Raw genomic sequence first — 279,026 nt, 5'->3', positions numbered from 1 at the left:
CGCCCTCACTCTATCTATCTATCGCCCTCACTCTATCGCCCTCACTCTATCTATCTATCGCCCTCACTCTATCTATCTATCGCCCTCACTCTATCTATCTATCGCCCTCACTCTATCGCCCTCACTCTATCGCCCTCACTCTATCGCCCTCACTCTGTCTATCGCCCTCACTCTGTCTATCGCCCTCACTCTATCGATCGCCCTCACTCTGTCTATATATTGCCCTCACTCTATCTATCTATCGCCCTCACTCTATCTATCGCCCTCACCCTATCTATCTATTGCCCTCACTCTATCTATCTATTGCCCTCACTCTATCTATCGCCCTCACTCTATCTATCGCCCTCACTCTATCTATCGCCCTCACTCTATCTATCTATCGCCCTCACTCTATCTATCGCCCTCACTCTATCTATCGCCCTCACTCTATCTATCGCCCTCACTCTATCTATCGCCCTCACCCTATCTATCTATTGCCCTCACTCTATCTATCGCCCTCACTCTATCTATCTATCGCCCTCACTCTATCTATCGCCCTCACTCTATCTATCGCCCTCACTCTATCGATCGCCCTCACTCTATCTATCTATCGCCCTCACTCTATCTATCTATCGCCCTCACTCTGTCTATCGCCCTCACTCTATCGATCGCCCTCACTCTGTCTATATATTTATTTATTTATTTATTATTTATTATAAAGTTTTGTATAGCGCGAACAAGACCCGTGGGTATCAGAGCGCTTAACATGAGGTAGGAAAAAGAAAACCAGGTTACATATGTATACATCGTTAGCAAGCAATCGCAGTGAGGTAGATGACATATAAATTCGTAACACAAGTGACGTTAGCAAAAGTAAGTATGCTATGATTAAATAAAATACAAGACATGTATATATAACAAATATGAGGTAGCACGGTATAGGTTCATGTATGAGGTAGCACGGTATAGGTTCATGAAAGATATTGTTCTTCTTGTTCAATTAAATCTCCATTCCTGTTGGCTATTGGGTTGTTCCCGTATCCTAGGATACATATTCCATTATAGTATTGTCTGAGCCTTCTATTTTGATGGCGTACATGATCTGTACTAAGGCAGTATTATAGCAAATCCATGATCCGTGAACTTCATTAAGTAATGTATCTATTCATCAGCAGGCTCTTCACTTCCCGTTTGAATATTACCAGATTCTGGATCTTCCTGATGTTTGGAGGGAGTGAGTTCCATATTCTGGGGGCCGCTCCTGAGAACGCTCTGTCATAAGTTTTTTTCTTTCGGAAGAATGCTGGTCGTAGTAGCAGCTCCCCAGCACTCCTAGATGTTCGGTTGCCACCGGACAACTGAATTTTCTTTGCTAGATATCTTGGGGTGTTGTCGTGTAATGCTTTATGTGTGATACATGCTAACTTCATTTGTATTCTTGCTTCATAAGGTAGCCAGTTTAATGCTTTTAGGTGTGGGGATATATGGTCATATTTCCTAGTTCCGGTGATAAGTCTTGCTGCAGCGTTAAGGCAGGCTTTTAGTGGTCCTGTGGACATTTTTGGTAATCCAGCCAAGGTGGTGCATCCATATTCAATCCTTGAGACAACTAAGGATTGGATTGCCAATTTGAGGTCTGACTCTGTGATGAAAGGTTTCAATTTTCTTAGGTAGTTCAAGTGAAATCGGGCACTTTTCGCCATTGAGTTAATGTGGGCTTTCATGTCTAGATTCTCATCTAAGATGATTCCTAGTGATTTGGCTGAGTTGACAAGGGTAGGAGTACAGTTTAGCGCAGTCAGGACTTTCATCCATTCCATTATTTCTGTATTCCTCTTTGGTGGAGAGATTAATAGGAACTCTGTTTTATGTGCATTCAGCTTCAGGTGGTTTGCCATTAACCATTGAAGTGTCATTTTTAGTGTCTCATTTATTAATTCCAATTCTTTTATGGATCCGATCTTTACGTATATTTGCGTGTCGTCTGCATACATGTGATAGGATATTTGAGATTTTTGTAGAATTTCTGTGAGTGGCTCGACGTATAGGTTAAACAGATCTGGGGATAATGTCGATCCTTGAGGGACTCCAATTGTGGTAGGGCACGGAGGGGAGATTGATTGGTTAACCAGGAAGCGCTGTGTTCTATTCTGTAAAAAGGACTCGAACCATTTCAGCACTGTTCCTGATATTCCCATCCTGTCCCGTAGCCTGGCCAGTAATGCTTCATGATTTACCGTATCAAATGCCGATGACAAGTCCAGGAGGATCAGTAAGCATGCTTGATTTTGGTCAAGGGCCTGTAATGCGTCATCAGTAATGTGGAGAATCGCTGTTTCAGTGCTGTGCCCTGCTCTGAATCCTGATTGGCATTCATCTAACAGGGAGAATTTGTTGATGTGTTGGCACAATTGGTTCTGCACACATTTCTCAGTCAACTTGGCCAGTAAAGGGATGTTGGTCACTGGGCGAAAGTTATTTGGATCTGATGTATCTGCTGTGGGTTTTTTGATTAAGGGAACGACTTGACCTGTTTTTAGGCAGTCTGGAAGGATCCCTTGTGACAGTGACGCATTTACTATTTCGGTCCATATTGGAATCAAGATGTGATTGATTTCTTTTACGCATTTTGCCGGTAGAGGGTCTTGGTGGTGGTTGTTAGGTTTGATTCCTGAGAGCGCCTTGGCAATCATGTGTTGGTCGTATAGTTCAAATGTTTCCCAGCTTGCCTTGTTTTTTGCCTTAGTGCCATCTGTTGTAGAGTTGGCATCGTTAGTAGCCCTAGGTTCGTTGGGAAGGTTTAATGCCGAGTCTTTAAGCTCTATTTCGAGTGCTTTGGCCTTTTCCATGAAAAATGTGGAGAAATCATCACAGCTTAGAGATGTTTTTGAATGTTCTTGCACTGTTTTGGCTAGTTTGTTTGATTGCTCCTTTAGGATTTCAAATAGTTTTCGTGGCCTGTTTTTGGCATTATCCAGTTCTTCTCTTATAAATTCCTTTTTTGAGTTGATGATCTTTTTATTATATTGTTTCCTTGTTTTTCTGAGGGCTTCCAGTTCAGGAGTTGATGGGTGTTGCCTCCATTTTCTTTCGGCCATTCTCAATTTGCGTCTATCTTCATTTAGTCTTTCGTTAAACCATGGGTTTTTAGTCTTTTCTGAGATTCGTTTCAATTTTAGTGGCATGGTGTTATTAACGATATTTTCGACAGTTGTTATGTAGTGTTCCGTCAGTTCGTTAACTGTTTCCATATCGTTGGGTGGCTTTAAGTCTCTTTCACAGCTCTTGACCAGTAGTTCCATATTTGTTTCTTTTGTGTCTCGAGTCCATTTTTTGGTCTTGATAGGTTGCCTAGTTCTACCTTTTCTCATTGCGGGTATCATGAAAGTTATGGCGTGATGATCCGACCAGTCACATGGAGTTATGGAGTGGATTGTTGCAGCTTTGTTTCTTGAGATTATCCAGTCTAACGTCCCTCCTTTCGAATGTGTGGGCAGTGTGCACGCTTGATTGAGGTTTAGTTCAGTGAGGAAACCTTTAAGCATGTTGACCAGTTTGTCATTGCAGTTCTCCCAATGCAGGTTGAAGTCGCCTAGGAATATGTTATTGGCAGCGTCATTCGAGTTGGCTGTTATGATCTCCATTAACTCTGCTATAAATTTTGTGTTATCTCCTGGTGGGTGATAGAAAGTATGCAGGTTGCACCATTGAGTGTTGGATGATCTTATGTTAAGACCAAGATACTCACATGATTCCAGCGGGTCGGCCTGAATTTGTTTAACCTCTATGTCAGATCGATGAATGCATGCTATCCCTCCCCCTAGCTTTCCGTGTCTATCCAGTCTGAGAACGTTGAATTGCGGTGGTATCAATAGATCCATGGTTGGGGATGAGGATTCTGTAAGCCAAGTTTCTGTAAGGATTGCCAGGTCGATGTCCTTGTTGAGGATGAGGTCCGCTATGTCCGATGCATGTTTGGTAGCTGACCGGCAGTTGAGTAATAGACAGGATAGGTGTTTTTCTTTTTTACTGGCGATCACATTTTCCGCTTCGTTTGGTGTTAGCTGTATGTGCTGTAAATTGTGGGGGTTGGAAGTTCTCTCGTTTTTCTTCACTGTTCTGTTAACGTCTAGCGGGACTGTTTGGATTCTCTCTTCCTCCTTGTGGTCCGATAGGTCATATGTTCGGATTAAGGCTAGCGTTTCCTCTTTAGATAGTGATTTCGTCCTGTCTGGTCGGTTGTCTCTTTGTATTAAACGCATGTTCGCCTCTATGCTCTTTCTGTGTGAGGACTGTACGAGATTTTGGATATCCGTGACTTTGGCGTGAATGTTCTCCGTCCTCTCTTCGATTTTTTCTATCGCCTGTACGGTATTCATGGTGACTTGTGTTAGCTTACTCACAAGTTTCTGAAGCTTAATAAAGTCCTTCTTGTTCTGGTGGGGTTTCTTTGGGGCGGCCGATCTGTACATCCGCTCAACTCTTCTTATTTTTGGCACGAATCTTCGTTGCGCTGCCATTTTCTTTATCTTCTCTTTTTGATTGTCCATTTCGTCTCCATTCGGTGCGTCGCTGATGCTGGATATGTTCTGAATTGGTAGGATCGTGTTAGAGGTTGAGGGTCTGTGCGCCGCTGGTGTTGTATTAGCGTGAGGTGTGAGGAGGTTGCTGGAGTTAGATAGGTCCTGTGTTGTTGTGAGTTTGTTTGTTGGTGTGGGCACTCTATCTATCTATCGCCCTCACTCTATCTATCGCCCTCACCCTATCTATCTATTGCCCTCACTCTATCTATCGCCCTCACTCTATCTATCGCCCTCACTCTATCTATCGCCCTCACTCTATCTATCTATCGCCCTCACTCTATCTATCGCCCTCACTCTATCTATCGCCCTCACTCTATCTATCGCCCTCACTCTATCTATCGCCCTCACTCTATCTATCGCCCTCACTCTATCTATCGCCCTCACCCTATCTATCTATTGCCCTCACTCTATCTATCGCCCTCACTCTATCTATCGCCCTCACTCTATCTATCGCCCTCACTCTATCTATCGCCCTCACTCTATCTATCGCCCTCACCCTATCTATCGCCCTCACTCTATCTATCGCCCTCACTCTATCTATCGCCCTCACTCTATCTATCTATCGCCCTCACTCTATCTATCGCCCTCACTCTATCGATCGCCCTCACTCTGTCTATATATTGCCCTCACTCTATTTATCTATCGCCCTCACCCTATCTATTGCCCTCACTCTATCTATCGCCCTCACTCTATCTATCGCCCTCACTCTATCTATCGCCCTCACTCATCTATCTATCGCCCTCACTCTATCTATCTATCGCCCTCACTCTATCTATCTATCGCCCTCACTCTATCTATCTATCGCCCTCACTCTATCTATCGCCCTCACTCTATCGATCGCCCTCACTCTATCGATCGCCCTCACTCTATCGATCGCCCTCACTCTGTCTATATATTGCCCTCACTCTATTTATCTATCGCCCTCACTCTATCGCCCTCACCCTATCTATTGCCCTAACTCTATCTATCGCCCGCACTATCTATCTATCAATCTATCTATCGCCCTCACTCTGTCTATATATCGCCCTCACTCTATCTATCACCCTCACTCGCTATCTATCTATCGCCCTCACTCTATCTATCTATCGCCCTCACTCTATCTATCTATCGCCCTCCCTCACTCTATCTATCTATCGCCCTCCCTCACTCTATCGATTGCCCTCACTCTATCTATCTATCGCACTCTATCTATCTATCGCCCTCACTCTATCTATCGCCCTCACTCTATCTATCGCCCTCACTCTATCTATCTATCGCCCTCACTCTATCGATCGCCCTTACTCTATCTATCGCCCTCACTCTATCTATCTATCGCCCTCACTCTATCTATCGCCCTCACTCTATCTATCGCCCTCACTCTATCTATCAATCAATCTATCCATCGCCCTCACTATCTGTCTCCCTTTATCGATCGCCCTCACTCTATCTATCTATCGCCCTCACTCTATCGCCCTCACTCTATCTATCGCCATCACTCTATCTATCGCCCTCACTCTATCTATCGCCCTCACTCTATCGATCGCCCTCACTCTATCGATCGCCCTCACTCTGTCTATATATTGCCCTCACTCTATTTATCGATCGCCCTCACTCTATCGATCGCCCTCACTCTGTCTATATATTGCCCTCACTCTATTTATCGATCGCCCTCACTCTATCGCCCTCAACCTATCTATTGCCCTAACTCTATCTATCGCCCGCACTATCTATCTGTCGCCCTCTATCTATCTATCTATCTATCGCCCTCACTATCTATCTATCTATCGCCCTCACTATCTATCTATCGCCCTCACTATCTATCGCCCTCACTATCTATCTATCTATCGCCCTCACTCTATCTATCGCCCTCACTCTATCTATCGCCCTCACTCTATCTATCGCCCTCACTCTATCTATCGCCCTCACTCTATCTATCGCCCTCACTCTATCTATCGCCCTCACTCTTTCTATCACCCTCACTCTGTCTATATATTGCCCTCACTCTATCTATCTATCGCCCTCACTCTATCTATCGCCCTCACTCTATCTATCGCCCTCACTCTATCTATCTATCGCCCTCACTCTATCTATCTATCGCCCTCACTCTATCTATCGCCCTCACTCTTTCTATCACCCTCACTCTGTCTATATATTGCCCTCACTCTATCTATCTATCGCCCTCACTCTATCTATCTATCGCCCTCACTCTATCTATCTATTGCCCTCACTCTATCTATCTATCGCCCTCACTCTATCGATCGCCCTCACTCTATCGTTCGCCCTCACTCTATCTATCGCCCTCACTCTATCTATCGCACTCTATCTATCGCCCTCACTCTATCTATCTATCGCCCTCACTCTATCTATCTATCTATCGCCCTCACTCTATCTATCTATCGCCCTCACTCTATCTATCTATCGCCCTCACTCTATCTATCTATCGCCCTCACTCTATCTATCTATCGCCCTCACTCTATCTATCTATCGCCCTCACTCTATCTATCGATCGCCCTCACTCTATCTATCTATCGCACTCTATCTATCTATCGCCCTCACTCTATCTATCGCCCTCACTCTATCTATCGCCCTCACTCTATCTATCGCCCTCACTCTATCTATCGCCCTCACTCTATCGATCGCCCTCACTCTATCGATCGCCCTCACTCTGTCTATATATTGCCCTCACTCTATTTATCGATCGCCCTCACTCTATCGATCGCCCTCACTCTGTCTATATATTGCCCTCACTCTATTTATCTATCGCCCTCACTCTATCGCCCTCACCCTATCTATTGCCCTAACTCTATCTATCGCCCGCACTATCTATCTATCAATCTATCTATCGCCCTCACTCTGTCTATATATCGCCCTCACTCTATCTATCTATCGCCCTCACTCTATCTATCTATCGCCCTCACTCTATCTATCTATCGCCCTCCCTCACTCTATCTATCTATCGCCCTCCCTCACTCTATCGATCGCCCTCACTCTATCTATCTATCGCACTCTATCTATCTATCGCCCTCACTCTATCTATCTATCGCCCTCACTCTATCTATCGCCCTCACTCTATCTATCTATCGCCCTCACTCTATCTATCGATCGCCCTCACTCTATCTATCGCCCTCACTCTATCTATCTATCGCCCTCACTCTATCTATCTATCGCCCTCACTCTATCTATCGCCCTCACTCTATCTATTGATCGCCCTCACTCTATCTATCGCCCTCACTCTATCTATCTATCGCCCTCACTCTATCTATCTATCGCCCTCACTCTATCTATCGCCCTCACTCTATCTATCGCCCTCACTCTATCTATCAATCAATCTATCCATCGCCCTCACTATCTGTCTCCCTTTATCGATCGCCCTCACTCTATCTATCTATCGCCCTCACTCTATCGCCCTCACTCTATCTATCGCCATCACTCTATCTATCGCCCTCACTCTATCTATCGCCCTCACTCTATCTATCGCCCTCACTCTATCTATCGCCCTCACTCTATCGATCGCCCTCACTCTATCGATCGCCCTCACTCTGTCTATATATTGCCCTCACTCTATTTATCGATCGCCCTCACTCTATCGATCGCCCTCACTCTGTCTATCTATCGCCCTCACTCTATCTATCTATCGCCCTCACTCTATCTATCTATCGCCCTCACTCTATCTATCGATCGCCCTCACTCTATCTATTGATCGCCCTCACTCTATCTATCGCCCTCACTCTATCTATCTATCGCCCTCACTCTATCTATCTATCGCCCTCACTCTATCTATCTATCGCCCTCACTCTATCTATCGCCTTCACTCTATCTATCTATCGCCCTCACTCTATCTATCTATCGCCCTCACTCTATCTATCTATCGCCCTCACTCTGTCTATCGCCCTCACTCTATCGCCCTCACCCTATCTATCTATCGCCCTCACTCTATCTATCGATCGCCCTCACTCTATCTATCGCCCTCACTCTATCTATCTATCGCCCTCACTCTATCTATCGCCCTCACTCTATCTATCGCCCTCACTCTATCTATCGCCCTCACTCTATCTATCGCCCTCACTCTATCTATTGATCGCCCTCACTCTATCGATCGCCCTCACTCTATCTATCGCCCTCACTCTATCTATCTATCGCCCTCACTCTATCTATTGATCGCCCTCACTCTATCTATCGCCCTCACTCTATCTATCTATCGCCCTCACTCTATCTATCTATCGCCCTCACTCTATCTATCTATCGCCCTCTATCTATCTATCGCCCTCACTCTATCTATCTATCGCCCTCACTCTATCTATCTATCGCCCTCACTCTATCTATCTATCGCCCTCCCTCTATCTATCTATCGCCCTCCCTCACTCTATCTATCTATCGCCCTCACTCTATCGATCGCCCTCACTCTATCTATCTATCGCACTCTATCTATCTATCGCCCTCACTCTATCTATCTATCGCCCTCACTCTATCGATCGCCCTCACTCTGTCTATATATTGCCCTCACTCTATTTATCGATCGCCCTCACTCTATTTATCGATCGCCCTCACTCTATCGATCGCCCTCACTCTGTCTATATATTGCCCTCACTCTATCTATCTATCGCCCTCACTCTATCTATCTATCGCCCTCACCCTATCTATCTATTGCCCTCACTCTATCGATCGCCCTCACTCTATCGATCGCCCTCACTCTATCGATCGCCCTCACTCTGTCTATATATTGCCCTCACTCTATTTATCGATCGCCCTCACTCTATCGATCGCCCTCACTCTGTCTATATATTGCCCTCACTCTATTTATCGATCGCCCTCACTCTATCGCCCTCAACCTATCTATTGCCCTAACTCTATCGCCCGCACTATCTATCTGTCGCCCTCTATCTATCTATCTCTATCGCCCTCACTATCTATCTATCGCCCTCACTATCTATCTATCGCCCTCACTATCTATCGCCCTCACTATCTATCTATCTATCGCCCTCACTCTATCTATCGCCCTCACTCTATCTATCGCCCTCACTCTATCTATCGCCCTCACTCTATCTATCGCCCTCACTCTATCTATCGCCCTCACTCTATCTATCGCCCTCACTCTATCTATCTATCGCCCTCACTCTATCTATCTATCGCCCTCACTCTATCTATCTATCGCCCTCACTCTATCTATCGATCGCCCTCACTCTATCTATCTATCGCCCTCACTCTATCTATCGCCCTCACTCTATCTATCTATCGCCCTCACTCTATCTATCTATCACCCTCACTCTATCTATCGCCCTCACTCTATCTATCTATCGCCCTCACTCTATCGCCCTCACTCCATCGCCCTCACCCTATCTATCTATCGCCCTCACTCTATCTATCAATCAATCTATCCATCGCCCTCACTATCTATCTCCCTTTATCGATCGCCCTCACTCTATCTATCTATCGCCCTCACTCTATCTATCGCCCTCACTCTATCTATCGCCCTCACTCTTTCTATCACCCTCACTCTGTCTATATATTGCCCTCACTCTATCTATCTATCGCCCTCACTCTATCTATCGCCCTCACTCTATCTATCTATCGCCCTCACTCTATCTATCTATCGCCCTCACTCTATCTATCGCCATCACTCTATCTATCGCCCTCACTCTATCTATCGCCATCACTCTATCGATCGCCCTCACTCTATCGATCGCCCTCACTCTATCGATCGCCCTCACTCTATCGATCGCCCTCACTCTATCGATCGCCCTCACTCTGTCTATATATTGCCCTCACTCTATTTATCGATCGCCCTCACTCTATCGATCGCCCTCACTCTGTCTATATATTGCCCTCACTCTATTTATCGATCGCCCTCACTCTATCGCCCTCAACCTATCTATTGCCCTAACTCTATCGCCCGCACTATCTATCTGTCGCCCTCTATCTATCTATCTCTATCGCCCTCACTATCTATCTATCGCCCTCACTATCTATCTATCGCCCTCACTATCTATCGCCCTCACTATCTATCTATCTATCGCCCTCACTCTATCTATCGCCCTCACTCTATCTATCGCCCTCACTCTATCTATCGCCCTCACTCTATCTATCGCCCTCACTCTATCTATCGCCCTCACTCTATCTATCGCCCTCACTCTATCTATCGCCCTCACTCTTTCTATCACCCTCACTCTGTCTATATATTGCCCTCACTCTATCTATCTCCCTCACTCTATCTATCTATCGCCCTCACTCTATCTATCTATCGCCCTCACTCTATCTATCTATCGCCCTCACTCTATCTATCGCCCTCACTCTATCTATCGCCCTCACTCTATCTATCTATCGCCCTCACTCTATCTATCTATCGCCCTCACTCTATCTATCTATCGCCCTCACTCTATCGATCGCCCTCACTCTATCGATCGCCCTCACTCTATCGTTCGCCCTCACTCTATCTATCGCCCTCACTCTATCTATCGCACTCTATCTATCTATCGCCCTCACTCTATCTATCTATCGCCCTCACTCTATCTATCTATCGCCCTCACTCTATCTATCTATCGCCCTCACTCTATCTATCTATCGCCCTCACTCTATCTATCGATCGCCCTCACTCTATCTATCGATCGCCCTCACTCTATCTATCTATCGCACTCTATCTATCTATCGCCCTCACTCTATCTATCGCCCTCACTCTATCTATCGCCCTCACTCTATCTATCGCCCTCACTCTATCTATCGCCCTCACTCTATCTATCGCCCTCACTCTATCTATCGCCCTCACTCTATCTATCGCCCTCACTCTATCTATCTATCGCCCTCACTCTATCGCCCTCACTCTATCTATCTATCGCCCTCACTCTATCTATCTATCGCCCTCACTCTATCGCCCTCACTCTGTCTATCGCCCTCACTCTATCTATCGCCCTCACTCTATCTATCGCCCTCACTCTATCTATCGCCCTCACTCTATCTATCGCCCTCACTCTATCGATCGCCCTCACTCTATCGATCGCCCTCACTCTATCGATCGCCCTCACTCTGTCTATATATTGCCCTCACTCTATTTATCGATCGCCCTCACTCTATCGATCGCCCTCACTCTGTCTATATATTGCCCTCACTCTATTTATCTATCGCCCTCACTCTATCGCCCTCACCCTATCTATTGCCCTAACTCTATCTATCGCCCGCACTATCTATCTATCAATCTATCTATCGCCCTCACTCTGTCTATATATCGCCCTCACTCTATCTATCTATCGCCCTCACTCTATCTATCTATCGCCCTCACTCTATCTATCTATCGCCCTCCCTCACTCTATCTATCTATCGCCCTCCCTCACTCTATCGATCGCCCTCACTCTATCTATCTATCGCACTCTATCTATCTATCGCCCTCACTCTATCTATCTATCGCCCTCACTCTATCTATCGCCCTCACTCTATCTATCAATCAATCTATCCATCGCCCTCACTATCTGTCTCCCTTTATCGATCGCCCTCACTCTATCTATCTATCGCCCTCACTCTATCGCCCTCACTCTATCGCCCTCACTCTATCGCCCTCACTCTATCTATCGCCCTCACTCTATCTATCGCCCTCACTCTATCTATCGCCCTCACTCTATCTATCGCCCTCACTCTATCTATCGCCCTCACTCTATCTATCGCCCTCACTCTATCGATCGCCCTCACTCTATCGATCGCCCTCACTCTATCGATCGCCCTCACTCTATCGATCGCCCTCACTCTGTCTATATATTGCCCTCACTCTATTTATCGATCGCCCTCACTCTATCGATCGCCCTCACTCTGTCTATCTATCGCCCTCACTCTATCTATCGCCCTCACTCTATCTATCTATCGCCCTCACTCTATCTATTGATCGCCCTCACTCTATCTATCGCCCTCACTCTATCTATCTATCGCCCTCACTCTATCTATCTATCGCCCTCACTCTATCTATCTATCGCCCTCACTCTATCTATCTATCGCCCTCACTCTATCTATCTATCGCCCTCACTCTATCTATCTATCGCCCTCACTCTATCTATCTATCGCCCTCACTCTGTCTATCGCCCTCACTCTATCGCCCTCACCCTATCTATCTATCGCCCTCACTCTATCTATCGCCCTCACTCTATCTATCTATCGCCCTCACTCTATCTATCGCCCTCACTCTATCTATTGATCGCCCTCACTCTATCTATCGCCCTCACTCTATCTATCGCCCTCACTCTATCTATCTATCGCCCTCACTCTATCTATCGATCGCCCTCACTCTATCTATTGATCGCCCTCACTCTATCTATCGCCCTCACTCTATCTATCGCCCTCACTCTATCTATCTATCGCCCTCACTCTATCTATTGATCGCCCTCACTCTATCTATCGCCCTCACTCTATCTATCTATCGCCCTCACTCTATCTATCTATCGCCCTCACTCTATCTATCTATCGCCCTCTATCTATCTATCGCCCTCACTCTATCTATCTATCGCCCTCACTCTATCTATCTATCGCCCTCACTCTATCTATCTATCGCCCTCCCTCTATCTATCTATCGCCCTCCCTCACTCTATCTATCTATCGCCCTCACTCTATCGATCGCCCTCACTCTATCTATCTATCGCACTCTATCTATCTATCGCCCTCACTCTATCTATCTATCGCCCTCACTCTATCGATCGCCCTCACTCTGTCTATATATTGCCCTCACTCTATTTATCGATCGCCCTCACTCTATCGATCGCCCTCACTCTGTCTATATATTGCCCTCACTCTATCTATCTATCGCCCTCACTCTATCTATCTATCGCCCTCACCCTATCTATCTATTGCCCTCACTCTATCTATCGCCCTCACTCTATCTATCGCCCTCACTCTATCTATCTATCGCCCTCACTCTATCTATCTATCGCCCTCACTCTATCTATCTATCGCCCTCACTCTATCTATCGATCGCCCTCACTCTATCTATCTATCGCCCTCACTCTATCTATCTATCGCCCTCACTCTATCTATCGCCCTCACTCTATCTATCTATCACCCTCACTCTATCTATCGCCCTCACTCTATCTATCTATCGCCCTCACTCTATCTATCAATCAATCTATCCATCGCCATCACTATCTATCTCCCTTTATCGATCGCCCTCACTCTATCTATCTATCGCCCTCACTCTATCTATCGCCCTCACTCTATCTATCGCCCTCACTCTTTCTATCACCCTCACTCTGTCTATATATTGCCCTCACTCTATCTATCTATCGCCCTCACTCTATCTATCGCCCTCACTCTATCTATCTATCGCCCTCACTCTATCTATCTATCGCCCTCACTCTATCTATCGCCATCACTCTATCTATCGCCCTCACTCTATCTATCGCCATCACTCTATCGATCGCCCTCACTCTATCGATCGCCCTCACTCTATCGATCGCCCTCACTCTATCGATCGCCCTCACTCTATCGATCGCCCTCACTCTATCGATCGCCCTCACTCTATCGATCGCCCTCACTCTGTCTATATATTGCCCTCACTCTATTTATCGATCGCCCTCACTCTATCGATCGCCCTCACTCTATCGATCGCCCTCACTCTGTCTATATATTGCCCTCACTCTATTTATCGATCGCCCTCACTCTATCGCCCTCAACCTATCTATTGCCCTAACTCTATCGCCCGCACTATCTATCTGTCGCCCTCTATCTATCTATCTCTATCGCCCTCACTATCTATCTATCTATCGCCCTCACTATCTATCTATCGCCCTCACTATCTATCGCCCTCACTATCTATCTATCTATCGCCCTCACTCTATCTATCGCCCTCACTCTATCTATCGCCCTCACTCTATCTATCGCCCTCACTCTATCTATCGCCCTCACTCTATCTATCGCCCTCACTCTATCTATCGCCCTCACTCTTTCTATCACCCTCACTCTGTCTATATATTGCCCTCACTCTATCTATCTCCCTCACTCTATCTATCTATCGCCCTCACTCTATCTATCTATCGCCCTCACTCTATCTATCGCCCTCACTCTATCTATCGCCCTCACTCTATCTATCGCCCTCACTCTATCTATCTATCGCCCTCACTCTATCTATCTATCGCCCTCACTCTATCTATCTATCGCCCTCACTCTATCGATCGCCCTCACTCTATCGATCGCCCTCACTCTATCCATCGCCCTCACCCTATCTATTGCCCTCACTCTATCTATCGCCCGCACTATCTATCTGTCACCCTCTATCTATCTATCTCTATCGCCCTCACTATCTATCTATCGCCCTCACTATCTATCTATCGCCCTCACTATCTATCTATCTATCTATCTATCGCCCTCACTATCTATCTATCGCCCTCATTCTATCTATCGCCCTCATTCTATCTATCGCCCTCACTCTATCTATCGCCCTCACTCTATCTATCGCCCTCACTCTATCTATCGCCCTCACTCTATCTATCGCCCTCACTCTATCTATCTATCAATCTATCCATCGCCCTCACCCTATCTATTGCCCTCACTCTATCTATCGCCCGCACTATCTATCTGTCACCCTCTATCTATCTATCTCTATCGCCCTCACTATCTATCTATCGCCCTCACTATCTATCTATCGCCCTCACTATCTATCTATCTATCTATCTATCGCCCTCACTATCTATCTATCGCCCTCATTCTATCTATCGCCCTCACTCTATCTATCGCCCTCACTCTATCTATCGCCCTCACTCTATCTATCTATCGCCCTCACTCTATCTATCTATCGCCCTCACTCTATCTATCTATCGCCCTCACTCTATCTATCTATCTATCGCCCTCACTCTATCTATCTATCGCCCTCACTCTATCTATCGATCGCCCTCACTCTATCTATCGATCGCCCTCACTCTATCTATCTATCGCACTCTATCTATCTATCGCCCTCACTCTATCTATCGCCCTCACTCTATCTATCGCCCTCACTCTATCTATCGCCCTCACTCTATCTATCGCCCTCACTCTATCTATCGCCCTCACTCTATCTATCGCCCTCACTCTATCTATCTATCAATCTATCCATCGCCCTCACCCTATCTATTGCCCTCACTCTATCTATCGCCCGCACTATCTATCTGTCACCCTCTATCTATCTATCTCTATCGCCCTCACTATCTATCTATCGCCCTCACTATCTATCTATCGCCCTCACTATCTATCTATCTATCTATCTATCGCCCTCACTATCTATCTATCGCCCTCATTCTATCTATCGCCCTCATTCTATCTATCGCCCTCACTCTATCTATCGCCCTCACTCTATCTATCGCCCTCACTCTATCTATCGCCCTCACTCTATCTAACAAACTGGTACCCGAAAAAAGAATGTCCAGAAATAGAAATACCCCCTCAGCCCCTTGGTACACTGAAGAACTTAAAAAACTGAAACAACAATGCCGAAACAAAGAAAGAATATGGAGAAAAAAGTATGATAATAAGGATAAGATAGTGTACAAGGAACTCTTAACTCAATATAAGTTCCTAATAATAGAGACAAAAAAGAAGTTTTATACAGAGCAAATTGAAAGCGCCAAAAACTCACATAAAAAGCTTTTCGAAATAACCAAACATCTTGCGGGATGTGCCCCAGATCTTAACCCTCCTTGCTCACAAGAGTTCTGTGATTCACTAGCAAAATTCTTCTTCACCAAAGTAAATGATATATTCTCAGCATTTAACCAAGGTGAAGATCAAAGGACTGGGAAAACAAATACTTCCCCTCCAAGTAATACCCTTTCATGCTTTGCAGAGGTAACTGATGCCAATATCCAAGACATCGTGAAAACTATTAAATCTGGATCAGCCTTGGACCCTTGCCCTATAAATACCCTTCGGTCATTAATAGATACTGTAATTCCAGCCATCACTCAAATGATCAATCTCATGTTCTACACAGGAGTCTTCCCTAATCAGTTGAAGAAAACCTTACTCAAACCACTCCTGAAGAAACCTGGCTTGGACAAAGCAGAATTAAAAAACTACAGGCCTATAGCTAACCTACCTTTTATCGCGAAGGTAATTGAGAAAGCTATGAACGTGCAACTTGCGGGATTCATCGAGCAATACCATCTGCTCGATGAAACACAATTCGGGTTCCGTAAATGTCACGGGACGGAAACAGCCCTCATAAAGGCAGCAGACGATATTCGATTAATTAGAGACCAAGGTGGAACTGCACTATTGGTGCTCTTAGACTTATCAGCTGCCTTCGACACGGTTGACCATAAGATCTTAATCAACCGTGTCGAAAGGATAGGCGTGCAAGGCACAGCGAAAGACCTAATAGCGTCTTTTCTAGCAGAAAGATCCCAGGCAGTCATACTAGGTCAGTATGAATCTGCTGAACTATCACTGCCGTGTGGGGTTCCACAAGGTTCATCCCTTAGTCCGACACTATTTAACATCTATGTGTCGGACCTCGCAAATACCATCAAAGCGCATGGGATGAACCTAACCTCATACGCGGATGATACTCAGCTGATACTCGCTGTCAGAAATGACGGGGAAACAGTGGCGGAAAATTTCAAGACGGGTATGCTGGCCATTGGAAAATGGATGTCCGAAAACTGCTTGAAATTAAATTCCGACAAAACCGAGGTGGTCATTTTTGGCCACCTCAGCCCAAGCTGGTCCCCCACTTGGTGGCCATCATCTTTCGGAGCTGTACCTGAACCAGCTACGAAAGTGAGAAACCTGGGTGTCATCTTTGATGACAACCTAAATTTTATGGCTCACGCAAACCAGACAGCATCCAATGCCTTCTACAAGCTACGGTTGGTAAGGAAGATTCTTCCGTTTCTCCCTACCAATGTAGGAAAGACATTGGTTAGCGCAATGGTCCTGTCAGCACTGGACTATTGCAATGGCTTGTTCGCAAACGCCCAAGCGAAAACAATCAGGAAGCTGCAGACAATCCAGAATGCAGCAGCCAGACTTCTCCTCAACATTCCTAAATTCAAACCTATTTCTGAATCCTTGAGGAGCCTCCACTGGCTACCTGTTAGGAACCGAATTAAGTTCAAGACGCTATGTATCGTCTATAAAGCACGACATCATCAAGCGCCTCAGTTCCTATGTGACCATCTCGTCCCGTACATTCCTACTCGAATGCTACGATCTGCAGGACAGAACGACCTGATTGTGCCTCGAACCAGATTGGTCAACTGGGGAGATAGACGTTTTTTAGTCACCGCCCCAAGATTGTGGAACATGCTTCCACAAAACATAAGGTCAAGTCCAAATTTATTGTCCTTCAGAAAGAAATTGAAAACTTGGCTATTTAACCTCTGAAAAACTATATAGATCACATAGGAGAGTAATTCAGTACAGCGCCGAGACGCCTGCGGGCAATTGTTCGCGCTCAATAAATGCCAAAAATAAATAAATAAATAAATATCTATCTATCGCCCTCACTCTATCTATCTATCGCCCTCACTCTATCTATCTATCGCCCTCACTCGATCTATCTATCGCCCTCACTCTATCTTTCGCCCTCACTCTATCGTTCGCCCTCACTCTATCGATCGCCCTCACTCTATCGATCGCCCTCACTCTATCGATCGCCCTCACTCTATCGATCGCCCTCAATCTATCCATCGCCCTCACCCTATCTATTGCCCTCACTCTATCTATCGCCCGCACTATCTGTCACCCTCTATCTATCTATCTCTATCGCCCTCACTATCTATCTATCGCCCTCATTATCTATCTATCGCCCTCACTATCTATCTATCTATCTATCTATCGCCCTCATTCTATCTATCGCCCTCATTCTATCTATCGCCCTCACTCTATCTATCGCCCTCACTCTATCTATCGCCCTCAATCTGTCACCCTCTATCTATCTATCTCTATCGCCCTCACTATCTATCTATCGCCCTCATTATCTATCTATCGCCCTCACTATCTATCTATCTATCTATCTATCGCCCTCATTCTATCTATCGCCCTCATTCTATCTATCGCCCTCACTCTATCTATCGCCCTCACTCTATCTATCGCCCTCACTCTATCTATCGCCCTCACTCTATCTATCGCCCTCACTCTAACTATCTATCGGCCTCACTCTATCTATCTATCGCCCTCACTCTATCTATCGCCCTCACTCTATCTATCTATCGCACTCTATCTATCTATCGCCCTCACTCTATCTATCTATCGCCCTCACTCTATCTATCGCCCTCACTCTATCTATCTATCGCCCTCACTCTATCTATCGATCGCCCTCACTCTATCTATCGATCGCCCTCACTCTATCTATCGCCCTCTATCTATCGCCCTCACTCTATCTATCTATCGCCCTCACTCTATCTATCTATCGCCCTCACTCTATCTATCGATCGCCCTCACTCTATCTATCGATCGCCCTCACTCTATCTATCGATCGCCCTCACTCTATCTATCGATCGCCCTCACTCTATCGATCGCCCTCACTCTATCGATCGCCCTCACTCTATCGATCGATCGCCCTCACTCTATCGATCGCCCTCACTCTATCGATCGCCCTCACTCTATCGATCGCCCTCACTCTATCGATCGCCCTCACTCTATCGATCGCCCTCACTCTATCGATCGCCCTCACTCTATCGATCGCCCTCACTCTATCGATCGCCCTCACTCTGTCTATATATTGCCCTCACTCTATTTATCTATCTCCCTCACTCTATCGCCCTCACTATCTATCTATCAATCTATCCATCGCCCTCACCCTATCTATTGCCCTCACTCTATCTATCGCCCTCACTCTATCTATCTATCGCCCTCACTCTATCTATCTATCGCCCTCACTCTATCTATCTATCGCCCTCACTATCTATCTATCGCCCTCACTATCTATCTATCTATCTATCTATCGCCCTCACTATCTATCTATCGCCCTCATTCTATCTATCGCCCTCACTCTATCTATCGCCCTCACTCTATCTATCGCCCTCACTCTATCTATCGCCCTCACTCTATCTATCGCCCTCACTCTATCTATCTATCGCCCTCACTCTATCTATCTATCGCCCTCACTCTATCTATCTATCGCCCTCACTCTATCTATCTATCGCCCTCACTCTATCTATCTATCGCCCTCACTCTATCTATCTATCGCCCTCACTCTATCTATCTATCGCCCTCACTATCTATCTATCGCCCTCACTATCTATCTATCTATCTATCTATCGCCCTCACTATCTATCTATCGCCCTCATTCTATCTATCGCCCTCACTCTATCTATCGCCCTCACTCTATCTATCGCCCTCACTCTATCTATCGCCCTCACTCTATCTATCGCCCTCACTCTATCTATCTATCGCCCTCACTCTATCTATCTATCGCCCTCACTCTATCTATCTATCGCCCTCACTCTATCTATCTATCGCCCTCACTCTATCTATCTATCGCCCTCACTCTATCTATCTATCGCCCTCACTCTATCTATCTATCGCCCTCACTCTATCTATCGCCCTCACTCTATCGATCGCCCTCACTCTATCGTTCGCCCTCACTCTATCGATCGCCCTCACTCTATCGATCGCCCTCACTCTATCGATCGCCCTCACTCTATCTATCGCCCTCACTCTATCTATCTATCGCCCTCACTCTATCGTTCGATCGCCCTCACTCTATCGTTCGCCCTCACTCTATCGATCGCCCTCACTCTATCGATCGCCCTCACTCTATCGATCGCCCTCACTCTATCGATCGCCCTCACTCTATCGATCGCCCTCACTCTATCGATCGCCCTCACTCTATCGATCGCCCTCACTCTATCGATCGCCCTCACTCTATCGATCGCCCTCACTCTGTCTATATATTGCCCTCACTCTATTTATCTATCGCCCTCACTCTATCGCCCTCACTCTATCTATCTATCAATCTATCCATCGCCCTCACTATCTATCTATCAATCTATCCATCGCCCTCACCCTATCTATTGCCCTCACTCTATCTATCGCCCGCACTATCTGTCACCCTCTATCTATCTATCTCTATCGCCCTCACTATCTATCTATCGCCCTCATTATCTATCTATCGCCCTCACTATCTATCTATCTATCTATCTATCGCCCTCATTCTATCTATCGCCCTCATTCTATCTATCGCCCTCACTCTATCTATCGCCCTCACTCTATCTATCGCCCTCACTCTATCTATCGCCCTCACTCTATCTATCGCCCTCACTCTAACTATCTATCGGCCTCACTCTATCTATCTATCGCCCTCACTCTATCTATCGCCCTCACTCTATCTATCTATCGCACTCTATCTATCTATCGCCCTCACTCTATCTATCTATCGCCCTCACTCTATCTATCGCCCTCACTCTATCTATCTATCGCCCTCACTCGATCTATCTATCGCCCTCACTCTATCTATCGCCCTCACTCTATCTTTCGCCCTCACTCTATCGTTCGCCCTCACTCTATCGATCGCCCTCACTCTATCGATCGCCCTCACTCTATCGATCGCCCTCACTCTATCGATCGCCCTCACTCTATCGATCGCCCTCACTCTATCGATCGCCCTCACTCTATCGATCGCCCTCACTCTATCGATCGCCCTCACTCTGTCTATATATTGCCCTCACTCTATTTATCTATCGCCCTCACTCTATCGCCCTCACTCTATCTATCTATCAATCTATCCATCGCCCTCACTATCTATCTATCAATCTATCCATCGCCCTCACCCTATCTATTGCCCTCACTCTATCTATCGCCCGCACTATCTGTCACCCTCTATCTATCTATCTCTATCGCCCTCACTATCTATCTATCGCCCTCATTATCTATCTATCGCCCTCACTATCTATCTATCTATCTATCTATCGCCCTCATTCTATCTATCGCCCTCATTCTATCTATCGCCCTCACTCTATCTATCGCCCTCACTCTATCTATCGCCCTCACTCTATCTATCGCCCTCACTCTAACTATCTATCGGCCTCACTCTATCTATCTATCGCCCTCACTCTATCTATCGCCCTCACTCTATCTATCTATCGCACTCTATCTATCTATCGCCCTCACTCTATCTATCGCCCTCACTCTATCTATCTATCGCCCTCACTCTATCTATCTATCGCCCTCACTCTATCTATCTATCGCCCTCACTCTATCTATCTATCGCCCTCACTCTATCTATCGCCCTCACTCTATCGATTGCCCTCACTCTATCGATCGCCCTCACTCTGTCTATATATTGCCCTCACTCTATTTATCGATCGCCCTCACTCTGTCTATATATTGCCCTCACTCTATCTATTGCCCTAACTCTATCGCCCGCACTATCTATCTATCAATCTATCTATCGCCCTCACTCTTTCTATCGCCCTCACTCTTTCTATCGCCCTCACTCTGTCTATCTATCGCCCTCACTCTGTCTATCTATCGCCCTCACTCTATCTATCTATCGCCCTCACTCTATCTATATATCGCACTCTATCGCCCTCACTCTATCTATCTATCGCCCTCACTCTATCTATCTATCGCCCTCACTCTATCTATCTATCGCCCTCACTCTATCTATCTATCGCCCTCACTCTATCTATCTATCGCCCTCACTCTATCGCCCTCACCCTATCTATTGCCCTCACCCTATCTATTGCCCTAACTCTATCGCCCGCACTATCTATCTATCAATCTATCTATCGCCCTCACTCTTTCTATCGCCCTCACTCTGTCTATATATTGCCCTCACTCTATCTATCGCCCTCACTCTATCTATCGCACTCTATCTATCTATCGCCCTCACTCTATCTATCTATCGCCCTCACTCTATCTATCTATCGCCCTCACTCTATCTATCTATCGCCCTCACTCTATCTATCTATCGCCCTCACTCTATCTATCTATCGCCCTCACTCTATCTATCTATCGCCCTCACTCTATCTATCTATCGCACTCTATCTATCTATCGCCCTCACTCTATCGCCCTCACTCTATCTATCTATCGCCCTCACTCTATCGATCGCCCTCACTCTGTCTATATATTGCCCTCACTCTATTTATCGATCGCCCTCACTCTATCGCCCTCAACCTATCTATTGCCCTAACTCTATCGCCCGCACTATCTATCTGTCGCCCTCTATCTATCTATCTCTATCGCCCTCACTATCTATCTATCGCCCTCACTATCTATCTATCGCCCTCACTATCTATCGCCCTCACTATCTATCTATCTATCGCCCTCACTCTATCTATCGCCCTCACTCTATCTATCGCCCTCACTCTATCTATCGCCCTCACTCTATCTATCGCCCTCACTCTATCTATCGCCCTCACTCTATCTATCGCCCTCACTCTATCTATCGCCCTCACTCTAACTATCTATCGGCCTCACTCTATCTATCTATCGCCCTCACTCTATCTATCGCCCTCACTCTATCTATCTATCGCACTCTATCTATCTATCGCCCTCACTCTATCTATCTATCGCCCTCACTCTATCTATCGCCCTCACTCTATCTATCTATCGCCCTCACTCGATCTATCTATCGCCCTCACTCTATCTATCGCCCTCACTCTATCTTTCGCCCTCACTCTATCGTTCGCCCTCACTCTATCGATCGCCCTCACTCTATCGATCGCCCTCACTCTATCGATCGCCCTCACTCTATCGATCGCCCTCACTCTATCGATCGCCCTCACTCTATCGATCGCCCTCACTCTATCGATCGCCCTCACTCTATCGATCGCCCTCACTCTGTCTATATATTGCCCTCACTCTATTTATCTATCGCCCTCACTCTATCGCCCTCACTCTATCTATCTATCAATCTATCCATCGCCCTCACTATCTATCTATCAATCTATCCATCGCCCTCACCCTATCTATTGCCCTCACTCTATCTATCGCCCGCACTATCTGTCACCCTCTATCTATCTATCTCTATCGCCCTCACTATCTATCTATCGCCCTCATTATCTATCTATCGCCCTCACTATCTATCTATCTATCTATCTATCGCCCTCATTCTATCTATCGCCCTCATTCTATCTATCGCCCTCACTCTATCTATCGCCCTCACTCTATCTATCGCCCTCACTCTATCTATCGCCCTCACTCTAACTATCTATCGGCCTCACTCTATCTATCTATCGCCCTCACTCTATCTATCGCCCTCACTCTATCTATCTATCGCACTCTATCTATCTATCGCCCTCACTCTATCTATCGCCCTCACTCTATCTATCTATCGCCCTCACTCTATCTATCTATCGCCCTCACTCTATCTATCTATCGCCCTCACTCTATCTATCTATCGCCCTCACTCTATCTATCGCCCTCACTCTATCGATTGCCCTCACTCTATCGATCGCCCTCACTCTGTCTATATATTGCCCTCACTCTATTTATCGATCGCCCTCACTCTGTCTATATATTGCCCTCACTCTATCTATTGCCCTAACTCTATCGCCCGCACTATCTATCTATCAATCTATCTATCGCCCTCACTCTTTCTATCGCCCTCACTCTTTCTATCGCCCTCACTCTGTCTATCTATCGCCCTCACTCTGTCTATCTATCGCCCTCACTCTATCTATCTATCGCCCTCACTCTATCTATATATCGCACTCTATCGCCCTCACTCTATCTATCTATCGCCCTCACTCTATCTATCTATCGCCCTCACTCTATCTATCTATCGCCCTCACTCTATCTATCTATCGCCCTCACTCTATCTATCTATCGCCCTCACTCTATCGCCCTCACCCTATCTATTGCCCTCACCCTATCTATTGCCCTAACTCTATCGCCCGCACTATCTATCTATCAATCTATCTATCGCCCTCACTCTTTCTATCGCCCTCACTCTGTCTATATATTGCCCTCACTCTATCTATCGCCCTCACTCTATCTATCGCACTCTATCTATCTATCGCCCTCACTCTATCTATCTATCGCCCTCACTCTATCTATCTATCGCCCTCACTCTATCTATCTATCGCCCTCACTCTATCTATCTATCGCCCTCACTCTATCTATCTATCGCCCTCACTCTATCTATCTATCGCCCTCACTCTATCTATCTATCGCACTCTATCTATCTATCGCCCTCACTCTATCGCCCTCACTCTATCTATCTATCGCCCTCACTCTATCGATCGCCCTCACTCTGTCTATATATTGCCCTCACTCTATTTATCGATCGCCCTCACTCTATCGCCCTCAACCTATCTATTGCCCTAACTCTATCGCCCGCACTATCTATCTGTCGCCCTCTATCTATCTATCTCTATCGCCCTCACTATCTATCGCCCTCACTATCTATCTATCTATCGCCCTCACTCTATCTATCGCCCTCACTCTATCTATCGCCCTCACTCTATCTATCGCCCTCACTCTATCTATCGCCCTCACTCTATCTATCGCCCTCACTCTATCTATCGCCCTCACTCTATCTATCGCCCTCACTCTAACTATCTATCGGCCTCACTCTATCTATCTATCGCCCTCACTCTATCTATCGCCCTCACTCTATCTATCTATCGCACTCTATCTATCTATCGCCCTCACTCTATCTATCTATCGCCCTCACTCTATCTATCGCCCTCACTCTATCTATCTATCGCCCTCACTCGATCTATCTATCGCCCTCACTCTATCTATCGCCCTCACTCTATCTTTCGCCCTCACTCTATCGTTCGCCCTCACTCTATCGATCGCCCTCACTCTATCGATCGCCCTCACTCTATCGATCGCCCTCACTCTATCGATCGCCCTCACTCTATCGATCGCCCTCACTCTATCGATCGCCCTCACTCTATCGATCGCCCTCACTCTATCGATCGCCCTCACTCTATCGATCGCCCTCACTCTATCGATCGCCCTCACTCTGTCTATATATTGCCCTCACTCTATTTATCTATCGCCCTCACTCTATCGCCCTCACTCTATCTATCTATCAATCTATCCATCGCCCTCACTATCTATCTATCAATCTATCCATCGCCCTCACCCTATCTATTGCCCTCACTCTATCTATCGCCCGCACTATCTGTCACCCTCTATCTATCTATCTCTATCGCCCTCACTATCTATCTATCGCCCTCATTATCTATCTATCGCCCTCACTATCTATCTATCTATCTATCTATCGCCCTCATTCTATCTATCGCCCTCATTCTATCTATCGCCCTCACTCTATCTATCGCCCTCACTCTATCTATCGCCCTCACTCTATCTATCGCCCTCACTCTATCTATCGCCCTCACTCTAACTATCTATCGGCCTCACTCTATCTATCTATCGCCCTCACTCTATCTATCGCCCTCACTCTATCTATCTATCGCACTCTATCTATCTATCGCCCTCACTCTATCTATCGCCCTCACTCTATCTATCTATCGCCCTCACTCTATCTATCTATCGCCCTCACTCTATCTATCTATCGCCCTCACTCTATCTATCTATCGCCCTCACTCTATCTATCGCCCTCACTCTATCGATTGCCCTCACTCTATCGATCGCCCTCACTCTGTCTATATATTGCCCTCACTCTATTTATCGATCGCCCTCACTCTGTCTATATATTGCCCTCACTCTATCTATTGCCCTAACTCTATCGCCCGCACTATCTATCTATCAATCTATCTATCGCCCTCACTCTTTCTATCGCCCTCACTCTTTCTATCGCCCTCACTCTGTCTATCTATCGCCCTCACTCTGTCTATCTATCGCCCTCACTCTATCTATCTATCGCCCTCACTCTATCTATATATCGCACTCTATCGCCCTCACTCTATCTATCTATCGCCCTCACTCTATCTATCTATCGCCCTCACTCTATCTATCTATCGCCCTCACTCTATCTATCTATCGCCCTCACTCTATCTATCTATCGCCCTCACTCTATCGCCCTCACCCTATCTATTGCCCTCACCCTATCTATTGCCCTAACTCTATCGCCCGCACTATCTATCTATCAATCTATCTATCGCCCTCACTCTTTCTATCGCCCTCACTCTGTCTATATATTGCCCTCACTCTATCTATCGCCCTCACTCTATCTATCGCACTCTATCTATCTATCGCCCTCACTCTATCTATCTATCGCCCTCACTCTATCTATCTATCGCCCTCACTCTATCTATCTATCGCACTCTATCTATCTATCGCCCTCACTCTATCGCCCTCACTCTATCTATCTATCGCCCTCACTCTATCGATCGCCCTCACTCTGTCTATATATTGCCCTCACTCTATTTATCGATCGCCCTCACTCTATCGCCCTCAACCTATCTATTGCCCTAACTCTATCGCCCGCACTATCTATCTGTCGCCCTCTATCTATCTATCTCTATCGCCCTCACTATCTATCTATCGCCCTCACTATCTATCTATCGCCCTCACTATCTATCGCCCTCACTATCTATCTATCTATCGCCCTCACTCTATCTATCGCCCTCACTCTATCTATCGCCCTCACTCTATCTATCGCCCTCACTCTATCTATCGCCCTCACTCTATCTATCGCCCTCACTCTATCTATCGCCCTCACTCTTTCTATCACCCTCACTCTGTCTATATATTGCCCTCACTCTATCTATCTCCCTCACTCTATCTATCTATCGCCCTCACTCTATCTATCTATCGCCCTCACTCTATCTATCGCCCTCACTCTATCTATCGCCCTCACTCTATCTATCGCCCTCACTCTATCTATCGCCCTCACTCTATCTATCTATCGCCCTCACTCTATCTATCTATCGCCCTCACTCTATCTATCTATCGCCCTCACTCTATCGATCGCCCTCACTCTATCGATCGCCCTCACTCTATCGTTCGCCCTCACTCTATCTATCGCCCTCACTCTATCTATCGCACTCTATCTATCTATCGCCCTCACTCTATCTATCTATCGCCCTCACTCTATCTATCTATCGCCCTCACTCTATCTATCTATCGCCCTCACTCTATCTATCTATCGCCCTCACTCTATCTATCGATCGCCCTCACTCTATCTATCGATCGCCCTCACTCTATCTATCTATCGCACTCTATCTATCTATCGCCCTCACTCTATCTATCGCCCTCACTCTATCTATCGCCCTCACTCTATCTATCGCCCTCACTCTATCTATCGCCCTCACTCTATCTATCGCCCTCACTCTATCTATCGCCCTCACTCTATCTATCTATCGCCCTCACTCTATCGCCCTCACTCTATCTATCTATCGCCCTCACTCTATCTATCTATCGCCCTCACTCTATCGCCCTCACTCTGTCTATCGCCCTCACTCTATCTATCGCCCTCACTCTATCTATCGCCCTCACTCTATCTATCGCCCTCACTCTATCGATCGCCCTCACTCTATCGATCGCCCTCACTCTATCGATCGCCCTCACTCTATCGATCGCCCTCACTCTGTCTATATATTGCCCTCACTCTATTTATCGATCGCCCTCACTCTATCGATCGCCCTCACTCTGTCTATATATTGCCCTCACTCTATTTATCTATCGCCCTCACTCTATCGCCCTCACCCTATCTATTGCCCTAACTCTATCTATCGCCCGCACTATCTATCTATCAATCTATCTATCGCCCTCACTCTGTCTATATATCGCCCTCACTCTATCTATCTATCGCCCTCACTCTATCTATCTATCGCCCTCACTCTATCTATCGCCCTCCCTCACTCTATCTATCTATCGCCCTCCCTCACTCTATCGATCGCCCTCACTCTATCTATCTATCGCACTCTATCTATCTATCGCCCTCACTCTATCTATCTATCGCCCTCACTCTATCTATCGCCCTCACTCTATCTATCTATCGCCCTCACTCTATCTATCGATCGCCCTCACTCTATCTATCGCCCTCACTCTATCTATCTATCGCCCTCACTCTATCTATCTATCGCCCTCACTCTATCTATCTATCTATCGCCCTCACTCTATCTATCTATCGCCCTCACTCTATCTATCTATCGCCCTCACTCTATCTATCTATCGCCCTCACTCTATCTATCTATCGCCCTCACTCTATCTATCTATCGCCCTCACTCTATCTATCTATCGCCCTCACTCTATCTATCGATCGCCCTCACTCTATCTATCGATCGCCCTCACTCTATCTATCTATCGCACTCTATCTATCTATCGCCCTCACTCTATCTATCGCCCTCACTCTATCTATCGCCCTCACTCTATCTATCGCCCTCACTCTATCTATCGCCCTCACTCTATCGATCGCCCTCACTCTATCGATCGCCCTCACTCTATCGATCGCCCTCACTCTGTCTATATATTGCCCTCACTCTATTTATCGATCGCCCTCACTCTATCGATCGCCCTCACTCTGTCTATATATTGCCCTCACTCTATTTATCTATCGCCCTCACTCTATCGCCCTCACCCTATCTATTGCCCTAACTCTATCTATCGCCCGCACTATCTATCTATCAATCTATCTATCGCCCTCACTCTGTCTATATATCGCCCTCACTCTATCTATCTATCGCCCTCACTCTATCTATCTATCGCCCTCACTCTATCTATCTATCGCCCTCCCTCACTCTATCTATCTATCGCCCTCCCTCACTCTATCTATCGATCGCCCTCACTCTATCTATCTATCGCACTCTATCTATCTATCGCCCTCACTCTATCTATCTATCGCCCTCACTCTATCTATCGCCCTCACTCTATCTATCTATCGCCCTCACTCTATCTATCGATCGCCCTCACTCTATCTATCGCCCTCACTCTATCTATCTATCGCCCTCACTCTATCTATCTATCGCCCTCACTCTATCTATCGCCCTCACTCTATCTATTGATCGCCCTCACTCTATCTATCGCCCTCACTCTATCTATCTATCGCCCTCACTCTATCTATCTATCGCCCTCACTCTATCTATCGCCCTCACTCTATCTATCGCCCTCACTCTATCTATCAATCAATCTATCCATCGCCCTCACTATCTGTCTCCCTTTATCGATCGCCCTCACTCTATCTATCTATCGCCCTCACTCTATCGCCCTCACTCTATCTATCGCCATCACTCTATCTATCGCCCTCACTCTATCTATCGCCCTCACTCTATCTATCGCCCTCACTCTATCTATCGCCCTCACTCTATCGATCGCCCTCACTCTATCGATCGCCCTCACTCTATCGATCGCCCTCACTCTGTCTATATATTGCCCTCACTCTATTTATCGATCGCCCTCACTCTATCGATCGCCCTCACTCTGTCTATCTATCGCCCTCACTCTATCTATCGCCCTCACTCTATCTATCGATCGCCCTCACTCTATCTATCGATCGCCCTCACTCTATCTATTGATCGCCCTCACTCTATCTATCGCCCTCACTCTATCTATCTATCGCCCTCACTCTATCTATCTATCGCCCTCACTCTATCTATCTATCGCCCTCACTCTATCTATCGCCTTCACTCTATCTATCTATCGCCCTCACTCTATCTATCTATCGCCCTCACTCTATCTATCGCCCTCACTCTATCTATTGATCGCCCTCACTCTATCTATCGCCCTCACTCTATCTATCTATCGCCCTCACTCTATCTATCTATCGCCCTCACTCTATCTATCTATCGCCCTCACTCTATCTATCGCCTTCACTCTATCTATCTATCGCCCTCACTCTATCTATCTATCGCCCTCACTCTATCTATCTATCGCCCTCACTCTGTCTATCGCCCTCACTCTATCGCCCTCACCCTATCTATCTATCGCCCTCACTCTATCTATCGATCGCCCTCACTCTATCTATCGATCGCCCTCACTCTATCTATCGCCCTCACTCTATCTATCTATCGCCCTCACTCTATCTATCGCCCTCACTCTATCTATCGATCGCCCTCACTCTATCTATCGATCGCCCTCACTCTATCTATTGATCACCCTCACTCTATCTATCGCCCTCACTCTATCTATCGCCCTCACTCTATCTATCTATCGCCCTCACTCTATCTATCGCCCTCACTCTATCTATCGATCGCCCTCACTCTATCTATCGCCCTCACTCTATCTATCTATCGCCCTCACTCTATCTATCTATCGCCCTCACTCTATCTATCTATCTATCGCCCTCACTCTATCTATCTATCGCCCTCACTCTATCTATCTATCGCCCTCACTCTATCTATCGCCCTCACTCTATCTATCTATCGCCCTCACTCTATCTATCTATCGCCCTCACTCTATCTATCTATCGCCCTCACTCTGTCTATCGCCCTCACTCTATCGCCCTCACCCTATCTATCTATCGCCCTCACTCTATCTATTGATCGCCCTCACTCTATCTATTGATCGCCCTCACTCTATCTATCGCCCTCACTCTATCTATCTATCGCCCTCACTCTATCTATCTATCGCCCTCACTCTATCTATCTATCGCCCTCTATCTATCTATCGCCCTCACTCTATCTATCTATCGCCCTCACTCTATCTATCTATCGCCCTCTATCTATCGCCCTCACTCTATCTATCTATCGCCCTCACTCTATCTATCTATCGCCCTCACTCTATCTATCTATCGCCCTCCCTCTATCTATCTATCGCCCTCCCTCACTCTATCTATCTATCGCCCTCACTCTATCGATCGCCCTCACTCTATCTATCTATCGCACTCTATCTATCTATCGCCCTCACTCTATCTATCTATCGCCCTCACTCTATCGATCGCCCTCACTCTGTCTATATATTGCCCTCACTCTATTTATCGATCGCCCTCACTCTATCGATCGCCCTCACTCTGTCTATATATTGCCCTCACTCTATCTATCTATCGCCCTCACTCTATCTATCTATCGCCCTCACCCTATCTATCTATTGCCCTCACTCTATCTATCGCCCTCACTCTATCTATCGCCCTCACTCTATCTATCTATCGCCCTCACTCTATCTATCTATCGCCCTCACTCTATCTATCTATCGCCCTCACTCTATCTATCTATCGCCCTCACTCTATCTATCTATCGCCCTCACTCTATCTATCACCCTCACTCTATCTATCGCCCTCACTCTATCTATCTATCGCCCTCACTCTATCGCCCTCACTCCATCGCCCTCACCCTATCTATCTATCGCCCTCACTCTATCTATCAATCAATCTATCCATCGCCCTCACTATCTATCTCCCTTTATCGATCGCCCTCACTCTATCTATCTATCGCCCTCACTCTATCTATCGCCCTCACTCTATCTATCGCCCTCACTCTTTCTATCACCCTCACTCTGTCTATATATTGCCCTCACTCTATCTATCTATCGCCCTCACTCTATCTATCGCCCTCACTCTATCTATCTATCGCCCTCACTCTATCTATCTATCGCCCTCACTCTATCTATCGCCATCACTCTATCTATCGCCCTCACTCTATCTATCGCCATCACTCTATCGATCGCCCTCACTCTATCGATCGCCCTCACTCTATCGATCGCCCTCACTCTATCGATCGCCCTCACTCTATCGATCGCCCTCACTCTATCGATCGCCCTCACTCTATCGATCGCCCTCACTCTATCGATCGCCCTCACTCTATCGATCGCCCTCACTCTATCGATCGCCCTCACTCTATCGATCGCCCTCACTCTATCTATCGCCCTCACTCTATCGATCGCCCTCACTCTATCGATCGCCCTCACTCTATCGATCGCCCTCACTCTATCGATCGCCCTCACTCTATCGATCGCCCTCACTCTATCGATCGCCCTCACTCTGTCTATATATTGCCCTCACTCTATTTATCGATCGCCCTCACTCTATCGATCGCCCTCACTCTGTCTATATATTGCCCTCACTCTATTTATCGATCGCCCTCACTCTATCGCCCTCAACCTATCTATTGGCCTAACTCTATCGCCCGCACTATCTATCTGTCGCCCTCTATCTATCTATCTCTATCGCCCTCACTATCTATCTATCGCCCTCACTATCTATCTATCGCCCTCACTATCTATCGCCCTCACTATCTATCTATCTATCGCCCTCACTCTATCTATCGCCCTCACTCTATCTATCGCCCTCACTCTATCTATCGCCCTCACTCTATCTATCGCCCTCACTCTATCTATCGCCCTCACTCTATCTATCGCCCTCACTCTTTCTATCACCCTCACTCTGTCTATATATTGCCCTCACTCTATCTATCTCCCTCACTCTATCTATCTATCGCCCTCACTCTATCTATCTATCGCCCTCACTCTATCTATCGCCCTCACTCTATCTATCGCCCTCACTCTATCTATCGCCCTCACTCTATCTATCTATCGCCCTCACTCTATCTATCTATCGCCCTCACTCTATCTATCTATCGCCCTCACTCTATCGATCGCCCTCACTCTATCGATCGCCCTCACTCTATCGTTCGCCCTCACTCTATCTATCGCCCTCACTCTATCTATCGCACTCTATCTATCTATCGCCCTCACTCTATCTATCTATCGCCCTCACTCTATCTATCTATCGCCCTCACTCTATCTATCTATCGCCCTCACTCTATCTATCTATCGCCCTCACTCTATCTATCGATCGCCCTCACTCTATCTATCGATCGCCCTCACTCTATCTATCTATCGCACTCTATCTATCTATCGCCCTCACTCTATCTATCGCCCTCACTCTATCTATCGCCCTCACTCTATCTATCGCCCTCACTCTATCTATCGCCCTCACTCTATCTATCGCCCTCACTCTATCTATCGCCCTCACTCTATCTATCGCCCTCACTCTATCTATCTATCGCCCTCACTCTATCGCCCTCACTCTATCTATCTATCGCCCTCACTCTATCTATCTATCGCCCTCACTCTATCGCCCTCACTCTGTCTATCGCCCTCACTCTATCTATCGCCCTCACTCTATCTATCGCCCTCACTGTATCTATCGCCCTCACTCTATCGATCGCCCTCACTCTATCGATCGCCCTCACTCTATCGATCGCCCTCACTCTGTCTATATATTGCCCTCACTCTATCTATCTATCGCCCTCACTCTATCGATCGCCCTCACTCTATCGATCGCCCTCACTCTATCGATCGCCCTCACTCTGTCTATATATTGCCCTCACTCTATTTATCGATCGCCCTCACTCTATCGATCGCCCTCACTCTGTCTATATATTGCCCTCACTCTATTTATCTATCGCCCTCACTCTATCGCCCTCACCCTATCTATTGCCCTAACTCTATCTATCGCCCGCACTATCTATCTATCAATCTATCTATCGCCCTCACTCTGTCTATATATCGCCCTCACTCTATCTATCTATTGCCCTCACTCTATCTATCTATCGCCCTCACTCTATCTATCTATCGCCCTCCCTCACTCTATCTATCTATCGCCCTCCCTCACTCTATCGATTGCCCTCACTCTATCTATCTATCGCCCTCACTCTATCTATCGCCCTCACTCTATCTATCTATCGCCCTCACTCTATCTATCTATCGCCCTCACTCTATCTATCGCCCTCACTCTATCTATCTATCGCCCTCACTCTATCTATCGATCGCCCTCACTCTATCTATCGCCCTCACTCTATCTATCTATCGCCCTCACTCTATCTATCTATCGCCCTCACTCTATCTATCTATCGCCCTCACTCTATCTATCGCCCTCACTCTATCTATTGATCGCCCTCACTCTATCTATCGCCCTCACTCTATCTATCTATCGCCCTCACTCTATCTATCTATCGCCCTCACTCTATCTATCGCCCTCACTCTATCTATCGCCCTCACTCTATCTATCAATCAATCTATCCATCGCCCTCACTATCTGTCTCCCTTTATCGATCGCCCTCACTCTATCTATCTATCGCCCTCACTCTATCGCCCTCACTCTATCTATCGCCATCACTCTATCTATCGCCCTCACTCTATCTATCGCCCTCACTCTATCTATCGCCCTCACTCTATCTATCGCCCTCACTCTATCGATCGCCCTCACTCTATCGATCGCCCTCACTCTATCGATCGCCCTCACTCTGTCTATATATTGCCCTCACTCTATTTATCGATCGCCCTCACTCTATCTATCGCCCTCACTCTATCTATCTATCGCCCTCACTCTATCTATCTATCGCCCTCACTCTATCTATCTATCGCCCTCACTCTATCTATCGCCTTCACTCTATCTATCTATCGCCCTCACTCTATCTATCTATCGCCCTCACTCTATCTATCTATCGCCCTCACTCTGTCTATCGCCCTCACTCTATCGCCCTCACCCTATCTATCTATCGCCCTCACTCTATCTATCGATCGCCCTCACTCTATCTATCGCCCTCACTCTATCTATCGCCCTCACTCTATCTATCGCCCTCACTCTATCTATCGCCCTCACTCTATCTATCGCCCTCACTCTATCTATCGATCGCCCTCACTCTATCTATCGATCGCCCTCACTCTATCTATTGATCACCCTCACTCTATCTATCGCCCTCACTCTATCTATCGCCCTCACTCTATCTATCTATCGCCCTCACTCTATCTATTGATCGCCCTCACTCTATCTATTGATCGCCCTCACTCTATCTATCGCCCTCACTCTATCTATCTATCGCCCTCACTCTATCTATCTATCGCCCTCACTCTATCTATCTATCGCCCTCTATCTATCTATCGCCCTCACTCTATCTATCTATCGCCCTCACTCTATCTATCTATCGCCCTCTATCTATCTATCGCCCTCACTCTATCTATCTATCGCCCTCACTCTATCTATCTATCGCCCTCACTCTATCTATCTATCGCCCTCCCTCTATCTATCTATCGCCCTCCCTCACTCTATCTATCTATCGCCCTCACTCTATCGATCGCCCTCACTCTATCTATCTATCGCACTCTATCTATCTATCGCCCTCACTCTATCTATCGCCCTCACTCTATCGATCGCCCTCACTCTGTCTATATATTGCCCTCACTCTATTTATCGATCGCCCTCACTCTATCGATCGCCCTCACTCTGTCTATATATTGCCCTCACTCTATCTATCTATTGCCCTCACTCTATCTATCTATCGCCCTCACCCTATCTATCTATTGCCCTCACTCTATCTATCGCCCTCACTCTATCTATCGCCCTCACTCTATCTATCTATCGCCCTCACTCTATCTATCTATCGCCCTCACTCTATCTATCTATCGCCCTCACTCTATCTATCGATCGCCCTCACTCTATCTATCTATCGCCCTCACTCTATCTATCTATCGCCCTCACTCTATCTATCTATCGCCCTCACTCTATCTATCACCCTCACTCTATCTATCGCCCTCACTCTATCTATCTATCGCCCTCACTCTATCGCCCTCACTCCATCGCCCTCACCCTATCTATCTATCGCCCTCACTCTATCTATCAATCAATCTATCCATCGCCCTCACTATCTATCTCCCTTTATCGATCGCCCTCACTCTATCTATCTATCGCCCTCACTCTATCTATCGCCCTCACTCTATCTATCGCCCTCACTCTTTCTATCACCCTCACTCTGTCTATATATTGCCCTCACTCTATCTATCTATCGCCCTCACTCTATCTATCGCCCTCACTCTATCTATCTATCGCCCTCACTCTATCTATCTATCGCCCTCACTCTATCTATCGCCATCACTCTATCTATCGCCCTCACTCTATCTATCGCCATCACTCTATCGATCGCCCTCACTCTATCGATCGCCCTCACTCTATCGATCGCCCTCACTCTATCGATCGCCCTCACTCTATCGATCGCCCTCACTCTATCGATCGCCCTCACTCTATCGATCGCCCTCACTCTATCGATCGCCCTCACTCTATCGATCGCCCTCACCCTATCTATCTATCGCCCTCACTCTATCTATCAATCAATCTATCCATCGCCCTCACTATCTATCTCCCTTTATCGATCGCCCTCACTCTATCTATCTATCGCCCTCACTCTATCTATCGCCCTCACTCTATCTATCGCCCTCACTCTTTCTATCACCCTCACTCTGTCTATATATTGCCCTCACTCTATCTATCTATCGCCCTCACTCTATCTATCGCCCTCACTCTATCTATCTATCGCCCTCACTCTATCTATCTATCGCCCTCACTCTATCTATCGCCATCACTCTATCTATCGCCCTCACTCTATCTATCGCCCTCACTCTATCGATCGCCCTCACTCTATCGATCGCCCTCACTCTATCGATCGCCCTCACTCTATCGATCGCCCTCACTCTATCGATCGCCCTCACTCTATCGATCGCCCTCACTCTGTCTATATATTGCCCTCACTCTATTTATCGATCGCCCTCACTCTATCGCCCTCAACCTATCTATTGCCCTAACTCTATCGCCCGCACTATCTATCTGTCGCCCTCTATCTATCTATCTCTATCGCCCTCACTATCTATCTATCGCCCTCACTATCTATCTATCGCCCTCACTATCTATCGCCCTCACTATCTATCTATCGCCCTCACTCTATCTATCGCCCTCACTCTATCTATCGCCCTCACTCTATCTATCTCCCTCACTCTATCTATCTATCGCCCTCACTCTATCTATCTATCGCCCTCACTCTATCTATCGCCCTCACTCTATCTATCGCCCTCACTCTATCTATCGCCCTCACTCTATCTATCTATCGCCCTCACTCTATCTATCTATCGCCCTCACTCTATCTATCTATCGCCCTCACTCTATCGATCGCCCTCACTCTATCGATCGCCCTCACTCTATCGTTCGCCCTCACTCTATCTATCGCCCTCACTCTATCTATCGCACTCTATCTATCTATCGCCCTCACTCTATCTATCTATCGCCCTCACTCTATCTATCTATCGCCCTCACTCTATCTATCTATCGCCCTCACTCTATCTATCTATCGCCCTCACTCTATCTATCGATCGCCCTCACTCTATCTATCGATCGCCCTCACTCTATCTATCTATCGCACTCTATCTATCTATCGCCCTCACTCTATCTATCGCCCTCACTCTATCTATCGCCCTCACTCTATCTATCGCCCTCACTCTATCTATCGCCCTCACTCTATCTATCGCCCTCACTCTAACTATCGCCCTCACTCTATCTATCGCCCTCACTCTATCTATCTATCGCCCTCACTCTATCGCCCTCACTCTATCTATCTATCGCCCTCACTCTATCTATCTATCGCCCTCACTCTATCTATCTATCGCCCTCACTCTATCGCCCTCACTCTGTCTATCGCCCTCACTCTATCTATCGCCCTCACTCTATCTATCGCCCTCACTCTATCTATCGCCCTCACTGTATCTATCGCCCTCACTCTATCGATCGCCCTCACTCTATCGATCGCCCTCACTCTATCGATCGCCCTCACTCTGTCTATATATTGCCCTCACTCTATCTATCTATCGCCCTCACTCTATCGATCGCCCTCACTCTATCGATCGCCCTCACTCTATCGATCGCCCTCACTCTGTCTATATATTGCCCTCACTCTATTTATCGATCGCCCTCACTCTATCGATCGCCCTCACTCTGTCTATATATTGCCCTCACTCTATTTATCTATCGCCCTCACTCTATCGCCCTCACCCTATCTATTGCCCTAACTCTATCTATCGCCCGCACTATCTATCTATCAATCTATCTATCGCCCTCACTCTGTCTATATATCGCCCTCACTCTATCTATCTATCGCCCTCCCTCACTCTATCTATCTATCGCCCTCCCTCACTCTATCGATCGCCCTCACTCTATCTATCTATCGCACTCTATCTATCTATCGCCCTCACTCTATCTATCTATCGCCCTCACTCTATCTATCGCCCTCACTCTATCTATCGCCCTCACTCTATCTATCGCCCTCACTCTATCTATCGCCCTCACTCTTTCTATCACCCTCACTCTGTCTATATATTGCCCTCACCCTATCTATTGCCCTAACTCTATCTATCGCCCGCACTATCTATCTATCAATCTATCTATCGCCCTCACTCTGTCTATATATCGCCCTCACTCTATCTATCTATCGCCCTCACTCTATCTATCTATCGCCCTCACTCTATCTATCTATCGCCCTCCCTCACTCTATCTATCTATCGCCCTCCCTCACTCTATCGATCGCCCTCACTCTATCTATCTATCGCACTCTATCTATCTATCGCCCTCACTCTATCTATCTATCGCCCTCACTCTATCTATCGCCCTCACTCTATCTATCTATCGCCCTCACTCTATCTATCGATCGCCCTCACTCTATCTATCGCCCTCACTCTATCTATCTATCGCCCTCACTCTATCTATCTATCGCCCTCACTCTATCTATCGCCCTCACTCTATCTATTGATCGCCCTCACTCTATCTATCGCCCTCACTCTATCTATCTATCGCCCTCACTCTATCTATCTATCGCCCTCACTCTATCTATCGCCCTCACTCTATCTATCGCCCTCACTCTATCTATCAATCAATCTATCCATCGCCCTCACTATCTGTCTCCCTTTATCGATCGCCCTCACTCTATCTATCTATCGCCCTCACTCTATCGCCCTCACTCTATCTATCGCCATCACTCTATCTATCGCCCTCACTCTATCTATCGCCCTCACTCTATCTATCGCCCTCACTCTATCTATCGCCCTCACTCTATCGATCGCCCTCACTCTATCGATCGCCCTCACTCTATCGATCGCCCTCACTCTATCGATCGCCCTCACTCTATCTATCGCCTTCACTCTATCTATCTATCGCCCTCACTCTATCTATCTATCGCCCTCACTCTATCTATCTATCGCCCTCACTCTGTCTATCGCCCTCACTCTATCGCCCTCACCCTATCTATCTATCGCCCTCACTCTATCTATCGATCGCCCTCACTCTATCTATCGCCCTCACTCTATCTATCTATCGCCCTCACTCTATCTATCGCCCTCACTCTATCTATCGCCCTCACTCTATCTATCGCCCTCACTCTATCTATCGATCGCCCTCACTCTATCTATCGATCGCCCTCACTCTATCTATTGATCACCCTCACTCTATCTATCGCCCTCACTCTATCTATCGCCCTCACTCTATCTATCTATCGCCCTCACTCTATCTATTGATCGCCCTCACTCTATCTATTGATCGCCCTCACTCTATCTATCGCCCTCACTCTATCTATCTATCGCCCTCACTCTATCTATCTATCGCCCTCACTCTATCTATCTATCGCCCTCTATCTATCTATCGCCCTCACTCTATCTATCTATCGCCCTCACTCTATCTATCTATCGCCCTCTATCTATCTATCGCCCTCACTCTATCTATCTATCGCCCTCACTCTATCTATCTATCGCCCTCACTCTATCTATCTATCGCCCTCCCTCTATCTATCTATCGCCCTCCCTCACTCTATCTATCTATCGCCCTCACTCTATCGATCGCCCTCACTCTATCTATCTATCGCACTCTATCTATCTATCGCCCTCACTCTATCTATCGCCCTCACTCTATCGATCGCCCTCACTCTGTCTATATATTGCCCTCACTCTATTTATCGATCGCCCTCACTCTATCGATCGCCCTCACTCTGTCTATATATTGCCCTCACTCTATCTATCTATTGCCCTCACTCTATCTATCTATCGCCCTCACCCTATCTATCTATTGCCCTCACTCTATCTATCGCCCTCACTCTATCTATCGCCCTCACTCTATCTATCTATCGCCCTCACTCTATCTATCTATCGCCCTCACTCTATCTATCTATCGCCCTCACTCTATCTATCGATCGCCCTCACTCTATCTATCTATCGCCCTCACTCTATCTATCTATCGCCCTCACTCTATCTATCTATCGCCCTCACTCTATCTATCACCCTCACTCTATCTATCGCCCTCACTCTATCTATCTATCGCCCTCACTCTATCGCCCTCACTCCATCGCCCTCACCCTATCTATCTATCGCCCTCACTCTATCTATCAATCAATCTATCCATCGCCCTCACTATCTATCTCCCTTTATCGATCGCCCTCACTCTATCTATCTATCGCCCTCACTCTATCTATCGCCCTCACTCTATCTATCGCCCTCACTCTATCTATCGCCCTCACTCTTTCTATCACCCTCACTCTGTCTATATATTGCCCTCACTCTATCTATCTATCGCCCTCACTCTATCTATCGCCCTCACTCTATCTATCTATCGCCCTCACTCTATCTATCTATCGCCCTCACTCTATCTATCGCCATCACTCTATCTATCGCCCTCACTCTATCTATCGCCATCACTCTATCGATCGCCCTCACTCTATCGATCGCCCTCACTCTATCGATCGCCCTCACTCTATCGATCGCCCTCACTCTATCGATCGCCCTCACTCTATCGATCGCCCTCACTCTATCGATCGCCCTCACTCTATCGATCGCCCTCACTCTATCGATCGCCCTCACCCTATCTATCTATCGCCCTCACTCTATCTATCAATCAATCTATCCATCGCCCTCACTATCTATCTCCCTTTATCGATCGCCCTCACTCTATCTATCTATCGCCCTCACTCTATCTATCGCCCTCACTCTATCTATCGCCCTCACTCTTTCTATCACCCTCACTCTGTCTATATATTGCCCTCACTCTATCTATCTATCGCCCTCACTCTATCTATCGCCCTCACTCTATCTATCTATCGCCCTCACTCTATCTATCGCCATCACTCTATCTATCGCCCTCACTCTATCTATCGCCCTCACTCTATCTATCGCCCTCACTCTTTCTATCACCCTCACTCTGTCTATATATTGCCCTCACTCTATCTATCTATCGCCCTCACTCTATCTATCGCCCTCACTCTATCTATCTATCGCCCTCACTCTATCTATCGCCATCACTCTATCTATCGCCCTCACTCTATCTATCGCCCTCACTCTATCTATCGCCCTCACTCTTTCTATCACCCTCACTCTGTCTATATATTGCCCTCACTCTATCTATCTATCGCCCTCACTCTATCTATCGCCCTCACTCTATCTATCTATCGCCCTCACTCTATCTATCGCCATCACTCTATCTATCGCCCTCACTCTATCTATCGCCCTCACTCTATCGATCGCCCTCACTCTATCGATCGCCCTCACTCTATCGATCGCCCTCACTCTATCGATCGCCCTCACTCTATCGATCGCCCTCACTCTGTCTATATATTGCCCTCACTCTATTTATCGATCGCCCTCACTCTATCGCCCTCAACCTATCTATTGCCCTAACTCTATCGCCCGCACTATCTATCTGTCGCCCTCTATCTATCTATCTCTATCGCCCTCACTATCTATCTATCGCCCTCACTATCTATCTATCGCCCTCACTATCTATCGCCCTCACTATCTATCTATCGCCCTCACTCTATCTATCGCCCTCACTCTATCTATCGCCCTCACTCTATCTATCGCCCTCACTCTATCTATCGCCCTCACTCTATCTATCGCCCTCACTCTATCTATCGCCCTCACTCTTTCTATCACCCTCACTCTGTCTATATATTGCCCTCACTCTATCTATCTCCCTCACTCTATCTATCTATCGCCCTCACTCTATCTATCTATCGCCCTCACTCTATCTATCGCCCTCACTCTATCTATCGCCCTCACTCTATCTATCGCCCTCACTCTATCTATCTATCGCCCTCACTCTATCTATCTATCGCCCTCACTCTATCTATCTATCGCCCTCACTCTATCGATCGCCCTCACTCTATCGATCGCCCTCACTCTATCGTTCGCCCTCACTCTATCTATCGCCCTCACTCTATCTATCGCCCTCACTCTATCTATCTATCGCCCTCACTCTATCTATCTATCGCCCTCACTCTATCTATCGCCCTCACTCTATCTATTGATCGCCCTCACTCTATCTATCGCCCTCACTCTATCTATCGCCCTCACTCTATCTATCGCCCTCACTCTAACTATCGCCCTCACTCTATCCATCGCCCTCACTCTATCTATCTATCGCCCTCACTCTATCGCCCTCACTCTATCTATCTATCGCCCTCACTCTATCTATCTATCGCCCTCACTCTATCTATCTATCGCCCTCACTCTATCGCCCTCACTCTGTCTATCGCCCTCACTCTATCTATCGCCCTCACTCTATCTATCGCCCTCACTCTATCTATCGCCCTCACTGTATCTATCGCCCTCACTCTATCGATCGCCCTCACTCTATCGATCGCCCTCACTCTATCGATCGCCCTCACTCTGTCTATATATTGCCCTCACTCTATCTATCTATCGCCCTCACTCTATCGATCGCCCTCACTCTATCGATCGCCCTCACTCTATCGATCGCCCTCACTCTGTCTATATATTGCCCTCACTCTATTTATCGATCGCCCTCACTCTATCGCCCTCACCCTATCTATTGCCCTAACTCTATCTATCGCCCGCACTATCTATCTATCAATCTATCTATCGCCCTCACTCTGTCTATATATCGCCCTCACTCTATCTATCTATCGCCCTCACTCTATCTATCTATCGCCCTCACTCTATCTATCTATCGCCCTCCCTCACTCTATCTATCTATCGCCCTCCCTCACTCTATCGATCGCCCTCACTCTATCTATCTATCGCACTCTATCTATCTATCGCCCTCACTCTATCTATCTATCGCCCTCACTCTATCTATCGCCCTCACTCTATCTATCTATCGCCCTCACTCTATCTATCGATCGCCCTCACTCTATCTATCGCCCTCACTCTATCTATCTATCGCCCTCACTCTATCTATCTATCGCCCTCACTCTATCTATCGCCCTCACTCTATCTATTGATCGCCCTCACTCTATCTATCGCCCTCACTCTATCTATCTATCGCCCTCACTCTATCTATCTATCGCCCTCACTCTATCTATCGCCCTCACTCTATCTATCGCCCTCACTCTATCTATCAATCAATCTATCCATCGCCCTCACTATCTGTCTCCCTTTATCGATCGCCCTCACTCTATCTATCTATCGCCCTCACTCTATCGCCCTCACTCTATCTATCGCCATCACTCTATCTATCGCCCTCACTCTATCTATCGCCCTCACTCTATCTATCGCCCTCACTCTATCTATCGCCCTCACTCTATCTATCGCCCTCACTCTATCGATCGCCCTCACTCTATCGATCGCCCTCACTCTATCGATCGCCCTCACTCTATCGATCGCCCTCACTCTATCGATCGCCCTCACTCTATCGATCGCCCTCACTCTGTCTATCTATCGCCCTCACTCTATCTATCGCCCTCACTCTATCTATCTATCACCCTCACTCTATCTATTGATCGCCCTCACTCTATCTATTGATCGCCCTCACTCTATCTATCTATCGCCCTCACTCTATCTATCTATCGCCCTCACTCTATCTATCTATCGCCCTCACTCTATCTATCTATCGCCCTCACTCTATCTATCTATCGCCCTCACTCTATCTATCTATCGCCCTCACTCTATCTATCTATCGCCCTCACTCTATCTATCTATCGCCCTCACTCTATCTATCTATCGCCCTCACTCTGTCTATCGCCCTCACTCTATCGCCCTCACCCTATCTATCTATCGCCCTCAATCTATCTATCGATCGCCCTCACTCTATCTATCGCCCTCACTCTATCTATCTATCGCCCTCACTCTATCTATCGCCCTCACTCTATCTATTGATCGCCCTCACTCTATCTATCGCCCTCACTCTATCTATCGCCCTCACTCTATCTATCTATCGCCCTCACTCTATCTATCGATCGCCCTCACTCTATCTATTGATCGCCCTCACTCTATCTATCGCCCTCACTCTATCTATCTATCGCCCTCACTCTATCTATTGATCGCCCTCACTCTATCTATCGCCCTCACTCTATCTATCTATCGCCCTCACTCTATCTATCTATCGCCCTCACTCTATCTATCTATCGCCCTCTATCTATCTATCGCCCTCACTCTATCTATCTATCGCCCTCACTCTATCTATCTATCGCCCTCACTCTATCTATCTATCGCCCTCCCTCTATCTATCTATCGCCCTCCCTCACTCTATCTATCTATCGCCCTCACTCTATCGATCGCCCTCACTCTATCTATCTATCGCACTCTATCTATCTATCGCCCTCACTCTATCTATCTATCGCCCTCACTCTATCGATCGCCCTCACTCTGTCTATATATTGCCCTCACTCTATTTATCGATCGCCCTCACTCTATCGATCGCCCTCACTCTATCGATCGCCCTCACTCTGTCTATATATTGCCCTCACTCTATCTATCTATCGCCCTCACTCTATCTATCTATCGCCCTCACCCTATCTATCTATTGCCCTCACTCTATCTATCGCCCTCACTCTATCTATCGCCCTCACTCCATCTATCTATCGCCCTCACTCTATCTATCTATCGCCCTCACTCTATCTATCTATCGCCCTCACTCTATCTATCGATCGCCCTCACTCTATCTATCTATCGCCCTCACTCTATCTATCTATCGCCCTCACTCTATCTATCGCCCTCACTCTATCTATCTATCACCCTCACTCTATCTATCGCCCTCACTCTATCTATCTATCGCCCTCACTCTATCGCCCTCACCCTATCTATCTATCGCCCTCACTCTATCTATCAATCAATCTATCCATCGCCATCACTATCTATCTCCCTTTATCGATCGCCCTCACTCTATCTATCTATCGCCCTCACTCTATCTATCGCCCTCACTCTATCTATCGCCCTCACTCTTTCTATCACCCTCACTCTGTCTATATATTGCCCTCACTCTATCTATCTATCGCCCTCACTCTATCTATCGCCCTCACTCTATCTATCTATCGCCCTCACTCTATCTATCTATCGCCCTCACTCTATCTATCGCCCTCACTCTATCTATCGCCATCACTCTATCGATCGCCCTCACTCTATCGATCGCCCTCACTCTATCGATCGCCCTCACTCTATCGATCGCCCTCACTCTATCGATCGCCCTCACTCTATCGATCGCCCTCACTCTGTCTATATATTGCCCTCACTCTATTTATCGATCGCCCTCACTCTATCGATCGCCCTCACTCTATCGATCGCCCTCACTCTATCGATCGCCCTCACTCTATCGATCGCCCTCACTCTATCGATCGCCCTCACTCTATCGATCGCCCTCACTCTATCGATCGCCCTCACTCTATCGATCGCCCTCACTCTGTCTATATATTGCCCTCACTCTATTTATCGATCGCCCTCACTCTATCGCCCTCAACCTATCTATTGCCCTAACTCTATCGCCCGCACTATCTATCTGTCGCCCTCTATCTATCTATCTCTATCGCCCTCACTATCTATCTATCTATCGCCCTCACTATCTATCTATCGCCCTCACTATCTATCGCCCTCACTATCTATCTATCTATCGCCCTCACTCTATCTATCGCCCTCACTCTATCTATCGCCCTCACTCTTTCTATCACCCTCACTCTGTCTATATATTGCCCTCACTCTATCTATCTCCCTCACTCTATCTATCTATCGCCCTCACTCTATCTATCTATCGCCCTCACTCTATCTATCGCCCTCACTCTATCTATCGCCCTCACTCTATCTATCGCCCTCACTCTATCTATCTATCGCCCTCACTCTATCTATCTATCGCCCTCACTCTATCTATCTATCGCCCTCACTCTATCGATCGCCCTCACTCTATCGATCGCCCTCACTCTATCTATCGCCCTCACTCTATCTATCGCCCTCACTCTATCTATCGCACTCTATCTATCTATCGCCCTCACTCTATCTATCTATCGCCCTCACTCTATCTATCTATCGCCCTCACTCTATCTATCTATCTATCGCCCTCACTCTATCTATCTATCGCCCTCACTCTATCTATCGATCGCCCTCACTCTATCTATCGATCGCCCTCACTCTATCTATCTATCGCACTCTATCTATCTATCGCCCTCACTCTATCTATCGCCCTCACTCTATCTATCGCCCTCACTCTATCTATCGCCCTCACTCTATCTATCGCCCTCACTCTATCTATCGCCCTCACTCTATCTATCGCCCTCACTCTATCTATCGCCCTCACTCTATCTATCTATCAATCTATCCATCGCCCTCACCCTATCTATTGCCCTCACTCTATCTATCGCCCGCACTATCTATCTGTCACCCTCTATCTATCTATCTCTATCGCCCTCACTATCTATCTATCGCCCTCACTATCTATCTATCGCCCTCACTATCTATCTATCTATCTATCTATCGCCCTCACTATCTATCTATCGCCCTCATTCTATCTATCGCCCTCACTCTATCTATCGCCCTCACTCTATCTATCGCCCTCACTCTATCTATCGCCCTCACTCTATCTATCGCCCTCACTCTATCGCCCTCACTCTATCTATCTATCGCCCTCACTCTATCTATCTATCGCCCTCACTCTATCTATCTATCGCCCTCACTCGATCTATCTATCGCCCTCACTCTATCTTTCGCCCTCACTCTATCGTTTGCCCTCACTCTATCGATCGCCCTCACTCTATCGATCGCCCTCACTCTATCGATCGCCCTCACTCTATCGATCGCCCTCAATCTATCCATCGCCCTCACCCTATCTATTGCCCTCACTCTATCTATCGCCCGCACTATCTGTCACCCTCTATCTATCTATCTCTATCGCCCTCACTATCTATCTATCGCCCTCATTATCTATCTATCGCCCTCACTATCTATCTATCTATCTATCTATCGCCCTCATTCTATCTATCGCCCTCATTCTATCTATCGCCCTCACTCTATCTATCGCCCTCACTCTATCTATCGCCCTCACTCTATCTATCGCCCTCACTCTATCTATCGCCCTCACTCTAACTATCTATCGGCCTCACTCTATCTATCTATCGCCCTCACTCTATCTATCGCCCTCACTCTATCTATCTATCGCACTCTATCTATCTATCGCCCTCACTCTATCTATCTATCGCCCTCACTCTATCTATCGCCCTCACTCTATCTATCTATCGCCCTCACTCTATCTATCGATCGCCCTCACTCTATCTATCGATCGCCCTCACTCTATCTATCGCCCTCTATCTATCTATCGCCCTCACTCTATCTATCTATCGCCCTCACTCTATCTATCTATCGCCCTCACTCTATCTATCGATCGCCCTCACTCTATCTATCGATCGCCCTCACTCTATCTATCGATCGCCCTCACTCTATCTATCGATCGCCCTCACTCTATCGATCACCCTCACTCTATCGATCGCCCTCACTCTATCGATCGCCCTCACTCTATCGATCGCCCTCACTCTATCGATCGCCCTCACTCTATCGATCGCCCTCACTCTATCGATCGCCCTCACTCTATCGATCGCCCTCACTCTATCGATCGCCCTCACTCTATCGATCGCCCTCACTCTATCGATCGCCCTCACTCTGTCTATATATTGCCCTCACTCTATTTATCTATCGCCCTCACTCTATCGCCCTCACTATCTATCTATCAATCTATCCATCGCCCTCACCCTATCTATTGCCCTCACTCTATCTATCGCCCTCACTCTATCTATCGCCCTCACTCTATCTATCGCCCTCACTCTATCTATCTATCGCCCTCACTCTATCTATCTATCGCCCTCACTCTATCTATCTATCGCCCTCACTCTATCTATCTATCGCCCTCACTATCTATCTATCGCCCTCACTATCTATCTATCTATCTATCTATCGCCCTCACTATCTATCTATCGCCCTCATTCTATCTATCGCCCTCACTCTATCTATCGCCCTCACTCTATCTATCGCCCTCACTCTATCTATCGCCCTCACTCTATCTATCGCCCTCACTCTATCTATCGCCCTCACTCTATCTATCTATCGCCCTCACTCTATCTATCTATCGCCCTCACTCTATCTATCTATCGCCCTCACTCTATCTATCTATCGCCCTCACTCTATCTATCTATCGCCCTCACTCTATCTATCGCCCTCACTCTATCGATCGCCCTCACTCTATCGTTCGCCCTCACTCTATCGATCGCCCTCACTCTATCGATCGCCCTCACTCTATCGATCGCCCTCACTTTATCTATCGCCCTCACTCTATCTATCTATCGCCCTCACTCTATCGTTCGATCGCCCTCACTCTATCGTTCGCCCTCACTCTATCGATCGCCCTCACTCTATCGATCGCCCTCACTCTATCGATCGCCCTCACTCTATCGATCGCCCTCACTCTATCGATCGCCCTCACTCTATCGATCGCCCTCACTCTATCGATCGCCCTCACTCTATCGATCGCCCTCACTCTATCGATCGCCCTCACTCTATCGATCGCCCTCACTCTGTCTATATATTGCCCTCACTCTATTTATCTATCGCCCTCACTCTATCGCCCTCACTCTATCTATCTATCAATCTATCCATCGCCCTCACTATCTATCTATCAATCTATCCATCGCCCTCACCCTATCTATTGCCCTCACTCTATCTATCGCCCGCACTATCTGTCACCCTCTATCTATCTATCTCTATCGCCCTCACTATCTATCTATCGCCCTCATTATCTATCTATCGCCCTCACTATCTATCTATCTATCTATCTATCGCCCTCATTCTATCTATCGCCCTCATTCTATCTATCGCCCTCACTCTATCTATCGCCCTCACTCTATCTATCGCCCTCACTCTATCTATCGCCCTCACTCTATCTATCGCCCTCACTCTAACTATCTATCGGCCTCACTCTATCTATCTATCGCCCTCACTCTATCTATCGCCCTCACTCTATCTATCTATCGCACTCTATCTATCTATCGCCCTCACTCTATCTATCTATCGCCCTCACTCTATCTATCGCCCTCACTCTATCTATCTATCGCCCTCACTCGATCTATCTATCGCCCTCACTCGATCTATCTATCGCCCTCACTCTATCTATCGCCCTCACTCTATCTTTCGCCCTCACTCTATCGATCGCCCTCACTCTATCGATCGCCCTCACTCTATCGATCGCCCTCACTCTATCGATCGCCCTCACTCTATCGATCGCCCTCACTCTATCGATCGCCCTCACTCTATCGATCGCCCTCACTCTGTCTATATATTGCCCTCACTCTATTTATCTATCGCCCTCACTCTATCGCCCTCACTCTATCTATCTATCAATCTATCCATCGCCCTCACTATCTATCTATCAATCTATCCATCGCCCTCACCCTATCTATTGCCCTCACTCTATCTATCGCCCGCACTATCTGTCACCCTCTATCTATCTATCTCTATCGCCCTCACTATCTATCTATCGCCCTCATTATCTATCTATCGCCCTCACTATCTATCTATCTATCTATCTATCTATCGCCCTCATTCTATCTATCGCCCTCATTCTATCTATCGCCCTCACTCTATCTATCGCCCTCACTCTATCTATCGCCCTCACTCTATCTATCGCCCTCACTCTAACTATCTATCGGCCTCACTCTATCTATCTATCGCCCTCACTCTATCTATCGCCCTCACTCTATCTATCTATCGCACTCTATCTATCTATCGCCCTCACTCTATCTATCGCCCTCACTCTATCTATCTATCGCCCTCACTCTATCTATCTATCGCCCTCACTCTATCTATCTATCGCCCTCACTCTATCTATCTATCGCCCTCACTCTATCTATCGCCCTCACTCTATCGATTGCCCTCACTCTATCGATCGCCCTCACTCTGTCTATATATTGCCCTCACTCTATTTATCGATCGCCCTCACTCTGTCTATATATTGCCCTCACTCTATCTATTGCCCTAACTCTATCGCCCGCACTATCTATCTATCAATCTATCTATCGCCCTCACTCTTTCTATCGCCCTCACTCTGTCTATCTATCGCCCTCACTCTGTCTATCTATCGCCCTCACTCTGTCTATCTATCGCCCTCACTCTATCTATCTATCGCCCTCACTCTATCTATATATCGCACTCTATCGCCCTCACTCTATCTATCTATCGCCCTCACTCTATCTATCTATCGCCCTCACTCTATCTATCTATCGCCCTCACTCTATCTATCTATCGCCCTCACTCTATCTATCTATCGCCCTCACTCTATCTATCTATCGCCCTCACTCTATCGCCCTCACCCTATCTATTGCCCTCACCCTATCTATTGCCCTAACTCTATCGCCCGCACTATCTATCTATCAATCTATCTATCGCCCTCACTCTTTCTATCGCCCTCACTCTATCTATCACCCTCACTCTATCTATCGCACTCTATCTATCTATCGCCCTCACTCTATCTATCTATCGCCCTCACTCTATCTATCTATCGCCCTCACTCTATCTATCTATCGCCCTCACTCTATCTATCTATCGCCCTCACTCTATCTATCTATCGCACTCTATCTATCTATCGCCCTCACTCTATCGCCCTCACTCTATCTATCTATCGCCCTCACTCTATCGATCGCCCTCACTCTGTCTATATATTGCCCTCACTCTATTTATCGATCGCCCTCACTCTATCGCCCTCAACCTATCTATTGCCCTAACTCTATCGCCCGCACTATCTATCTGTCGCCCTCTATCTATCTATCTCTATCGCCCTCACTATCTATCTATCGCCCTCACTATCTATCTATCGCCCTCACTATCTATCGCCCTCACTATCTATCTATCTATCGCCCTCACTATCTATCGCCCTCACTATCTATCTATCTATCGCCCTCACTCTATCTATCGCCCTCACTCTATCTATCGCCCTCACTCTATCTATCGCCCTCACTCTATCTATCGCCCTCACTCTATCTATCGCCCTCACTCTATCTATCGCCCTCACTCTTTCTATCACCCTCACTCTGTCTATATATTGCCCTCACTCTATCTATCTCCCTCACTCTATCTATCTATCGCCCTCACTCTATCTATCTATCGCCCTCACTCTATCTATCGCCCTCACTCTATCTATCGCCCTCACTCTATCTATCGCCCTCACTCTATCTATCTATCGCCCTCACTCTATCTATCTATCGCCCTCACTCTATCTATCTATCGCCCTCACTCTATCTATCTATCGCCCTCACTCTATCTATCGATCGTTCTCACTCTATCGATCGCCCTCACTCTATCGTTCGCCCTCACTCTATCTATCGCCCTCACTCTATCTATCGCACTCTATCTATCGCCCTCACTCTATCTATCTATCGCCCTCACTCTATCTATCTATCGCCCTCACTCTATCTATCTATCGCCCTCACTCTATCTATCTATCGCCCTCACTCTATCTATCTATCGCCCTCACTCTATCTATCGATCGCCCTCACTCTATCTATCGATCGCCCTCACTCTATCTATCTATCGCACTCACTCTATCTATCGCCCTCACTCTATCTATCGCCCTCACTCTATCTATCGCCCTCACTCTATCTATCGCCCTCACTCTATCTATCGCCCTCACTCTATCTATCGCCCTCACTCTATCTATCGCCCTCACTCTATCTATCTATCGCCCTCACTCTATCGCCCTCACTCTATCTATCTATCGCCCTCACTCTATCTATCTATCGCCCTCACTCTATCGCCCTCACTCTATCGCCCTCACTCTGTCTATCGCCCTCACTCTATCTATCGCCCTCACTCTATCTATCGCCCTCACTCTATCTATCGCCCTCACTCTATCGATCGCCCTCACTCTATCGATCGCCCTCACTCTATCGATCGCCCTCACTCTGTCTATATATTGCCCTCACTCTATTTATCGATCGCCCTCACTCTATCGATCGCCCTCACTCTGTCTATATATTGCCCTCACTCTATTTATCTATCGCCCTCACTCTATCGCCCTCACCCTATCTATTGCCCTAACTCTATCTATCGCCCGCACTATCTATCTATCAATCTATCTATCGCCCTCACTCTGTCTATATATCGCCCTCACTCTATCTATCTATCGCCCTCACTCTATCTATCTATCGCCCTCACTCTATCTATCTATCGCCCTCCCTCACTCTATCTATCTATCGCCCTCCCTCACTCTATCGATCGCCCTCACTCTATCTATCTATCGCACTCTATCTATCTATCGCCCTCACTCTATCTATCTATCGCCCTCACTCTATCTATCGCCCTCACTCTATCTATCTATCGCCCTCACTCTATCTATCGATCGCCCTCACTCTATCTATCGCCCTCACTCTATCTATCTATCGCCCTCACTCTATCTATCTATCGCCCTCACTCTATCTATCGCCCTCACTCTATCTATTGATCGCCCTCACTCTATCTATCGCCCTCACTCTATCTATCTATCGCCCTCACTCTATCTATCTATCGCCCTCACTCTATCTATCGCCCTCACTCTATCTATCGCCCTCACTCTATCTATCAATCAATCTATCCATCGCCCTCACTATCTGTCTCCCTTTATCGATCGCCCTCACTCTATCTATCTATCGCCCTCACTCTATCGCCCTCACTCTATCTATCGCCATCACTCTATCTATCGCCCTCACTCTATCTATCGCCCTCACTCTATCTATCGCCCTCACTCTATCTATCGCCCTCACTCTATCTATCGCCCTCACTCTATCGATCGCCCTCACTCTATCGATCGCCCTCACTCTATCGATCGCCCTCACTCTATCGATCGCCCTCACTCTGTCTATATATTGCCCTCACTCTATTTATCGATCGCCCTCACTCTATCGATCGCCCTCACTCTGTCTATCTATCGCCCTCACTCTATCTATCGCCCTCACTCTATCTATCTATCGCCCTCACTCTATCTATCGATCGCCCTCACTCTATCTATTGATCGCCCTCACTCTATCTATCGCCCTCACTCTATCTATCTATCGCCCTCACTCTATCTATCTATCGCCCTCACTCTATCTATCTATCGCCCTCACTCTATCTATCTATCGCCCTCACTCTATCTATCTATCGCCCTCACTCTATCTATCTATCGCCCTCACTCTATCTATCTATCGCCCTCACTCTATCTATCTATCGCCCTCACTCTGTCTATCGCCCTCACTCTATCGCCCTCACCCTATCTATCTATCGCCCTCAATCTATCTATCGATCGCCCTCACTCTATCTATCGCCCTCACTCTATCTATCTATCGCCCTCACTCTATCTATCTATCGCCCTCACTCTATCTATCGCCCTCACTCTATCTATTGATCGCCCTCACTCTATCTATCGCCCTCACTCTATCTATCGCCCTCACTCTATCTATCTATCGCCCTCACTCTATCTATCGATCGCCCTCACTCTATCTATTGATCGCCCTCACTCTATCTATCGCCCTCACTCTATCTATCGCCCTCACTCTATCTATCTATCGCCCTCACTCTATCTATTGATCGCCCTCACTCTATCTATCGCCCTCACTCTATCTATCTATCGCCCTCACTCTATCTATCTATCGCCCTCACTCTATCTATCTATCGCCCTCTATCTATCTATCGCCCTCACTCTATCTATCTATCGCCCTCACTCTATCTATCTATCGCCCTCACTCTATCTATCTATCGCCCTCCCTCTATCTATCTATCGCCCTCCCTCACTCTATCTATCTATCGCCCTCACTCTATCGATCGCCCTCACTCTATCTATCTATCGCACTCTATCTATCTATCGCCCTCACTCTATCTATCTATCGCCCTCACTCTATCGATCGCCCTCACTCTGTCTATATATTGCCCTCACTCTATTTATCGATCGCCCTCACTCTATCGATCGCCCTCACTCTGTCTATATATTGCCCTCACTCTATCTATCTATCGCCCTCACTCTATCTATCTATCGCCCTCACCCTATCTATCTATTGCCCTCACTCTATCTATCGCCCTCACTCTATCTATCGCCCTCACTCCATCTATCTATCGCCCTCACTCTATCTATCTATCGCCCTCACTCTATCTATCTATCGCCCTCACTCTATCTATCGATCGCCCTCACTCTATCTATCGATCGCCCTCACTCTATCTATCGATCGCCCTCACTCTATCTATCTATCGCACTCTATCTATCTATCGCCCTCACTCTATCTATCGCCCTCACTCTATCTATCGCCATCACTCTATCGATCGCCCTCACTCTATTGATCGCCCTCACTCTATCGATCGCCCTCACTCTATCTATCTATCGCACTCTATCTATCTATCGCACTCTATCTATCTATCGCACTCTATCTATCTATCGCCCTCACTCTATCTATCGCCCTCACTCTATCTATCGCCCTCACTCTATCTATCGCACTCTATCTATCTATCGCCCTCACTCTATCTATCTATCGCCCTCACCCTATCTATCGATCGCCCTCACTCTATCGATCGCCCTCACTCTGTCTATATATTGCCCTCACTCTATTTATCTATCGCCCTCACTCTATCGCCCTCACTCTATCTATCTATCAATCTATCCATCGCCCTCACTATCTATCTATCAATCTATCCATCGCCCTCACCCTATCTATTGCCCTCACTCTATCTATCGCCCGCACTATCTGTCACCCTCTATCTATCTATCTCTATCGCCCTCACTCTATCTATCGCCCTCACTCTATCTATCGCCCTCACTCTATCTATCGCACTCTATCTATCTATCGGCCTCACTCTATCTATCTATCGCCCTCACTCTATCTATCGCCCTCACTCTATCTATCTATCGCACTCTATCTATCTATCGCCCTCACTCTATCTATCTATCGCCCTCACTCTATCTATCTATCGCCCTCACTCTATCTATCGCCCTCACTCTATCTATCTATCGCCCTCACTCGATCTATCTATCGCCCTCACTCTATCTATCGCCCTCACTCTATCTTTCGCCCTCACTCTATCGTTCGCCCTCACTCTATCGATCGCCCTCACTCTATCGATCGCCCTCACTCTATCGATCGCCCTCACTCTATCGATCGCCCTCACTCTATCGATCGCCCTCACTCTATCGATCGCCCTCACTCTATCGATCGCCCTCACTCTATCGATCGCCCTCACTCTGTCTATATATTGCCCTCACTCTATTTATCTATCGCCCTCACTCTATCTATCTATCAATCTATCCATCGCCCTCACTATCTATCTATCAATCTATCCATCGCCCTCACCCTATCTATTGCCCTCACTCTATCTATCGCCCGCACTATCTGTCACCCTCTATCTATCTATCTCTATCGCCCTCACTATCTATCTATCGCCCTCATTATCTATCTATCGCCCTCACTATCTATCTATCTATCTATCTATCGCCCTCATTCTATCTATCGCCCTCATTCTATCTATCGCCCTCACTCTATCTATCGCCCTCACTCTATCTATCGCCCTCACTCTATCTATCGCCCTCACTCTAACTATCTATCGGCCTCACTCTATCTATCTATCGCCCTCACTCTATCTATCGCCCTCACTCTATCTATCTATCGCACTCTATCTATCTATCGCCCTCACTCTATCTATCGCCCTCACTCTATCTATCTATCGCCCTCACTCTATCTATCTATCGCCCTCACTCTATCTATCTATCGCCCTCACTCTATCTATCTATCGCCCTCACTCTATCTATCGCCCTCACTCTATCGATTGCCCTCACTCTATCGATCGCCCTCACTCTGTCTATATATTGCCCTCACTCTATTTATCGATCGCCCTCACTCTGTCTATATATTGCCCTCACTCTATCTATTGCCCTAACTCTATCGCCCGCACTATCTATCTATCAATCTATCTATCGCCCTCACTCTTTCTATCGCCCTCACTCTTTCTATCGCCCTCACTCTGTCTATCTATCGCCCTCACTCTGTCTATCTATCGCCCTCACTCTATCTATCTATCGCCCTCACTCTATCTATATATCGCACTCTATCGCCCTCACTCTATCTATCTATCGCCCTCACTCTATCTATCTATCGCCCTCACTCTATCTATCTATCGCCCTCACTCTATCTATCTATCGCCCTCACTCTATCTATCTATCGCCCTCACTCTATCTATCTATCGCCCTCACTCTATCGCCCTCACCCTATCTATTGCCCTCACCCTATCTATTGCCCTAACTCTATCGCCCGCACTATCTATCTATCAATCTATCTATCGCCCTCACTCTTTCTATCGCCCTCACTCTGTCTATATATTGCCCTCACTCTATCTATCGCCCTCACTCTATCTATCGCACTCTATCTATCTATCGCCCTCACTCTATCTATCTATCGCCCTCACTCTATCTATCTATCGCCCTCACTCTATCTATCTATCGCCCTCACTCTATCTATCTATCGCCCTCACTCTATCTATCTATCGCCCTCACTCTATCTATCTATCGCCCTCACTCTATCTATCTATCGCACTCTATCTATCTATCGCCCTCACTCTATCGCCCTCACTCTATCTATCTATCGCCCTCACTCTATCTATCTATCGCACTCTATCTATCTATCGCCCTCACTCTATCGCCCTCACTCTATCTATCTATCGCCCTCACTCTATCTATCTATCGCACTCTATCTATCTATCGCCCTCACTCTATCGCCCTCACTCTATCTATCTATCGCCCTCACTCTATCTATCTATCGCCCTCACTCTATCTATCTATCGCCCTCACTCTATCTATCTATCGCCCTCACTCTATCTATCTATCGCCCTCACTCTATCTATCTATCGCCCTCACTCTATCTATCTATCGCCCTCACTCTATCTATCTATCGCCCTCACTCTATTGATCGCCCTCACTCTATCGATCGCCCTCACTCTATTGATCGCCCTCACTCTATCTATCTATCGCCCTCACTCTATCTATCTATCGCCCTCACTCTATCTATCTATCGCCCTCACTCTATCGCCCTCACCCTATCTATTGCCCTCACCCTATCTATTGCCCTAACTCTATCGCCCGCACTATCTATCTATCAATCTATCTATCGCCCTCACTCTTTCTATCGCCCTCACTCTGTCTATATATTGCCCTCACTCTATCTATCGCCCTCACTCTATCTATCGCACTCTATCTATCTATCGCCCTCACTCTATCTATCTATCGCCCTCACTCTATCTATCTATCGCCCTCACTCTATCTATCTATCGCCCTCACTCTATCTATCTATCGCCCTCACTCTATCTATCGATCGCCCTCACTCTATCTATCTATCGCACTCTATCTATCTATCGCCCTCACTCTATCTATCTATCGCCCTCACTCTATCTATCTATCGCCCTCACTCTATCTATCGATCGCCCTCACTCTATCTATCTATCGCACTCTATCTATCTATCGCCCTCACTCTATCGCCCTCACTCTATCTATCGCCCTCACTCTATCTATCGCCCTCACTCTATCGATCGCCCTCACTCTATCTATCTATCGCCCTCACTCTATCTATCTATCGCACTCTATCTATCTATCGCCCTCACTCTATCGCCCTCACTCTATCTATCGCCCTCACTCTATCTATCGCCCTCACTCTGTCTATCGCCCTCACTCTGTCTATCGCCCTCACTCTGTCTATCGCCCTCACTCTGTCTATCGCCCTCACTCTGTCTATCGCCCTCACTCTGTCTATCGCCCTCACTCTATCGATCGCCCTCACTCTATCGATCGCCCTCACTCTATCGATCGCCCTCACTCTATCGATCGCCCTCACTCTATCGATCTATCGCCCTCACTCTATCGCCCTCACTCTATCTATCGCCCTCACTCTATCTATCGCCCTCACTCTATCTATCTATCGCCTTTACTCTATCGCCCTCACTCTATCTATCTATCGCCCTCACTCTATCTATCTATCGCCCTCACTCTATCTATCTATCGCCCTCACTCTATCTATCGCCCTCACTCTATCTATCGCCCTCACTCTGTCTATCGCCCTCACTCTGTCTATCGCCCTCACTCTGTCTATCGCCCTCACTCTGTCTATCGCCCTCACTCTGTCTATCGCCCTCACTCTGTCTATCGCCCTCACTCTGTCTATCGCCCTCACTCTATCGATCGCCCTCACTCTATCGATCGCCCTCACTCTATCTATCTATCGCCCTCACTCTATCTATCGCCCTCACTCTATCTATCTATCGCCCTCACTCTATCTATCTATCGCCCTCACTCTATCTATCTATCGCCCTCACTCTATCTATCTATCGCCCTCACTCTATCTATCGCCCTCACTCTATCGATCGCCCTCACTCTATCGATCGCCCTCACTCTATCGATCGCCCTCACTCTATCTATCTATCGCCCTCACTCTATCTATCTATCGCCCTCACTCTATCTATCTATCGCCCTCACTCTATCGCCCTCACCCTATCTATTGCCCTCACCCTATCTATTGCCCTAACTCTATCGCCCGCACTATCTATCTATCAATCTATCTATCGCCCTCACTCTTTCTATCGCCCTCACTCTGTCTATATATTGCCCTCACTCTATCTATCGCCCTCACTCTATCTATCGCACTCTATCTATCTATCGCCCTCACTCTATCTATCTATCGCCCTCACTCTATCTATCTATCGCCCTCACTCTATCTATCTATCGCCCTCACTCTATCTATCTATCGCCCTCACTCTGTCTATCGCCCTCACTCTGTCTATTGCCCTCACTCTATCTATCTATCGCCCTCACTCTATCTATCGATCGCCCTCACTCTATCTATCAATCGCCCTCACTCTATCTATCGATCGCCCTCACTCTATCTATCGATCGCCCTCACTCTGTCTATATATTGCCCTCACTCTATTTATCTATCGCCCTCACTCTATTTATCTATCGCCCTCACTCTATTTATCTATCGCCCTCACTCTATTTATCTATCGCCCTCACTCTATCTATCTATCGCCCTCACTCTATCTATCTATCGCCCTCACTCTATCTATCTATCGCCCTCACTCTATCTATCTATCACCCTCACTCTATCTATCTATCGCCCTCACTCTATCTATCTATCGCCCTCACTCTATCGCCCTCACTCTGTCTATCGCCCTCACTCTATCGATCGCCCTCACTCTATCGATCGCCCTCACTCTATCGATCGCCCTCACTCTATCTATCGATCGCCCTCACTCTATCTATCTATCGCCCTCACTCTATCTATCGCCCTCTATCGCCCTCTAGCCCTCTATCGCCCTCTATCTATCGCCCTCACTCTGTCTATCGCCCTCACTCTATCTATCGATCGCCCTCACTCTATCTATCTATCGCCCTCACTCTATCTATCGCCCTCACTCTATCTATCTATCGCCTTTACTCTATCTATCGCCCTCACTCTATCTATCTATCGCCCTCACTCTATCTATCTATCGCCCTCACTCTATCTATCTATCGCCCTCACTCTATCGCCCTCACTCTATCGCCCTCTATCGCCCTCTAGCCCTCTATCGCCCTCTATCTATCGCCCTCTATCGCCCTCTAGCCCTCTATCGCCCTCTATCTATCGCCCTCACTCTGTCTATCGCCCTCACTCTATCTATCGATCGCCCTCACTCTATCTATCGATCGCCCTCACTCTATCTATCTATCGCCCTCACTCTATCTATCTATCGCCCTCACTCTATCTATCTATCGCCCTCACTCTATCTATCTATCGCCCTCACTCTATCGATCGCCCTCACTCTATCGATCGCCCTCACTCTATCGATCGCCCTCACTCTATCGATCGCCCTCACTCTATCGATCGCCCTCACTCTATCGATCGCCCTCACTCTATCGATCGCCCTCACTCTATCGATCGCCCTCCCTCACTCTATCGATCGCCCTCCCTCACTCTATCTATCTATCGCCCTCACTCTATCTATCTATCGCCCTCACTCTATCTATCTATCGCCCTCACTCTATCTATCGATCGCCCTCACTCTATCTATCGCCCTCACTCTGTCTATATATTGCCCTCACTCTGTCTATCTATCGCCCTCACTCTATCTATCTATCGCCCTCACTCTATCTATCGCCCTCACTCTGTCTATCGCCCTCACTCTGTCTATCGCCCTCACTCTGTCTATCGCCCTCACTCTGTCTATCGCCCTCACTCTGTCTATCGCCCTCACTCTATCGCCCATCGCCCTCCCTCTATCTGTCTATCTATCGCCCTCCCTCTATCTGTCTATCTATCGCCCTCCCTCTATCTGTCTATCTATCGCCCTAACTCTCTCTATCTATCTATCGCCCTAACTCTCTCTATCTATCTATCGCCCTCCCTCTATCTGTCTATCTATCGCCCTAACTCTATCTGTCTATCTATCGCCCTAACTCTCTATCTATCTATCGCCCTCCCTCTATCTGTCTATCTATCACCCTAACTCTCTATCTATCTATCGCCCTAACTCTCTATCTATCTGTAGGAGAGTGGGGTCTGCAATCCTATGGTCACCTCCGATTTTTGCTTTTTGCTTCACTGGTTTACGACCTTCCCTGGCTGTGGGCCTGCTAATCAGACCCATAGCCTAGCTGTCTCTCTCTAAATTGACATCCATGTACCTTAGGTGCATTTCTAATTGGATACTGGGTCACCTTATCAGTCCCTGTACAGTGTACCTTAGGTACCCAGGGCATAGGTGCACTCGGGGCCTACCAGGGGCTGCAGCATTTATTATGCCATCCCTGGCTGGCCATCCAAATCTGACACAACTGGCTGATCAATCAGCTGGGGCAAGGTCGTGTAATCACCCTTTGCTTTAGATATAGTATACCTATATCTAACCCTAAAATGGACACATATACTCCGATAAGTCACTCCTATGGCAGGCCTTAACAATCCTGGAGGCAGAGTGCTTGGAATTATGTGAGATAGTGCTCTGGCATGAGCTGAGCCTGTCTGCAGCTTTCGGAACCAAGTCCTTTAGCTGTTTCCATGATAACGTTATACCATATACTCTTAAGTGCATTATAATCCTCGCGGTTATTGCTAACTCTGGTATAGCATTATCACAACATGTCGAGTAAGGTGTCACACGAATTGGAATACTACCCCCTCGCCAAATCTGGTGACGGGGGTAGCATTCCACCCTTCTAGTTACGCCATGTATGTAACTGTGAACCCCTGTTAAAGTTAACATGAGCCTCAGCATCACAAAATGGATGCTGCCTCCACAGACACAAGTCTGACCTCCTGCTGCTGGGAGTCATTCCAGCGAGGGAGGCTTGGACAAAGGGTTTCCTGCCTTGGGAGGTGCTAGCACCACCCCAGACAGGATTTTGTGTATTGGTAGGACAGGGCTGAAAGGAATGAGACATGCCTGGGGCACACAAGGTGTCCCTGTGCATACACCGGTCTAAACCAGTTCCTGGGCTCTCCAGCCCCAGCTCTGGCGCAAGACTGGACAAAGGATAGGGGGTGTAACCACCCCCCTTCCTGGTCCCACCCATAGGAGGGACCTAGTCGTAGTACAGCCCCCTTTAGCAGGATAAAGGTAGGAACTGGTCCCATTCCAGATTAGATTAATCCTGAACTGAAACTCTACAAGAAACTCTGGACTTCGACTTTCTGAACAGAAGACTGAAGAAATCTCCCTTGTGGGCAAGGAGTGTCCACCCTGCACAAGCAGGCACCATCAGCGTCCAGCGGCTTCCCTTTGTCGTCTTCCCTCGGGGATCCAGACTTCAGAGCCCGACGAGACCCGGATTCCCAGATCTCTCCGACCTCTACCTACATCTGCAGCACAGCTGAGATCCGTGGGTGCGACGAGACACGTGGGACCGGCCATCTTGGAAGAAGCAGCACTTCGCTCCATCACGACTTCTGAGGTAACCTCAACCAAGTGCTTTGGGGACTGAGAAGCCCCGACCCCGAGCAGCTCCTGCACCGAAGACCAGCCCTCCAGCATCCACGAGATCTGCGTGGGGCCCTTCTGCCTGTTTCCTGCTCTACGCGTTGTCTGGTCACTTGCTGGCTGGCTAGTGACCTCCTAGATGACGAACTTCGAAATCCAATCTGCTGGTCTGGTTGCTCCAGACAGGCCCCTGCTTCCCTGCAAAGGAGAAGCACCCCGGACCCTCCTGGTCCACTCCAGAAGCTGTTTCCACTCACCGCGTGGGTTGCCTTTGCCAAGGCCTGTTGACTCCAAATCCGGATCCGACACCGCCGACCGCGAGAGCCTGCGTGGGACAGCTCGTGCCTCCATCCTGGTCATCTAAGACACCGCTTGGTCCACGTGGCTGCAGAGACAAGCGTCCACTCTTCACCTGATCGCGACAACGACATCTGGTTCCACTCCTGGTTCCACTCCAGTCACTGGCTAGTGACTTTGAACATTGTCCCCTCTGCTTTCAGGTTCTCCTCTTCACTGATCCACCCTTGGATCACACCGGACATCTTCCACCTGGTCGCCTGCAGCATCTTTTCTTCCAGGCTCCATAGACTTCAACCCCGGAACCCGACACGACTTCGCACCTATGCACCAGCAGCCTGTGGGTGAGGTAACACGAGCATTTCGGTGCTCAAGGGTAGATTGACTCTCCTAGTGTCCAGTTCCACAGTCGTTTTAGTCCTAACTAGTCAGGATTGTCCGTACTCACCTTTTTCTTAAACTGTACTGTCCATAGACGTTGTTACGCATCTCGCGTGTGAGTTCACACTCTGCACACGCGTTCCGTGGGCCTCCTATTACTTACCTAAAGTTAGGGTAGCGTGGTCCCAGCGATCCTACAGCCTCTGGACAGCTCCATTCCCTCCATCAACTTTCACATTCCACTTACTTAGTATATGGTTTGTCGTGCCCCTAGGGCGCCATTGTAATTTGTGTAACTTAAACATATTTATTTCTAAGAGATTGTCATGTGCTTAGCACTCTGATCTCATAAAGAGTTCAGAGGTGTATGTTAGTTAATAAATATATTGTTTATTTTCATAACAACCTGTGTGGTGTCCTTTCATTTGGTATTCAAGGGGTTATATGTAGTAAAACAGCTGGCTTCACATGCCAAAAGAGTTTAGCCTAAGACTGCTTTGTCCATGCTACCATTAGGATAGCTGGTCTATAAGGTTGACTTTACAACCAATCACCATAAGGGTTGTTTGGACTGATACAAGGTGATCACTAGAACTAGTGAGCATCATATATCAGGCCAACTTCTCACACTATCTATCACCCTCACTCTATCTATCGCCCTCACTCGATCGCCTTCTATCTATCGCCCTCCCTCTATCTATCTATCGCCCTCACTCTATCGCCCTCACTCTAACGATCTATCGACCTCACTCTAACGATCTATCACCCTCACTCTAACGATCTATCGCCCTCACTCTAACGATCTTTCGCCCTCTATCTATCTTTCGCCCTCTATCTATCGCCTGCTATCTAACGCCCTCACTCTATCGCCCTCACTCTATCTATCGATCGATCGCCCTCACTCTGTCTATTTATTGCCCTCACTCTATTTATCCATCGATCTATCGCCCTCACTCGATCTATCACCCTCACTCTCTATCTATTGCCCTCTAACTATTGCCCTCACTCTATCGCCCTCTAACTATCTATCGCCCTCACTCTATCTATTGCCCTCAATCTATTTATCTATCGCCCTCTATCTATCTTTTGCCCTCTATCGCCCTCTATCTATCGCCCCCACTCTATCTATAGCCATCGAGCTAGCTATCTATTTATTGCCCTCACTCTATCGCACTCACTCTATCTATCGCCTCACTCTATCGCCCTCACTCTATCGAGCTAGCTATCTATCGCCCTCACTCTATCTGTCGATCGATATATGGCCCTCACTCTATCTGTCGATCTATCTATCTCCCTCTGTCAGGATCCCAAATCCACTAGTCGCTACAACCATCCGTGAGCAAAATTGGACTAAGTTAGAGCCAACGACAAATTCCTGGTCCACGATGTTTAAGAGATGGAATCTTAAGATGACCGCTAGATCGCTCCGCGGTCAGCAGTCTAGTGTTTAAGGTTCCCATTAGCCGAGCTCAGGTTAAGCGCGTGAAGACTCGAAACTACGCACTTCACCGACGCCGTTACCTGAAGAGGAAGCGCGGTCAGAGTCTGAGAGGAGTTTTGAATCATAGAATCGGAAATACCAAGCAACGGAGTAAAAGCCAGTGTTTGAGTCTGTTTCTGTTACGTATCTTTAGATCCCTTATTTCCCATTTTTTGAATTCGTTTCAGTGTGAAACGAAGCCCGTTCCATTTTCCCTATTCCGTTAAGTTGAAAGACCAGTAGTCAACCTGAGGTAGCATTTAGTACCTATCAACTGAGTCAAGGCGAGCCCTAAGGAGAAAAGGGGTGTAAGTCTCAGCGCTTTCCGTCAGCTCAAGAAGGAGTCAGGAAACGTGCTCAACGGCGAAGACTCAGCAGCGAAGGAACACCTGTCAAGAAGCAAGAAGACCAGACATAAGTGAAAATAATCTTTAGCTTGTGAAAATAACAAGATGTAAAGACTGAAATGATACTTACCAAGTTTTAGTGGAGATACCGCATTAACGACCAGCTAGAATCAGGAGCTGTGCATATCGAAAAACTTAGAAGATAGACTCTACAAGAATAATTAGAAAAGAGAGAAAATAAGTAAGGGTACCACACGAAAAATATTAGAGCAGAAATAGAGTAGAGAATTTCCTGTGTAATAATTACATTAATGTATTACAGTTAACAAGACAAGATGCACACGAAGATAGGAAAAGGCATACGGACAACAGAACAAGAGAATTACTAGAAAGTAAGTAGAGAGAGTAAGACAAGAGAAAGAGGCAGGTTATTGGAAGGCCAGGTTAACATAAGTGTCATTGTGAATTTGCAGAAAGAAAATATAAAAGAAGTTCTCAGCAGATAGCCGAAGCTTTACCTAAAAGAAGAGAGTGCAAGACTCTTGGCAGAATTGGTAGGTGAGAACCAAGGAGAGTCATAGGAAAGAGTAGAAAGGGAGTCAGAGGTACAGAGCTAAGAAGTTGTAATATCTTCCCCTACAGGTTTCCAACCCAGTGAAGGTCTGCAGGTCGGACTTACAGGTGAAGCCATCCAAGAGGATCTCTTCTTGTTGTTTGTTATTTTATCCAATTTCCCCTTCCCCCAGAGGTAATGGTTGGGAGTCTTGTGTACACATGTTGAGCTCCAAATCATTGCCTTAGGTGGATTCGGAAGCCAGCATCTCTGTTCCCATGCTTTTAATCAAGAGTATAATTTAAGACTTGACACCCTCACTCTATCTGTTGATCGATCTAACGCCCTCACTCTATCTGTCGATCTATCGCCCTCACTCTATCTGTCGATCTATCGCCCTCACTCTATCTGTCGATCTATCGCCCTCACTCTATCTGTCGATCTATCGCCCTCACTCTATCTGTTGATCTATCGCCCTCACGCTATCTGTCGATCAATCTATCGCCCTCACTCTGTCTGTCTATCGATCTATCACCCTCACTCTATCTGTCGATCTATCGCCCTCACTCTATCTGTCGATCGATGTATCGTCCTCACTCTGTCGATCGATCTATAGCCCTCACTCTATCTATCGCCCTCACTCTATCTATCGCCCTCACTCTATCTATCGCCCTCACTCGATCTATCGCCCTCACTCTATCGATCTATCGCCCTCACTCTGTCGATCTATCGCCCTCACTCTATCTGTCGATCTATCGCCCTCACTCTATCTGTCAATCTATCGCCCTCACTCTATCTGTCGATCTATCGCCCTCACTCTATCTGTCGATCTATCGCCCTCACTCTATCTGTCGATCTATCGCCCTCACTCTATCTGTCGATCTATCGCCCTCAATCTATCTGTCGATCTATTGCCCTCACTCTATCTGTCGATCTATCGCCCTCACTCTATCTGTCGATCTATCGCCCTCACTCTATCTGTCGATCTATCGCCCTCACTATATCTGCCGATCGATCTATCTATCGCCCTCACTCTATCTGTCGATCTATCTATCGCCCTCACTCTATCTGTCGATGTATCGCCCTCACTCTATCTGTCGATGTATCGCCCTCACTCTATCTGTCGATGTATCGCCCTCACTCTATCGATCTATCGCCCTCACTCTATCGATCTATCGCCCTCACTCTGTCGATCTATCGCCCTCACTCTATCTGTCGATCTATCGCCCTCACTCTATCTGTCGATCTATCGCCCTCACTCTATCTGTCGATCTATCGCCCTCACTCTATCTGTCGATCGATCTATCGCCCTCACTCTATCTGCCGATCGATCTATCGCCCTCACTCTATCTGTCGATCTATCGCCCTCACTCTATCTGTCGATCTATCGCCCTCACTCTATCTGTCGATCTATCGCCCTCACTCTATCTGTCGATCTATCGCCCTCACTCTATCTGTCGATCTATCGCCCTCACTCTATCTGTCGATCTATCGCCCTCACTCTATCTGTCGATCTATCGCCCTCACTCTATCTGTCGATCTATCGCCCTCACTATCTGTCGATCGATCTATCGCCCTCACTCTATCTGCCGATCGATCTATCGCCCTCACTCTATCTGTCGATCTATCGCCCTCACTCTATCTGTCGATCTATCGCCCTCACTCTATCTGTCGATCTATCGCCCTCACTCTATCTGTCGATCTATCGCCCTCACTCTATCTGTCGATCTATCGCCCTCACTCTATCTGTCGATCTATCGCCCTCACTCTATCTGTCGATCTATCGCCCTCACTCTATCTGTCGATCTATCGCCCTCACTCTATCTGTCGATCTATCGCCCTCACTCTATCTGTCGATCTATCGCCCTCACTCTATCTGTCGATCTATCGCCCTCACTCTATCTGTCGATCTATCGCCCTCACTCTATCTGTCGATCTATCGCCCTCACTCTATCTGTCGATCTATCGCCCTCACTCTATCTGTCGATCTATCGCCCTCACTCTATCTGTCGATCGATCTATCGCCCTCACTCTATCTGCCGATCGATCTATCGCCCTCACTCTATCTGCCGATCGATCTATCGCCCTCACTCTATCTGCCGATCGATCTATCGCCCTCACTCTATCTGCCGATCGATCTATCGCCCTCACTCTATCTGTCGATCGATCTATCGCCCTCACTCTATCTGTCGATTGATCTATCGCCCTCACTCTATCTGTCGATTGATCTATCGCCCTCACTCTATCTGTCGATCTATCGCCCTCACTCTATCTGTCGATCTATCGCCCTCACTATCTGTCGATCGATCTATCGCCCTCACTCTATCTGCCGATCGATCTATCGCCCTCACTCTATCTGTCGATCGATCGATCTATCGCCCTCACTCTATCTGTCGATTGATCTATCGCCCTCACTCTATCTGTCGATGTATCGCCCTCACTCTGTCGATCGATGTATCGCCCTCGACAATCTATCGCCCTCACTCTGTCGATCGATGTATCGCCCTCACTCTGTCGATCGATGTATCGCCCTCACTCTGTCGATCGATGTATCGCCCTCACTCTGTCGATCGATGTATCGCCCTCACTCTGTCGATCGATGTATCGCCCTCACTCTGTCGATCGATGTATCGCCCTCACTCTGTCGATCGATGTATCGCCCTCACTCTGTCGATCGATGTATCGCCCTCACTCTGTCGATCGATGTATCGCCCTCACTCTGTCGATCGATGTATCGCCCTCACTCTGTCGATCGATGTATCGCCCTCACTCTGTCGATCGATGTATCGCCCTCACTCTGTCGATCGATGTATCGCCCTCACTCTGTCGATCGATGTATCGCCCTCACTCTGTCGATCGATGTATCGCCCTCACTCTGTCGATCGATGTATCGCCCTCACTCTGTCGATCGATGTATCGCCCTCACTCTGTCGATCGATGTATCGCCCTCACTCTGTCGATCGATGTATCGCCCTCACTCTGTCGATCGATGTATCGCCCTCACTCTGTCGATCGATGTATCGCCCTCACTCTGTCGATCGATGTATCGCCCTCACTCTGTCGATCGATGTATCGCCCTCACTCTGTCGATCGATGTATCGCCCTCACTCTGTCGATCGATGTATCGCCCTCACTCTGTCGATCGATGTATCGCCCTCACTCTATCGATCGATGTATCGCCCTCACTCTGTCTATCGATCGATGTATCGCCCTCACTCTGTCTATCGATCGATGTATCGCCCTCACTCTGTCTATCGATCGATGTATCGCCCTCACTCTGTCTATCGATCGATGTATCGCCCTCACTCTGTCTATCGATCGATGTATCGCCCTCACTCTGTCTATCGATCGATGTATCGCCCTCACTCTGTCTATCGATCGATGTATCGCCCTCACTCTGTCTATCGATCGATGTATCGCCCTCACTCTGTCTATCGATCGATGTATCGCCCTCACTCTGTCTATCGATCGATGTATCGCCCTCACTCTGTCTATCGATCGATGTATCGCCCTCACTCTATTTATCGATCGATGTATCGCCCTCACTCTGTCTATCGATCGATGTATCGCCCTCACTCTATTTATCGATCGATGTATCGCCCTCACTCTGTCTATCGATCGATGTATCGCCCTCACTCTATTTATCGATCGATGTATCGCCCTCACTCTATTTATCGATCGATGTATCGCCCTCACTCTATTTATCGATCGATGTATCGCCCTCACTCTATTTATCGATCGATGTATCGCCCTCACTCTATTTATCGATCGATGTATCGCCCTCACTCTATTTATCGATCGATCTATCGCCCTCACTCTATTTATCGATCGATGTATCGCCCTCACTCTATTTATCGATCGATCTATCGCCCTCACTCTATTTATCGATCGATGTATCGCCCTCACTCTATTTATCGATCGATGTATCGCCCTCACTCTATTTATCGATCGATGTATCGCCCTCACTCTATTTATCGATCGATGTATCGCCCTCACTCTATTTATCTATCGATGTATCGCCCTCACTCTATTTATCTATCGATGTATCGCCCTCACTCTATTTATCTATCGATGTATCGCCCTCACTCTATTTATCTATCGATGTATCGCCCTCACTCTATTTATCTATCGATGTATCGCCCTCACTCTATTTATCTATCGATGTATCGCCCTCACTCTATTTATCTATCGATGTATCGCCCTCACTCTATTTATCTATCGATGTATCGCCCTCACTCTATTTATCTATCGATGTATCGCCCTCACTCTATTTATCTATCGATGTATCGCCCTCACTCTATTTATCTATCGATGTATCGCCCTCACTCTATTTATCTATCGATGTATCGCCCTCACTCTATTTATCTATCGATCTATCGCCCTCACTCTATTTATCTATCGATCTATCGCCCTCACTCTATTTATCTATCGATCTATCGCCCTCACTCTATTTATCTATCGATCTATCGCCCTCACTCTATTTATCTATCGATCTATCGCCCTCACTCTATTTATCTATCGATCTATCGCCCTCACTCTATTTATCTATCGATCTATCGCCCTCACTCTATTTATCTATCGATCTATCGCCCTCACTCTATCGCACCACCACAGCATCACTCAGGGGCACCACAGCATAACTCAGGGGCACCACAGCATCACTATGTGCTACCACAGCATCACTCTGCGCCACAGCATCACTCTGCACCACAACAACATCACTCAGCGCCACCACATCACTCTGCACCACAACAACATCACTCAGCGCCACCACATCACTCAGCGCCACCACAACATCACTCAGCGCCACCACAACATCACTCAGCGCCACCACTGCATCAATCTGTGCAACCATTCAACAACAACTGGTTCAAATATGTTCTCTCAATGTTTTAAGCTTCATTACAAATGTCACAAAAAGATGTTAATATTTCACTTCTGTTCTTGGATTTTCGTCACAATAAAATACACTGAACATAATCTTCACAAAAGTTATTTACAAAACTTTAAGCTATTGCCATTATAAATTACAATAACTTTTATTTAAGTATTAATTATAAAATAAATTAAAAGCCATTGTTATTTGTAATATCAATACATCTAAGTCACGTAAATACAACACATATTGCATTACACATGCTATAGGTGTCACATTTGTGAAAGTTATTACTATTGGCATTGTAAATGACAAAGCTACTAATTTCGCTATTTTCAAAACCAACACATAAATAAAAAATGTGTCATTTACAATAACAGTAGCTCAAACTTTCCTAATGCGAGACCTATTGCTTTGCAAATGCTTGTTTGACTGACAGAGTACAAATGGGAACACACTCTTTAGGTACGTCTGTAGCACAGGATGTGTGAGTTACTGGTAATACCACCATACATCATGACAGATTGCAGGTATGAGTGCCTTTTTTAACGGACATATTGTATGAATGAAACAACTCTTTTTCTGCATATCTGGATGACAGGACGTGTGAGTTACCAACAAAGCCAGCGTGCAACATAATGAGGGAACGCTTTGTATAAGCTTATAAGATCCATGTGGTTACGTTGTCTATTTTAAGTGTTCGGTGTGTATGTATTCCAAGGAAAAACAACGAAGTTACACAACCATTATGTAAGGCACGACATAGTAAGTGCATTACCCCATAAAAATATATCACAGATTGCAAATAATTATGATATTTCACGCTATGGTGATGTTGCAAACACAACCAAACAGGTTCTTTTATTTTGTGTCTCTTATTTTATCTTTTCAGATACCATTTGGTTCATTTTTTTTCATCAAGGGGCAATTCTACCCCTTATTTTTCAGACTAGCAAATTTTTGCAGTCTGATTTCAGAAGATAGGCATACTACATATAAAAATTACATTATATTTAGAGTGCAGTAGGGATCACACTAGGTTCTGATGACTAAAGCAGTGAGGACTGCTTACGAAACATGTTGACACAGTAGAGGGTATTTAATTCAAATACACCCTCTACATAACCCCCTTTTTAGGTCTCGGCCTGCGTAGGCTTCGCTTGCAGAGTCTCCCTGCTGAGATTTTATGTTTTCTAGAGTAGGGGCTTAAACCCGCCCCTCTTCTCCATTGGCTGGCTTCCTAAACGGAGGCCAGCCATTGGAGAAGAGGGGCGTCTGTCCGTTTAAGCCCCGTCTTTTTCGGATTTGGGGGCTTGTTTTTTTCATGTTCTTTCTCTCCTCTTCCCATTGGCTGGAATTTTACATTCCAGCCAATGGGAAGAGGAGAGAGAGAAAAACACGCCCCCCAGTCGGAAAATGACAGGGTGTTTCTCCGAGGCTTTTCTGCATGACCTCGGAGAAACATGGTGGTGTTCGACTGCCCTCCTGTCGGCTTGTTCTCTCTCCATCCTTTTATTTCCCTCTCTCCTGCTGCGATTGGGTGCGTCTTTCTTTTGTTTTCATGACTAATAGCATACACTACCACGCTGAACAGGTTGAAAATGGCCAGTAGAACAGCTGGTCTATTAAATAAACGACGAGTGTACACTTATGTGATCCGACAACTATGATAAGCTCCGGGCAAACGGTATTGGTTTGTCTGTTTTGTCTTTTTGAGGGAGGGGTCTCAAGAAAGGGCTGTACCTTTGTATCACAAAATATTTGGAAAGGAAAGCAATGACGTCGTGCCTGACTTCAACACGGACGCTGAGGTTAACGCTATTCTCTCCGCATGCGCACTGAACAACACATTCAGCCAGAGGGGCAAGCACATCTCGGCGCATGCGTGTCGTCTCAGTACGTGCGCGCTGCCTGTTGTTCTACCATCCGTGCGTGCCCTCCGTCCCATTCCAGAGCACGCCCCTGCGGCCCCGAATGTTGTGAGTCGAAATCCCGTTGTTTGTTCCGGGACGCGGTGGCTCAGCCTTAAAGGGGCCGCGACTCTCTGGGACTTGGGGCTGAGGAGCAGCTCTTGGAACCGGAAAGTAGAAGCTCAGCCTGCGGGGGAGGTAAGCGATCATGGTCTTAAAGCGAAGACAGGAAGGTTGGGAGGGGCAACAACAGGGAGTGTGGGTACAACGACTAGATGTTGAAGAGGGGCATAGAAGACGCGAGGTAACAACAGGAGGTGGAGGTGCAAGGAAGAAGCCATGTGCACCAGAGGAAGTGAGTAGGGACCGCACTTCATCCGGACGAGGAGCGGTAAAGGGGCAGAGCCGGCTGGAACTTAGCTAACGGCCCGATTGTCAGGTGGCAACAGTATGAGGGAGATCCAAGGACACAGGCGCACAGTGAGGTGAAGGAGGTAGCAAATAGGCTGGGAGGTGTTAATAATATTGGGCTAGGGAGAAATAACGGGTTGGGGGGGAACAAGAGTCGGGAACCACGGGGAAAGGATGCCCAAATAGAGAAGAGGGTCTATGAGGAAAGTCTGGAGCAACATCAGCTTTTACTAAAACGATGTAGGCAGTGATGTGGGCAGTGTTTTGACAGCTACGGGTGAGGGGAAGAAGGGTGAATGTATAACCAGATTGCAGCAACCTTTAGAGTAGTATAAAAGACAGACAAAATTGGGTAACAAAAATGAAAACCAAAGTAGAGGCGTGAGCAAAAGGAGCGCACGACGCCATGAAAGATGGGAAGGAACACAGAACACGATATTTAGGGCGGCAGTAGTGGGGTTGGTATGGCAATTTGGACTACAGTCGTAGTACCTAGATTAGGCATAGGCCATGAGAGTGGTTAGAACAGGTTGATGGTTGCATATAATTGTTGGATTGATAATGACAGTTAAATGCAGCAGCCGTTAGAAACAAACGGCCACTAGCAGCATACAGAACTGAGGGGTTTGGGGCATCAGTTGTTGAACTGGTGTCAGTGTAGTTTGAATCCAAGTGCAGGAAGCTCCTGTTCAGAGTTGCGATCTGGGCAGTAGAGCTTTGATGTGCTATGTGGAAGCCATAGACTTATGCTATTGTTGGGGTTAGTGAGACCGCAACCATCAGGGTGAGGTTTGCTTAGGAAGCAATTGTCGTTGGGCTGCTGTGGGTGTTGACGAGCAGCAATTGTTGTGCTCTGGCGGACAATGTGAACATCTGCTACTGCGCTGATATGGGTGAAATTAAACTGTGATTGTGGGTAACCATCAGGGGGTCTGGGAACTGAGGTTATTGGTGTCATCTGTAGGTGTAGGCTGTTGGGTTGTGTAGCGTGCACCAGGATGAAGTGAGGGTCAAGACAGGTTGGTGCAGGTATATAGCAGTTGTTGCCATCATTTCGAGGAGTCAGCAGTGCGAATTTCACACATTTTCTCAAATTGTCACTTCTGTGCCTGACAGTGCAGAAAATGTTTATGATAAACTGACATCAGCCTGCATAGGTTGTACCTTTCTGCAGGTCAATGTCCATACATCTGGAGGTGAGACAGAGTTAAGGCGGAGGCCAGAAGCACCACCGCATGCAGGGGCTATCGCAGAGTTTTCTGAAGTCAGTCTGTTTCCCGGAAAGATTCAAAAGGTGAGGATTCTGCAGTTAAAAAAAGTATCCACCTGAAAGAGTGTTACTGAAGGTAAGTAACTTATTCTGTATGTAAATATTGGCCCACATGGGACACCCATTTCCTAGACCGTATTCTTTGCTTGAGAATTATGGCCTCTTCTGTTAAACTAGGTCCATTTTCTAGCTGGCTTCAAAAAGATATCTTCCACTTTGTGCGTAGAAACCCACGATGAACGCACAATATGCTATTATATACATACACAAGCGAGCCTCTTGATCCTGTTGGCAGTTGAAAATGGAGGGGGGGATCACGAGCCGACAGGGCACTGCCCTATTGGGTTGCTAAAAGAGACACTACGACTCACTGGAAGGTCCCCAAAGTACCAAAGCACAAAAGCTCTCAACGTGGATACGAGGCTTAGATTAGTGCGCTCAACAGAAGAAGCCAGCAGGACAACCCTGTGCCTCATATACTAAATATGCAAAGGTTTGGGGCGTCGGGTGTGGGCAATGAGTGGCTGTAAAGTTCAACATGTATAATGATTGCTATTCCCTTATGTAATGCTCTAAATATACTGGCTCTGCTTCTGATTGTAAGTGGAGTGGTTTGGGGCTTTTTGAGGACTACGAACGTGACTTGTCCTGCTAATAAAATAATAAAGTTTCTAAAAAAAAAATGTACATAAATAAGCTGTATACATGTCTGTGTGCACCTGAACTCAAATGCTTCTGAAAATGGAGGCCCTCTTGATTTGGGTTAGAAGAACGATTCAGAAAAGGGGGTGGTGATGAACAGAGTGTCTGAATTAAGCAGACCACTGTTACCCAGCCCAAAGATCAGGGCTTGATCCATCACCGTAATTTATCTTACTGCACCATCCCATCCCAGCTCAGAACCTGGCTATATGCAAATCAGTCTGTCCCTGGCCCAGTGCATCATGGGAACATGGCAGACTAAACTACCAAGCCAATTCTTCACCAGAAAGGAGACAAGCTACCGGGGACCGGTTTCTGGCATTTCAGCCTTCTTCGGCCCGGCTTGCTTGAATCCTGATGGTGCAGTGAGAAAGGGACTCATGTCTGAGTATACCCTGCCACACCTATAGTGGCCAAAAACGATTCAGAAAAGGGGGTGGGGATGAACAGAGTGTCTGAATTAAGCAGACCACTCTTACCCAGTCCAAAGATCAGGGCTTGATCCATCACCGTTCTTTATCTCACTGCACCATCCCAGCTCAGAACCTGGCTATATGCAAATCAGTCTGTCCCTGGCCCAGTGCATCATGGGAACAGGGCAGACTAAACTAGCACTGGGCCAGGGAAAGACTAATTTGCATAGAGGCAGGTTCTGAGCTGGGATGGTGCAGTGAGCTAAAAAACGGTGATGGATCAAGCCCTGATCTGTTGACTGGGTATGAGTGTTCTGTTTAACTCAGATACTCTGTCCATCACCACCCCCTTTTCAGAATTGGGTTAGAAGAAGACTGCTCTTTCTGTTTGACTATCTGCACTGCCATTTCATAGTTGTATGCCATTTGCCACACCTCAACTTCAAATTTTGGATTTTTTTTTTTTTTGCACTGGGCTTGTGCTTTGCTGTGGCGAATGCTTGTGAATCAGACAGCCCCAGACAGACATACCTAACAACACTTGAGGCCATGCACAGGTGAGATGATGAATCATGCAGCTGGGTGACGGAGTGAGTAGACAAATGAGACCAGGCCAAGAGGAGAAAATAGCCGAAAGCTGGAAAGAAGACCACCTGAGATGGAATCTGCTTGCTTCCTTCTCAGCCTGAGAATGAAGGTGCGCCCCCTTGACCAGCATGCAGTTCTTCACATGCACCGTATGTGTAGCTACACAAAACTGACAGAGAATAGCAGCCTTCCTTAAGAGATGAGAAACTTGATTCACGTTGGAAAAGTTACTTACCTGTAATTGGAACTTCTTTTTTATCAGAATCCTAAGACTTTCCTTCAGACCTGGGAGGTGGCTTCCAGATCAAGGAGGAGTCTGTATCCACCTGGACTATTGTTACCAAAGATAAGTAACTTTCTTCGGATTGATAAGTGTACCTGTAGATTCTTCATCTTTTGAATAAATACCAGTGCATTATCCCCTCCCAGATGGTGGGACTGAAAGAGTAGTCAGACCAGAAAGTTCTGAACAAGCAAAATGTCTGTCTCTTCTCACCTAGCGCTAATGCTATGCTTGAAAGAAAACCATGTAACCACACGGTAACCCCTCTGCCATCCACACTACCCTCATCGGTACAGAAGTTGATACATTCACTCTTGTGGAATTTCCTAAGGTGGTTTCCATGTTTCATATGGGCAGCCCAATACGTTTCATAAGTTTTTACCCCTTCTCCATCCCACTAAAGAGAAGAAGTAACATTGCTAGGACAGTCAGCTTTGATGTTGATAGGGCAAAGGTGTTCAGATCTGGCGATCAGACCTTTAGTAGAAGTGTGGGCAACAAGAAGCGAAAAGCAGTCCAGAAGAGGACTCAGTCGTAGTAGATCATCATCTGCATTAAGATTTGTTATGCCCTTTCTAAAAATGACCCACCAGAAATGAGAGGATTGTGAACTGGCAGTGGTAGGAGCCTACCACAGAGAACTCCTGTACGATCAGAATATGGAAAAAAATATATTGTAAGTTGAGAGGCACCATCCACCTTCTGCTTCCAGCACTAAAAGCATGTACGCCAGGAACAGCATCTTGTACTTCTCTTTGCAAAGGGCAGAAGGGTGGTAGTTGGGCCTTCCTCCCTTTCAGCTTGCCCTGGCATCTGTAATGGATAAGAAATTGGTTAGGCTGTAGGGCGGGATAGAATGTCTGGCGTAGAGATGCTAGGTGTTTAAATTGGTCCAGGGGCGAAAATACTTTTTTTGCCAAATAGGTAAGAGGCAGTAAAAAGGCATATTCATTAGGTTTGCTTGTACAGCACCTAAGAAACAAGTGGAACGTAGCCAGACACACGTCCTTAAGGCAACAGATGAGCTCCTGGCTCTGGCCACCTAATCCAAAGGGGCCAGGCCTGCCCTGGAAATCTGTCCGAAGGCATCCGGACCTCTTGAACAAAACTGTCTTTTAGGTGGGCAGGCAGACTGGGCACTAAAATGTCCACCATCTTCACAAATGCATGGGTGTTCCTGGCTAGCAAGCACATGGCACTCACCACCAGGAGAGCCAGTCGTCGTCTCCCCCCCTCCCTCTTCACAGCAGAGAACACCTTCTGCGCCTTGGCCTCCCAGTTTCTTACCTGTCTTCTCTGAAGGCACGGTTAGAAAAACTCCCAGATTCTGCTTGGAGTAGGAATGGCTTGCAAGATCAAACTTCATGGCAAATGATGGCTACAGAGTATATCAGGATCCCTTCCAGTCCGAGGCTATACTGGTGGGCAACGAGTGTGTTTAGCTTATCTGGTGCTGCTCCATTAGAGCTTTGTATATTAGAAGAAGCAGTTTGGTGAACAGGGGGAACCGACCCGTGTAGGGGCTGCCACATACGTCAAGTGGTACAACACCAATCTGTCCCAGTTCGTGTATTCCCTGTTCACTAAAACATTAACACACACAATACAGGCTACACGGCGCGCGTGCAAGTAGGACATGCATGCCCTTGCTATGCAGGTTAACTATCAGTATATGTCTTAATGTGCAATGTACGCATGCATACGATTTAAGCAGAAGCTTGTCAAATTGTATCAAAAATTTTAAAATTCAAAAAACAAATTTAAACAAAAAAATAGAAGAAGCAGTTTGGAAGCCACTGAAGCGGGTTACAATATCTCATTGAGGATGGTTGATTTTGCCTCAACTGTGGGGTGTGGGTAACTCTAGTACTTCAGTTGACTTCCTCAAGACTGTTGTAAATGAGGCTATCTCGGATTGTGCTGCCACCAAGGGCCACTCTATTTCCAATTTTGGCAAGGCGTCCAGACCACAAGCATTTGGTCAGTCTGCCCCAAAAATATCCTCCATTGTTTACCAGTACTTTGTTATCGGCAGAGGCCCAGATTCACTTCCTTCCCTGTACTTGGCCTCATCTGCAGAAACATTACTCCTCACTGCCGAACTTCATCAACATAGCTTTTAACTGCATGGAAGGGCCTTGAGGAGGGGCAAGAGTTAGTGACCATGTAGACATTGGGGCCTACAGCCCTGGAGAAGCGTGCAGATGCTGATTTGGGTTGCATCAGTAGGAACATCCGCCAGAGGTTGCCCAGTCAGTAGCCCAAAGAGCTCCATGAGGTTCCTACGCGCAACAGTGAGAACCGAAGCATCCTTGAAGACCTCAATCATCATAGCATGCAGGAACTGCACCAATTCAGCACCAGAAATTGCAGAGAGGCTGAAAGGGGTGCTGGCATCCGATCAAGACTGGAGTCAGGGCTCGGTCCGAGCCATGGAGTAACAATAGTACTTCCCCTAGTGCAATGCCCACCAACTCAGGTAGGAGGGAAACAGCTGAAGGTGGAGAGCATCAGAGAGACTTTCCTCTTGATCCATAGTGGAGTCTTGAAGAGGAGTCGTGCAGTCTTCTCCACTTCCTGTGTTTAGAAGACTCGACATTTATTCCTACCTTGAGCGGCATCTATGCGGAGCTCTCTGCTCATCACTTATACATGCTAATAAAAGGTTCACCTACCACTGCTCTGTCACCTATGCGTCCATGATGCTGCAATTTTCACACAATTTAGAATTGTGCTGCCACCACATGCACCAAAATTTTGTGAGGGTCAGAAAAGGGCAGCTTTCCCTGTCACAAGCACCGTGGCCCTAGTTCTTAAGATGGGTAATACCCAAGGCACTGCAACAAGTCACTAAAGTGAAAACATTTCAGAAACCAGCTCTGGTGCCCAAAAATCTTTGAATCATCCTAGAGGAGCTTGGGTGGTGGTGTGTAGCTCTAGCGACGTCACTTCCATGCTGCATCTGACATAGAGAAGGCAGTGATGCCACCCACCGGCAAAAGCAAGCACTGGCAAACCTTTCTGTAGCCAGTCTGGCACCTGGGGATATTCAAAATTTGAGGAATCTGAAGGCAGAAGTATCTATCGGAAAATTAATATCAACAAAGCAAAACCAAGACCTGACAGTGCCAATAAGTCTGATCCCCCGCCAGACCCTGTATCCAATCACTCCACCAACTGCCCAAAACTCTTCTGTTTTCCTCCCTTTCCATTGGTCTGGGTCAGTGACTAGACCCTTGTGGTTTTTTAGGGTTTTATTTGGCACCGCAGGAGGTTGACCTGAATTGGTTTTATTTTACTTAAGGGAGGGCCCCCGTCTTCCGTACAAGGCCCTGGGAGTCAGGGTGTGCCCACTCTACCTCCTTCTGGGCTGGGAAAAACAACAAAAATCGGGGAACAACTTCCCTACTGACAGCCATAACATCAATCCGATCATTCTGCCTCATACCATGGTACCAGTGTTAATATCATGGTAGCAAAATGACCGAAGTGAGAAAAAGCTCCCTCCGCCAAGAAGGCCCCGTTTTTCATTTTTGTAAGTACCAGGAAAGAAACCTTCCAGATATACCTAAGTTTTTCTAATCATTAACCCCTTTTACACCCACCATGAATCCCTCTTTAAATGCAAATTTCTCAAACGACTGAACGGATTTACAACAAATGACAAAATTAAAATATCACTTCCCTTCAGTAACTATCTTTCTGGTGGATGCTCTATCTACCTGCAGAATCCTCATCTTTTGAATATCTCGGGCATCAAACTGAATCTGGAACTTTGCAATAGCTCTCCATGCCAGTAGGAAGTACAAACTACACTTCAGCCCCACAAGCGGTGTCCTTATTACATTTTTGGAGCCATAAAGTGCTCCTGTTGGTGTATAGACGTCAATTTTTCCATCATTTGTTTTACATGCCTTCAAGGCAGATGGATGAGAATGACATTAATACAAGTGCAGTTGGAGATATAGAATGTGGCACTAATAAAGAGCCAGCCATAAAGCAGTGGTAGCTGAGGAATCTGCATGTAGAATAGTGTATACACTTCAAAGATCATTACCGAAGATATCTTTTTCTTCTGATGGATACGTCTATCTGCAGATTCTTTGCTTTTTTAATAGTTTCCTTAGAAGTATCTGACCAGGAGATGGTTGTATGACTGGTTCTACCAAAAAAATCCCTAAGGAGTGAGCATGCAAATTGGCATTCCCTCTGCACTTCCATGTCCAAGTGTATTGCTTTGCAAAGTGTTTGCTGATGTGATGGCAATGAGAAAAACCGTTAAAAAAATTTACAGTCGCAAAGGGAAACTGAGCAACGGTTCAAACAGAGACAACATCAAAAACTTGAGAACAAGATTCAGGTCCTATTGATGCATTATAAATGGTGACCGCTGGAATTTGTTGGTGAGACATTTCAAAAGCCTCATAACAATGGCTGATTTGAAAAGGGACAACTGATCAGGGAGAGAGAGAGGAAGTCTGACAAAGCCAATAAGAAGCGCTTGAATGTGCCAGTGGCGCGCACTCTAGTCATAGGGCAAAATGCAGGATGTCAGATAGGCAGACCTGAAAATAATCTACTAAGTCTAGTCTAGTCTAGTCTGGATATTTATATTGCGCAACATATCACTTCCCGAGGGAGTCTCATGGCGCATGCAGACAGTCCCAAAAAAAGAAAGATAGGTCCAAAATGGGAATTTAACTGAAGAGCCATGTTTTCAGTTTTTTTCGAAAACACATGAGTTTGGTGGTCGTACGTATGTCTAGGGGGAGTTTGTTCCATAGAGATGGCGCCATAAAGGAGAAGGCGCGTCCTCCATTTCTAGCAGTTAGAACTCTTAGTGGAGTAAGTTGTGACTTGGAACTTGATCTCAGTTGTCGACCAGGCTGGTACCATGTCAGTTTTTGATTCCAATATTTTGGTCCTGAGTCATACATGTGTTTATGTACCAAGCACATGGTTTTAAATATGGCTCTTTTTTTACAGGGAGCCAGTGTAGACTTTTTAGGCATGGCATGGAAGGGGATCGTCTGGGTAAACCCAGGATCAGGCGAGCAGCCGTGCTTTGCACTACTTGCAATTTCCTAATGCGGCACTCATTTATGGCAAGAAGCAGAGAGTTACCATAATCTAGCCTGTTTAATATGAGTCCCTGAACCAATGTTCTGCGTGCTTCTGCTGGTAACCATTTGAAGACCTTTCGTAGACTTCTCATAATTCCAAAACAGGTGCCAACAGTATGATTTACATGACCCTTCATGGACAGTTTGTTGTCCATGTGAAATCCTAGGTTACGGACTGATTCTTTTGGGATGGGGCACTCCCCCAATTCCATGGGCCACCAGTCATGGGTCCAATGTTCGCTTGCCTGCCCAAAGGTCAATATTTCAGATTTAGTGCCATTCAACTGGAGATGGTTTAAACTCATCCCGTTTTTTACCTCTGTCAGGCACATTTTAAAACGCTTTTTGGTGTCATTTACGTCCGGGCCAAGTGTAACCAGTATTTGCGTGTCATCCGCATATGATAACACGTCAAATCCGTATGTCCTGATCAGTTTAGCCAAAGGGGCCATGTAAATATTAAAAAGCGAGGGGCTAAGAATAGAGCCTTGCGGCACGCCTCTTGTAACAGGCCGAGTACTGGCCAGAGTCTCCCCTATTTGTAAGGTAGTTGTCCGATTAGACAGATAACTGATAAACCATTTTAAAACCTGCCCCTTGACACCACACTCCCACAGTCTACTAATCAAGATCTGGTGGGAGAAGGTGTCAAAGGCAGCCGATAAATCCAAAAGCACCAGAATGGAGGATTGGCGTCTGTCTAGAGCAAGTCTGATGCTGTCGGCAACCTCAACCAAGGCTTTTTCCGTGCTGTGCGCAGCACGGAAACCAGACTGTGAGGAGTCGAGTAGGTTATTTGTCTCAAGGTATGTTACCAGCTGTTCATTTACAAATGCCTCCAGTACTTTTCCTGGATAGGGCAGCAGGGAGATGGGGCGGTAATTAGACAAGATGTTTACATCGGCACCGGACTTTTTCAATAAAGGTTTGATTCTGGCTGCCTTCCAAATTTTGGGAAATTCCGCTTCTATCAGTGATGTATTTAAAAGGCGGGAAAGAGGAGCTGTTAATACTGGTGCAAGAATGGTAAATAGTTTTGAAGTCAGCTGATCGCTAGGGGAGCCTGATTTGATTTTACATCCTAATAGCATAGTTTTTTCGTTATCCAGCTGATCAAATGTGGACCAGCTCGGAGATGAATCATGCGGGTGTACCGCTTGAGTCGTGTATAGCTCCTGTTCCAGGTGTTGGAGGGATATGTTCTTTGACTCAAAGGATTTACATATTTTCATAATTTTTTCATCTAGAAATGTAGAAAGGTTTTCCGTCCATTCATTAGTTGTTGACATTTCTTGCGGACTTTTAAGAGAGGTAAATTCCTTTAGAATGTGGTAGAGCTCTTTAGACGAGTTCTCAGCTTTGTTTATTCGTTCAGCTATGTGTGTTCTTTTCGATGATTTTATTTCTCTCATGTATTTAGTATGTAGGGTTTGATAAATTTTACGATTTTTAGGATCTTTATGCTTACGCCATGTTTTTTCGGCATTCCTTGTTAAGGTTTTAATTTATTTTAGCTGGTCAGTGAACCAAGGCGAAAATTTCTCCCTACAATACACCTTTCGAAGTGGGGCTATCTTGTCTAGTGTTTTATGGACAGCAGATTCTAGATACAGGGCTCCGAGATTGACATTTTCATTTAAGTTTTTCTGATCTATCACAAAATTCTCAGAAAAGGCAGCTGGAGTAATTTTTTTTCATATTTCTACATGATTTTTGATTTTTATTTCTTGTGATTTCTGATCTATGGCTGCTTATAGAGAATTTTATAAGAAAGTGGTCGGTCCATAATAGTGGAATGGGAGTAATAGGGCCTGTAATCGTTTGTGTCAGATTATGGGTGTTCATAGCAGAAATTAATTTTTCTGTATCAGTGTTGGACAGGTCGTCGATGTGGTAGTTAAAATCACCTAATAATAAAAAATAGTCTGCTGTCAGTACATGAGGGGCAATGGCTTCTAATAGAATGTTAACAAAGTCTGCTTTATTCCCTGGGGGGCGATATAATAAAGCACCCTTCCATATTTCTTCTTTTCCTAGCCTATTTGCTTTAAAAATTATGATTTCAGAGTCATTTACCACAGGGCTTTCTATGATTTGGACATTTATGTTCTCCTTGGCTGCTATGAGTACTCCACCACCTTTTCCCTTTGTTCTATCACGCCTAATAGTGGAATACTGGCGGGGAAACGCTGTTTGAAGATCAGGGATGGCATGCTCATGTAGCCATGTTTCTGATATAAAACATAGGTCCGGTTCTTCAGAATCAAGCAGACTCCATATCTCGAGGGCATGTTTTGGAATAGATCTAGCATTAAGGTATATGGCTGTGTATTTACCGTGTAGGGGGCTGGCAAAATCGGTTTCAGCATTATCTCTCTTGACACAGGCGCAGGCGGCTTGCTCGAGATCAGTTAATAGTTCTTCTGATATTTTAGGGGAGAGGCGGTTCAAATCTAACAACTCGTTTCGTTCGTACCTGATATGGGGTGAAGTGGTTGTGTCCATTCTCCAGGATACTGATACAGTAGAGGGACCCGAATGAATAGGGAATGGTGGCAAGGCAGCTGGCGGCGTTCTGGCGCGGACGGGCGCAGACTGGCTTGCCTTTGGCGCGCCTTTGGCGCGCCGCTGCGCGCGTCCGCGCCTCCCTCGGTGTTAAGTAGGGAGGGGAGGCCAGATTGACTAGAGCGCTGCCTTTGCTTCCGTCTGGTAGGCGGAAGTGAGTGTACTGCCAAGCTGACCCTCCGTAACAAACGGCATACGCCGCGGCGGACCGGGGTCGGGCAGGGTTACCAGAAACAATCACTCCAATACCACTTTACAAACCCATTCCATCTACCGGAGTACACCATTTTGGAGGAGTGTCTCAGGGCACTTAAGATGACATCCACCACTTCAAAGGTAATCAAAATTATTTCAGGTAACCCCCCTGTCTCCAAGTATGAAAGTAGAGACTCTGGAGTTCTCCCCTGTGAGGGAGACAGGGTGGAGGGCAGAGGGGGGGGGGGGGCTCCAGGTCCAGATACCACATCGTTCAGGGCCACTCAGGGGCTATCACAATGACTTACGCCCACTCAAGGTCCATCTTCCTCAAGACCAGAGGAATCAAGGATATGGGAGGAAATGCATAGTGGAGAAGAAAGTTGCAATTCAAGCAAAATGCATCCCCAACACCCCCTGCATCAGATACCTGAGGGCACACAATTTCGAGCAGTGAATGTTCTTGTGAGTGGCAAAAAGGTCAACGAGAGGAGTTTCCCAGATGCTGAAGATGTGTTATACTACCTCCGGATGTACGTGCCATTCATGATCGGCAAGATGATGCAGACAGACTGTCCACTCATGCATTGAGTAAACTATTTAGGTAGCTGGCTACCAATAAAATCTGATGGCCTAAACACAGGACCAGTCATAGAGCTTCTCGGTAGAGAAGATGCAAAACTACTACTCCTTGCTTAATGAAGTAAAACATTGTGGTCATATTGTCCTTTAACCTGTTGCGTGCTGCCGGCAGCCGTTGGCCGACGGCAGCACTACCTCGCTAGTGCTGCCATCGGCCAACGCGGCCCCGCCCACCTTTCAGAACGCCCGCACTGCACCGAAATAACGGCCGCAGTTAAGGCGTTAAAATCTGGACAAGCTTGCCATAAAGGGAGAGGAGGGAGGCCTTGAGAACCACACAGATAACCCAGAACTCTGTAGTGTAGTACCTATATTGCCAATAGGCTCTGCGCATTGGAATAACATATACTATAGTTTAGACGTAGGACTGAGGTCGACAAGGTCTCTATTGTACATATTAAACTTAATTGTGAGTGCCAGCTAGCTCAGAGGTCACTAGAAAGTTTCTCGAATTCACAAGAAGGGATTAGTTTCTGACAACCGCATAAACAGGTCAACTTTGTTTCCCAAGAATAAGAAATCAATCTCTAGAGTTGCGGAAACAATAGATAGCTATTTTACTCAGTCAATCATGCATGCTTCGTTTCACCAGAGGTGCTGAGAAAATAGAGAGACGGGCATTTTCAATAAAAAGTATTTATTGAACAGTCTTCTTTCTCAAGCATAAGAAATGTACTGCTACAATCATAATACTGGTTACAAAAGTACAAGGCATATAATACGATAAGTCTTATAAAGTAGTACTGTAAAAGCATGATATGGTTTCTAAGCCATAAAATATCTAAAATACATACAGTGATAAAATAATGACTAAAAGTACTCAACTGGTGCTTCTAAAATATGCCTACCACGGTGTACCTAACCTAAGTCTAGTACAAGGGAAGAAGTAAGTGAGGAGTAGCTTAAATTTAGTAATTCTCTGCCAAGAATCTATCCAAGAATTCTCTACGGGTCTAATCAGCTCCGAACCTTGGTTTAGAATGAAGGAGGTCTTGTATCTCTCTCTAAGGACTCGATTTCCCAGCAACCCGCAAGGGGAGCCTGGAAACACTGGAGCTGGATTTCTCTGCAGGAAAAAAACAGAGTCTCTCAGTGCGTCAGCTGGAGGGTCGGCTTTCTTCGGCACTTGCTGCTGCAGGGCGTCGGGCAAGTAGTCGATCTGCTCCAAACTACCGTGTGTTTGTCTGGGCAAATCTAGGCATATTTATACTTTGAAGGTGGAGAGTTTGAGGTATGATTGGACTTAATAACATCATAAAAGACTCAGTTCTTCGAAAACTCCATGATTTCCTAGATAAATTAGTATTCAGGCAAGGGGAGGTCCCTAGCTGCTGAAGGCGGGTTTTTCTAAGAAATCGTTGTTGATTCTTGGAACTTAGTGGAAGTAGCCATGCCGAATTTGGGCTGGATAGGCTCAGTCTAAATATGGTAATGATTCCTATGCCTATATAAGGATCGGATAATCTATATCTATATAAGGGCATGAATCTGGAAAATTTACACTAGGGTCCTAGATTCATTTACAACAACTCCAGCAGATTGATGTGGAACATCTGCTCCTCTGGAGACCAAAGGCCTGTGATCTTCAGTTCCTCCAGGTGAGCATCCCACCGTAGAGTGGTACATCAGCGATAACTGTTACCACCGCTAATGGGGGTTGACATTTTTTCCTCGAGACAGATTGCCTTCCACACTCCACCATGCTAATTAATTGCAGTATCCCTGGAGATCATGATAAATCTTTGAAGTTCTTCGTTGTATTGGAACCACTGTTTGCAGAGGCACCACTCGAGTGCCATCATGTGCCACAGTGCATGGCTGACCAACAAAGTGCAGGAAGCTACCAGGCATACGTCCGTCAGGACTGGAATGTGCACTTCTGTTTGAAACATCAGAATCAAAGTCTGAGTTCTTAATCCTCGGGGATGGGGACTCACTGTGGTGTCCAGTACTGCCCTGAACAATGAACAGGATGCGCTGAGAGGGCACCAGGTGGGATTTGGGCATGTTGATGGAAAAGCCCAAATTGCACAGCAATGTGGCACAACACTATCTCTGAAGAGTTGGATTTGATGAGACAATCATGCCAGTAAGGGAATACCGGGATTCTCACCCGTCTGAGATGGGCCACTACCAGTGCAGACTCTTTAGTGAACACTCGTAGTGCTGAAGTTTGATTGAACGGAAAGACCACAAACTAATAGTGTTCAGACCCTACTGTACAGAAAAGATACTTCCTGTACGACCACAGGAGTGGAGTGTAAAAATATGTGTCCTGCAGGTTGATGGACAGCTTCTAGCAGACAGGGACAGCATTTTGAACTTTTCTTTTTTGAGGAACCAGTTCAGAACCCCTAGTTCTTGTATCCGAAGAAGGCCGCTACCTGTTTTGGGGACTGGGGAGTACCGGAAGTACCATGCCGGATGCCATTCAGTGCGGACACCAACTCCACTGCACCATTTTGGAGTAACACATCCACCTTTTGTTGCAGGACGTGTAGGTTGTCCAGCCATGCTGCTGACCCAGAGGGGTCGGGGGAGGGGGGAGAAGAGTAGAGGAACTTAATACACACTCCATAGCTTTGACAACAGATTCTACAGTGTCCAGACCAGACTAGCTTACTTGATTTGCAGTAGCTTTTTCATCCCCTATTAACTCCAAAAATGGAGTTACAGATTATCTAGTAGATTGAGGAGAATCCCCTATGCCATGTCCCAGAGTGTGTATACATAGCATTCAAGGAGACAGGTGCCGTTTAGCAACGTGAGGACCATGCTACCTGCTGAGAAGGCTTCCTTTACACATTGCTCCATCTTTAAATTCCTTCTCTCACGAGGAGGTAGGGAAGCTGCCTGGCAACAGCTTTGAGGAACAAGTTACCTGAACCACCAGGCTTTCCAGTGATGGGTGAGACAAAAGGAAAGCTGGTTCTCCAGTAGCCAGTCTGTAGAGTCTTGCAATCATTCTGTAGATTGCAGTAGAGGATGTAGGTGTCTTCCAAATTGTCAAGGTGGGCTCTATGAGGGCATCACTAAAGGGGTGAAATGGCTCTGTCACATGTGAGTGTCCTGGCATGAACGGTGTTGAGATAATTCAGATGGGGGTAATGTTTCTGGTTGAGTCGGTTGCACGACCACTGCCATTGGTTGTGGGGCCAAAGACAGCAGTTGTAACATTGCTGGCATCTGTTGTGGAGCCAGAGCGACAGGTTGCAGCGGTTCCAGTGAGGCAATATGATCCGGAGCTAATCCCAATGGAAAAGTGAGCTGAGGTTGCATTGGTCATGGCAACAAACTTGCAGGCAGCAGGGATGGAACTGAGCAACGCGAGCTGGTTGGTACAGCGTCTGAAAAGATCCCAAAGAGAATCCTATTGGAGCCATGGGGCCAGTCTCTGCTCTAGAGAGGACCATGGGGCATATTACCAACAAGTAGCAATATTTATCGCTAAATAGGCTTAGCGACGATTTTTTTATCGCTGCCTATCGCTGGATATGTTAGCGGAGAAAACATGCTATTAGCAACGTTTTTCTCCATTGTGCTAAAATATCCAGCGATAGCAGCGAAATGCGTGAATATCGCTGAGAATACAGTGAGATTCACGCAATAGCGACGAAATGCTCTTAGCCATGTTATCCACCTCCCATTGGATAACATGGGTAAGAACTGGTCTGGGCAGGTGTTAGTATTTGGAGATATTCAAGCTTAGCGCAAATATTTCCAACACTACGCCTGCCTTGCTAATAGACGATAGCGACGTTAGCGACTGCTTTCAGTCGCAAACTGGTTGGGTACGCCCACTTTGCATGTCATTAGCGATAAACATCGCTGACATGCCAAGCAGGACCCAAACCGCTCGCTATCGCCTAAAAGCTGTCGCTAACATCAGTTAGCGACAGCTTGCTGATAGGGCGATAGAATTATCGCCGCTTAGCGGCCGAAAACAGCCGCTAAATCGGCGATAATTGCCTATCGCCCCCTTGGTATTATGCCCCTATGTTTCTTCAGAACATGATGTGCTTTGCATTTAGAAACATTGCTAGATACGCCCCAGGGTACTCCTTGAAAGGCACATCAGTCTGGGACTACAGGGTTGGCGCCGCAATCGGTAGAGGGATCTGGGCCCAGCCCTGGGTCCGAGACACCCACAAGTGCCGGATCCTCCATGGTATCCCCCACAAGTTCTGGCTCCGATGTGGATGCTTGCAGAGACTGAGGGGGTCTTGGTGACTTACTCTTGGAGTGGCGAGTTCATACTTGTCTCATCTCTTTTTCGGTTTTCTTCTACAACGGTTAAGACCCTAGCGCTTTCAACCTCACCCTGGATTTGAGGCTTTTTTCAACGTTCATTCCTTGCTGCAGCCCTGAACTTCTTGACCTTCGTCTCTAAAAACGCCCTTGGGGTGCATACTGCGCTAAGAGACACATACCTTTACATAATGATCTGATCTCAAATGCCGTGGGCAAATTTGGTTTAGGGTCATAATGGACAATTGTCCATCACAGTCCTTGTATGGTTTAAACCTTGATCATTTAGTGGGTAACATTATTACAAAAACTCCATGTGAAAAATGTTTTACACATTTTTAGTGTCAATAACTACATTTCCTGAGGAGATTTGAGCTTCAGATTCTTGATGAAGGTGCAGAAAAAGGGAAACTGACGTCAATATGCCAATGGGGGGCCTTTATAGCTCCAATGGCGTCACAAGGATGCTACTTCTGGCACTAAAGTAGAGCCAGTGTCCTTACTTCTGTAGAGAACTATTAAAACGTTTCTGGATTCAGTCTCAAGGGGAAGGTGAGGAATCTACAGGTAGAAGTATCCATCAGTAACACACTTTTGGAGTAAAGTTCGGTTTGCCAAATGTGGTGTAATTCCGTTCAGCAATTTCTTTCCTATATTGGAGAGCAAACATTCTTATGATACTTAATCTTGGAAATCGCACTTTTGTGACCTTTCGTTTTCTTGACCCTCACTTGACGGATTAGCATTTACATTTTTAATGAGGGAACAGAGGTGGATGAACTTTATTTTCATGAAATATGTATTATTTGTCCAGATGTAACGGTGATTTTAATTATGAAATGTTTATTGATTCTGTGCTTTTATGGATTGAAATATATCCGAAATAAAGTCTTATTGAATTGAATTGAACTTTATTTTCTTTAATGTTTTGTGCAGATTCTTCAAATGGCAGAACAAAAAATCCTCTATGGAAAATGACCTGACTACACAATGGTAGCTCCACTGTGTAATACGTATATTATATGAATATATATGTATTAGGACCACGTTTACATAAGAAATGGATTTGTTGGTTTGCTAATAACTTTGGTACCATTTGACATATGTTCACGAAACTTTCCAGCTCCGTCCTGTTTAATTTTGTGATGATCCTTCAAGTGAGGGCTGAAAAAAAGATATCAAAATGCACTTTCCCCATAGAAACTTTAGACACATCTATAGCCCCAAGGCTGAACGGAATTATACCAAATTTGGCAGACAGCTATACCTTTACCCAGAGAGTGGGCTTTTTGTGATTCGGTGTAAATCCATTCAGCATTTTTTGTGAAATTAAGGTTTATGGTTTATGTATATTTCATGCCATGGAAGATTTGCAGACACAGCAGATCATAAGATATGCTTAGCTGCCACAACAGCAACTAAGATTTTGCGCCAACCAGTTTAAGTATCGGGTACTCGGTCCTGTGTCCTGAAAAAAGAATTTTAAAAAAACAGATACGTGCTAAAACTATAAAATATATAGTTAAGTGACATTGTCAGTTAATACAATGTTTTAAACTATCAAAACCACAGAAACTCTCCAGTTATAGTTATCTCAAATAACTAGAACTTGTGAGCTAATGAACTATTGCTCGCACTCTCTGCATGCACTGTTCACACCCTAACATATTACTTCACTCAAGACATGTAGAATGACTGCATCCCTAATCACATCTCAAATTATATTACTGTGCATGGCGAGAGCACAAGTGAAAATGTCTTGTGGGAGCAGAAAGGCCCAAGGAATATGCTGTCACTCTGCTCTCCTTCAACCGTCCAAGGCAAAGTCATTTTTTTCACAGAATATACAAGAGCCATCAAACTGCATTTCAACTGATGCCGGGACATCCCAGGAAAAGCCTGAAGACCTCACCCAGATGTGCCTCAGAATACCCATTGCTCACCCCAAGCAGTCAGTTGTATCCAATCTACTGAAAATGTCAAATTTTGCTGCCTCATGACCATTCTAAATAGCTTGGGTAACGGGCGCCGGAAGATCATCTGGAACAGCCAGTAAAACTTGTTCCATGGTATCCCAAAGTATACAAAACAGGGATGAATGGAATGCTTGAATTAATCTAAGCCACTGGTATACATTCCGGGCCGCATCCCAATCCATCATTATTTTGCACACTATGCGACCTCAGTTTGATCCCACCTATATGCAAATAAGTCTTGACCCTGTTCCAAACAACCCAGGACTGGTTTCATCTTAATTATGGTCTCATCAGCTGGGTACAGCTTAGTCAAGCTGGAAGGGCACACCTAACAGTGAATGTCTAGAAGGACAGAGCCAAAGATCTCATCTCCGAATGCACATAGACTCCACTGATACTGAAGCCACTGCGTCCTGTGGCACTAACAAAGGAACCTCTTCCGCCACTTGCTGTGAAGAACCAAAAAGATGCATGTGGCTATCAAGTTCAAGTAGTGAAGTTTCTGCAATACCAGAATTAGATTTGAAGTCTGAAACATCCAAATCATATCCTGAATATGCTGGATGAAGGAAACATTCTCATGCAGGTCGCCTCCAGGATCTCTCTAATGAAGGTCAATGTTTGAGATGGAGCTAACTGAAATGTCTGCTGCTGTATGGATACGTTCAGGAGTTTTAATATGCTCAGTGTCCTCGAGATGGTCAAAGACCCACAAAGGGGCGGACCCGCCTTCACCAACCATTCATCCAAGTATGACCTCTTTTGAGAATCACCACAAATTTGGTGAAGACTCGGAGTGAAAAAGCAGTACCACAAATTGCTAATGCTGTGACACCACTTTGAAGCGAGTGCTTTTGGAAGATGGAAATGGGTGTCCTGTAGATCCAGGGACATGAAACAATTCTGTGCATTCAGCATCAAGAGGACCTATATATAATAATACACGGGCATGGACTACTAGGTCAGAAGACTGGCATTAATGAAGTTGTGAAGATACACTTTATAGCATATAACTACTTGGTTCACAATCCAAAGCAAGACTATGAACAAATACAGGGTTATTTAAGCCCTGAACAGCATCTATAGGTGCTTTGCTTGCCTGACTTTGTGCATGTCCTGTTGTTTTTTTTTTTTAAATATCCATTGTGGGCTTACTACAGGCAAACAAGCATTGGAAATGCAATGGGTCTCGCATTGGAAAAGTTGGAGCTATTGGTCTTGTAAATGACTTTTTTTTAAATTTATGTGTTGTTTTTGAAAATAGCTAAATTAATAGCTTTGTCATTTACAATGCCAATAGTTATAACTTTTGCAAATGTGACACCTATAGCTTTGTAATGCAACATGCTCAGCAGCGGAAGTGCGTTTTGGTGTCTAGCTTCCGGCGTGTGCGGCTGTCAGTTGAGCCGCGGCGGTAGAAACAGCGGCTGGTTTGAAATGCCCGGGAGTACCCGGAGCAATGAACTTCTCCGAGCTCTTCAAACTCTCTGGGCAGCTTGGAGCATTCTCCCCCAACGGGAAGTATCTGGTAAGTGGGGCGTACATCCTTCCAAGGGTAGAAGGCAGTGTTAGAGGAGTGTGAGTACTTTACCATTAACAGTGGAAACATGATTTCTGCGACCACTGCCTCGATAGCAGTGCTTAGCAAAGAGGCAAGGGGAGGCAAACGACAAAGGGAGAAGAGTACACTGACGAAGGAGCCTCACAACGGCTAGTAAAAACAACGCAGCCTTCTAACGTCGCATATAGTTAACAGTTCTTGAGGGCGCCATAGATAGCTGAAGAATGTCATACCCGAGAAGGAACAGGAAGGATTCCAGCAACGGATGGTGGGTTTTAGGGTGGCTGTGCAGGTGGCGTTTTCAAGTCGCCGAGGGAGAAGATGAAAAGGGGGGGGGGGGGGGGGGGAGTGCCCTGGAGAGAAAGGAACAGTGCCAGATGTTATATGAGGATTAGAGAAGGGTAGGGGGAGGTGGTTGGGGAGTACAGCAGAGGTGGAGCCTGCTTTACAGAAGTGTTGCGCATCACGGAAGAGAGGAAAAGAATGTGAAAAAAACAGAAGCCCCGATTTACCGGCTGTGAACAGTACGTCGACAGAAGTGGTTATGACATTTTGATAGCCAGTGACGGATTTGTACGCTAGAGCATAACAAGTAGGGAAGGCAGAGAAGGGGAGGGGGGAGGAGAAATGCGACACCAACAAGACGGAGGGAAGGAAGATAAGGGGAGGGGGGAGGAGAAATGCGACACGGCGGGCAGGGGAGGGGGCGAGGGGGGAGGAGAAATGCGACACAAACAAGACGGAGGGAAGGCAGATAAGGGGAGGGGGGAGGAGAAATGCGACACGGCGGGCAGGGGGCGAGGGGGGAGGAGAAATGCGACGTGCGGATGAGGGAACTGATGTGCACGCGCTTTTAAGCTCAATGCGCATGCGCATTGAGCTTAAAAGTCACGGGCACTGCAAGGAATCGCCACGATTCCTTGCAAGTTAGTTAAAGAGTGGTTAAGCCCCCATAGTCTCGCAAGCTCGATGCGCATGCGCGTCGACAGGCGAGACCTAAAAATGGCAGCATACTGGTAGAAGATAATCCCCTGGAGAAAGAACGTCATTGAATATGTACTCAACATTTTTGGGTGAAAACATTAATTCTGACCTGAAGGAGAGATCTTGGGGATCTGAGAGGGGGAGCGGTTGAAGAACCCCAGTGAATAATGGGGGAACACCTGTCACAAAGTCTTTTCCTTTCTGTAATTTTTGGTTTGAAGCTTGGTGTTGCTGCTGTAAATAGTCCACTGAAGATCTTCCTTCTACTTACCAGGTATGCTATGGATATTGAATTGGCCACCTTGAAGATGATGCAGCAGATTCTTAAGTTGATACAGACGAGTACAAAAAGCCAGTAGAGACCTTCAATGGGGAGTGAGCTAAACACCTACAATCCTTTGAGGGCTGCAGCAAAGAGGATGCCCTCCAGTCAGGGGTAAACATTGTGTTTTTGCCAAACAGCTGAGACATGCTGTTTTCTACAGAGGACAAGAAGCTTTAGGGGCATCTTTATTTAAATTTAAAAAATCACACGTCACCTCGCTGCGCGATAGGGTAAGTGTAAGATTGCGCTGTATTTAACATATTTCAGCGCAATCCTGTCTTTTCCCTGCACTGGCGCACAATGTGCTGCCCTTGCACCAAATTGCGCTGTGCTACGTTACTTGAGATATATCAAGCCAAGCAAGATGGTCTCTCTGATTGTAGTGAGCGTGTGCCCCCTTCCTTTACAGGATGTATGTGTAGCTATCTGCAGGATGGATAGGGCTGAATTGTGCCTGTGCGGTTTGTCCAAATCTCTACAGGGAAGAGTCTGTGCAAGGCAGGCGGCAGTTCAGTGCAAGGATGTTTGTGTAGGTGTGTCTGTTTGCACAGGCAGGTGCGATTCTGTGCTCCGGGGTGTCAACAGCGTCTTTGTAGAGGGCATCTGCTAAAGTGTCTCTGATCTGTGTACAGGTGTGAGACTCCAGAACGCTTGTCTGCTGGGGAAGAACACCAACCTTTTGCACAGTTTGCAAGTTGTTAAAGCAAGGATTGTAACTTTTGGATATCTTCCTTCAATGCTTTGATCACCAGTTACTCATTCTCGTTATCAAGATCTTCCACCGCACCCCCTTCAAGCAGACTAGATCATAGTCAGCCTAGTTAGCACTCCCTCCTCTCTCAAGAGTATGTAAAGAACTAATCACAGGTTCCAACTATAGTCATAGATAAATGGGCTAACACACCTATTGCAATGATGTTTGTTTGTACCCCTTATTTCACAGATTCCAATTCTATTGAAATAGCACCTCCCAGTTGTGAACTGGCAGTATGAGCTCTAACTTAGCATAGTCCTACAATAAAAAAAAGGAGGAGACTTAAAAGAAAAACTAATGAACAAGTTACTTACCTTCGGTAACGATATATCTGTAAGAAACATTAGTTAGTATTAGATTCCTTACCTTAGAATATCCCCAGGCGTCAGTTTGGCTCCGGAAACTTTTGCGTAGCAGTACCCCTGCGCGTCGGTAGGCGTCGTCTGCAGGCGTCCCCTGCGGCTCCGCGTCCGTCGTCGGGGTCGTGATGACGTCGCTGGAGTATATAGACGCCACCTCCGCGCGCTGACGTCAGTTCTTTGTACACAGCTTTTCCGCGCCAGAACACGCAGAGCCATGTGAGAACCAACACTGGTGCCATTTGAAACTAGGGCCCTGAAAGGGATGTCCTTAACCCTAGGTATCAGTTCGCAGAACGGGGAGGATGGGTGGGTTCGGTATGGAATCTAATACTAACTAATGTTTCTTACAGATATATCGTTGCCGAAGGTAAGTAACTTGTTCATCTGAAAGAAACACGTTAGTATTCGATTCCTTACCTTAGAATAGATACCCCAGCAATACCAACCCCGGTGGTGGGTCTGCGAACCAATACATTCCTACACCAGAAAGTCCTGGAGGACAGAACGGCCAAAGAAGCCATCCCTCCGGACTTGACTGGCCAGGCAGTAGTGCCTCGCAAAGGTGTGCAGCGAGGCCCACGTAGCCGCCTGGCAAATGTCCTGCAAGGGGACTCCCCGGCCCAGGGAAGTAGTAGACGCCGTGGCCCGAGTGGAATGGGCCCTCAGCCCAACAGGAGGCTCCTTCCGAGCCAAAGAGTAGCACGCTTTGATGCACAGAACGACCCACCGAAAGATGGTTCGTTTATGTACCGCCCGTCCCTTCTTCGCACCCACGTAGCCAACAAACGGTCATCCACCCGGAACTGGCCTGTGCGATCCATATAAAATGAAAGCGCACGTTTTGGGTCCAGACGATGGAGCCGCTCTTCTTCCTTTGAAGGATGCGGAGGCGGGAAGAAGGAGGGGAGGGTGATGGACTGCCCGATGTGAAAAGCAGAAACTACTTTGGGCAGGAAAGAAGGTCTAGTCCTTAGAACCACCTTGTCAGGATGAATGGACAGGAAAGGAGGTTTGACAGAAAGAGCCTGGAGCTCACTCACTCTCCTGGCAGAGGTGATGACCAGGAAAGCCGTCTTTAAAGTCAGGAGACGGAGAGGACAAGAATGAAGGGGCTCAAAGGGAGCACACATCAAAAAGGTTAGAACCAGGTTCAAGTCCCACTGAGGCATCACAAACGGAACAGGTGGATACATGTGTGTGATGCCCTTCAAGAATCTCGTTACAATTGGGGACTTGAACAAAGAAGGCTGATCAGGAAGCCTTAGAAAGGCTGAAAGGGCCGAAAGGTAGCCCTTGATAGTGCCCAGAGCAGAGCCCTGCTGGGCAAGAGAAAGAAGGAAGAGAAGAACCTCGGAAAGAGGGGCAGAAAGAGGATCCAAAGCCTTTGCTGTGCACCATGCCACAAATCTGTTCCACCGACAGGCGTATACCGACTTTGTGGAGGGACGCCTGGCTGCCAGAATTACATCACAGACTTCAGGAGGCAAGTCAAATGGCCTCAACTGCCGCCGCTCAATCTCCAAGCATGGAGGTGGAGACTGGACAGGTTCGGGTGGAGGACCGTCCCCTGCTGCTGCGACAGAAGGTCCTCCTGAAGCGGCAGGCGGATCGGGGGACCGACTGACATGCTGAGTAGCTCGGGATACCAGTACCTTCGAGCCCAGTCTGGAGCCACAAGGATAACTTGGGCCCGGTCGCGCCTGATCTTCTTCAGCACTCTGGGCAGAAGTGGTATAGGCGGAAAGGCGTATAACAGACCGCAACTCCACTCGCGCCGAAAGGCGTCGCCGTGCGAGTGCCGTCTTGGAAACTCCAACGCGCAGAACTGATGACATTGCGCATTCTCTTCTGTGGCGAATAGATCTAACCAAGGCTCTCCCCATTGCAGAAAGAGGCCTTGCGCCACGTCCGAGTTCAGACGCCATTCGTGATCCATCGAGCACCGACGGCTGAGTTCGTCCGCCCTGGCGTTCAGAGAACCTGCCAGGTGTTGAACCGTCAAAGTCACGCCCTGACGTTCCAGCCACTGCCAGAGGCGCAGAGCCTCCTGGCAAAGGGTCCACGACCCCACCCCGCCCTGTTTGTTGCAGTACCACATGGCGGTGGTGTTGTCCGTGAACACCTGCACTACACTCCCGTTGACAAAGGGGAGGAATGCCTTCAGTGCTAGACGAATCGCCCGTAGCTCCAACAGGTTGATATGGAGCCGGGACTCCGCCGGAGACCAGATGCCTCTGATCTCCGCCTCTCCCAAGTGGCCTCCCCAGCCCTGGAGGGACGCGTCCGTCACGACAACGTGCTCCGGTTGGGGAAGGGAGAGGGATCTGCCTCTGACCCAATCGCGGTCCGTAAGCCACCACTGCAGTTGTCTCGCAGTGCCCTCCGAGATCAAGACGTGGTCGGACAAGTTGCCCTGATGCTGGGCCCACTGAAACTTCAGGTCCCACTGCAGAGCCCGCATCCGCCACCGGGCGTGATGCACCAGAAGGATGCAGGAAGCCATCAGCCCCAGCAGCCGCAGCGTCAACCTGACCGAAACCCGGGATAGCGGCTGAAAGATGTGAATCAAAGCCTGTATATCCCGGACCCGCTGTTCCGGAGGATAAACCCGAAACTGCGCCGAGTCCAGAACCGCTCCGATGAAAAGGAGCTTTTGAGAGGGACACAGGTGTGATTTCGGCACATTGATGGAGAACCCCAGCTCGTGCAAGAGGTCTGCCGTCATCTGAAGGTGGTGGACGACTCTCTGGGGCGAGCCCGCCTTCAACAACCAGTCGTCTAGGTAGGGGAAGACTGAAACCCCTAACCTGCGCAGATGGGCTGCAACCACCGCCAACACCTTTGTGAACACACGTGGGGCGCTGGTAAGGCCGAAGAGGAGCATGATAAACTGAAAGTGCTCCTGGCCTACCGTGAACCGCAGGTAACGCCGGTGGGCCGGCAGGACGGGGATGTGAAAATATGCATCCTGCAAGTCCAACGCTACCATCCAGTCTTGCGGGTCTAAAGCAGTCAAGACCTGAGCTAATGTCAACATCTTGAACTTCTCCTTCCGGAGGAAGCCGTTGACGTTCCGTAGATCCAAGATAGGACGTAGGCCCCCTTTGTCCTTCTTGGGCACCAGAAAGTAGTGGGAATAGCAACCACGCCCTACTTCTGGCCCAGGAACGCTCTCGATGGCCCCCTTGGCCAAGAGGGACGTAACTTCCTCGTGCAGAAGTGTCAAGTGGTCCCCCGACACACGGTGGTTCTGCGGTGGCATGGCTGGAGGATTGGTCTCGAAGGGGAGGGAGTAGCCCCTTCGGACGAGTTGCAGCACCCACCTGTCCGATGTGATTGCACGCCAGCGGGCGTGCTGATGGCGAACCCTGCCACCCACTGGCGTCACATGGGCCTGAAAGCACGGACTAGGAGGATTTGGAGGCTGATGCTGCGGGGGGAGGTGTGGCCTGACCCCGCCGTTGACCCCGACCGCCTCCACGGCGGTTTCCACGGCCGCCACCGCGTTGATAAGATTGTTGCGGCGCGTGGCTGGCAGCACGTGTGGGGACGCCCCTTCCTTGGCCACGAAAGGAGCGAAACGAACCCGTTTGCTGGCGCTGGGTCGAGAGACCCAAGGACTTGGCCGTGACCCTGGAGTCCTTGAAGCGTTCCAGCGCGTGGTCCGCCTTGTCACCAAACAGGCGACAGCCATCAAACGGCATGTCCATCAAGGCATTCTGGACATCTGCTGAAAAGTTAGCGGTTCTCAGCCAGGCGTGGCGAGGAATCGCCACCGTCGTGGACAACGCTCTGCCCAGCGAGTCGGTCGTATCAAGACCACACCGTATGGAATATTTTGCTGTGTCTCGGCCCTCAGCCACAGCCTTGCCGAGCTTCGCCCGCACCTCCATGGGGCATTCTGGCAGCAGTTCCGCGACCGTATCCCACACAGAGTGGGTGTAGCGGCCCAAGAGGCAAGCGGTGTTGCAAGACCGCAGTCCCAAAGTCAGGGACGAGAAGACCTTCTTGCCATACTGGTCATACCTCTTAGATTCCCGGTCAGGCGGGGCCGACGGGAATGCGGTCTGGGAGGTCGAGGCCTGGATCACCAGACTCTCAGGGGTGGGATGGGTGGACAGGAACTTGGGGTCGTCCGGGCACGGACGGTGGCATCTGGCCACGTTCCTATCAACAGGCGAACCTGAAGAGGGCCCAAAAGAACGTCTGACCAGGCCTCGTTAAACGGCAGCAGTGGCTCCTGTGGGCATGACTGCGGTTTGAAGACCTCAGTGAGGATGTTAGGCCTCACGGCCGCGACGGGGAGCTCAAGGTGTAAGGCCTTGGCAGCCCTCATCAACACCACTGAATAAGCAGCCCCCTCCTCCGATGCCACGGTAGGAGGCGAGACAAATCCAGGGTTAGGAGAGTCGTCCAGACCACTGGGATCACCCAAGTCACCTGACCAGTCCACGTCGTACTGACACTCACGGGACAGAGGGTCCTCAGACCCCTCCCAACCCTCTCCATACTCTACATCATCTCCATATTCGGAGTCAACAATGTAGACCGTCTCCTCGGGGTTCACAGGCCCCATCGGCGTCAGTCCGACTCCGCGTCCGGATTCGGGGAGGGTATGGGGACGCAGCCGCCCGGAGCCGGCACAGGAGAACCGGCGCCGCGCGGGGACGGCGTCGGGGGTAACCCCGATGGAATCGGCGCCGGAGAGGCCGGTAGACCAGCCGGCGTCGACCCCGAAGGCCCCGGAGCACCCGATGGCGTCGAGGCAGGGACACCCGAACCGCTAGGGCCCCCGGACGGTAGCACTGGGCCCGAAGGCGCCGTAGGCCCCATCGGAGAAGTGAGCGCCCTCATGACCATGAGGAACGCCTCAATCTCCTCAGGCGTCGCACCTTGCCCAGGGACCGGAGGGTATGGAGCAGGCCGCGCCGGCGACTCTCGCGGAGCCGCGGGGGTGGGGTCACCCGAACCCCCGGCCGCGTTGCGCGAGCGTCAGGGGGAGTCGGGGGTACGATGACGACGCCCCGACTTCTTGTGTTTCTTACCTGAGGAGCCCGACGAATGGTGACGACTTCCGGAGCGCTCGGCACGGCTCCGCGACTGCTCCCTCGAACGCTCCCTGGACCTCCGGCCGGACCGGGACCGCTCTCGACGCGGGGCCGACACCCGGAGCTCGAGTAGCTTGCGGGACCGCTCCCGTCTAGCCTTATTAGTCAGGGCCCGGCAATCGACGCAGGCGTCCACGTCGTGGTCGGGGCCCAGGCACGGGAGGCAGAGTCGGTGATGGTCCGTGACCGACATCGTGCGGTCACAACCGTCACAATTCTTGAAACCGGGCATCCTACCAGGCACCAAAAAGATATAGAAGTTAACAAAACTTGGTCAAAAGACCGGAGTACTGCTCTTCGGATCTGCGCTTACTGGCGCGGAAAAAAGAAGAACTGACGTCAGCGCGCGGAGGCGGCGTCTATATACTCCAGCGACGTCATCACGGCGCACGACGCCGACGACAGACCCGCAGGGGACGCCTGCAGACGACGCCTACCGACGCGCAGGGGTACTGCTACGCAAAAGTTTCTGGATCCAGACTGACGCCTGGGGATATTCTAAGGTAAGGAATCTAATACTAACGTGTTTCTTTCAGATATATTTACTTCTAAAATTCACTCTCTCAGAACTGATCATCAACAGGCAACTTAAACTGCACCCTGTTCAACAACAAATCCACTGCCTCCAACTGCATAAATATTTGAGATACAATATTAAAATATAATCTTGACAGACTCATCTTAATAGAGACCTGTCTTATCAGTAACCTTCCAAGCTCTCGACCTACTTCTACTTCACAATTATTGCATTAGGAAAGACCAACATATGGAATGTGAAAGGAGGAAAAAGTAAACTCCTGGTATCCATGTTCACTTTCAATCCTATGAAAGAGTTCCCTCTGAGGTGACCATCTAATTCAGTGTTAACCTGAGACTCATCACTATCTACCATTCCGACAGGAAATAGTTCCACCTTCGTTTACACACTGAACATGTTACATCACACTTCTTACTTCTGCCATTTCCTTTTCTTAGGTGATTTCAACATTAGTAACTATTTTTGCCATTTTGGTCTTCCCCCACTTTTTGACATTTAAAAAAACTTTATTAGAACATTGGAATGTTGGGAGCTCCATTGAAAACAATGGAGTGCTCCGGGCTTATAATGGCTGGTATAAGCCTGGAGCTCCAACATTCCAATGTTTTTTTGTTCACAGCTCTGGCGGTGAACAAAGGCTTCAGGGAGCCTGAGGGGATTCCAATCCCCCTGCACTCCCATAAGGCTTTGTTCTTTTTTGTTTGAACATTCTGCCCTCTAGTGGCAGAATGTTCTTATAGCCCTTCGTAGCTGGGCTATAGCAGCTATTAAAGTCCCTCTCCCTTGTTTAACGCTGGAGATGGCCTTTACTAGCCGGTATAGCCCTCTACGGCGGGCTATAAGGCTATATTAGAATATTGGAATGTTGGGAGCTCCATTGAAAACAATGGAGCGCTCCAGGGCTTATAATGCCAGTAAAGGCCCGGAGCTCCAACATTCCAATGTTTGGTCACATCTATTGCTGTGAACAAAGGTCTCAAAGAGCTAGAGGGATTTCAATCCCCACAGCTTTGTGAGGCCTTTGTTTTACCAATTAGAATGTTCTGCCCTCTAGGGGCAGAATGTTCTAATTGCCTTAGAGCCCTCTGTAGCAGGGTCTACCAACTATTAAAGGCCCGCTCCGTTGTTAAAGGCCCTCACACGGTCTTTTAATAGGCAGTACAGCCCACTACAGCTATAATAAAAAAACTCATTCTATTCTAGATTTCATATATGAAAAACAAAACATAGTTCTGGCAAAGAATCCCATACCTATTAACTGATCAGACAATTCCCTTGTATGTTTTTTCATCTTGTGCTATACACCACTCATACAAAAACTCAACTCTTTAGAGAAGATGCTTGTGTGAGACATTTAAAAAGATAGACAATGATGAAATATTTTCAAAGATATCATACTAGGCGTTCAACTAATAAAGTTCACGTCTTCTTAAAAAACCATAACTCCACTCTAAGTGATAGCCCCTATGTCTAGAAAGATAGTTAATAAGAACAAGTACACTTATTTATTTATTTCAAAGTTTTATATAGCGCGAACAAGATCTTTGCAGATATCAGAGCGCTTAACATAGAAGGGTACATGAGGGAACAAAGTCAAATAGGTAAATCAAGAGATCACACAGTACAGAAGGGTACATGAGGGAACAAAGTCAAATAGGTAAATCAGTAGATCATACAGTACAAATAATACAAATAGGTGGCTGCAAAGCCAATCATGTGAGTGATAAGGCAACTCATACAAATAAGTAAAGGGGTCAAGCAAGTAATGCAGATCAGTGCAGGGTGTTAATGGGGTTCGAGATAGTAGTTCAAGTGTATTTAGCCATGAGGATAGCTTTTACTTCTTTTTTAAAGAGTGTAGTGGAGGAGATAAGCCTGGTTTCGGGAGGGAGTGAGTTCCAAATCCTAGGCGCCATTCCTGAGAAGGAGCGCTTGTATGTTTTTTCCTTCCGGAATCTACGAGGTTTCAGCAGAAGATTGTTTGTCCCTCTCGTGTTTCTGATTCCCCCAGAAATTGTCAGTTTCTGAGCAAGGTAGCCGGGTGAGTTTAGGTGTACCGCCTTGTGCGTCATGCAGGCGATTTTCAGATGTATTCTGGCTTCAAAAGGCAACCAATTCAGGGACTTCAAGTCAGGGGTAATGTGGGAGTGCTTTTTTGACCCAGTGATGAGTCTCGCTGCAGCATGTAGAGATGCTTTTAGTGGTGCGGTTGTAGTTAGTGGGAGTCCGCAGAGGGCGGTGCTGCCGTATTCAATTCGTGGGATGACTAGTGCTTGTACCGCAATTTGGAAGTCTTTGGCTGGAAGGTAGGGTTTAAGTTTCCTCAGGGTATTGATCTGGAAGTTTGCTCCCTTTGTAGCCTTGTTGATATGTTGTTGCATGTTGAGATTGGTGTCGAGTGTTATGCCTAAAGATTTTGCTGAGTCCACGATGGTGGGTTGGACCTTGAGTGCGGTTAGGAGTTTAAGCCATTGTTGAGTGGTGGAAATCTTCGCTGGTGGTGAGATCAGAAGGAACTCTGTTTTCAGGGCATTGAGTTTGAGGTGATTGTCGGCAAGCCAGGATTGGGTGCTTCTGATCGTTGAGTTCAGGAGCAGGATGTCATTGGGTGATTGCAATCTGAGGTAGAGTTGGGTGTCATCGGCGTACATGTGAAAGTGTACATTGGCTGCTTGTAGCAAGGTGGTGAGAGGTTCCATGACTAGATTAAACAAGGTTGGAGATAGAGAGGATCCTTGGGGGACGCCTAGCGTTACAGGTATTGGCGAGGACATCAAGTTGTTGCTCTTGAATTTCTGCGACCTGTTTTGAAGAAAGGAAGTGAACCATTTGAGGACAGTTCCAGATAAGCCCATTCTTGTGTTTAGTAGTTCTAGTAGCTTCTCGTGTTTAACGGTGTCGAATGCGGAGGAGAGATCAAGAAGGATGAGGAGGCAGGTGTCGTTTTGGTCTAGCATTTGAAGTGCGTCGTCAATTACGTGAGTCATAGCAGTTTCTGTGCTGTGTCCTGCTCGGAATCCTGACTGGTGGGGGTTGAGGAGATCGAATTGCTCAATGTGTTTGGTCAATTGTAGTTGTGCGCATTTTTCCAGCAGTTTGGCGAGAGTGGGGATATTGGTGATGGGACGGTAATTGTTGAGATCAGAGGGGTCGGCTGTTGGTTTCTTTAGTTGAGGTGTGACCTGACCTACTTTGAGGGAGTCAGGTATGCTTCCTTGTTGGAGAGAGCTGTTGATGATTTTAGTCCAGAGAGGGAGAAGCAGAGGGGTAAAGTCTTTTACTGCGAAGGCAGGGAGGGGGTCCGTGAGGTGATTGGATGGTTTCAGGGTGCTGAGTAATTTGCCAATTTCTTCTTCCGAGTATGTGTCAAAGGTTGACCATGTAGCATTGTTTTTTGGTTCAACGGGTGCTAGGCATTTGGGTTTGGAGTGGAGGCTTGCGTCAATGAGGAGATCGCTTTTTATTTTGTCAGTTTTTTGGATAAAGAAGGCAGCGAAGTCTTCACAGGAGGGTGCCTCACGCCCAGAACTGAGTGGTTGTGGTTGTTCCTTGGATTGCGATTTGATTAGCTCAAAACAGTTTTCTCGGGCGGTTTTTTGCTTGGTTAAGTTGGAGGCTGAAGAAGTCCGATTTTGAGCGTTTTATTTTCCTGAAGTAGGCGTTTCTCTTTTTCTTCAATTCCTTTAGGTGCATTGCGGAGGGGGCTGATCTCCAGGTCCGTTCTGCCATTCGCATGTCTCTTCTATCTTCGTTAAGACTCCCGTCGTACCATGGTTTGGAGCATTTAGTAGAGACTCTTTTTAGCTGCATAGGTGCAACCTCATTAATTATAGAGGTCATAGTGTTGATATAGTGGTCAGTCAGTGTTTGGATGTCCGAGGCGCCTGCCGGAGGGAGTAGGAGATTGCAACTGTTAGGGGGCAGAGAGCCTGGGTTGAGCTTTTTCGAGTTTCTTTTCCAGATTTTGGGCTTGGAGAGTTGCACCGGGTTGACTTTGACTTTTTCGTTGATAAAGAATGTGATAATATGATGATCTGACCAGTCACAGGGTTGGATGGATTTGAGTTTGATAGAGTCCTCTTTGGAGATGATCAGGTCGATGGTAGAGCCTTTCTTGTGGGTCGGGCTGTTGCATATTTGGGTGAGATTAAGGGCCTCGAGGAAGTTTTTAAGACTATTTACCACTGCGTCGTTGCGGTCATTCCAGTGGAGGTTGAAGTCACCAAGGTATATTTGCGTGATCTGGCGTCCGGAATTGGTTGAGATCAAATCCATGATTTGTTGGGAAAAGGTGCGGTTGTCCCTAGGTGGGTGGTAAATGCTGTGAAGAGAGCATATCGGTTTGCCCTCACTGATAATGTCTAGGCAGATGTATTCCCAGGATGTTGGTGATGGTAGGGATGTGGAATTGACTTTCTGAACAGTGAGGTTGTTCCTGTATATGCATGCGATTCCCCCACCTATTTGGCCTGTTCTGTCGAGTCTGATAATGTGGTAGTTGGGGGGAACCAGAATGTCCATTATGGGTATCGAATGTTCAGTTAGCCACGTTTCAGTCAGGATGATTAGGTCAAGGTCACGCGATAAGAGAAGCTCAGCAATGGCTGCTGAGTGTTTCGTGGCCGATCTGCAGTTGAGAAGAGCGCATTTGAGACGGGGTGTGTAGAGGGTGTTGGGTGGCTCTAGCGAGCGAGGGACTTTTCTAAGGTTATTGGGGATGGAGAATCTGCTATTGAGTGTAGGTGGTCTAAGGGGATTTGGGTGTATTGTGGGAATGTTGCGTTGTGGGGTGCTTGTGTGGGTTTGGAGGGCTGGGTCATAGGAGCGGAGAAGGGTGAGTGTGTCGAGGTCAGAAGCAGAGTCGTGGGTGCGGCGAGGGCGGTTGTTGCGATTAAGAGCTGGGATTGATGTGAGAATGAGGGAGAGCTGAGTGCGAGAGTTAGTCAGCGGGGTGGGGGACAATTTTTGCGGGGAGGTGTAGATGTGTGAGGGGTTGCAGGGGCGATGCGGGGGACGAGGGCAGTAGTTGCGCCTATGAGCAGGGAATGATGCCTGGTGTGGGGCGTGATGAGGGTGGGGGTCCGCGGGAGGAGTAGGAGACAATTTGGGAGGAGGGGTGTAGGTGGGTGGGCGGTGTATGAGGCGTGTGGAGAGTAGTTCTTTGATGGCGTGAATGTCTTCTTTGATCTGAGTGAGGGTGGCCGTGATGTATTCCATCGTGGGGTAGGTGGTGGGGGTGGGAGTGGTAGTGGAAGTCAGGGGTGAATGGCTGGCCAGGGTATTCGAGTGCGGGTGGGAGGGAGGGCTGGTGTTCGAGCAGGTCTGCGTTGTGTTGGTGTGTGGGGAGGGGTTAGGGATGTGAGAAGTTTTGTACGGGAGGGGTGTGGATGCGGTAGGGAGGAGGTCGGTGTTATGTGTGGGGGCATTGGTGGTAGGCGGGGGGGACAAGGTGGAGACTGGGAGACTGGTAGCCGTGGTGGGGGTGTACGGAGGGTAGTGGGGGCTGAGTGTAGGAGGGGAAGTGGGGTTGGAGAAGGTCCTGTTGAGGGGAGGGGGAGTTAAGTTAGTAGAAGGGGTATGTTCTGTGCAGTTGGTTGGAGGGTAGTGAGGACTGAGAATGGGGGGGATAAAGGGGGGGGAATTGTCAGAATGCGTGCTATTCTGGTGCTGGACTAAGTTAGGTGTGTTATGGGTGGGAACTGTGCTGTCAGCGGCGAGCGGGGTGTTAATGCCCGCTGTAGGTGTGATAGCGTTGAGGGCGTGTGTGGAGGTCCGCAAGATGGTAGAAGGGGCGGGGGAAAGAGCGGCGTATGAGGGGGAGCGATCTGTGTCTGTGATGGAATGCAGAGTTGGGATTGTGGGGTTGTGGGTAGAGGATGGGAGGTCAGGGCTGGTAGGTGTGTTCCTGATTGGAGTGTGTGTAGCTGTGAGGTCATGGTTGGAGGGACTGGGGGAGATATGAGTGCTTGTCCGTGAATTGGAAAGGTGTTCTTTGAAGGTGGGGAACATGTTGTCTAGCAGTTCCAGGTTCCTGTCTGTGGCTTGTGATAGGACAATCCCGTTATTGTAAATAGTGATGGTGGCTCTGCCTGGAAAGACTTGGGATGGTGAGATAGTGAGAGTTAGGCTATGGGCGGATTTTCTAGCGGAGGAGACGGTGAGTAGGGAGAAGAACGCTTTTCTCCACTGAGCTCTGCGTGTGGTGTGGAAGATGATATCGGTGTTCAGGGATCCATTGACCGGTGAGAAATAGGTGTCAGCAAAGGGCGTTTCCGAGTGTGACCTAAGGAAGTTGTGTTTAAAGCGTTTGGCTGCTTTTTTGGTGAGTGATGGTGGGTAGTTGATTTTGTACGTGTGTTTGCCGATGGGGTCCATGTTGCGTTGCAGGATTAGGTGGGTATGAGAGGATGCAGTAGTGCACTATAGTGGTACCAATGTGCAGAAAAACATGTGTGTAGAAAAACAGGTGCACAACGTAGGATACACAGTAATAAGTTAAAGATTACAAAGTAGCACTAGTAATCAACCAGCATATCCAGGATATAAGAGTGAGCAGTAGGGCAAGTACATACGGTAAATTGTTGGGTACAGGGTGTACAAATAGGCATAATACTGATAATATATAATATATAAGGGAAGGGTATACTGGGAGAGTGCACTAATGCACTATAGTTGATAATAATGATAGTGTATAGAGGAAGGATCCAGATATAACAATTTACATGTGACAAAGCTCAAACATCGAAGGTGACAATGGTTGTCAGTCCAAAAAGTGAGAGGTAGCAATCTGAGCATTTACAAATGTTCAAAATACAAGTAAAAGTGGCACTAGTGAAGAGTCCTAATATACAAGGTAATAATCTATGCATACCGGTGTTCTAAATACCGATATAGGTATAGTACTACAATGGTATGTAGGCACTCTGTCATATTTAAGGTAGCAATTTGTGCAATACAAATGTTTAAAGTAAGGCTAAAGTGTACTAATGCAATGATGGCATACAATCTTTCATGTATGAGGTAGCAGTTTATGTAGTAGAAAAATTCAGAAAGGCTAGGAGAGCAGTATTGCAGTGATATAATAGTAGGTAGACATTTCAGTAATATAATAGTAGGTAGACATTCTATCATATATGAGGTAGTGATCTTGACCTAAACAAATGATAAAACTATAAGTAGGAGTATAATAATACAGGTATAGGCCGGCAATCTGTTCTACTAGTCTAAGATACTATAATCCAATAAAACTAGAAACTAGACTAAAATGGCTGCCAAATAGTTCAGAACAAGTCAGTAAAATACTATAATCCAATAAAACTAGAAACTAGACTAAAATGGCTGCCAAATAACTCAGAACAAGTCAGTAGTCCTTTGTTTGTTGCTATGCAGACTGAAAGAGAGAGTAGTCCTCTGTTTGCTGCTATTGCTCTGAGCACAGGGGCAGAGATTCCACTTTCTGTTTGAGCAGACAGAGCACAAGGCTAGCTGGGAGGAATCTTATCTGTATGTGGGGGAGTTGAGCTGAGCTGAAGGGCCATGTGGATGACAGAGGTATGGGGGGATTTATTGTTACAGTTTTATGGCCCCAGCCATTTTGTACAAAGGAGTTAGATTTTTTCAGAAGGAATAGATTTTTCAAATGAAGAGAGCCGGTGGGTGGGAGAAATAAATACCTGAGATCTTGTGCTTCAGTAAGTAAATATTGCCAGTGGAGTTCTACAAAAGCACTACAATAATCCATGAATGTATCCCATTCGTTTGCCATCCATCCTCCGATGTCGGTGGCAATGGGGGCAGGCTTCGGTGTTCTGTCGCCCCTACAGCTCCTCGTTCGCTCTTTTTGAATTTGAGCTGTGTTTAGCTCTCTCGGCTTGAGACCCCCACCGTGTGAGCTAGCAACCGGCGTCCGGCGTCCCACCCGGCTCTCCAGACCGCTCGCACCTCTCTGCCGCGGTGTGTGGGGAGAGGGGGGTGGGGGGGGCGCGCGGTCATGACCCAGTGCTGTCTCCGCTGCCGTCGGGACCAGAGGTAGTGAGAAGGTAGTGAGAAAGGGTCCGGTGCTCCTCCCGCCCCGGTCTCGGCGCCCGCTGCCCCGCTCCGGCTCCACTGCTTTGGCGGTAGGTGCAACGGGTGTTGGGGGAGGGGTGGGCTCCGCCGTCGACTTGCCCTCGCTGATCTCGAAGATCCGGCGCCGCGACCAGCGTCCTCCGCTGCAGCCGGGCTGGTGCTCCGCTGTTGTTGCCTCTTCGGTCCCGAGGTGTCCGCTGAGATGCGACCCCCTGGCTCCCGATCTCGGCGTCTGCCTTCTGTTCGGGGGTGGAGGGGGGTCCGGTTCGGTGTGCGTTCTGTTCTGTCCCCGGTGGTGGCTGTGGAGGATATCGGGTGTCGATTACCGCCGACCCGAGCCTCACTCCGCCTAGCGCTGTCCCTTGGGTTCCTCTGCTGTTGCTCCGTCTCCGTCTCAGGCTTCCTCTGCTGTTACTCCGTCTCCGTCTTAGGCTTACACAGCACCCCGATCCTGCTGGGACTTCTCTGTTGACGCTGGCCACGGTGTCCAAAACAACACTCCTGTTCCTGGGGTCGATGGCTGCTGCTAACAGGGATATACCCGTTAAGGGATACCAAGCACGGGGAGCTCCTTCGGGGATCTCCTACCAGGCGGACGCTGAAGCGGGCCTTTAATGGCCAGTATAGCCCACTACTGCAGGCTATAAAAGATGTTGCATTCTGTAATGAACAGGCGGAAATATAGCTAGCATTACAAAATCCAAGACGAGGCCCGAGGATATATGGTGACCAGGAAATGATGTTGCATCTAACCAAAACAGATGAGTCACCCTCTACCTCTGCTTTGGATTAAGTGCCCACCCCTTTGTAAGTAAGGGTCAGATTTATAAAATATTTTGGTCCTGCTGTTGACTCAGCAAGGATACTTAAACATTGCAATGTCTGTTGGTTTACTGTATGATGATTTTATTAACACTTTCCAACCCAGACGTCCATTCCAAATCATGGATACCATGTTTCTTTACCATAACCATACTATTCTATGTCTGGTCAACCTGTGGATAGGCGTCTCCTTGGTGTATTTTAAGCTTTGTTTGCATATTTTAAAACATAAAAAGAGTAATAAAAAGACTTTAAAATAAACGAATGTTTCACTGCTAAAAGGCATAGCCATGACTACACAAAACAGGTCACATTAAACCGCTATTAAAAAAAAGTTAGACTCTACATCCAAACAGCACTGAAACCTACTGCCCTACATTTAAATTCAATGAAAAATGTGTGGCATATAATTAAGTGATTACATTCATAAAAATAACCTGCTAGGCACATAACATTTGGGGCAGATGCTAGGGCATAGCACAAATCAGCAAACTTAATGATAACTGATGACGTATTAAGGAACTCTGGTCAGCGCAATCCCTGCCTACTTGTCCTATTAGACCTCACAACTGCATTTTATACAGCTGAACACTCCTAGACGTTCTGTGGAACAGGATAGGCATGGATGGCATTTTGCCAAGGAGAGACAGCTTTTACTTATTTTAAAGCACTCAACGGGAAAAAAAACTAGAAACTCCTGTTATTCATTAAAAGTGCCTTTGATGTCCCCAAAGGCTCCCAAAGTCATCCATCTTTTAAAACTTGTACTTGGTACTTCTTAGTAAACTATTGAACGAGTTTGCCATCTTATTCCACCGATATGCAGATGATGCACATCTGAATTTTAAAGTGGATTCTCCTGAGTCACTAAAAATACAAGCTGGACTGTAAACAAAATTTGAAGTGACAAAAGCATCAAAAACATGATTCCATAAAGTATGACTTTCTTCTCCTAGCATTTATGCAGCAGCCACATTGTTGTGATACATACTTAATAAACTTTAACCTCCATGATAAAATTCAGGTCATAGCTAAGGCTGAGAAAAAACATCTACCTTAAATCAAAACCCTAAAATGCATTCTTGTCAGACAGCATGGAAACATCAGGCAGGCCAGGCTTCATCTGTGAGTGTTGTATCTTCATTGTATAGTACTCTGTTGTAATTCCAAGTATATACTGCTTCATACCGCTGACTATTAACCAAAGCACATTCATGGCTCGGTAGCATGCTACTCTGTGGGGAATGCTTGACAGAAGAGGACTGAACTCCAGTTTGACCCACACAGGAAGTGTTTTGGTGTTCAGCATGAATGACAGAGTTGCGATTATCTTGTATGTTGCTGCACCTATGTGTGCGATTGTTGTGCTTGATTGATCATGTCTGTATGGAACCCATGCAAGAGGAGCTGCCCACCACATGCACTGGATAGAAAATGTCATGGTGGAGGCTGCCCGTATTTTCCCTAGACCAACAGGTGAGCGGGCCCTTAGCCATGTACTGTATACATTTAGTAATGGTAAATTAACAGAGTCCATTCAGGAGTGATGAGGGGGAACCCACAGGTATGCAAGCCAGAAAAACACAGGATGGACAGAGGAACAACCCACACAAGTGCACTGGTTGCAGGCAGTCAGAATAAATATTCTATATGGTGAATTCAGGCATAAAAAGCAGCAGCTCATGGCAAGCACTAATTACAGGCACTCAGGATAACTGCCCCATAGGGTTTACCTAGGAGTGACACCCAGGTGTGCTGTGGATATAGGCAGCCACAGTGGATTGTCTATAGGGTCCACCACGAAGTAACAGGCTAACAACATATGGACATCCACTGGATAAAGTCAGCAACTATAAATGATGTAAAGAGTCTATCCAAGAGCAGAGTAATTGGCACGCATGTAACCTTGGCGGTACAAAATGGGGTGGTGATAGAACATCTGAACCAATCAAACACTCACACCCAGTCAAGAGATCTGGGTTTAATCCATAACCGTTCTTTAGCCCACTCTGCCACCCCAGTTCAGACATGGTCATATGCAAATCAGTCTGACCCTGTGCCTCATGGGAACGCATGTAACCTTAGCAACTGCTCCTCAGAGGACAACCAGGACGGACAGGGTAGCAATCCACAGGCATGCAATTATTATTATTATTATTATTATTATTATTGCATTTATTGAGCGCACATAGTTACAGGTTTTGAGGACTCCAAGTGTAGTTGGACATGCAGATTTACAAAACCTAAGATTGCAGACAAACAAGACAAGCAAATGTTTCAAGGCACAAGTGAAGGATGCTAAACAAGGATCCAGCGTATACAAATAACATTCACCCCTGAGGGTTGCATCGAGGAGCAGTGGAACCAACACTCAAGGAATACCATGGATACCAAAGAATTAGTTTATATTGGGTGCACTAAGACTGAGCGCTTGGAGGACACAGCGATTACCATAGAACCTCAGTAAAGGGTGTTCAGGGTCCAATCCACTGTTGTTGAAGGAGTAACCCAAATTCACGACACTACAGTAGAGTCTCTAGGTTGTGCCACCAAGACAGTGGCGAAGCAGCACATAGGTTTACCACAAATACATTAATAGAGGGTCTAGGGCATTTACATAGAGTAGGTGAAGCTGTAAATGAAGGAGAATCAGAGACATTTCAGTAGAGGTACTATGATGTACAAGCCAAACGTGGTGGCGGTACTATCCACAGAGACATCAATAAAGGCTCTACAGGGTCCTATTCAACCAACAGCGGGGCAGGTGCAACCACCGAAATTCATAGACCCCTCTGCAGAGTGTTTATGGTGACCCACTTAGCCACTGTAGAGATTGCACTCCACAAATAAGTCAGTAAAGTGTCTATCAACTCCACCTAGAAGCAGTCCTAGACACAACCCACGAGTGTGGGTGAGCTTTGAGAAATCTGCAGAAGGAATGTAATTGAGGGAAGAGTAGGCATGGCCCAAGGATTTCCACAGATACCACAGTAAAGGCAAGGGAAAATTACTGCACATTCACCTCGGTGGACGGTCTATGGGGCCCACCATGAATTTGAGAACACATAGCTCACTCAGAGACACCAACCACCACCCCCAAACAGTGGGTCTATATTGTTACATCCAGGAGTGAAGGGAGCACCATTCGCAGATACATTGGCAAAGGGTCTATGGGATGCAATTAAAAGTAGTAACAGTGCCACTCACAGAAAAGGATGTGGTGCTACTAGGGTAAAAGAGGAGGGCATGTGATAACTGTATATCCTATGAAAGGATGGTAGACATTTTTAAAAGATGTGAGGTAAAGAAGGGTAGAAAATGGGATGTTTTGAAAGGAGGGCAGTATTTTGGCATTAGTCCAAGCCACTTACTGGCCAAGGCAGGTAAGTTTTCAAAGAAAGTCACCCTTTTACCATCCAGCCTGCAACTTGATGCCCAAGGCAGATACTCTGGGGGCCGGATTAAATTAACTCGGATTAGGGGGAGGAGTGAAGCAGGGGCAAAATGGAAAGCAGCCTGACAAAAAACTTTCAAACCCAAACTTCAGGAAGCTGGGACTATGTATGGGTCATGGATGCCAATCCTGCTCTAATAACAGCACAGCCTACTGCCCACCGTGAAAATGCCAGCGCACCAAATTGGCCAATCCGGCCCTATGGGATGGACACAACAAGATGGTACAGGCACTTCACAGGACCAGGACAGAGGGGAGTGTCAGGGTGCAGGCCTGGGGATGAGTTTGGGCCAGTGAGAATCTGATTGACCCCAAAACAGGAAGGTCTTTTAACCGGTATGCAAAGAGCAGCAGCAGGCAACAATTACAGAGAGCTGTAAAAACAGGGGCCACTCCGCTTTCTAACCAATGTAACTAAAACCCTACAGACTTCACTTTAAATAACCTTGTGAAATGGCTTTCTAGCAGTGGAGAGAAAACAGGTACAGATCGCCCTAAAATAAAGGCACTTCTGGGCTATCAATGCAACAGTGAATTCAATCAGCAATTACAATTTAAATATCTCCTGGGTTGTCTGTTCCCCTCTGCATTTCTTCCTGCAGGCGTGAGACAGCGTTAGCACCAGTGGGCAGGTGGTATGTAGATGTATCTCACTAAAACTGTTCTCACCCTATCAACTCAGTTTTACAACCAACAACCGGTTTCCTCCCAAACATATCTCAGCATTTCACCACAACTCTTGCTTGACTCGATTAGCGGTCTTTTAAAGTTCAGTATGCTATTAATAGATTAAGCCTTCCACAAAACCCTTGAATATACCTATTGTAAATGGTAATTTGGCCAAAGGTTAAATCTATTTTTCATTGTTCACAGCTACATTTGTGTACTCTTACAGTCCAGCACTAAAACTATTGTTAACTTGTATTTATGTTCTTTCTTTCAAAAACTAGTGTGATAAACCTATGCATGCTTGTGCTACCACTAAACCAATATTATGTAGCTGTTATGTTCTTTCAGCCTTCTGCCTTTGTGATGTTCAGGACTCAGAAGAATAAGAATGTTAGCGCTGTGTCTAAACACCAAAGAATAAAAATACAATAGCTGAGCTGGAATCTGTTGTTCAGTTGGGATGAAAACCACTGCTGAACTGTGGCATGAAATCAGACACAGTCAAGAAAGACGGTTTTGTTTTGAAAGAATCTGGGCACCGATGGCTTTTTCAATTATTTTCCCCAGGAAGAAAAGTTGGATGATTGGCAGCAAAATTTTCCGCAGCCATCCCCACTACACAAATTGGACATTAATACTATAGACGCCACAAACCAAACTTGGCGAATTATAGGCCAGAAAACGAACAAATTACCCCTATATGCCCCAAACATGCCACTTCATCATCACTCGAACATTTCAGTGACACAGGAGGCAGTAGGTATGGAGTTACTGAAACAAGTGGGGATAGTCACCTTGGGTGACCTGTTTCAAGATGGGAGGTTCATAATGTTAGAGGACCTAACATATGTACAGAACCAAACGATGCTCTTTAAATTTACGTATTACCAGCTACAAAGAGCAGTGAAAGCCCTATAATCCACATATCCTGACGAGCCTCCGGTATCCACCACACTCCAACTAATACTCACTTCACCCACGGCTACACATTTAGTATCCAAATTGTATGTAGAACTTCAATCGGAAATAGGGGACACAACCCACAAGGCGATAAGCAAATGGAACGATTGTCTGGATATTCCCCTGACTGAGGTGGAATGGGCCCCTGCGGGTACTATAACTGGATAATTAACACCAAATAGAAACTTGCGAATGATACACATTAAATATTTACACCAGACATACCATACCCCGGCACGTTAGCATAAGTTTGGATTGCTGGAAGACTCCAAATGTCAAAAGGTGCAGTGTTGAACCTGCAGACTTTATACATCTTGCATGGTACTGTCCGAAAGTAGCAGATTATTGGATACAGGTGGTAGACGCATTGGGGAGCATGGTGGATGTTTCATTAGAATGCAATATCAAAACATGCTTGTTGGGGTTGGTACAAGGGGTGAGGGCATTAAAACGAAAGTTCTGTGTGATAGCCCTTTTGATGGCTAAGCACAGAGTATCGATTACATGGGGAAGTAAAAATGTCCCACAATTACGGCACTGGATACAAGATCTTGCTTATTGCAGAGACACATTGACAACGTATGAAGAAGAACTGCCGAGCGGATCGAGACCCAGGGACTATTGGGTATACATAATTTCCTATCTTAAGGAGCAGGATGCACCAGTGTAAATTGTATAAAATGTGTTGTGGGTGAATCTAAGACATGCTGACTATACAGAATATATGCCTACTGTAAGTAAAAATGTACTGTTGGAGGAGGAGTGCTGTAATGCAGTGTAATTGTCACAGTTATGTATGGTGCGTTTTGACGCACAATGTTGTGCCTTAAGTTTGAAATGCCAATAAAAAAAAAAAAAAATCCGCAGCCAGGATGGCTTGGTTCAGAAAGGCTCCGACTAGTCGATGTCTGTAAAGACCCTTCAAATATAGGCGGTGTTGGCCATGTTGAGTATTGGTCGGAGACATTCACCAGTTATAGACTTAACAATGACACAGTAATGAGGTCATGCTCAAAGGAAATTGCCTTTAGTGTACTGCAGAGTCTTGAATGGTTGCCAGAGGGCAGTTGAAGAGAGACCATGTGGGTGCACTACATGGGGATTCATGGAGTATTGGCTCTGGATTCTGCCAGTTTGGATTATTCCGCTACTCAAAAATCCCTCTGTCGACCCCAGAGAACTAAAAAAAAACTACAGGCCGATCTCCCTGCTCCCATTCCCAGTGAAGGTACTGAAAAAGATCAACAATCAACTCATGACACACCTGGAGCAGAACCAGCTACTCTACTCCTCCCAATCCAGCTTCGGCAGCAATCAAAACACTTAAACCACCCTGATCGTAGCCACCAACGGCATCTGATCCCTCCTCGGCTGTGGAGAAACTGCAGCTTTGATCTTCCTTGACCTCTCGGAAGCCTTCAACACCATATCTCACCACACGCTGATCAAAAGACTCCACCACATCCAAGGGGACACGCTTAGATGGATCACCTCCCTTCTCACCAGAAGAATCTAGAGGATCCACCTCCCACTTTTAACCTGTGAACACAAGGAGACCAACTGCGGAGTTCCACAGGGCTCATCCATCAGCCCCACGCTCTTCAACGCATATATGACGCTTCTGGCCAACATCATCAGATCCCATGGTCTCAATATAATTTCCTACGCCAACGACACTCAACTCGCCGCCGCCACCACCACCACCACTTTCCACAGATGCATGACAAATGACACCAACTAGATGAAGAACAACTGCCTGCAGCGGAACACAGACAAGAAGGAAGTATTGATCTTTGGCGACAGCAGCAAAACATGGAACGACTCCTGGTGGCCATCAGACCTAGGACACGCACAAACTCCCTCCACCCACGCCAGAAGCCTTAAAATCATCATTGACAAGCTCACCATGAAATCACAGATCAACGCCATCTCCTCCGCCTGCTTCCTCACTCTGCGCATGCTACACAAGATCTTCAAGTGGCTACCCCTACACACGAGATGCACCATGACCTAAGCCCTCATCACTTGTTGACTGGACTACGGCAACGCCCTCTACGTAGGACTCGTGGCACATTTCCTACAGAGACTTCAGATCATACAGAACGCTGCAGCCAGACTGCTCCTTGGCATTCCGTGACTGGCCCACATCACATCCCACTTCAGGCCACTCCACTGGCCCTATACAGAAGAGATGCCAATTCAAGCTGCTGGCCCATGCACACAAGGCTCTACACAACCAAGGACCCAACTTCATTAACCACTACCTGCACTTGCCCCAAACAACGAGAAGACTACGCTCCACCTCCCTTTCTCTTGCACATACTCCCCGCATCTATCGAAGCAGAAGTGGAGGACACTCCTCCTACATCACAGCAAAGACTTGGAACAGCCTCCCCATGCACCTCCGGACCATCACCTCACTTCCGGAATTCTGAATGGCCCTCAAGACCTGGCTGTTCGAATAAGCCACCAGGACCTGCAAGCGCCTGTATACCCAATATCGGGCGATTAGCCACGCTTTATACATCCTGATTGATTGATTATTGACGGAACTGCTCACTAATGTGAATTGTTCAAGAGGTGCAGCTTGGGTAGGATGTGCAGTCACTGATGTCCTTGACAAGTACTATGCTTCATATGGAGGTATCGCTCAGGACTGTGGTTTGTAAGTTTAAATAGGCCTCAACGTTAAGCTTCTTGCAAGATCAATAGAAATTCTTCAAAACCATACGGTCTTGTTGCATTCATATTGAATACTAGTCTTCTCTCGTGGTCTGATGGAGTGCACCATGGTGTAAAGGACTTGATTTTCGAACAGTGGGGCTATGAAAAGCATAAGTATCTAATGGTTGAAATTGGAGAACAGGGAGTCTGTGTCGAAGTCTAAACATTTTTCAAGCGAGTTCAGTTCTCATGAAATGCGCAGATATTAATTCCGTGACTGTATCTTTTTAACTTTTGTTGACTTCACGTCTGCTTTCGATTGCGTTACCCACAGTAAGCTCTGGTTGATCTTGGAGAATTTGGGGGTAGAGAAGAACATTATTTCCTTTCTAAGGGAGCTCTATTCGGGAGCTACAGCATCAGTCCGTTCTGGCAAAAATGGAGAGTGCAGTAGGTCCTTTAGTATTGCAAGAGGAGTGCGGCAGGGATGTGTCCTTGCGCCCTTCCTCTTTACAATTTACATCAATGACCTTGGAAGTACTTTGCTGCGGGAGTGCAGGACATGCCTATAATAGCAAAAAGATCTGTCTCTGCTCTATTATAAGCGGACGATGCTGTCTTGATGGCCCAGACCCCTCTCGCTATGCAAAGGATGGCTACATCTTTCACCCATTTTATGTCTAGTATGGATCTTAGAATTAATTGTACAAAAACATTCTGCATGAATTGCGGCTCCGGGGCAGATAAGAAAAAAACAATATACATTAATTCGAAACCATTGGATTTTACCCCAACCTTTCCATACTTCTTTATATTGTTCGATCAATCTGGCCTATGGAAAAGTGCAATAAAGGCAAGAAGGCTGATGTTCTGTAAATCTATAATGGCTCTAAAAATATTTAGTAAGATAATGGGCAAGAAACCGATCGGGGAACTTTTAACCGTTTATAGAGCCACATGTGTAACAACCGCTATCTACAGTTTAGGTATGTGGGGATATGTAAACGTGAAATCTCTCCAGGTGGTGGAAAATGCCTTTATGAGATACCTTTTAGCTATCCCGGAAAGTGTCTCCACATATATTTGTCACGCTGAACTTGGCTAACCACATATAGAAGATACTATAAAGGTACAACCGGTTCTTCTGTGGCATAGGGTTTGGACCACTGAGGAGTGTGTTTTTAATCATTCCATCTTAAGGGATGTGATGAGCCTTGATAATGCCTGCAAGATGGGATGGTTATCCTACATAAAGATGTTTTTAACAAATATAGGACATCATTACTACTAAGATGATCCCTCTCTAATGTGTCATGTCTCCAGAAAGGAGTTTAAAAATCTTTGTATGATGCACCTGAGAGAACGTAGAACTAATGCTGAAATAGCGAAAAAGACAGTGGTTGCCCATCAACTAATAATGACATCTAGTAATATGCAACCATACATACTGTTACACATGAATGAATTTAAAAGGTTTCTATTAACGCGTTTTAGGTTAAACATTTTATAGAGTTTTTAGTTTCCCCGACATGAATCATTGGTCAAGGCAACTTATCAAATGCCCATGTGATGATTTGTCAGAACAGTCAGATATTCATATCTTGTTATTTTGCAAGTTTTACACAAATCCAAGGGAAAGATGGATTGTGCCCATACTGAAGATCATGGAAGTTAATCAGGGTCGCCCTCCTTTTTTAGCTATTCAGAAATTAGATAACATTAACTGTTGCATCTGTTTCTGTATTTTTTAAAAGTGTTTTTAGATCCCGAAAATCAATTCATGTATGAAATTTAATAAGTTTATTTCTACTGTGCCATGATTATTTTTTTTTTTTGTTATGTGATTGTACTTTTATGGTTGTTTTTTTAACGACAATAACCGAATAAAGTTTCTAATGAATGAATGAATTCCGTGACTGAGCAAAACTGTTTAGTTGTTGTCAGCTGTGCTCAATGGGTGGGTGTGGAGTGGATCAGGTCGAGGGCAACAGAGTCTGTCCATTCCTTGTGTGGTGGGGCACAGCAGGTGAGGTTAGTAATGGATAAGTAGATGAAATCCAGGATATTGCCATGGTTGTATCAACAGCATGGCAAGCGATTTTAAGCCAGTAGTCTTCAGAAATAAAGGGAAACCTTTGTATATGGTCAAGTTGGGTGAGTTGACTGAGAGGCTGAAACCAGAAGGGAAGATGTTTAAATAGCTGGTTGATACTATTATGTTAAATCGGCCATTTCAGAAGGCAAGATGAAGCTTATAAATCCAGGAGTAGATTAGATGTAAAGTGATGATTTGAGCTACTGACAGGAGATACACTTGTAGGCGATCAAAACAAATGCTGCTGCTGGAGCATTGAAGGCGATGAACATCAGTGAATGACCAAAATATTACCTTTCTTTCTGGAGGTTCGATCCAAGGGCTGAATTTTGTAGCTTTCTGGGATCAAGGCTAAGTAGGTGAGTGAACAATTGGAATAGACATTCTTGTGATAAAAATACCAGACATCATTCACACTGATTGTGTCTAAGTCAGCTGCTTGTTGGGCTCCAGTGTGAAGTGATCCGCACAATGTGGAGTGTGCAGAGAAGAAGAGCAACAGACTGATGCAAGTTTGCGTGTTGGCCAAGTGTGGATGGTGAGAGCGGCTAAGGTGTGCAAGTTGGTGCATTAACATGTGATGACGGTGCAGGTTATACTGAGCATGTAGTAACAAGTAATGAGAGTTGCTGGACGCAGTATGTAGGGGTCGGATTATCAAACCTTCCAGGCCCAAAGAGGAGTCCAACTTTTGTTGTTCGCCCAGAGTGGAGAATGCCTGACCTACTAGGGGCATGCTTATTTCTGGTTGGAGGGGGAACCCGTAGTTACTGGCACTGCAGGTCAAGTGACCCATGATATGGCTGGTTTTAGGAGACCATAGGTTGGGAACATTTTTTGCAGGCGCATTATGACAGAAAATCAGGCCACTGCTGTCTGGGAGCTGATCACTGGCAAGAAGTAATAAGACTTCACTAGCTCTGGAGCTTTGGCTGGATTTCATAAGTGATTCTAAAATCACTCACATGAGGCAGAAGACAAGAACTATCTTCGTACCAGGAAACAACACCTTGGTGAGATATCAGTAGATCTGAAGCACAATGGAGTGAATGAAAGCACCTCCATGGAACGGAAGGTGGGAACATGATTTGGGTTTCAAAAACACTTACCTCTGATACGAACATCCATCCAACCTGTTAGAAAATGAAAATACCCCTGAAGTCAAACTCAGTAAAGATTTACACCATAGATAGCAGAGACATTCAATAACACTAAGAAGCTCTGTTGTAACCACACACGTCCTAGGCAATACAAAACTTTAAAGTGAATTTTTAAAAAGCACACATTCCATCATGATCAACAATAATCCCTTTGGGAGACAGAGGAAATAGAGGAGAAAAGTTTCAATAATTTACTGAACTAGACAACGCCAAAAATGTGGACCCTTTTTCAGTACACACAGCATAGTTCATATTTTATATAAACATATACAAAGCCTCATTTGCAAAGACACATACAGATTAGTTTTCCCTTACAGTTTCTCTAAAGTACAATAAAGTTTACATATTAACTTTTGCATGGATCACAATGGTTGTGCAGGAGAGATATTTCACCCAGGAAAAGTGACATCATTTAACGGACAGTAAGGCAACATAACCGATAAATACCTTCCACCCAAAAATATAGAAAAAGAGGTGTTCAGAAATTTGTTAACGGCACTTCTACTTATAGGCTACTTTTTGATTTATTTGCCAATGGCAAGTGAGAACTAAGGCAACTGGATAAAGGCGACACATCACTAACATTTAATATCTCCTAGTGTGCAAAGTGTTTTCATAGCAGGCAGGCAGCAGAACATGTGCGTCCTATCACTAAACAGAAACTGTAAAAACATACATCGGACAAATGTTCAAGTGTGGTCCCTGGACGTACACAGAATTAACTAGTCCTGCACTTGCCCTCACCATCATGACTATACAATGTGGATAAGGTCACCTTCACTGCAGCAGTAACAGTAGCACACATTTTCTCTCAAAACAATAACAGTACCATGTGCTCTGCAAATCCTTCATCAACATTTAACACCACAAACTGTTCTCCTATCATTAATACTACAAGTGCCCAATAGAAAAGGTTCCCTTATCTGGAGGACAAGATCCCAGTCAATCCGAAGAGATTGTGTGCAGCAGCTCCCTTCTTCTTCCCAAATGTCAGTTGCAGCATCTGATTGCTATATTCAAAAGTAATTTAAAAATGCTATTGTCCTTAGGTTGCTATGGAGCTCACGTCCGGACCTGAAACTTCCCTGCTTTGGTCAGATACTTCACTCCTTTGAAGGGTTTGTATTTCTCTCCATACATGTCCAGTCGATTGACCTTCAGCCCTGCAAGCAGGAGAGAAAACGGTGGCAATCACCATCCAGTCAGTAAAAATGCGCAAAGAAAATCATTCATCAGATTCAATAGTCAAAGGAACCTGCTGCCACAAAAAATCAACAGGGTGCCAACTGTGTCTAACAGCTGGCAGCACGTGTCTGAGAGGAATGCTGGACTTGGTGCATCTATCAATTTCCAAATGCTGCCAGCTCGAGCACTGATCACCCAGGAAGTATTTCCTCGACCAATAGAAAATATTCTTTACCCCTTGCTCGGCTGGTGCACACATTTAAAACAATATCAACTGTTTTATTGTGAGAACGGACTCACTATTTGCAAAGAGTGCGCATTAAGTTTTACACATTATGGTTAGTTTTTGTTTTAGTTAAGACACATGATAAACAGAAGCAAGCAGATTGTTTTAAATTAATGGTTAGACGATTAACCAACGGCATTTATACTATTTTTAAAATAATTTTTACATTTCTATTACTGGTGAGTATCTTCAAAATGCACACAAATCAGACGGTGCTATTTTACAGGCCAGAGAAATATACACTCAGACCGCTTTACCCAATACAGAAAATGTTCAGAAGAGGTGAAATTAAATGCACAATATGAACACTAACAAGCTGTAAGATCCTAGCAGTCCATGCACATGTGCGAGAGCTTGGTTCCAACCACATTCTGAGGTATTGTCCTTACCTGAGATAGCCAGCTGCTGAATCTTGAACTGTACATTGAGACTGGGGTTGTCTTCGGGCCTTAGTGCTCCGGACTGTAGGACGACAGTGCCCTTCAAGTTTGGCAGCTTTTGAGGAGCTATTTTACCAACATCCCAGGTCAATACCTAAAATGCGAAATAACGTTTTTTGCAATTTCAATGGCTCCAAAGACCACAACACCAATTCAAACATAGGCCAGTAGACGACTGTTGCTGTTCCTTACCAAATACTTCCAGGAGGTTGAATTCACAGGCATAACACACAGTAACTGCTCTGGCAAGCCATTAAACCTCAATCTGGTATTTTATATGCCACTGTAATAGCCATGCATCTTTTCTGCTTCATTTGTATTGTCTGTGCCTGAGAGAAGCTGGCAGGAACTCGTCAACTGCTTAACTATACAGAGATCCAATTATCTCTGTGGTGTAAACCAACTCAAAGCCTCTATATTCTAACTAGGATTTGTGACAAAAATAGAGCAAGAACTGACCCACTAGAATTAAACTACAGATGGGATACACTTACCATATTAACAAGCTTTAGAAAAATACAAAGTATGATCTCACAACATACACAGACAACTATGTTCCAGATGTGGCAATAGCATATATCAAACACATTTTTATTATTAACGTGGTGGCCGTTTGTCTAATCTATGTGAAACTATTGAATGCAAAAACATTAAAAAACAAACCCACTTTTGGTAGATGCCTGACATTTTTGGAAAATTAGTCAGAGATGCTGCTAAGGTAGAGGGTGGCTTCCAAGTGGCACTTTCACATAGAAAGGCAGGGAGTAGGCCACAGAAAACAGCAAAAGACTACGCACCGCACCCAGAGCACGTGTCTGTTACCTGCATTATACAAAAAGATAAACATTTTTAAAAACAGTAGAAGGTATTTTATGGTTGCCAGTGGTGTATTAGATATTTTAGGAGTGGGGATGCTGCTCAATAATAATATTGGACAGTGTTTCTTGTAATAAAAAAAAAAACACACATGCTGCCTAAGATGGACCTTTGAAGGACTCCTTTAATGCTCATTCTCCATCTAAACATGTTCAAGTTTTATGGGGGTGCTGCAGCATATCCCTGACCCCTAGTTACAGTGATACTGTTGGTTACAATCTATAGCCAAAAAACCCAGATGTTTTGGCAGGCACAAAGCATGGTAGGCTGCTCACAAATGCATCTTCTGGAAATACAACAGGGCACCTGTGTGTAGATCAACACAGATCTCCATCCTGATTGGATACAGAAGGCAATGGTTAGATTCTTTTCAAGGAAAGAAGTGAACAGGGGTGTAGGGAAGTACTCTTTTTTGACATAATCACCCCCACTTTTTGCCTGGTACATGATGTGATTTCGACTGGAGGTGCACTGGGCTCCTGCGAACCAGGTTCTCAGTGTCAGACCTCTTTCCCAAAGCTCTACCATTGTTCTCCCAACTCCCAATAGCAACCTCTATAAGTCACTAGTAAATGGTACCCCTGGGACCTAGGGGCTCCGGTACTAATGAGGGTCCCCCAAGGGCTGCAGCACGAATTGTGCCACCATAAGGGACCCGTCAACAAACTAATGCAGAGCTACTTTCACAAGCTGTGTGTTTTGGTGCAGACAAAAGTGAAAACACAACTTGACACCTCGCTGTGTGCCACGCCCCCTAACACTACATGTAGTACTTGTAAGTCACACCTACAGCAGGCATTACAGCCCTTAAGCAGGGTGCTTGGTATTACATGGGACGGCATGCCTGCAGGAGCAGATATGCCCCTGTGCTGGTCAGTGCCATTACTGCCAGTGCAAGTGGACAGGGAAGCCATTTCAGATCATGTGCTGGACACTGGTGAAAACGAGTTCTCCAGCTACACGATGGCTTCACTGAAAATAGGGATGTTTGGTATCAAACATCTCGTATTGATAAAAACGCACTGATTCCAGTGTTGGATTTACAAATACATGCCCCCGACAAGCTACCAGCCTCTGGTGTTCTCGCAGACTGTTTTCTGCCAGTCTGCCACCCGAGACACTGTTCTGATCTCCTAGGATGCGAGCCTTCTGCTTTCACGATGCACAGAAAAAAGCCTGTCTGGGAAGAGGGTGTCACACCCCCTACCACAGGATGACCTGCTAATTAGCCTTCCCAGGCCTGCAAGCTTCAAAGAGCTGCCGCCTTTGAAATGCGAATCTGGCTCCAATCAAAGGAGAGTAAGCCAAACCCCTTTATCCAGAGCTCCTTTGGCACCTGCATAGGCAGGGCAATTAGCTAGTCAGGTAGGCATGCCACCCCCAGGCTAGTACCACCCCCAAGGTGGACTAAACTGAGGAGGATATGACTTTTCAGAAGTAGCCATCTTTGTAATGGCATACTTCGGAATTCTGGGACAGGGTTATGCGCCCACTTCCCACAGGAAGTGGTGATATATAGGGGGCGTAGTGACCCAAAGGGTCAGTTGCCCATTGGCTACTACCCTACACACCCTTACATTCAGTATTTAGGGGCGCTCCTGGCACTAGAACAGCAGATCCTGACAATCTACGAAGAAGCAGGATCCCGAAGAGACACAAAAGCAGATCACCTGTTTGGCCCCAGCCCTGCTGGCCAGTCTGCTGTTCCCAGTCAAAACTGTGGCAAAAAAGTCTTGTCCTGCAGCTGTTGTGCCCTCAAAACCTGAGAGGACTGCCTGCCTTCAATAAAGAACCAAGACCTCCAGTGGAACTGTTACCTGCATCCTGCAAAAACCAGTGGTGTCTTCCAAAAAACTCAAGTGGGGGAGGGGGGAAACGGGACGAGGGATTAGGGAAATCATTATAATTTTTCTTTAAAATGTATTGTTCCAACGCTGCTGGCCGCCTCAGTGTTCCTCTTCTCTTTTGCTCCTGATGGTGTCCCAGCGGTCCCTGGGATACCAGCACAGGCTCCCCACCCAATCCTGGCGCTGCTCTCAATAGCATGATAGCAGCACCAGGATTGGTCTGAGCAGCTTGGTTTGCTGCTCAGACAGTGCCTGGGAGTCAGTGCTGTTTCTCCAACACAGCTGGGTTAAAGAAACCTAGGTGCACATGATAGTTTGGCTGGCCTGAGACAGCCAGCCAAACAGTCATGCTCACTTACATTGTGCACTACTCCTCCCCTTTTGGCTGTGATGGCAGCCAAGCCCTGCCCAGACCTGGCTGGCCCTAGAGGGAAACGGCAAACAATAAAATGATAATGAATTGGCTTTATTAACATTTTATTTTCCCCGCTTACCTCAACTGGCTCTCAGCAGGGGGGCTGCCACTGCTGACATCAGGACTGACAGTAGCAGGACTGTCAGCAGGGCTGACAACTAGAACAACAGGGAATGATAGCATTGTGCAAGACAAGCAGAGGCAGCAGTGGGACGGGCAGTGACAACAGGGCTCAGGCTGACTGCAGCAGGATAGGCTGCAGCAGAAGTAGGCTACTGTAACGACAGCAGCAGAGCTGTCAGAGGATAGCCCAGTAGATGCTACTGGAAATGACATTAGAATTCCTTGATTGCAGCAGCAAGCCTCCAGGATATGACAACAATAGGAGTTACAGTAGTAACTTCAGGCCAGGGTGACCACAGCACAACTTTCAGGAAATGACAGAGGCAGCACTGACGAAAACAAAAACATGACGGATGGAATGCTTAACTTAACACTCACTGTGCCACAGGGCTCAGGCTGCACCCTACAGACGAGGCCTAAGCAGGCGCAACCGGTCTGAGGATGCTCTTGTTCTATTCAGGGGAGACCTTGCCCAGCTGTTTGAACGGGACTGCTCCTATGGAGGCAGAATCAAGGCAGCTTTCCATATGACTGGTTCTCGTCTGAGGAGGCATCATGAGCATAAAACAAAAGGCTTGAATGAAGTCCCGAGAAATTACCAGGGGTTGAGATTAATTCAGAAAACAAAAAGTTGAAGTGTGGAATATTTTAATTAATCTCAGCCACTGATAATTACTCCGTCAGCATCCCAATACATTCCGTGTTTTTTTTACTTACCATGACTTTAGACCCAGCCATATTCAAATCAGTCTTGGTCCTGCTCCAATAGGAACAGTCTTAACTGCCAGGTCAGGTCCTCTTCAGACTTGAACACAAGCAACCCAAGAACGATTTACGCCTACATGGACCTCTTCAGCAGGGTGTAGCTTGGTTCCAGAGACACAGTGGGGCATCAGGTCAAACCCGTCACACTTAAGATGTCAAATTAAATCATACAAAAAAGTGATGGATGGCATGCTTGAAATCATATTAGATACTAGTGAGCAGGATCAAAATAATTTGCAAAGTTCCTGCCAGAGGTGGCATGGTGGGAAATGGAACGATGGTCTACAATGCAGCCCATAGTAATTACCAGCGGCTGAGGTTAATTCAAGCATTCCACCCATCACTGTTTGTGCATCTCAGTGTGGCACTCTATGTGGGACGGGTATGCCCAGATGTGGGACCTGGCTCACTGTGCCACAGGGCGCTAGCTACACCAGAATGAAGAGGCCCAAATAGGACGAAACCTGTCTTGGGTTGCTTGTTTTTCTGTACCGAGAGAGCGAGGCAGTTCAGGCTGGAGTGTTCCTAATAGCGCAGGGTCATAAATCATTTACATATGGCTGAGGTGGCACGGTGGGCACAAGAACGATGGACTAGAATGTGGCCCTGTCTTGCAAGGAGGATAAGATTGCACTACAACCGTTTTCTGTGAAAGGCGGCTTGTTTTGCTCATACCATGCCCCTCCTGTTCTGCAGAGAAGAGTTCTGCAGAGAAGAGAAGAGTTCTGCAGAGAAGAGAAGATGGCACTGTGCTGCCGTCTGTGAAAAAATAAAGACGGTGTAACGGCTGCCATGGTGTACCTGTTCTGCAAGGAAGGGAAGCTTGCACTGCAGCTGCGTTCAGTGACATAAGCAAGCCTGTTTTGCTGCTGCCATGCTGTACTTTTCTGCAAGGAAGGGAAGCTTGAACTGCGGTGGTCTTTAGTGAAAGAAGCAAGCATGTTTTGCTGCTGCCAGGCCCCTCCTGTTCTGCAGAGAAGAGAATCTTGCACTGCAGCCATCTTCTGTGAAAAAATAAAGACTGCTTAATGGCTGCAATGCTGCACCTGTTCTGAGGGGAAGGGAAGCTTGCACTGCGGCTGCATTCCGTGACAGAATGACGAGTATTTAACTGCTGCTGTGCTGTACCTGTTCTGCGAGGAGAGAAGCTTGCACTGTGGCTGTCTTCTGTGAAAAGCAGCAAGCCTATTTTGCTCATACCATGCCCCTTCTGTGAACGCAGGAAGCTTGTTTTGCTGCTGCCATGCTGTACTGTTCTTTGAGGAAGGGTAGCTTGCACTGCGCTGATTTCTGTAAAAGACGGAACTTTGTTTTGCTGCTGCCATGCTGTACTGTTCGGCAGAGCTGAAGCTTGCACTGCGGCTGTCTTCAGTGAAAGAAGCAAGCCAGTTTTGCTGCTACCATGCGGTCTGCACCTGTTCTGCAAGGAAGAGAAACTTGCACTACGGCTGCATTCACTGAAAGAATGTAGACTGTTTACCAGCTGCCGTGCTGTACCTGTACTGTGCTGCACTGTGGCTACCTTCTGTGAAAGGAGGCCTGCTTTGCTGCTGCCAATGAAAAGAAGCTCGCACTGCTGTTATATGATCTGTACCCACTCCATGAGAGTGGAAAGCCTCTCTGTTGCCACCTGTGTCTGTGTGATGGAACCATTGGCTGCTCCCTCTGATGACAGCTGTCTTGTACATACTCGGTTTCAGGGAGGCTGCTGCTGCTCATGCTGTCACTTATTGTTTTGCTGCACACGTGAACGAAAGAGTGAACTCACACAATATGTGAATAGTGTTCACTACTAGCTCAACCTTGTGAAAAGTTAAACATATAATACAGCTGGCGAGTTCCTCGTTTCAAAGTGTCACAACTTCAGCCAGTCCCAGCACCCTAGCCAACCTTATGAGGGGATTTTGAGTCCTTAAAAGCAAAATGCAAACACCAAAATCCCCAGAATGTTCTTGGCTGAAAAAGAAGGACTGGCTGGTAGTGTTACAGGTTGTAAGAGGGAGCTCGGCAGTAGTGTAAAAAGCACAACAAGCTTGACTTTAAGCAGTCAAAGATTCTGCAATTTCTTTGCGAGGGGACTTTGGACACTCACCTTGCCTTCACCATTCCAGCGAAGGACTCGCCGCTTGCTTGACTTGTCTCCCTCCCGCCGCCGCAGTTCCAAACGCGGCCGAGCGGAGAGAGACTACATCTCCCAGGTGCCACAGCACTCGGGGACAGGAAGTGACGCAGGAGCGCCCTGAGGCGCCTTCAAAACCACCGGCACCACCGGTGGAGCGGCTGCAATTTCTTTGCGAGGGGACTTTGGACACTCACCTTGCCTTCACCATTCCAGCGAAGGACTCGCCGCTTGCTTGACTTGTCTCCCTCCCGCCGCCGCAGTTCCAAACGCGGCCGCCGAGCGGAGGGAGACTACATCTCCCAGGTGCCCCAGCACTCGGGGACAGGAAGTGACGCAGGAGCGCCCGGAGGCGCCTTCAAAACCACCGGCACCACCCGCGTCGCGGGAGCGCCCGGGGCTAAGCCCGGGCAAAGGGCGGCCCTCTATGGCCCTCGGTGGCCGAGTTAGGCTGGGCTGGGCCCCGTTACTTTCATTGTATGTTAGTTATTTTAGTGATCCGAGGTGTGTCGCTTTGAAGGAGATATCTCTGAATACTGGCCGAGTATCTATTGTCAACTTCTCCAAGGATTCATTTTTATGGACTATTTATTGTGATTTATATATATATCTTCGGAGCAATATCCTGCTGCTTGGTTACTTCTCCGTTTATGATGACTGCAAAGAAATTACGCTCTGGAAGAGTTCTAGGGGGGAGGTCATGTATAAAAACCAGATCTAACCCCCTGAGGAATAAATATGACAACAGTGTGTTATTGAAGGGACAGATGCAGTTACTGAAATTATGGGAAAAACCCGTTGATAAGTCTTTGGCAGTCCCGGTAGTTGCTGGTTCTGAGATGGTGCCTTTGGTGGGTGCACCGCCTGATGTGGAGAAAGATTCCAACCCTGAGCCAGCCTCTGTAAACAACTTGCTTCCCCTGCCTATAATTATTGCTGCTAATCTCCCAGTATGCACTTTAGGGGGAGAGCATCCTGATAATAGGATAGCAGATACGAAAGCCCCTCTGCCTAACATTCCTAATGGTGCAGAATGTCCTGACGTGGCTATAAAAGGAGAGTCTTTTTTGTCCAGTATTGACCTTGAATTGTGTGGTCGCTATATGGAGGATGGAAATCTGAAACACCTTGATCCCAGTAAGACAGCAATTGGAGCCACGCCGTCAGGATTATTGCTATATAGTAGTACTCCTTCTATAACATCTAATGACATTCCTTCAATGCAGAATGATTCTAGGAGCTCACTACTTAATCTATCCGGTATTTGCCCCATCACCGCTTCTGGGTTTCCTAAAGACGATAGACCTATCTCTGATTCCTTGATAGCACTAGAACATTTACTGGCTTCCATATTGTTTTTATTGGGCAAATTTGTTGGGAGCTCTGATTGCATCTTGGACTCAGTTACACAGATATTGAAAGTATTATTGGCAAAAAGCACAGAAAATGGTACTACTCCCGCCCCGGAGATTGTCTTGCAGAATGTTTTGGATAGCAGTAATTTATTGGGAAAAAATGCTCCTGCGGGTACGCCAGTAGTGGTTGACAAACATGAGTCCTCAGGGATGCCTATTCCATCTGTTTCAAATTGTATGAAGGTATCAGAACCTATCCTAAAGGAAGAAAGTTTGTTGGATGTGGACTTAAACGCTGGAAATGAGTTATTCCCAATTTTCACCCTTGATAAAAAGGAGCCTGAAGTGAATCTTGATGTAAATGGAAAAGATAAAGAAAAAAGCAGAAAGAACAAAGGGAAAAATAGGAAACCTGTTCGTAAGTACAAGAAGAAAAAACAGAGGCAAATTATTTTTCAAAATCATATAAATACAGAAGAACATGATGTTGTAGACATTGAAGATAAATCTTTATTGGACACTTTTTCTAATAAGGCTGCTGTTTGCACTATTGGCTCTGTAGTCGAATGTCCACTTAATATTTGTGCCAATGTTGGGGGAGCCCCTTATCAAGAGGATTATGCATTATTGCCCATCGCTCCAATTGAAGAGGTGACAAGAACTACTCCTGTTGCACCAGGGGCACTTAACCCATCAGCGCCTATCTTTCGGTTGCCGGTTGATGTTGCTACAAATTCTCCTTCTGTACAGTTTAAAGCTCCTAATTCTTATGTGGATACCCTGACTTTGGACTTTTTGCCCTTATTTGACTCTGACTTATACCTAAACAGGTCATGGTTGCTTAATTGTTTTAAGGATATTGAATGTTTAAAACTTATTCAGTCGAGTGACATTGACTTGGTTTCTTTAGTAGGGTATGAAAATGGGCTACGTGTACGGGTAAAATTCTGTTCTAAAATAATAGCTAACCTTGTACTACAACAGGCGGAATCGTTCCAATGTAGAGGGATTGATGTGTTACCCTTTTTCCATACTGGAAAGGATATTTTCCCTAGAGAGGGGGCCACAAAGTTGGGCTTTAGGCAGGAAGATCTGTCCACATCCAACAAAGATTTAAAAATCTGGGTCTCAAGAGGTAAACGTATGGTTTCCCAGGTTCTACCTACCCCCTTGAACCCGATTGCTCCTACAACTGAGGATAATCATCGGTGGAACTGGCTTCCAGGAGTCCTGTCTAATAATATTACGGATAATCCAAGACTGTTTCAACATCTTTAGCAGTCAATTAAAAGTTATATCCTGGAATGCAGCAGGGTTACATAATAGACCGGAGAAACTTGATTTTTTATTTACTCTGAATGCGGATGTGATATGCATTCAAGAAACCTGGTGTAAAAATATTTTGTATGGTGGGAAAGATTACTTTGTGCTTGAGGCAGCAGCCACATCATCGAAAAAAGGTCACGCAAAAGGGGGAATTGCCTGCCTCCTGTCTAATTCATTACAATGGCAATTTTCCCATTATGTTGACACAAGTAACCTTTTTCAAGCAATAACTATTAATAATCTAGCCAATGTAGGTAGCCAGTATTCCCTGGTAATCATTAATGCATACATTCCGCCTGAAGATGGTTTTAATACTGTATTGAAGCAAATGTTTTCTTATGTTAAACAACTATTAGAGCTTGACCACCCTCCTTATATTCTACTTGTGGGCGGTCTGAATAGCAAAGTTTCTAACTCAAGCGTAGACTTGTTTAGAAATAAGTTTAAAGAAGAGGCATATAATATACCCCAATCTATCTTTCCGATTAAAATAAAAACTAGCAAAAGAGGAAAGATAATGTTAGAAGAACTTAGCTATCTAGAGGGGTTAATTGTAAATGGTAGGATGCCATCTGATACCCCTGCTAAATTTACTCATAGGTCCCCTAAGGGTGAATCCATCCTTGATTATGTAATTACGGACTATGACTCTTTCTCCTTTATTCAGGATATAATGGTCTCTCAAACACCTATGAGCGATCATAACGTGACCAGTATAACTTTTTCATTACAACCTCCGGTCACTGATTCCTGGTCTTTAAGTAATAGAGGAGTTTCTCTTCTTTGTAAGTCCGGTAGATGTTTCTGGAACCCTACTTTTATGAAGGGTTTGCAAAACATTCTTGCACAAACCTTACTTGAATTAAAAGAATGGCAGGGTATGGAATTTTTTCATTTTGAAAACTTTATGAAGAAGCTTACTGCGACTGCAAAGAAGCCTAGATATTCTAGGAAAGTGATTTTTGTTCCTAGTTTATTATTGCCCTTAAATAGAGAAATAAATAAATTAGTGAGGCAACAATTTCTTTTTAGATCAAGGGAAACTGCTAATAAGTTATCCTTACTAAAAAGAAGGAGGACCAGAGTGAGAGCAAAATTAAAAAAAGAAAAAGAAGACTCACTCTGGATTAGTTTAAGGGAGGCTTCTGTCTATGGTAAATCTAGAGAATTCTGGTCCATAATTGGTAAGGGATGTGGTGCAAGAACTTCCCCTATTCCCATTTCTATTCCTGAAGATGTTTGGATCTCATTTATATTGAATCTGTATGCGTCAAATGGCGTAGAGGGTGAGGATAGTGACCTTGTTTTGGACAGTGGGTATACTATGGATCCTCCATCTGAGAAATCCATTGCTTCGGCGATTAGGAGTATGCGCTCTTCCGGAGCAATGGGTCCGGACGAGTTGTCCATTTCAGTACAGAAGCAGGATGTCATTTCTTGGAGCAGGATTCTTTTCCCTTTGTTTAAAGCCTGATTTTCATTTAGATCAGTTTCTACATCTTGGAGGGGAAGTATATTAATACCCTTATTTAAGAAGGGAGAGCGGGACAAACCCACGAACTACCATTTGATAGCTCTTCTGGATTCTATCGGAAAAGTTTTTGCTAAGTGTCTTCTAATATTAATTACTGATTGGGTGGAGGCAAATAGTATTTTACCTTTGGAACAGACTGGGTTCCGCAAAGAGCATGGTACACTTGATAACTTAACTGCTCTTCAAGTGATTATGGACAAATATGTACGAGTGCGAGGAGGTGGAGTATATGCGGCATTCATAGACTTCTCCACAGCGTTTGACAAGGTGGACCGTCCGACGCTGTGGAGAAAGCTTGCTGTATTGGGTATGCCGCCCCATCTACTGGAACTTGTAAGATCCCTTCACTCGAATACCTGGTGTAAGGTGCTACAAGGCGGAGAAAGGGGTCTTTTACAGATTATCCCATCCTTGAATGGATTAAAACAGGGGTGTCTATTGGCCCCCATGTTGTTCTCATTATATATTGCGGACCTACCTGCTTCCATTGCTGCATGTGTTGGTTTAGCCCCGGTAGTTGGAGGTTCATCCATCTCTGTTTTAATGTATGCGGATGATATCCTCATTTTAGACTTAACTCCGAAGGGCTTGTCTAATCGCCTGCAAGCTTCACATTTATTTGCAGAAGCACATTTTATGAAGATTAATGCCTCCAAAAGCAAAATCATGTGCATTACTGGAAGAAAAAAATGTAGGTCTGAAAACTTCGGATGGGCTATAGGAGGCCAGAGACTAGAGGTGGTTAAAACCTACACCTTTCTAGGTAAAATAATCTCGGCAAACCTAAGCGAAAAACCCCATATTGAACATAATTCGCGTAAAGCATTGGCTCATGGTATGGGGTTATGTTCCCTGTATTCTGCTACAGGGAAAAGACACTTTGCTCGATTTTTGGAAGTGTATAGAGCAAAAATCCCTGCAACTCCGCTTTACGGAATAGAACTGGTGGAGTTAAGGCATTGGGGTTTTTTGCAGTTAATGGAAGGAAAGGTTCTAAGAAGAATTTCTTCCTTTAATACAGCTTGCTCCGTGACCGCATGCAGGCTGGAATTTGGCCTTCGGAGCTGTTGGGTACAGGTGTTGATTGCCCTGGTAAGATGGGTGGCCTGTTTGGCCAGAGGTGAATCGGGTTCCTTACGGGCACATATTAAAAAGGAACTGCTGGGCAATCTAAACGAGTTTTCACTAATAGTAAAACATTTTAGAAAAGCGGTAGCAATGTTAGAGTTGGATGAAAGTACTTTGTTCTTACTCTCTCCTTCTCAACTAAAGTCTCAGCTGAAACACGCATCTTGGGAACTCTGTTTTAAATTGGATATGACTGCTTTACACGAAAAGAAGGGTGGTGATTTACTCCTAAGCACGTATTCAGTAAAGCAGGCCCAGCAGTATGTTTCCTGGAATATCCCTCATCGAGTCCGAAGGCTATGGTACCTTTTAAGACATGATTTGCTTCCTTTAAATTCACTTTTAGCAAAGTGGTATGGGACATCTCCAGTATGTAACTTTTGTAATAAGGCAGTGCAGGACCGAAATCATGTTTTGTTTATTTGTCCTACATTACGTCCATTGCGCTCTAAATGGTTAAAATCTATTTGTCTACAATTAGGAATTCTTAATGTAAATACTTTCTTTCATGCCCTTTATTGTCCACCCAATGAAATGTTTTGCTTCAAAATTTTTAACTTTAAGGGTTTTTTAGATATTTATTAATGATACCTGGAGATGTTGTTTGATGATTGTTCGGCCAGTGTTCATGTTGTGATCCTTCAATCGGCTTTTATTGTGATTTTTATTCAAATTCAAATTCAAACATCTTTATTTCGATCGTTGAGATCATAAAAGATATCCAAATAACAAACATTACATCATTAAAAAGATTAAAAATGGTTTCAGATGATTTTTAAAAATCGAGAAATCAAATTTCATAGTTACACAGTTCATTTGTAAGTTAGATTAAGAACTTATGGATCGTGCCACGTTGGAGTCCCTTATGATTCTTGCCCGTGATCTCCACATTGCCGTCAAGAATTTTGCCATCACAAACACAGTTGGGGCTGCAAGGTCAGTTTTGAGCACTCTATAGGCTGGGGCGTAAGTCCGAAAGCCCAGGTTCCTTAAGTAGGGGACCAGCCAGTAACTCCTGATTTTTCTATAAGCTTTGCAAAACAAGACCACGTGCAGGTCACTTTCCAGCTTGTAATTGCACGCAGGGCAATTGCTCGAGTCTATATTCCCGTTCCAGGTTTTAGTGAGGGACCTCAAAGGGAGAGAGCCGTATCTCCACTGCAGGAAGATCTTCCTTACGTGCACTGGGGACATAGCATCTAAGACGTATTCAGGCCTGTAAGAGTCTTTAACTTTAGTAAAACTGTCAGTTAGAGAGCCTTCCCGGATTAGACTCAGAGATCTTTGTAGCATGAAGCTATAGAACAATTTGGAGAGTTCTTTCCTCGGGAACCTTGTGGACATTAGTTCTGGATTGCACCATAGCTCTAGAACTCCAAGGGTCGTGCACATGTCCCTGATATATTTGAGCCATGGAATTTTGGACACTTGGATTAATCTGAGGAGCTCCTGTAGTTCGCTTCTATAGTGGGCCAAATCCTGGCTGCTCCACAGCCGCCTCCAATAAGTCAGAGGTTTGAGGCTTAGTTCTTCAGTGATAGGGCGCAGTGCTAGGTCCATTCTCAAGGGGAGCAAGGGGGTACTCAGAGGAAGGGCCGCCAATTGTCTGATAAAATTGTTCTCTGCGACCTGAATAGACTGTAACGATGTATGTCCCCATAACTCAGCCCCATAGGCGATACCTCCTCGTGCTTGCGCTTTATAAATGTTTATTGCAGGTGCCAGTGGACGAAGGGAGGATTTTTTTGCAATTCTTGTGATAGCACCAGCCCTCTGAATTAGTTTAGTGGTTGCCTTGGTTTTGTGTGGCAACCAGGTTAGGTTTTGATTGAGGGTTATGCCTAGGTACTCAATCACTTGAACTCTCTCTAGGGGTGTGGATCCCAAGCGGGGATTTGAGCTATTCTTAGGCTTTTGGCTGAGGATCATGAATTTAGTCTTCGAGGGGTTTATTTCTAAACCCCTTTCATTACAAAACTCCAAAAATCCGTCCAGAACCCTCTGTAGCCCCATGGGTGTTTTTGACAACAGCAGGGTGTCATCCGCGAACATAATCGCTGGCACCCTGCTGCTGTTCAATTGCGGGGCATCGATGTTAGGAATTCTACATAAGTGTTCTATCACCCCGTTCGTGAATAGGCAGAACAGGGTCGGCGCCAACACGCAGCCCTGCCTTACCCCCCGTAGGACAGGAAACCTATCAGTCAGCCTGCCGCCCTTTCCATATCTTACACAAGCATAATTATCTGTGTGCAGCCTGATAAGGATCTGGAGGATGTCTCCAGGGACACCCATGTCCCCCAGTACCGCCCACAGCTTGGCCCGTGGGACCAAGTCGAAGACGGCACGGAGGTCCACGAAGACAGCATACAGTGACCCCCCTTCTAGAAGAGCTGTCTTCCAGTATAAGATATTTAATCTGAGTATTTGGTCCACGGTTGACACTCCCTTCCTGAATCCTGCCTGGAGAGGGCTTAAAATATCAGTTTCGTCCATCCAGTACTGAAGCCTATCCAGGATTAGTCTTCCAAACAACTTTTGGGTTACATCAATGAGGCTGATTGGGCGATAGTTGGCGGGGAGCAGGGGCGGCCCCTTTTTGTATATCGGGACCACCTCTGCTCCCAGCCAAGTATCTGGAATTTTCATTCCCCCCAGCACTGCATTGAATAGAACCATCAAATAGGGTGCCCAAATCCCAGGTTCCTGCCTAAAAAGATCGCCCGGCACCCCATCTAAACCTGGGGCCTTTCCTGAAGCAAGACCCATTATAGCCATCTTAACATCTTTTAAAGTGAAAGGGGCAGATGTGTATGAGGTAAGGCTATTAAAAGTTGGTGTTGCTAACTCATCATGTGCAGGGGCATATAGTTGTTGGAAATGATCCTGCCAAACATTGGCCGCTATGTTGGGTTCAATTGCAGAGGGGAAGTCCCCGCCCCCATGGTTAATTATTCTCCAGAATCTACGGGAGTCCCTTTTGGCTAGGGACTCCGATAGATTCTCCCAGTGCTGTACGTCCCACTCTATTCTAGCGTTAGCTATGAGCGATTTGTACGCACTTCTTTTGGAGCGGATCTCCTCCCTAGTACCTCCTTTTATAGTTGCTAGGAGGTCTCGTTTTGCCAAGCGACAGGTACTGTTATACCAGGTGTTCTTGGTTTGTGCCTGTGCTCGAGGTCGGCCTGTGCTAAAGAGATCTGTTTCAAGCTTCTTTATTAACTGGACATGTACTTGCGCTATGTCCTCACTTCTATCTGTTGGAGAGTCTGGATTCCCTAGGTCAAAAGCCTCCTCGAGGATTGGAGTAATCCCAGCATAAAGTGAGGCAAGCTTTTCCCCACTAGAGGCGAGTTTTCCCCATTTTATCCGCCTCCTATTGTTCTCTAATAGGTGTTCTCCTTTCTGGTTCTCCTCTCCTGTCACAGTCGCCCAAGGAATAGTATATTCTAGTTCTAGAGCGTTGTGATCGCTGTCGTGCCTGGGTATTATTTTAAAATCCACCACCCTTTTCCATGCCTGCAGTTGTACCAAGAAGTAGTCTGTTCTGGATTGCCTTCCTGCTTTGTTGAATGTGCATTTGGATGGAATGTCGGACCTAGTGCGCCCGTTGCAGGCTCTCAAACCATAAGTAAGGTTTAGAGTATTTATCTGAATGGCGAGGGGTGTCCATGCTCTTGGAGGGGGTGCTTCAGTCTGAGGGACCTGCCAACTTGAATCCTCCTCTAGGGAGGGTCCATCAAGTAGTCCAGGTAGTGGCTCAAAGTGTGAGTTGAAGTCCCCCCCTATTAGGTAAGACAAGTCCGGCGGGATGGTTTCCAGAAGAGTTGACAGAGTTTCTATGGTTTTGGAGGTGGACGCTATTTTGACCGGCCTGGAATAGATGTTTATAACCAAAAGTTTAATATGCCCCGGCCATTCGAGTAAGACGGCCAGTATATCTACTGAATCTACTGGGTATCTTGACGCTCGACATCCTAGGTCTGTAGCGACCCAGGTTGCTAAACCTCCGGAAGGTCTGCCTTTCCCACTCCAGACAGCGGGGATAGCATATGTCTGGAAGCCCCCAAAAGAAGTCTCTTCTCTTGTCCAGGTCTCTTGAAAGAGACAGACGCTAGTTGGTTGCATTAAATCGGCCCAAGTGTCCGTATTTATTTTGTTAGTTAGGCCAGCCACGTTCCATGAAAGGAATTTTATGGTTTGTTGGATATTTTGGGTGTCAAGTAGTTTGGCCGTGGGTCTTATGTTTTCAAGCTGTGGGGCACTATCCATTTGCCCCTCATCCAATGGTGGGCCTTCTAGGGCAATTTCCCTTATATGTTGTTCCTGGGAGAGGTCTAAAGACCCATTAGTGGATTTATCATGTCTACGGTTCGGGGGTGCGTAATGCCCGCTTTCATACCCTGGTGGTTGCGTTTGTGCCCCTTTTATGGAGGCCAATTGTCAGTCCACCATTTCAAGACACTCATAATGATTAAACAATGGTAGGAATGGTGGCTGGATAAATCTCGGGGGCCATGGTTCCTCTCTTTCAAGTCCACCCCTTCCCATCCCTCTTCTATGAACAGTTTCCCATCCCTGGGGATCGCCATTTGTGTTTGGGCGGGAGGGGGGTATTCGTGACTGGTTATAGGGAATTCTCCTCCTTCCCGGGTTGCCCTCCCAATTATCGTGTGAGTTTTGGTAATGACCTCTGCTCTGGGCATTTATTGCATGGTCATTCGGAGGATAGAAGAACGAGAGGGGGACAGGGTGGATGGCGCTCCCTTCATCTTCCAGAGCTGGACTACATATGAAAGAGACAGTTCTTGGTTCTCTAAAACTCACTAATAGGCAATCACCACTGATTGTTTTGGGTCTCTTGCCAACCCACGAGACTCTTCTTACCATGCGAATGTCGCTGGTCGTGCCTCTGGTGAGGGGTCTATGTGTTGAGAGCCAGTTAATGACTTTGTTTTTCAGAGACTCCCCTGTTTCATATGAGTCTGATTTTAGTTCGGGCACCCCAATTAAGATAACAGTATATGGCGCCACTTCAGGTGGAAGATTAACTGTAACTGTTCTCGGTGGTTTTGCCTTTAAATGGTTCGAGTCACATGTATCTTGGTGGGTGGTCAAGGGGGGTATAGGGGAACTCTTGTGTTGTGCGTTCGACTGGACGTTATCGTTAACTACATTTAAACACTGCTGCGTAATGGGGGGTTGTTTGGTGGGGCCAGAAGTAACTGGCGTTGCTAAATTGATTTTTGATTTGGATGGATGTTTACTGTGTGGCTTGATATTTTTGTCACCCACTGTATTTACTATCACTGCCTCTTTAGCTTTTACGGGTTTTGAAGAAACCGAGTTACAGTCATGTTTTGGGTCGGTGTTGGGTAGTATGGGGCAGGAAGCCCCCGGTTTCCAACAGTCCATAATCTGTAAGGCGGTTTTCTCAATTTTAATTAATTTCGCCTCCATTTTCATCAGGCGTGCTTCTTGAGGGCTTATGATCGTCTTCAAGAGGTGGCCTATGTCAGCTAATGATATGTCCTCTTCTACTATCTCAGGGTTGTGTTCCGAGTTTGGAGGTGGCTGGTCAGTGAGAGTATCACTGAGCTGTTGCTGGGAGGGATCAATTGCTATCACCGCTGTCACCGGTGGGGTTCTTTCCTGGTTAGTGTGGTCAGGGCCAGGTGTATTATGGGTTTTCCCTGTTTTTCCCTTTGCTTTTTTGGTACTCCTTTCCTTAGTGATTTGTTTCCCCACTAACCTTTTTTGGATGGCACCCTCCCTTATCCCCCGATTGGCGCTAGGAGATCCCGCTAAATTAGGGGTATCAATTGTTGTGGCCAATTATTCCCTGAGTAAGATGGGACATTGGATGTTTAAATCAGTATCCTCCCCTGTATTTGTTGGGTTAGGTGGTTGGGTGATTTGTGTTAGAGGCAATGAGAGAAGACTCATGTCCTCTAAATAGCTTATCGTTCCCTCAGAGAGATCTATGCTCGTAGGTCGTTGTACCCCACCACATGCACCCAATTGTGAGCTATCTATGACCCGCCTATCTTCGGGAGTTTTTGCCATCGCTTTTACACCCATTGATGACCTCCTAACCCACTCTATTTCCTGTGAGATTCGTCTTTCTAGAAGGGTGATGTCATCTATCAAGAGGGAACCTGCTTTCAAAAAATAGTTGTCTATTTTGCCTTGGTTTGGGGTAGCTGTTGTGGGACCATTGGCTAACAGGTTGGCTTTGCTCCTGGTCTCCATTTTGCTCATAGTGGGCAATATGGCTCAGGGGCGACAGAGTGGAAGACGGTGATATAAGTTTTGCCAAGTTGTGAATTTAGGCGATAGTACCTGATGTAAATACGGTGGCCCAGTCCAGTCTCTAACGTTCTCGAACGGCCTCAAACGGCCCGCTCTTTGCCCGGTTTCGCCCCGAGCTTCGTCCCGCGCGCTTCCCGCTGCGCGAGACCGGTTGCCTGTTTATATCCTCCCAGGTGGGGGGCGGGGCCGCTGCGGGAAGAGGCTGCAGGTGTAAGGACTGCCTCGCAGTCCCGCAGCGGTGTGGGCGGTCCGGGCGGGTCCTTGATTCACCAGCAGCAACTCTCCGATGAGAGCCGCGTCCAAACAGGAAAGCGTCCAAATCCCTCGACGAACAGGTCAGCACAAACAAAGAAGAGCGCCCAGCCAGGTCAGCCCCACTATCACCTTCTGAGTAGCACCCGTGCAGCGGGTGCTGCGAAAGTTTATAGTTCACCGGGTGGGGGGCGGGGCCGCTGCGGGAAGAGGCTGCAGGTGTAAGGACTGCCTCGCAGTCCCGCAGCGGTGTGGGCGGTCAGGGCGGGTCCTTGATTCACCAGCAGCAACTCTCCGATGAGAGCCGCGTCCAAACAGGAAAGCGTCCAAATCCCTCGACGAACAGGTCAGCACAAACAAAGAAGAAGAGCGCCCAGCCAGGTCAGCCCCACTATCACCTTCTGAGTAGCACCCGTGCAGCGGGTGCTGCGAAAGTTTATAGTTCACCGGGTGGGGGGCGGGGCCGCTGCGGGAAGAGGCTGCAGGTGTAAGGACTGCCTCGCAGTCCCGCAGCGGTGTGGGCGGTCAGGGCGGGTCCTTGATTCACCAGCAGCAACTCTCCGATGAGAGCCGCGTCCAAACAGGAAAGCGTCCAAATCCCTCGACGAACAGGTCAGCACAAACAAAGAAGAAGAGCGCCCAGCCAGGTCAGCCCCACTATCACCTTCTGAGTAGCACCCGCGCAGCGGGTGCTGCGAAAGTTTATAGTTCACCGGGTGGGGGCGGGGCCGCTGCAGGAAGAGGCCGCAGGTGTAAGGACTGCCTCGCAGTCCCGCAGCGGTGTGGGCAGTCAGGGCGGGTCCTTGATTCACCAGCAGCAACCCTCCGATGAGAGCCGCGTCCAAACAGGAAAGCGTCCAAATCCCTCGACGAACAGGTCAGCACAAACAAAGAAGAAGAGCGCCCAGCCAGGTCAGCCCCACTATCACCTTCTGAGTAGCACCCGCGCAGCGGGTGCTGCGAAAGTTTATAGTTCACCGGGTGGGGGGCGGGGCCGCTGCGGGAAGAGGCTGCAGGTGTAAGGACTGCCTCGCAGTCCCGCAGCGGTGTGGGCGGTCAGGGCGGGTCCTTGATTCACCAGCAGCAACTCTCCGATGAGAGCCGCGTCCAAACAGGAAAGCGTCCAAATCCCTCGACGAACAGGTCAGCACAAACAAAGAAGAAGAGCGCCCAGCCAGGTCAGCCCCACTATCACCTTCTGAGTAGCACCCGCGCAGCGGGTGCTGCGAAAGTTTATAGTTCACCGGGTGGGGGCGGGGCCGCTGCAGGAAGAGGCTGCAGGTGTAAGGACTGCCTCGCAGTCCCGCAGCGGTGTGGGCGGTCAGGGCGGGTCCTTGATTCACCAGCAGCAACTCTCCGATGAGAGCCGCGTCCAAACAGGAAAGCGTCCAAATCCCTCGACGAACAGGTCAGCACAAACAAAGAAGAAGAGCGCCCAGCCAGGTCAGCCCCACTATCACCTTCTGAGTTATTGTATCTAGTGGTGTATAGCTATGTGATTGTTTTATGTGGCCCTCTTTTGAGAGCCGAAAACATAATAAACTTGAATTACTGAATTACTGAAGCAGTCAAAGAGGGAAGCGAAGATGGGTTTCAAGTGCATATGTAGTAATATCACTGAGGGTTAAACACTGAAATCCATCAAACAAAATGGAGCACTAAAATAACCTCAGAGCTCACAATGACAGCCTACATGGAACCCGGTTCTCTCTTTAGACACAACACTACGTGCAACCCCTACCACCCTGGCATTACACTCTTTATCAGAAGCAACTGACCATGCCCGAACAAAGGCAAGAAAAAACCTCAGATTTAGACAACACTACGTGCAACCCCTACCACCCTGGCATTACACTCTTTATCAGAAGCAACTGACCATGCCCGAACAAAGACAAGAAAAAACCTCAACATAACGGGCCCCTGTCTCTAAGCACAGCTTACACTTTGGGCTACTCCTCGTGCCACACCTGTAGCACGTGCACCATGCTTTGAACAGGTGCCACACATGTGGCACAGCGAGAAGGCGCAGCAAGTGTTTGCAAGAGCAGTACCAACGGAGAGTGCCATAAGGAGAACTGAGGGACCTAGGGCTGGGCAGCTGCTTGCTGGCCAGATGCCCCCTCCCTCGCCCTGCCTGGCCTCAGCAACTAAGTGAGCAGTGCACGCAGAACAGGGCTGCTCTTGGCAGGGCCCCCGTTTGCCTGGGCATAGCATCCGGATCAAATACTGCGGAGGTAAATCACCATAAACCTAGCTACCAATGGCATAACATAAAATTATGCCCACGCCCCTGTGGACTGCGGTGAGGGGTCCCCAAAGACTCTTATCTCAGAAATATCCACAGGTCTTGGGCTGATAGGGCAGGGAGGAGGGGCACCGTAAGGTGGGGGCACCCTGCCCCATAGTCGCGATCGGCAACTTGATGTTGCTGATCACGAACGAGGAAAAAGTCTAGCTGTGATGTCATTTTGCTCGCTTGCGGTCGTCAACTTGACATTGAGGACCGCGAGCAAGCAAAAAATGACTGCTGCACTATGCTACGCATGTTTGCACTGTGCTACGTGCAATTCGCGTAGTGCAAAGTAGTGCAAACTAAGCGAGCGTAGCGTAGTACTTCGCCCTGGGTTAAACATAATAAGATATTGAGTGGTTGATTTTCTTCTATACAATGTTTCTATAAGGAAAACTTGTTGTTCTTCTATATGGATGGAAACACCCAAATGGAAAACTACAGTTTTATGTAAATCATCCTTGGAGGAAGCCTTAATAAGATATGCAGCCAAAGGTTTCCTTAATTATCAATTATGAGGGTCAATCATTTGGGCTTTGAGAGTCTCTTTGCCACAGAGATGTTCTCATTTTCAAGGCAGACCCAAAGTTTTTAATGCAAACTCTTACCTAGATCTATCCCCTCTTGACACCTCTGTGGGATTCATAGAGTAGTATCTCCAGAATCCATTTACACCATACAAGTTACAAATGCGCACATTGAAAAAGATGAATATGGAAATAGAGGGGAAAGTGTGCAATGTTTCCAAGTGCCACTGAAGGGACAAACAAGTTGAACAAACATTCTGAATTACTATGTTAAAACTCAACAGGATACAAAGCATAATTAAGGAGTAGCTTTGAGTCTCAAACTTCTGCGAAAACAAAACCAAACAGGTAGATTGATGCCATACATACAAGGGAAAAGAAGAAGTAGAGAATGGACCCAACAATACAGAGCAATATTTTACCAAAAAAGAATCAAAATATATATTTCAAGTCAATTTAGATGCAACAGAGGAGTGGAAACAATTTCCTTTCATTGATCCCCACTGCCATCAAACGTTGGATTATAAATATGCCATTCTTAAATGTATTGGGCAAATACTCAAAAGGGTGACAGCAGCAACTTGGAGGGTAATTACCAGCAACCAATTAACAGGAAGCGAATACATGATGGACATGATATGGTGGGTGCAAAGAATGCAGGTCAGCATAAATCATAGTCACAGCTGGGGCATTCAAGGTAAATAAAAAGCAGTACCATCGAATCAGAAATGTACATTCAATCATAGTTTCGCATCAACATCAAAGAGACTTAGGATGGCATAATAAATCTACGCACTAGCGTGGAACACAACTTTGTTGAAAGTTGTTATATTAATCCAGAACAAAATTAATAGAACCTCAGAGCCGTTACAAGTGTTATACAATGAAAGCCAGAATTTTAGAGGAAAGCTCAAGAGGCAGGAGCCAGATATGGCGCAAAATAAAAATGGAGAATGGTGAACTGAAAAACAATTGTTTTAACCACAAGCTAGATGCATACAAAGGAGTCATTGCTGATGGAAACGGTTAAATTCAAAGATGCAACTGAGAACAACCAGACAAACACTAAGCTCCAGAGAAGGTGCAAAGTGACAAAACTCAAAGCCAATATCCTCCTGGTAAGTAAAAACCCAAGAGTGCACAAAATAACTAAATCAAAAGGCAGAAGGGATACCTTGGGGAGGGGAGGGGAGGCTGGCAGAAGAAAATGAAAGAACAAGTTCTACAAAGAAAACTAATACAGGTGCTCAAAAGTGAAGTGTGTGGTGTCAAGAACCATTTCAGACTGTGATCGTCACAGAATAAGGTTGAGGTACATTGAACAGGAAGAAAGGCTAATAATTCAAACTTAAGTTTAGCTCTTATATTCATGGTTGAGCCCAACAGTGAAATGAAAGGCTCACTACCAACCATTCTGTAGAAATAGGAATGGTGTAATGAGCAAAGGTGGTATGACAAGACGAATTTCATTATTACTCATGTTCTTCCAGGAAAAACAGGAGAATTTACATTTCTCCAGCACTGGGTTGTTATATAATTTCACAAGCTTGAATCATACTCCATCAGCCTGTGCACATCCACTCCCACAAATACAAAATGGCAGAGCTGAATGTGCTTTAAAAAAAATGTAATGCTCGGTTGTTAGGATGGCACATTAAAATGTTGCTGCCATTTGTTATGTTACCAGCAAGATGAAGGCTGACAACAGAGAATGAATCAAGCAATGTAAATCAAAGAAAGATCCAGCATAGAAAAAAAAACTGTTGCTTGGAACCCTATTTTTCATCACCACCACCAAAAAGGGTAGGAGTTATGAGCCTTATATTTTCTTTTCTGCAGTAAATGGACAGGTTTTACAAGAGTCAAGCTCAATACAAAAGAAATCACAGGCTCCAAAATACCACGAATAATAGTAGAGGGAGTCTCTAATGAATAAAATGGCCCTAATTGTCAGCAGTAGAATGCTTGACACGCAAATGTTCCATGCCAAAGTCTCCACCAGACTACACTGCTCATGAATCTTGCTAGGTCAAAGAGGTAAAGGATGTTGTTATATAAGTGTCATGCATAGCTTGGTAAACATGTGCTATCCTTACCAATGCACATTACGGACTTGTTTTACGTTTTCCTCTAAGTGTCTTTGATAAACTTTGAGAACACTGGACCACCTCCGCCTTTAAAAAAGAAATGCACAACTGCAGAAACGAGTTACAGCCAAGTATAATGCCAATAATAATGAGGGTGCCTTTTTATCCCATACCCATCACCCCTCTCAGCCTATGCAAGGTGACTGGTGGTGGTGGCGGCAGTGGATTTGAATCAGGGGCGCAACTAGGTCTTAATTTCGGGGGGGGGGGGGGTAACATGGCAAATGAAGGGGCGTGGCTAATGTTAATCTATGGGGCGGGGCTAAAATGGCAGATAATCGGGATCGATTAATGCTCAGGTCAAGCGGAGAAAACGTGATGAATTCTGCATTTGAATGTGGACAATTAGAGCACACATTTTTGTTAATTTGATGCATATATGTCCTATTGTCTTATGAAAAAGGAACAATGTACTGAATTAAAAGGTCAATTTAATATATTTTACTACAAAGCACTTTAGGAACACAATATAACCAATTTTCACAATGCCATTTCAAGGCGACGACCCTTTTTCGCCAGTTCGTCAACAATTGCTTCTATAGGAGGACAATGTGCTCGTGAAATGTTTATCATTGCAAGTCCAAAACCCATACCCACCCTGAACCCTAAAATTACCCCTGGTACCCCAAAACCCATACCAGCCCTGAACCCCAAAGTTACCCCCTGGCACACCAAAACCCATACCCGCCCTGAACCCTAAAATTACCCCCGGTACCCCAAAACCCATACCCACCCTGAACGCTAAAATTACCCCTGGCACTCCAAAACCCATACTCACGCTAAACCCGCATATTACCCCTTGCCCCCCAAAATCCATTACCACCCGAACCTCCAAATTACACCCCTGGCACCCCAAAACCCATAACCACCGAACCCTAAAACTACCGCCTCGCACCCCAAAACCCATTACCACCCTGAAATCATCCCCCTAGAACCCCAACCCCCATACCCGTACTGATCCCTAAAATTACACCCTTGCCCCCTCAAATCCATTACCACCCTGAACCACAAAATAACCCCCCTTGCACCCCAAAACCCACGCCCACCCTGAACCCTAAAATCACCCCCCTGGAGCCCCAAAACTCATACCTGCGCTGATCCCTAAAATTACACCCTTGCCCCACAAAACCCATACCCACCCTGAACCTTAAAATTACCCCTGGCACCCCAAAACCCATACCTGTACTGAACATTAAATTCCCCCCTGGCACCCCAAAACCCATACTCACCCTGAACCCTAAAATTACCCCTGGCACACCAAAACACATACCTTAGCTGAACCCTAAAATTACCCCCTTGCACCCAAAACCCATTACTACCCTAAACCCTAAAATTCCCCCCCGGCACCCCAAAACCCATACCCACCCTGAAGCCTTAAATTGCCCCCCTGACACCCGAAAACCCACACCCACCCTGAAACCTAAAATGCTCCCCTTACACCCTAAACCTCATACCCGCACTGAATCCTAAAATGAACCCCATGGCACCCCAAAACCCATTACCACCCTAAACGTTAAAATTACCTCCCGGCACCCCAAAACCATACCCACCCTGAACCCTAAAATTGCCCCCCTGACACCCGAAAACCCACCCTGAAACCCTAAAATTCCCATCTCACATCCTAAAACCCATACCCACCCAGAACCCTAAAATTGCCCCCCTGACACCCGAAAACCCACACCCACCCTGAACCCTACAATTAACCCTCACATCCTGAACCCTAAAATTAACCCCATAGTACCCCAAAACCCTTAACCACCCTAAAATTACCCCTGGCACACCAAAACCCATACCCACGCTGAACCCTAAAATTACTCCCTGGTACCCCACAATCCATACCCACCCTGAACCCTAACATTGCCCCCGCCCCGACACCCGAAAACCACATCCACCCTAAACCCTCAAATTTCCACCCCCTCACACCCTAAAACCCATACCAGCCCTGAACCCTAACATTAACCCCATGCCACCCCAAAACCCATTACCACCCTAAACCCTAAAATTACCCCCTGGCACCTCAAATCCCATACCCACCCTGAACCCTAAAATTACCCCTGGGACCCCAAAACCCATACCCACCCTGAACCCTAAAAATACCCCTGGGACCCCAAAACCCATGCCCTCCCTGAACCCTAAAATTACACCTGGCACCCCAAAGCCCATTACCACTCTGACCCCGAAAATTACCCCTGAACCCTAAATTTACACCCTTGCCCCCAAAACCTGTACCCACCCTGAACCCTAAAATTACCCCTAGCACCCCAAAACCCATACCCACGCTGAACCCTAATAGTACCCCTGGCACCCCAAAACCCATACACACCCTGAACCCTAAAATTACCCCTGGCACACCAAAACACATACCTAAGCTGAACCCTAAAATTACCCCCTTGCACCCAAAACCCATTACTACCCTAAACCCTAAAATTCCCCCCCAGCACCCCAAAACCCATACCCACCCTGAAGCCTTAAATTGCCCCCCTGACACCCGAAAACCCACACCCACCCTGAAATCTAAAATGCTCCCCTCACACCCCAAACCTCATACCCGCACTGAATCCTAAAATGAACCCCATGGCACCCCAAAACCCATTACCACCCTAAACGTTAAAATTACCTCCCGGCACCCCAAAACCATACCCACCCTGAACCCTAAAATTGCCCCCCTGACACCCGAAAACCCACACCCACCCTGAAACCCTAAAATTCCCATCTCACATCCTAAAACCCATACCCACCCTGAACCCTAAAATTAACCCCATAGCACTCCAAAACCCTTAACCACCCTAAAATTACCCCTGGCACACCAAAACCCATACCCACCCAGAACCCTAAAATTGCCCCCCTGACACCCGGAAACCCACACCCACCCTGAACCCTACAATTAACCCTCACATCCTGAACCCTAAAATTAACACCATAGTACCCCAAAACCCTTAACCACCCTAAAATTACCCCTGGCACACCAAAACCCATACTGAACCCTAAAATTACTCCCTGGTACCCCACAATCCATACCCACCCTGAACCCTAACATTGCCCCCGCCCCGACACCCGAAAACCACATCCACCCTAAACCCTCAAATTTCCACCCCCTCACACCCTAAAACCCATACCTGCCCTGAACCCTAACATTAACCCCATGCCACCCCAAAACCCATTACCACCCTAAACCCTAAAATTACCCCCTGGCACCTCAAATCCCATACCCACCCTGAACCCTAAAATTACCCCTGGGACCCCAAAACCCATACCCACCCTGAACCCTAAAAATACCCCTGGGACCCCAAAACCCATGCCCTCCCTGAACCCTAAAATTACACCTGGCACCCCAAAGCCCATTACCACTCTGACGCCGAAAATTACCCCTGAACCCTAAAATTACACCCTTGCCCCCAAAACCTGTACCCACCCTGAACCCTAAAATTACCCCTAGCACCCCAAAACCCATACCCACGCTGAACCCTAATAGTACCCCTGGCACCACAAAACCCATACCCACCCTGAACCCTAAAATTACTCCTGGCTCCCCAAAACCCATACCCACCCTGAAGCCTAAAATTAACCCTGGCACCCCAAAACCCACACCCACCCTGAACCCCTAAATTACCCTTCTGGCCCCCAAAGCCCATACCCGTCCTGAACCCTAAAATTACCCCCTGGCACACCAAATCCCATTACTACCCTGAACCCTAAAATTACCCCTGGCACCCTAAAACCCATACCCACTCAGAACCCTAAAATTACCCCCTGGCACCCCAATCCGTAACCCACCCTGAACCCTAAAATTACTCGCTGGCACCCTAAAACCCACACCCACCCTGATCCCCTAAATTACCCTTCTGGCCCCCAAAGCCCATACCCGTCCTGAACCCTAAAATTACCCCCTGGCACACCAAATCCCATTACTACCCTGAACCCTAAAATTACTCCTGGCACCCTAAAACCCATACCCACTCAGAACCCTAAAATTACCCCCTGGCACCCCAATCCGTAACCCACCCTGAACCCTAAAATTACTCGCTGGCACCCTAAAACCCACACCCACCCTGAACCCTAAAGTTACCCACATAGCACCCCAAAAAATGAACACTACAAACTTACACTACATGTGCATATTCGGAGGGGACTCTCCTCTGACGTTTCCATGTATGTAAGTCAAAAACAACATTCCCTTAGAGTAACCTAGATATGCAGGCAGTAGGTAATGCTGTGCTGAAGAATTCATTAAAGCTACTGAAACTTACATAAAAAACGGCTGCCTGCTCTTCTGATATTATTCAGTTGAGTTGGGCTGATCAGCAGCACTGCGTCTTGGCATCCAGCCCCTCCCGAAGATATCACAGTGTAGATAGGTGTGTGTCAAATGTTTCCTGCTTTCTCCTTGCCAGGGCCTCCTCTGCTACTGTGTCGTTGGTGCCCATGGATGCAAAAAAGAGAAAGATCCATGGACCTGTTCACCATTTAACTGGTGAGCAGGACCTTGGATGTGAATTCCATACAAGTGCACAGACAGCAGGGGCAAAGGGATGGCAGTGCAGGTGATGCTTTTCCATTGTAAATTAATTCCTGCTGGCGTCATAGCCCAGGCTTTGCTGTCTGTGCACTTGTATGGAATACACATCCATACAAATGCACAGACAGCAAACCCTGGGGTTTGACGCCAGCAGGAATTCCTATACAAAGGAAAAGCGTCACCTGCACTGGCCAGCCCTTTCCCCCTGCTGTGTGCATCTTCCCACTCCCACTCCCACCCCCACCCCATGCTGAACACATCAAGTGCTTAGGTGAAATCCCTGCCTTCAGGGAATGATATCACCTCGGGTCAGTAAAGGAAAACAAGAGGTTAACTGAAACTGTTCAGAAGCTGGCTGGCTCGGGCTGCTGGGCCTCAGAAAGCATCATAAAAATCACATTCTCGGCTCCGATGTGCAGCCTTCTTTTATCCCTTCAGTGCGCGTCAAATTAGCCCGGGCTGGAGAATACGAGGGGGGGCTGAAGCCCGGTGAGCCCAATGGGTGTTGCGCGCCTGATTTGAATTCATAGGTGCAAGTCTTTTTCCCAAAATACCCTTAGTGTGGAGGCTGCCTGCTTGCCCTCCTCTGTAAATTTAAAACCAGTTTCTCACAACTAGGCTCCTTTTCTTCCTTAGGTGTGAGCCTCTCATCATACCTCGTACAAACCCTTCAATTTGCACAGAACGCTTTGAACTTAATGCCATCTATGTACCAAGAGAGAAAATAACTTTGCTGGTTACATGCGAAGGAGAAAATACTGTTTACAGTGAACAGTTTTGCATTTAAATGATGGAACAGCGAATATGCCCATTAATATATGTCCAAATCTCTTTTGTCTGTACCCAGTATCTTCTGTTGATCTTCTCACCCTTTGGAATAGATTGCAGAGAAAGGAGAAACGTTGGTGTTCAAGCAACAAAGCCCTGGAATTCCACTTCTTAGGAGCTACTCAACAAGTCCTCTATTACGGCCTTTAGTGTAATCTTACAACTTTTATTCAGTAGCTATTAGTTTGCGAGTGCCTAAATTTGACTTTATCAGTACTGTCAAGAATAGTAGGTACAGACAGAATAGAACGAAAATCCGTAAAGTACAAGGAAACATTTGGAACCCAGCTTTGGTGGAGCAAAAATACTACAGAGAAGGCTTGTCTAGGACTGGGCTTTCTGGGAGTAAAGGGCAACTTCTGCAGTGCTGCATGGTAGTCTAAGAGTCAAGCGCCAATTGCTTCAAAAATTAAGGAAATAATTAATCTCAGGGTATTGTTTTACCATCTGTCTATCATGGATTGAAAAATGTTTAGTTGCATTTTAAAAAATAACACTATCACCTCCATCTACAAGAAGATCTGCAATGCAGGAGAGAAATATACAGAACCATGTGCGAACTTAGGGACTCTTATGACTAATATTGCTAATAATTATATTGTTTTTTTCTCTATGCCTTCAGTCAACAAGATAAGACATACGCTATGTGAGGACGGTTCTTGGTTTATTTGATTAAAACAGTAAGGATTTACTATAAAAATATATTAACGGAATAAACACCTTAAAAAAAGGTGTTACAGATCCAACCGGGTGAGATGGAATCATCCTATAACTTGTCGGGGAAACTGCTGGCCTATCACATCTAGATACAGAAGTGATCAATAATGTCTCCTCTACTCATGAAAGATTGGAAAATGACACAAAAATTGTACATAGTGCCATTTCTGATGGCAATCACTTCCCAGGCCAAACAATGGTCTTAGCTACAAGCTTCACTTACCTTAGTCACAGGATCGAAGGTATAGGAGCCCTGTGTGGGTGTCAGGTTCATGTTTAGCACCACTTTTGGCAAGTGAGCTGTAAGAATAAGTGCTTCCACTGTCTTCCCCATATTCTGCTTTAGTCCCAGAGAGATATCAAACCGCCCAAGCGAGCCATTCTCCTGGAAGCTGATGTTGTGCTTGACAAACACAGGGATGGCCACTAGGCTGCGGGAGAAAAGTTCATTGTTATGGTGACTATAGAACCAACATATGTAAGATTATTATGATATAGCTATTTATTATAGAGATAATTAGATTGCAATTAAATAGATTTGGCAAAATGCCAGCTGCCACTATCACACAAATGCCTATCTTCTATTTACCTTACAAGGTCCTAAGATGTAGGAGACCGGCTTACCCCTAGGTTTATCAGGAATCCCTTTGGATTCCGACTAGTTTTTCTGAATAGGGTTTTTGGAAGGTACAGCAAATCCACAACATCAACTAAGCGGATTGGCTTCTTTTGTGTTAGCAAAACACAAAGGCCATTACTAAAAAGAGGCTGTGAGTTTTTACCTGCGCTATGGGGATCCTGCTATTGGCTAAAACAATCCATGCATATCTTTTATGAGCCCTGACAGAATATGCATTGGAGGAGTGCTGGACATTGCTACCATTCTCAGTGTATGCTACAGCTGAATAAATAGGAATAAGGAAGTATGTGGTTCTCTTTCCCATATTTGATCTTTGGTGTAGCCTAGCACTTCCACCTTCAAATTAAACTTATTTAGTCTAGTTTTGAGAGGTGAGGGGACAGGGCCAAAGACAATGGGGCATTTCCTTAGTAACCAACCCATCTTTGTTACTTCAATGTTATATTCACTGCGTAAGACCATGTACTCTCTAACTGAAACAAACACCAGAAGTCAGGGAGGGCCATACCTGCGAGACTGCGGGACGCTGCCTGAGCCGATAGGCAGCTGGGGAGAGAGCGTCTGTTCGCCGCCACGAGTCACCGGGTGCATTCTTCTCGCGTTGCCGCTCCGGGACTACATTGCCCGGCAGGCCAAGCGGCGACGCGCCCCACAGACGCATCCAGAGCGCCGGGAGGCGCATTTAACCAGCGCGACTTCCGCATCGCGGGACGCCGGGCGAAGCCCGGGCAAAGGGTGGGCCCTCTGCGGCCCTCAGAGGCCTGAAGAGACTGGGCTGGGCCATAGACTTTGGTCCTGTAGCGAAGGACTATTTTTATTGAAGTGAGACTTTATATTTTAATTTTTGCTGTCCGTGTAAAGTGCATTGAATGCTTGTAGATTGTTCTATCACACTAGCTTCTACTTTGAGTGTAACAATAAGTTGATGAGATGTCTAGAGGTAAAACAGATAAATCTGCTTCTGGGTTGGGCACCATGGACAACTACTTGGTTAAAAAGGTAAATCAAATTAACAATGACCGAAGGGCCTCTCTAGGTCGGGGAAGCCCTCCACTGTTACTGGAAGAGGTGCCTCTCCCAGTGGTGGACACAGCTATGCCCAATAACCCTGATATTAGTGATAGGGATGTTATAACGGCTGTAGTTAGCCCTGACATCCCTGACATCTCCGCATACTTCCACTATAATTGGATGCTCACCGCTTCTTTGGCGGGTCCCCTCCCTCGTATTTCTTAACTTGCGGCCTTCTTGGGGGTGAAAACGGGACGCCTGGAGGCGCCATCTCTGGTCGTGGTCTAGTGTCCAGAAGGACTCAAGACCTCTATTTAAGATGGCCCTGCAGACTCGCAGCGGTAGCGGGCAGTGGGAGTGCCGGTCGCGCGCCGGAGTCGCGCCTGAGTTCAGCCCGTCTGCGCCCGTCCGTGCCTTGACGGGCCCAGGGACCAGACCCTCTGCATCAAATTTGGACCTGTCCCGCCTCCCTACCACCGCCTACACTTACACTGGTGAGGAACTGATATCGATGAGGCAATCTCTTTGCATTAATTGTATTCTGTGTAATTTACCCACACATCATTTTAAATGTCCGGGCTGCGCCTTTTCTATGGAGAAAATGAGCAAATGCAAGGCTATGAAACGCATTTATAAACGTGGTAGGCTGAGGGGCAGTAACACTGCAATGACTCACCCTCCACTACAATTCTGGAATATTAATTGGAGGTCCCTTCCCAAGCACAAGCATAATATTTATGATTTTCTTGTTTATGAGAAGCCGGATGCTGTGTTTCTCACTGAGACCTGGCTCCATGAGAGTTACGGGCCAGATGTTGCAATTGTTATTCCCTATGACTATGTCATGTTGAGGAAGGACAGGAACATCGGTAAAGGGGGATGTATTGCAATAATTTTTAAATCTATGTATACCTGCAAGCTTGAAGATCTTCCCTTACAAGGATGTGAAGCTGTTCTTTTTAAGCTTGCGATTAACCCCCAATTCACTATGACAGGTCTCTTGGTTTATCGGCCCCCTGGTAATGGAAATTCCTGGGTGTCTTCTCTAGCTGAAACACTAGCCCCTCTGCTCTTAAGGGCAGCTAACTTCACCATTCTTGGTGATTTAAATCTTCACCTCGAAGATTCTTCCTGCATTTCCAGTAAACATCTTATTTCTGACCTTGAGGTTTTTAATATTCTGCTGTGTAACTCAGGTCCCACTCACTCTGCTGGTCATTTGCTGGATCCAATCTTTTCTCATCTTCAATTTGACTGTGCACAGAGTGCTCGTCCATTGGAGTGGTCAGATCATTATGCGGTTCACTTCTCCTTACCTCGCAATAAAATCAAGGCCGGGGTCAGAATCTGAAAGGATGGGCATGTACGCCGGTGGGGCAAGCTTGATGTAACAAAGTTTAACCAACACCTATCGGGGACTCTTCCTGATACTGATTTGCCCGCCACTGAGTTAAATACCGTGGTACTTCAATGGCTAAAAAATGCGGTGGATACTCTGCTTCCTTTGACATCCAAGCACTCCGGGTCTCATCGTCCACCCGTGCCATGGTTCTCTGATGATCTGAAACTTCTGCGGACAAAATGTAAGGCCCTTGAAAGGAAGTGGAGACATACATATTCTGTCTCCCGGAAAGTGGCTTACAGAGAGGCCTTAAAAGGATACCATAAGCAATGTAAAACTGCGAGAGCGGCTTATACTGTGAATATGGTGACGCACGCACAGTATAGTTCTCGCGTCCTCTTCTCTGTAGTCAAGAAATTGACCGGAGCAGACACTACCCCAGCTCCCCCTGCATTAGATGAGGCTCAATGTAAAGCTTTGCCTGAGTTTTTCATTGCTAAGGTTGAACGCATCTATGCCTCGCTAGGTTCTCCTTCTGTGGTGGAGGAATTCCAGACAGAATCTACATTGCCAGTGGAATGCTCCTTCGCCACAGTGAAGCTCATGGAATGACAACTGTTAGATGATGTCTCTTTCCTCTCCTGTTTGAACAGTGTAAGATCGGGCTCTCCTCGTAACCCGTGACCTGTTAGAATTCTGACGCTACTGGATTCCAATTCTCATCAGGTACTTATGAAACTGCTAAATGCTTCTTAAACTGAATCTTATGTACCCCAGGACTGGAAACATGCGATGGTGGTGCCCCTTTTAAAGAAGGCAGGTGCGGATGCTTCCAACTTGTCTAATTTTAGACCTATCTCCTTGCTGCCCTTTCTATCGAAGATTCTGGAAAGACACATTAACACTCAGTTAAATCATCTTGTGGAGAGTTCGGGATTTCTGCACCCATACCAGTCCGGCTTTCGAGCTCATCACTCGACCGAGACTGCTCTCCTTGGAGTTACGGAAAGTCTGCGACACGGTATCGATCATGGGGAAACATCTGCACTCATCCTGTTGGATTTGAGCGCCGCGTTCGATACAGTGTCCCACTCCATTCTTTTAAATTCTCTCCGGTCCCTAGGAGTGGCAGGCTCGGCACTAGCCTGGATTGCCTCCTTTCTTAGTGGGCGTACTTTCCAGGTCTTTTCAGCAACAGCAGCATCTGCCATCGGCCCACGGCGTCCCCCAGGGGTCTATACTCAGCCCTCTACTGTTTAACATCTATATCAAACCCCTGGCTACTATCGTGGAGGATGCGGGGTTGACGCTATTTTCCTACGCCGATGACACCCACATCGTCTTCTCCCTATCAGGCAAAGACGGGAACAACCCCTCTGCTTTGAAGCTCAGTTTATCTCTTGTAGCCGAGTGGATGCAGAGGAATTGTCTTAAGCTAAACGGGGAGAAGACGGAAGTGGTGATATTGGGCAAGAATAAAGACCTCTGGGGCCCCCAGCATTGGCCTAGTGATATGGGGCCGCTCCCACAACCAGCGGCGGTAGTTCGCAATCTTGGATTCCTTGTGGATGAAAAACTATCCATGAGACAGCAGGCTACAAAGGTGGCCGCCACCTGTTTTCTTACTCTAAGATGGCTCCAGAAAATTTTATGGATGCTGCCCATACCTTCCCAGAGAACTGTTGTCCAGGCGTTGGTCGTTTCCCGCCTAGATTACGGTAATGTTCTCTATCTCGGAGCTGACGTAGCAACAACCAAAATTCTTCAAGTGGTGCAAAATGCGTCTCCCCGTCTCCTCCGTAATGCCCCAAGAAGAACTTCTGCTGCCCACGCCTTTGCGCGATCTCCCCTGGCTCAGAGTTCCGAGTTGCATTAAATTTAAAGCCTTGTGCTATCTGTTTAAGATCAGGCAAGGCTCAGCGCCTAAATATTTGCAGAATTTGGTGCAACCCTATAAACCTCACCGTATGCTGAGATCATCCGAGAATGGTGATTTCATCATTCCAAGGTTCAAGCTTGTAAAAATGGGTGGTCGGTCTTTTTCCCACCTGGGCCCTAAGCTCTGGAATGCTTTACCGGTGACTTTAAAGTTGGAGACAAACCTGCTTAGTTTCCGGAAGGGACTCAAAACTATGCTTTTTGAGTTTTCTGTCTGATGTACCAGTTCCACCTTTATTACCTGCTTTTCTTTCTCGAGTCTGTCCCTAGCGCCGGGAAACCCACTGTGGGTAGCTGTGCGCGTTATAAGTTTAAATAAATAAATAAATAAATAGTTCAGGTGCACGCAGAGACGCATGAAGACCTGCCAGATACCTCTATTGAGGAAACAGAGCAGGCACCGACTGCACCGAGACCGGTGAGAAACTGTAGAAAATTACAACTGAAACGTGGGGGGTGTGAGAAGTTGGCCTGATATATAATGTTCACTATTCTAGTGAGCACGGTGTATCAGTCCAAACAACCCTTATTGATGATTGGTTGTAAGTCAACCTTATAGACCAGCTATCCTAGTAGCGTGGATACGAGCAGTCTAAGGCTAAGACTCTAGAGGGCGTGTTAAGCCAGCTGTTTTACCATCACATATACCCCTTGAACACCAAGTGAAAGGACACCACACAAGTGTTATGAAAATAAACTGTTATTTATTTAGATCACAACAGCCCTGTACTCTTTATGAGGACAGGGTGCTAAGCACACAACAAAACTCTTACGAAAATACTTTAAGTTGCACAATTTACACAAATGCCCGAGGGGCACGAAAAACCATATACTATGAAAGTGGAATGCGAAATTACTAGCAGGTAAGTACTGGACTAATAGGCTTTGGAATCGCTAGGACTACGTTACTGAACCTTCAGATTACTAGTAGGAGGCCTAGGGGACTCGGGTGCAGAGTGTGCACTCTCACGCGGGATGCGGGACAAAGTCTATGGAGGCTAGTAAAAGCAAAAGTTAGTGTTCTCGGGCGAACCCGACTAGGTAGGTCAAAAACGAAAGTGGATCTGGACCCTTAGATAGTGAGGCTATGCTGGGGCACCGAAATGCCGAAGTTACCTAGCCCAGGGGCTGTGGCTGCATAGGTCTGAAAAGACGTCGGGAATCCTCGTTGACAAACCAGGAGCCTGAAGAAAGAAGTTGCTGGCAGGCGACCAGTGAAGATTGTTCGAGTGATCCAAGCCTGGATTGAAGATGGATGACACCTGAAAGCAGAGGGGACCAAGTTCTTAATCACTAGCCAGTGATTGTGTGGGCACCAGGATGGCACCGGGCGAAGTCACCTCGACCAGGTGAGTGGGCGAAGCTGGGCTCTGCAGTCTCACGGACCAGGAGGCGTTGTCGGCGACCAGGATGGAGGTGCAAGCTGTCCCACGATGGTTGATGCTGTCGACGTCGCTGGGCCCAGGATTGGGGCAACAAGTCTTGGCAAATTCAAGCCCAAGCGGTGGACCTAAAATGGCGTCTGGAGTGGACCAGGAGGGTCCGGGGTGCTCCTCTTTTGGAGGGGAGCAAGGGCCAGTCTGGAGCAACCAGACCAGCAGTCTTGATGTCGTCGGGAAGGCCACAAGCTAGCGGGCTAGTAGCCAGACAACGCGGTGAGCAGCAAAGAGCAGAAGGGCCCCACGCAGATCGTGGAGATGCTGGGGGGCTGGACTTCGGTGCTGGAGCTGCTCAGGGTCGGGGCTTCTCGGACCCCAAAGCCCTCACCAGAGGATCCCTCGGCGGTCGTGCTGGAAAGAAGTCGTGCAGTTCTGATGATGGCTGGTCCCTCGAGGTCTCGTCGCACCCACGGTTCTCAGCTTAGCTGTAGAGGTGGGTAGAGGTCAGAGGTGCCAGGGAAGCCGGGTCTCGTCGTGCTGGTCAGTCGGATTCCGGAGGAAGGACGTGCAGCAAACCGCAGTGTTCTTGATGGTGCCTGCGGGTGCAGGGTGACTACTCCTTAGCCACAAGGGAGAAATCTTGAGAAGAGTCTTGAGTTTCCTTTCGTAGAAAGTAGTTCTTGATTCAAAGATGATCTAATTTGGAAGGGGTCCCCGCTCCTGCCTTTATCCTAAAGAAAGGGGTGGGTACGCAACTAGGTCCTGCCCTAGGGGTAGGGCCAGGAAGGGGGGTGGTTACACCCCTCTCCCATGCCGGGCTGTCCCCAGCTCAGGGGCTGTGTGCCCCTGGAACTGGTTCTAGCCGGCCTATGCATAGTGAGCACCGGGGTGCCACTTGCAGTCACCTTCCTGTAAAGCCCTGCCTACCCAGGATACACAAAACCCTGTCTGGGATGGTGCTAGCACCGCCCCGGACAGGAAACCCTTTGTCCAAGCTCCCCTCGCTGGAAGGACTCCCAGCTGCAGGGGGTCAGACTCGTGTCTGTGGTGGCAGCATCCATTTTGTGGACCTGAGGCTTCAGTTAACTTTAACCGGGGTTCACAGTTACGTACATGTCGTGTCCCTCTAGAAGGGTGGAATGCTAACCCCGTCGCCAGAATTGGCGAGGGGTTAGTATTCCAATTCGTATGACACCTTACTCGACATGTTTTGATAAAGTGATACCAGAGTTGGCATATAACTGCGAGGATTATAATGCACTTAAGAGTATATGGTACGCGTTATCATGGAACAGCTATTTGGACTTGGTTCCGCAAGCTGCAGACAGGCTCAGCTCATGCCAGAGCACCATCTCACATAATTCCAAGCACTCTGCCTTCAGGATTGATAAGGCATGCCATAGGAGTGACTGATAGGAATACATGTGTCCATTTTAGGGTTAGATATAGGTATACTATATCTAAAGCAAAGGGTGATTACACCACCCTGCCCCAGCTGTCGTGCAGCCAGTTGTGTCAGATTTAGATGGCCATCCAGGGGTGGCATAATACATGCTGCAGCCCCTGGTAGGCCCTGGGTACACCTATGCCCTGAGTTACAGGGTCTGATAAGGTGGCCCAGTACCAATTAGATATGTACCTAGGGTACATGGAATCCATTTTACAGAGAGAGCAATGGGCCTGGGGTCCTGAATAGCAGGGCCCCAGGTCAACTAAGTCAGAAAACCAGCAAAACACCAGGCAAAAAGTTGGGGGTAACCATAGTCAGGTATCTACCTTCCTACAGGGGGAGGCATAACAAAAAAAGCGTTGATACAGCCAAATTAGTCAGTAATGGCTCTGCTACGGGATCCCGTCCATCTGAGGGAAATAACGAGGGTGGTATTAAAATACATTTTGAGCAACTTGCCCTCTTGATTAGCACCTTAGAAGGAAAAATTGTGGCAAAAATGGAAGAGTTGATAAGACCTCTGACATGTAAGCTGGATACCTTGGCTTTAGAGGTGGATAGACTAGGTGGACTGTTATCAGCACACCTGGCATCAGCCTCGCCTGCCAGACCTAAGGTAGTGGAAACGGGGCAGGGACTCAGGAGAGAGAAGGTACAGCAGACTTGTCGGCAAGTTTCTGCAGCGGAAAACGCTCCACCTGAACCCCCATCAAAAATTGATCTGACTATACAGCCCACAGCAGATCTTGATGGTAGATCAGATCTTAGACAAATAAGGAAAAGTCGCTATATTAATCTTCCATCTGATTGCGCACCCTATGTGGCTGTCTTGACTAATGTCCCAACTATTGATGACCATTCTGCCCAGTCCCATGGGGAATCCCATGAATCATTAAAAAATAAAACAGTTGCTTGGCTGAATATAAACTGTGGATTTCCAATCGCATACTCTGACCAAATACTTTCAGTCAGAAGGGTGAATTGGATCGGCCCATCTAGAAAGACAAATAGTGGGGATTGTATTGTTGTTAACTTTAAACATCTCCAACATGTGGCAACAGTTTTATTAAGAGCATCATCATTAGTGTATAACGTGAACAGTATATGTGTTCGTCCACTTGGATACTTTTACACCCACTTGATTAACGCCCCGCCTAATCACAGGAATTTTAGGCCACTGATCCAAACTCAGGCTCCGGCTCCGATAGCACCATACCTGTACAATGTTGTTAACCAAAGTAGGAATGGGTTTATTGTGGAAACACAGAACAGATATGATTTGCTCTCAGGCCTTGAGGCGTGTGATTGACGTGAGGAGTCTGAGGGACAGGGAAATGTAAGATCAGCTGAAGTGGGCCATACGGAGATCACACAGGTGAAAACGAATGGAAATAATGTAATCTCTTGGAATATTGCGGGACTGGGTACAAAGATGGCAGATTGTAACTGGATTAGGTACATTAAGCAGTTTCAGATCATTTGTCTGCAGGAGACCTGGTCAGTGAATTGTGACCTTTCTCGAAGGGTATAAGGCCTTCTATGTTCCTGCGATAGCATCTAGCAGGCGGCACGTAATCTAGGGTTAGCCTTGGCAGCTAATCCCAGAATAAAGGAGAATGTTCAACAGTGCCAGAAAGAATACAAATCCGTTATCGCCATACGCAAGGAATTTTTAAGAGAAGAGGCATGGGGTGAGATTCTTGACCCCTCTATCCTGAAGTGTAGCTCTAGATGCTGGGCGGTAGTAAAGAGACCTTTCCTGGTTCAGGACCCGGGGGATGGTCTGGAATGCTGCATAACAAAGGAGTAGTGGGAAACACATTTCAAGCAATTGTATTGCTGTACGACGAATGATAATTTTAATCTTTCTCCTTACAATAGTGGCGATACTATTAGGTTTGATAGAGGCGAGGTTACTGAGGGTATAGTGGGACTTTCAGCCATGAAAGCTCCTGGCCTTATGGGATCCCTCCAGATTTATACAAGTCTGAGCCTAGCTTTTGGGCACCCATATTAGAGTCGGTCTTTAACGCAGCTGCTAAAATTGGCTGCCCACAATCATGGGGGGTTTCCACGATTGTCCCAGTTTTTAAGAAGGGGGACAAGGGTAGCCCACTTTGTTACAGACCTATTTCATTAATTGACTCTATGGTTAAAATAGTGGGCAGAATTCTACTGCAGAGACTTTGACTGGGCGCTGGAAAATAATATGTCCATTTCTCAGTATGGTTTCTGCAGTGGACGCTCTACTATTACGCAGTGCCTTAACCTCTTTTTAATATTAAGCAAGTACACTGTTGCTCAAAGGGGTACTGTCCACCTTGCCTTCATGGACTTGTCATCTGCTTTCGACTGTGTAAACAGGGGAAAGCTGTGGCAGTCCATGAGGGATAAGGGTGTTGACAGCGGGATTGTCAATTTCCTTGTCGATTTACACAGCAGCACCAGTGCTAATGTTAGGTATTCTCAAGATCTGTGCATAACTAGTAATTTTGACATCAGAAAGGGTGTGCGTCAAAGATGTATTCTCGGCCCCTTTCTTTTTAATTTTTATATTAATGAGCTAGATAGCGTATTGCAGAATGTAAAGGCTGACTGCCCCAGAGTTGGCAGGCGGGGTATTCCTGTTCTTTTATACGCAGATGATGCGGTTTTAATTTCTAGAACCGAGAGGGGTCTTCAAGCTTCATTAAATGCTTTTAAAATGTTCATGACGGATAGAGACCTCCTGGTCAATAACTCTAAATCTTTCGTCGTGCAAGTTGGCCAACAACCAAGAAGGAACTTTTTATTTAAAATAGATGATGTAGCAATCCCCATTTCGAAATCACTCTCGTATCTTGGGGTCCTTTTTGATACCAAACTTAGTTGGGGTCCTCATCTTGATAAAAAGAAAAGGGAATTGGTAAGGGTGAATGCTTCTATTTTTAACTTTGCATCGAAACTGGGGAAAAAACCTAATAATGCTATGCTGAAACTTTACAATGCAATATCAGTGGCAACTGCAGTTTATGGTAGTGAATTATGGGGCTATGTGGCCGGTGAGCAGCTGCAGATTGCTGAAAACTTTTTTATGAAACGTCTCCTATGTGTCCCAGCAGGTACATCCAATTTTGTAGTACATGAAGAGTTAGGGTCGCAATATGTATGTGACATTTTTTCTTTAAGCCCGCTGACCTGTTGGTTAAAACTGTGGCTGAATCAGGACATACCACTGACACATTTGATTGTGAGAGATTACCTGTCTCAGGATAAGGCATTGGGCACCCCTTGATTAAAATATTTGAAATCCAGTTTTTCAAGGCTCGGCCGATTGGACTTGTTTGAACATCCGAGCGGGATTGTAAAGGGTGATGTGGAGGTAATTAAGCGAGCCTTCCTTATGGACAGAAAGGTCAAAAGAGAAGGGGAGGAGCTCCTGAAACCCAGTGTAAGAAAATTTGTTATGTTAAAAACATGTGAAACGTTGGAGCCCTATTTGACGGGCTCACTGACCTCCCATGAGAAGTTCCTGTTAACAAGGTTTAGATTTAATCTCTTCCATCATCTGCTGATTAGACCAAAAAATGATATTTTTAACAAACCTGCTGCACCCTGTGGCTGCGACGGAAAGTCTCCACAGGATATGCTGCATTTTATATTTTTATGTAAATTTTATGAATACCCGCGCAAACGCTATCTGGTAGATCTTTTAAAGAAACTCAATTTTAACCAGATCAGACCAGCATTAATGTATCTGCAACTTTTGCATAGAGACAGTATTCTCCAAGTTACTGAATTTTTTAAATTGTCTGTTAAGTTGAGAAATTGTCTGGACCAGTGATGGTCCCTTTGCTAACTGAATTATCTTTATAATGAATTTTTATGTATGGAATACGCTTTACTTTTGCACTCTTGCACTTTACCCATCATGTTTCACAACTACTGTGTTTTAAATTGTTTAATATTGTATATGTACTTTTATGGTTTGAATCAAAAACGAAATAAAGTCCCTATTGAATTGAAAATTGAATTGAGTAACAAGAATCTATTTGCACACTGTAAGCAACAAATCGAGAGGAAGAAACAATTATGTCAAAGATTAACAGACTAACAAGTCAGGAGCTACAATTGAACTTTTCACTCCCGAGCAGTGGCTGTGAAGTGCGGGTTGAAAACAGGCTAAGAATAATGCACAGGCCAGAAAATGTACCTGCCTATAATTGTGTTTCTCTATCATATTTATCTTTTTTAAAAATTTTAATTTTGTAAATTATTATACAAGGATTAACAAGAAAAGGTTACATTTCAAGTATTGTGTCACATTTAGATGTCTCAGCAAGCGATTCATATAGACTCCATGAACACAATATGCAAAGTCTCTTAAAGAACATACCAAAATCATCCTACAGCCATTGTGGCATACTGTTTTCAACAAGCTTGTGTGTAACACTGTGTGGCATATCTGCTAAGATTAGTCTTAATGTCTCTTTTGGAGGTTACAAGATATTATGAGGAAACAGAAGATGAGATAAGGCACATACAAGAAAATAGAAGAGTCCTATGGGCAGGTAAACTCTGAATGAAGTGAGGGGCTTGAGAGGATTTGGCAAACGGGATACGATATGGATCTTGACGGTCTGGAAAGTATGGAACTACAGCTGTTTCCTTTGAAACAATCAGAGCTGATTTTGAGATTTGAATAGCTACGATCAGAGTATACCAAATACTTGATCGAAATTTAAGATCCCTCATCCCTGGAACAGAGGTTGTTGTCCACTAGGCTTGAGAACAAAAATATACCCCAGAATTACAGAATACTGACAATCAACATATGTGATTGCCTGGGATGATTGAAAGAAAAATGGAGGGGCAGACATAGGACCCATTCAGAATTGGGTTAGGTGGAGACCGTGGGATCCCTCAAGCAGTTGCAATGAAGACTGCATTTTAGCTGGCCCGAGCTAAAAATACTCCACTGAGTCAAATACACTAAAACACAGAAGAAGTGTGGCAGAGCGGAAGATGTTCTATCTGACAGGACGCATTCACCTGTATACTTTGGGAATGTCCTCGACTGAAGGATGTCTGGGGTGGGTTAGGCGGTGACAAATAAGTTGACTGTGGGGAGACAGGATAAGTTGTATAGTTGCACCCTATGGCAGTTGGGAATATGGGAAGATAACACTTACTTGAATTATGAATATGGTGAAGTTAAGCTCTCCTGCAACTTAAAGCCCGGCAAGAAAATATGAATGGGTTTATAATGGCAAGAAAGAGGATATATTAAGGGAGGTTGCCCCAGGAATTTGTAAACAATCTGCAAGGGAACGGAGGGAACCCCAGGATGAAGTTTGAAAAAATATATGGGGAGCAATGAACCAAGGAGTTCTCCAGGGCTGGCGGATCAAGATGTACATCAATGGACAGACCGTGCAGGGGATCCTGGTATGATTGCTATACCCTTGTTTCCAGTGTGACAACTCACCTGGCACTAACCTGGTAAATGATACTGTTATGATATGTTGTTCTCTCGAAAATCATAAACAAATTGTTATAAAAACGAAACGTAAAGTACAAGCATGCAATCATCCACTTGATCACCTCAACCACAATTTTGTATTGTTTCATACCTGTAGTTCATCAGTTTTGCAGTGGGTTTGTGGACAGGGTCAGGAAAGGGTGAATAATGTCTAAGGCAGATCTTTAACACTGGTGCTCCTTAATGATTTACAGAAAGTCTCAAAAAAGAGAGTAAGGTGAGACCAATTACATCAATTTATAATGCCAACAATAGATCTATGGAAATATCAATGTTGGAGTCTAAAGTTGCGTATATACCAAATTCCTGAAAAGGAAGTCGATTCTGCAAACACTCAAAAGGTGCCACTATAAGCACACTAGCCAAAATAGAGTGCTGACCTCTAACAGCAATGGGTCATCACAGGAGAAAAAACATGAATTACATCACAATAAACAGGAGCTCAGGTGTCTCAAAGTAGAAGAGAGCATTTAGCAACCTGCCAAGTTAGAAGTCTTATTAGAGTATAAAACCCCATCTGCACAAGATGGACTACGGAGCATGCTAAACAAACTATGATGGTCAAATGCCATATGTGCAGAGCCATCAGCTCATGTGCTATTGCATGGCACGCCATCTGACACTGGATCCATATTTGTTGCCATCGTTTTTCAGGACAATCTTGCTCTCTGTTTGGTCAGGAATGTAACTTCCCTGTAAAGTTGTTCAACCACTAGACATGTACTGTGATGTGAAAAAGAAAGTACACACTCTTAAGAATCTACGGGTCTACATATTAAAGTATATCTAATATTCATCTAGTCCCAACAGTAGATACTTCTAAACTCATTTGACAAATAACTCAAAGTTCACTTTGTCATCATTAACCCTTTCGCTGCGGCGGCTATTCCGCCGCAGCGCTAACGGTCGCGGGGGGGGGGGGCGCGCGGGTGAGCTGCGCGGGTGACAGAACCGTTCCGTCACGGCTCGCGGGTGAGCTGTGCTCATGACGGAACGGTTCCGTCACGGCCCCACCCGCTCAATTAAACGCGCCGCGCAGGCGCGGCGGCCGGGCCGTGACGGAACCGTTCCGTCATGAGCACAGCCCACCCGCAAACCGTGACGGAACTGTTCCGTCAATAGCCTCGAAGAGGTTAAACAAAGAATTCTGAATACTAAATGGTTCACAACTGAGCTGTATTGTATTCTAAAAGTGAGTGGATCTGATGCATGTTGTTCCAGGGAGCGTTTTAGGGGCAAGGGGGGCAAGGGGCACCTTAACTTGCGGTGGGGTGCGCAGGAACACTCATACTAAAATGAAGGAAACAAATGTGTGAGTCATGGGAACCAAGCCAAAAGGTTTAACAGATATATTTAGAAGACGCAGCTTCAAGAGGAAGGCATTTAAAATACAAAATATAGTGACATCGCATTCACAGAGAGTCATACTAAACAGAAGGAACTTTTATCTAATTCTCAATAGGACTCAGAAAGCATGAAATCGTTGAAAGAGGGACACTTCGGAAACTGCAACATAAGGTGTGCAAATTAAAAACCTCAAAGACACATTTATAAATGCACTATGAAAAACAATTTAAATCAAGGAATATGTTCCCAGAATGCAAAATACATTTTATCTAAAATGCTGAGAATACTCATGTTTAAACTTAAAAGAAAACAGCCTTGCAATTACAATATAAGTATTTAAATTACAAAAAGGAGAAAACAACAGTTAAAATAACATAGCAGATATGGCATTTATATGGGAGAATATATGTCAAAATAGAATAGTATACTTAAACTAAAACAAGAGCTCTTGGGGAAACTCTACACAGTCTGTCACCTACATACAGACAGGGAGGTAGTCCGACAAGAACCCGTGGACTTTCTTTTTATACCCTTTAATGCTGGGATCTGAAGCAGAAGTGCTTATTGCAACGTCAGTCATACCTACGTCATCTACGCACACTTGCATCCACGGGTCGCACATTTATCAGACATGTCCCGTTTATCCTACTAAATGTGTAACATATATTAGGTCATGGGTTAAATTCTCAGGCTAAGCGCTTGTCTTAAGTTGCATAGGGCAAGCGGAAAAATTTAATGTAAGGAATAAAATATATAGCAATGTCTTAGTTGCCACATCCATCACCCAGGTCTGATGCTGTTGCGGTGGGAACTCACCTGTTCTCAGACGTACCCAGGATGTGGTGTGCTATATGCAGACAAGGTAGAGAGAGACAGTGAACTTTGCGCACATGAGTAGGGTGGGGGCTATCCAGTTTGGAGTAGTGTGTCTCGCAGAGAGAAGCTGGCTGAGATTTTTAGTCAGACAGGCTTAGAGCCTGCTGTACAGAAAATTGGGTGCAGAACTCTGGTCAATTTAACAGATTCCTATATGCTAGCAGGTGAGGGTTATCAGGGTCTCCTGCCTCAGGTGTGGGTAGGAATAGGCTAAGGCATTTATACGTAAAACTAGACCCTGCTTCATTGTTAAAAAATAGAAAGTGTGTTACGATGCCTCTGCTGGGTGATGAATGCTCCTACCTTCATATATAGGCTCAAGAGAGCCACAGTGTTACTAGCCAATGCAGCAAAATTCAATGAACCTGAGGAAAAGATGAGAGTGATGGCAATTTCGACATCGGCAATAGCCTCCCAGCAGGCAACACGTCCCCCAACTGGCTGTCTTCGGCTATGCAGACTACATTGGTGGCCTTCACAACCATCGATATGCCAGACTCTTTAGCGGTCCTCAAATCTCTTAAATCTGGCTCACCAGCAGACCCTTGTCCAGCTGCTGACTATGGCCGCAGAGACGATCAATCCTGAGTTAAATTGGTTGATCAATCTTTCTCTCACTACAGCCACTGTGCCTACAGCCTGGGAACAAGCCAGAATTGTCCCACTGTTGAAAAAACTCACTCTTGATCCAACCATCCCCTCCAGCTATTGCCCTATTTCCCTCCTCCCAGTTGTGGCAAAAGTATGTGAGAAATTGGTTAACAGGCAAGAACGCAACATATCTGGCTCCCTCTTTTAATCCTCCCTCCCCACAGAGAGTAACTTCCCTGATACAGATGGCAGAGGAGCTCGGGGCTAAGATCATTGCCTATGCTGATGACACCCAGCTCCTTTTCACTTGGAAGAAAAACGACTCCTCCACCTCCCTAATTAAATCTTGCTTGTCAGCTTTCTTTCGCTGACTTTGAGCTGCCTAATTCAAATACAATGAGGAGCAGGCTGCAAAGCAAAATTTGTGACAGAAGGATTCACATACTTAGGTATCCAAGTCACCTCCAGGGATGATCTTTTCTACAAGCGTAATCTCCTTGCTCCACTGGTCCGACTACGGGGAGACGTGCAGCACTGGCGTGCCCTGCCCCTATCCCTTCTGGGAAGAGCGGCATTATTTAAAATGATGGCCCTGCTGCGGTTCCTTTATGCTCTGCAAAATACGCCCTAGGAGATTTCCGAAGCGTACTTCAGGTCCATATACTGGGAGGTCAGGAACCTGCTCTGGGAAAGAAGCCTCCCCACATAGCAGCCCACAAACTCACTAGGGGCTGGAACGACAGAGAAATCGCACTACCCAATATTTGGGCGTACTACTGGGCAGCCCAATTGGTAGTTATCAACAAATGGGTTTACCGAGCACAGGGTGATCCGTCGTTTCATATGGACGAGTGGTTGATGGGAGTCGGGGGTACACTACATACCAATCCCAAAAAGCAGAAGCTAACTGGGCCCAAGGCCCAAACGGTCGCCATCTTGCATAAAGTTACTAAACATATTGGATGGGGGAATAAGGTGACACTCGCCATACCCCTCTGGTGGGCAAAGCACCTAGGAAAGTTGGGCCGCTACCAAGGCTTTAAAAAATGGGACACCATCGGCATCTCAAGGGTGAATGATCTGTGGGCAAGAGGGAAAATAATCCCATTTACAGAACTGCAGAAAGACTACGAGCTCTCCGAGAAGGAAACTCTTTAGATAATCCCAAATATGGCATGCTCTCAGGGGGTGGTTCCAGGAGGGAAGAACATACCGGAGGCATCACCATTAGAGGACAGGCTCGTATCTAAGCATATGCAATGCAAAGCCATATCCCGGACCTACAAAAAAAATTATCAACAAGTTACCTGACCCGCTCCTCACTTTACATGAACGCTGGCAAGCTGACAACGGGATCCTAGAGGAGGACTGGAGGGAGGCACTTGCATCGCCCCGGGAAGTGGCAATATCATCACGATTGCATCTCATCCAGCTAAAAACACTTCATAGATCATACATCAACTGCATCACACTGGTCAAAATGGGCAAGACTGATGGGGCTGGCTGCAAAAGGCTATTTGGGAGGGTGGGCACTTTTTTCTATATTTTCTGGGAGTGTCCCTTGATTCAGTCATACTGGGAAGCAATAGTTATGGGTATGAAAGACGCATCTGGGGGGTCATTCCATTGTCCCCGAAACTTTGCCTATTGAATATATGGGATGAAACCGATATAATCGGACTGAACAGCTTTGGACTACTATGGGCCTCATGATTGCAAAACGTGATCTTACCCGGAGGTGGGGGGCAGCAGAGCCGCCAACATTGGTGGATTGGGATCGAGACATGGACTGGTGCATGATTGCTGAAGTCAAGGTCTATAAGAACAGAGGATGCCCTTTGAAGTGGAATTTGTCCAGAGGGAATATTTGCAGTTCTCCTCACACCCAGGAGACACATACAGATTGAGCAAGCGGTACAGTGGTGGCTCTGCACCAAGAAATGTGAGGTGGTTTTAATGCTTCAGTCTTAGTAACTGTAATGGTCTGCTATGTCTAGTGAGACTGGTCAATGTATCACTGCTGCATTCTTTTGTCGATATGCTTAATAAACAGATCATACACACAAAAAAATTTAATGAGAAAAAAAATTAGATCCTTCTTTTCGGGAACTACCCCCCTCAGTTCCGGTAGTCATTCTGGCCAGAGGACTCTCCCATGCCGACCTCCGAGGGGGAACCCACAAAAAATCTAGAGATCTGGTTTGACGAGAAGTTGAGCTTTGCTACTCAGATTAAGAAACTTACGGGTCTGTGCTTTGATACTCTGAAATCCCTAAAAAAGTTCCTCCCTCTTCTCCCTATTTCAACTAGGGAAACTGTCACCTGTGCGCTGGTATCCTCGCGCCTTGATTATGCCAATGCCTTATATGTAGGTCTGCCCGGTTACCTACTGAACAGACTGCAGGTGGTGCAGAATGCTGCAGCTAGAACTCCTTATTATTCTTATAAAGACCAGCGTGAAACAACACCAGCGTATCCAGCACTGGCTGCCTGTGATGGAGAGGGTGACGTTTAAATCTCTGGCCCTGGCACATGCAGCCCTCTATGGACATGGTCCTGTTTACTTGAGAAAGCTTTTCAAGGTCTATGCTCCTATCATACAGCTGCGTTCAGCCACGCAGCTTCTTGCCCACGTCCCAAGATTTCGCCTTAAGAGAATAGGAGGGAGCTCTATTGCCTTCAGGACGGCCTCTGCCTGGAACCTTCTTCCTTTTGACATCTGCAGCATTCAGGATCCCAAGCTTTCCAGGAAAAGGCTTAAGACCTTCCCCTTTATCTAGCCGTTTCTCTCTGCCTTTCCTTCCACTAGGCTTGTGCCGGGACACTCTTGAGTAGCTGTCCGTGCTATAAATCCTCCATAAACAATAGGGAAGGGTGCAAGGATTAGGGAAAACTTCTGTTTTGGAGGAGTTCTGCATCAACAGTAGTCGGATGGCTACTGGTGCGGTTTGAATTGAGTCATCAACAATGATGTGATATGAAAAGCTGAAGGAAGAGAGGTCACTAAGGGAGGCGGTGTATAATGAGAAAAAAAGAGCCAAGACTGGTTATTGTAGGACATCCTCTGAAAGTGGAGTGAGGGCAGTGGTCTTCCGACCCAATAATGTGGGTAGTTGGACAAGTAGAATTTGAACCACTTAAGAGTTGCACCACTGATACCTACTGATTTAAGAAATGAGAGAAGCACATGATGCCCGAAAGTAACCAAGGCAGCACAGAAGTCCCGGAGTATAGGAAGGGAGACAGTTTGTGACAATTGCAAAAGGTATTCCATTTCCTGCTTTTTTTTGTAAATATCCAAAATCGTAAATCTGAAGCTTTTGAAGGCATCTTTCAATTAAACACCAATCACTGTAGTCAGCTGTCCTTCAGAATACCCTTGCCCAGCTAAACTTCTAAAAATATTAACTACACATAGTATAAATGATTTTATAATTCTGACAAGAGATTAACAGGAGAAATGCCCAATAAGCTAGAAAATGCATTGTCAAGTTCTCAAATTCAGACAAACCACATCTTCCCATATTTCTCCAAGTATAGAGAAGTAGACAGTCTTCACTTAAATACAAGTACTTGCAGAAACTAAAGGAGAGCTGGAATCCGTCAAGGCTGTTAGGCCAGGAAAGAGCACATAACTGGCTGTTCTGTCAGTGCTAGACAATTTCCATTGAGGCAGACAACAATGGAGATGTAGAATTGGACCTGTTCAATCTGTCAGCTGTATTAGACACCATATATCACAACTTCTTAATGGCAAGATTAATGTATGCTGGGTTTAGGGACAAGGTAATGGACTGGTTCTGATCATTTCAAACAAACTGAACCCTGTAAATATACTCCTTCAGTTCACTCCCTCGCCCACTACAGACTGAGGTGTCCAGCAGGGGTCTATTTAATCATGCCTGTTTAACACATACATGCAGTCACTCACCTCTCTTCAGAGGACACCAAGATCAGTTTTCCACACAACTGTAGACTAAGATCAGAATCACAGCCAAGCCAGCATTCACTCACTAAAACTAGTCTATATTTTACCAGAAGGTGAATGGATAAATACTTCTTAAAGTTTAACCCCAGTAAAACTGAAGTGGTATGAATAGCCAAGCACAAGGCGGTCAACTCTTTTCTCAGAAAATTTGTACTTTAGTATGACGCAGTTGATAAAAAAATCTCTGCATCAAGTTTGACCCAAAGCTCCTTCTGGATGCTCAAGTAGCCAAAATCTGTTTCTTTTAACTCAAGGTTTTTCAGCACTGGCAAGTGTTGCCTTCACAGTCTTGGACAACATTTACACTAAGACATTATCCTCCTTCTACACAACATGGAAGTGAACTTTTTGATGCTCTACTGCCTTTTGGATTACCACATAGTATGTCGCAATGCCATCTGGAGGTTTTACAGGCTAAGGCTCAAAGCTTTCTGCATCCTGCAGGTCAACTTGGTAATCGTTCCATAGGTCATGCCCATCATCTGATAGCATTGGCATCAAATAAGGGTCCTGGGTGTCATATTGAGGGTCTTAATCAGAGTGCGAAGAGTAAATAGACTCTAAAGAGGATGATGACTGTGGGGGGATTGATGTGCGGGCGGAGCTAGGAGGTGTGCAGAGGGTAGTGTTGCACAGGGTAATGGCCTGCTCTCTGCTCTACTCACTCATTAGAAAACCACCAAGCTCCTCTGACATCCCTTACTCAAAAAGTACATTTATATTCCTACCATGAAGTGGCTATGGTGTTTCTGGCTCCTCATCAGGTAATTGGCAGGCAAGGATTTCCCCTAAGGATAAGCGAAATGTAAATCTTGAGCTAACCATTGTGACATCCGACAACCCGGATGACTAGAGAAGTCTCTCTTGACTCTGATCTGGCGTCAAGATTTTTTGGAGAGGCCAGCATTTTTAGCGATGCAGGTGGGATTATGGGTCCTACAAAGCAGGTTTTGAGGTTGAATTCAGACTCTGATCAAAGATGGTCCTTCCCTTGTGATAGACTCTGTATTTCACAGAGTCGGGCATGTTGTCTTTCTCTTGTGGCTTCTCTGGATCCAGCAGCAGTCACGGGAGAGTAGGCTAGTAAGTTAATTCCTCATTTGGCAGGTTTAGGGTCTCAATGGCGAAATACTTCTTAAAGTTGAACCCCAGGTGGGAGATGATGTGGCCTTACCGCTAGAGCGGTCGCCCCTTGCCCCAGGGGGGGTTGCGAGACAGGGAGCTGCCCTGTAGAGACTGTAGGGCTAGGGGTGAACACAAAGATTTGATCCTTGATTAGGGATTTCAAAGAAGGTTTTATTGGAATGTAAGTCTTCCTTTGCATTGCAAACAGTGCATTATATATGTCCTTGTAAATTGGGGGTTGCAATGGGCTAAGTATGAAGGGGACCAGAGGCTCGGATCATGGGTTGTAAGTCTCTCCCTTGCAAAGGCAGCGGGGTCAGTAGGGATGTTCTTAGGAAGGTTGGAGGGGTTCAGGGTGCTTCCGTTGCTGTACTCGGGTGTTCACTCTTGCTCAGGTAGGAGAGCCTTCGGCGACTTTGCTCTCCTGTTTGGTCGGCACGCCGGGGCTGTAGCCGCTGTCTTCCGCTTCAGGCGAGGGGTCCACAAGACCGAGAAATGAAGGAATAAGGAGATTGGTTACGGGGGTGACCAGTACATGTAACGCAGGGGCCGGGGGGTGAAGGAAACCAAGTGCAGGTGTTTTTATACACAACGTAGCGCAGTGCCAACAGTGCTCGTGAAGGTAGGGGGTACAGGGGACGCTATGTACACTTTACACAACGGCTTCACTCGGTAGGCAGACCACGCCGTCCCACCCACCCCGCAACTCTGCCCCGTACCTTGGAAAGCCACGCTCCTCCCTCGGGAACGTGGCGGGCGATGCACCGAGACGTTGGCCTCCTGGCTTGTTGTTTACAGCTGGGCTCGTCTGGTCCTCGTCTTCTTCCTCCCGGTTCTTCCTCTCGCTGCTTCTCCTCCTCACCGCACCGTCTTCGTCATCCAGGGAAACGCGGTCCGTAGTCTTACTCTCTCTTCCGCCTTTTGACGTCCCGCCGCTGTAGAGGGGCGGGGCTACTCCTTCGTCTTCAGTCCAGTTAAAGGAGCCATGTCCCGAGTCCGACGCTGTCCCGTAGCCTTCCTGTTCTTCCCTCCACGGGTTTTCTGGCAGCTGTGGGGACAACGGGCATGGTGAGAGGGGAGCGGCGGACCACCACTCCAGGGAGTTATTCCGTATGGGTTCTCCCAGTCCGCTTGCCCCGTCACACCCCTCAATGCTGGGGAATCGGGTTCGAGTCTAAACAGGGACGCTCAACAATTCTGGGTAAATCACTTAATTTGGACCCGAAGATGTGTGGCACCTCAGAGGTGTCATGGCGCTACATCCTGCAGTGTGTTTAGTCATATTATCTTTGGTACCGGATGGTTTATTTGTTTTTGAAGGCTTTGCACACTGCACAGTTCGATTCCATATGGAGTTGAGGGAGGCAGAGGTTGCACATTCAATGGTGGTTCAACCATAGCAACATGGTGTTACATACTGGACATAACTGGAATGTTGTGTAATATATCTCACCATTCCAGACAAAGTCATTCTCATACAACCAAGGCCCCGCGATGAATAACTGCCTCTGTGTGGTGGTTCTTATCAATGGGTTTGCCAAGGACAGATGTGGTTTCCTCAGTGTCTGGTACTGAAAGAAGTGGCAAAGTGGATGACCATCTAACAGCTGGCGCTCAAACATCCAAACCGAATGGTGGAAAAAAACAATCTGTGGTAGAATATTTGTCCTGGTGCATTGTGGGCTAACAGAGGAATCGTGAGATATCTTAAGATGCAAAGACTTCTTCAAACAGTAACAACCAGGAATTGTACGCGCTCAATACTAACTGACAGGACCATGTGTATCTATGGCAGTGCATGCTACAGACGAGAGGAGCAAGAGCATTGTGGATTTGGTATGGGGAATGTTGTGACGGAGTTGAAGGAGCATTTCCTCCTGGAGAAGGAATAGTTTGTTGGAGGAGGAAACAGTGGAGGAATTTTGACTAGCATGGAACACAATTAGATGGTGATGGGTTGGTTACGGGTTTAAAGCACCATAGTGGCTAGATACAATAACAAGATCAGTGAATTTAACTTAGTGTGTGAACGCGATATTTAATAGTTAAGGAGTTGTAGAGAGTTCTGAGTATTAGGTTAAAAGCTGCCAAGAAAGATGATCAGTTGTGTGAGTAAGTGAAGGATGAAGACAAGCTCTTCAAAAGAGTGGGGTAATGGGCCCATGGGGGACAAGAGATGGTTATGTTTGTTTTGGAAGGTGTGGTAACTGTTGTACAATGATATGAATGAGAATGGAGGTGGTGGTACAAGAGTGGGAGAAGTGGTGAGTGACTGCTGAGTAATAGCACTATACCCCATTACTATTTTGAATAGGTGCTCTATGTAAGAATGTGCAGATGTAAGAATGTGTGGTGAGGGAATGCTGGGGGGGATAGCTGGGACTTCATCAAAGTCTTTCTGATGACAGTGAAATGTAGAGAGGGCTTGTGAGTGGCAAAATGTAATGTAATAAAAGAAGTGTTACTGCAGATTGATCAAGCATTCCAAAGACAAAATGAAATAGAAAATGTGCTAAATGTCTTGCGTGATAGCTCTGAAATTAGATGGTCAGTCCTTATGGGCGGATGCTGTGCCTTGTTTTCCCATTCAGGCCGCGGCACGAGTGCATATTGACTGATATAAAACTTGAGTGGGGTAGGTTGCTGAAAAATAATGATTGGGTAGTGCGGTAAGTTGTGCAGGTTCATGGTTATAGATAGTGCTATGTATAAAATGAATGAGGGGGGATAAGACAACAAGCTGTAAAGTGGATGTGAAAAGTAAGTCACAAAACAGAAGTGGGGTTAAATGATTGCACCAGTGAGGGCGATTTTCCTACGGAGATTGAATTTACTCCCCTTAAGAATCGTAACAGGATCTTGGGAGGGTATTCCTAGACATGAAAGGTATTGTCAGTTATGTAATTCCTGTATACAAGATTTGAATCATGTTTTATTAGTTTGTCCCGCATTACATTCAATATGTCGTAGACATTTAAGGAATTGTTTTTTAAAGTACAATATTACTACAGCAGAACAGTCTCGAAATTGCCTGCTGTTCCCCCCATCTGAACTGATGTGTTTTAAAATGTTTAGTTTTTTTAAACAATTTTAAAAATATATTAAGGTTGTAAAGATCTTCTTAAATATGTATGTTTACAGCAATTGCACTTTATCTTGACCTTTCAGTCTTTATGACCGATTAGTTATGTTTACAATTGTGTATGTGCACTTTTACAATATTTTCCTGCTGCTAGTTACTGGTTGGTAAAGATTTTCTTAGAAAGGATGTATAGAGCACTTGCACTTTTCTTCGACCTTCCGGTCCTCATGACCGATTTATTATGTTTACAATTAAGCATGTGCACTTTTTCAAACGTTTTTCGCTGCTAGTTACTAATTTTTAGGATCCCAACCACTTTACTAAATTTGGTATGCTGCTAAATCCATGTATTAGACTATTTATGCTCCATTTAATTGGGTTGGAATTAAGCATGGGTATCATTATAAACTTTTTCCTCCAGTTACCGTCATATAGGATCAGATAACCTTACTAAAGCCTTGTTTTGCTGCTAAACCATTGTGTACTGTATATTGAAAAAGGTGAGTGTATGTTATTAAACGACTTTACACTGCTTTATGCTGCTGGTTACACAGTACAGTTTAGTGAATAGATAAATTATCATTTTATTACGTCCATGATCTATTATTGTATAGTAAATTTTAAATTTTGGTATTTTACGATAAGTTTTATTATTGAATGTTTTAGGATAGTATTAGATTAGAAACTTGAATAAATTAGTAAGAATTCATGTATGACAATTTGATTATTTAAAGTTCACCCCTTCTCGAATTTGAAAATTCAAGATCGACTGTTACTGCTATGTTCATTCGTGCTTTTAAATGAAAATGACAACTTGAATTTATATTGGAAATTTTTCATGGAATGAAATGTGTTTTAAGATGTATTTTTATGTGGAATTCTGCGGAATTCTCAATCATAATAAAATACATTGAATTGAATTGAATTGCACCAGTGAGGCTCAGTGGGGTATGCAAGTGTACAAAGCCAAAAACAGTTTTAGCTTATGATAAACAAGCAAAAAACATTGGCATGCAAAATGTTATGCAACAATGTAAAGTTGGGATGTTATCCAGAAAAAAATATTTATTGTAATATAATCATCACTCGTCCCAATCCACAGCAGCAGGTCTAGAAGAATTGACAGACCACTCAATCATCTTGCCTTTATAGTTCTCTCCCAAGAGGTTTGTATTTGAATCAACAAATATTTCTGGAGAAAATTACCAATGTGAGGCAGGATATCCATAGGGGGGACTGCCATTAGGTGGGAGATAACCCTGTGGGTACTGTCACTAGTATTGCTATACACAATCTTCTTTCTATTCGTCAACAACTTTAAGCGTGCTCTTAAGCAGCTCAATTTGGGACCTCCCCCTGAGCTGGTTCTGGTATCACTCGTTAAAAAAAATGAAAAAAAATGACTACAGGCCTTAATTTTAAATCCACTGAGAACAACTGTAAATCGGTCTTTGGAAACTGGTAGGATTCCATATCAGTTTAAATTACCAGTGGAGTCTCCAATCCTGAAAAAAACTAACACAATGCAGATCCAGCTATTATCTTTGTACCAGCCCTGCTAGGACTTTAGAGGCCCATGTCGTGAAACAGCTATGTAGCTATATGAAATCTGAGAGACCTTCTGTTTCACCACAACTGTTTTAGGAGCTGGTGCACTGCAATTAGTTGGTCCTGTTTGTAGCCTCTGAGAGGCTGATGATTATCTTTTCTCAGGTGTACATCTTCAGCGATTTGGCAGTACCTCAATTAAGCTCCAGAGTGATCAAATGAATGTATTGGTGGTGAATGACAGAGCAGACCTTTGGTAAGACAAAGGCCCAGTGTAATCGGCACCCTAACAATGCCACTGGATACAGACATAAAGACAGACTCCAGGCTGTCTTTCTTTGCCCGGGTATCAATACTAGTGTACACCTGATCTATCTTCACAAGAGGGGCCTGTGGAAATTGAGACCATACCTCATGAAGATCAATAAAGATGGGTAGTATCAGTTATTACAAGTTATAGGCTAGATTATGTCAATTCTGATTACACTTTCTGATTATTTGAGTTGCAGTGAGCTTGTAAATACTGGCATTCTCGCCCTCTTCTTTAGTACCTTCACTGTCAGTCAGTGAGTCAAACCATTTTATTTGATTAATTTAAATCACAAAAGTACAGATACAAAACACAAGACAATACAATACAAATGGGCAATACGTAAATGTAAACAATTTGTACACAAAAATATAAATAATTTAAGACTAAAAAGATATATCAGATAGAAACGGTTACATAATGTCAAAATTCAGAAAAGTTCATAGTTCAATCATCATAGGGAATCTTTTTCTCCGAAGGCGAACAGCAGCAACAAGAAAACTGGCGATGTTAAAAATATTCCAGATATTATCGAACAGTTGAAGGTACATTAGGGCTGGTCTAACCTGTAAAAAGCCCTTTCCTCTCAGGAGCGGAATTAAAAACTTCTTCCTGATGTCAGTGTAAAAATCACAAAACATTATAAAGTGCATGGTGTCTGGATTTGAAAAGCTGTCACAGTTACACGGGCTAGGTCTTCAGGTTTACACCAACCTGAGAAATTACCCAGTGAAAAGTGGATCAGGTTAAAGCAAAACCTGGTCAGAAGCCAACGATGGAAAGGCTTTGTCCCAATTCTTAAGTAAGGCTCTATGGATGGCGATGAAGTTATTAAAATAATGAGCCCTGACCAAAGGTTTTCTTATTTCCTGATCCTCCCGTTCCAGCCCGAGCATGTTCAAGAACTGCGATTTTACCCATATTAGGTCAGTTTTCTTGATCCCTTCAGGGGCATTATAAATGTCTGGATGCCCTAGTTTAATGAACATACCCTTAACATATGACAACCACTAAAACAACACAATCCCTTAAAATCTGGTGGTTCAACGTCAGTTCTGGGTTAAGCCAGGTTTTGTATCCAATAGACCAAGGGGGCCAGACTCACCAAGTCAGTCACATAGCCCATCCCCAGTTCCTGGTGAATAGCGAAAATTGGGGTTGATTGGGGGACAGACAAGAGGGAGCGGAAACATTTATTTTCTGCCATCTGGACCCCTACCGCTTGCTTGTACCCCCAGATAGCAGCACAATATGTGGCGATAGCCAAATATTTCGACCTGTAAATGGCAAGAATTGCCTCACAGGGCCTGGCTCCCAGTCGCCGTGCAAAACCAAGTAGCGCTGACGACGATCTCACTACTGCATTCTTTTTGGCTTTGAGCTGGGGGACCCAAGAGCATAAGTCATCAAATAAAACCCCCAAATATGTAAAAACTGTCACTCTGGTCAACTCAGCCCCAATACAGTAAAAGGTTTTAACTTCATTCTTTCATTGACCCATAGTCAAGACGTGGGATTTTGAAATATTTACCACCAAATCCAGGGAATTCGTAAAGGTCCCAAATGCATCTAGGAGTCTCTGAAGACCTAGTGGGGTTTGTGATAGTAACACGGCATTGTCCGCGTATAGAAGGACCGGAATGGTCCCATTTCCTACGCACAGGATGTCCAGACTAGCCTTATCCAGAGTTTTATCTAGGGAGTTAATATATAGCGTAAAAAGACAAGGGGCCAATATACAGCCTTGGCGAACACCTCTACCAGACTTAAAGTGTCGTGTGCATTTGCCCTCCTGAGTAACCCTAACAGCCGCAAAGAGATCCCGATTTAGGTCAGCTAAAAAATAAACCAAACGGGGATCAATCCCTATATCAAGTAAAATGGACCATGGTCTTGATCTGTTCACAAGATCGAAAGCTGACGATAGATCCATAAAGCCCATATATATGGAGCCTTTGGAAGCTACAGTATATTTATTTATGAGTAAATACAAATTAAGGCACTGGTCCATAGTACTTCTGCCTGATCTAAAACCATACTGAAGATTGGATAAAACCCCATTTTCATTTACCCAATCAGTGACTTTGACCAAAATCATCTTACCTAAGATTTTGACGGCAGAGTCTATCAGTGACATGGGCCTGTAGCACCTAGGTGATGTATTCAGGTTATAATGAAGAAGTCTGCACAGCATATGGTGGTTATCGGTAATTTATTCTGTAGCCGAGTAGGTAACATGTAGAGCCCACGCCAACCGCTGCACTGGAATCCCAGGAATGCCTGGACATAGGATTCCACATTCCAGAGCATGCGGCGAGGCGAGCACAGAAAGAAGCACGAGCAAGCACGAGGATATAACACATCCTCCTTTCTAGAAAAGAAAAGAATTAACCATAACATAAAATTCATACAAGCAAAACAATGAATGAAATTACATAACAGTTTGATGGAAGAAAATCATTCACCAACATTGTAGTCTTTGTGCCAAACAGGAGGTTTCCTCAGACGGGGAAAACTCAAATGGCGGGTGTGAATGGGAACGGGCAGATGAGGACGAGGGGAAACAGGTCGGTGACATGAACTGGAAAAAGAAGAAGAGGTCCCTGATTGGTTAGGAGAAAAGGAACTACTAAGGAGAGGCGGAACTTTGACAACCTTGGAGAGGCTCCAAACATTGCCGTCTGACAATTCTACGACTTGCCTACCCACTCTAACTAACAACGGGTCAGAGAAATGTGATACACCAGATCTAAGAAAACCAGACTTTCTCACACGTACCCAATCACCAACCTTGCATGGATTGCTGGAATTAGCAGACACCACAGGAGCACCGCGTCTAATACGTTTACCATCTACAAGATCTCGCATCCAGGGCTGTCTTAAGTTACATACACCCTTCCTCCCCCACATTTTTTCAAAAGGGGACAGATCACCATCGGACTTAGGAGTATTCCGTTAACTCCACAAGAGTTTCCTAACAGCCTCGTAGCAATTCTCACCGTTGCACACAGCAAGTTGCAGAATTGTCCTATAGCGGGACATCTCTTATCCGTTGCCACGTGGCCTGGAAAACCACATTTGAAACAAACCACATCCTTTCTGAAACTTTGATGTGAGGTAGAAGGAAACATAGGTTTGTTGGAAGTAAATTCAGATGGGTTTTTCTTAACATTTTGAACTACAGAGATATTGGGTTTTTCCAAAGAGGATTCCTTAGGCTTTTTATCGGACAATTCTTTGATGCCCAACTTCATATCTTCAAATCGGTGCGCAATGTCAAGTGCCTTTGAAAGAGATAAATCTTTTGCATCGAGTAATTTCTCTTGGAGTTTCACATCAGAAACGTTATGCACAAGCTGGTCCCTTACCATTTGATCATGGAACTGCTGATAGTTGCACTTGGCAGCCAAGATCCTTAAATCCTTGACAAAAGAATCAATTGGTTCAATGGGAAGTTGTTGTCTACTGAGAAATTTATGACGTGCCACTACTTCATTGACCTTTTTGATAAACTGTTTATCGAGCTGCATAATTGCATTTTCATAAACATCAATTTCTTCTTCGGAGGAATTATCTAAAGTCAGGGGAGGAAGATGAGACAGAATTGGTCTTCCTTCTGCGCCAAGTGAATGTTTAAGAATGGCGAGTTTGCGTTTGTCGGTATAATTCTCACCACCAATGGCTTCTAGATATGCCTCAAAACCTTCACGCCACTGTTTCCATTCCAAGGGTGGTTCACCAGGACTCGCCAAAAATGGGGGAGGAGCATTGAAACTCTCCATAATAATTGGCACTGAATTATGGAAAATGAATAGTAATGGTGAAATAAAATCTAAATACGATTTAGATAGTATAACAGAATGCCTTTGTGAAAAGAGACAATGATGTCATAAACAACTGTGGCAGAAGTTCTTGAATAAAATATTTCTTTGAAGACTGAGGCTTATTGTGACATAGCTATAGTCTTTTGTAAAATAAAATAAGAATTTTCCTGAAGTAGGGCTTTGTGACGTCACAATGATGAATAGTCAGGCAGATTAACAATGCCTACGTGTTGACGCAGCTTGCTTGTGCTGACGCTGCCAGTCTAGAATGCGGAGCTTGAGCGCATGCGTTTACTTGCGCGGGGACAGTATTCTGAGCGCGTGACAGTGCGCATGCGTTAACTCGCGCACGGAAAAGTCAAGCGTTTAGCCACAAAAGGGAATAAAATGAAAATAGTCTCACCGCTTGCCAATGAAAGAGCGGGATTTTCAGGAAAGACAATAAATCCATAACGAAGGCTCCGCTAAGCTGTCAGAGAAGATTCAGCATACCACAACGGCAACGGTAATCTTGATCCGGAGGTACCGGGGCTGTAGGCTCTCAAATCACGTAGGTCCACTTCTACCAAGTCGCCAGTGATGTATTCGGGTTATAATGAAGAAGTCTGCACAGCATATGGTGGTTATCGGTAATTTATTCTGTAGCCGAGTAGGTAACATGTAGAGCCCACGCCAACCGCTGCACTGGAATCCCAGGAATGCCTGGACATAGGATTCCACATTCCAGAGCATGCGGCGAGGCGAGCACAGAAAGAAGCACGAGCAAGCACGAGGATATAACACTAGGGTCCCCTTTCTGCCCCTTTTTAGGTTTCGCCTGGGGCCGGAGCTCCTAGCTCCGCCCAGGAGAAATCTTATGTCCCTACAGTGTGGGGCTTAGTCCCGCCTCTGCTTCCATTGGCTAGCTCCATAAATGGAGGCTAGCCATTGGAACAGACATCTGTCCGTCATGGCCGGACCAGATTCGTGGGCGTTCCTGCAATTTTTTCCCTCTCCACCCTTTTCGCATCGTCATCGGGCGGTGGGCGTGTTTATTTTTTTCTTCTTTCTGCGGCATCCTTCCTCACACCAGCCGGACGGCTCTCCGTGTGAGGACGCAGACCTGACCGGCTCTCTACTCCGAGCCGACACAATGGAAAGTGATTTGTTGCCAGTCTTTCTCGTGCAGCTCACAGGGCTCTCGGTACGAGGCCGTGCTGTCCCCCTTGTGCTGGGAGAGAACAGGCGCTCCTTTCTTCTTATCTAAACACGGCCTTGGTGGTTTGCCTTTAATTCCGTACATGGCGCTTGCGTGCGAGCGGGGCTGGGTTTATTGCCATGGGTGTTAGGTTTGCTGTAATTTATCACAAACATTTGCTCCAGTTTTCCGAAAAGAAACCGCAGCCCAGCCTGGCTGCTCCTGTGGCAGAACACAAAACTTCCCGAGCCCCGTTCAGCTGCAGGCCGCATCCGTGTCCCAGCTTTGTAAGCGGCTCTGGCCTCCAGGTCTTTGGACTCGCTCTCCCCGTGATGCTCACTCGCTGTCCCGGACCCGTTCCTTCCTGGATAGCGGTGGCACCCGGGAGGGGGGTGTGTGCCTGGTCCCTGGCCCCCTCGAGTGACTGTGCACCAAGGGCAGAATCATGCAGCACCTCCGCTGTCCAGTGGGTGCCTCGACCTGATCCGGGGGGGGGGGGGGGGGGGGGGGGGGGGGGGGGACCCCTCTAATTGCGAAGCTGGGATCATCCTTCCTTGTGCGGGGGCAGAGCGGCTCCTCGTAAGCTTTTAATTTTGCCCAAAGCCGCTGCACGCTTTGCCGTGAGACCTCATGTGCTGGTAAAAGAGCCCTCGGCTGCAACCCGCCCCCCTCCTGCTGTCCGTGTTTAATGCTTGTTTGGAGAGGTTTTCGGCTACAGAAGCACAAAGGGAACTCTGAAAAGAACTGAATCTTTTTTTTTTGTGCCAAGTGAATTTGGAAAGCGCTTCGGGATGGACTGTGTCCATTTTTGGAGAGCTAAATTAGCTGCTGCTGGGGCATTGTTTTTGTTGACGCAGTGTATAGGTTGTGAGGCCGTGCAGCTGCCACCGCAGTGGGCGAGCAGAGGAAGGAAGAGTTCTGGCCTCCGTTTCCTGGCTGTGGCATTCGTGCCCTGGGAACCTTTCTCCTGATAGCGACCATCGGAAGCTGGAGGCGGCAGAGTCCCCATGTCTGAAAGGCTCGGTGGTTTCTGAAGCTGTCCAGAAGGCTCTCTCTTCTCAAAGTTTACTGAAAGGTGTACTCACGGTAGGTGGGCAATGCTTCTTAAACTGCCACTGCAGTGGGCGAGCAGAGGAAGGAAGAGTTCTGGCCTCCGTTTCCTGGCAGTGCCTTTCACACTCATGCTTCCTCTCAGCATCTCGACAGTACTTAGCAGGGCCGAAAGAATGTTAAAAGTGAATGGGAAAGGGAGAAGTGCTTTTTGTGTGTGTGATTCCCTTCTTCCCCCCACCTCCTAAAGTTCAAGGGCTCAAAGATTGTTTGTAATGGCACAACTTCCAAATGCTGTGATTTTCGAAAAACAAGGCTGTGCAAACTCAATTCGACCCCATTCTAACACCTTGCAATTCCTTCATCTCACTTTTGCAGGTTCTGCCTCTTCATCACTGCTTTCTCCTTTTTATCACCATTTTCAGTTTTTCTCTGACACCCCCCCGCCTTCTATGTTTCTTTGATGTCTGTTTCTTTCTGTCGTTCAAGGCCGTCAATGACAAGTAAGTCACAGTCCCTAAAATGACTGTCACTTTGCACGACAGTTTAGGCAATTCTGAATTGGTTTTAAGAAAGGCGATGTCTTTATTTATTTGTATTTTTCTGGAGCTACACCTTTACCGTGGAGTACCCTGGCACTCACTGGTTTTATAGACAATACATCTGCTGAAATCTTTTAAAAAATGGATAGACGAAACATGTTGTTGTTAACAAAAAAGACACCGGTTTAGAGATTTAGTGCAATTGGGGTGAAATGACGTTTGAGTGTTTTGTGGCTAGATAAGAAAAGAAGATCTTTCCAGTCAAGCGACAGAAAGTCGCATTTGAAAAGGTTCTGTGTTAAGAGAGCAGGGAAAGGTGCTTTTGACACATTTTCAATAACTTCACACCCGAGGCCAGGCCTGATATTGGTATTCAGTTGGGCAGAGAGACTCTTTCTGATACGGACCTCTGCAGCTTGAAAATGTTTAGGGAACACATGGTCGCAATAGTGTTGATGAAGATGTGCATGAGGGCTTGCATATGTCAGTTTTAAACTGGTGAATTCAGTAGGGGAGGTATTTGTGCCAAGTGTTGATTATGCCACAAAACAAAATGAAGGTAGGTAGGTACGTACAACGTAGTATAGTTTAAACCACACGAAGAATGGTGGAGGGAGAGGAAGAACTCTTTGTAGATTACTAAGAGTTCTTTGGTCTAGTTATTTATAAAGTTTTGTTGGCCTGTAAGATGTAGTATCTAGAAGTTGAAGCCTGATTTGTTTATCAGTTGTGGACATGATTGTATATATGCACAGTAGTGGTTAAAGGGAGCAGTGGGCGTGTGTGTGACTGCTCCAGTGTGTGTGTGTGACTGCTCCAGTGTGTGTGTATGTGACTGCTCCAGTATGTGTGTGTATGACTGCTCCAGTGTGTGTGTATGTGACTGCTCCAGAGTGTGTGTGTGACTGCTCCAGTGTGTGTGACTGCTCCAGTGTGTGTATGTGTGTGTATGTGACTGCTCCAGAATGTGTGCGTGTGTGACTGCTCCAGTGTGTGTGTGTATGTGACTGATCCCGAGTGTGTGTGTGTGTGTGACTGCTCCAGTGTGTGTGTGTATGTGACTGCTCCAGAGTGTGTGCGTGCGTCACTGCTCCAGTGTGTGCGTGCGTCACTGCTCCAGTGTGTGTGTGTGTGCATGTGACTGCTCCAGAGTGTGTGTGTGTGTGTGTGTGTGTGTGCGACTGCTCCAGGGTGTGTGTGTATGTGACTGCTCCAGAGTGTGTGTATGTGACTGCTCCAGAGTGTGTGTATGTGACTGCTCCAGAGTGTGTGTATGTGACTGCTCCAGAGTGTGTGTATGTGACTGCTCCAGAGTGTGTGTATGTGACTGCTCCAGAGTGTGTGTATGTGACTGCTCCAGAGTGTGTGTATGTGACTGCTCCAGAGTGTGTGTGTGTGGCTCTGGGTGTGGCTTGCTCTGGGTGTGTGTGTGTGGCTCTGGGTGTGTGTGTGTGTGGTAGTAATTGCTGTCTGCTGAGCTCGTCCGTAGGGTACAATAGGTCTCACATTTGCGAGAGATTAAGCTATTGGCAATGTAAATGACAATGCCATTTATTTATCTGTTTTCAAAACCAACACATAAATACAAATGTTGTCATTTACAATGCCAATAGCTCTAACTTTTCCAAAGGCGAAACCGTTGCATTGTAAATGCTTGTTAAAAACTGGAATAATAGTGGACTGGGACCATGAAACAGGGAACCCCTGGACAACTGTGGAATTAAAAACATTTGTTAAAATTTTAGCCCAGAATTTAGCGACACCCTTATAGAGGTCGACAGGGACACCATCAGGGCCTGGTGCCTTATTACTAGATGAATCTATTATTGCCCTCTCAATGTCTTCATCTTTAAAGACCAACAGAGGTAAGTCATTACCAGTGTCTAAAACTGTTGTTTTCCAGGCCACCATTCTCCTGCCCCGAAAAAAAGAGGACTATTAACAATAGCCCAAAACTTTGAGCTATCCATCAATATTTCTACGTACATTAAGGGGTTCCAAGCCTCTGATTTAATCTCATTTATTCGGGTAAAAACTGCAGTTTTATATTCTTTTCTGAGACTGACTAACTGCTCCCTGTCTCTGGGTTTATTTTGCAGTGCTTTTATTACATTTTGGTGAGCCCTAGAGCATTTAGAGTCGAACCACCTTTCCCCTGTGTTAGGCCTGGGCTTACTTATAATAGTTAAATCTGTTGCAACCGGACCACAAATAGCTTCAAAAGCTCTAATGACCATATCCTTCGGGATAGAATAGTCCACACACTTTGCAATGTCGTTGTTGGCCTTTGTACATAAATTAGCAAAAAAAGAAACGGGGACTACCTTGGACCATTTTAGCCTCCTCCCTTGGTCTCTGGTTATCACAGGGTTAGACCTCCTGTCATTGCCTAGGGCGCACAAAAGGTCCATACCTTTATCTAACTCAAGGATAACGTGGTTGTGATCGCTAAAGGGAGACAGCCTCGCATTATAAAATACTACATTCCCTAACAAAGAGGGGGATACGAATATATAGTCAATAATGGTCTCCCTATCCCTGGCCTTAAAAGTTGCTAGGAAACACAAAGAAAAGGTCCCAGAGGTAAGTTTTAAGACCCTGCCTGTTAATAGATGCTACCCTCTTACTAAAGTCATAAAAGCCTGGTTCATAGAGATCGGCACCTAAGAGGAGATCCTCCAGAGCCTCCCCTTTAGATGTGTGTTCAAAATGGGGCAGCGATGAATAATCAGGACCAAAGGCATCATCAATTCGACAATTCAGATCACACAAATGAACATTAAAATCGCCCATAAATATGGTGTAGAAAAAAGTGGTTTGCTGTAAGCTATATGCTTCTAAAAACATTTCAGATAAAAAAGATGTTCATTGCTGGATTCACATTCCCCAGAGTTATACAAATTAATTAGCAATATTTTAGGGTGGTTAGGGGTATTTAGTTCAGCTATCAGACAATTATGAGAAGTTACCTCCAACAGCTTTACAGACCCTTTTAACTTGAGGGAGAAGAGGAGCATTAAGCCACCCTTAGCTCTACCTGCCAGCGTTGGACGAGTAGGCGAGCAATATGATTTAAATCCATCTAGTCAGAAATTGCTCTCCCATGTCTCCTGGAGAGCAATAATATCATAATTTTTTAACAAACTTTAACCAACTCGAATCCTCCCTTTCTAAGCCGTGCAATATTCCAGCTAATTATACTACAGTTGGGGCCAGCATCAGCATCAATAATTTGAGGGTTGTGACTAGATTCCTGAGGGGAGACGTGGGAAGACTCTAGTCAGTCATTCTCGTCTAACTGAGACAGTAGGGAGAACCGGTTAGATAAGACTAAGCCCGCCCCTCTATGACTTGTCTGAGTGTGAGAAGCTTGTTGGGGTTAAGTGTCTCTAACATTGCCACTTTCGAGTTGGGGTTCAGTGTCATTGTATTCTGCAAGGCTTTGAGGAGCCTGAAGTGGCCTCCTCGGAAACACCTCTGAGTGGGTCTTAACAACTGCATTTGGGCGTCTAGGAGGGGGATAAGAGAATCCCAGCGGCAGGGCCCTAATACCCCCTTCCCCCTCTCCAACTCTTAGGTGTCGCAGAACAGTCTGTCAGCAGTGCCTCGTTTATTAAAATGATCAATTACACAGTCCCCTTCTACTGGTTTTGGGGAATTACCTATCCACCCTACCCGCCTAGCCATTATGATACTGGGGGAAATTTCAGAATTTCCAGAGCAGTAAAGATCACACCGTTTTTTAGTTTTCAATATCAAGGCTGCAGTGGATTCTTCCTCTTTGGCATCCAGTGTTGGGACCCTTACAAGAACCGCAACCAAAGGAGTTGCTTCTGTAGGGAGGTTGATGTTAAATTGTTTAATGTTCATGCTCCTCTCATGTGGGGCGGGGAGCTCCCTACTAACCAGGGTATGGGCATAATCCATTACTGCCACAGGGTTCCTATCACTACTACTGGAATTCCCCCCTCTCCCAGTGGAGCCCCAACGACCACTAACTCTAGGGAGCCCTAAATCAATTTTCACTTGTGATGGGGGAGTTGAATGAGCACCCCTCACAACCTCGCCCGAACATAGCCCGGTATCTAGATTGGATTTAGGGCACTCAATTAATTTAGAAGGGACAAACACACGATTTGGAGCTGTTAACAAAGAGTTAATACGTTCGCATTTTTCCAAAATACCAGCTACACAAGTGTTCATTGTATCAATGATATCTTTCGCAACATTGGTCAAAACAGTTACCAAACGAGAAGTGAAAATCTCCTCCACCATGTTCTGAACTGTCACGTCTATAGTTTCACTTGCAGCAGTCCCTTGGGAGGAATTATTACTTTTTGGGCCTTTATCCCGTTTACACGTTTTCCTAGTTGATTTCTTTTTCACAATATGCCTCTGGGGCTGCCCTTTGGGTTCCGATACATGGGCTGGTGACGAGATTTTGGTTACATTCGCCATGCCCCCTGCCTCAATGGCGTCAGAAATGGGTCAAAGTAAACTTGTTGGAGTTGTTAAAAGAACAAGCGGTTCCAGTGGGACAGGATTTTTTTACCACATAATCAGATGTAACAGTCCCAGCAACTAACTCTTGACTCATGCCCAAACCCAGTTCCTTTTCTGCGTTGGCAATTTCTTTATTTAGTACCCCCACAGCTGAGGTTAAGTATGAAATAATAGTTGCCGATTTTCTGGGTACTTTTGCTTTTTACCCCCCCCTGGTCTTGGGTACAAAGAAGTTTCCGCTTACCCATTGTAGAAGTCAAATGAAAAGGGGATGGCCCAGCCCGGCCTCTTCCGGTTGCTGACGGGCGCAGACGGGCCCGCCCTTGGCCCGGGAAGCGCCCGGGCACGCCCGCGCGCGTCCCACGCAGCGATAGCCCGCGGCCCCTCTTATGCGCCTTCTGGCGCCAACAGCGTGCTCATGCCGTCACTGCCGCAAAGGCTGCTGGGGAGTGTAGTCCCTGGTGTCAGCGGGACAATAGCGGCTCCCAGCAGCGTCCGGCGCCTAGTGGCCCAAGCAGGTCCCCAGGGGGCAACAAACAGCGTGGCAGGTAGGTGGATGGCAAGTACAGCGGGCTCCCTTCACGGACCTTTGATCAGTAATGATATTTTGTTTAAAATACTGTGTACGGTCAGGTGCACCATTTATGGTCAAGCCAAAGGTTTATTCTGAACGTATTTCTTTTTATAAGCCTTGCTGAGCTTTGCTCCCTTTCTCTACCAATCTACAAACAAAATGCAGATTTGGCCAATCCAGGATCGGGGGAGGGGGGAGGGGGGGGGGGGGAGTGTCAGGAAACCAATGGTGTATGAGAATTCTCAAAGTGACTATAATGTAACCTAGCTCACTGAGAAACCTTTGTTTAAAGAAACCAGGCGATGTAGAAAACTAATTTGGCAGCTGGTGTGACAGACCTCATATGTTATATTGCAATACTTATTTGAAATTTAGTTACGGTTTCTAGGTAGTTGTTATACATAAATCAAATGTCTTATTCTGGTTACCTTCTCAGTTCTTGGTCTGGTTTTACAGTTAAGAAAAGCTGGATTGCTGGTAGGGACTGAGGCCCTAACAGACAGCTCCATTTCTGGTGCAACCGTTCACAACTGTACTTTTGGAGTGAGACTTATATGGGAGCAGGGAGAGCCTGAGTAATAGCAAAGAGGCATGGTCCTGTGATGCAGATAGACCTTGCACATGGTTAGCATTATGCCGGGTGAGGTTAAAGGCTTCGGTGCCATACAGAGAAGCCTCACACTCCACTACTTTATGGCCCAAGACTGAGGGGAAAGGATGCTTTGTTACACTATGGTTTTCATAGTGGGAAGCTGTAGAGGTGTCAGGAATTCCTGGGCTCCCTGCCAAAGAAGCCAAAGGACATGCAACACAGACAAGTATGTTTATATGGAACATAACAATGCTACATACAGATAGTTAAGGAACCATGTCCTTGTTGAGAGGAGTCGATTTAATTGTATTCTCAACACAAGATCCTCCATTACCCTTGGTGGCATGCAATCTTAGTAATGCCAAGAGGAGCTTGCTCACTCTGCAAGGGAAGGATTAATTGTCTTCTAAGCAGTTAACTACCTCCAGGACCTCATATGTCCCAAAATAAAACCAAGTGAGTGGTAATAATCATCTGGTAAAGGGAAGGTCGTCTGGTGACCTCTAGTGTTCGTGTTGGAATTCATAAACATTACAATATCTATGTCGGTGTCTCATAGCAGGGCTTAAACATTAATGGTGAAAGGTAGGTTATTGATCTGTAATCTTTGTTCTCCATCTTAGATATATTCTTTGAATTTAAAAAAAATTACTTTTTTTAAAATGACAATATATTTGCCACATACATACACATCAAGATACACTGTAATGTTCATGAATATCAATGATGATCACATGATGAAGAAGCATGGCCAAGAGGCACATATCGCTGCAATGGAAGTCGGAGAGGGGCTGCCAGTTAAAGGCCTGGGTGCGAACGAGCTGGTCCAGAGCAGAGGAAAGAGTTCTCATCAGGAAAGATGTTAGAGGAATACGCAGACACCCCATACCTGTGGTATAAGGTACTGCAAAACTGGGAGGGACCACCTGAAGATGTCGATATTACAACACAGGGGGAGGATGGGAGTGAGGACAGGTGTAGTGACTCTTCGTATTGCATGTCGGACCCAGGAAATGAGAGTCAGGTAACCCTCTGAACTATGCCTGCAGGGATATGCGTTTGAGCCAGGAAGGGGGGAAATATGAATATTCAAAACTATCCTGGATCACTATCTCAGGGATGGAAAATGGGAGTTGACTGCAACCCCCCCAATCTATCTGTGTGTAGATCTATGAGCATAGCCTCTCCTCTCACTATGTAGCGATATACTGAATTAGGACAGACTGGCGTTATGCCAGCTTTGATATGAGAAAGTGAAGTAACCCCGGTGATACTTAAGTTGATTACATTGGTTGTAGAATGTTTGTATTAGGTTTGATTTCTTAAATGGCAAATGTAAAGGTTCCGTATACAAACTAGCACGATGCACAATAACCCGAGAGAGACACAAGCAATACCCTGCCATGCTGATAGATGTCGAAGATGCCTAATATCATAGACCAGAGTAAGTAATAGATGGAAGACAGATATGGAGATTATAACACTGGGTGAGCACACTTATATTGATAGGAAAGATCGTATCTACTAGGGCCAGAGGTCTGCTTGACAGACATGGAGATTATATCTCTGGGTGAGCACACTTGCATTGATAGGAAAAAGCGGATCTCCTAGGGCCACAGGTCTGCTTGGCTGGACTGGCTTAGACAAAAGATATTCTGTGACGTGATAAATACCCTGTAATTGTAGGGGGTGGCTATTGAGAGGTTACCCCTCTGATTTGCTTACTGATTAAGGCCGATAAAAAATGCTTCTGTGATGTGCATCAAGAATATTGTAAAGTATATTGCAAAATGCCATAATTTTAAATAATGAAGAGGCATGAGTAGGCTGCCGATCGAGAAAGCCACCTCTACTTAAGAGCTCTGCAGAATCACTCAATGGAAGGCTCAATACCACAGACAAATGTCAGCCTGAAGAGCAAAACTGAGGTTGCATATAGTGAATTTGGTGCCCCTACGTCTATAGTGACCCCCTGGGTGACAGTAACTTTTGGAAGAGTGAACTTATGTCGAAGGACAGGGAGCCTAACTTCAATCCAAACCCTGGTAAGAACACTTACATATCCAGAAAGACTTATCAGAGCTCGGACAAAATAGGACTGCTCCCACAATTTGTTGCTGTACTGCAGGACACCAAGAGAGACAATTGAATTTTTATTCACAAAACAAGTAGATTTCAGAATTATTACGCCCCAGGGACAATTCCATTTTCTTTTTTAATCCACTACCCTGAGATTATATAAAGACCGTGAAGGGGAAGGGGGTGAAACAAAGTGGGAACAAAGTAAAATCAGTCTGCATACACAGAGGAGAGGGAAACAGGTACAGGGCTGAAAGCAATGTGGGGTGTGGAATACAAAGACCTACAACTGATACATATAACAGAAAGCATTATACCCAGAGAACTTTGTGGCGTAGAATAAAATGGTACAATAAATGACTGCTTTATAACATAATCAACTTTACTTGTTGGATCAACAAACATCACAAAATCTTAAAAGTGCACAATACACTCTTAGCAGATTCGATCAAAGTGAACATTTTGTACTTTGAAATATTGCAAAACACTGACGGTAATCAACTTTGCAAACAAACCTCCCTGCTTCCCCCCACAGCCGATGAAATTTCAGAAAACCCACAAGATCAAACCATGGAACCAACTAAACCGCGACCATCAGTGCCTTAGGCCCATCACTACCCATTTCCTGATGCACAAACAGGTGAGGCAGATATTACAAATGGCATGCCAGAACAGGCCATTCCTATTAGATAGAAACAGGATACAAATATCTGATGATTATTCATCAAAGACCAATATGAAACACAAAGCACCCTTGGTATGAAGGCCTAGACTTGAAACACACTAGAAGCAAGACACAGACTCTTCGAATCCGCTACCAAGAGGGTTACAATATATGAAGATCATCAGACTTCATGAACCTAGAGAACTGTGCACGGCTCCTTGACGTTTTAGGAACATCCCCTAGGGAACTCTTGGAATGAGATGAAACTTGAACAACATCAAGGACTCATCATTGGCCAACAGGAGAGAATCAAAACTGTGGAGGACATAAGTGCAAAAAGGAAACAAGAAATCAAGTTCCCCATTAAAAGAGACAACTGGAAACCAGCAGGACGCTAATGCATAAAACATTACGCACCAGAAAGAGACGAGGAAAGAGCACACACTGGAAAATATTGTATACACTTTAAGTAAAGGACTACTGTGAGGAATTTCCAGTGCTCTAAAGACAAGTTATATTGTTTGATTGGTTGAATTCATTCGCCTCATTTATTTACCCTTTCACCATAGACAATAAGGGCCTAGCTCAGGAAGTCGGCATGGGGAACCATACAAGTATGTATAGTATACACTATGTATACCCTTACTCTATCCACCACTTCTTTAGGCTACAGTAATGGATGGGACTGTACTGTTTGCATGTGTATTCAGACACCTTATGACACCAGTCGGAAATTATCACAGCTGAATACCCACATATAGGGTTAGCAACACACTGCAGTTCATGGCAATCTCAGGGCGACCAGAAACGCAAAACCAGCAAAAAGAGAGGTTCCGCCTGTGGAGAACAATTAGATCGAGAATCGGAGAAAAGCATAGATCCATACTCTTAATAAAAGATCACAAAGAAATTTCAATCTAGTCTAGCCACTATTTCCTGACAAGAATTTCCTTTTTCCAATTACTTCCTTACTTTAGAATGAGATTGCATCCCCATCTCATATCTTGTGCGATATTTAGATAATGATAAAGGATCTAACAAGTTTTGGAAGACATATATACGGCTCTCATTAAAAGAATGAAGCTACCTCACCTCCACTCTTTTAATAAATGTCACCAATATTTAACTAACAGTTACAAAATTATCAGAGTTAACAGAAAGGTTACTTGTCATTTCTGGCTAAATGACACGGCATGTGGCGTCCATCCCAGAATATACATCTAGCCAACAATGCACACTCCCTATCCCTGCTGTGAGGGACATATCCAAGCCCATCTCTTTACAAAGCCAATCATGACACCAATACTCAATGTTAATGGACTAGTGAACTCTGTTAAAAAAATATAAGATAATCCAATAAAAACATAGACATGGCACTACTTTAAGCAACACTCTTTATCTTGAAGTCATAAAAATTAACACGCGTTTGCAATAAAAGACTCATTTACAATGCCATTAGCTCAAACACACGTAAATGCGGGACCTATTGCATTGCAAATGCTGGTTTTGAGTTCGGTGCGCCGTGCGTCTCGTTGCGTGTGGCCGCCATTATTTGGCATGTACATTTTTTTTAACGAGTTAGGTGAGTAGCACGCAACGAGACGCGTGGCCACCCTTATTTAGCATATAAATACATTTTTTAAAAACATTGCCATATCCAATAGGTAGGCACCACGGAAAACGGGAGGGATATAAAGAAGGCACAGACAACGGGAGGGATGGTGGGGGTAAAGAAGGCACGACAACAGGAGGGGGCGAGGGGTTAAAGACGGCGCAGACAACGGGAGGAAGGGCTGGGTAAAGAAGGCAGGCACAGACAACGGGAGGGAGGGCAGCGGGGTAAAGAAGGCACTGACAACATGAGTGAGGGAGGGGTTGTAAAGAACGTACCACAGACTGACTGAAAGCAAAGCACGTTGTGCATGCAGTAAGAGAACCTCGATAAACAAAATAGTGCTTAAAGACTAAATAACAGGTACCGCGTAACAACCGAAGTAAAAGGGCCAGTCGCCATGGGAGGTGACAAATGAAGACAAGGCGGTACTAAGGAGGGACTAACAACCCTATTTACGAATCAGAAGCCAGCATTTAGGAAGGACAATGACAAGCCAATTGCAAATACTCCACTACAACAAGTCTCGCAGAGCAGCACATGCACACTGACTTTAGGTTCGACCTAAAAAGGGCCTGGATAGGAAGAGTGAATTACTGCAGCAGGAACCCCAATCTGATGGTAACTCATTGGCTAAAGCAGTCTGCTACAAAAAAATGCAGAGTAGCTATGCTGATTCGTAAATCAATCCCACGCACAATTTTAAAAACACAGATGGATGTTTATGGCAGATGTGTTAGAAAACCTAAAAAGAGAAGACAAACACATGATTGTGGAATCCATTGATGCACTTCATAATACCAAACTAACCTTCCTCTCAAAAAAATCCAGAATCTGGGAAACATCAATTATTGTAAGGTGACTGGAACATGTTTTTTTGCAAGATAATGCGTAAAAGCCACAATATGTACTCCAAAGCAATCACAGGACCATAATAAAAGACATACTATTGGACTATAGACTTACGTTGCCTTACTCACCCAACTGACAAAAAATATACATTTCTTTCATGTACAAGGAAACCTTATCACAAACAGATTACTTTCTAACCTCATATTTACTGACACCCTGCATAAGCGTAAGCAAGATATAAAATTAGTAACTTACCTGTAACTCTAGTTGTTCAACTGTGGTATCTTCCATATATTCACTGGCTTGAATAATTTTCCGTTGTCTGGCAGGGAATCCCTGGTAACTTTAAATAGCAGTAAACAGCCATATGCCTCAACAAAAGTATTTTCTTAGTAGCATATCACCTCTTTTGAAACAACCTGAACATCAGCCAATAAGGGGGAAGTGCTGAGCTCTACCACTCCTCCAGAGTCCACCACAGCAAAGATTTCATAACACAAGCATGCATGGTACTTAAGATACAAGTAAGCATCTGACCGGGGAGGAGGGAGGGAGGCGTGTGAATATCAAAGATACCAACGCTGGAGAACTGGAGTCCCAGGTAAGTAACTAATTTCTTTTCCAGCACGGGATTTCATTTATTTCATATACTCATATGTTTGAATCAGAATAGCAAGCTTAGCTTTATTGTGGCAGAAATTGATGCATGCAGACATCCAATGTGCAAGGGCTTGCTCGGATAGCAGGCAGCCTCTTATTGGATGGTCAAATTAGACAAATACTTTATCTGAATTACGCAAATACTTAGTTTGTCCCTGTAGAACCTGATACACCTGCAGACATCTAGTGAGTGGAAAGATCCCTCAGCAGAACTAGACAGGTTAAGGAAGAACTGCAGAATAACAGATTCACTAAAGTGAAAAGTCTGAGATGACTTTTGGCATGAATCTTGGATTGGTCAGTATAATTAAAGTGAAGTGAAGATATGGCTCCTCTATGACTCCACTGCCTAACAGAATACTGTTGTTGGGACGCCGTTTCCTTCTCACAGACACAATTGAGAGCGAAGGCGTGCTGCTTTCCCCACACATAGATCGCATTCTAAAGAGTGCCCCCGCTTTCTCAGTGAGCGGTATTTTAAATAAGGTGTGTATTTTAACGAGATGCTAATCACTTGAACTTGGAAATATTTATTCTCTTTCACCTGCTAGCTGAAGTCTCCTGAAACTCCGTGAAAATCGTCTGGAGCAGGAAAACAGGTAAACAGCTTGGACGCGAGGTTGTGCTGAGAGTCGAGGGTCTCCAGTGTGCGTTTGCATTCACGGCCACATTTTCCAGCTGTGTATCGTACCGAGCTAGCTTACAGCTCACAAGCGGTTCTTGGTGTCTCCTGGTTGCTTCCTCCTGCACTGCCACTTGGACTTCTGGGAGCTGTAGTTCTTTCAGGTTTCTGCTCCTACTTCTGGAAGTTTTCGATTTCTTGCTGATTGACCCACCAGGTTTCTTGCCAAGAGGGGGATATGAAGCAGAAGCAGAACAGGACAGAAAACCATCCAGGTGGGAACCATAGATGGGAATAGCCTGGAATGAGGAATTAAACGTATGTTTTGCAGTGTTGTATAGTGCAAACGTGACTTTACTGCTGTGGGAGCACCGCTGTGGGGTACAGCGAACAATCCGAGTGGGCTGTGGCTGCTCCTGTGCTCCTCTTGATACCATCTGAATTAGGGGTGCGCACGCTAACTCCCCTACCAACCACGAGGTCATTCCACACTCTGGTGGGACTTTCAGTCCCAGAGTGCAACGCAAGGATTTGATCACCAGCAGCTGCGAGGGAGGCGCGGCCTGAACCCCCTTTTTAAACGCCGCTTACATCCCACATCGCGGGACGCACCCGGGCGAAGCCCGGACCAAGGGCGGGCCGATATTTGCCCGTCATCGCCCGGAAGAGGCAGGGCAGGGCCATCCCTCCTTCGTCCCGGGCCTCTGCTCTGCTCTAGCAGCTGTTGCCGCCCCGTCTTCCCGCACCTGGAGTCGCATAAAGTGGCTGCTCGGGTTCCGCAGCGTCGGACAAAGCTGGACTGGGCCATCCATCTTACCTCCTGGACTTGAGGTATGTCCAATTTAACCTATGATTTGTATTGGGTATCTAGTCCTCAGAAGAACTTTTGTGTTTATTCGGGTTCAAAATGAGTAAAAGAAGGGTACTTAATGGCCAGGGGGCTGCAGGGACTCTGGACGCTTTCCTACAGAGGGCAGAATCAGTGTTAATAAATGAAATCAAATGTACTGAAAGGAGGTTGTCACTGGATTCGCTTGTACCTCCCCCCAGACTTTCTATGACCCCTGTGCTTAATGGGCGTGTATGTTGACTAATACTGATGTATCTTCCCCCCGGCCTGGTCCTATTCAGCACACATTAGAAGAACACTCAGTAGATATTGTGCTCTTGTCATCTACGGAATCAGAAGTTAGTCCGGTCAGGCCCACAGTTACCACAAGAGGGCATACAACCAAGCTTAAGCTAGCCCCGGTTGTGGCAGCCCCACCTAAAAAAAGGAAGCTAGGGTCTCCCGGAAGCAGAGCCAAACTGTGCATAGGCTCAATGGAAAGGTTGTGGAAACTCCAGACAGCCCTAGTGTGCAGAGTGAAGTCCACAAAACTGTCCTTAATTCAAATGTATCAGCTAAATCCTTAGATAGGCTGCAAGCTGGGAACTTCTGGGGTAGGCTTGAAATTATGATGACAACACTCCTGGAACCTATCCAGCTAAAATTATCTGCAGTTGAAGTGAGGTTAGCTAAGGTGGAGAAATACATTAGTCATATGCACTCACCTGTACCATCACCAAGCTCTTACGTCCCGAATAATAGTGAGGCTGCCACAGGGCCTGGCAATTCCTGTAGAATTACTAACGTACAGCCCCTGGGTGAGAACATTGCTACATGTAACAGTTTACGTGCAGCAATCAGTTCTGGTTGTACTAGAAAGCCTCCCTCTCATAAAGTACCCACCGCAGAATATCCTGGTGGTACTTCTGATGCAGTGAGCAGAGACTTGACTCTTGGGCCGTCTAGTCAGCCGATAGACTTTGATAGAGGTATTGTCCCTAGGGATCATTCTGAGTCCCCCATTCAATTTCTGTCCACCTTAAACTTACCTCCGGCTGCTACCCCTTACATCGTGGTTTTGGCAAATGTTCCCCCCCTACCTCATAACACCTATGAACACTGGGCAGCGTTAAAAAACAAGTCGCTCCATTATTTGAGTCTAAAAACTGGTTTAGGCAACCCCCTCTTCTCCGACTTTAAAATGACCCGTAGAATAGGTTGGATTGGCCCCTCTAAAAGATCTTTAATGGAGACTGTGCTGTGTTAACTTTTAGTTCACCCCTGCTGGTGCGCACAATCTTGGAGAGAAGCAATTCAGGGACCCCCAAAGCTAGTGACATACATTCTTTACCACTGGGCTATTTTTAAATACCTTGCAAAAAACAGTTGATGGACAGAATGCAGAACAATGTCTTACATTCACCCCAGTACAAAGATCTGGGCCTAAATCCATCTTTTTTTGCACTCCACACCACCCTTGGTCAGACAATGGTTATATGCAAATCAGCCTTGACCCTGTGCCTCGTGGGAACACTCCAGCCCGAACTACCAAACCATGTCTTTCCCAGACCGGAATCAAGCATCCAAGGACCGGTTTCTGGCTATCAGCCTTCTTCAGCCTGGATAGCATGACTCCAGTGATGTGGAGAGCCTGGGACTCACGTCTGAGCATACCCAGCCCACTCGGGGTGTAAATTGCAAAAAAACCAGTTGATGGACAGAATGCAGAACAATGTCTTACATTCACCCCAGTACAAAGATCTGGGCCTAAACCCATCGTTCTTTTGCACTCCACACCACCCTAGGTCGGACAATGGCTATATGCAAATCAGCCTTGACCCTGTGCCTCATGGGAACAGTCCAGCCCGAACTACCAAGCCATGTCTTTCCCAGACCGGAATCAAGCATCCAAGGACCGGTTTCTGGCTATCAGCCTTCTTCAGCCTGGATAGCATGACTCCAGTGATGTGGAGAGCCTGGGACTCACGTCTGAGCATACCCAGCCCACTCGAGGTGAAAATTGCAAAAAACACAGTTGATGGACAGAATGCAGAACAATGTCTTACATTCACCCCAGTACAAAGATCTGGGCCTAAATCCATCGTTTTTTTGCACTCCACACCACCCTAGGTCAGACAATGGCTATATGCAAATCAGCCTTGACCCTGGTGGTATATTTTTAAATACCACCAAATCCCTTTGATTTCTGAGGTACTACTCCTCTGGGTGACCACGAGGAGTTTTAGGGAGCCCAGATTTCCAATCCCAGTGTTTAATCGTTTTGAGGCTCTGCACTCACTGGAGGATTAAGATTGACTGGTTAGGGGAACTCAAGCCTGTGTAACCCCTGCAGTGAAACAGTGTAGTGCAGGTTTACTTTTTAATCTTTATAGCAAGGACTTAACTAGTCCACCATCGCCCTGTGATAGTCCAGCAGCTCAAAAAAAGCTAGCAGGGAACACTAGATCCCTTTATGATCCTCTTGACCCTCCTGCTATTTCTCTAGCCCCTAATAACATCAGTAAGGTAGCAACCAGGACAAATGTGGATATACCCCCAGTGAGAAGTAATTCTGACCTGTGTAAAGTTCTCTCCTGGAATATTGCTGGTATAGCCTCCAAGTTGCAAAATCCGATATGGGGAGAATTGATCAATCAGTTTGAGATCTTGTGCTTCCAGGAGACCTGGAGTAAGGACCCTGTCCATTTGAACGGCTACAGGACCTACCATACGCCAGCAGTCAGCAGTCTGAGCGCTAGGGCCAAGGGTGGCCTTTGTGTTTACATATCGTTCACTATCAATTTAAAAAAAGATTAGAATTCACGCAGCTACTGAGTTTTTTCAGCTAGTTAAAATGGATCTAGATTCTAAGCACTCACTCAGTTATTAATTTATATAACATTCCTTCTGACAAGACGAAAACTGTAATTCACAACTTGTTAAATATGTAAAAAAATACAGGCAGTAGTAAAGATACAATGCCGATTGTGGCTGGTGATTTTAATTGTACTTTACGTCTGAATGCTGGGGACAAACTATGTGAAGCGTTAAACGATGATGGGGCATGTATATCTCATTTTCGACATTCGGTATTGGGGGAACAATTTAATGAGCTAATTTTTACCCTCGATCTGGGATTTGCTAATAAAATGTGCCCAATCCCTGTCCAAATGCCCCCCACATTTAATGGTAGGGGCTTTTGCTCCACCATCGATTATGTTTTAGTTTCCAATAGCCACGCACATAGTCTTCACTCATTCTACGTGTCTGATAACCCCCTTGAGCGATCACTTCCCTCTTTGCTTGGCCTTTTCACTCCCTACCAAAACCATCTTAAGACGGGAAAAGAACAACCATCTACTCAGCAATTTAGCAATAAAGAGCTCCAACGGGTTTACACTGCGCTGGACTATGGTGGATCATGAATTTCAGGAAAGCATGTATAGTTTAATAATGTTTTATAAAACCCTATAAGTGTATATTATATATATTTTTACCATGTATGAAATGCTGCTATTGCGCTTTTATGATTGTTTGTCTACAATCGAATAAAGCTTTCTTGACTGACTTCACTAGTTGAAGTGAGAACAAGCAGAAGTACGATTTACCATGAAAGGAACTTAAGATGCACTTGGTGAATGAGTTCAAAACGAGGCAGCATGAGCTGGCTCATTACAGTGTAAAACTGAAGAAAGCATCACCAGAGCAAAAACCTTAAAAAGCCCCTTTTAAACGGCTTTATAATCCTCTGTGAGAATAAGGATGAGAAGAGTCTTCCTTCCTCTGTAACCTGGAAATTGTGTCCAAGGGCACCTTTCTCTTTTCCCCGTTCTCTCCCCCGTTTTTGTACATGGGTGTATTCTCAGAATTGCAATGTCCCCACTAACCCCAATTTTCACCAGGCTGTAGCAAATGGTTCTAGTGTAATAACGCTCAACACAGATCACTATGGCTACGCATATCATTTAGAATGTATCACTATGGCTGTAACTATACCCTGAGCGATACTGGCGTTTTCAAGTACTATATGAGAATACAACTTCTGTGCTTGGTACCAATACAGTATGATATGAATACAATTAACCACAACGATGTTGTTCTCTTTCTTTTTAACTTTCTCCCCCAGTGTGTGACTACTCGCCAGTTTTAGCATGGTTTAGGAGTAAACTTGGTAAGTGACAAGTCACTATGTGTACTTCTGTTTGAATGGATAGATGCATACTATGGTGCACATGCCTCTTTGATCTACGCCTACTCCTTGGGTAGGATAAGTAATGTGTTTATGAGCAATATAGCTCGATTCCTAAATATAAGAGTGCAATCTGGGTATTCAACCCTGTGTTGTGGTGGATTGATGTTTCATTATGTCACTGTAATACACAAAACTACGAGGGGGAACCGATTTTAGTGACACAGTTGTTCTTTTATTTTCTTGTCCCCATTTTCCTATTTAGTACATCAACAGAGTACTCTCTAGGGGATACCTCGGTGCCAGAACAACTCGTTCTGACACCTCATCTCGGATTACGAGGTGAGATATATATATATATATATATATATATATATATACATACATACATATACATACATACATACTCTAGGACCGGTAGAGTCCTGAAGAAGACTGGCGTGACTCTGAACGAGGGGCACAAACTAACTGCTGAAACATGTTGACAACCTGGCAGTAAGGAGGGGTGAAAGGAGCACATAATATCTCCCAATCACCACCATTCTTCATGTTTTTAATCCTGGCTGGAGGGTTCAGGAATAAAGTATAGGCACAGCAACACCTCCGAGCTAGTTTTATACACTGCACTTCCACTTCTGGTGATCCCAGTCACTTTAAACATTCATTGTTTCTGTTTTTGTGATGTGTTTAGTCTTCTCCTACCCTATTACTCCACTCCAGGCGCTAGCTGCGCAGCGGTGTTTTGCTATGATGAAGCATGTCACACAACTGTGCGAGTGAAAGCAGTATTAAGACACAGAGGACATGCCACGACATATATGCATACATTTGACCACTTCCTACTCCTTCAGATGTTTAAAAGTATTGTCTGGGGGTCCGGAACAGGAAAGTCTGTTACCTCACCCCATCTCTTTTGATCACACATACTTGAGACCATTGCGGGGTAGCACACGCGAGTATAGTAACACTTCAGGGCGTCAAATGGAGAGTGAGTTACAGCCTTTTCCTTGCTCCACATGCAGAATATCTTTCACTATGCGTTGTAGGTCTCAATTGTGTTTGACACACATTTTTCCTATAAGATATTTCTGCGATCAGAAGAGATATCCAGGTTGCTGTATTCTAAGTGACTCGAAAAGATAGAGTCAGGCTCACTGACTGGAGATAATGGTGGAGTATTTCTCTGTTTTGTCTGGAAAGAAGTCTGGGATGGTTCTTCAACCGGACTGGTGAGTATGCTGACAGCCTCATGACATCATGGTCTAACTGGCTAGGCCACTCCCGGGGAATACGTATCAGGGTACAGTGATACGCTTTGCATTCTGCTGTACTCTAGGAATGATGAGATCGCAAAAAGGCATAAGTGAAGGCATTTAACCATTCGGTCGAAAAGGCATTGCTCTCGGATCCCTGATAACGGACACTGCTGGTGTAATACCAGCATTACTTGTTCTCCACAGTAGACAACAGATCTATTATCACCTGGACTCTCTTTCAAGAGATGCATTCCACTTGGTCCTGATGTAGTTCCCACTTGTTGCACTCAGAGAGGGCACGGCTGAACACGTCTGCATGGTCATTCTGGATTCTCCTTGTTTTGCAATGAAATACATTAAGGTTTTGTTGTCCGTCACTGACAACACTCTTATTTTACTAAAATCGGAAGGAATGATTAAAATCCCCACCTGATCGTCCATAGCCCCAGGATGTTTATGCACAGCAGGTTCTCAGAGCCATATCAACGCAAAAAGATGATGGACGTAATGCTGAACATTGTCAAAAATTCACCCCCAGGCACAGATACGAGTTAAATCTATCATTTTTGCCAGGTCCTCAGTGGACCAGAATACAAGCATCCTGGGACCCCTCACCAGGCAGGCCAGCTTGAATCCAGTGGCATAGCAAGCACGGGGCCCACGTCTGGGCATTCCCTTGCCACTTCGAGAGACTATAGCAACACAAAAAGATGGACAGAATGTTAAACATTGTCAAACATTCACCCCCAGTCACAGAACAGAGTTAAATCCATTGTTTTTGTCCACCAAGCCACCCCAGTTTGGACCCAGCCATATGCTAATCAGTCTTGACGCTGCTCCCCATGGGAACAGTACAGCCCGAACTAACAGGCCAGGTACTCCCGGATGAGAGGCAATACCCCGAAACCAGTCCCAGATGCTTGCTTCCGGTCCATAGAGGACCTGGCTGGTAGTTTGGGCTGGACTGTTACAGGGTCAAGATGAGCTGGGTCCAAGCTGTAATGGGATGTTGAGCAAACAAATGATGGATTTAGGTCCACATGTTTGAAAATGTTCAACATTCCGTTCATCTTTTTGAGTTGCTCTCGGAGCATAGGCCATAGGCAGAGACCATAGGCCTAGTGGACAGTCCTTGCATATGAGCCACCCAACTTTTCATGGACGCATCCGTCCTCCTGGTTATATACTGTTCCTGATGGAAGACCCACTCTGGGGTCTTATTAGAAACTCCACCACCCAATGGCTTGTTTCAGCCATCAAGTGATTTGCACAACATTGTTCCATGAACCAGTCACCTGCTTCCACTTGGTGTTCCAACTCCTGCTGAATAAGCCTCATCCAGACCCTGCAGAAAGAAACTAAACCGATGCAAGATGAGACCCAAGAGGGACTTGTATGCCTGAAGGGCATTATGAGCCTAGACCAAATGTCTTTGCAATGGCCTGACGTTTTTCACTGTTTTCTCTGGGGTAAGCAGTTTGAATGTCCAGGATTGACTCTGGGAACTGCAATCTCGTCATAAGATGTTATGTTAAAAATATTTATTAAGCACACGTACACCAAGCGGTTTCATGGCGCTGTGAGCAGAGAGGAAGCAGCATTGACGGGACAGTTGGCTTACTCATATGCCTGAGAAAATAGCCAAGTCTTGAGCTTTTTTCTGAACTGTGCATAGAGAGTCATAGACCTCAGTTCCACAGGGAACGAGTTCCAGAATTGAGGAGCCAGGACCGCAAATCTGAGGCCCCCATGCTTTTTACGTTTGAATGAGAGAGTGGTTAACAAGTTCAGGTTGGAAGACCGTAATTCCAGAGAAGGGATATAACGCTGGATCGTTGACGAGATGGAAGCTGGGCCATTCCTTTGAGGGCTGTAAAGATGGTGCATCCCAGTTTAAAAGCACAACGTTTAGACACCGGAAGCCAATGTAGACTCTTCATCAAAGGTCTAACATGGTGGTGTCTGGGTTGGCGATAGATTAGCCTAGCCGCTTGATTTTGCACCAGCTGCAAATGATGTAATTGATATGCTGGGATACCCACATATAATGAGTCGGCATAATCAATACGGGAGATTACCAACACAAGGATAGCCAGGGTCAAGGCCTCAGTAGTCAAGAATCTACTGATCTTCCAGATTCTGCGCAGATGGAAAAAGCAAGCAGAGACCTATGAGCCAATCTGGGCTTTAACCCCTTGCATGCTGATGACGACTGGGAGCCGTCATGGCACACAATGCTCGTGTGCTGATGACGGCTCCCGGCCGTCATGACCGCATCCGCGATCGGAATGTGCCGCACAGGTGCAGAATCGTGGCAGCATGCAAGGGGTTAATGGACAAGATCATTGCTGATCACAATCCCCAAGCTCTTAACAGAGCTGGCTGGGCTTGGGGGGCTGCCCAGCAGCGGTGGCCAAAAATTATGATTCCATAGATTAGCAGTTACTCCTGTTAAAATCAACTCGGTTGATGGATGGAAGATTTCTTGGTATTCTGCATCAGTCCTCATTTATGAAATTGACTGATTCAGGCGGCTGTAGAAACACAAACCTCTTCCTTTAATGGAGTTTAGATGACCCAGTCATCCAAGTATGGATATGTATGGTGTCACCACCAACCAAGCACTCTGTAATAACCCAGGATGCTAATTTGAACCAGCATTGAGGCACCTTAAATTGATAGTGTCACCCCACCAGAGAATAGCAGGCACCATCTAGGTTTTGTATGTTTTAGGACATGAAAATATGCATCCTGAACATCCTCAGAGATGAGGTTCTCTGCTTCCTGATGCACCAGAAGGACTTAATGGCAGTTATCATTCAGAAGGATGATTTCTTAAGAAACGTGTTCAAATGCCAAAGGTCCAGTTTTGGTCTCCAATTGCCTAATTGTTTTGTAACCAGAAAGAATCTGCAGTAGAATCCTAGGATCTTCTCGCTGACAGAAGAACCAATGTTGGAACAGGACAGCTGATGAATGCCAAACTTTCTTTTGATCTTCTTGGGAGCATGTCTGGGACGCTCCCCTTTTCCTCTCCGTTGTATTGCATAGCCTCTTCCCATGTCTCATTTTGAAGAGTATTCCTGATCGTATCCAGATTGTTTTAAAAGGAAGGATGGTCTTACTTGGCATCCATCACATGAGAAACCTCCTCTACAAGCTTGGGATCTACATGAGCCACGAAAAGAAGGGGACACGAGATGTCCGTACCCTAACAATGCTATGTCAGTGTCCATTTTGATATTTTGCATGTCATCCTCCACATGTATAAGTTTGGCTATCAAAGGGCATGTCTAACATTTTTGTATGGACTGAAGGAAATGTATCAAAGCCATCCCTGCTTGAATAGGACTGCTGCTCCCGCGAGCTAATGGAAGCCATTGCTTCGTGTACGATGGCAGCCAATGCACTTTTGCCTTCTTTGACAATAAACTTCTTCCCTCCTGTCCTCTGGGATGAGACTAAGGGCGAAATGTTGTGCCACATCTGGCTAGCATAGCGTCGCAGATTGGCCAGGGCATTTACTGCTTTGATGGAGATTGTAGCCATTTAGCCGGAGTAGTGCCCCAAGTTATAAATATGTCTGCCATTCCGGCCTGGTTCCTGAAGTGATTGGATTCTTTAATCTACATTGAGCCGCTGCTATAATGATGAAGACTGTGGTGCTCTGTGACTCTGGTACAGGTGGGACTACAGCAGCCTGAACTGGCCAGTAAATTAATCAGCTTGAGTTCTTCTGACCAGATGTAATGCAGAATTGGGATAGATGTAGGATCCCTGTATCACTGCTTAATGCTGATACAATACTAGCTAAACTTCTGGTAAACAGCCTTTAAAAAGTTCTCCAGTCACTTAAATACCATACTCAACCGAGATCAGTCCCAGTCTGATGCTCACTGAATTATATACACACTCTCACATTCATCACGACTGTCAAAAGAAGCTCAAGTGAGACTATAGCACTCTCACCAGACACTGAAAAGGCAGTCAACAGGATGGAACTGTACTAGGCGTCTAGAACATTACAGGGAGCAGGATTAGGTACAGACCTCATTGTCAGAGTGTAGTGGCTATGTAACACCCCTACAGCACAAGAAAATTGCAGAGCACCAGGACTGACAATTATCACCACTATTGTTCTTGTTAGTACTAGAACCCATGGCAGCTGCCATACGACAAACAGACCTAATAATGGGGATCACTACTCCTGCAGAAAACTGTAAAATATTGTTCTATGTAAATTATATTCTGCTCACACTTACCAACTTACAATCATCTTTACTAGTCCTCCGGGAAATAATAACAGACTTTTCCCACATTTTATGTTACACAGTGAATTTGGGAAAACCAACTGAAGCACTGCCAGTGTCAAAGGCAACCACATACGCTTCCCAGAGACTGACGGAACTTTTCATGGATGACAAGTAAAGCTGACATATTTAGGGATATAGGTCAGATGCAACTTACCTATATACAGTGAATGACAATGTAATCTCTCTAATGTTTATACCAACCAATAACTAGGCACAATGGTAATTAATCTTTCAATGTGAGGCAGAGCGCAAAGCGATAAAATGGTAGTTTTTCCCTGTTCATTAGACATGGGAATTTGGTCTTTTGTTAGGGACAATAAATAAACTTAAACCGTACAAAATTATAGCGAATAGGAGAGAAAGGGGGTAGGGACTACTCTGCACAGAATAGGATTACGATGCATTACACACACAGCTAGCGCATGTGCTCCCAAATGCTCATCAACTGTTTCTTTTTAATATGTCGCCCTAAGTGGGAAGGGTATGCCCAGATGTGGGTCCCGTGCTCACTACACCACTGGATTCAAGCTAGCCTGGTTCATGAAGGGTGATGCCCTGAAACCGGTCCCAGGATTATTTTTTCCAGTCCAGGGAGGACCTGGCTTGGCAGTTCGGGCTGGATTGTTCCCACAAAGTTAAGAGAAAAGAGAGGGACCCCTTAAAATAATCAAGGGAAATAAGGTACTTATAACCAAAAAAGGAAGAATTCCCTTGACCTAATTTTGTTTTTTTAAGTACACTGATTACGAATGACAATTATTGAATATTATGTCCAATACTTTATTACAGTTTTTTTATTATTAAAAAATATTTTTAAGTTCACAATACATTGTACCAAATATAAAATCTCATCAAAATGAACAAATACACATTAAATCATTCCTTACTTCATATCCAAATTTTTTTTGCACATATAACATTCCACCCAAAAAAAATTTGTAGAGACAGTTTGCAATTATGACCAGCATTTATTTATTTATTTTACTGATTTGTAGAGCGCATGGCTGCCCGTGAGCGTCCCAGCGCTAAGTGACAAGAAACCAGCTGCAGGAGGAACTCACGGGAATAACCATGTTTTAAGTGCTCTGCGAAATGAGAGAAGGTTGGGTTGGGCTCTGATGTTTGGGGGAAGAGTGTTCCATAATTTGGATGCATTGTATGAGAACAATCGACCACCAGAGCGAGCTTTCTTAATTCTAGGTATAGAGGCTAGATTACAGTTGGAGGATCGAAGCGTTCTTGTGGTGGTGTGAGGTGAGATGAGGTTTTGTAGTATTGGGGGGGCCTTACCGTGCAGAATTTTGTAGGTAGTGCAGAGAGCCTTGAATTGTATTCTTTCCTGGACGGGGAGCCAGTGTAAGGCGTTCAGAGCTGGTTTGGCTGAACAGCGGCGGTGGGTTCCTGTGAGAATGCGGACTGCGGCATTTTGTACTGTCTGGAGTTTAGACAGTACTTTTTTGGGGGCCCCCAGATACAGGGCATTTCCGTAGTCCAGGCGGGACAACACAAAGCCATGAACTAGGAGTTTGCGGGATTGTGCCGGGAGTAGGGGTAGGATTTTCCTCGCTGACCGTAGGAGGCCGTGGCATGTTCCCGCCGTTTTCCTTGCCTGGGCCGAGAAATTAAGGCCTTCGTCTAGCCATATACCCAGGCTCTTAATTTCTTGTTTCGGGGTGGGGGGAGGACCCATGATGGGTGGCCATAGGGATGTGGCATGGTAGAGAGATTTATTGCCTAGAATCATTATCTCTGTTTTATCGTTGTTCAGCTTGAGGTGGGAAAGATTCATTCACTTAGTTATTGCAATGAGACAGGTTTGGAGGTTGGGGAGGGAGTGGTCTTGCTGGCTTAGGGAAGAGACAGACAATTGTAAGACCCCACCCTTGTCAGTTACAGTTGCACATTCAATTGGACTCAAAGACACAATTGCTAAATTCATACAATAAATATTATGCCTGTTCGTGCCAGTCCTTAAATTATGCTTCATCAACTGCGTCGACGCGTTTCGATGGCTCCAGTCAATTCACACCATCTTTATCAAGACACAATATTTTTTCTGTCTCTGTAGTTATATCAATTGTTTTCATTCGCTCCTCGTTTTTATGTAGAATTTGCAGTATATTGCTAACTTGGATTCTTCAATCACAGATGTGATTTTATTGTTTGCAATTGTCTGTCTCTTTTATGCTGGTCATAATTGCAAACTGTCTATTTACAAATTTTGTTTGTGTGAAATGTTATATATGCAAAAAGAAATTCTGATATGAAGTAAGGAATGATTTTAATGTGTATTTGTTAATTTTTATGAGATTTTATATTTGGTATAATGTATTGTTAACTCAAAAATCTTTTTTAATAATAAAAAAACTGTAATAAAGTATTGGATATAATATTCAATAATTGTCATTCGTAATCAGTGTACTTCAAAAGAATTGGGTCATGGGAATCCTTCCTTTTTCTGTTCCCACAAGGAACTGGGTCAAGACTGATTTGCATATGGCTGAGTCCAAACTGGGGTGGTGTGGTGAGCAAAAGAATTATGGATTTAACCCATATCCTTGTGACTGGGGGTGAACGTTTGCATTGTCCAGCATTCTGTCCATCAATTGTTTCTTTTCCAAATACTTCCTATGCACCTTTGGGGACTTTAGAAAAATATTTTGCACAAGACATGGTAGGATTAAGGCCCCTTTATTTGCGACTTAAGACTCTTTCCCATCTGACTGACAACATCATACACCAACCCACAGTAACTAAATCACCCACTTTCATAGCCAAAGGTTATGGACAACGATGACAACAGTCAAACTATGTCTATTAAGAACACTGGCTAACCTTCAACCCACTCACACAGGAGGAAAGGCTTAAAGATGTGCATAAAATAGCCTTGTCTGAGCAGACAATAAACAGGAAACCCAACTTTCTCCAAGTGTGGTCAACCTTCCTGAACGGAGGGGTGAGGATTAAATGTTACAGAAAATGTAACAGAAAACCGAATATAGAGGGAAAATGCTTCATTCTTTCTTAGAACCACATGAAGCAAGAGTTTACAACTACTATATCATTCTTTATAGCCGCTCCAATACAGACTAGAGAGTACCCAAATTGAAACATGGTAAATTGAGCGCAGGAGAGACAAAGCCCAGGGTAATATACTGGGATATAGTATAGGATTGACACATATATTACTTATATAGGATATAGTATAGGATTGACATAAATTACTTATATACATATTAATATTTGTAATAAAGGGGAAGGCATATCTTTTGAGAATCATTACTAGAGATATATGAATTGAGACCTAATCCCCAGCTAAGTAGAGGTGCTGAAGTTTACCACCCCCCCCCCTTCACTTTGTGATACACCTTTCCCATCCCCATATGCAACTTCATCAGCCCTTATTCTTTGAAGTGTTACAGTTCTGGATAAGCTTATTGACGATATTTCAATGTAAACAAGACATTCACCTTAAAACCTGAAACTTTAATGCTTAAAAAAAGTTAATAATTAAATGTTATACAGGTCATTTGATTATCATTATGGTATGTTTCTTAAATATGGAGCTTGTGAGACAACACATATATCATAAATTGTTAAAAGCAACTGAAGATTACAACAACCAAAAAGATGCTCACATAATGGAGAATATGATGGAAAACGAAACGAGACATAGGAGACCTTGAGTTCCTTTCACTTTCATACAGGCCACATATGTGCTGAAGATGTTCATGGTAAGGAGATATGGCCAAGAATAAAGTCTGCATCTCAGCCAGACACAATAGTGAACCTAGAACCCTTATAATTTATTGAAGCTTTTTTCATGGTGTTTCACCAAATGACGTGCTTCTGGGCATGCTCAGTTCAGATGGCATTTTCGTATACAGGAAAACAACTGCAGATGCTAAACGTAAAATGCAAACTGACCACCAAGAGAATGTCATGGATACTACTGAAAATGGACCACAATCTGCTCTCACTGTACATTCTCACTAACCAGCCATCAAGATAAGTCTCCCTCTGGCAAAACCTACAAAATGTTTCTTTTAAATTGCCGGTCATTGACCAAACATGCCACGCAAATGTCTCTCTTGCTGGAGGAAAACGAACCAGATGTAATATTCCTGACGGAGACGTGGTTGAAAGACGCCTCTGACTCGGATATCACCTCCATTCTGCAAATGGGTTATACTTTGCAGAGATTAGATAGATTAGAAGGTAGAGGAGGCGGCCTAGGCATCCTTCTTAAAAATCATTACCTCTGTAGAACCTCATCGGCTGGTATCTCCAACTGTGAGAGTATGCTATTTACTCTTGAATTTTCACCTACAGACTCATTCTCTGGTGTACTTACCTACCGCCCCCCCAATCAAATAGGAGATTTCATTGAATCACTCCAGTCTAAAATAGCTAACTTGGTGGTTAGCAGATCCTATTTCTCTATACTAGGAGATATAAATATCGACTTAGATGACCCTAACAACTCCACAGCTAAGGCATTTCTGGATAGTATGGCAGCTCTCCAGATCATACAGAAAGGCTTTGAGCCTACGCATGAAAAGGGCCATCTTCTTGATGGTGTTTTCAGTAATGACAATAGACTGGAAGTAGGGACCCCATTACCTCTTACCTGGACAGACCACTATTTAATACCCATTCAGTGGACCCCAGCTATGCCACTACAGCCCCTTCCTCGCACTACCCTATTTGGAAGAGACTGGTCCAAAGTCTCCACAGACCAATGGGCTAATTTGCTTTCGGCTGCCCCCCCCCCAAAGGGCGACAGACCCAGCATTGCAATACGAGAATTACATCAAATGGCTGTGTACAGCCTTGGACTCTATTGCACCTATTAAAGCCCTTAAAGAAAAAACTAAATCCAAGGACTCATCCTGGTACACTCCTCAACTTAAAGTACTAAAAAGGGCGTGCAGAAGATTTGAAAGAAACTGGAGGATTTCCCGTAGTAAGATAGATAAAACTACACATCTTGAAGCTATCAAAAAATATAAATTAGAAATCAGACGAACTAAAACTTTATACTTCGAGGAAATTTTTTTAACTGCCTCCAACTCTTCTAGAGAAATCTTTCAGATAGCAAAATTCCTGATTGATATCCCCCTGGTTCCTGCTGACCCGAGTAAAGCTCAGGCTCGCTGTGAAAGTCAAGCTGAGTACTTTTATAGCAAAATACAAAAAATTGCCTCTGCTTTTAATTCACCCAATCTATCCCAGGATATGGGAACCAGCTCACCTAACGTCACGACTCCAAAATTAGATGAGTTTCCATTGCTGGATGAGAACTCACTTGCGGCTATCATGACGAAAATAAAATCAGGATCTCCTACAGACCCTGCTCCTCCCTGTCAGATAGTAAAAATTGAGAACACTGTCAAACCTGTTATTCTCAACATATTAAACACGTCTATTTCCACAGGCTCAGTACCCACCGCGTGGAAATGTGCACAGGTTAAGGCTTTGCTGAAGAAACCCACTCTGGACCCAGATAATATGGCCAATTACCGACCTATTTCCCTCCTTCCGTGGATCAGCAAACTCCTAGAAAAACACGTCAACTCGTCTATCACTCAATTTTTAGAGAACCATCATCTCCTCCACGACTCCCAAGCGGGTTTTCGTCCAAAATTGGGAACTGAGGCGGCCCTCCTGGCGGTAACATAGCTGGCCAGGAAGCAAATGGATCAAGGCGGCACTACAGCAATCATGTTGCTCGACCTTAGTGCCGCCTTTGATACCGTGAACACCAGCATTCTTCTTCCCAGAAATTCCCATCTGGTTGAGGCGGTGAAGGCCATGCATTGGCTCCAGTCATTCCTGGAGAATCGCTCTTTTAGGGTAGTTGAGGGTACTACCTACTCAAAAGTCTGGCCCTTGGATCAAGGTGTACCTCAGGGCTCTTCATTGAGCCCTACTCTTTTTAATATTTATATGCAGCCGTTAGCTGATATAGTGCACTCTTTCGGCCTTGATATAATAACCTACGCCGACGATACGCAATTAGTCGTATCTATGAATCAGGCAGACTCTTCCCCTTCCAATCTAAGTAACTGTCTGGTAGCGGTGGCTCAGTGGATGGCTACCTCGCATTTAAAATTAAATGGCGAGAAAACTGAGCTCATGGTGTTAGGCAATTCAACCATTCCCAGTCCTTTGTCAGACTGGCCACCGTGTATGGGCCCCACACCTCAACCAAAGTGCCATATAAAGAGCTTAGGCATTTGGTTGGACTCCAACCTCAGCTTCATGCAGCAAGCTACCACTCTCTCTGCCACATGCTTTGGGCTAATGCGTATGCTGAGAAAAGTGCTGCCTCTTCTCCCTTTTGAAGCTCGCAGAACAATGGTTCAAGCCATTATTTTGTCCCGCCTGGATTACGGGAACTCTTTATACTTAGGCGCCCCCGCATTTACTATCAAAAAGCTACAGGTGACCCAAAACGCCGCAGCTCGCCTCCTGTTAGGCCTCAACAAACGAGAATCAGCCACTACTGCCCTGAGGAAACTGCACTGGCTTCCTGTTAAGGCCAGAGGGCTGTTTAAATCTCTCTGTTTTATGCACAAAGCCATGTGGAAGAATGCCCCCACTATGATCTGTTCCCTGGCAAAACCCTATCTTCCTCACAGATCCCTAAGATCCAGCACTGCCTTCCTGGCTACTGTCAACAAAATCAGACGGACCAGATGGGGCGGACGCTCCTTCTCCTGGAATGCCGCGAAAGAATGGAACTCTCTGCCCACCTCCCATCGCAGTGAACCTAGCCTTTTAAAATTTCGGAAGGATCTGAAAACTTACCTGTTCATTTAACTTTTTTCCCTTTTAGTATGACGGTACTTAGCGCTACGAGGCCTCCGGGTTGTTTGCGCTCTACAAAACCCGATTAATAATAATATGATTATGACAATTAGCCCAATGGACAAGTTACATTGAGGGGTTTTCAAATAACCTGTGCACAATAAATGTAGCACTGACCGAAATCTTATACAATTTTACACATCAGCGATGCACAGACTGTGGTGCACACTAGTTGTTAGGCTAACTATAGCCCGGTATTGATCCCATCAGGGGAAAGAGGTGTGTTTTAATATGGTGCACAATTACAACTCCTTATGGGTTTACTGGAACAATATAAGCTGTACACACAATTTCATTTGAAAATAATGCACAACTTGACTCACACAACTAAGTGTGGTCGCAAGCCCCTACCAAAGCTGTCAATGCAGTCCATAGTGCTACTTACTTTTGAGCACTGACACGATACGACATCAACCGGAAATTGCCATCAGGCGGGATGAAGGAGAGCACGCGTTCAGACTCCCATCGCTTAAATCGGACACAGGGGTGGAAGCTGACGTCATCCAAGAGCCGTGGGTTCTGCAACATATGTCAAAATAGTGAAACTGTGCTAAGGGGGCACAAGCTTCCAGTTACATTATTACTCAAACTGCCATCTGAGCTGCCTGTATGGACACTAGGAAAGCTAACAAAGCTCAGAAGTGAAAACTTGCTCACTGGACATGGTAAGCTAGGGACAGCAGATACTGTGTTGAAGGTCTAACACTCACAATGTGAAGCATGCAGCACAGCACGGTTTGCCTTAAGCATGGAACACTGATGTAGCATAAAGGCCTGTAGTGCACCCACAAAGATCTTGGGAAATCAAATGTTTAGTATAATCTGTTGAATCATGCATTCATTATTTTTTATAATTCTTTTTATTAACAGTAGGAATCAAGAATCCTGCATTAATTTACCTGAAGGAACATTTTTTTTGTAACTTCTTTAAATGTTTTATTTATATTTTAACAAAAAATAATTTACTTGATTTTACCAAGAAATACAAAAACACAAGGCTGCAAGTAACAAATTGTGTAGGCTATTACAGTGCAGGTAAATCCTCAAACCCACTTATGTACACGGCTTCACTGCTGCTTGCACTCTGCTGGATTCTGATCCTTCCAGGACAAGATTTCTACAAGATTTAAACCTTGGGCTCATTATCTGGATCATTTTCTTCATCAGCTTCCTCCTCACCCTCCTCATCATCCGCTTCTTCATCATAATCATAGTCATCTTCTATAGCTTCACCAGTGAAGTACAACACTGATAGTGGGACAATATATTTGGTACAATCTTCGTAATAGTTCTAACTGTGCCACGCCCCTTATGCTTCTGTTTCTTCTAGATATTTTCGAAGTGAATTTTTTTCCTTTCTTCCAGTCATTTTGGCAACCTGTACAGCCCATCATTTCTGGCCCATCAAAGGAAAAGGGATCAGATTCATCTGGCCCAGACCTCATTTTGTAGGATTTTGTCAAGATTTAATTTGTTAAGAACTCATTTGATTCAAAGTAAAATTCTAGTGTGAAGCTCATGGGATGACCAGCTTCTGAGAATTTAACTTTGAAATTTTTTTAAATGTTTCAAAATTGGTTCATCGTGTTCCTGAATCATGTCACCTAACAGGTCAACGTTTTTGAACACGGTAAGCCATAGTTCTGGAATACCCTTGGAGTCCTCTTTCTCCATCTTTTTTTTCCTCTTAAATTTTCGCTTTCTCCTTCATTTCCTCTTCATCTGCTTTCCATTCAAATTCTTCCTCTGTGGGCTCGTAAACTGCATTGATTATTTCACTACGCTTGTCAAATAAGGGTTGATAAAGTGTAGCATATTTTCGTTCCAACTCGTGAACCTCTTCATAGACTTTAGCTTCGATCTTTGCTCATTTCACTTGAAGATTCTTCAGGGCATTTACATGCCTTTTGACTACTTTAGGCAAGCTATCTATGTACACAACACACAATTTTTGAGGAGGGCCCTAGGGCAAGTTTAACGACCACTAAGGTACATGCCCCACAAACCAATACCCAAACAACCAAAGGTACCTAGTGGTCAGGGGGAGTCTATCAACCGGAATCACAACGTAAGTGCAGTGCAGATAACACCCATAGGAACACAACACACCAGTTTTTAAGTGCAGAATTGGCCAAGTTAGGACTCAAGGACATATGGAAAAATTCCCATCAGAAGCCACACTGTACTGCCCTCTTTTTACATCATTTGGGATCTCCTTGCCCAGGAGACTAAACACAACGGCCGGCAGACATTACCAGTGCCGGAATGGAGATGTGAGAGGGGAGTAACGCATAAAATGAATGGCAACTGAAAAAAGCAGTGTAGGGTAAAAAGAATAGAAAGTGAGTATTAAAATTAGGTGAACTGGGTAGAAAAACAAAGTTTATTAGTGTCTCCCAGTCCCTAAGGCTAAAAGAAATGTGCAAAGGCGGTGTTAGAAATAATAACCGCGTTGACAGCTCGGATGACTGTCGGGAGACACCGACGGATAGAGCGGTGCTCCTCATACCTGAGCCGCAGCCAGGTGGGGTGAAGCTCCTCAACCATCATCTGTGGTCCTTGGTTGAGCACAACCTGATCCTTGCAGGTGATATCTTTTACCTTTCACTAAAAGCAGTAGTTTTAAAATCTTGGTCCTGAGGAATGCATGAAAAAATCTTTTTCTTAAATGCTGAAACATGTCGACCACTACTCAACGCGGTTATTATTTCTAACACCGCCTTTGCACATTTCTTTTAGCCTTAGGGACTGGGAGACACTAATAAACTTTGTTTTTCTACCCAGTTCACCTAATTTTAATACTCACTTTCTATTCTTTTCACCCTACACTGCTTTTTTCAGTTGCCATTCATTTTATGCGTTACTCCCCTCTCACATCTCCATTCCGGCACTGGTAATGTCTGCCGGCCGTTGTGTTTAGTCTCCTGGGCAAGGAGATCCCAAATGATGTAAAAAGAGGGCAGTACAGTGTGGATTCTGATGGGAATTTTTCAATATGTCCATGAGTCCTAACTTGGCCAATTCTGCACTTAAAAACTGGTGTGTTGTGTTCCTATGGGTGTTATCTGCACTGCACTTACGTTGTGATTCCGGTTGATAGACTCCCCCTGACCACTAGGTACCTTTGGTTGTTTGGGTAAAGCTATCTATGTATCCTGTTGACGTGCCTACTAGACCATCCAATCGTTCTAGATGGGCTGCAAGAATCTTGCATCATCAGCACAGTCAGCTGACAAGCTTTGTTGTTTGCATCTTCACCAGTTTCTTCATCTTCTACTTCCTCAACATCTTCCTCAACATCGCGAGAGACAAGAGGAGGCGCCCTTCGAATGGCGGCACAAAAAGGGTGAAGGAACATATTTGAAGCATTTGTAAAAATGAAGCGACTGGGACACATGAATAAGTATTTAACATGCATTATTATGTACAAGGAAAGTATTCAGTGAGGAGAAGGAAAAAAAATATATCTTTGGTAGTTAATGATTGTTTGCCTTCAATAGCACTATGTGCCTATTGGTCAGGGGCATAATTTTGTGTTTCAGGGTACAGCAAGAAAATGTACTGTGATCTGCAGAACTGTCCAGGCAGCTTTGTTCCGTGAGGCACAGAACAGCTCCTGGGAAAACTTTGGATAAATAGATCACTTGGGCTGCTAGTAAAGGTACTGGCCTAATGATTCTGCATGCTCTTACTAACAAAGACTTTCTTTTTTTATCATCATTAGGCTTTTACATATTGTATTGACATTTGAGCTGTATCGAACACACTTTTCAAATAATATGTTGGGTCCTGACCTCAAGGCTTGAGTTACCTTCCGACAAGATATGTTGTCTTATACATGAGATATGGATAGGTCTCTTATTCGTTTTGCATACTAGGGAGGGGAATAATCAGAAAAGACTGTACAGCTTATTATGTACCTGTTACTGTCATTATTATCACCCGCAGTCGATAATAAAGTGTGTTTTAAGAAACAAAAGTAGGCTTTTACATAAAATATATGATACAGTAGGTCTACAAAACAGGTAGACAAAATGTAGTGTTAAGACTGGGGTACCAGAGCAATGTGGCATGACAGACCAAACAGTCAGTGTCTTTGCAATATGCAGTATCAGTGAGATAGCAACATGACACAGATGTAATTATTCACAGGCACCCAAATATCTGCATAAAACTAAATACATGCAATGGTGGCAAAAGGAACTACATGCAGCCAGGCCAATGGTTAATACAGTGCTTTAAATCAGTTTATTTACGGTATTCAAGGTGACACAAATAGTGCATCAATGCTGGCTGGTGGGGGCAGGGTAACAGATGACCAAAAGCGGTGAGATCATAGCTTTCTTTTCACTACAGGTAAATTTACTTCTGAAAAAATAAAAATAAATCAGAATTTAGGGAAAGCTACCGTGAAGGTCGGATCTTTAAAAAGGGTAAGATGGAATTTGCGTATTGCTAATAACTTAAAATGTATGGAGCTGGCTTATATTAAATATATGAAATATGTTTCTCATTAGGCATGACTTTTTAGGTGGCAAGACAGTGAATCAAATATAGTTTCAGTATATGAAACCAGTCAAGGAGATGCATCATGTACTAATAATCATGAACAGAGAAACATAGTATTTGTACTGAGGTAAATAAATATCTGAGGACAATCTGGAAGGTTTGAAGAAAGACAGGGGGCTTGAATTTACATGTGTTAATGTCTTCAGTGGGTGTATCCCTGTGTGCACCAAGAACAAAACAGTTTACTAATAGAAGGGCACTTTTCTTCAAGGCCTATTAGCACTAACTCTACCTTGATGTTCTTTAGGGAGAGCCTGTTGGTAGAAAACTCTTCTGAGTGTTAGCATTTGAAAAGGTACTGCATGTCATTGATACTCCAAATAATTGAGAATGGTTCTAAGTAATCTGCATAATGAGCTACTGGGGGTCACTGATTATAATTACTGTGCCTAGAGAATAAATGCATGCGTGAAGAGGCTGGAAATGAGGTTTGATCATTGCAGTTCCATCTGGTCAGAGAACTTGGTACCTTATCAGAGCTCTTCTTTCCATTTCACCTAAGAGTCTACTAAGATTCGTCGAGATCTGAAGGAGAATGGTGTGGTTACGGTGTCAAATGTGACAGAAAGATCAAGGTGTATGAGAGAGGCCACTAAGTGAATCACGCATTGGCAGTACCTTGTCATTAATATTAAGGGACTACGTTTCAGTTCTCTCAAGTAATTGGAACTGAAAGGTAGCCTTAGAGGACAATGTTCAGCAGTGCATAATGCTGAAGCTCTAGGCTGAACACATGCTCGACCATTCATTTAATATCGGCAGATGGGGCCTTTTTAACAAGCACATAATTAGAGGGTTCTGGTTAGCAGTACAAGACGGGTCTAGATGAATGGATTGCAAGCCAAAAAGGCACAATGTGAGTGTCAGGGACAGGAAGTGTAGGGTAATGGGTGAAGTTCTTAATATGGCTCTCGAAGTTTGTTGAAGTTGTTTAACTCTGCACTTTGCACCTGTTTGTAGAGTTAACCAACTTTGCTTGCAGCAAAGGTTTCCTGATTAAAACAAAAGTTTGCAACATTGTTGGGGCTAAAAGTTGGTTTGTATGAATATTTTTTTTAACATAAGCATGTTATGTTATGAGTATTTTTAGAGTGCTGTAATCCATATAGGAGAATATCCACAACAGTGTAGATTGGTAAAGTAAAATTAGAATCTCATTTATTTATTAAAAAGCAAGGTATTTTTTTTCCCGGAAGACAGATAGGGAAGGAGTGAGCAGATCTCTGTCGGGAAGTTGTTTCAGACCCCTGCTGCACAAGAGGACACCCTATACTCGAAGGAAACAGATTAGGGTGTACGGACTTGTTTATTTAAGGTATTTGTTAAGCATACTTCCGCTGAAGGCACCACAGAGCTGGGAATGTGAAAAATGGATGATCTTAAATAGAGAGCGATTCTTCAAAAGAGGTGCAACAAGTCTTTATTGCTTTCCAGAATTTTTACAGGATGGACATAATGTGTAGATCTAAAGGGAGTATGTTCCTTGGGAACTGAAGGCTGCCACCGCCAAGAAAGCCCGGCTACCCTTCTTGGCTCACCTTACTGTAGGAATTTGAAAGGAGATATTGATGCTGAGACCCAAGTGTCCAAGAGGTAAGCATTAGTTAAGATAAAGCAGGGGTCACATGGTACCTTCCGGTCAGGCCTGTAGCCCTGCTAGCTGCTGCATTTTGGACCAAATGTAAGTAAAGATGACAACTTTACAGTGAGTCCAGGTATAGGGTACTGCAGTAATCCAGCCACAAGAAGATAAAAGTGTTCATGATTTGAACTTTATTTGAAAAAGGAAAAAGATGCGAAATCCTTTCCAAAACTAATAGGGGATAACAAAAAGAGCCAAACACTGCTTTAATTTGAGGTACCAGGGTGCGCTTTGTGTACAATTTGACCCTGAGATTATTGAAAGTGTTTACAGAAGTTGGAATTTCTCTGAGATCTAGTAGCCAGAATCCTGAATCACCTGCATGTACGTAAGAAAAGTAAAACTGTAAGACAGGAGTAAGAAAGCTGAGGAAGCACATATAAACTAAAAAGCAGTGTGGACACAATAGAGCCCCGAGGTACATCCGATATTTGTTCCATACCTATGAAGTATATACGGAGCAAGCAGCAACTGCTGGATTCAACTATTAAAAAAGTCAAGAGATCAGGCTCATGCACTCACACATATTCTGACCGTTTGTAAGCCCTGGTGATTTACAGTGTCCAACACTGCCGTCAGATTCAGCAAGATAAGTGCAATGGGCTGGGCCAAACCAGAAAAATGCCTAAGTTAGTCTTCTGCAGAGATTACCAGAACCTTAGTACTGCAGCTGGGTTGAACTAATGCTTGGAAAAGAAGGAAGGTTATGGTTTGTCTCAACAAACCTCTGAAGTTGGTAGTAGAGTATTTTTTAGGTAGTTGTGAGCAAAATGTAAGGGCAAGAAATTAGAAAATGTTTGCAAAAGTAGAGGTCACATTGGTTGGCTATTTTCTTTTAAATAACTTTTTTAAAAAGGAGCGCCACAATTGCAGTGTTCCGGTCACTGGGTACGGAATCTGTAGTTAAAGAGGAATTTATAATATCATCGACAATTATTCCCTCAATCATTAAGATTGTCTTATGGATGTAATCAGGAATATCCTCAGAAGATCTAAAGGGTCAACAACTTAGAACCAGCTAATTTAAATCTTTGTCAACAGTTGCCAGGATTACAGTAAAGGTTCAATATCAAGAATATCAAGCATTCTCTGGAAAATCTCAAATGACAACTTTTCAGATGTTTAAAGCATCTACAATATTGTTGATCTGAGAACCAAAGTAACAAGAACATTGACTGCATCTATACATAGAACTAGATGGACTGTTGGGCGTGTGGGTTAACTAATTTCTTTGATAATAGAGAAGATCATGCTAGAATTATTTAAAGATCCTCTTGGCATTGTCTGGTGCTTTGCTATTCTTCTCTGGGCAGTATCTGCTTTTAGAACCTGCTGTTCAGATGAGCGCAGGGATACATTTAAGTTAATATAGCTGTAATTTTGCTGACATAAAAGTGGGTCCGATATTGTGAACTGCTGAGTGTTTATTACCAAGGCTTTGTAAAGTATCCTTTTCTGATCGGAAGCCAATGAAGAGATCTGTAATCCTGGCATCAAGAACCAGTAAAAAGCTTGGCTGTGTCATTTTGCACCAACTGCAGTCTTTTCATGGGGTGTCATGGAGAGACTGATAGAATTGCCATAGTGAAACTGGGATTTTACAAATGCATTGACTTAGGGAATGTGATGTTGGGCATCAATGAAGGGTCTTATCTTTTTCAGGAATTTAATGTGCCAGAAACAGGCTGTTGCAAGTTTCGATGCTTGGTATAGGAGACTGGCTTAGTATATGGTGCACACTTAGTTAAGTGAAGCACCCTGCACTAATCCAGACAACCCTTAAGGTGATTTTAGTGATCTTAGACAACCATAGAAAGCTCGCTAAGTGGAAGCTGTGGATAGCAGCCTTCAGGCTTAGTCCAGAAGGAGTGTAAAGCAGCTTGTTTTACCAGTACTAATCATGTAGTGTAGGTTAAGTGAAAAAGAACCACACAGTGTAGTTACAAAAATATGTATTTATTATAAACACTCACTAACATGTTACAATATCTGCAACACAGAGATATAATCACAATAAACACAATACTTCAACAATAGAACAGGTAAATAGCACAAATACAGAGTGGTCTCCGGGGGGAAACCAAACCATATACTAATAAAGTGGAATGCGATCCGCGACCAAAGTCGAGACTGGACCCAGAAGACATAAAAGAGCCGGGGACCCAAGGAACCACCCAAGGTAAGTACCCAGGAACCCCACAGAGGCCGCGTGGAGAGTGGAAACACAACCACGTTCTCAATACAAGTCAATGGTTGCAGTTTTCAAGAAGAAGGACCCTTCCCAGAGGACCCAGCAGAAGATGGAAGGTTGGAGAGTCACCCCACCCGTGGATACCCCAGAAGACAGGATACCTACACCAGGGAAGCCGGGCGCATAGGTGTGAAGTGACAGCGTTAACCGCCGTAGACCACAATGGAGGACTTCAGTGAAGATGACTCTGGCGAAGAAAATGAAAGAGTCCGGTGGAATCCAAGGGTGAATTCTTGACAAGGAGTATCTGCAAGCAGAGGGGACTGAGTCTATGTCACTCGGGAGTGACCAGGAGGCAAGGAAAACCAATGACCACTGATGACAGAAGATGCAGGAGAGTTGCTGTGCCCTTGTCGCTGCAGCTGTGAGGACCAGGTGATGCTGTGGAAGACCAGGAGCAGTTCACAAGCTGTCCCACGTCAAGAGCCGAGAGCCGGTGTCCGGCGGGAGCAACAACATGCTTTGGCAGCAGCAACAGACGAGGAAAGCGAAGAAGGTGCAGTGTCTGGACCAGCAAGGTTCAAGGAACTCACCAAGGGCAGGAAAGTCAGAGCAGTCCCGAGCAAGCTGGGGAGCCCACTGGAGCCAAGAAGACCCTCAAGAGGACCCACAGACCGAAGGCACAGGAGTAGCAAGAGGACCTCAAGCAGTTCACCAAGAATGCAGGCCCACGGTGCAGAGGATATGGTGAGGATGAATACCTTGGTATCAAGAGATGCTGGAGGCTGGAGCTTCTTGGAGCCCGAATATCTCTGGAGAAGAGTGTCAACAAGCCTTGGCAACGGCAAGTTGACGCGGTGCATAGGGGTGCTGCTCCAGCGGGTCCAAAGAGGTATACTGAGTTCAAACTTGCTAAGAAAACAGTGCAGACCTCAAGAAAGTGCAGACCACCACCTGTGTCACTGAGCCTCTCGGAGTCTGTGGGACGTCAAGAGCAGCAGACCAGTCAGATTGGTTGCAGAGCCTGCAGATGCAGGGGAGTGACTCCTTCACTCCAAGGGAGCTTCCTTCGGTGTCTTGGATGTCCACAGGCCAGGTGAAGAACCTGTATGGAGCACAGGCACAGACGATGCAGAAGACTGGCAGAACGACAAGACCAGGAGCAGCAGGAGTCTTCCCAGATGCAGTCTTGGTTCCCAAAGGTTCCGGATGATTGAAGATGAAATGGTTTCGGATCTGAATCTTGTCTCATGACGAATCTGAAAGCCGCCCATTGGTAAGCCCTTACGTACCCTAGCGAAAGGGTTGGGACAATTCAGGGATCCCTCCAAGAGGAGGGGCTAGACAAAGGGGAGGATACTCCCATGTCCTTTGACCAGTTTCATGCCAGAGCGGAAGCCAACTGCTTCCAACTGGAGTATGCAAGGAGGGCACCAAATGTGCCTTTCAAAGCAGTCTGGTGGCGCTGGAAAGCGCCCAACCCCAGCCCAATACACTAAGTCCTGTCTAGGAGGTGGGTACACCTCCCTGTGACAGAAAATCTATTGTTCTACCTTCCCCTGCTCTAGCCTGGCTTAGCAACAGGTGGGCAGAATCATGTCTGTGGTCGGCAGCAGCACTAGCTGACTGTTAGACCCCGAAAGGCTGGTACCGGGAATACAGGGGGGCTCCCAGTACATGGGATCCTACATCGTACACTGGCATTGGTGTTGGGGTAGGATTCCAACATGTTTGATACCAAAAATGACCGGTTTCGGAGGAGCCGACATATAGTTAGACATATCATAATTGACGTAATGTTCACGGTATGTCTAAAATGGCTAACTGCACTTACAAAGCCAGGAGAATCGCCTCCTAGGTTTGTAGGGGGTGTCCTGCTCATGCAGGACACCCTCACATATATAACCAAGCACCCTGCCTTCAGGATTGAAAGGCCTACCTTAAAGGTGACTTATAGGTTTTAAATGCAGTGACCGCAGATACAAGGAAAGATATCGGTTGTGAGTGGTGCTAGCACCAGCTCAAACAGGCTGCAATGGCAGGCCTGTAGTCATAGTTTGAGTGGCCTCTCATGGGTGGCACAATACATGCTGCAGTCCATGGGAGACCCCTGGTGCACCTATGCCCTGGGTACCTTAGTACCATATACTAGGGACTTGGAAGGGTACACCAGTAGCCAATTAGGAAGGTACGAAAAGTACTAACCAAGTCCAATTTAGGGAGAAAACAGAGTTTCTGGGATCCTGATTAGCAGGATCCCAGTCAGATTAGTCAGAAAAACTGACTGACTGAAGTACTTGTAAAGCTCTCGAATGCCGCGGCGTCTTGGCGCTGGGTGACTAGAGAGCAGTGTGAGCCAGTCTTAATACGAGGAAAAAAGCCAGGTTTTCAGTGCTTTTCTGAAACAGTTTAGATTTTTGTGAGCGCAGTGCAGGGGGTAGAGAGTTCCATAGTCTGGAAGCCTGGTAAGAGAAAGATCTGCCACCCCAGCGTTGTCTTCTTATTTTAGGTTGGCAGATAAGATCAAGGCCGGCTGATCTCAGCGCACGTGATGGCACATATCGAGGAAGAGGTTTGGCAAGATCATCTGATCCCGTACCGTGCACAGATCTGTGGGCCAGACAGAGGGCCTTAAACTGTATTCTGCACCTGACTGGGAGCCAGTGAAGTTTCCTAATGACTTTAGATGTTGGGTGACGATAGGGTAGATTCAACAGAACCCTGGCTGCGGCGTTTTGAATTGCCTGCAGCTTATTCAGTTGTTTTTCTCCTGTACCCAAGTAGAGAGAGTTGCAATAGTCCACTCTGGACATTACCAGGGCACCCATAACAGTTTTTTGCAATGTAGGGGGGATATAAGGTAGAAATTTCTTAAGGACCTTGATGGTATGGAAGCAGGTAGACGTTACCTGGTTAATCTGAGCCTTACAAGATAGTTCTTTATCAACCAGAAAGCCAAGATTCCTGACCTTTTCTGCTGGGCTTGGACAAGAGCCCGCCTCCGGGGGCCACCAGAGGTTGTTCCAGATCGATGGTTTCTGACCGAACTCGATTATCTCGGTCTTGTCTGCATTTAGTTTTAAAAAGTTAAGGCTCATCCAATTTTTTACACTGAGAAGACAGTTCTTAAAGCGCTCCGCAGTGGCTTGGATGGACTGGGACACTGAGACTACTATTTGAGTGTCGTCAGCGTAGGACACTAATTGTAGACCATGTGATTGAACTAAGGCAGCTAAGGGGGTAACATATAAATTGAAAAGGGTGGGAGATCATGCCGATCCCTGAGGGACCCCACCTGGAAGGGAGAATTCGTCAGATGTAAGACCTTCCCAGTGCACTTGTTGGATTCGTGAGTCCAGAAAGGATGTTAAGAGGGCTAGGGCAGCGTCTGTGAAGCAAAGTGTTTTTAATCTGTTTAACAGGATTGAGTGGTTCACGGTATCGAATGCCGCTGTGAGGTCCAGTAAAATCAGGGCAGTTCTGCCACCCTCGTCCATTGTTCTTCGAATATTTTCAGTTGCCATGATCAGGGCCGACTCAGTTGAATGGGAAGGGCGGAATCCATGTTGGGAGGGGTCTAGGAGTTTGTTGTGATCAACATAGCGCATCATTTCTTGGTTGATGGCTTTTTCCAGAATCTTGGCAGGTAGCGGCAGGCAGGATATTGGTCGATAATTCTTTGGTTCGGCTGGGTTCAATGAATCCTTCTTCAGGATTGGTCGAATACATGCTTTTTTCCAGCTATTTGGAAAAACACCCGATATGATAATGTTGTTAATCAAGGGGGTCAGAACAGCTGCCACTGTCAGCGGAATCATATGTAATATACGCAGTGGACAGGGATCTAGTGGGGACCCCGACTTCATCTGTGTGATGAGGTCTGCCACCTGTGACTCCTCTAATAAGGGAAAGGAGGAATAACTAGGACCAGACCGGGGGACAGTGTCATTATTCTCCTTAGATGTGATTGATGCCGATGAGCTGAGGTCGTCATAAACTGTCTGGACCTTATGTTGGAAAAAGGTAGCAATATTAGTCACAAAGTTTTGGTCAGGGCTAAAGACAGTGTCACGGGGGGTCTTAGTGAGGTGAGTGACAGTTTTAAATAGTTCTTTTGGAGTATTGGAGGCTGCCTGGATTTTATTTGTAAAATAGGCTGATTTAGCCTGCACTATTGCTGTTTTGTATTCCTGCAGGGCTTTGATGTATATTTGTTTGTTTTGAACACTATAATCCGAGCGCCACGACCGCTCAAGTCGTCGGCATTTTTGTTTTATGTGTTTCACCTCCGTGGAATACCAAGGTGCAGTGGCAAAACGTCTTCTGGCTTTTTTTATTTCTACAGGGGCTAGCTTGTCGACTGTCTGCTTAATCCAATCTTGGAATTTGGCCGCTCCTAAATTGGTGTTGCCGGTTTCAAGAGCAGGGGGATCTTTTGCAAGTGACTGTGCCAGAAGGGCGGGTTCAAGCTTGTTCCAAGGACGTGTCTTTTCGGGAAGCATAAGGCCTCTTCGATGATGTGTACGTTTAGTCAGAAACATATTAAAAAAGATAGCATAATGATCAGGCCAGGGGACTGCTTTGGTCGAGATAGCTTTGATATGGTTATTGCTAGTAAAAATGCCATCAAGGGTGTGTCCTGCGATATGAGTGGGGTTTGAGACTAGTTGAGTCATGTCAAAGCTTAGAAAATTGTCAATTAAAGTCGTTGAGTCAGAGTCATTATTTGCTTCTAAGTGAAAATTAAAGTCACCCAGAACGGTAAAAACAGAATGTAACCAGCAAAAAGTGGGGGTGACCATGAAAGCAGATCCTACTTTTCTACATCTGGTGTTCTGGAAAGAGGCCTGCATCAATATAGACGCAGACAACTCGGCACATAGTGGTGGAGGGCACATGACCTCAGCCAGGGTGAAAAGATTACTTTAGTTATTGGTTTTTTTGTGATATGGAGCTTGGTCTTTGCCAGATTCAGTTTCAAAATAAGAAAAATTGAAGCACAAACACCAATGCACAGTAATTAACATATCTAAGTGTGTTTTGGGCTGTACGAGGAGGCACAAAAAGACTTAATCGATAGACTACATGAATATCAGTCATGAGTCACTGGCATAAATGTAAAATTTGATACCCTTTATGTGCAGCAAACAAGCCAGGGATAACACAGAGATGTTAAACCAGAGAGGAGAAAATACAGATCCCTAGAGGCACTGCATCCAGCGTGTTTCGCCTCAGACCTAAACAGTGGGAGAAAAGTATATTGGGACCAATCATCCAAGAAAGATTTTAGCCATTTACATGCAAGAGTGTCAATGTCAATTAATCGAGCCAGAAGAATAGCGTGGCTGAATGTGCTGAAGGCTGCAGACCGATCTAAAAGGACCAGGGCCCTGGAACTACACCCAGAAGTCAAACTAGCAGAGGTGAAAGCAAGTTCCCTTCTAAGGCCTAGTCAAGAACCTACCTGGAATGGATAAAGGATGTTAGTTTCTACAAAGGTTTTAAGTTGGACAAAGATAATAGTTTCTAGGATTTTTCCGATGTATGGTAACAGGTGATCAGATGGGAGTGATGAGCATCTGGGGACAGAAAAAATGTTTTAACACTGGCTTCATCACAGCTGATTTCCCTAATTGGGTGCCTTCAAAGATGTTTAGAGAATTGTTGAACAAAGAGGTAAGCTGCTGGGTCAGTGCAGGCGTGATGTAATATTTTGGCATGGCAGATATCAAAAGGAGTACTCAATAGCGTGGATGTTGAAGTGATGGAAATGACATCAGTTGTAGTGACCTCTCTAAAATGAGCCAATGTGCACGGTCTTCTACAACAAGGTGATGGATGGAATACTTTAATTAATCTCAGCCACTGGTAATCGCTTGGGCCGCATTCCAGTCCTTAGCTTTTCACCCACAATGCAACTCTAGACAAAGGCCTGCCATATGCAATTCAATACTAATCATGTTCTTCATAGGAACAGTCTGTCCTGAACTGCCAGACAAGACCCACCCAAAAAGAGACCAAGAGCAATCGCAGACCGGTTTCACCCTGCTTGGGGCTCGTCAGTAGGGAGTAGCTTGAGTCTTGTGGCACAGTGAGCACGAGACCTACGTCTGGGGACATCAGTCACACTTAGTGCATTAACTGCAACAAAAGCAAGGTGATGGATGGAATGCTTGAATTAATCTCAACAAACCACTGGCAATTGCCGGGGTCGCATTCCAGTCCATCGTTTTTCAGCCACTCTAGACAAAGGCCTGCGCTATGCAATCAGTACTGACTCTGCTCTATATGAGACAGCCTGTCCCAAAATGTCACTGCAATCGAGCTGCACCCCTACTGGTCATCCCCAATCAAAGCAAAATCAGCTTGTGTTCGGGGTCCGAAACGGACTGGCTTGGAAGTTCAGGCTGGAATGTTCCTACTGGATCAGGACCAAGGCTGGTTTGAATATAGCTAGGTCTAATTTGAGTTGGCATAATGAGCAAAATAACAATAGACGAGTATCCCAAGTAATTACTAGTGTCTGCGGTGAATTCAAGCATTCCATTCATCACTGTTTTGTTCACTTCAGTGTGATGCCGTAAGTGCATCCAAGATGTGGGTCCCGTACTCACTGTGACACTGGAACCAAGCTGCACGTGACTAATGAGCCTCCATCACGGCGAAGCCAGTCTTGATTTGCTTGTCTTCCAAGATGTGGGTCCCGTGCTCACTGTGACACTGGAACCAAGCTGCACGTGACTAATGAGCCTCCATCACGGCGAAGCCAGTCTTGATTTGCTTGTCTTCCAGATCAGAAGGGCCTGGCTTACCAGTTCGGGCTGGGCTGTACCTACTGGAGCAGGGCCAAGGCTGATTTGCATACAGCTGGGTCTAATCTAAAGTGGCCAAGTGAGCAAAATGATGGACTGGGATGTGCCCCCAAGTAGGTATCAGTGGCTGAGAGTAATTTAAGCATTTCACCCATCTCTGTCTTGTTTACTTCAATGTAGACAGTCTAGACACAAGAAAGACCTTGGTGTCAGTTAGCCTGGGTTGGGGTGGTGGGGGGGGAATATAGCTTGTGCAATCTGCTATCTAATGCAGTTTACCTTAGAGATGAAAAACGAGGAGAGGTTATTCCAGAGATCTTGGGCGGGCTGACTTTATCAGGATAGGATAAAGGGAAGAAAAGATCTGGAATCTCTCTGAAAAGTTATTTTGCCAAGGTGGTAGCATTGGTAATACACAGAAATAGCGTTGTTTTCCTGCACAAAATGTCTGTTTGTATAAAGTTAAAGCTGGTGCATACTGCAATTTAAACAAGTATCTATATTTGCCTCTTCGTTTTTCTAACCTGCGTGCCTAGAGCTTTAGTATAGAACCTGGGAAAACCAAGGACAACCTTTAGAAAATGGATTGTTAATGAGGTTGTGGGACATTACAGTAAGCCTGGATCCAAGAGGGTGTGATGAATTACACCTGAATGTATGCAAAAGATAGTTGATATCATTTGAATGTTGTGGAACAGGACTCTGTACGAAAAAACAGAGGGATTGGGGATGTCAAACGAAAAAGGGACTGCCAGATGAACAAAAAAGATTAATGGAACACATGCCCTTGTGGTAAATTAAATGTTTGGGGAAGTAAAGATTGCATCGAGTATGCTTTGTAGGGTGACTTTTTATCAAAGTGAGGTCCAACACCTCTACATCTTTTAGAAAACAGGGGGTAGCTCCAATCAGCTAAAAAAGCTGAAATTGCTTAAAAGGATGATATTATGCTTTGGGATTGTGAATATCACAGTTCTCGAATTTAACAAAAAAAATTTGCAAAGCTCCAGAGGGAAAAGAAAGACTGTGTGTCTGCACTTATATTTCGTATGAGAGGAAGAGCTGAAAAAGGTAGATTAATAACTTGATTTATATAAGTTTATACAGCACTACCTACTACACTTCTGAGTTTCTTAGTACATAAAAACTATGGAACTGATTTCCTCTTGTGAGCCTTTGAGCACCTCTCCACTATCGAAGAAGTGCTCAAAGGCTCACAAGAGGAAATCAGTTCCATAGACTCACTCATGGCAGCTGACAGGGTAACTCCTATTTATGAAGCAGCCGTAAAAACAATAGGGGATGTTTTTTGGGTAAAAGGGACTGCAGGGAAAACCATGCCCCAAAACAAAGCTAAAGGGAGACACGACTGGTACTCTGCATCATGTAGGAAAGCCAAAGCACGCCTAATTGAGGCAGTCAAAGGAAAGTCCCAACCACTAATACAGACGGCTAGGCGAGAACATAAAAGAGCTTTGGAGCTAGCGAAAAGGGAGTGGGAAGACGCCTATTGGTCAACTCTCAAAGAAGCTAGCTCTAAAAAAGACTCGAAATGGTTCTGGGATACTATAAGAGCCCACAATAGACCAGATAGTGATCTGATAACTTGTAATATCCCAAGCCAGGCGTGGGTCGATCACTTCTCTAAACTTTATACTTGCCATGATGATCTTGATGAGGGTGGGGTGGTCCTACCTTCGTTCACTCTTAACCATGAAATCTGTCATATTGACCTTGATTTTACGGTCAAGGAAGTGGAATATGCAATAAGCACTATTATTCCACAAAAAGCGGCTGGTCCCGATGGCATTCCTGGCGACCTCTTAAAGGCTGATAGTGCAAAATGGGGTAAACTGATCCATTCTCTCCTTGTTGCCATTTGTAAAGGTGCCCCTATTCCCTCATCGTGGAAGGGGGCCGAGGTGGTCCCTATCTACAAGAAAGGATCGAGGGCTGATCCATCCAACTATAGGCCGATCAGCTTGCTGGACATTGGCCAAAAAGTTGTCGGCAAAGTCCTGTTAGTTAGAATTCTAAATTGGGTAGAAGAAAATAAAATTCTTTCTGACTTTCAGGCAGGTTTCAGAGTGGGCACTGGGACGATTGAGCAAGCTTGTAGGCTCATGATGGTGTACTGGAAGGTGGTGGTTATAGGCAAGGGCAGTCTTTATGTCGCGTTTATCGATTTAAAGACTGCCTTTGACCTTGTACCTAGGGAATCACTTTGGAAAGTACTCGCTGACATGGGGCTGCCACACTATTTGCTGTCCCTACTAGTTAGGTTGCATCAAGATAGCTTTGCCCAAGTTAGGTGGGGCCCTGGAGGGGAGAAAACGGGTAGTATTCCGGTTGAGAGAGGTGTCCGCCAGGGATGTGTTCTGGCTCCCACCCTTTTCTCTCTTTACATCAATGGGGTGGTTGAACATCTCCTCGAACATCCTTCTGATGAACCATCCCTGGCTGGTGAACGCATACCGACCCTCCTCTTCGCGGATGATATGCTTTTAATTTCCAAATCCCCAATGGGACTCCAGAGACTTTTGGACAATTTTCAATCCTTTTGCACCAAACGAGGTCTGGTAATAAACACAAACAAAACGAAATACCTTGTGCTGAATCCACCGAAGCAACATGTGTGCTCTCCCACTCTGAATGCCGAGCTCCTGGAAAGGGTAAAGGTCTTCGACGATCTTGGGATACAACTATCGCACAAAATGGACTGGACCCCACACTTAGACAAAATGCTGATGAGTCACAAAAGGATTACAGGAGCCCTTTTGAAAGAGCAACGATCCTGCACAACAAGGCCTATAGCTACAGTCCACGAGATTTATTCAGCTAAAGGCGTCAGCTCTGCCCTCTATGGGGCTGAACTTTGGAGTTCATCTACCACTGATGCTCTGCAGAGATCTGAAAACAAATTCTGCAGAGCAATTATGTCCCTCCCTCAAGGCACCCCTACACTTCCTCTAATGCTGGACTTAGGCTGCCCCCAGATTGATGATATCGCCAAATTCCGTCCATTATTGTTATGGGCACGCATCTGGCGGGTGGAAGAACTAAGTGGATATGCCAGAGGTCTAGCAGAAATCATGTCATCGCCAAGTTGGCACAAAATCAAATGGCTGAGAGACATGAAGAGCATACTAACAAAGTTGGGCCATATTGAATCATGGTCGAGTAGAACATCACCCCCGAAGCTAGTCCTCAAAAAGCTTTACTGGAACTGGATCTGCTCACAAAGGAATTCTAGCACCACCCTGGGCAGGCTCACAGAGGATTTCTTGAAGTTCAAAGATTGTCCCAGACGGGAATTGTACCTTGATGCAATTGGAAAACCCTTTGATAGGGCCTTGTACTTTAGGTTCAGAGTGGGAACTCTTCCACTTAATACTTTTACCGCAAGATGGAAATCCCACATGGAAATGTCCGAGCTATGCCCAGCCTGCCTTGCCAAACCGGAGTCACTGGCACATTTCATGTTCGAGTGCAGTGAGTACGCAACTCCTAGGAGGGTCTGGCTCAAAAACGTATGCCTCCAGCTGGGGACCAGGAGCCATGACGTGGCAATTAGGATACTCATATCCGACAGTAGTGTACCCTATGCTTGTGCCCTAGCCAAATTTCTCTCATGGGCTTGGGCTATTCGAGCCAAAAGGCTGAAATCAATTGTTTAATTCTATTTTTATAAATGTTTTAACTGAAATGAACTGCCATCTTTTTTCTTCTTGATTAAGAAATCTGTGAAAATGTAACCAATTAATTGGCTAGTTTTTTCTTTGATTGTACAAACAATTATTACCGAAATCACTGTCACTTTTAACGTTATGCACATAGACAACAAAATCTTTTTTTTCTCTTTATTTATTACTGTTTTTATATGTACGATTTGACCTACTGTGCTGCTTTTATGATAATTGTTTTATCGAAATAAAGCTTTTTGACTTGACTTGACTTGACTTGACTTGACTAGTACATAAAAACAGATATCACATTTTATGGTACTCAACAGACCCACCTCAGAAAGACAGAAGGCAGTGTCTGTCTTGCTGGGAGATACACGCACTCCAAGAGTATCATAGAAGATGATGATGTGGGAGGAGGGTTAATGTTAGGGTAGGGTGTGCCCCCCCCTACAACTATATTGTTGTGAATGCCAGTTATTTTGAGGGGAAGTTGTTGAACTAGTTAATTAAAGTCATTTTGAGGGTTGGGACAGTCTTTGGGAATTAAAACTTTTAGGATGGTTTAGCTGAAGAACAGAAAACTAACAGTTAAAAGGAGGCTTTTGACTCAAGGTTATGTTTTTGTAGGGTACAAACATCAAGCACAGGATTGCAAAGTGGGGCAAATCCAATGTACCCTCTGGCCTCCAGATAACCCAGGAGGCAATTGTCTGAGGTATTTCAAAGGACTTGGTTTAACAGAAGTCATCAGTGGAGATTACCATAAAGGAGAGAGTAAGATCCGGCATCCCTGAAAGCTTGACACAGGCGTCGACAATCCCCTGGATCTCTGCAAACACTGGAGAACCTACACATAGAAAGCATAAGGTGGAGTGATTAACTTATAGGCATCAAAGACATGCACTCTCCCACTCAAATATTTAAGCATTCTCCCTAGCCTCAAGATATCTTTTCTACTCAATCTTTTCCTTTACTCTTTCTGATCATTACCTCTTCCTTCACTTATCGGATATGTTCTCTTACCAGTCTTGTTCCTCCTCACTCACATCTCTATATGTGCCCTCTTCTCACTGCCTCTTTAGCGATCTCACAGCAGCTCTCCTACGTCTCTTTTGCTTCAGCCCTTAACATCTTTCCTGATTCCATCATCTCAATCGCTTTTCTTCCCCCTTCGCCTTCTGCCATCAATATCTCTGATCTTTTTCTTGCCTTCTCTTCTCATTGCTTATGTCCTTCAGAGTCTCTCGTCAACTTAAAACACAAAACCATTGACTATCTTCATGTGCCTCCTCCATCTTATGTGAAACTTCCATCAGTGGTTCTTTCAGCTTTGCATTCCAACCCCACTCACACTGTCCTCCTCACTTTTGCCTCATCTCAGCTTTTTATTCAATGTGTCCCCCATCTTATGTACCATCACTGCTTTTATTACAGTTCTCAGACTTCTTGCTCTGCATAGGGCCATCTCTTACCTGTTTTGTCTATAATGGCATCTATCTCCTCAATGATATCAAAGTAAGCTTCGTTGTTGGTGTACTTCACACCCACCCTGCGCCAAGGAACGTTAGACAGTTGGCCTGTGGGCAGCATATCCCCCACATTACTGCTTCCTGCAAAGGCAAATCAAAAACATTGGCTGGCAAAGCATGGCCCATCAACAATGCTACAAAATTTTAACTAAATGAGCACATGGTGAAATGCAAGTAGTGTAGTAAATTACAGGAAACTGTTATTAATCGATTGGAATGTTTGACCATTTTCACTCTATCTTCACAAGTAAAAAGAAGCTCAACAAAAAAAAACAAAGTTTGCAGAGGGAGCCACAGACACGTTATGCAGGTCTTTTGGCCTCATTAAAAGTGTCAGCATGTTTCCAGTTCATTACACTTGAAGGCTTTACTTGCGTATAGGCACTGTATAGACCAGATTTTTGAATATGGCAGGGGTCTGAAAAAGCCAACATTTTCATTATGCTAAATATCTTATTGCAGCAGAGTTCTGGATATGTAATTTTTTTATTTGCACTATTTCTCTTTCTTACTTAAGATTGAGGAAATTCCTGTGAATTGCTACAGCAAATTTACTTTGAAGCATTCCTATGATTTCACGAGATGTTACTTAAGTAAAACGAGTCTATATCTGTGGTCCAGTGATTAAGTTACCAACTGAGGGTCAAAGAGTGCCAACTGACTGGCATTTTCCACATGACCATAAAGTGTAATTCTTTAGCTTATCACTTCATCTCACTGTGTCTCACTTTCGGTGTTTGCCATAGCTGCGAACATACCACGTGCTTAATCACAAGACATTTACATTTTAGTGATTAACTGTGCAAGGTCAGATTCGCAAAGCTACTGATGTGTGTAAGTTTGGCTTACATGCACAAATGTTGGTTTTGAACTCATCATCATCCACCCTCCTTACTTTGGATTCAATAAAACCATAAACGTGCACATAATACACAATGTAATAACAGTTAAAAATCATTAAAAATAGAACAACCTTTAGACAGAACTTTTTAAAAAGCTAACAATATAAAAGCAAAACCGTTCAGATCACAAATTTGGAGATATATCCAAGCTTACCTCACTGGTTAAAATATACATTTTTTAACTAAGATAAAATAAACTTCTTCCGTAAATCTACACAGTACCCACAAAACATAAAGTGCATCACTGTCTGGGATGAAAAGGTATTGCACCCACCAAGACCCAGACCTTTAACCTGGTGCCGGCCTCTTGGTTCAGCCTATAAGCAATGTACCAGATTTAATCTAGTTAATAATACGCAATGGCTCAAGTTAAAAACAAAAATAGCAATATATTTTAACTTTCATTTGATTATTTAAGAGACCAATAAATAAGAGAAAGTGTTTTTGGGTCCAATTAAGGTCATATTTTGTGATACAGGCATGAGTGTTAAAGAGCTCAGGGATGCCTAAAGCCGTAAAAACAGGCTTGATGTAGCTAATCTTGGAGCCTTATCCAGACTCAAACAATCCCTAAATCTACTCAGTTCGGTTTTGCTTTTAATCCAAATTGACAGCCATTTTAGGAGAAGAGGGGAAATGCAAGTACATCAGAGATGTATTCCAGACCTAATTCTTCATGGGAAAAGAGGCACTCTGAGGTATAGAGAATAGAAAACGTAAAATTATTCCCTGTGGTTAGCAATATAGAAAGTGTCCACAAAACCCCAGAAGGCGCACCCATATGAGATATTTGGGACACATTTAGCCAAATAGATCTTCATCAATGTATGAATTGGTTTAGTCCCCAGTCTAGAGACAAAGTCAAATACAGCAGAAACAGACATGAGCGTTTTTAGTATTTAAAAGCAGTAACAACAAGACATTAGAGATCTCGGATTCTTCGATCTAAAACATTATCAACTTTCTGGAACTAAGGCCCGCGATCATAATGTGGTACTTACTAAAAATAGTAAAAATTTTCAAAAAGTTCATAAAACTAACTAATTCATTTATTAAAGACCAAGTGCTATTCTGGCAATCACAACCTCATCATCAGCATAAAGTAATTCTGGATTTAATCTAGACCCCACCTGAGGCATATCAAGACCATCTCTGAGCAGGGAGGAATCTAATTGATTAACATACAGTGTAGATAAAAAAAGGTGACAAAATGCATCCTTGTCTGGCTCCGGTGTAATAGCAAAACTCTGTTCAAGTGCCATCAGAGCCTTATCTTACCAAATCGGTAATATGCCGAAGCAAATCGAATAAAAAAAATCAACTATATTCCAGTCAACCCCCAGGGAAACAGTCACAGGCCACAATTTGTCCCTACTGACCATGTCAAACGCAGATGTGAGGTTCATAAAGGCCGTTCGTAGAGTGCCCTGATTAGCCACTGTATGTGTGTACGCGTACGCTGAACAGGCCAGAAACCATATTGTCAATTGGAAATTATCTGAGTTTTCTCTGTGCAATTATCTGAGTTTTCTCTGCACAACCCATGAGTCTCAAAGGAGCCACCTGCCCTAGGACCTCGGCAATCAACTCAAATCAACAAGATGGGCCTTTAACACTGTGTCATTCCTATCACCTTTTTTTTTAAAGACGGGGACATGGATTGAGTGGGAAGAGGATGATGGCATCCCTACTCTGGCAGAAGCATTTGATGCATAAGCCAATAATGGGGGCCAATAATCCATACTCGTTTGGGTCAGCTGGATCATAAAACACTTGAAAAAGTCTGACCCACTTTTCAGAGGAAATATGAGAGAGCAACTAGTTCCCTTTAACCTTAGCAAAATTTAGTTGGTTCTCTATATTCCAGAATAACAAACTTTGGTTAAGAGTAACTAGCGTGCAGAGTCCACACTTCCTCTCTCAACAGTTTTTTCTGCTCTTTTAAAGCTGCCTGCTATCTCTGGCGACAGACCACAATATCATGTCTCACTCTAGGTTTTTTTAACGTCTTTTTTTCCTGCAGCCGTACTTTTATTTCAGCCACAAGCATGCGGGTCACGAGGCACACTGCAGGAGGGCTGCGGTTGCAGAAGGGTAGGGGTGGCACTTAAATATTGACAGCAGGCTAGCTGGGTCTACTCTGCACTTAAGTAAAGTGCGCAGGTCGAGTTGGATGGGTTTCTTTTGTTGACCAACCTGACATGTGCACTGGAGGCATCGCCTACCTGCGCAACTTAGGGAGCCGGGGAATCACAGTCGTAGCCTACCGGGTATCCTAAGGAGCGCTGGTTGTGTTTGCTAAAGTCAATCCTAGCACTGCCCTCATGCGGTTTGTTAGTATAAATAGCAAGGGAGCAGCGTCTAGATTGGCTGAAGAGACAAGAGCAGGCCTAATCTAGTAACTTGCCAGAGCAAGGGTGGGAGGTTTGGCTTCACAAAACTTGACCAATCACTGTATGGCTATTTGAAGCCGTTGCAGTGATTGGCTATTTTCTCTCCCTTGTTCTTCCTTCATGCCCACTGCACTGCGCACAAGACAAAGGTGAAAAGAAGAGGGCAAGGTAAGGCCTGACAGACTGCAAGCTACTCTCTTCTACCACACACATTTGCTCATCTGCACAGAATTCTATTACAGGACCGGAGGCTTCAGATTATGCTTCTCTTATCTTTACTGCAAAACACAGCAACCAATGAAAATACATTGCCCATGATGCACACATTTTAGCCACGCCTCCATAGTCCATAAGAACCCTCTGCGTGGTCCCATCATCCTCTTTCTTTGCTGCTCACAGCAAGAGTTAAGTGCACCATTTCATGTTCCCTCACTCTGCTTTTGCATGGAGGGTGTTTCATTGTGTTTTTGATAATTGTAATATGTTAATGTGAGAATTTGATAGCGTTTACGTGTATTTGGTTTACCTCAAGAGGGTCTGAGTGTTGTTTCAGCTTTGGAGCGAGCGCTTCGGTATATTGATGATTTTCAGCCTTCTAGGCTTCTTTTCTTGTGGCCCGATGCAAGCGGAGATTGTTGTCCGCAACGCGACGCTGTTTCAGCACGTCTGAGTCACGGTCTTCGACCGGGCAGGGCGGCAGCCGTTTTTTGCACTCACACAGAGCCTTTGTTTACCGGCATTGGCGTCTGGGCTCCCTAATCACCCTCCTTCTGCCGCACGCGCCGGGTGGCTCTCGGCTGACGCGCGCACCTCAACCGCGCTCAATTGGGCTCCTTTTGGGCGTGTTTGGGCAGCGCGCCTCAGCGCGATTCCCCAACAGATTTCAAACACGCTTTCTGGTTCGGTTTGCCGCTCCGTTTCCATTCGCCTGCACAAGGTTATAAAATACCGGCCAGAAGAGTGAGCACACACTCTATATACCTTTATATTGGCCCTGGTCTCTGACCTCACTGACTACAGCCCCCCCCCCCCCCCATTACCCCTCCTGGTGGCTTTGATGATTGCTGTCTCAGCATTACATTTTTGACTACTAGTATAATAACCTTCAGTCCACCTGAATTATGGAAGATTGGGTTAAATACCCCGATGAAAATGATGATGAGGAGGAGGAGGTGTATAACGGACAGCAGGAGGCTGTCCTAGAAGATAACCTGGTGGAAGCACTGGACGCCTCGGTCCAGTCCTCCGTTAGTAGAGCAATGGAGACCACGGTTCCCCAGACCGTCCAGCAGGCCCTGGCGACTGCCCTGCGGCCTATTAGAAAGCAATTGGAAGGTTTTGCTAAGCGACATGGCTACGGCAAGCAGCCTCAAAAGAGGAAGTCAGAGGCTTCGACCTCAGGTCAGAGCGCGGTTAATGCTAAACAATGGCCACATGCCCAGGCGCTGTCAACGCTGCCCGGCAGTGGGGCAGGCGATCATTCTTACACGGGGGCTAAGGCCAAAGCTAAACTAACAGCCTATACCGACACGGATTCTACCACAACGGGCACAGACACCGATACCAACACCTCGGAGGAGCCTCCCCCTCCAAAGAAGGCAAAAACTTCACCTCCGTTGGCTGCGCAACCCCCGTCAACTCCTTTTACTTTCGACCCTACTGACATCATGCACCCCCGATCATTTGACTGGGCACCGCCCGTGCTGCGGTGACATCTCCACAGGCGGAAGATGGTCTCCGCAAGAATTGTCCCTGCACATAAATTGCTTGGAGTTGCTCGCCGGTTCGTTCGCAATTCGAACATTATCCCCGAAGCAGACCTCATGCTGCATCCTCCTCCGCATGGACAATGTGTCCGCAGTGAGGTATATCAACAAGTTGGGCGGAACGAGATAGTCTCTTCTTGTCGAGATAGCCAAAGATTTTTGGCACTACTGCCTCAATCACCAGATCCCGGTGATTGCGGAGTATATTCCGGGACAATCCAATTAGGTGGCGGATTGGAATTCCAGACACCTCAGGGACTGCAGCGACTGGATGTTGCTTCCGAAGGTCTTCCAATGGCTTCAACAAATATGGGGTCCGTTTCAGACAGATCTTTTCGCCTCCAGACTCACTTGTCAGATACCCCGGTTTTTCAGGCGGAGGCCAGATCCAATGGCTCAGGCGACCGATGCCTTCCTACAGGAATGGTCGGGCGAGATTCAGTATGCGTTTCTACTGATCCACAGGGAGATGTCACAGGTGATCAGGCAACAGGCAGAAATAGACCTAGTGACACCATGGTGGACATCCCAATCATGGTTTCCGGTGTTACTTCAGTGGAGCTGCTACCTCCCCAGGTTGCTCCCCGAGTCGAAGTCGTTATTGCTGGGCCCTCATCAGGAGCGGCATCCAATGATATTGGAAGGACGACTCACTCTGATGGCATGGAGGCTTTCAGGGAACAGTGACACATGCCAGGAGTTTCAGACAAGGCTTCTGAATTTATCAAGCAAGCCTGGGCACCTTCCACCAGGAAACGTTATTCCTCGGCCTGGAAGAACTGGGTGGATTGGTGCTTGGAACGACATTTGGATCCCGTGGGGTCGGAGCTTTCCCAAGGGCTAAACTTCCTGTCGGATAAAGCTGCAGAGGGACTGGCTTATCGCTCAGTCAACAATTTCCGATCGGCCATTTCGGCGGGGCATGCGCTGGTAGATGGTAAACCAGTAGGCATGCATCCAGTTGTGTGCAAACTGCTCAAAGGAATTAGGGTTGCTAATCCTCCTAAACCCAAATATACCGGTCTTTGGGACGTGTCCTTAGTTATTTCCTTGTTCAATCACTGGCCTATTAATAGCGTACTTTCTAGGAAACAGCTCTCGGCCAAATTGGCTATGTTGTGTCTGTCGGCGTGCTGAAGTTCCTCGGACGCGAGAGCGCTCGACGTTACAGGTAGAGTGTTTACCTCAGAAGGGGTTTCTTTCACTATTACCGGACGTACCAAGGCAATGTCTTGTCATACTGATTATAATGCTTTTCCGGAAAATGAAAAATTATGTGTAGTGAATTGTTTAAAGGCCTACGAATAGAGTACAAGGGCATTGAGACCATAAAATTGCACCCAATTGTTAATTGCACTGCAGAAACCGTACAGACCTGTGGCAGCTGCCACCATTGCCAGATGGCTCAGATTCATAATGCAGGAAGCTGGTGTTGACCTACAGATGTTCGGTGCACATTCTGTTAAAGGAGCTATGGCCTCGAAATCATACATGTTGGGTTTTACCATTCAGGACATTATGCGTTGTGCAGATTGGTCCTCAGAGTCAACCTTTAAAACATTTTATTATAAGCCGGTGAGAGATATTACTTCTGTGGTATTTGGATAGCGTTAAACTAGCATAATCTGAAGCTTCCGGTCCTGTATTAGAATCAAAAATTTGCTAGCATTCGCGCCAAGAATTTTCAATTCTATTAAGGACACGGAGGCGAGGATTATGCTTCTCTTATCTTTACTGCAAAACACAGCAGCCAATGAAAATGCATATTTTCTTGTATAAATATTATAAACAACTACATTGCCCATGATGCACACATATTCGCCACGCCTCCATAGTCCATAAGAACAATTTTTTTATCCTTTGTCACTGCTCGCAACCGAAGATCATCAAACCACAGAGAGCACACGGGGTATGTATGAAAGGTACTGCATGACACTGTGTGAGTTTGTAACAAAACTGCTTTGATGAAATTAACATTTATCTTTCCAGCAAATAAAAGAACATGTATCAAATGCTACAAAATGATTCCGTACAAAGATAGGATGTGGCATAAAGGCCAGAGCTGTCGACTTTGGAATTGAGGAACCAGGGTTGAGTTCCACGTCAGTTCAACATCCTGTGATTTGGAGGAAAACCACAGATTCTTCACATGCCTCCAAAAATGTATGTGTCCCTGTGTAATGTAATTGGTGCTCATGTAAAGCGCTCTACCCCCAATACCTTCAGGTCAAATTTGCACTATATAAAACTGCAAAAAAAAAAAAAAAAAGATTGTGCCAACTGAATCACATAATTAAGGTAATTCTAGGCATATATGAAGGAGCATACAGTCCCGAAAACAGATTCTATGCAGAGTGACACAAGCGGATTGGTCACAAGCGGTGTAGATTCTCGTGAGTAAAACTTGTACCCAGAATCTTTAAACTTATTGCAGTCTATGACAACCTATTTGCAACTGTATGAATTCTAGCGTTCCAGGCAGATTCTGAAAACTAACAGTACCGTGCCCCACACGGGCCTGACTGCATTGCTGTGAGTTGGATAGTAATACCGTACAACACACCTTCCAGCAGCCATACACAAAAAAGCACCACTCATGCACAGTCTGTGAGTCCCAGTGCAGATACGCGTTCACATGTCTGTGCTTTGTGAAAGTGCATGATCATATCACATTCTCCTCAGTGGTTATGGTCAAACTGAAAGCCTCATTTTTGTTTCTTAACCAGGCTTCGTTCTATAGTATTTCCCCTCGCAAATTAATGATGCCGAATAAAACTACCAAATCCTGTGGTTATGGTTAAACTGAAAGACTCATTTGTTTCCTTATCCACCCTGCATTCCCCGTTTCGTATTTTCCTCTTGTGGTCAAGCTATACGATAAAAATCAGCAAATTCTTGCTGAGGGGCTGAATAGAAAAGAGCATGGTCGCACCAAAATCTGTGTAGATGTTTCTTCATTTGATTCACCATGGATAAATAATTTCCCTGCAAATTAGTCTGATTATGGTCACAGTCCTGCTTTTTGTTAAGATGTGAAGCCTTCATTGCAGGCCGTGCTTCCATCCCCCTATTTGCTTTAATCCTGTCTGCACAGTAGGGGCTCGGTACCATGCTTCTCAGATGTTGGTGTCCCATCCACGCACTACAGCTGGATCGCAATACAGCCAACACGCTGCAGTGGCATGACAGCACGTGCAGCATCAGTCAGGCCCCGACATATAGGTCCTTCCCTTCACCGACCTGCAAATGTGTGCAGAAAACAGCAGCCAATTGCCACTCTTTATTAACCCCGATCCCCCCACACACACACACTTTTGTTCATCAGGCTCACTTCTTTCTCTTACTGACAAAGTAACACTTCCAAGCGTGGAGGGGTGGGTTTTTAGTTATTAACCCTGCTTTAACTTTCTCACCTATTTTCTTAAATTAACCTAATACTACCACATTTCCCGAATGCTCACAGACATACCTCAAAATTACGAGGCGCAGTTTGAAAATGGATTAGACAGGAAAGGTTCAAGGATCACTTTTTTTCACCTAAGCCTATGGCACTTCTTCAGTGGGGGTAACAAAGGTGCTTTTTAAGTCAGTAACCATGTAGTTTCTTATGGTCTTTGCTCAGAACAAAAATAAATGTGTTAATAGGGTTGTGTTTACTAAATGCTTTCTAAAATAGCTTTAAAATAGTTTATTGATAAAGTAAGGGCATCCAAAACAAAGATGTAATCAAATACAGTTTACAACAAGGGGTGGTGAGGGACAGAGTCTCTGAATTAAGCAGAAAGCTCTCACCCAGTCAAGAGATCAGGGCTAGATCCAACACCGTTTTTTAGCTCACTGCACCATCCCAGTTTCAGAACCTGGCTGTATGCAAATTAGTCTGTTCCTGTCCCAGTGCATGATGGGAACAGGGCAAACCAAACTACAAAAGCCAATTCTTACACTGGGAAGGAAACAAGCTCCCGGGGACCGGTTTCTGGCATTACAGCCGTCTTCGGCCCGGTTTGCTTGAATCCTGATGGTGCAATGAGCAAGGGTCTCACATCTGAGAATACCCTTCCACGCTTAGGGTGGACAAAAATATTTACAACAAGGGGTGGTGAGGGACAGAGTCTCTGAATTAAGCAGAAAGCTCTCACCCAGTCAAGAGATCAGGGCTAGATCCAACACCGTTTTTTAGCTCACTGCACCATCCCAGTTTCAGAACCTGGCTGTATGCAAATTAGTCTGTTCCTGTCCCAGTGCATGATGGGAACAGGGCAAACCAAACTACAAAAGCCAATTCTTACACTGGGAAGGAAACAAGCTCCCGGGGACCGGTTTCTGGCATTACAGCCGTCTTCGGCCCGGTTTGCTTGAATCCTGATGGTGCAATGAGCAAGGGTCTCACATCTGAGAATACCCTTCCACGCTTAGGGTGGACAAAAAAATTCAGACACTCTGTTCATCACCACCCCCTTTTGTAAATCGTAATCAAATACAGTTCAGGCACTCTCCCCGTAAATGCTGGGGCTCTACGCTTAGAGCAATACACACACACAGCTCCTTCAGCATAAATACAAGGTAAAACTTTGTTTTTGTATGGAGTACAACATCTCCTTATGTGTGGTAGGTTCCATTTGCAGAGAACTATGACCAACATTTTCCTGCCGACTAGCAGAACCAGAACAGATCTCATTGCATAAGTCTAGGTTAAAATCCCCCATGAGCACTAGAGGGATAAAAGATGTCAAATCCGAAACACCAAGGAAAAGCTCCAAGGCTATGATTTGCTGAGAAATCCTCTGGGTAGAATTTGGACTGTAGAAATACAATAATAATAGTTTTAATGATTTGGAAACGTTTAACAACACCACTACCAGATAAGCAGAACTTGTCAAGTGGTGCAGCATTTGCCATTAGGCTGTAGTGAGATCAACATAATTACAATCAATGCCACCCTTCGCAATGCCAGCTGAGGGGAAAAAAAAGTTCAACCAGCCACAAAAAAAAAGACTTGGAGGCCACTCAGGTTTCCTGCAAACAGATAGACGCTTTTAAGAAAATTTTGCAAATCCACGTCATGATCCTTGCCACACAATCCTGCATAAGTCCAACTTAAAAACTGTAAAGTGTAGGGGAATCGAGACAGGAGTTATGGATGAGGCCGTGCCAACAGCTAAAAAGACTGTTTTCAATCAATGTTGAGGCCCAAGGGGCTCAAATCTGTTAACAGAAAAATGTAATACTGTTCCCATCTACCACAAGAGTGGGCACCAAATCATTCCTATGAAACATTCATAAACAAATGATCGCAAAGACCTGGGTGGATACAAAAAATAAAAGAAAATTGCAAAGGGCGTGTCTGTATATCAGTAGGGATGCAGGGAACATAAAGCTGAAACAGCAACCTCCTATATCATGCATATGCGCCCCTTCTCCTCCTGATGCAAAGGGGCTGTGGGCTATGGAATCCTGACCTGTTGCCCCTACGCACTCCAACTAGCATTTCAAAGAATTCCAATTTTCATTCCAAGAATTCTGTTTTGTACAGTTGTGCTTCTCCCGAGTATTTACCAAAATCTCAATGTTTCTTAATTCCGGATTACCTTGACCCTCCCCTGATTTGGAACTCAAAATGATTCAACTTGCTTGAACATTTTTGTGTGAGTAAATCTATTCACAGGGGCTGAGAGTAGGTGGGGGGAGTTGTTAATCCAGGGCTGAATGCCCTGTGAGGTTGTGTACTTCTTCAAACCTCAATGTTTAAGGGTATTCAACTCTTCTCAAACCCTTTCTGACCCTGCAAAAGGTCAAAAACGTACTGCTGTCAAAAGCAGTAAAACCTTCTCCAGAGTGGAAAGGGAACGACCCTCCAAGTAAAAGGGGAGGAAGAGGTGTAAAGAAATGCATTTCTCCTTTGGGGAAAATATGCTTCCACTGGAGAAAAAATTAAACGAGAGAATCTGCACTTGCACAGCAGAATTTCGATTTGAAAATGTGTGTGTGTGTGTATGTGTATTTGGGTATCCAAAAATTAAGTTCAGAAAAGTGTGCTAGGAGTATGCCTGGAAACATTTAACTTGTGCAGTTTTCCAGAACTTCTTTTATGAACTTGTGAATTCCTGTAAACTGTAAACCTGCACCCATGCCAAGCCACAGATCAGAGGATGGGCAGATAGGACTTTAACAACGCAGCCATCAGTTCTTTTTTTCATATTACACATAATGGTTTTATACTTCTCCTCCATCAAACACATTTTATGTATTAATACCTTATAGGCATGGTATTTACATGCGTTGCTAAAAATTGAAAAACAGTTCAGCAAAACTGCCTGCAACCTTTGTTCGTATATTTTTAGGTTTGAGTTCATTTTATTGTTAAATAAACACTCACCACATTTGATTCTATATGTTGGCATGCATTTACATATAATCAAGGAGCATTTTTATATAAGTAACACAGTCAGTAATGCAAGCTGGGCTTAATGCTCAATTTATTTCTATAGAACATTCGTCCCCAATAATAAAGGCAAATTTGTGTGTTTCAAGTGGGGCGTACTTGTCCAGTGGACATAATTTTGGCCCAGATGTACGACCATTCCATATTGCAATTTGCGCTCAATTGCAAGTAGCAAATTGTGACACGCAATTTGGAATGTAAAACTGTCAGAGACCCTGATAGCGATTCCCAATGGGGTTGCAAAATGCATGGATCATGAATATTAATTAGCCACTCGCAATTTGCGACCCCTTTGGGAATGGCTGGCCCTCCCAGGGATGGTGGCCTGCTGGGCTCAGCAGACCTCCATGTCTGGGACTGCTTGTCAATAAAGCAGTTTTTTTTATATGCAGCCCATTTTCCTTGAAGGAAAACAGGATGCATTTAAAAATAAATAAATGAAACTTTTTCGTTTCATTTTTAAAGGGCAGGTAGTAGTCCCTTGGACAACTGCCTGCCCATAAAAAATATTTCAGAGCCAGTCACAAAGGGGAAGGGGTCCTCTGGGGTCCCCCTTCCCATTTGCGACTGCTTGATGAGGGTGGTAATTTGATAGTGTTTTGCGACCGCAGCTGCAAAACATTGGTACATGGCTTGTGACTCGCTATTAGGAAGGGAACGCCCCTTCCTAGTAGCGAGTCGCAAAACACTATTTTGAGAGTAGCAAATGATTTGCGAGTCGCAAAATAGGGTGTGTACATGGCCCTACCAGAATTAGCATGCGCTAACAGGTCGCAAACCCTTTTGCGCATGCTAATTCTCGTCATACATCTGGCCCGTTGTCTTTGAGCCCAAATAATATGCCATGATCTCAGCTATTTATGGAGCTCATGCGACACCACATTTTATTTCAGTAAATTAAAAACAATTGCAAAGCCATAGAGTCTTGCCGTGGCAAGCTGATGCTTTATATGATTTATTGAAAGCATGTGCCACAAAAATAAAATGAAGAAAAGCATGCCAGTGCCTAAACGTGGCAACTTTAAACTTGCAATAAAAATGTTAAATAAAAAAATAATTAAACACAACATATAAAAATAAAAAAAACCTTTAGGTGTTTCTTAATAGGCCACTGTACTTCGAGCAGGTGCAGACACTAATTTTAAATTTAATGCACACCAGTATAAAATATTATTCTAATTGTCGCAAAAAAAGTTCACTTGACTTTGAAATATTATTAACTAAAGTCACATTTTTAACAAAAAAAGGATGATTAAAAAAATTACTAAATGAGTGTGAAAGAAAAAGCATTGACAACTAGCTCTGGCACTGAACTGGAGTTTTTTCTATGCAGATGTTCATGTCATTAGGCACAAGGGCTAAAGTGGGATGACCCTTGCTGTAAACGTGAATGAAAGATATGAACAGACCAATGGATGAAGAGCTCTCTCTCAAATCCGAAATTATTTTTGAAACTTTTTGATTACAGGAGGCAGGCTACACAGCTAACGCCCACTCTCAACCATGCTTAAAAAAGTACAATCGGAGTGAAAAATTTAATGAACAAACATCTAATAGGATGAAAAATGATTTTGAGTTAGTTAATATGGATCACCATGGTATGGACAGGCTACACTGTTAAGCTTTTTATACTAGGTCTGGCACATTCTAATCTCTGTAGGAAATGTGACATTGCAGGTTTCTACAAACATTATTCACCGGGTGCTCGTAAATGGAATATCTTGGGAAAGTGTTCAATATGAATTTATTTGGCGGCTTCCCTGTCAGGCTAGACATACAAAATTTCATTTTTAACTTGCCACAAACCAATTCTGGCATGAAATGGGATAACCTACATTTGGGGATTGGTATGAATTAGTAAACAGATCATTCTGAGAAAAATTAAACCCAGAGGTAGTCATTCATTGAGGAACAGACATTACTTCCTTTTTGGAAATTAAAACAAATAATCAGTGTTTAATTATTCTGAAATTGACTTACACTTGTGTACTGAAAAGCAATTCTTACGTTTTTCTGAGATTTTAGCGTTATTTTGATTCTGCGACTTTCCTAGTTTAGACTGTTTTATTGTATGTTTAACAAGGTTTCAACATATTGGTCCAGTGTTATATTACTATTATAAGCTCAAGTTATGATTCTTAATGTTTACTGTTACTCTGATAATCAATTTGGTTAGATTTCTTATACTTTAATTTCTTTTTCTGTTTGCCATTTAACTTGCCTGGTAAAGTATTAGCAACTGGGTAGTTGAGAAGAGAGGAAGATTCTATTAAAGGACGCATCGTTCGATGGAGTTGTGATAAGAGACAAGAGTGTTCTACCGCTTTCATTATATTGAGAAAACGTTATAGCATTGCCAAGCTTTCCTGAAATTGGACTGTTCGAAGACCGCTTAGCTACAAAAACCATTGCTAGTAGGAAATGTACTAGGTACATGCAGATTCAAATAGTCATAACTTGTGTTATACTATCATCTATGTTTCACACCTCAGTCTCAGCTACAAATGCAAAAACAAATCAAACCATGCACACAGTTACAAAATAAATGTGCCTGGTACTATGAAAAAGCACTCGCCTACCTGTGAGGGAATTGACTACAGAGCGAAGAATTGTGGGTGGCTTGATCAGCTCCTTCAAGATGTTCGATTCCGTTGCCAGTGGAAAACCATTGTCCAACATTTCTTCGAGAAGCTCGTACACAATGACAACATTGTCCTTTATTAAAGCTTCTGAGCACTCGCCAAAGTAATCCTTAAAAATAAAATGGTTGAGTGGATGCTTGTATCCAACACAAGTACTGAAACAAACACCATCAACTTTGGTAAACTAAGGAAGCAGTCAAAGTCATCTTGAATTACAACATAAATGTTTACATTGTCCAACAGAATTGTTTTCTATATCCAATAGTGTAATAAAAATGAGTCTCCAATGAGGCCAATGTAAGGGCACTCATATTGCAACAGAGCAAAGGAGAAATGAAAAGGGATGACAGCCATGGAGTATCATAGCAGATCTTTTACATTAAGACAGTTAAAATGGTCTTTTGTATACAAGAAAGGACTAAGGACCAAAGGAGCAATTAAAAAGGGACAAGAGAAAGACAAGCCTTCCTCGAAGCAAAACTGCAAACAATATTTTCCACAGACTTCAGAGAGAATTGGCAAATTTAGATTTGCATGCAGAGCAACTTGTGTGAAACATATACTTGAATGCTAGGTCAAGGTGAGAAGCAGATGTGGGGGACAATGGTAAAGATCATACAGCACTTCGAAAGAACGAATGGGAGTATCAACTGGCACGGAGTACAGAGGTCAAGCAAGTACAGCTACCCCAGCCCACAAAACCACCTTCACAAGTCAAACATGATACAGTTAACAGAGCTTCTGCTGCAGGACAGACAAAGCCACCAACCTGGAAAGTGTCTGCTACTCGATGGAGAAACTCAATAACGAAGAGAGGAGTCACCTCGGTCTGTATGACAGCCACAAAAAACAGCTTATCACGGTAGATGCTGATGAGGTAATGATGAGGAGTTGGGATGACAGGAGGCACATTCTCAACATCTGCAGCTTTGTCCTGAGCTTCGAAGAAGTAATCACAGACAGAGCGGCTCACCACACTCTTCCAGTGCTTCTCCAGGAAGATGTCACCAGAGCTGTTTATAAGGAAGAGGCTGTGGATCATTTTCTGCTGAGAAAAACACAATTTTGGTATTTATGTCATTTGTGTGATTGGTCATTTACGTAGCACACAATCTGCCACTGAAGGGTCGTCAGGAGACTATGGAAGATTCTAGCAAGGTTCAAGGGAATAGGCAGTGGTGGGCTAATAACCTGCAGGTGATTAAAATCTTTTATTAGAGAGACAGAGAGTGAAAGAATGAAAAGGGGAAGTTCTCCTAAAGCAATGTAATGTTCCAGACCTAATAGGAAGATCAAACACACCATTTTGGGACTCTGTGGTAAACTTGTTCGCCAGCAGTTCACAACCAGTTTGTAAACTTTTAGTAATTGCTTAAAAGATTCACACTCAAATTATACGGAGGACAGCGGGCATGGGCGCTAAGCATGGCCAAAGGTTGAGTCATGCACCTAAAGCCTGCTTTGTATAGGAGTCAGTGAGGAGACGAGAACTTGGAGCTGGAACTCGCTAACAACCACCAACATGGTTTATAGCACCACCACAACTCCCCTATCCTGACAACACCAATTAATCCTCAGCCTCAGGCTCCTCATCCTGGACATCTAATCACAAACACAATCGACAATCCTTATTCACATTTTGACAATCTGGCACTTAAATTATTCTTGAGAAAACATGCATCTTATAGAGCCTTTGGCAACATGAATCTGGGTTTAATTCTCACACCTGAAACGGTATGACCCAAAAACTCAGCCTCTTCCTTTGTAACTTTGCACTCCTCAACATCCACTGTTAACCCTGGACCATGTAATATGTTGAAAAGGTTTCCATAACACCCTGTTATGTTTGTCCTGATCACTTCCCATGCCATAATGCCAACATGGAACTTAATGAGTTCAGCAATGCCAATGAACAATTTCTGCATCAGGCACTGAAATACAGCCGATGTTAAAACAATAGGTATCTTAACCAATCTGTTAACTTCAACCAGAACGATAAAAGGGGTCAGATTTTTTGGCTGGGGACGTAATTTAATTGAGTGTATGCATTAGAAAGATCTAATGCAGGGAACATCAGGGCATCCCAGCCGGTACAAAACATCTCATTTCTATTAGGTAAGGGATGTTGATCAGTCAACATAGACCTGTTAGCCGCTCTTAATGTACCTTCTTGTCTTAGTGTGTGGTTTTCTTGCTAGCACCACTGGACTTAGTCACTCAGGAGATCCTATAGGCTCCATTATATCATTACTACGCAACTGTTTTTATTCTTTTGTCAATGCACCCTCAATGCAAACAGTACCCCTCCAGTGCTAGGCACACAAGTTGTGACTCCCTCCTTTAGCACTATGCTATGGGAAACCCCCTTAAGGCAACTCAATTCATGGCTGAAATACTTCTGGGAATGTATACTTCCAGCAGCCAATACCTTGCCGTCAGTCAATAGTACCAGCTCAGAACGATTGGGATAAAGAACTAAATGCAACTTACTTTACTTTCGACATCGCAACAGTATTTTCCTTACCACTTGAATTGTACCCCAAGCTCTTAGCCCCTTAAACACAAGCTCATCTTCAGACCAATGCAACAAAGGCAACTTAACTCCACAGGCCCTTAATTTTCACATAGATGCTATGTAACACCACCCCTTTCAATTTTAAAAGGCATCCTTTTCAATCAATATGTAAGGTGAATAAGAGTCTACACAGATCTCAATTTCAATTACGCTTCCACTAACTTTTAATTTGGAGGCTTGCAATACTACGCCACATTGTGCTTAACACCACTCTTCGTTTATGCATACCACTTCAGCCTCACTGCTACTGCCATTCTTGTCCATTTACATATTATTCGCACTTTTTACCTAGCGGAGTTCACCTTGCCTAACTTGAAAAGAAAATGGGCTACTTCCTTGCATTTGTAACAATGAACCTGTAATTTTGGTCAACGAATAGACGAGGCCAAACGTTTCACAACACCATTCACCCCACAAACTCCCAGATTGTTATCAGTCTTCTTAAACGTAACCTTACGTTCAATTGTCGCATATATGTTGATATATTTCCATATTTTCTGCAATATGTATAGGTGTGTCCAATGAAGGCTACTGAACACTTTCCAACTATTCCAGGATTTCTGTTTGTCCAGATTAGTAAATAGTTTCTTAGAATTTAATTGTGGTGGTCTTTAAATCTACATATTACTGCTTATGAATTATGTGAAAGCATTCATTTACTAATCTTTGTTTCACTGGAAACTGTTCTATTGTAAATAATATAATGTCTATTTACTACACTGTGAATATGCTTTGCAGTTTCCTTCTAATGTCAGCAAAACTTCCAAATATTCATCACCAGCATCTTCTAAATCCACATCATCTTCATCAACCACATATCTGCTTGGAAAGTGGTGATTGTTTCAAAACTTTCCTGTCAAGTTATGTCTCAAGAGTGCAAATATCTCCCCTCCAAAAACCTTCCAGAAATTCTTTACAGCCATCCTAACACATGGCCAGATCTCACAAGAAATGACGAAATTTAGGCAGTGATAAAACAGATTCCATGATTACATTCATTTAACGTCAAATTTTGTAATGTTATATATGCAAGCATTTTAAATTTTTAAAAAATCATATTCAAACATGTGAAATGGCTACCGATGTCTATGAAAGGCGCAAACAAATTACAATAGGTTAGAAATGGGGTAGCGTGGTGCAGAGCGGGCGGGCCAAACTCCAAAGGACATGTGCAAAGCATCCACGCAGTACACACAGGCGACACACAAGGCACACCAACAAAAAGAGACCACACCAGGTTAGGTAAGAATAACTTTTGTACTGTGTCAAACATATGATAGTAATCACAGTAGTCTCTATACTGCGCCAACTGGCGCCAAGGCAATATTTACAAGGGGATTATATACATGGCAGGGCCAATCGGGCCGCTGCCAGAACCATTGCGAAGGACAAAGGAAAAAAAAAAGCTACGTTCATCAGTCACTATCCTGCAGTAAAAACATCATGGCATCACAGTATACAGTAGTACAGGGGAATAAAGGTTTCGCCCCAGTAGCATTAGGACACGTCGGTATCAGACCTGAAAGGAAGGATAACCAGTTTGCAGGTCCCTAGGCCTAAAAGCGTAAGCATGAGGTATAAACATCACTCAACCGTGTAGGCAATAGGAAAGAACCATTATCATGAACCAGGAAACAGGGTAGGCATGAGCAGGCGAGCATTGGACAGCTGCACACTGCAATAGGCATAAAAGCATTCTCATCAGACCTAGACCTGTGGGCATAAACACATTTAACATGGGGCATTAAACACCTGAGCATGAAGTGTCGACCATATTCATGTGGGGCACTAACCCCGAATCTAAATCACCATGGGCCTACACACATTAGCATGGGGCACATTCGCCTGCAGCGTAAAAGCACATTATGCATTTTATCAGCATACATGAAACAGGAGGCAGGCTTAATCATATTAGCATCAGGCACCCTCATGAAATAACCATCACTGGCAGAGGGCACGCGCATAGTAGCCTTTAGCACCTCCATAGGCAGGAATACATTAGACCTAAACCTGAGTAACGGCATTAGTAATCAGTATCAGCATTAGGGGGGAACCAGTACCAGTAATGTAAAAGCAGAACATTAAGCACCCAACCCTCATTAGTTAGGGCGTTACTATTAGGCCATAAGCACACTAGGCGTCACCGTGTCCTGGGACTCTAAAGTGCCCCAAATGCAATGTCTTCTGGTGCAGGTTAGTTTCGGACGCTACGGCATCGAGGGAGCCCCTCCCTGGGACTCTACAATCAAAAATTAAGGGGTCCACCAAGTTCTGGCCAGTTGGGGGGTCCCCTCCGGGGATCAAGGCTTAAAGAAAAATGCCTCACGTTGCAGCGACCCACACCTGCGGTGTTGCTGTGTTGCCCCTGGGGCACTGTGGCCCTGTCAGTGGTGGGGCCCCACGGGAGCTTTAAACAATTATGGTGGCACGTTGCAGCTGCCCACTGCTGGTCGGGGCAGCTGGAAGAAACAAGACTAGCACCTCCTCGAGGGCTGGGGCCACTGGGGGAGGGCACCGACCCCGTGCCTAGACCAACCCCCCTGGGCTCTACACGCAGCCCCACTCAACGGGTCTCCTCTGGGCTCCGTTCGTGCTGGGCTGGTGCTGTGGGGCTCTCCTCTCTCCCACGGAGCCCCGCCGGCGTCAGCGCTGCTTCCTCTTGCCTTCACCCCTTAGGACTTCTCCCGGACAACCTTCGCCCGGTCTCCGTAATAGCTGCAGGGCTCACTCACCACATGGAGCCCTGCAGGCGTCGCGCAGCTCTCTCCTGTGGCTTCAGGCAGCTGACACTACACCCGCAGGGCTCTCCTCTCCTCACGAGAGCCCTGCCAATACGAGCACTCCTCCTGTCTTCACCCGGGCCCCCTCCTGGGACCCGGGGCTTCATTAGGCCTCTTCCTGCTTCCGCCCCTGCAGGACGGGACTTCCTCGTGGTTCTCCAGTCGTCGCTAATCCCAGCGCGGCTCCCCAGGGACTCCAGGCCGCTGCGGTGATCGTTGTCAGCTTTGCAGTGCAGGGTAGGCACCGCCTTCAGTGCACACGCGGGGTAGGCACCCGCTTAGTCTTAAAGCGGCAGTTCTCCTTGTGGCGGCTCGGCCGCGGCGGTGATTTTGCGGCAAACCTGAAGTGCATGGTGGGCTCCTTCTGGGTTTTTACGTAGAACACGCGGTGGTGGCAATAAAGTGGGGTGGGCTTCCGCTGTAGGTTAAAATCGGCAGTATGAGGCCATCATGCGGGGTAGGCACCCGCTCAGGTTTCTTATTAAGCAGTGCAGTTATGCGGAGTGGGCACCCGCGAAAGGCTGCATCATGCGGGGTAGGCTCCCGCGATATTTTTGAATACACAGCGCTCCCAGGCAGCACAGCGCTGCAGAACAGTCCAGGTCCCACACAATAACGAAGCGCCTACGCTCCTTACCTCCTCCTGGGTACTGTCACTGCTGGAATCAAGTTGTAGTGCTTAGGTCCCACGCCATACAGTAGCGCCTCAACAGCACAGTGCTGCTGGCATCAGCTCCTCACTCCTGGGCAGTCCAGGCGCTCGCAGGGCGCTGTCAAGCAGGCAGAACAGGAGGGTAACACTCACTAGGTGCTCCTGGGCAGTCAGAAAAAGCGCTCTTCTTCTCCAGGCGCTTTGATTATAGCACTCCTTTATCAGGCACTAGTCAGCAGAGCAGCAGGCACAGTTGTAGCGCTCACGAGGCGCTAGGCAGGAGAGCAGCAGGCACCACAGGGCAAGGTCAGCGGTCAGTGGGTACTCATCAGTACAGGACAGCAGCTCCTAGGAACCAACATACCCTACAACACGGCACTCCTCCTCGTACAGCAGCCTGAACTCCAGCAGCGAGCTCTCACTGGCCCTGTGGACAAGACGGGTGCAGATGGGCTTAGGGGCCAGCACACAGGCCCATGTGGCGGCACCCCCTGGCAGCAGGTCCCCTCTCTCTCAAGTCCACGCTCTGACTGAGCACATGGTGGCACAGCCCCCCTACTTATACGCCCCTCACCCCCTCCTACCAGACAGTGCCAGAAGCTTCTAGAAGTGTCTGGGGAAACTGGTTCTAACTAGTCTAGGGGGAGGAGTAGCACCCTGGGTGCCAGGTTTCCCTCCAAAAGCTGGGATGGCTGGGAACCAAACAACTAGACTGCTAACCCACCACAGTCAGGTGGCCCCACACACAGCCATTGCATCCATTTTAAAAGCGACATTTCACCAGGGTGCATTCTTATGATGGGGAAATTTTAGGTGCGTACACCATTGTATCACATTTAACATGGCATCTCACACCACACATGACCTATACATTTCTCTACCATGGGGGAGACATCCTCAAATAGGGGGGTGAAAAGCGAAAAATTTCAAGGAAAAAAGCCACGTCCAACACCGTAGTTTCAAGAATACCCAGTTTATTGGTTAAAGTGACATGGCTAGGATTCTGGTCTCTCTACCCAAGGACTGTCTTTAGGTCACTGCACATACATGAATTATTAACAATTGTGTGATAGCCTTATGTACTCTGAGCATTTCTCATCTGTGGCTGCTTTGTTATATGCTCTTTAAATTTTCCTCAATCCTGAATCTTAAGGAATATGTATACTGTATTATGTTAAAGTGAAATGGGCACGCTGCACTTTAGTTGTGCATTACCTTGGCGATCCAGGAAATGCGTGTTCATGTTGGTAATAAATGTAATAATCTTCCTAGATCTGAGTAAAAAGCAAATGACAGTGGAACATGAAATCTGAATGTGTAAAACAAACTTGTGAAATGGTTGCTTTCTATTTTATACAAAGACACTGGGCCAGCCCTAAAATGGACAATCATTTGCACAATTAATTTTACGGTGATCTTGAATACAACTTGATCTTTTTACCTGTAGTTGTTATTGAGAGCTATTGTACTGCCTAATCTCTTTTCTATCAGTGTGCTCATATGTTTTTTTTTTAATGATGACTGAATAATATTGATTATGAGGCTATGTACTTTTATGATTTTAACAACCAAAATAAACTAATTGGTTGATTGATTTGATGATTACGTTCATTCAACATAAAAATATCTAATTCTGCAATATCAAATTTTGTAAAGTTATAGATCCAAGCATTTTTTTACTTTTTAACAAACCATGCTTAAACATGTGAAATGGCTACCGAAGTCTATAAAAGGCGCAAACAAATTACCGTAGTTCTAAGAATACCCAGTTCATTGGTTAAATTGACATGGTTAGAATTCTTGAGAGTCGCTGCCTGAAGAGACAACTTGCTCACAGTCAAAAGTACATTTTGACAGTGATGCAAGCAGCACTAGTGCAATTCTTCAATTCCATGGGATGCCTGGTAACCATACCAGATCCAACCATGTATTTCTGTTTTTTGTACCCTATCCTGCAGCGTGTTGATCTACCAATGAAGTGTCCTCTCACTAGTCACTTCCTTTTTCACAGTGTATATTGCCTGGGTGACATGTCCCTCAGCATTGAATTTCCTTCACATTCACTATGTGGCAACAACATACTTGTGGTGCCATGCAGTATGATGCATTTCAGCAACAGAAGTGTGGTGTGCTTCAATGCAAAGCCTGCTCTCACATCACCCTAGTTGTGCAGGTCACTGTACAATGAGAAAATCTAACCTAACAGCCATATCTGCTTTCCATTCATTGATTCAAGCACTACATCATGCAGTAGTAGATTAAGATGTATTCCCATGGATGGGGCACATTATGTTTTTCTCAATTAGATGACTGCAGTGGAGCTCTCCATGAAAATTAGATCCTTGCTGCTTTTTTTGCAACAGAAACGGGGCACACTCCATTAAATAAGTCTGTCTGGAGGCACAAGAAGATAAGTTTATTTGGTGTATATACTTTTTGCCCACAAGCAGCAACTGCCACACCCTGGACTTTCTTGATCTACAAATTTCATTATACCTTCCAAAGTCCGTCTAGAGCGGGAGTCCAGGGCCCAGGAGCCAAAGGCCTCAAGGTACAAAATCTTTCACTGTTCTAGACACTTCTGCACCTCTGATTTTAGTCTGGGTCACAATCGAAACTTAGTGGTCCAAATCAGCTACTGCATTGTACGTTCCTAATAGTATCTTAGCCCGAATTGTGTGGTACCAATACAGTGCACTGAGAGGTCAACTCCGGATAGCTAGTTACAAGCAAAGTAGGATAAGCCACTTGTTGTCTAACTAGCCTATAAGTCTAAACTAGAAAATAAATATCCAGCTCAGGTCTCTTCTTACTTCCCAGAGTCTGATGGTCACTTACATTTGGTTCAGAAAACATATGAGAAAAGGAAGGCTACATAAGTTGGAAGGAGCAAGGGAGGGCACATATAAAAAAGCAAAAGTCCTTATCACTACATAAAGAAAGCGTACAGGTCTTGTGGCCTCTGGTTTAGTTACAGCTTGCCAGTGTAATTATGCCAAGCTATGGTTAACACATGTTGCATGAGTTAACCACAATGCCTCCAAGAGAATCCAAGGGCAGATAAACTTTTGCGTTCAATCGCAAGGAGCAGGCTCATTAAAAGCTAAATATAGGGGCATGGCTTGAGCCGCAAGCATGGCAGGAGTGGTTTTGTAGAGAACCGTCTGAAGCATTCTGCCCTCTGTCCATCCCTGTTGCCCGGGAGACGTAAATTGTTCCCACTGATGAATGGAGGGGATGAGCTGTACATGGCACATCAGCTGGTAGATATATGCTGATGAAACCTTGCCCAAGACGGTGATGGCCAACTGAAGGAACAGCAATCCAGGCTTGCATGCAAGAAACACAGTCAAGCTTACCGACAAAGATAGCTCTAAAGTGAGGACCCCACATGGAACCTGAATCAGGGCCTGAGTCGGGACCCTCCTTGCCGAGAGAGGAGACCAAATTGAGGCCGGCACCCACAAGCAGAGCAGACTGCATGAGGGCCGCCTCATGGACAAGGCATGAGAGACAATAGTAAGCAGCACCTGGATGCAGCAGTCGTGGGGAGCTAGTGGTGGGCACCAGGCCTGACATGCTGAATGTCCATACCTCGGGGTGGCGAAGAAGGTCCATAAAGACTGACTCGCCAAGATGTGAAACCTGCTTGCTAGAGGTCAACATGGATGCAAGTCAGAAGCCTGTGGAGATCCCTGGAACACCCATAGAACCTTGAATAAAGAGGCAATATATTGATCTACTCTCAGCTGCTCTTGCGAGCAATTCTTTCTGTTGAAAATCATTAAAGTGTCATCAGATATTGTGATCAGGGTAATGGGGACACTCCAACAGTGTGTATAGAAAACAACATATACGTGGAAAATGTATCTTTTGGTGCATAAGGCAATGACACAGTGACTTGATCAGGGAGTGTGAAGAGTGGTGGCTGCTTTGCCTGCAGAGAAGCACAGCATGGTACATGAGCTTCGCCTAGCCACACATGTTCAGGACCCTCTGATTACAAAGATAGTTAAGTGGGTGAAAATAAAAGCTAAATAAGACCATGTTGCTGCCAGCAATGGCCCTTGAAGACCTAGTCAACGGCAAAATAAACAGAGGTTACCAGTATCTCACAAATCCACAACACAAGAGTACATTTGGGCCTAGCATCTCGCTTGTCACGCCTGTTAAAGAGGAAGGAACAAACAGCTTCGCTACGGAGAGCAGCACCAGGGGGATCCAGGATGACAGATCTGGTCCCCACACTCTGGGGTGGGTGCAAGGTTTTCCACTACCTCACATCTTTTCCTTGTGCAATGTTGTAACAATAACTCACCTCGTGAAATCCATAACTTGATTTAACCCAGGATCCCCACAGAAACAGGGTCAAATGTAAAAATAAACAGCAAATGTTGGATACAGACTTCGCCAAGAAAGAGACCTCACCCTTTACTGAGCAGATCCTACAAGCATTTCAAAGGACCAGGGGTACCCTGGAAAGGAAAATAACATTTAGAAATCAGAGAGATGGTGTTAGATGTTAACCCTCCAGCAACGGGACCTCAGGAATGTGGTTGACAGAGTTATGACAGCCAAAGACAAAATATCGGAGCTCAAAGACAATGTCAAGAAACCTAAAAGTGCTGCACAACAGCTGGCATCAACGGCCAAAGTAATGGTGCGCCGTATAGACAATATGGATGGACATTATTGCAGTAATCATCTGAGGTTTCTGGGGTTGTCAGAGGCGGTGGAAGGGGCCCACCCTGAACAATATTTAAAATGTAGGATAAAGTTAAATATCCAGGTTGAAAGGCTAGCCGGCTGTAGTTTTCTTACTTGAGCATGCTCACTAGGCCTCTGCCACGAACTTCTACACATTCTTTTGTTTCATATGGTTTAAATTATAAGGACAGAGATACAATCCATATGGGTACCACAGAGACAACAGAGGTGTTGTATAAAGCCTACAAGAGTCTTAATTTCCCAGGCTACACCAGAATGGTGCAAAAACCACAAAATAATTTAGCAGGTCAAATATTTACTACGACCAATAAATGCAATGTACATGATCCTTCACTCTGCTAAACTAACGGATATCTTTCAAAATAAGTCCTTTATCTTTGAAATACTGCACTAAGGGTGGGTCGAAGAGCGACATGTGCTGCATGGCAATAAGGACACAGCCACAGGACAATACCATGCTGCCCATGCAAAAGATGTCAGACCGAAAGAACAGCGTCTTAGACTGAGACGCAGATCCCACTCTAGTTCACAAAAGAGATCATGAGACAATACTGAGGAGGTTAAGTGGGGCAAGCCCTAGTGGAGAACCATCTGGTTAGGAACAGGGAAAGGAAGACAATCCTCAACTGTTATGTTGTTACAAACCTTGGCTTAGGTGGACTAGGATGCATCACAATCTGCACAATAATCCAACACAGATGGGAGATCAGAGAAAGGCAGAAAAAGAATTAGAATTACACACCCACAACACTGGGAATCCTGGGTCTAATTTCTTCTTTGGACTCGTAGAACTCTTTAGGAAATCATTTCATTTGATATACAGAGGAAGCTGGCTCTGTATATACTATACCAAAATGAGGTTTAGTGTGCACAGAGTCCAGTGGAACCCCAAAAGTAGGCAGAGGTAAAAGTAGATAACACCTTACTATCCATTTGTGGTAGTGTGGGCGAGCAGTAAGGCTGTATCAGAGGGTATTGTTAAGCATTGGTTGTACACACTCAGGCAGCAAATGATGTCACACACTCAAAGACTAAACTCAGACCAATTTTGTTTGTATAAAAATATTATTAAAGTTATTTTATTTGCAGAACCACGCCAAGCCTGGCACAGGGAAATGAAATTACTGCTTTGCAAAATAGTATGCAGTGTTTACAAGTGAATGCAAGTTCAAATGCAGTGGTTTGAAATACAGGTAAGTCAAGGTATTGAAATTACTGTACAGATTACTTTTTCGTTACTTTTTACATTGCTTTTTAAGTTACTTTTTCTACTCAGTGTGATATGCTTAGATATCATACTGGGACATTTCCTAAAGCAAAAAGTAAAATCAGTTTTGCACAATTATAATTTTTCAGAATTCCATACAAATCAACTCCACACCTAGAAACATTTTCACAGAAAAACAGTCAATAGATTCCTATGTAGAGAAATGAAGTTAACGGTTGCCAGGTAAGTACTCGGTCTTTGGGGTTGTGTTTCTGGGGTAAGAACAAGGGTTCCCCCAGGGTCAATAATGCACTCTTGTTACACCCTCAGCAGCACTAGTGTGACCGGGAGCAGAGTGCTGAGGCCCAATATTATCCAATGGGGGATAGGTGGCCTCTGGTTGGTGGCTGTTTACGAGCAGGCCACTGGGCTGTGGGAGCAAAGCTCCTGGTGTTAGGCTGAGGGCAAAGGGGGATCTGAGTTAGCACCCAAAGTACACCCGCAGTGGCACAGGGAGGGCTGGGTGCAGGATGCTGGTTTGGCGTCAAGTGCCATGTTGATTGCAATAGGGATTCTCCGGTTTCAATAAAGACTGCAGGCTCGGGGACGACGATCTTCTGGAGGCGACAAGCGGTTGAAGAGGTAAGTTGGGATGCTGGGACACCGTCGGTTGGGCCACCCAAAGCCGTGGGGCTTCGGGTGCAGGAGTTTCTTTAGGCGTCGGGTTTCTCTTACCAGCTTCGGTCAGGTGGATTCTCCAGAAAGAGGCTGCAGGCTTCCCTGGGAAATTTGAGGCAGGTCAGAGATCACCAGATCTCGGGTCAGAATCGCCGGGGAGACCTCCCCATGGTGTTGGGCCACTCGAACTCGGGTCATGGGCAAAGGGTGCAGAGTGGTGCAGACTCACTGATTTGGCTGGAGCCAGAGTTTGTGGGTGAACAAATCCGGTGTTCACAGTAGACAAAGTCTGTTCTTTGGAAGGCAGGGCAGGTCCCCCGGGTTCTTGAGTTGTTGGCTGCAGGAAACACCGGAGTTTCGCTTCTGCATGTACAAGGCAGGGACAGGCTGGTAGGGCTGGGGCCAAGTCTGTGGCTGTCCTCTTCTTAGCTTCAGCACGGCTGTTTGGTCCTTCTTCTTTTCTACTTCGTCATTTCTTGTCTGAGGAGGCAAGGTTCAGGGGTACCCCTAAATACTAAATTTACGGGTGTTACAGGTAAGTAAATGTTGGGACCAATGGGCCCCTTGCTTGGGGTGGGTACACCCCCTATTATGCCACCCTCCAGTGGGAGGGGGGCATGTGCCTCACTCTGGTTGGCTGGGTCCCCCCCCCATCTGCAAGATGGTGGGGATCGAAAGTTGTGCTTCACCTCGCCTCCCCCACCTGAGGGGTGGGATTGGTAAAGGTGGGCGCACCTCCCTTTCTCACTTGGTTTTCCCCCCCGGTTCTCCCGGCCAAAAGTGGGGGTCAGAACTGGTGGGGAACAGTTGCTGGAAGCAGCAAAAGGCCTGGGGAAGCTTACAAAGGCGGTAAGCCTTTGAAGCTTCCCCTTCGTGGATCCTGCCCATCCTGGGGGGAGGAGGTTTGGCACCTCGTCCCAGGATGTGAATTGTTTCAGACCCCCGAGAGCAGTAGACTCTCGACCCAGGGGTTCAGAAACATGTGTGGTGGTGACAGCTGGTGAGCAGCCACTCAGCCTGCACACTAGTGTTAGGTCATTTTTCAGGGAGCATTTGTAAGATGCCCTCTATGTGCATTTTTCATTAAATTCCACACTGGCATCAGTGTGGGTTTAATGTGCTGAGAAGTTTGATACCAAACTTCCCAGTTTTCAGCAAAGCCATTATGGTACTGTGGAGTTCCTAATAACAAACTCCCAGCACCAAATACTCCTAATGGCATTACTGTACTTACAATGTCTAAGAATTGGCTTAGACATTTTAGGGGTACGGGGCTCATGCACCCGCACCCTCACCACTGGTATAGTGCACCCAGCTAAAGGGTGGCTGAACTATGCCAGGGCAGTGGGTTGCAGCCATGGCACACAGTGATGTGTGCCATGTTGACTCTTCACTTTGTTCTGCACCAAAACATGGAGCCTGCAAAGGCAGTGTGTGTGTGTGTGTAAAGGTACAGAGCCTCTAAGGGTGGCACAATAAGTGCTGCAGCCCTTAGAGGCCTTCCCTGGTCACAGTGCCCTGGGTATCTGTGGTACCCTTTACCAGGGGCTGACCTGCGGCCAGAGAGTGCTATTTGGGTTTTGTTTTCAATGCAGTTTTAGGGAAAGAACATTGGCCCTGGGTACCTGATGGGCAGGAGCCTAGGGCACACTTAGTCAAGTACATCAGTAGTTCAGCAAAAAGTGGGGACAACCATGCAAAAAGAGGGCACTTTCTTACAACATACAGAAAACTACGATGGAAAAGGACGGATACCTAATGATATCTGGCTCGAATTCTTTTACCACAATTGCATTATTAAATGTATATGTACCACCCCCTGTGTCTTAGAAATTCTAATAAGTAATTGGCCCAATATATGGGAGGCCCCAATATATGGGAGGCCCCATTGGATTGCATGTTGATTGGGGAAGATTTCAACTGAATAATGGACAAGAACGGGGATAGCCATACACGAGGTGGAATAAGGTAGAAGGACTTGTTTCTTCCTTGAATCCTTTGTAGAGGCGTACGACTTCTGTGCATGTTTGGCAATAGTAATACATGAGAGTAAGGCTTCATCTTTTTCTTCGGATTGCATTGGTCATCCTCCCATATTGACTTTGTATACGGCCTACCATGGCAGACACACACACGTATATACATGCACTTTCGAACCACACATCAGTAAGCATACAGTTTTCATTGTGGGGTCCTTGAGAGGGCTGCAAGGTGGCATCCGAATACTTGGTGGCTACAGGAGGAGTCCTTCAGGAAAGCTCTCAGTACAGAGACAAACTAATGAAGGTTCAGTGGAATTACCACAGACACGGGAGGCTTTTAAACCTGTTGTTCGAGGAGTGGCTATTGGTTTTATAGCGAGAAGGGATATGCCTTGAGAAACACTGAGGCACAGGCCCTTGATTTAGATGACAGATATAGGCGAGAACCTACCAAACATAATCAAGATGAATAAGTTACAGCCAAGCTGCAATTCCACCACATGAATATGAAGGAAGTTAAAGAAGCATGCTTGGCATTCCAGATCAGACTAAACGATCAGGGTGAACAAACAAGAAGGTTAATATACTGGCTGAGTAAGCAGGATGACTGACCCAGATCGGTAACTTGCATACATAAAGGAAATGGCCTGATCCTAGTTTAGTGATCACTAACAACAGGAGAGCCTGCCTGATTTTATATCAAACTTTATGGCCCAGCAGGTAACAACTCTCTCTGGCCACTGGATAGATTCATACCTAAACTGCTGTCACACCAAATTGCTGCATAAGATCAAGAAAACCTGGATAGGAAGATCACTATGACGGTAGTAATTTTAATAGGGGAAAGTATCATGAAACAATGGCCAGACATAATTTTACAAGGCCAATGCCTTTCTACTGTCTGCCCACATATTGGATATGTTTATTAGTTAAAGAGAATGGAGTGTATTGCCTTAACACCAGTTCATTTACATAGGCACTTCCAGGTCCCAGAAGTCCTTCAAGGCTTCCATCTTCTCACGGTCATATTGATGCTTTACCTGGAGCGCCCTGGGACTCCACTCACAGGTAAAAGCCTTAAAATTTCCCAATATGCCAATGACACACAACTCAACTTAGAAGTCCTCTCAGATCCAGATATCCAACTTCGCAAATAGTACCTGCACTTCATACAGATCAGGATTTCCACCCCATGCAGGCAACGTAATCCCACAGAAATAGATTAACTTCTTTTCACCAAGAACAAGCAACAACTAGTCCAAAACTGGCTCAATGTCATACCTGGACAATGTCTAATGACAACTATCACTAAACATGAAATCAACTAGTTTCACCAAGGAACATACTGCCAAGGAAACCATGAATGCTGGCGACCAGTTGAACGGGACCACAAACAACCCCAGAGCATAATACCCTGACCACGATGAAACTACACTAGCTTCCACTGTCTGTCCACACCATCTTCAAAACCAGATGTATCATTTTTGTTTCTTTCTTTGGCACTTTTAATAATATTGCCTTTCAAGGACTGGTCAACTTAATATAAGAATACCATGAATTGTCTCTTGACTGAACAGCCAAACCACTACTTGTTCCTAGTGCAACTCAAGGTTTTATGCCCAAGATGTGATTTGCAGCGTATGTGTTGACACTACAAGACAGTGTGATAACATTTACAAGGCAGTAAAACTAAAAGGGAGAAAAAGCTCCTTGGCTTTTTTCTGGGCCATCTTGGATCTCGAATTAGCCATGAACATTTGAAAAAGTTTGTTAAAAAAAAAAAAAGATTATTTCTGAAAGGTTTTGGAGTGCACAGAATCAGGGACTTCTTCCACATTTATCACCCAGACTGAGTGTAACTGGCACAACGACTCCTTTGGTGCAACTGTAACCTAAAAAGAAGGGAAGTGGCTTACATGCTGCAAGTCAGAGTTGACTCGAACGTCATAATGTTCAAACTGCTAACAGTGAATGAAGAGGAATGTAAATAAAGGTGCTGCACCTGAGGGAAAACGAAAGTGGTGTCTAAACCACTTACTCAACTGTTTACAAATACCAGGAGTAGAGATAAGAATGTGCGTTTGAACACCACACAAACAAGAAGAATGTAAAATTAAAGGGCGAGGAGTGGTGGGAAGGGTAATGAGCACAAACATCTTGTAGCAGACGAAACCTCTGGAATGTAAAGAAAATAGGTGAACATTTTACGATTAAACTTCAATCAGTATGGATCGTTGAAAGCCTGTGCAACATGCTACACTAAGATTACGAGGTCTACTGCCTGCTGACTAGTTTAGAAGAACAGTCCCAGAAAAGCTGTACCCAATGCCCACAAAATAAAGTATATATTGACACTTTTAGGCGAGACAGAGAGATGAGGTAGTTAGTTAAGGATGGAGCAGCAGAGTGGTTCTCCCTCGTGCCTTTACTGTTGAGAACTTAAAAGAACTATCTCAGATCTGGGGATAGCTCGGCTGTTACAGATAAAGAATGACATGAAGTTCAATATTAGAGCTGCATATCACTGTGCAGTACTACAATTGGAAGAAGGGTGATGCAGGGCAAAGGGTATTTGTTGGAATAACAGAAGTGGCAATGGGAAAAAGATGAATAACCATGCGCAGAATCAGTACAACAGCAGGGTATGTTAGACGTTAGATGAGGAGTGACAAAGCTGACCAACACCAGTTCTGAAATACAGCACTACCTGGTAGGTTGGCGGAGCACTCGCAGAGTTGTGGGTTTCTCATAATTGAGCAACCTTAGGGTCAGCACTGAGGAAACTGTGTTGATCCAAGTAGGTTTTCATCACAAAAAAAAACAAATGAATGAAAAACAAAATATCCTTTATTGGAGGGATCAAACGTACACATACCACAAAAGAAGGGTGGATTCCAATAATGTCACATTCCATCCTTACGTTACGCAGCCTCCAACAAAAGAAGACGATAAGCCCTGCCAAGTATCACGCATTAGGCGTTAGACTAATGCATTTTAGCGTGGTGTTCCGCATCACCGCACTGAAATGCATAGTCACGCATATAGCGCCTCCTCCTCAACTGCCAAACTGCATGGAACCTGGCTGCTAATACACTATTTTAGTCAAATGACTGAGAAAGCTGGAGCAGCAGGGCGCTCTGCGCGCTGGCTGTGCTCTAGCTGTTACTGCTACAATGTAACAAATGCCATCAATCACCGTGCAGCCCCGGCATATTCCGGAAGCTGACATCGATGAGGTCCAGCCACGCCAACCCGATCCCACCTGCAGTTTACTGGACCACGGACTGTGCCTGGCGGCTGCCGGATTAATACACAGCTTCCTAGAACACACCTGCTTGACTGAGGCAGCCTCAATGATGCCCCAGATGGCCGCGGATAGGGTCTGAGTCGGTTTACTGCAGCCAGCCGCCACCAGCTGGCTTTTGCCGACCCTCTTGACGCTGCAAAAATGTAAGTGCCCAGCCTAGCGCCAGATCTGACACACAGGCACATTAGCCACATACAGTAAACACGTGTGCCTTTATTAATATTTATGTTAATGTGTTTAAATTAATTGCGTCGCGCGGCCTGCCACGGGAGCGGGGGAAAAAAAGTTCCCGAGAGCCCCTGGCCTCCGCAACCACGTGGATCCTGCGTCTTCAGCAAGCGAGTCAGAACTAACAGGTAGTTTGTTGTTTATCTGGGCCAGGGTGCAAGGAAGAGGCCACATGTCACACCTAAGTGGTTAATTAAACTGGCTTCCGAGCTGGCAGGCGGCGGCACCTGGGCCTACTCGTATCGACCACGTCATCATCAGCAAAACAGAGCCCTGCTGCTGCTCCGGGAACAGCTGCCATCCTGGGACCGTAATAATTAGGGGGTCATTAAAAAAATAATCATGTCCCAAAGAGCAGAACTGTGCATTTGTTAGAGGTATATTTTTTGTTCTTTGACTAAATATTTACCTCTAATGACTTTATTATCGGAATGGAGTTATAGTCTAACTTGGTCTTAATGAGTGTCACTGCGTTAAATTGGTAACTACTTCTGCAGCCATTAAGAATGTTAACACATTTTGGGTCTGTAAAGGAGAAGAAATATTGGTAAAAGCTATTGTCAAAAGTGTTCTTAATTTGCACTGCAGTCATTGGGTTATGCGAAGGGCTGGTTCCAAGAAGAAGTTATGAAAAAATGAAAATTGCCAGAAAACAGCTATTGATAGTTGTCATTAATTTGTTACAAAGTCTCAAACATAAGCCAGTGAAATGTTACCCAAAAATACCTGAAAGTCTATAAATGTTACACATGGGAAAACTGAAAACCTGGCTTCTATGACCATACCGTCCAGAAACCAGAGCACTCACCCCCTATCTAAAACAACTTAGTGAACCTACAGAAACCCAGGTCAAACAGGATTACTTTAGAAGCCATCCCAGAGTCATTGCATGATCATCCAACTACCTTAGAAGTCATTTACACGTCATCAGACATCATGAAGCTCTTGAAGACATCAGCAAGCTGCAGAAGCTCAGCCTGATGATTTGAGGAGGACTTGAAAATGAGTATCTGATGACTTTAGAAGGTGTCATTCGTGATGATTAAAGGATGACTTGAAAAGGAGTACCTGATGACTCTAGTAGGCGTCATTATTCGTGATGATTTAACCCCTTCGCTGCTCATGACGAGCTCAGCTCGTCATGAGGCACACTGGAGCTGTGCTTATGACGAGCTGAGCTCATCATGATGCATGGACTAGAGCAATTTCCAGCACAGGAGGGGAATTGCCTTAGCAGCCAAGGTGTTAACCCCTTCCCTGCTCATGACGAGCTCAGCTCGTCATGAGGCACAGTGGAGCTGTGCCTCGTCATAAATTATGTAAAATAGCAATTTCCAGCACAGGCTGGAAATTGCCTTAGCAGCCAAGGTGTTAAGGAGGACTTGAAAATTAGTATCTGCTGACTTCAGAAGGTGTCATTATTCCTGATGATCTGAGGATGACTTGTAAATGACTCTCCGATAACTTTACAAGATGACATTGTTCCTGATGACTTTGGGGTGATTTGAAAATAAGCATCTGAATACTTCAAAGGTACTATTGTGTTTTCAATAAGATGTTTTTGCGTCTGGTGATTTTAACAGGAATTGTTTGTCTATTTAACCCCGTCGCTGCGGCGGCTATTCCGCCGCAGCCCTAAGGGGGTGGGGCGGCCGCGAGCCGGTTCCGTGCTTGTGACGGAACCGCTCCGTTACGGCTCGCGGGTGAGCTGTGCTTGTGACGGAACGGTTCCGTCACGGCCCGCCCGTTCTTTAGAACGTCAGCACAGGCGCGGAATTTGCGCCGCGCAGGCGCTTCGGCAGGGCCGTGACGGAACCGTTCCGTCACCAGCACAGCCCATCCGTGGCTCGTGACGGAACAGTTCCGTCACGAGCATGGAAGAGGTTAAAGAGCACGTCCACCACTTTGGTTTCAGCTTTCCAGAAAAATGCAAACTGTTGGATGATTGCACAATGAATTGCAGATAAACGTCTGACCTCCTGCAGCTGGGAGCCCCAAAACCCAAACACACCCTGAACCCCCAAATTAACCCTTGCACCCCAAAACCCAAACACACCCTGAACCCCAATATTAACCCTGGCACCCCAAAACCCAAACACACCCTGAACCCCCAAATTAACCCTTGCACCCCAAAACCCAAACACACCCTAAACCCTAAAATTAACCCGGGCACCCCAAAACCCAAACATACCCTATACCCTAAAATTAACCCCGACACCCCAAAACCCAAACACACCCTGAACCCCCAAATTAACCCTTGCACCCCAAACACACCCTAAACCCTAAAATTAACCCTGGCACCCCAAAACCCAAACACACCCTGAGCCCCCAAATTAACCCTTGCACCCCAAACCCAAACACACCCTAAACCCTAAAATTAACCCTGACACCCCAAAACCCAAACACACCCTGAACCCCCAAATTAACCCTTGCACACCAAACCCAAACACACCCTAAAATTAACCCTTGTACCCTAAAACCCAAACACACCCTAAACCCCAACACTAACCCTGGAACCCCAAAACCCAAACTGAACCCCCAAGTTAACCCTTGCACCCCAAAACCCAAACACACCCCAAACCCCCAAATTAACCCTTGCACACCAAACACAAACACACCCTGAACCCTAATATTAACCCTTGTACCCTAAAACCCAAACACACCCTAAACCCTAAAATGAACCCTCGCACCCCAAACTCAAACATGCTCTAAACCCTTAAATTACACCTGGCCCCCCAAAACACAAACCCACCCTCAATCTTAAAATGACCATGTACGCCCTAAAATCCAAAAGCCCTACAAACCCCCAAACTTTTTATGAATGCGGAATGCCGGGAGGCGCTGCTGTGATATGATACTTTCTGTACCCCCAGGCTGCACTTCCTTCCTAGAGTATTTCCATAAACACATAGTTTAGTGGAATCAGATTGTTAGACTCTTTAAACAACGGCGGACAGACATGCTCATGGCCCGAGGATTGGAGTCTTGCAAAGGAAAACAAGCTTTGTCGTCATGGTGACTGCCGAATTCACTCCATCACAATACTAAAATACATTTCAAAAAAGCAGAGCTGCCTCGACACAATGACAAAATCACCTCCTGTAAACCATCAATCTACCGGCTGGCTGGGACTCGAACAGCAGCAGCTCTCGCACCTTTTCATATACCGGAAGCCGGTGGATTCCTCTAGCAAAAGCCTACGCACATCCGGAGCGCCGGAAGTGACGTCATTGCTCTGCGGCAAGAACGAAGACTAGAGTGAGTGCAATGGCAATGGCCATTAAAGGGACAGGTGGATTGGCATCGGTCTCTTTGTTTTTCCTCAGACGCAGCTCCCTGCATGTGTGTGCTTCGTATGTGTTATAATTAATGCCTGCGTTGCAATGTGTGTGTATTATGTGTGTTTGATGTTTGTCTGTATCAGCCAGCCTGCTTGTTTAATATGCTCCTTTTGTGTTTGAGCATGTGTATTTTTGTGTATGTGTGAAGTAGTGCGTGCTTTTGTAAGTTGTGGAAAATTGCAAAACGCCTAAAAAATGTGTTTTACAGCAAGTTCTTCGCCGTAAGGAAAAATAAATTACTGCCCGTGTATTGTAGATCCCATGTTGGTTCCAGGTGCACCTGCGTGTATTCAAGATTCTCGACCAAATGGAACAGTTTTCGATCTACTGAAAAGTTGTCAATCAAAGAAGGCTAAACACATTTATTTATGTGAATAATGTATATTGTTGAGCATTACTTGTGACCTTGCAACTTGTAGTGAGCTTTCATTACTAAATGAATGTGTGCTCTATTGTTGAATCCTGGTCACGTTCCCCAAGCTGTGTAGTGTGCAGAGCAGCACATCTTCTAAAACACTGGCAGTTTTCATGGATGCGTTTCAAAGCATAAGGATAAATGCTTCAAATAACTTAGCCGTTGTAATGCTGGTTCCTTATTTTGTTTGCTATTTGTGTAATTGAAAGGCCTGGTTGCCTGTGGCAATTGAGGTTTACGCCCTATTTAGGAAACCTAGTCCGACGCATTCCAACGTCTTGCAATGTCTACTTTCGCAAAACAGGCTATCATTCTGGTTTCGTTCCATGTGCATGCAATGTTTTTAACTTGTTTGTATATATTATTGAGACAGGGCCAATTACGTATTCCCTGTTTGCGCTAATTTACCTTGATCGCTAAGATCTCCGTAAAAATGAAGCAGGTCTTGTTACATCTGCCACTATCGATCCCAGCCATATATTATCCAGTTACAACCTGACCTACTACTGAAGTGCAGAGGGATCGAGCCCTGAGATAAATCACATTTCTCTCTCTCCTTTCTCTCTCTCTCTCCTTGCGCTCTCTTGCTTCTAGCATTAAGGTGAAAGCACGCACAAGTTGCAGTAACGCGTGCCTTCCCCATTGATTGAGATCTTATAAGAGGTTTCCCCATGCCCTCTTCTCGTTTGAACTGCGGGTACTGCAAGTGTCAATGAGGTATGGGATCCCTGTATGTTAAATTGCATCTCTTACGAAACTTCCAAACACCTCTGACAAAACACTTATAAGGTCCCAGAGGGGAGACCTATTGGCTATGCCAATGCTTTTGCTTTATGTGTTTGCCATTGTAATGCCTTTTGTTTAATTTATAAAGCCATTACATATTGCACAATTAACGTACAATACTACTAGCAAAGCTAATATCTTTAGCTTAATAAAAGGTGAAACCTATTGCATTTTTAACGCTTGTCCTTTCATGTTGGGGGTGCCGGTGGGCAGAGGGTAGCAGGCATCTGACTCTCTATGCATCTGTGGGGATAGGTAACTTGATTTCCGTCACAAACCCCAGTGTGAAAGTTCACTTATTGATAGTTCTTCTATTTCTCTCATAATGCCTCTACTTTGCTATTACTATTTGTCCTGAGCAGCAAGACCTAAGCATACACTCTGGCTCTCCGAAAATAAAGTTGATTATTAGGTAATTTCTTCAATGGCCTTCAGTGCATGCCCAAACACTTCTTTGTAGTCCAAAATCTAGGCATATTAGAAATTGCACCAGGTCAGTGTACTTTTTGGGGTGCTTTTCTCCAATTAAATCTGTTAATCAGTTTGATATGCTTTGTATTTTACCTCTGAAACTTAAACCACACACAAACTAATTCCTGATTTTTATATCTAGCAGGACATAATCATGGCTTCATTCAACGTCCTGTTTTTCACTTGCGATCATTCTGTGTGTGTTCGAAAAGATGGTGACTTCCTGCTTTTGGACAATCCCGGGGAAGTTCTTTGTAAATGGCTGGTCGAAAATGTAGATGAAGCTGGTCGGCCAATCACCGAAGAGAGATTTTAAAGCTACGATTCTGTTCCAATCATCTGGTAAGCACAATAAGTAAACCTTTATAATAAGTTTGCAACTGCAGGATAACGGTACAAATTACCAACCTGTTTCAGTAAAAACCTACATTTGTGATTAATTAATCCAATAATGGACAGTAAAAATGAACATGTATGTCCCCACATATGCCTTGGATTGCTCTCCAGAGACAAATGTAACACTTATGAAAAGGACTGAAACGTTTAGCTTGTGGCACTACTATAAGGCAGCCATTTTTGGATAAACTATTTTTATTTAGGCAACTTTTTTTCAGGAGGTTCAAGTTCTGTCTTACAATGTGTACTGTCTATTAAGGAAAACTTACTTACTTGGTTATGGATAGATTGTACATTTGTCCTTTATTATCAATACCTCTTTATTTATATATTATGGCTAGAGCGTGAAGATATATTGCAAGTGGTCAATGTGTTCTTTTCTGTTTTGAAGTTTATATGTAAATATATTTTTTTTCTCTTGCTTTTTTTTTAGTGAAGAAACAGTATCTAATGAATCAGGATATTTTTCAAGAGATAATTGCAAGCTTTTCTGGCACAACAGAGGGTCTAAAACAGGTGTTACTTCAAAGGGCACTGGAGAAAAAGCAGATGTTAATGAACTGTGGCAATCGGGGAAGCGCTGGTAGACTTAAGAGGGTGTTACGCGAACTACAAGAGGAAGAAATTGCAGAGAAAAGATGCAAGGACTAAAAAGCCAAGCATAGTGGACTGGATTATATAAGAGTTGGTAACAAAGCTCATGCTGAAAGCACAACTTCTCAGCCTGGTGATGCAAGTTCGCTGATGAATTTGCAGAAACTTGAAAACCTGTCCCTTTTAGCAGGGGTGGCTAGTGTCCTTCATCAAAAATCCACAGCTAAAAATGACGCATCAGACCGTGAAAATGAACTTGTCTTGGAGTCCCGCTTAAATCCAAATATCAAGGACAAAAATATGCCCCCCTTTCACCACGTCATCCTAGAGTAATCAACACTCATTCTGAAAATACAATGGGGCCACTCTGATGTAATCAATAGCCATCCTGAAGCTGTCATGGGATCAATCCAGAGTAATCCACTTCCATCCTGGAGTGGTTATAGGATCATCCTGGAATAATTGACAGTCATCCTTAAATTAGCTAGAACCCATCCTGGAATAATTCTCCCTCATCCGGAAGTTGTCAATTAGTATTCGTGGAGTTGTAAAAGGTAATCACTCCCTGCCAGTAAAAGTCATCAGAACACCATCCTACTGTAGTTTTTGTGATGAGTCTAGGTTCGTCATCACATTTACATTTTTTTGTCCTACAGGCATACTTCATGATGGCTTGGGATGACTTCCCCAGATAATTGCCGGAATAGCCTGACTGTAATCATCAGATGAGTCCAGAATGACTCCAGGATAATCTTCCTTTTTGACATGGGAAATGAGTTAACTGGCTGGTGAGATCCAGTTTCTCTGTGCAGATAGAGACACAGCAGACTAATCACAGGGCACTCTCTGATGCAGTTAAACACTGTTACTTCCTCCAGCAGCAATTGCTCCGACGAACTGCCATCACAAGTCAACCTGGTGTACTGAATATCAATACGCATAATCTGCATGGTGCGGCTGAGATTATCTTCTGAGCACCTATAGTGTTTGCCTGCCCTCTGTTGTTGAGCACTGCTGTCATGCAGTCTGTGTCCCATTAGCATTCCTCCATTTCTGGTGCTTTGAAGCAATTTAAAGATATAATTAGAGCTTTTTGTTGCTCAGTGGGTAGTAATTTCTAATTTGTGTATGTTTCCTTCATCTTCATTGCTTGATTTTGCTCGTGAGGAAATGTCACTCATATTCGTTGAAATGTCACTGATAATTACACTAAAATTATGAAAATGTCACACACAGCAAACTAAAACCTTGGCAGCTATGAACGATCCATGAATTGCACGCTATCAATTTTAAATCACGAACTAATACCAACACATAGAACCTTGCCTTCTACCATAAAACTATTCACTGCGAATAAACATGGGCTTTACGGGCTGTCAGGTAAAAATAGTGCTTTTTGGTACGCTTTGCGGACACCTGCACTTTCAATATATTTCTGAATCTTTTCGCATGCTATAACTTCACAAGAACTTTCGGTCATTTGATGAAGTCTTTGAAAACGGGAGCCGTTGGGAGGACCCCACCTCTCTGTCCCCAAGGAGACGGTAGCCAGGTCCACCCCCAATTACCTGAGCCGGTGGTACTCTAGAATCCCTTTTCCTTAGCCTCTGGGTAACAGGACTGTGCTCGCCCTTACCCGGGGCTGCGGAGGAATATACAATTGCCAATTACCTGGGTCGTGCACACCCAGCAGCTCTCAGATCAAGTCAGGTGAAAGATTCACCCACAGGTTCCTTGGTCCGACTCCAGGCTGACACATCATCCAAGATGGCGTCGAGAGGCCCCCGCCCAGGCTGCCTAGGCATTGCCTGCACACAAAGCTAAGGGAAATTGAGAGAGGACTATAGGAACTACGCCTGAAAGCAAAGTTAAGGATTTTATGTGCCAACTGAACTGACATCTCTCCAGTCCACGAATATTCGAGGTAGATAAAATGTAGGCATAGTCGCAAGAGGCTAATTTACAACTCTAAGCAAAGTTTCTGAATGTGTGTAGCCTCCAGGCTTCCCCTATTCATCGTGATTAGTTAAGCCATTTACCGTGTTTTCCTAGATTTCTGTGATTTGTAGTCTTGTTCTAGCTGAATTCCAAGAAAAACAAGCATTGGCCAAGCCAGAAGGTCTTGCCTATCCGAGATCTATTGGCTTTGCTAATGGTTTTTAGCTATGTTGCAAATGAGTGAAAGTAAAGAAAAAAGGCTTTATGACACAGCCACCGCTGTGTCATAGCGTTTAATTGAAACAAAATACTTGAAGGTATGCTGCACTGAAGCCAGCGCTGCTGTATAATCTATGCTATAACGTCTCTGTAGATTTATAGTCTGAGGGCAGCAATCGCTCTCCTGACCTTTGCATGCGGCCCCCTTATCAAAACAGGCAAGCACTTATGTACAAGTCAATCAACATGAAAGAAAGCAAGTAATTTCAATGCGCAGCTGGTCAGTGCCCGAGGTGTAGCTTGGAGGGAGCCGACTTTCAACACATGTTGTGGGGATGTACAAGTCTAGGGGCGTATTGGAAGGGAGTACTGGATCTGTTGTGCCATATAAATGACCGGACATTAGAACTAGATATGGGAGTGTTTGTTGCACTGGTTCCCACATACCACCAGAACGAAAGTGACCAGTAAATTTATAGACCTGGGCCTCGTATTGGCTAAAAGAGAAATCACAATGCACTGGAAATCGGCAAGGAGGCCAGGGTTGGGAAGGTGGCGGGCGGAGATGCTAAAATGGGCGCAGAGCGAAAGTGCGCTTAGGCTGCAGCAGGCCCTGAGAACGAATAATGAAAAGGCGCTGGAGGCGGCGAGGGCTTGGGAGGCCTTAGTGGTGCTATTGAAGACCCCAGAGTCAGAATCAGGGGATGGGTCGGAATTGGAGGAGCCCACGTGAAGCATTGGTTCAAGGAGAAGGAGCTGGGACCTGATTGATGGACTCAATGGTGATTTCTGAGTAGCTATGTTTAGACCTGTACTGTAACACTGCAGTTCACGATCACTATTGCATTGGATTCTAGCGTCCAGTAATTGCTGATAAACTAAGATACTGAGGCACACCGGTGGTGGGGGGGGGAGGTATACGGGTGGGGGGATGCAACCCGAAATGGTTGATATTTTCAGTAGTAGAATCCAACTGATGTTGCATATTGTAAGTGGGAAGATCCCTTTTACGTATGTTCCTTTTTGGAAACTCAATAAAAATATGTTTTTTTAAAAAAATGAAAGAAAGCAAGTTACTGGGGTGTCCTGCTCAGTTAACTTTTGGACCACTTTTATTTTTAAATACATTCTGCAACAAAAGTGTAAAATATGAAAAAGCCTCTTCACAAATTCCTAAAATGTACTGTATTCACATGCAGAACTGTTTCATCTTAGTAGTACATCAGCCTAAATCAGTGCAAGTCTTTTTTAGGGTAGAGCCTAGCATTTCAGTGCGCATGCGCTGCTCGCTCTGCGAGGCATGCTGTAGAGGGTATGTAGAGGAAGTGCTGTGGAATCCTCCCCCACTCTCCGCTCATATTTGTAATTGGCTGGTGACAATGTCCTTGGTAAACGCTGGCTTCCGTTTCATTATTATGATGCTGTAGTAAGGTATGTTGTAGAAGTGCCATGGAAGCCTCGCCCACTCTCCGCCCATATTTGTAATTGGCTGGTGTCAATGTCCTTGGTAAAGGCTGGCTTCCGATTCATTATGAGGCTTGTTAGTCCCGCCTCGGTACCACCCTGTCTCCATTTGTTGCCGCCCATAAGAACTGGACCTTTTACTTCGCTCCTAACACGGCATGCTTTATCAAAGGTGAGTGTTGTGAGTTAATTTCATGCCCTTCTTCTTCCTTTGCTCTTTCCTCTTGTTCAGCCTATGATGCCTATGGAATGTGATGACTGCATGGAATGTGGTGTGCAGGGAGTTAGGCAGTTGATGTCAGCAGGCTGAGCAGGAAGGTTATCCTGCTCGGGATACTTTACAGCTTATTCCATCTTGCTTATAAAAGGTTCTTGTAACTTACCTACAAATAAAGTTACTACTTGGAACAAACTACCTGACTTCATGAAGACTCATACTTTACTACAGTGAGCACTATTTACTTTATTGACAATGGCAACTGTCCTACTGCAGGCACGACGTGCTTTGGTGCCTTCTTTACTACCCCCCTCCCTCCCATTGTTCATGCCTTCTCCTCCACTCCCGTTGTCCGTGCCTTCAAATAACCGCCCACCATCCCTCCCGTTGTCGGCATGCCTACCGTGCCTTCTCACTCACGTTGTCCGTGCAGCCCCTTACGTTGTCCGTGATCACTACCATTTGTAAAGCAATAGGTCTTGCATGAATGCGAGTCCTATTGCATTGCAAATGCTTGTTTTAAGGAATAGTTTTCAAACATGGATTTTTAAATGTTTATGTTTCCACCCACCCTGACAATACCAATAGTGAACCCTTTGGATGGCTTGGGTTGCTATCTTACATGAACCACATTTTAGTGAAATCAAATGTTGGAGAAGTTTTTGTACAGTGCACATCCAGAAGGTATGTATTTCAAGATAGTATTATATGTAATAATAAAGACCAGGCATTGGCAAAGCCAATAGGTTTTGCCTATGCAAAATCTATTGGCTTTATCATTGTTTTTTGTACATGTTGCAGAAGACTATAATAAAGATGTGAAATAATAGAAAGAGCTACTGACTTGTTGAACCAGTTCTTCAAATAAAAAGATTTAAGAAAAACAACTTTAATTAGATTGCGGTGTTATTTATAGAAACTGCTTTAACACGGATTGCTTCACACATTATAGCTTGATGGTACTTTGCGATTGTCATCCTCAAGCACAGGATGGACAGCTTCTAGATAAGTATCTTCTGAATCTATGACTTGGGTAACCGGGTTCGAGTCTCAGTGTGCTACTGAAGGTAGATTTGAATGAAGATATCACAAGGTCTCGTAGCAGGAGTGTCTTTAGTCAACCTCTGATCTCCACGCCTTGAACAGGAATAATACCAACCATCATATTCAACCATCAACCCAAAGAATCCCCATGACATGAACATTCCGGGAATGAGCCCAGTAACCAATCAGTACACATGGAGGGAAAAGGGTAGGTGAAAGAGAGGAATGAAACACAGGAATGGGAAAGGGAAAGCAAAGAGTATTATACTGTGATATGTACATATGTATTAAAACATCGCATCTCCATTCTTGACAATAGTCAAACAATGTAAAGGTTATTCATCAAACAATATTTTCCTTGACGGAATTATAGACCTAGGAGCAATTCTCACCCGGTTGGCTATAGTGTCCTTACCACTTGCTGCCGGGCTATCATAGTATACAGAGCTTTCTTCTGTCATGGACTCATCAGTGACCTCATCCTGTGGTTTCAAGCTCTTTTCATTTACACACACATTCTCCTCAAAGAACATCCCACTCCCCACTTCACTAGGTTCATCTATGAAATCACGATTCATACCATTTCTGCAATACACAGGCATTTTTCCACTCTCATCAAGAGTGCATTTAGACAACCTCTTCATGCTCCAGCATTGTCCTTCTTGGGTGCTCACACTCCTCTTATTGGTTTTGATCACTTGGATGGGTACAGAGAATTAGCTCATGCCATTACTCATTCTTCTGCTCCATCTAATTCTCACGAAGTCACATGCAGATATGTTGCATGGAGTGACTTTATGTGCTATGTTATATTATCTTTTCGACATGCTCTGCTTGTCGCTGATCTTACTTCGGATAACATACATGTCACACTCATTCATAACCTTGTGGTTTGAGAATTTGAGACAGATTAATGAGGTGGGTTGTCTCCATTTCAAAAGCATAAAAGGGGATACCCCTGTGACTGTGTGAGGTGTGATTCTATATGCCCACAACCTTTGGCAAACAAATACCAAGAAAGGAATTTTGACCACCACAGCCAAGGGTATTCCTTCCTTCAAATAACGATTTAATCGCTCGACCAAACTGTTGCATTGTGGATCATATAAACCTGTACATACATGCTTTATCTTGTGAGTATGAAGAAACTGTGTCATCTCATTTGAAATACATTTTACACCCTTGTTTGTGACCAATTTCTCAGGGTAGCCTTCTCTACTGAATATTTCCATGAGAAATGTAATCATAACACTGGTGCTTACATATTCCATAAACTTTACCTCAGGCCACTTGGAATAATAGTCTATGAGGACTATTGTGAACCTCATCTCACCTGGTAAGTTCACCAATGGTCCCACAATGTCTAACCCCACCTTTTGCCATGTGCATTCCGGCCATGGCATTGCTTGCATCGATGAAATCTAGGTCTTGCAATTTTTGTCTGCAACTTTGCATACATCACGCTGTCTTAAAACCGATCAGCATCAACATCTATTCCCTGGCACCAGTAATAGTCCCACTTTTAATGCAGTCATTCTCATGTGCCCTTGGTGACTCCATTCAAAGAGATGGTTCCTGTGAGAAAGTGGCTCTATATATACTGGACCAAAGTAAGGTACAGTGTGTATAGGGTCCACAATACCCAGAGGTATGACAGAGGTTAAAGTCAGGTCTGACCTTACTCTCCAAAGTGGTAGCTTGGTCGAGCAGTAAGGCAGTACCAGAGTACAGTGTAATGTCGTATTCTAATCTAGGACCCCGATCGACCCTATGACCTTATGCCCCTATACGGCTATAATCCATTTATTTCCCTATAATGGCATAAACGTTCAAGTGTGATATTACAGAAACTTGTCTCTGACCTCACCCGATCAGAGCCACATTCCTCCTGCAGCTTCCTCTGCAGCTCATTAGCAAATGACACAGCTGAAGCCACTATCTTAGATTAACACTCCGAGTTCTTCAACAAGATAAAACTCAGCAACCTGGGAAATCCCCGCTTGCTATGTTTTGATTAGTAATAGAACTCTAATGAGCA

The 279,026-nt window shown here is 45.5% G+C and overlaps 1 protein-coding gene, 1 long non-coding RNA gene and 1 pseudogene across 11 annotated transcripts; 1 reads left to right on the top strand and 2 right to left on the bottom strand.

Annotated features, from left to right (window-relative positions):
- Nucleotides 1–120,213: 120,213 nt before the first annotated feature.
- Nucleotides 120,214–269,290, bottom strand: AP3M1 (adaptor related protein complex 3 subunit mu 1). 6 transcript variants are annotated; one of them, XM_086921824.1, is made up of 9 exons: nt 269,200–269,290; nt 248,736–249,014; nt 247,904–248,075; nt 233,765–233,902; nt 233,054–233,139; nt 213,778–213,911; nt 151,257–151,464; nt 121,906–122,050; nt 120,214–121,208 (listed from the first exon to the last, which is right to left on the bottom strand). In XM_086921824.1, exons 2-9 carry the CDS (start codon nt 249,006–249,008, stop codon nt 121,108–121,110), a joined length of 1,257 nt encoding a protein of 418 aa, XP_086777950.1. In that variant the 5' UTR covers nt 249,009–249,014; nt 269,200–269,290; the 3' UTR covers nt 120,214–121,107. The 6 variants fall into 6 exon arrangements, with proteins under 6 accessions (XP_086777950.1, XP_086777954.1, XP_086777951.1 ...); XM_086921828.1 differs by having other exon boundaries at nt 248,736–249,011; nt 269,259–269,290; XM_086921825.1 differs by having other exon boundaries at nt 248,736–249,011; nt 269,200–269,288.
- On the bottom strand, nt 214,460–232,087 carry LOC147711022 (nucleosome assembly protein 1-like 1; annotated as a pseudogene).
- A 45-nt stretch (nt 269,291–269,335) lies between the features above and the next one.
- LOC147711020 (uncharacterized) lies at nt 269,336–276,140 on the top strand. Of its 5 annotated transcripts, none has more exons than XR_015295888.1 (3): nt 269,336–269,460; nt 271,259–271,458; nt 271,946–276,140. It is a non-coding gene; the product is annotated as an uncharacterized LOC147711020 (long non-coding RNA). The 5 variants fall into 5 exon arrangements; XR_015295887.1 differs by having other exon boundaries at nt 269,338–269,361; XR_015295889.1 differs by having other exon boundaries at nt 269,341–269,361; nt 271,262–271,458.
- The last annotated feature ends 2,886 nt before the right edge of the window (nt 276,141–279,026 follow it).

This window comes from Lissotriton vulgaris, chromosome 5 (assembly GCF_964263255.1).
Source record: "Lissotriton vulgaris chromosome 5, aLisVul1.2, whole genome shotgun sequence".
Taxonomy (NCBI): Eukaryota; Metazoa; Chordata; class Amphibia; order Caudata; family Salamandridae; genus Lissotriton; species Lissotriton vulgaris.
This window is presented reverse-complemented; position numbering and strand designations above follow the sequence as displayed.

Coding starts and splice junctions, on each gene's coding strand:
- AP3M1 (XM_086921824.1), bottom strand. CDS start 249,008: ATGATCCACAGCCTCTTCCTTATAAACAGCTCTGGTGACATCTTCCTG. Junction 213,912..233,053: donor ATCTTACTCTCTCCTTTATG/GTAATCTCCACT, acceptor CATATGTTGCAG/AACCCACGGCTCTTGGATGA. Junction 151,465..213,777: donor TATCGTGTCAGTGCTCAAAA/GTAAGTAGCACT, acceptor TTTCTCCCGCAG/CCTAGTGGCCATCCCTGTGT.